Source organism: Rhamphochromis sp. 'chilingali', assembly GCF_963969265.1.
Source record: "Rhamphochromis sp. 'chilingali' genome assembly, chromosome: 16".
Lineage (NCBI taxonomy): Eukaryota > Metazoa > Chordata > Actinopteri > Cichliformes > Cichlidae > Rhamphochromis > Rhamphochromis sp. 'chilingali'.
In genome coordinates, this window is record NC_137943.1 from 28,694,164 (window position 1) to 28,957,020 (window position 262,857).

At 40.2% G+C, this 262,857-nt stretch overlaps 5 protein-coding genes across 11 annotated transcripts; 4 read left to right on the forward strand and 1 right to left on the reverse strand.

Moving 5' to 3' along the window:
* Window positions 1-108,040: 108,040 nt before the first annotated feature.
* pold3 (polymerase (DNA-directed), delta 3, accessory subunit) lies at window positions 108,041-113,546 on the forward strand. Its single transcript, XM_080861238.1, has 12 exons — window positions 108,041-108,191; window positions 108,705-108,760; window positions 109,170-109,269; window positions 109,376-109,415; window positions 109,654-109,786; window positions 109,945-110,191; window positions 110,284-110,356; window positions 111,154-111,301; window positions 111,539-111,642; window positions 111,942-112,030; window positions 112,149-112,230; window positions 113,142-113,546. Exons 1-12 carry the CDS (start codon window positions 108,135-108,137, stop codon window positions 113,342-113,344), a joined length of 1,332 nt encoding a protein of 443 aa, XP_080717364.1. The 5' UTR covers window positions 108,041-108,134; the 3' UTR covers window positions 113,345-113,546.
* Window positions 113,547-119,941: 6,395 nt separating this feature from the next.
* Window positions 119,942-129,851, reverse strand: LOC308412961 (sodium- and chloride-dependent GABA transporter 3-like; the record flags this gene model as incomplete). The annotated part of the gene is made up of 15 exons (XM_080907692.1): window positions 119,942-120,088; window positions 121,147-121,317; window positions 121,568-121,668; window positions 122,166-122,268; window positions 122,356-122,493; window positions 122,582-122,694; window positions 122,873-122,997; window positions 123,115-123,218; window positions 123,450-123,584; window positions 123,671-123,803; window positions 123,973-124,051; window positions 127,099-127,236; window positions 127,367-127,411; window positions 129,525-129,614; window positions 129,698-129,851. 15 exons carry the CDS (start codon window positions 129,849-129,851, stop codon window positions 119,954-119,956), a joined length of 1,764 nt encoding a protein of 587 aa, XP_080763818.1. The 3' UTR covers window positions 119,942-119,953.
* An 11,893-nt stretch (window positions 129,852-141,744) lies between these two features.
* LOC308383586 (paraneoplastic antigen Ma3 homolog) lies at window positions 141,745-144,933 on the forward strand (the record flags this gene model as incomplete). Its single annotated transcript, XM_080861629.1, has 2 exons — window positions 141,745-142,056; window positions 142,455-144,933. The coding sequence occupies exon 2, from the start codon at window positions 143,215-143,217 to the stop codon at window positions 144,931-144,933; it is 1,719 nt and encodes a 572-aa protein (XP_080717755.1). The 5' UTR covers window positions 141,745-142,056; window positions 142,455-143,214.
* Window positions 144,934-153,636: 8,703 nt separating this feature from the next.
* On the forward strand, window positions 153,637-177,647 carry LOC308412823 (kinesin-1 heavy chain). The gene is made up of 26 exons (XM_080907427.1): window positions 153,637-154,011; window positions 161,760-161,847; window positions 161,968-162,041; window positions 162,125-162,229; window positions 162,770-162,818; window positions 164,243-164,298; window positions 164,396-164,483; window positions 164,576-164,700; window positions 164,906-165,010; window positions 167,094-167,239; window positions 167,526-167,674; window positions 167,777-167,964; window positions 168,278-168,346; window positions 168,561-168,767; window positions 170,064-170,207; window positions 170,327-170,518; window positions 170,609-170,726; window positions 171,234-171,289; window positions 171,765-171,874; window positions 172,091-172,192; window positions 172,344-172,404; window positions 173,065-173,136; window positions 173,330-173,434; window positions 173,600-173,816; window positions 174,353-174,488; window positions 174,757-177,647. The coding sequence occupies exons 1-26, from the start codon at window positions 153,886-153,888 to the stop codon at window positions 174,758-174,760; spliced, it is 2,892 nt and encodes a 963-aa protein (XP_080763553.1). The 5' UTR covers window positions 153,637-153,885; the 3' UTR covers window positions 174,761-177,647.
* A 2,091-nt stretch (window positions 177,648-179,738) lies between these two features.
* On the forward strand, window positions 179,739-241,621 carry LOC308383338 (rho GTPase-activating protein 12-like). 7 transcript variants are annotated; one of them, XM_080861239.1, is made up of 19 exons: window positions 179,739-179,994; window positions 191,488-192,256; window positions 226,869-227,135; window positions 228,836-229,051; window positions 229,426-229,506; window positions 229,796-229,924; window positions 230,077-230,139; window positions 230,565-230,639; window positions 231,244-231,305; window positions 233,778-233,859; window positions 235,916-236,017; window positions 236,876-236,974; window positions 237,464-237,566; window positions 237,907-238,026; window positions 238,449-238,547; window positions 238,740-238,817; window positions 239,376-239,510; window positions 239,889-239,994; window positions 240,273-241,621. In XM_080861239.1, exons 2-19 carry the CDS (start codon window positions 191,561-191,563, stop codon window positions 240,445-240,447), a joined length of 2,688 nt encoding a protein of 895 aa, XP_080717365.1. In that variant the 5' UTR covers window positions 179,739-179,994; window positions 191,488-191,560; the 3' UTR covers window positions 240,448-241,621. The 7 variants fall into 7 exon arrangements, with proteins under 7 accessions (XP_080717365.1, XP_080717366.1, XP_080717368.1 ...); XM_080861240.1 differs by having other exon boundaries at window positions 179,739-179,984; XM_080861242.1 differs by lacking the exon at window positions 230,565-230,639.
* Window positions 241,622-262,857: the final 21,236 nt, after the last annotated feature.

Genomic DNA, 262,857 nt, shown 5'->3' on the forward strand with positions numbered 1-262,857 from the left:
TTTTCTAATGTTTTTGGACAATAAGAACTTTGGATGATTAGCATCCCCAGCCCTAGAGTTCACCTGCAATCTGAAACAAGATCATTGAACTCCTCTTCCATTAAGTTCCCTTTAAGAAAATGTTCTTTTGCCTGGCTGCACGTTGTAAACAGAAAGTTTTAACAGCAGGTGGGTGGTGCTGCTGTGCTGACAGCCAGAGCCAAGTGCCTGAGATGACAAAATTATCAATAGCTGCTCCCAGTGACATCATACACAGCCAAGATAATAAAAAAAAAAAATGATTGAAACTAAATGTTTAGAACAATCTAAAGCCTGCGCTTATGGATCACAGCCTTTGGCTCACTATTGAAAACTTAGGCTATGTTTGTGAGGACATTATTGACAATAAGCATAGAAAATGTGGATTAGATACTCTCTGCAAAGGCTGAAGTCAGCAAGTAGTCTGCAAATTACTAGCTTTATCCAGCCTGCAGGAGATGACTGTTGAATTGTTGGTAGCAACGTAGCCACAATCGTACTGCAAGCTTAAAAATAGTTGCAGCTCAAACTCCAGAATACATTGTATATAACTCTAAAGGCTTCTGTTATGAAATATAACAACTGGCTGGGGGGTAAACACTATTCTTCTTTACTCCTCTGAGCCCATTATTTTCTTCATGTCATTTTGAAAGTAATTATGTTAAAATTGTATGTATCTGGACCAACATCTCACAGAATTGCACATGTATTCCAGCAAAATAAGAGCAGCGTGTAGCAGCATTAGGAATAATGCAAATGGAGTGATAGTCCTGTGTAAAAAAAATGCACCCCAATTTTCATGCAGCTCACGGAGTTGGCCGTGAAAACCTTGAATAAAACAGCTCTGTGTTAGCTCAGATGCACACCCCTTTCAGTGGACAAGAGGGGTAACTGAGAACCTACACGGGAGAGGAGCTCTTGGTTGCATTCACCGGGATTTGTACATTAAAAGAAAGAGCCCTGAAAACAAAGACGAGAGGGGAAGGCGTGCAGAGATTGTCGGCAGGGGAATCTGATAATGAAAACCTACTGAGAGCGTAGACAGCAGGGGAGTCAGACGATAAAAAACCTGTTGAGAGAAAACAGCAAGACATCAGGGGAATCAAATAACACTGAAGTCAGTTTCTGAGGGAGGGAGAAAGAGACAGAGAGAGATGACCACACCTTGCATGTGGACAACACTCAACATGAGTGTCTGACCCCTGGTTGGCCTGTGGACACGTCTCATACGGAGAAACCATCTGGCTTTTTAATGCTCACATCAGGCGAATAAGAGATTTTTAAATGATTTGAATGTGAGCTATGCCACAAGCCATTTAATGGTTCTGTCACTTTTGTCTGAAGCTGATGTCTGTAGCGGAACAAGGCGATGTCAGTTTTTGTTTACTTCTTCTCGTCTTTAAGTGTTGAAAAATCATTTCACAATCTTTAGCTTAGAAAAAACCCCAGAATGAGCCGTTTCTGTTTTGTTAGGGAAAGATTAGTTGTTGCTGTATCTCAAAGGTTTGATAAAAATCATTTGGCGGTCCTGTGTGTGACTGAGCCACAATGGGGAATGTGGGAAAAGCAATTTGTTTCATTTCAAAGAGAAACGTCCTTTACATCGTAGCCGCCTGAGCTGTGGTTTCATGGAAATGCGTGCAAAATGACATCAGGACCAAAAGACTTTAGGATTTTTGTCACCATTAAGCCTTGGGTAATGACTTTGTTAATGGCTTCTCAGAAATTTGTCATTCGAGGAGAAGTTTATTTGTAACTCCAAAACTGTGAGGCTGTGACTCTCTGCAGAAAAAAAAGGGGTTGGATTAGTAAGTTAAGGAGTTTAATTTTCTTGCAAGCCTATTCACAAAGTAGAAGCTTGATAGATGGATCAAGAATGTCAGTCTTGTTGGTGCACTAAGGTCGATAGGGAGCAAAGCCTGATTTACAAAGTGCCAGTTAAGGTTTTGAATATACTAACAGATAAGGGCTCCACAAGATGTAAGAGCCTGGTGAAGTCAAGCATTGAGCCGGCTGCCTCACGAACACCAAACCTACTTTTTATTTTATTTTTATTTTATGTGATAAAGTTCACTTGTGCCTTGGGATTTTATGCCACACATACATCATTACTGGAATATATACAACTGCAGAAAAAATAATAAAAATAATCCTACACTTGTATGTTGTTGACGCTCAGTTAGAAAACAGAAGCAAATTGCAGAAAATTGGTTTAAAAACCTTTTATAAAAGAGATATTTGTCTTATTGCCACATGATGAGAGTTACTGCAGCATGACATGTCATAGACCCTGACCGTTATGAAAGAGGATATCTATATATCCATGTGGTGGAACCTCTGTTTTTAGTAAACCGTAACCCACAGCTAAATACAAGTATGACCCAAAACCTAAAGAACAGAAAAAAATCAGTAGAAACTATTGTGAAGAGCTGCCAATCTTCCTAGACACCATCTGTGCCTAATCTGGGAATATTTACAATTTATGACTCAGTTGCAGGGCTGGCCAAAAGATTGGCCATGACTAAATATCATAACACAACTGACGATGTATGTTAGACCTTTGGCTGACTTGTAGCAGCCACATTCAGACTGTTAGCAGAATCAGTCAAAGCTGAATGAGGCCAAATGGGTCACAGAATGACAATGAAGATTGTAAGTTTCTTATTGTTGGGTATCTTATGAAGGAAGTGTGTATACTTGTGGAACTTGTAGCAAAGCAAAAAAGTTGTAGTTGCCACTCTAGGTCTAGATGATTAAAAGTGCCTTCGTCTGACAACACACTCAAAAGAGCTGACAGCCTTTCCATAGATGCTGTTTTGCACAGATATGAATGCAGGTGTGCTTTGCTCTATGGTTTGTCTTGGGAACACAATACTTGAAAACCACTGGTGTATTAGTATTAGTATTAGTATTTAGTATTAGTATTAGTATTTATTTATTTATTGTCATTGTCAAGAACAATGAAATTGCGTTTGGGGCTTCCATACAACCCAAAAAAAAGAAGAAAATAATAAATACCCCTTAAAACCCAAGTGTACATATTTAACCCAGTGTGACTCCAATGCAATAAGACAATCCTTAGCAATAATGTTCGTAGAAATTCAGACAAAGACCTGAGAAACATGACAAAATACAACAATGCAACCCATTCAATATTATTGTACTGTGAGATATGATATCAGATATGATAGTTATCTATTTAAGAAAGAGGGGGGGGGGCAGGAGGGGGAAGAGAATAAAGATATGATGCACCAATGCAGACCAGTTCATTGCTATTAAGAAGTTGGATATGGTTATTGTCCGTGAGAGGGGGGCAGAGAGTTCAGGAGCCTCACAGCCTGTGGATACAGGCTGTTGGCCAGTCTGGATGTTCTGGCCTGTATAGACCTGTACCTTCTCCCTGAGGGCAGCAGATGGAAAAGGTGGCGCGCAGGGTGATGTTGGTCCCGCAGGATACTGTGCACCCTCCTCAGACAGCGAGTGGGGAAGATATTACTGATCTCTGGCAGACTTGTTCCAATAATTCTGCCAGCTTCTTTCACCACCCGCTGGAGTGCTTGCTGATCGGCCTTGGTGCAGCTGGGGAACCACACTAGAAATCCATACGTCAGAACGCTGCTGATGGCACAGTTGTAGAAGTTCAACATCAGAGATCTGGGAATGTGTGCGCTCCGCAGTCTCCTCAGGTAGTAGAGGCGCTGTTGGGCCTTCCGTACAACTGAGGTGATATGGTTGCCCCAGGACAGGTCCTCGGTCACAGTTACCCCCAAGATCCTATAATAGCGGGATTTTTACTTCAGACTTCAACTGCTATGTTATGTCCAGTGTTACACTAGTAGTTAGTTACGTTGTATTCTATGTCTCTTTCCCATTTTCACATATAGTAGTCTGTCTTTGGAGCTTATGGTTCTAGTCTGACAGCCACAGGTCAGAGGCCAACATCCTCCAGTTCCTGTGGATTCCTTTCACTCAACTATCATTTACTAAAGTCAGCATGCACTTTTTGTGTAACGCTTTAAATAGACTCAAACAAGTCCAGGTGAAGATTCTTTATTTCTCTTTATTACCAGCTGGTTGTGTTTTCGTCAGAATCATCTGAATCTCTTTATCTCTCTCTCTGTCTGTCTCTGTCTTGTGCGCGTACATGCGTGCGTGTGTTTTTCACTTACTGGAACAGCAACTACCACAAAGGTGGTTTTGTGTGCTTTGGAAGAAATTTATATGTCTGAAGATGGATGTGACTCATGAGTACTTCACACAGTAAATGGGACTGAAGTCAGAGGGCTAAGAGACTATTAGCCCCATGCTTCATCCCCCTATTCTACTTTCTTTCAAACTTTTACTGCAACTCTCCATATGAAGAAGTAATCGCAGTAGCATCAATATAAATGTTATCACCATCTGAGTGCATGCACATTTATTTTTTCTGCCATCATGGCAAAATATGGTCCTGGAGACACATAATGTGATTGGAACAAGCACAAAGGCAGTTTTGAGTATTTTGGCAGGTGTTTATGTGTGTGTAGACAGATTTTGTCACATCCTTGCAACCTGCAGTTGCAAAACTTGACAGGTGTGTAGCTGACATCAAAATGAAGGCTCATCGGCTTCACAGCTGGTGTCATCCCCTCGCAAGATGGTTTCTGGCTCATTTAGTTTTAGTTTGTTATTTTTCTGTTAGCACAGCATAAAAGCCAAATTGCAGAAATGAATGCTTTGAGGACTCAAATCACTCTCGTTGGGGGCTTCTTTTTTAACTTGAAGGAGGAAATCACATTTTCATGTTGAAGCCTTGTTTGTCAGGAAACAGCTGGATAATATAAAATATTTTAGTGACAAATGTGGGCATAACATTACATTATCTTTCCTTTGCTAAAGTGATAAGCTAGTTATATCATATATACTCATATGCTTGTAATATGAATGAATTTAACAGGACATATCAACAAGAATCATTTAAGACAGTTGTTTTAAAACTGGATGAAAAATGTAAAGTGTGACTAAGGTGAATAACACAAAAGTTTACATGTTCACATGCACCACGTCAATGTGGTGCCTTTTTTTTCTGTTAATAAATGATTAAAAAACAACATTAAATTGAAGGAAAACATTTGTTTAACAACTATGATTTTTATCAAGTTCGCCATCTTAATTTATCTTGTCACCATGACTGAGTAATTGTGTGAATTTAATGGGTAAGTTTAGAGTTTCTGTTGGTTATATGACCTGCTCTCAATGTTCTTTTTTTCTCTCAGTCACATAAGTTCTCCCTGTCAAAATAACACCACTCTTGTCTACATATGCTTATTGATTAAAATATTACTTACTGTTCTTTATATTTATTGTAGTCTTTACTGGAACTTTCAGACCATCTATTGTCCCTCCGCCATCTCATTTGGCTCATCCTTAGTTTCCATCATTCTTCTTATTCTGCATCACCACCGCAACATCTGTGCTCCAGGGTTCCACTCTCTGTCGCTTACTTTGATTTGTAACTCAAATCTATAATGTTGCTTCATTTACGAGCTTAGCTGCTTAAAGTTCATTTCCTCACGCTTTTGCAATAACGTTTTATCACGCATAACCTGTCTGAATTAAACTAGTACAGCTGAAAATCTTTAAAGACCTAAAACCTAGTATAAGATAAATTTAAAAAAAAAATCAAGAGGATAAAAAATCCCAAACAATTAGAATGTATCCTAACATTATGTTACATGCATGTGTGTGCCAAATGTTATGGTTACATTAAGCTTCTTGGTTAACATGCTGGCCATTGTTTGTGGGAGCTGTGATGTCAAAACAACCTCAAAACTATTAATGTTGACACTTAAGGCTTGCTGCAGTCTTTGTTTAAGATGAAAAAAAAGACAGCGTTAGCATCAATGCTAGTATATGAAGAAAATGAAATAGATGAAATGGCAGTGATTCCAGAGTTTCAGAGTTTATTGTAGAACATCTCATCCTTTCAGCTGTTGCAACAATCTCCCTTTCTGTCATCTGGAAATCTCTCAGTAGCTGCCTGGATATATTGGAAATGGTAGTATAGACTGACTCGAATGCTTATGTCTCCAAGCAGGACTTGTCAAATCATATATCCACTTAGGACAGTGTGTCTATTAGTCCTGACTCTGCAAATTTACTCTGCGATTTAGCCAACAGTTCGAATACACCAATGAGATCCCAGTAAACGTGGTAAACTCCTAGTGAGATTTCTAAGCTTGCTAGCTGTAAAATATCATTACCTGTCTCTTTAGTTCTCATGTTTGTCAAACTACACAGCAATTCTCTTAAAAGGGGAAATTAAATTGAATTTGCAGGTGTATCTGTTAATTGCTGCCCCTGCAGTAAAACGACTTCACTCTCACTTTGCCAAATGAACCAAACTAAACGAGTAAAAGACTCCTAGATTAAATAAAGTATTCCCACCATTTATCTCATTTAACACTTAATCAGCAACTGACCCAGCAAACATGTCCATGCAGGCCCACAGCAGATAGGTGTGGGTGAACTGTGGGGCTGTATGAGGTGGGCAATCTATCCCATATATGCTCAAGTAGATGTGCCTCCACAGGGGCCACATCAGTTTTATTCTTTGGGACTCCTATATAGAAAACCCACAAAGGATGGGTATCTGTTGTAAAAAAAAAAAAATAAAATTAGCTAAATCAAATAGGTGGTGCTACCTACTATGGTAACCCCTTGCAAGTAAGGGAGCAGCTAAAAGTACTTCTTTTTTCTTTTCCACCATGGGCTCACTGAGGGCTATCTGCTTCTACCCACTGTGTCCCCATGCAGACCCCAAGGGGCCATGTTAGCTTGGGACTTCTTAGAGCTCAAAACATGCTGAACTGAGCAGAGTGGCAAATGGAAATATGGGGAGCAACAAAGTTTGACTGAGTGATGTAATGATGGTTTTGATCTGTGTGATTTGGGAATACTTTTGATTGATAGTGAGAAAGCTGACTATTCATGAAGTGTAAATGCTTGAGAAAATCCTTACTTAGAATTTATTAGGCTATTAGAAATTCCTTGTCATTTGCTGAATTAATATTAATAACAAACAGAAGGCTTTAATTTTGCTACAGTATCCTGATTGATCTCAAACAGAGAAAAGCTATTAGTTTTAGACTCAAAAGTCACTCTGACATGAGTCAGTTTACTGCTGAATGATATAAGTTATTGCTGAACTCCTGCTTCCTTGTTCTTCCCACACTTGTATTTATGTTGAGAACCAGATGGAACAAGCTGGTGATCAATGCACTCTGACTTTGCTTTATATTCACAGCAGCAGCTGCAGCCTGTTGGAGGCCTGCTGCCTGACCGGCCGGCCAGTTGGCTGGAACAACAACAACAAAAAGAGACACTCAGAGTTCCTTTCAGACTGAGGCTAAGATCGAGCTACTGTGCACTAGAAAAGAGGAGCAAGCTTCAGAGAAAATTCAAGTCTTTACTATAAACTTTTGCATTTTATGAATGGATATTTGCCTTATCTCTAAGTCTACTTAGAAGTAAGTAATGAATGGATCTCCCAGGGTGAGACTGTAAATGGATGATTCTGATGAAATTTCCCAAGGAGAATATTTGGTGGAAATGGCTTGTGCTGTATTTGAGTATTTTTACACAAACAGAAAATGTATTTCTGATTTGATGGGTCACTGTTTCGACATATTGGAGGAAAGTGTAAGGGAACAAAATATTAACCATGCAAATGTTTGAGAGTGGCATAAGATGATGATCCTGAATTGTTGATCATCTTTAGAAGATCTTCATAGGCCAATCCCATCCCTGCAATCTTTTGATCACATTTTGTAAAGTAGTCAGCTGTCTCATATTCAAATATTTGATATTTTGTGTTATAGTATGCAAATCACTGCATTCTGTTTGTATTTACATTTTAACATCCCAACACTTGTATGAATAAATACGCCATGTCCCATATTGTTATAGAACACTTAAATCCACAACAACTCAAGCCACAGTTATTGTGACCAGTGTTCCTTTGTACACTGACACCCTTTAAGGCTTTTCTACTTGTGTTGGAAGCTTAGACCTGTAATTACGCAATGGCCTGCCAGAGTCGATTTCATGACAGATTTCCTAAATGCAGGAGGTACAAAGTGATGCTAACTGCAGGCTATCAAACATATAGCAGTGTCAGGGCAGCAGTGACATGTTAAACCTCCTAGGAAAACAATACAAGGCTGCCTTAAAAGTACCAGATAGATGCATGTCAGGCACTGGGAGGTGGTTTTAGCCATGACAGTGAAGTGACAAATACAGCTAAACACACTTTGAATTGTTGGCGATACAAAAGCGCAGTCAGATGTAAAACAGGTTTGGTCATTTTCCAAACAACTCAGTACATGTGCATGGGGTCATTAAAGCAAGTCCAGAAATCCCTGTCATTTGCATTTGACACAAACACAACAAAGGAGGACGTTGAGTTCTGGCGTTGTGGTATACCTGCTGTTCGGTGTGTTCGGCCACTGACTGGCCAATCGGTACCATGCAGTCTGTTCACATCACATTTTTCGATCTCTTCAGATCACTTGAACCCAGACCAAGTAGTCCCAAAAAGTTGATTCTGGTCATCTGGATGTAGCCTTACTATGTCATTACTAAGTAAACCGTAAAAACTGAGTCGAGCTGAGCCGAGCCATAAAAGGTACTAGCGGAAAGGGGCTGAAAGTTTTCCGTCACACGAAGGTCACGTCATAGAACTGCTGCCTCACCAATAATGCATATGCTACATAATGCTGGAAATTTAGTGCATATTTATGCTTCACTCTTTTGTGTTGGTTCTTTCTTTTTGTCTAGTTCCATCGAGGCAACCTATAATTTTAAGGTTTTAATTAGTCTATTTCCCACTGTCTCCTTGCAGTAAGAACATAGTTCTTTGTTTGAGCCTGCAATACACTCACAGCTATATGATTAAATATACTATATATATTCACAGAGGGTTAATAGGGATTAGACACAGCAAGGAGCAAACAAGACACAGGTGCACATAATCAACATAATCACAGAGGAGGAAGACACAGACAACAAACTGGCAGCAAAACAGGAAGTAAGTAACAATAACTTCACTGGGAAACTCACAGACAAAAGGAAACTTAACATGGGGAAAAGGCATGTTAAGTGCCTTTTCCCCATGTTAAGTTTACTCTCCAATAGTTAACTATTGGAGAGTAAACTCCAATGCAAACCATAAGTGAAACTAAGAACTAGAAAATGCTAAGGGACATGAAGATGTAAATAAACATGGAGTCAAATAAAGAATATTAAAAAAACATTTTTTTAAAATCCACAAACTCCAAATCGAGGACCATTAGAAAAAAATTTCTAAATAAAATGTATAGGACATGGAAAAAACACTTCTATATATTTTTTGGCTTTTTTTTTCTTTAATTTTATTTCTCTCATGTGAGATACTGTATAAAGCCGATGTTTGAACTGCTCACAACGTGCAACTAAATCTGTGATTACTTTCTATAATTAGAGCCCACAAGTATAGTGGTGTGACTGTTTTGTCACTGAGCAAAAACAGAAGAATTGTGCAACAGGGAGGGTCCAGAGGAACAAAGATGACAACTCAGAGGGGTTACTCTGGGAGAGAAGCGTGTCGGTCCTCACTGAATCTAGAGATGAGGCACTTATAAAAGGTTCCAGCTCATGTTTATGAGTACTAGTGATGGTGCTTACTTGGGTAGAGGGAGGAGAAGGTGGTGCAGAGAGCCACTGGTCAAATCTCTGTGGGTTGCTGGAATCGTTGGTGGGTGGACAGGCAAGTAGGCTGGTGATGTGTGTCTTTAGCCAAGGACTTCCAGAAGATATGGACTAGCTCAGTGGGGACAGGTGAGTAGGAGTTGCAGGTAGTTTGTCCTTTGGCTGCACAATTGTACAAGAACTATGAAAGAGCCCAATTACCAGTCTGCTGTGGAGTACTGTCTCCGAGAGACTGGGTGGTGAAGCTTTTCCTTAAATATCAGCAGATGATGAGACCAATGAGACACAAGTGTGACAGCTGACAAACGGGAGCTGAAAACAACTCCAAACCATCCTAGACTTAAAAAGAGAGAAAGACATGATCTACACATGACATAAAAGTCATCTCAACGTTGATTTTGTGTGTAATTTGGTTCTAAGTGAAGCCTGATTCATCATTTTGTTCTCAACAAATTGTGTAGTTTATGTTAGTGAAGAACTTGAATATTTCATTCACAAAAGTCCAAAGTGTGATTTAAATGCCCCCCCCCCTTTCTTTTTTAAAATTATTATTATTATTTTCACAACTCATTCAGTTTCCATGCATTACAGTGCATTTGTGAATCCTCAGGCAGCCTTGTTCCAGTTTTACCAAGAGATAATTAATTTATTCATGTTACAGATTTTACTTTGGCAGAACAGTACAAAAAGTTTCCAACTGGCATTCAATAGCCCAAGAGTCACAGTGTTGGCTGCCAACACACTTTGATGTAATAATTTCTGTCTTTTTTTTTCCTGGCTAGAAATTCAGTACTATGCAAAACTTTTAGTTATTGAAAGCAAACTAAGGATTCTTTCAGAAATATATTCCATGAATGGTGAATTATATACAAAGTGCAGTAAATCAAAATAATGATTAAAATAAAAAAAGCACTTGTCTGTAAAACTGTACTTTACGCAGCAGGGGACTTTAAAGTAGATTAGTTTAACAGGTTCATAGATCAGAAACTTGACCTCCCAGTACAGGTTGCAAGCTCATTAATGTGAACTCAATAAGTTCCCACAATTTAATGAAGCAGAATTCAGGCACAGGGGGGTAAAATGTCATGTGGGTCATATATTTAAAAAAAATGGTGTGAAAGGCAACATATGGCAGGCCTTATTAACACTAACTGATTAATGATAACTTGTGATTTGTAGTGCTTCAAAGCACTTTATAACCTGTGATTAGCTTCAGTGTCATGATTGAACACTCATGTTCATTTTGCTGTTTCACACAGTGTAGGATGAACAACTGTTTCTTGCCTCTGCACACTGCTAACACAATGAACCCTCCTATAGGAAAACAAGAAAAGTAGATTCTGACAGAAAAATCCACATTTTATTGAATCTTTTGGTGTGGACAATGTTTTTTAGTGGTTGATGTAGAAATGTAATGTGGACACTACAGCAATGGCTATTTGGACACTGTTTAAGTGTGTATGCATTGTTACTTCTGCAGTGGCAGCCTAACATTTACTTTTCATACTGTGTGTTTATACAGTATAGTCTGGCATACTGGTTGATAATGCCCCAGCAAATCTGCAGCTAATCCAATCACCAAAAGATTTCACCGCACCTATGACTTTTGGGGCACCTGGCTGCCTCGAGCTTGAGTGGGAGGTTGAATGTGATGCCCAGTCACTTTAAAAAAATGAAGGTGAACCAGGAAGGAGTCTGGGGAAAATCTAATCTCTTTAGAAAGTCATATGTGAAATCTTTGCAAGCCTGCAGAGTGAACACCGTCTTTAAGGGGATGTATTACTAACCCAAACAACAAGCCAGCAATCATTATTCCAGTTTGTCTGGGGAACTTGATGCTTCATCTACAGACACAAACAAAACAATTGTGATTTTTTTATTTCTATTCTGCTCACATCTTTTTATGTGACGGTGTAGGTGTAGGTAGAGAGCACCAGGAGCACATACTGAGTTTAATACTTTATAACAAATATATTAATAATGTTTCAAATGAAAGATTTTTAATGTTTACATTTTTAACAACTTTCTAAAATGTATTATTTAATTATAATGCCAAGGAAATGTGGTTTCTGAGTTTTTTAGTGGCATATAAGGATATAAGAGGGGTATAACTGTAACTCCTGGTATTATGCACAACCCTAATCTTATGATAACAATTATTATTACAATAATTGTAAAGATGATACTTTATTTTTGCCTTTTAAGTTCTCCCAAACCTCCCACATAACAATGAAACCATTTTTCTTTTCTTGGTACCAACAATATTTTCCTATGAATAGTGCATCTAGATTTGATGGTCTTTTAACACTATATTCCAAAATACAAAGAGGCATATCAACAATGTATGATGAAAAGTGGCTCCCTGTCTCCAACCAATTTCTGAAAGAAAATATGGTGCAAAGCTCCGGTCTGCTCCAGACTTTGCTTTTAAATGTCAGATGCTTGCTGAGCATGAAATTTGAGTTTATTTACTTTGCAGAGTAAATAGCAGAGCAATAATGACAAGGATCCTGACACATGATATTACTCATTTATGCTCACCAAACAAGAAGATTAAGTTCAATACATCCAACCTAAATGTCAGCAGTGAACAGCTTTAATACGGGTTTCCAAAGAATAATCATCTTCCAGTTTGTGCCTTTCATGTCTTTTGTGAATTTTATCATAAATAAGAACCTAAAGCTTTGTTAAAGACCCAAACAGCTTTAATTACTTGCCATGGAATGATTTTATGGATGTTTTCAGGATGGCTTCTGCAAATCCAGGTGGCTGAAGAAATTCAATGCATGTAATACACAGCGAAAACACTCAGGCAAACAAACAGGATGACACAACAAATAAGGAAAACTGAGCAAGAGGGGAGCTGAGTAATTAATGAGTAAGAAGGGAAGCAAAATAGACGAGGCGAGAGACTATCAAAATAAAAGAGGAAGCTTAAACACTGGGACACTACAGCACAAACCCGACAGACCAAACTGACAAAAAACGTGGGAGACCTAATGACAGGCAGACTAGGAAAAACACAACCTAAGCAAAGGTAATACTCAACTGAAAAAAAAAAACAATAAATATTTTACAAACAAAACGTTTCCTCATATATGAAACTGAAGTAGCTCTGTGATTGTTGGAGGTGAGGCTGACCATATCACTAAACATGACTGCATTATCTTCCCTGACCTTCCCTCACCTTGTACAACTGCTCCTGGCTGCTGCTATAAATATGTATATTGCTTTAACATGATATTGTTAAAAACAGCCTGAAGGTGATTTGTAAGCCCGGACTTACGAAACCAGGCCACAAAAGACAGGAGATCCAAAAGGCTTTAGAAGTGATCTTGGTATAACTTTCCTCTGTTTTATCCTCGAAACACTGATATTAGCCAGCTGCAGACGGCAGCTTCGCTAATCCTGTTGGTTTGTCTTTCCGAGCGTTTGAGGTGGATTTTGTTGTTTTCGAACAAAGCTGATGTGATTGGCAGCAACCTCCGAGAAACATCTGACAGTTGAGGTTTTGGTTGGTTCACCGCAGTTCATCTCTTCCAGGAATTAACATTGCTTACTGATGGATTACACAGCAACAGACAGCAGCTCTTACACACCACAGAGTAAAAACTTCTCACATTGTAATAAAGCCAACATGTCACAGTCTAATCCATGCATTTGTAATCCTAAACAAACAAATATCAAAATTACAAAGCAGAAAGACTGAGCAAAGCAGAATTAATTCTTTGTGATGCTGGAATTTAATAGAATAATTTGTTGATAGTTTTCTCTTAGTTAATACAATAATGTTAATCCAGTTGGTTTGTTTATTTATTGTTTCCATAAATAAATAAACAAAATGTCATCCTTTGTTTCTGACAGTGACAAAAGGGAACTAAATGACCAAAAGTATGATTTAACGTCAGAATATTGTGTGTTTTTTCTCTCTGTCTCCCACACAAACATTTTATCATTGTGTGTCTTTGCTTGTATTTCCTGCTCCTGCAGTTCTTTCTACCCCAGCTTTTCCAGCCACTTTTTGCCAGACTCTTATGTTACCCATAGTGGTTGTCTATTGCTCTCAGGCCATCTTCAGAATTTTCTATTTCTTCTGTGTATTCTAGCACCTGCCTGTGCTTTTTATTGTGTGTAGCTCATTCCCACAAGCAATTCTGAGATACATTTACGTCTTTGCTCATCCCTTTCTCCACTAAACTCTCTGGTGTGCTCACTCACCCTGTATGCATTGTCAGCTGGCTTGCTATGTTGTATATAAAAACATATATATGTACTTGAATATTACTTAAAATTAAGGTTCTTTTTACAAATATGTGTTGCCATCAACATTGAAGGAAAAATATATGGCATTTGAAGAATCCTCAACTGAAATATGAGAGCTGGTGACAGAAGTATAACTTAAGTTAGTAAAATTTAAAAAAGGTTTTGTTCAGTCATGGTCAAGGGAAAGATGAATGCAACAATATACAAAGACATCCTTGATGATAACCTGCTCCAGAGGACTCCAGAGGACCTGGAAATGGGTGAAGGTTCATTTACCAACCGGACAACAGCCCCTGAGAACACAGTCAGGATAACAAAGGAGTGGCTTTTAAGCCACCCTGTGAATTTCCTCGAGTGATCCAACCACAGCCCAGACTTGAACCCGACTAAACCTCTCTGGAGAGATTTGAACATGTCTATGACACCAACACTCTCCGCCCAACCTGGAGTTTAAAGATTGGGAGGAACTTCTCAAAAATAAGCGTGCCAAGCTTGTAGATTGTACTCAAAAAGACTTGAATCTGCAATTACTACCAAAGGAGCTGAACACATTATTGAGCAGAGGCAGAGAATACTTATGTACATGTTATATTTTATTGCATGTTTTAATAAATTTGCAAGAATTTCAAGCAAACATGTTTGACTTTGGTGGGGTATTGTTTAGATTTTTAAAGGGGGAAATGTATTTAATTTATTTTAGAATAAGCCTGTGACATGACAAAATGTGAAAGACTGAATACTTTGCGAATGCACTGTATGAACACAAAGTGACACAGTTTCTCTTCAGGAGAATTACATAAAAAATATAACTGTTATCATCTTATGATTTTTCAGGAAGCTCTGCATCATTATAAATATTGAATATTACAATTTCTCATAACCTGATATACGTACTTTTCTCCTTTCCTATAAATACCTTCACAGCAACATGCAGTTAATGTAATATATTCTAATACAGGAGATATAAATCATTAGGTTGTAGCCTACTTTGATTTCACCTGCGTCTCGCTATTTTAATTCATTAATGACCTCATTTGAGAAAAGGAGGGAAATAGGTTTTCACTAACCCCAAAATAGCATTTCAATTTACCATCTTCATTAAAAATCTGAGAACAAATCATCCATTATTGAGAGCAACAGCTTAACATTGGTAAGGAATTACCCATGCAGACCCACCTGAATGTTGGCTGTAATCTCCCTCTCTGTGTCTCAACATTCAATGCAGAGAAAGAAGTGAGTGTGTCTAATGTTGCATACATTAAATGTGGATTAACTTTTAATTGCACGATGCTTTTTAAACTGTTGATGTTGTTCCTCGTTACAGTCACTGCTGCTACTTTACAGTTCCCCCTCACTATCAGTACAGCTATGCCATATTGCAGAGAAGAAAAAACATTTATCCAAAATAGCTCAATTACCCAGAATATTGGCTGGTTAACATGGGGAGCAGACATGCAGGAGGACTGAAAAGAAGCCAGATAGACTGAGAGCTGTATGGGTGGGCAGCCAGCAGAGCCGGGAATGGATGAAATTATTCTGGAGGAATTCAATTCATTTCTGCCACAATCTTATCATCAGTCGACATGTACAGTGGATTATTGCAAGGAAAAAAATACTGTTACCAGACAGAATAGGAGACAGAAGCACAGCAAACCAGACACACAGTATGCCAACACACGCATGCATGGGCTTAGGAATTCATGCGTGTTTGTCCCACAGTTGCTCCTACAGGAGGCTTTCTTCTTCAAGTCATGTCTCCAATATACCACACAGCTGAAACAGCGTTTGTCCATGTTTACGGGTCCAGGTGCTGTTAAGGTGAGTACTGAGCATAATTTGTACTTCTGTGCTGAATCTATGTAGAGCCTGATGTACCCATCTGAAGTAACTGAGGCCGTTACCAACATTCATATTTGTTTGTTGCTCTGAAATTTTGCTTTGTTTTTTTGTTGCACTCAATTTGAAAAATGATTGCAGAAGAAGAAGTAACCGGAAATACAGGGAAAGAAAGGTACTGAAGGGGCCACAGTCATTGTAATTTCAGTATTTCTAGGGAAGTTCACCTCAGGTTACCCAGAAAGGTAAGGCGTAGATTTCAGAAGAATTTGTGGTTAAGTTATACCTATGGTGTAAGTTTAACACAGCAGCATAAATCCCGCTTTAATCACTTTAACCTCTTAAGCCTCAACGCCCCCTGATACGGGGGCAAAAGGCAGGAGGAGATCAGTTAGGCTTGGGGCTTAAGAGGTTAAAGTCAAGTCAATCCCTGCTTTTTACAACCCCAGTGAACATAACACTGCTTCTTATGAGCCAAAGTGAACAAAATTTTAAAGATTTATTTGTGGTAGTTTGCTTAAGCTAGCCATATAGCGCTTACCTTTGCTTTAATCATGAACAATTTGTTGTTCTTCACCTCTCACACGGCAGCATTATTTACCCATCCAAATAGGAAATACATGTAGCTGTCTGTACTTTCCTTTTGGATGCAGTATAAGAAGAGAGATTCTCTACAAGACGAAAATACATAGTAACTACTTTAAGGGATTTAAATAAAGCTTTTGTGGCAGAATATAGAGCATAACTCCACAAAATTTGTCGTTTCTCTTCATGTATTTGTTTTTCCTCCACGGATAGATGATTCAAGTAGTCTCGGCTCCACAGGTGAGAAGAACAGTACTACCAAATGTCCACTACTGGCCATCATGATGGAGTGATGATTTGCCTGCCAAGGTAGTGAGTCGCTATGTGACTGAAAATTGTGCATTGCATGTAGTTATTTAATTTGTATCTCAACCCTTTAAATTGTCCTAAAGCATTAAGTTATTAGTTTTTAAGGCTTTGGCTGCTTAAAGGATTCAGTAGAGTAGTTTTTAAGTATGTCTGTAGCTCTTTAAAATTAGCATCCCTGTTAATATCTGAATGAATTACCAATGCAGCTTGTAAACCATTCATTAGCTTATTAGCGCATTACCCAAACAGGATGTAATCCAGCTGACTCAGGGAAGGTGAAAAGGACTATTTAAGTATTTCTAATTTATTTATTTTTGCCGCTGAGATGACCTCTGTTATATCGATACTAGACGTGTTTTCCTGTTTGTCTAAAAAGTTATCATTCCTTTTGTATACTATTAAAAACTATTTTCTGAAGACTATTAGTATCTATTGAATTTATTCAAACAGTCTAAACAGGGAAATGTCTAAAATTGGCTGCAGGTCTACAAACGTATCTGATTTAATCTGAAAGGCTTCAGACATGGAAATGCTCTTTTATTTGTTAAAGCTGTGGTTCAGATCTTCAATCATATCAGATTTAATCATCCACTGTCCAGAGGTGCAAAAATATACATGAGAATGGTGTGCATTGACTTCACTTACAGTAAGAAGCAGCGTTTGGTTTATCTTGCATGACACACTAACAGCTCTTTCAAGATAAGAGACAGCAAAGCTCTCTAAGCTTTCTCAACTATATGAAGGATATACAATTACTTTTCTTGTTGTCTGAGATCAGGTAATGTGACAGAGTTTCTGGTGCTTGGCTGAAATGTCATGTTGATTCAAAGCTTATCTCACAGTGTGCAAAATACTTTCATTTCTCTTGATGTAAAGGGGACTGGCATCCTGAATTGAGGTTTAAAGGAGTCAGCATTAACATGTGTATCTGCAGCCACAACAGCGTCATCTATTTTTTCCATTTTTATTATCTATGTACTTTTATATTTAGCTGTTTGGATTAAACTCTCTTTTAAGCTGAATGCTTTTTGCCTGAGACATTCAGGGCAGAAAAAGATAAAAACAGATATGGAGTTGGTAAGGTGCTTCAGCATTTTGATGTTTTCCACAGGGAAAATAAGATGTTGCAATAGTTTTACAGAATTTCTCATGAGTGTGTTGGTGGTGGGAGAGTGAGTGGTAGAGATTTAACCGCTGATAAGCTGTTTCTAGCTAGGCAGAGAAGAGGCATGATGATCAGCATGAAATCTTCTATCAGCTACTTCCTTTATGGGCACCACAGTAGATCATATTCCTCCATCTTACCTTTCCTTTTCACTCCATCTTTGCCCAACATCTCAAGCTCTGCCAACTCCACCTCCTATCTTTTTGTTAGTGCTATTGTCTTCAAAACCAGGTATTATTGCAGGTCTCACTACCTTCTAGCAAATTTCCCCTTTCACTCTTGCTGCTTTTCATCACAAATCACCCCTGACAACCATCTCCATCCACTCCACCCTGACTGAACGCTCTCTACTTCTTGCATCTTCACTGTGACACCTTCATCTCATTCACACACACATTTTTTTTCTTTCTTTTCTTATACTTCAGCATACCTCCACCTCTCCAGGCTCTCTCCCATCTGATCCCTACTCACACTTTCAATACACGGAGACTCCTGCCTGACCTTATCTGTCAGCCTGTCCATCAACTCTTCAAACACGGGGCTCAGAGCTGATCCCCCACCTTGAACCCATCTTTCACTCCTACCGCACACCTCACCACTGTCTCACTCTCCTCATACAGTACATGTCCTGCACCACCTTCACATGCTTCTCTGCCACGCTTCACTTCTTCATACAGTACCACAGCAAACTATCATATGCTTTCCATGAGCATCATGAGATAGTAAACAAAAGTACATCACTGCTCTTACAGTTTCAGTATGCGTTCTCTTTGAATAACTAAGCTGCATGAACAAGTCAGGTTAAGCTTGTTTGTGCAAGTATGCTTGAAATACTAAACACATTCTTTACCTTCTTAAGCATTCAGGAATTGATTACAAGCAGGGGCACATGGGCATATAGGTGCTTTTTTTTTTTTTACATGCAGATTTAGTCTGAACCTATTAGGACTAAAAATTTATTTTCATAAACAGCAAGTCCTGCAAAGACTAATTGTTGCTTGAGAAACTAACTGATCTATATTCAGCGGGCGGATGGTCTGTTATAGCTCAAGGTTGGAGGTTCGATCGCGAGTTCCTTTCATCCACTTGTCAAAGTGTCCTTGGGCAAGACACTGCACCCAATAGTCATTTAAGCATATTGAGCTGCGTGAGTGTGAGTGAATACGAAGCAAATTGTAAAGCATTTTGGATAAAAGCACTAGATAAATCCAATCATTTACCATTAACTAGGCCTGTCTATTTAAAGAGCTTGTGGGGACAATGAGATCAGATAAATTAAAATGTCTATTGAGGACAGACAAATGTATTTCCACTTATCTTTTCTCTGGAATGAAGCCAAAGTTTTCTGAATTTATACTCTCACTAGCCATTTGGTTAGGCACAGCTTGATAGTCCTGGCTTGGACCCCATTTAGCCTTCAGAGCTGGCTTATTTATATCGCTGTTGCAGTTTCTGCAGATTTGTCAGCTGAATCTCTGATTCCTCCACACCCCGAATGTGCTCTATTGAACTCAGATCTGGTAACGGTGGATTATTTGAGCTTTGTGTCATGGCGTCCTATCCATCACAAGATTGGTAGACTGTTGTCATAAAGGATTGAACAGCAATAATTATCAGTAAAGATGTGGCATTTAAATAATGCTTGTTTGGACTAAGGGGTCCTGAGTGTGCTAAGACACCAGTACACCACCACCATTAGCCAAAACTGGTAATACAAGCAGGATGGGTCCTACTTTCATGTTTTTATGCCAAATTCGGACCAGATCATCCAAATGTTACAACAGAAATAGAGACTTAGAGCAGGCAATGGTTTCAGTCTTATCTTATTCTTATTTTTTAATGAGCCTATGTGAGTTATAGCCTCTGTTTTCCATTCTTATCTGTCCAGACTGGCATCCGTATGGTCTTTTGATGGTGTAACCCATCTGCTACAAGGCTCTACCACATTTCTTAGTTGTAATGAGAGGTTATTAGAGTTATTGTTGCCTTTCTATTAGCTCAAAGAACTCTGACCTCTGACAACAAGGCAATTTCACCCAAAGAACTGCTGCTCACTGGACATTTTCTCTTTTTTTTTGAGAAAGTTGTGGGAAAACCACCGTAGATCAGCAGTTTCTAAAAGATTCAGAGCAGCCTATTTGGTACTAACAAACATTTCACATTTAAAACAGGTCTTCTTGACCTCAAATTGTAGTTAAGATGGATTCGTGCTGAGATGGATTCATGGAGCAGTAGGTAAGAAAACAAGTGTAGTTTAGAAACTCTTTCATGTGTTGAAAGATCTCTATCTGTGAAATATATATACAATTATAAACTATCCTATATAAAGAAGTTATTTTATCTTTATCTTCTATGGAAATAAATGGTCTTTTCCCTGTGTAAATTACAGTCCATATTTTGCTTTTTGAATTGGGAAAAGCTGTTTTCAGTGCTTTAGGATGATAGTTCACCAGCTTGACTTAATATCATTGTTTTACTGACTGATGAATGAAATAACTGGCTATTTTCATGGCAGCGGGATGCTGAGAGTGTTGTGGAGCATGACATTAGCCCTGAGCTTCACTGCAGGGCTGAGTGAATGACTGAGCGGGTGACTGCCTGTTTGACTGACTGATTTTTGAGGTTTGTATCCAGCTGGGGCGCCTGTTGAGTGTTGTGAAGCGTGATATTAGACCCTGAGGTTCGCAGCAGGAGGCTTCAAAGTCCTAACAACCTCTGAGCATCTCCAGCCTGTCAGCTGTGACTGGCGGTTGCTCTCATCTGAAACAAAACTCTGCTAAAAGAGAGAAGCTGCCCAGAAAGTGTGAAAGGACAAGAAGTTGGTGAGTGGACCAAACCTGCTATTAGGAAAGTGATTGTCCACAGGTTACTGAGCACCCTGAAAAGACTGGTGGATTTGGACAAGACCAGGTTATAAACCCGCTAAGAGGACAGTGTCCACAGAACGACAGAAGTGGAAGTGGAACAGTGGTTTTTGATGTAGCAAATACTTTCAAGTCAAGTTATGGCTACAAAAAGATTTGCTCCCACAAGCTGATAAGAGAGAAAACTTCAGTTGTCACTGGATGGGGTAAGGACAAGAAACTGGCTTGTGGGACACAACTAATGTCACAGGTTTCTTCAACACAGGCCTTACTGTTTTTTTCTGAATGGTTGAAAGGGTGTGTAACTGCCTTTAAACAACAGCTGAAGCAATATTGTGACAGCATTCATCTTTTAAGGAGCAATAAAATCTGTATTTGGAGACTGAACGTCTGTTGGTGGAGTAAATCTCAAGGTTGTCTATCAGGAGGCCATGGTTAGTTTTCCATTTGGGAAATAATTTGAATTTATTATCCTTTGCTTTCCTATTTTATTCTGATATATAAATACAAGGTACATATGCACTAAGTTAGAAATATATTTATATTACTAATCTTGTGTCTTTGTTCTTGCTCCCTCCCTTTGTCTTGTTTCCTACCTTTTTAACTGTCTGCCCCACTGTAATTTTTTCCACCTGGTTCCAGTCAGCCCCCATATGTATAAATAGCTCCGGCTTTCCAATTATCTTTTCCATGTTATTGACCACCAGTTCTTTTTTGCTCTTTCGTTGGTCTCCTCTTTGCCTTGGTAGATTTTGTTTTCCTCTTTCCTGAAACCTTCCTATAGTGCTCTTTACTGAATCTTTATTGTGTCCATGGTGTCCTACTTCTGCATCCTTTTTTTTCTTCCTTTTCTATAGTAAAAAGCACCTGAAAGTAGCTATTTTTACATTACTACTTTCATTAAGTTTAGGGCACCAAAATCTACTTAGTTAGGTTTAGGAAAAACTTGTGGCTTGGGTCAAAATATGCCTTAACATCATTAATCCTGCACATGAATAAATAACGCGCGTCCTGTCTTGCTATTTATCTAAACCACCTGAAATGTCAACACTGGACCACAGTACTAAGGTTCTTTGTCTGTGCAAAGTAAATTGCTGGCTCCACTCAAATTAAGTAAGTGACATTCAAACCTCTAGTTTCTAGTAGTCAGATAGAAATTCTCCCAGCTCTGCCAAGTGAGCAAGAAAAAAATCCCCATATCACTTGGCTTATTTAGTGTAGCAATAGGTCTGTAGAGTCTCAGCCTTAGCCTCTGTTCACCAACAAAACTCATGCACTTAATATCACAGAGAGGAAGGGAATCATTTCATTCTGAAGGTATGGATGGATGATTGTTCAATGCATTCTTAGTAATAACTGCATATATTGCTGCTGGGCCATTAGTGACAGCAAGGGTGAGGTGAAGAGTTATAGTATTTGATTAAAATATGGTTGAACGTGTGAAGAAGACTACAGATAAACAGAATAGTGCTGGATTCATTGAAATGGTCTCACTGATGTGTTAAAAATAGCTAAAAGAGAATAAACACAAGTACGGCACACAAAGGTTTTATATCACTGACTTCTATAGAGGTCCATTGTAATAGTGTTCACCTAAGGCATGCGTGCCACCTCTGCCAAGAGGGCTATATGATTGGTTTGGTTTGTCACTTACCTAGCAGTGTTACTTAGATTATTGTGGATTCGCAGACCAGATCCCGGCACTTTCCATTCATGATGTGAAGTCACAAACTGCTCTTGACTGCTGTTGTAGTTTAACCATGCTACAAATTATAATTAGAAAAGCTGTTTCGAATGTTAAGTGTTGGCTGGAAGAGTCCTGTAGTCAAACTGTTCAGAAGGTGTTGCATGACAGGGTGGTTGGAGTTATTTTATAAAGCTGGAGTACTGGCAGACTGGTTTCAGGCCTCAAACCCATGAAAGGGAAATTGCCCACATACACACTTTGACAGCTACTCATTCTAATAACCTGCTTCAGACTCCTTGGTATTAACATGATGTCCAGCTCTTCACTAACTCTTAATGCATTTTGCACTGCCTTAGGCAACATTATCCATTCAGATTAAATTTCTGCTTTGCATATGTAATTTCCTCTTGTGCCTCTCCTCCTGTTACACCATCTACACTGTCTCTTTACTGTCTTTCTGTCTCTCTCACATCAGCTCATTTTTCTTCTTTCCCTCACTCCTCCTTTTCCTGTCTTCCTGTCTGTCATTTTTCTCGGTCGGGCTTCTTGCTGTCACAGCAGACACTTGTCTCACCTTCACCAATCTTCTCTACTGACAGTAATAGAGATGATCTGAGCAAACCATTCCTTCTCCCGTGTAAACATCCATTACTGACCACCGAGAAAGGGAGGGGTTGGGGTGAACTGGGGGATGTACGATGTCAAAAGGTGTCCATGCACTGCTGATGTGATTTCAGGTGTACTCCACAAAACACATCTCATGAAATCTTGAAAGCTTTGACCTCAATTCCACAGCAGGTGAGAAGGTTTCTGCTTCCATTATCAAAATTCTTAGCATTAGTCATTCCCTACAGAGGCAACACACACAGCAGCAGCAAAAGAAAAGGCAAGAGATGACAAGATAACTAGAAAATACTGTATAACAACCGAAACAATAAAGTTATTAGAGCAACAGAGACACATGGTCTGTCATTTATATTAGGACAGATTGAGTATTATGCGTGGTGTATCCTGGGGCAGGATGTTGATGTGGTGGAGTACAAGTACCTGGTTGTCTGCGTTATGCAGGACATGAAAACCAACAGCGAGGGAAGAGATGAGCAGGCTCTATTTCCTAAAGACTTCCCATCTCTGCATACAAAATGAAATCAGCTGATTCTCCTGATGGCATGAAAAAAAAGGGACACTTGATGTTTTTGTTCTTCCATCTGGCCATCATGCAGATAATTTTACATTACTACATTTAAAAACAAATAAACAAAGAAATCTGTACACTAGGGCTGCCACGATTCGTCAACTAGTCACAATTATGTTGACTATCAAAATCGTCAACAACAAATTTAATAGCGACACGTCGTTTGAAGCTTTGAAAGATCCCGAAAGCCGCAGGAATAAGCAGTAGGATTTAAGAGTGTAATAACGGACTGAAACAGAAGATGGCAGCACTGCATGTACAAGGATGCCAGCTGCCGTTAAACCCTGCAGAAGAAGCAGCAGTCTCCGGTATCGTAGCTGTTTCCAAATTAGGGGGCCGCATCCTTCGGAGGCTGCATTTGTAGGCCGATTACATCACAGCGGCGGGACGAAGGCTGTCCAAATTAGAAGACGCCTCCAAATGCGGTCGACAAATGCGTCCTTCATTTCCCCAGCGTGGCCCAACCTATCCCAGGATTCATAGCGCAGCCCAGCCAATTTCCAGTTTCCAACAATGGCAGCCGCTACTAAGTTTTAATATTATTCTTATTACTCTTTCTGGGTCACAAAATAAACTTTTAACAGATTTTCAGGCGAGAATGTAACTGTGTAAGCTTCAAATATCTGCTTGGTTTATCAGGACATCACATATTTGCAAAAGCACTCCGACGTTTTTGGAGACGTCTGTTACCCACCAGCTCGATAGCTAGCCGGGGTTCAAGGCTCACTAGATCCGGCGAGAACAGCGAACTCCCGGCAAAAAGTATTTCAAACCCCCCCACAATCTTTCGCTGCTCAGGTTAAACATGATATACAAGTCACTTGGATAACTTAAAAATGTTATTGTTTGGCTATTATTAATGTTTTATTTGTTCCTGAGTAAATCGGTTTGGCTGAGATTAAAGTTATAGTTTTTCACAGCTGAATAAACGTCAAATAGAAAACTGATTACAGTTTTTTCTGATGGCTTGAGCACATTTTTTGTAACTATTGGCTATTTTTGCAAAACTCTACACACAAATAAGAAAACCCTTCACCCAATCAGCAAAACATTGTAGTTTCCTTGTAAAAGCGAATAACCCTTGCTTAACTCTCCACACCTTTGTAAAAATGGTATTTTCGTATCCAACAGTTAACACAAGCCATCATATTAATAAGCACACAATGCACCAACTAAACACTGATGGTATGAATAAAAAACACATCTGGCTTTTGCTTTCTCTGTGCACAAAGTAGGCTATGGCTACGTCCACACGTACCCGGGTATTTTTGAAAACGCAGATTTTTCTATGCGTTTGCACCTTTCGTCCACACGTAAACGGCGTTTTTGGTCACTGAAAACTGAGATTTTTAAAAACTCCGGCCAGGGTGGATATTTTTGAAAACTCCGTTTTTGCATTTAGGTGTGGACGAGAAAAATGCAGAAAACGCAGCGTCAAAGGTGTGCGCATTTTTTTTTTTTTTGTTTTTTCTTAAATGACATCAGAAACAGCAGTATGCGACATTACGTGATGGCAGAGCTTCAGTTCATCCTTTGTCATTTTTTTTTTTTTTTTTTTTTTAATAAATAGGACAGGGGGAATGAATGAGAGAGAGAGGGGGAGAGAAAAAAAAGAAAACCAAAGGGGAGAAGAGACGGTGAGAAGGGGGGGGAAGAGAGACAAAAAAAACAAATCAAAAAAAAAAAAAAAAAAAAAAACTCCTGGGTCACCTGTATGGAGAAAAAAAAACAAACAAACAAACAAACAAACAAACAGAGGAGACAGCAAACAACAAAGAGCAACATAATAATAGAGAAAACAAAGCACCATCACAATAAACTAGCTAGTCATAGATATCAGTATTTACTAAGTAATAAACGATATTGTGCAGCACGCAAGATAGACAGCGCACAGTGTGCTTTGAGGCAGCAGCCAAGAAAGCTTTAGTCCGCGTCTGTGAATACCCATGTGTGCATACCTGTGTGCGCATTTTTTGACGTCACACTGTGCGCCACATTATTGTTTCGGTGAAATGAATTTCTACAATATTGTTTCTGTTAATTGTACTCTCTGCAGTGTTTAAATGCTTACATATACACACAGTTACTGTCCCTCCACACATACGACTCGGTTCTGCTTCTATGCTCCAGCTTTGTTTACTTTTTCCCACCGAGGCTTCTAGACTTCTGATTGGCCAACATTTCTGCACGGTTAGGAATATATCGCCACCTGTTGCTTTGGCATGTTCCTAGCAGCGTTTTCCTTCATTTCTGCCTTTACGTGTGGACGGGATTAATTTTTAAAACGAAAACGGAAAATCTCCGTTTTCAAAAATACCCGTGGACGTAGCCTATGTCAGTTTGAGCTCATACTTTTGTCATAGGTCTGTAAACATGGAGGGATCCAAACTTCAAGTACTGGTGTTTATTTACACACATCAAAACAAACACAAGTGTTTATTTCCAAGTATAGGATTATTTGCAATCGCCATATTGACTATATGGGTTTCTTGGTCTGCAGTGAACATGCTTCCTCTGCCCCCAGCATCTGGTCGTCTAGCAATTCTGTAAAGTAACAACTTCAGTATTTTTACATTACAGTATTGTAGTGTTTCTCATTGGCATATGGGAGTGCTACAAATCTTAGTGCAAAGTGACTATACTAACCGATTCTCATTTCAAAATGTCCTTATGATGCTTGCTACAGTGTAGCGGCTCAAGTTAGGTTGAACCCGTTGGCCAGCTTCCCTCAGGGTCATTCTACGGTTGATTACATGGTCGCCTATTGTAGCTCTGATGTCATCAGCAATTCTATTTCTTACTCTTCTTACCCTTCCTCTCCCCCCTCCTTGTCCTCTCCCCCCTCCTCGTCCTCCTCTTGTTCCTCCTTGTCCTTGTCGTCCTCTACATCCTACTACTTCACCTCCACGTCCTCTTGCTTGGCCTCCTCTACTTCTCACTCTTCCTGCTTCCTCCATTGTACTCCACACACAGAGCTTACCTGCATTATAGTGCTTAGGCTGATTGCAAAGTGAACTAATTATCTAAAAAAGTTTTCACATGTGACAGTGTGCCAGACAGTTGGCAAAATAGCATAAATAATGGCCGTAAATGTATATAGTTTTGCTAGGAGTGCGTTGATCATTTGGGAATTGAGTGTAAAGCATTGAGTTGTGTTTACAGTTCTGCAAAAAGAGTGCTGTGCAGTGGATTGTAACTACAGGTTTGCAAAGTGTGTGTTACAAAATGGCAAACTGAGTGCAAAGCAGTGTTTGTGCTTTTAGTTTTGCAAACTCAGTGAGTGGTTTTGCTATAAGTATTAATAGTTTTAGAAATTGTGCTATAAGAATCACAGTTAAAAACTGTAAACAGAGACGTGAGATGGTAGAGATTTTACTCCAATGTCCTGTTAAATTTTAGGGAAAAAGAGCAGACGGCTGAGTTTATTAAACTCTACCGAGACAATCGGCAAATTTCATTAAAAGTTTATTAAACTATCATCTTGTCTTTATTTTTAGTTAGCATGTACCTTAAACACTTCAAGCTGTAAGCTAATGATAGTTATATAAGAGCAGATGTATGCTGGTGCAATAAGCTGTACTTTTTACGTCCAATGGATGCATGATCTGATTAGTCGACTAATCGCAAAAATAATCAGTGACTAGTCGACTATCAAAATAATCATTTGTGGCAGCCCTACTGTAGACTGAACCACAGCTGGTCAGCTGTAGTGAGCACAATGCACTATGCTGTGGTATCCTGGAAGAACAGCATGGGAGCTGGTGACACCAGAAGACTGAAAAACTGAGGTAAGTTGTGTGTTTGGCTACAAACTGGATGTTTTGGCAAACTACTTAGACATTACAGTTACCCAGCGCATTTAAATATACATTTCAGGGGGACTTTTACAAGAATCACATGTAAAGAGATAGGAGTGAGAGAAACCCACTTCACCGTTGCCGTAAACGGAGAAGCACACCTTATGAGTATCTATGAGAAATCAGTGTGTATTGAACGTAATATTATTATTTGCTGCTTTCCAGTTAAATAGTGCGATGATAAATGCTAGAAAAATCCATAGATGTGTTGTTTCACTATGAAATTAACAAGTAACACAATTGACATGGGAAACTTAACTCTTTTTGAATATCAAATATTGATTAGAGTAACTTTAAAAGTACTTTGATGCCAAACTACACATGTTTTTATAGCCAAAATACTCAAGTTTGCTGCTAGAAATAAGATTAAGACTGTGAGAAAAATATCTGTAGCTTTACTGATGGCATCAAATTCTGAAAACTGTTGTGATTATCTGCTCCTCCTTATTCTATGCTGTCATTGCCAGTTCATCTAAAACATTTACATCTTTGTTGTACGTAGGATCTCACTAAGCCCAAGGTTTTACTCAAGCCTTGGGTAATGACACCTTGCACTGCAGTTTCTTTGAAGAAGAATGTGATGCTTTTAAAATGATAACACTGTAAAACTGTCAGGTCTCTGTCATTTTGCAGCTCAGGCCCGCCAAAGGTCAGACTCAATCTATGCTGACACTAATGTTCAGACTGACAGAGAATAAGTTAAACACCTCATTTTCCATCAGCACTTTCCTACAAAAGGTCAAACAATCATAGAGAAATTCAGCAGTTTTATGGGCAATCTGCACCATTTCTCAGCCCTCTGATCTGTCCCAGGCCACAGCATCAAAATGTCACCATTCCTCTGTTGATTCAGCATCATGATATTTTACCTGCACTGCTGTATTTGAATTGTGACTTTCCTTCCAAGCCCAACGCTCGGAAGAAGTAAATTATTTTGCTGTAATGATCCTTGGCAGTAACTGCCGACCTGCTTGTTTAGTCCACAGGTCGTATGAACTAATTAATGCTGATTTAATAGAGACACTAAGGACTATATTGAATTAGAGCGAAGCTGTTAGTGCTTCAGTAGCTACAGGTTCAGTGTTAAAGGATTGTTTCTTCTATGGATCCAGGGAGGAAAATCATGTGCTGAAGACCAAGGAAATGAGAGAGTTCACAGACAAAACCATGAGAAAGTCTTATATCTTGTCTACATCTTCTCTTTAAAATATCATCTTAAGTTTCCTCCGTCTCAGTCTCCTCTAAGGTGTTGAATAACATCTGAGATTCAGCAAGTCGTTTAATCACAGCTACACTCTGCAAAGACCAATTAGCTGCTTAATATTCACTTTTTGTCACGGTAGAATTAATTGCTGCCCTGACCCAACCGAAGAGGAAACAAATCCTTCACCACGTCATCTGTTTCTTTCGGTAATGAATAAATATTGAAATGAAAGCTGGGACCATTATGTTGACGTTGAGCAGATCAGAATCTAATTGTGATTGAATGACTGCTGTGTACAACAATTAAGAACCCATTTAAGTGATTTTGGAATGAACTCTTGCGAGCTCAAGGCTTTATGGAGCAAGCTTAAAGAAATATTAAAGGGTCAGTTCACCCAGACTACAGTCCTTAAACCCTAAAATACATGTACAATGTACAGCACTGCTAGGTGGAGCTAAGTGAAGGAAACTCAGGATCTCATCACTGCTTTTCGTGGAGGACATTGCTCTGGTGGCTTCATTGGAGTTGTTTTCTGCCAAGTACGAACCAGCAGTAACTCAGCACCTCCTAGGCTGAGGCCATATTTCTCATCCAGAAAAGGATGGAGTGCTCAATCCGGTTGAGGAAGTTGCTGCCCAAAGTGGAGGAGTTTAGGAATCTTGTTCACGAGTGAGGGGTGAGCGGAGAAGGAGACTGAGAGATTGATTGGTGCTGAATCTGCAAGTGAAGCTGTCCAATTTTCCCTCCCTCTTAGAGATGAGAAGAGGTGAGAAGTTCAGTCGTTCAGAGGGCCTCAGAGTTGAGACGCTGCTCCTTTACATCTAAAGAAGCTGTTTGAAGTTGCTCTAATCTCATTATGATGCCTCTTGGGTGAGACTAATAGACATGTCCACAAGGAAGAGGCCTGGGGTAGCCCCAAGAGATGCTGGAGGTAGGGCTGGGCCATATTATACCGTTCACGGTAATACCGGTATAATGTTAGGCAACGATAGGAAAATGAAATATCGCGATAGAATGGGAGTAAAACGCGCATGCGCAGTGCCTTTGTTTTCATACGCACATGGCCGATTGTTGAGTGAAACAGATGAACCAGAATTGGTTTGTAAAAATGGTGCAACTTCCGTGATGTGGAACTGGTTTGGTGTTTGTCCGTCAGATACACAACAAAGCACATTTTTTTGCAGAACATGCAAGCGGCCGTTGTTATTGTCATATTTGTCGGACTAAGATGCTCTTAAATCTGGGAGTAATCTGGGTCCTAAACTCCGTATGCTTCAGGTCAAACAACACTGCAGCGTCACTTAGAGTTAAAAACTGTCTAAATTCTTTCATCTTTAATAAAACGATCAGCATTGCTGCTTTACCAGGTGTAACTATAAAGTTTAACTTCCAGGCATCCATGAAAACAAAAGTTATTACATTTAACGGAGTTAGAAGTTAGCAGGAAGCTAGCGGAAGTTAGCTCGCTAGTTTCGCTAGTTACCTAAGCATGATATTGCATGTTCTGACTGAGAGATTTCTGAAAAAAATCTAACGTACAGCTCTGCTATCACTTCCAACATAAATGAAGACAGGAAACTAAACAGCAGTGACGTTTGTAGGGTTACTGAAGTTGGGCTAGCTGGTATATAATGATGTGCTACGTGATCGCTAGCGACACAGCTATGTTAGCATAACATAAACAGTGAAGCTGGAGGACGAACACTAACACTTTTCCACTTATAAAAGTTAACGTGAAGGTTCTTCATGGTTAGAGACAAATGCAATCGCATGGCAGGATGCTGTAAACGGACCAAACTTCAGTCAGGAGAACAACTGAGATAATCCATCCACAATACGAGGTTAGTCATTAATATACTGCAACAACATGGGAATAGAGCAGCTGCCAGAGAATTCAACATTAATGAAACAATGGTACAGAAGTGGAGGAAGCAAGAAGAATGAGTTTAATAAAGTTTGATTTATCTGACTGCTTTGTTTCGCTTAATGTGCCTTATAATCCCGTGCACCTTACGGTCCGAAAAATGCATACTGCACACTGCAGTTTAATGTTGCAAAGCACCTCTTTTTAACTTCAGTGGATATTATACATGGTTATGCTCAGGATATGTCAGCCCATTTCTACTGGAAATGCCTTTTGGTTAAACTTTCAGCAAGGAATTTGCATTTGCACTGTTACATTTTTATAAAGCTTTAATGTACATAAAAACCAGCTTCTTGTTTAAGTGAAAATAAATGGAAGGTTGTCTTTTTGCGCTAGTAATGTTGTGGAGTTGTATTTTGTCTCGCATCAATTATATCGTCGGTTATATCATTATCGCAAATTTTCAAATATATATCGTGATAAATATTTTTGGCCATATCGCCCTGCTCTAGCTGGAGGGACCATGCTAGCCTTGAGACACCTTGTTGTTCTCCTGAATGAGCTGGAGGAGGTGGCTGGGGAAAGGTCCTTATGCTACTGCCTAGTAACACAGCTCCAGAAAATGGAAAATATTTCCCAATGTGTGTGTGTTAAAAGTGAGAAACTTTTCTATCTCAAACCCCAACCTGCTTCCTAATGTAGATTTTATTAGTGCTTTTTAAATGAAAATGTTTGAAAAGTTATTTACAGAAAAGCTTGGGCACGTACATCATGTTGTTGTCTAGTTTAGGCAACAAAAACACTAGTACTGCCACATAGATACTTCTAGTTTTATCAGAGCTCTTTCTTCTACAGTAAATCAGCTTACTGCCTTAACCTCAGAGAATATTCAAGTTTCTCCCTGTTGCAGATGTGGCAATGACTTATGCTGCAGTGCTGCAGTGTGTTTTTGTATGCCCCACTCCAAGACTTTATCATCCCAGAACCTTGCATGATAGTACTACTTACAGATGTATGTTGAATTTAAGGGACTGCTAGCAGCTGCATGAATGATAATAATTGGAAACTGCACTGATGTTATCACTTGTAAATTGAGTGGAAAGATCATGGTATTCATGGTATGGTAATTCAAATACATTATGGAGATTTTGAAGTTTATTTAAAAGTACACAGGGGTGCCATTTATTTAACTATTTTCTTTAATTTTCTGCATCTTTTTTACCTCACCTTTTTTGGCTTTGTTGACCTGGAGTGCTGTGGATGTGGTGCGTCCAGCCTTAATTAAAAGTTTATAATGTTTAAATTAATGATACAAAACACACTATATTTGGTGGAACTAGAAAAAGGTTGTCGCATTTTTGAACATCATGCATTAAACTCCCATTTTCTATGAGTATTTCTAAAATAACATGTCTCAAATATAACTCAGCAGCTCTTTGAAGTTCAGCGGAAAGCTTTTGGCATATTTGAACTCATTACTTTGCTTTATCTACTCACAAATGTACCGTTTTGGTTTACTCTGACCTCGCTCATCAGGGTCAATTCCAGGCACCTGCGTTGAGCAAAACAGGTTCAGATAAATCCTCCACCTCATCAGTACCAAAAGGCAGACAGACAAAGTTGGAGACAAGTTAGCTGAGCATTTAACAGCCAAAGAGCAAAATGTTTTGCCCAGGAATTAATGTAGTCCACACACTTGGGTAAAAGGAAAAGAGTTTCAGTACAAGCATCATAAACAAGTACTACCAGTAGATCCCACTGCTGTGCTGGATGTGCAAATCACAGACCTTTTTCAAAATGACTAACTGTGGCATTTGCTTTGCTTACAGAAATATATTTTTCTTTGCTGCTACCAGTAGTGCAAAAATAAATTGCTGCCAGTTTATACTGAACTTTAGACCAGAAATGAGCTCATACTGTAATTAAAAGCTATTGTTTTTTCCCCACAATCAGTAGCTTTTGACTGGCTGTGTATTTTTTCACAAATGTTAAGCTACACAGAAAATATCGCAAAACATGAGTCTCAGCTTCATCTGAAATCACCCAATGGCAATCTGTTGCTGCAATGAAACATAGCTATGGTTTGCATACTGTTGGTATTCTACTACTCCTCCCATCCTTAGTGCTGGACAGGGCTCAGTCACATCACATTGGCTGTGGGACTCTCTCCGCTCTGTGCAATTATTACCCATTTGACACAGTCTGAGCATCTCGTCTGGAATGTGAATGAGGAAGATAAAAATACAGAGATCACAGTGAACTGGAGCCTTATACCTGAAAGAATTATCAACGCCTCGACTCCCATCATTGTCCTCACCGAGCGTTCTCTAACACGCAACAATTATCTCATTTGTGGCCACTTTGCTTCCGTCCATCTTCAAGCTGGTCATTTACTTCCTTTGAGAGTTGAATCCCTGCTGTAAATCCTAAATATCTGCCAGACTTGCATGTTTGGAGAGGCTGTATGGCACAAAGCCCAGACCTGCTATTGATGTGAAAAGCTTTTAGTGATGCAGCTAATAAGAGCTTAATGATTTGTGTGTGTGTTGTGACTCACGGGAATCTGTTTCCCACATATCAGAGGTCAGCTACAAGCACTTTGTCATCACATGCTGACCTTTGACAAGCCAAAGTAGAAATCAGGCCTTTCAAACATCCTCTTTAGCCTTGACCTTCGTAAAATATGCTAATCCAAAACCCACAAAGACAGCCTTGTAAAAGAAATCCTTTGGTTTCAGCTTCTTCTAAATGCTCATACCAGACAAAAGAAACCAAATCGCTTTTGAAGTAGCTGAAGGGAAGCGTGTTAATTGCTGAGGCTGTTTTGGCGGTAAAGGTTGAAAGACGTATCAGAATAATGTGTACCATTGGTATTTTCAGAAAGATGAATAACCATCGCCGTCTAAAACCGTGTCCTAAATTAGTCTTTTTTATTTTTTATTTGTCAGCTCTGACTGTAGTTTTAAGAAATAATGTATTTCCAAGATCAGCTGATTCTGACAAGCATCATTAGGCCCTGCAGTGAAAAACAGCGGAAGGCCCCCGCTGCCTCGTCAAGGCCGGACTGGCAAGCTAATGGCCCTGCTGGCTAATTGGACCTCAGAAGCTTCTATTTCAGAGAATGAAAATTAGAAGGATGCCATGTCTCAAGTTCATTTGGCCGGCAATCAAAATAACACAGAAAAAAAAAGCACACACATGGTGGAAGAATCAACATGCTGCTGTGTGCTGTGGTTTGTGTGATGAAGAGTAACCACTCCTAACAAACAAAACAAAACAAAAAAACTTGTATTGGGAACCTGCTGAAAAACAAAGATTTATTTGCTTTGATTAAGCAGATGCTGAATGATAGATTCCAGTAACAAATTTCATATGCAAGTTTTCTCATTAGTTAATGACACATGCATCACTGCAAAAACTCCCAATGTAATGACTGTTATGTAACATAATAACTGCAACACTGCAAAACCCAGGACATCATTCTTCACTAGCCTCCCACCCACCAACAGGACCAGCTGCGTTATTATAATACCAAGCTAGGCCACATGGCACTTCAGTTTTAGGTTACAGACTCATGGCTGTGGATTTGTTTTTGCTGTGGTACAAACAGTCAAAGCTGTTTCACACAAACTTTATCTATCACGCTTAGAAAGTAGTTGCTCATTCCTGACTAATGATTAGTAAGAATAGCTGAGAATTATAAAACAGGTTATTATTATAGCAGAAAATCAAAAAACTGAAATTGCTGGGAAGTACAAACTCTCAGAGATTGCAGAGGACACACACAGCTATGAGGGATAACACAACAATAAAGAATGGAAGAGTGAAACAAATAATGAACGGATGAGGAAATGAGTGGGATGGGACATAAACAATGAAAACAACCAAAGTTAGTAAAACTACCCACATCAAGAACTGAAGTGCACAAATAAAATATAGGCACTAACTAAAGATGGCAAACACAGACAAGACCAATAACAAAGCAAGGCAGCAAATCACAAGGAACCCATACAAAGCACAATATAGATAGATCTTATAAACAGAAGGGAATAAAACAACAACCACCTAAATAATAGGAAGCTAAGTACTAAACACACAAACCCGTAGAACTTAAATAATAAGCTTAAGCTAAACTGCACTAGCAGGCCAGAAAAACTGATGGGCCGACTTTTCTCAATCTGTCAGCACTTAAGAATCGTAGACAGTCTTCTATAGATTTGCATTTAAGGTTCGCAGGTCGACGACTCTCTACCCAGACAACCCAGAGCAAACTGTAAAATATAATGTTCAGTATCACAGGGCTGCCAGGAAGCCTGCCATGACTGCCCTTCACCATCAGTCCTGTTTGCACTTGAGTCAGCAATATGTGCCCTGGAATCTGAACATCTGGAGGAACATTATCAGTGATGAGTCCAAATTCTATCCTTGGCAGTTGGACTGTAGGATCAAAGTGTGCTGATTGCTTCACTAATATAGTAACAGCCTTTGGTGGAGACAGTGTGATGGTGTGGGTGGGCATCTCCCTAATTGGAAAAACAAGGCTTGTCATCATTAGCCTGGGCCCAAACTATGAGTCTACCTCCATAATTTGTGAATGGAGAGGATAAAATGGCCTGCATCCATTCCTGACCTCGACCCAAAATAACACTTGTGGGATCAGCTTGAGTGTGATTTTTGTGCCAGAGTCACCAACACAACCACAATGGCTGACTGATGACAAATGCTGTTTGAAGAATGGGATGCCATTCAATAATGGTGTGTGACCAAGCTGGCGACCAGCATGAGGACTTGGTTCCATGCATATGGTTCTTCCACATGCCACCGAGGCCCCTGTTTGTTAAATAAATAAACGGCTAAATGTCTTGTTTCTTTTTATTCCAAACATCCAATCCAATAAACAACACCGAACAAGAGTCAGTAGTAGAATAAGCGGTTTGACTTAGGTTTTATTTGAACTGTTATGATTAGGGATGGGTACCTGTATCCGGTGCCATGATGGCGCCGGTTCTGACATAAACGGTAGTAAACAGACCGAAAAGCAGCGCACATTTTGGTGCTTTATTTTTTCCTGAGATGTCATACACTTTGGATTCTAGCCAATCATTTTTTTTTCCAAGCATAGTAGACGGGCCCAGGTACGTACGGTATTTTAGAGCAGAGCTACAGATTAAAAATGTCCAAGGCGAAGCGGTCAAAGTCTGGCTGTACTTAACAGCAAAAGATGCAAACTCAGCAGCCTGCAACAAGTGCTTTAAGGTGATACTGTGCAAAGGAGGTAACTCCTCAAATCTGATGAAACACCTGGCGACGCATAGCATTTTTTTAAAAGCCGAGAAATGCGCCGTATTTGATAGCTTGCTGCGAGACCTCACACCGAGCACATCTACTGCACGTAGGTTGCCTGTTATCGGACCCGGAGTTAGCAACATCCCCCAAGAACCCGAAGAGGAGAGTCCTGGCCCCTAGCCCTGCCAGTGTAGCAGAAATGATGACGGATGATGATGGCAGCAGCAGCCGTTCTTCTCTGCGTGAGTAGCTTAATGTTGTTCGTGTGTAATTTACGTTGAGTAGGCTAACCACGTTATTACATTAATGCATGTAAGGTGAACTAGCAAACACCGTCGTAGTTACATGTGACTGTCTTCTTGTTTGATGGCAGATACTCCCTCCACCCTGGCCAAAAAAGCTAAAATGACCAAAGAAAAAGTGGAAAACAGCTTAACATGAGAGGTTTTTGGACAAAGTTTGTGTTTTCCCATTGTTTAAGCACTGCTTCCTGCCAAGAGTGATACCATATATGCCCTATAGCTGCAGAAAAGGCTAACATTGTTATCATTTTACAAAAAAACAGCTAAACATGCACTAACACACATCAAACTGTGAAACTAGCTGCTGCTATCAGCCGTCTGAGCTGCATTGGCACAGAAGGCAAGCCGGAAACATTTTAATGCTAACAAGCAGCTTGTCGCAATACTTCATACAATACTTAAAGTATCATATCTTGTTATTTTATGTTATACAGCTGTAGTATAGAACCATTCACATAATTTCTAAATTTAAAATGAGTGAGATAATTTAATTTTAGTTGTATTATTAATGCTTTCAGCACTTCAGTTATCAGTTAAATGCCTCAGGAGGGTTGAAAGTTTATTAGGTTATTCCTGTCTCTAAAATCAGATATTACTCCTGAGAAGAAAAGACATATTTCAAGTTTCATAACTAATTACTTTCATGATTCATTTTGTAACATATGAAAAAAATGCCATAGGTGGGAATTGGGGGAGCTGATAAGAAGAACCAGATGCACAGACGGGAGGTGTACTCCTTAAAACTTGCTGACACCAAAATCAATGAACAATAAATATGCATAGCTGCAGAGAACAGTCCATGAAAGCAGCCAGCAAGCCATTAACATGCTGTACATGTACTAATCAATCATGTTATAGGCATCATCGACTGCAGAGTCATGCACTGACTGAAACAGAGCCACATCAAAAGTCAAGCAACAGGCCCCAAAGCTTATGAGTGACAAAAACTACAGTTCACAGAGTGGGCGCGTGAGGTTGGCTCCAAAAGTCACTCAATCCCAATAAATTCTGTTTTAAAAACTCAACTTTACATGCTTGAAGCCTAACACAAAAAAGGAGGATGGAAAAAAGGAGCTAAAGTTACATATGTTTAAGGTGTATCCACTTTCACTGAGATAGGTGTTGTTTCACCTTGTCTAGCATTCATTTGTACTAAAAATGCTAAGGATGTGATTCATAAACTCATGGGCCTTGAAGGTACCACCACATTTTGTTTGCAATAACGCAGAAAAAAAATCAGAGATTGTTAAATTTTGTACCTTAGCATAAATTTGCTATCAAATATTTAAAAACAAAAGAATTAGAACTAGACTAAAGGTTTTAACCCATAGGGATACTGTTGTTATTGTCCTTCATTTTCTGACCTGTTTTTGATACTAAGCTGGTCCCACATCTATTCATTAGTTTGAAAAAATAGGACTGTCTATTATGTGGTAAATGCAAACTTGTTACTGAAGAGAAAGCCTGTTCCAACAGGTTTAAAGAGACAAGCACAACAGGTCAATATTTTACAATATATTTTCAGCGAATGAATTGATCAGTGAGGTTCTTGTTTGTTTCTTTTTTCTTCATTTTGATTCCACAGACCCAAAGGTGGGCAAATTTCCAAAATCACTACACAGATTTGTTTCCAGCAAGTGTGCTCTTCGGCAGGGAGCAAAGGTAAGTCGGGCAAGGCAGAAAGGCAGACAGACTGGTGTGGCATGTAGGTTTCCTATGGCACACTAACAAGCAAAGGTAAGAAATGGTAACAAAGCGAGGTGAAGTTTACATAGCAAGTCAAGATGGTGTGAGTAACTCTACCACATTGAGCAGGATAACAATCTGGAAATGCGCGCAGAGGTGAGCCAAATTTATAAACTCCAGATGAGCACTTAATGTGACACAGGTGTTGCAGCAGGAGTCTGAGGAGGTAAGCGCATCATGCGCATATGATAACGAGAACGATGTCATGCTTAATGATGAATGAGAACCCCAAAGCAGACTCTTGAGCAATGAAGGATCAAAATAAAGATGAACCTTTATTGTAAGTGTAGCATATAATAAGTCCAAATAATAATAATAATAACAACAAATAATAAGTCCATGGTTAATCAGAGGAAACACTAGGGAAAATACTAGAAACTCTATGAAGCTACAACAAGCAGAGGCAAACGAAGGGTAATATACATCCAGAGACACTCAGAGAAGGTGATGCAGGAAACACAAGTGTAAATAATTGGGCAAATTTGGCATGATTAGAGGAAAGTAACTGAATACTAACACCTGAGACAAAAACATAACACCTAACACAGGGAGGAGGCCAGACAAGGCACACGGGTAACTGTAACAGGGGATAAATGCAAAGGAAATACACAAATGTGGAAAAACTAAACAGTAGGCAAACTAAGAATTGAATTGCACATAATGATAAGAAGAACTTAGGAGTCCAAACAGGAGGAATGCTCCGAGGATCTCATCTGGACGACCAACTGCTCCAAGCTGGTCAAGAAGGCTCACCAGCGCCTCCTCTTCTTGAGGACTCTGAGGAAGAACCACCTGTCCTCAGACATCCTGGTGAACTTCTATCGCTGCACCATCGAGAGCATCCTGACCAACTGTATAACAGTCTGGTACGGGAACTGCTCTGCCTCAGACCGGAAGGCGTTGCAGAGGGTTGTGAAAACTGCCCAACGCATCGCCGGAGCACCACTTCCTGCCATAAAAGACATCTACAGGAAGCGGTGTCTGAAAAGGGCTGGGAAAATCATCAGAGACCCCAGTCACCCATCACATGGACTCTTCACCCTCCTGCCCTCTGGGAGGCGCTACAGGAGCCTCCGGACTGAGACCACCAGAACAGCTTCTTCCCCACAGCTGTCAGACTCCTGCCTCCTGACATCTTAACACATGGACTGGACATACACACACAAACAACCACCTACACACACAATTGACAACTGTACCCTCATACACACAATAATAACATGGACTGAACCACCACTCACAACCACTAGCACTTTATATAGCCTCTGTAGAAATTATCCACATATCTCACTTACCTTAAGTGCACTACTGTATAGTTCTGTGTAAATAATCATTCTGTACAATACGATAGTTTTTAATTCTAAAACTGTTTATAACCTGCATAGTTCACATTTCTGTATAACTGTATATCTCATATTCTGTATAGTTTTTCATATTTATATCCTGTTCATAGCCTGTGCATAGCTTGTACTCACTACAGCCTGTACATACATATAGTTATAGAATATTCATTAACTATAAATGTACATATTACATACCATAATGGACCCATTTCTGTAATATACTCACATATCTATATTATTGCTAATATATATTGTAATATATCTATATCATGGCTAAAGCACTTCTGGATGGATGCAAACTGCATTTCGTAGCCTTGTATCTGTGACATGTGCAATGACAATAAAGTTGAATTCTATTCTATTCTAAAAGTACACAAAACGCTGGGTCAAGGATCCAGCAAAACGAGGACAGAGTGATGGCAGGCAAGCACCAGGAGGTGGAGGAATCATGACAAAATCCCCAACAAGAAACAGAATAAATGAAAACACAGAGAAGGAAACTGTTCATCCTGGATGTGATGGTAAGAGTTGTGATTTTCATTTTACTATGGTAGTCTTAAGTGCAGGAGTGGCTATGCCATTCACACAGGGACCAAAAAGGGCTTTCTAGGGGAGCTCAGGTCTATATTTCCTGTCATATAATTCAAACACTTTTGAGGCTGGAAACACAGACTTCTTGTTTCACACACAGCCCACACTGTTTATTATGTTTTAATGTTTATGGAAAATAAATGACATTCATCCCGGGCCATATTGGCAGAGCTGTTAGAGTTGCTGACACTTTGGCTGCTTATTGTTGTTTACACTGTCAGTTGTGTGGTTTCAGACTGATCTGTGCTCAGAACAGCCTCACAGAGAGGTGTTAAGTGTGCGCTGAAATAAATTCTACAGGATTCAGTATACAGTAAGCATATCCAACCGATGGACATAAATACACCCCAGTTTTGACATAAACACATTCACCTGCCTTGAACATCAGCACTGAGCTGACAAGAATAAACAAGTGATTATGCAACACTTCAGATGCTGAGGGACTAAACTTAAAGGGGAAAAAAACAAATTAATTTTAGTAAAGTCCAAAAACCTAACTGACAAATTAAATTTAATGCAAACAGATGATGTAGACACACACACTGAAGCACAATTAAAATTATAAGAAGAGATTATGCCAGGATTGAACAGACTTTAAGCCAGACAAATGTCTGTCTCTTTCCAATTAAAGCGCAGAAGAGTTTGCAGCAGTGCTGAAAAGACAGACAACTAATACTGTGTGAGGAATTAAAATAAATCCCAGACAAGCAGAATGTGGTACAGAAGCAAAACAAAATCATTACATCTTCATCTCAACCATGACCTTTATCCACCAAGCTCCAGCCTACACAGCACTGTCTCTCTGTCCAACCATCTGTCTGAAGGCAGAAGCGATTAAATCTGACACCAGAAGTTTTCCACACGTGAAAAGGGGCAGGAAACAGACCGGGCAAAGAGTGGAGAATCAAATTGAAGCCATTGTAAAGGTGGCTTTCTTTCTTTTTCTATCTCCTGTGCAGAGTTTAATAGTTGTGGATAAGTACAGGATAAGGGAATGTACATTTGATGCTGGTGCTTTTGCTGTACTTTCTTACAAAACTCAGCCCCTTCTTTGACAGCAAAACAAAGTGTTTATGATTTTTTACTTGCAAATTGAGATTTAGCTTCTTAAAGAGGACCTATTGTGCTCATTGTAGAGCCATATATTTATTTTGGAACTCTACTGGATTAGCTTTGCATCATACACTGCTTCATATTTATCTTAAGAGTATTTTCACACCTGTAGTGTTTAGTCCGTTTAAATCAAATTCTGGTTTGTTTTCCCCCTTTGTGGGCTTTTGTTGCTCCCACCAAAGACTCATCTGGCCAATAAGCGAACTGAATATTCTTTGAATTTTCTCTGTGTGAAAAGAAACCAAATGAGAGGGGAAAACAACAAGATTAAAAACTCATCATCTGATTTGGGCCAGAGTAGAAAAACTCTTATTGCAAACGCCATTACACTAGGTGTTGGTGTAGTCCCTCAGATCATCTTAAATGAGCGATTGTAGCACTTCTTCCTTTACAGCCACCCTTAAAACAACTTTCATCTGACTGGCTACCCCTCAAAACGTAAGTTTTAAAACAGAAGCCATCAAATCTGGAAGTAGTGCACAACATTTCACTACATTTTTCTGTGTAGAACGTTTGAGCATTGTCCAGCAGTTTGGGCCATAAAAAAGGAGAACAAAACACAACACTGAGCCCATGGCAAGTATCTTTTCTCAGTGACATCACACACATCTAAGAGTAGACAAACAAGCTGCAGACAGAGCATTTAGAGCAGCTTCGATTCCGAGCTTTTAGTACATAAAAAGATCTCATTGTTTGAAACACTGGGACATGCTGAATATATGTATAACAGAAACTTAGAAAAATGGAAATACATTTTAAATGACATTATTTGGTTGTTTTTGTTAAGACTGAGATGAGGAGCTTCATTTAACTCTAGAGTGAAACAGTTCTGGCATAAAAACATATGGAACTTGTTGGAAATTGCTTTGGTAAAAAAACATAATACTGCATAAACAACAATACTAGATTTATTCCCCCTAAAGTACCAACATCATCTTCAAAATTGAATCATCTTACAATTGTATTATTTATAAGCTGAAGTATGGAATGTTTGATCTTAAATGTAAATAAACAGCTATAAAATATTTACCCACAAATGCAACATCAGAGGGTCAAAACAGATGATTTGCAATTAAGAATGAATGCACGAGCAAGGCTATAAAAAAACTTAATGTTGCTTTTAAAGGAACGTAATTCATCATGTTAAGGAACTTCCTGAACAAGATTTAAACCAGAGTGAGATACTTGATAAAGATGGGACAGTCTGTCTGAGAATGACAGGGCTTTCAAACATAAGCTAAAACAGAGCTGCAGCAGTGGTTCTGCAAGAAGAGCCATATCTCCAAGATTAGAATTTAGATTTACCACTCTGAAAACATTGTGCCGTCTATGAACCTTTGGGATTTAAAAAACCTGTAAGTGCTCTTCGTTGCCACAAATACTGTCAGTGGAAACTTGGGTTTTATTGGTTGGTCATTGTGAATGACAAGCTACAAGGACAAGGTCTGCAGATAATGTCAAAGAAGAAAAACACTGGTCACAAAAGTGCAATATGAACTGGAAAACATGAAAAGAAGCCTGATGAATACTGACAGCACTATGTTTGGACAGAGGAAACAAAAATCTAGCATGAAATGGGGTTCAGTGATGGCACGGACCTGGCCGTGACCACCGCAGTGGCATCATCTTGAAGCAGGAGTGTGTGCACATGCGAGCCTGTCTGAATAAATGGGGTGTTGGTGAGATGACATTAATAAATAGGAGAGAACAGGCTTCCAGTCTGAAGACGCTTGGCATGTGAAAGACTCCAAACACACTGCAACAATCACAGAAAAGCAGTGATGCTGTTTTAAAATCTACACTTACTTCTTCATCGCATAGATCAGCGATCCCCAACCTTTTTTGCACATTTTTTCATGTCCATTTTCACGGACCAGCCATTAAGGTGTCGCGGATAAATACAACGAAATAAAATGATACGACCAAGACAAAAACTGTGGTATTTTGTAAATATAATAATAAACACGAATTCACTGTGTTATTGTGTAACTTTATTAGCAGTGTCTTCCTGAAATGCGCCAACAACATCCTCCTCTCTGGCCCTTAATGCTCTCTGGTTGCTATGGTAACCTGTGAATATTTCTTTCAAAATAAGACAAACAACTACAACACGAGTTGGAAAAGACCCAGGGAAACAGAGTTAACAATAAAATCCCTAAAACCCAGCCTCAACTCTCCCAGTCCGGTACCAAACAACTCACGGACCAGTACCGGTCCATGGCCGGGGGTTGGCGACTGCTGGCATAGATTCAACAAGGTGATGGAAATATTCCTCTTTACACAGTTGCTGCAGATTTGTCAGCTGCACATTCATCATATGAATCTCCCGCTCCACCACATCACAGAGGGGCCTTTAGATCTGCTGACTGTGAAGGCCATTTGATTTGAGGTGATTTGAGCTTTGAGCGTATTCTTCTGGAAGCAGCCATCAGAAGGTGACCACAGTGTGGTCACAAAAGGATGGAAGTGGTCAGCAACAATACTCAGTTTCAACTGAGCATCATTTAAATGCCACAACCTACCTACGGGGTCAGAAATATCCTTCACAGCATTACACCACCAGCAGCATGGACAGCTGATACAGTGAGAGGGATCAATGCTCCCTTGTTCTTTACACCAAAATGCTGAACCTGCCCTCCGAATGCAGCACAAATTGAAACTCATCAGACCAGGCAATGTTTTATTCTTTAATTTTAGTGAGCCTGTTCTTACCGGTCCAGATTGGCATTCCAAGTTCATCTTCTGTATGCCTCCATTGGAGTAAGTAGTTATTTGAGTTGTTATTGTTATCTTCCTATCAGCTTTATATAGTCTGGAAGTTATTCCTCTGATCTTTGGTATCAACAACTTATTCTCTCTCACAAAAATGCTGCTCAGTGGATATTTTCTCGTTTTTAGGACCGTTCTCTGTAAACCCTAGAGGTGGATTAGAGTTAACAGAGAAACTGCTCATCAGCAGTTATGAAATACTCAGATCAACCTTTGTGGCACCAACAATCAGGCCACTCGCAAAGTTTCTAAAATCAACTTTCTTTATCAGCCTGTTTCCCTGTTTCAGCTTCAGCAGGTTGCCTTGAGCATGTCTACATCCATGAATGCACCGAGCTGCTGCAATACGTCTGATTAGCTGCTTAGAATTTTGTGTTAACAAATAGCAAATGACAGGTGTACTTAGGTGTTTTTGTTGAGGCTGTATTTTGGAGCCGGTATTTATTTGGCATTTTATCAAACAACTTTGTTTTTTCACTGGAAAGAAGATCAACTATACCCTACACTTCTGGTCATTATATTATTCAGTCACTGCAGTGTGATATCATTTTAAATAACTTAATACTGGTGTCAAATTAAGATGTAGTACTCCATGTTGCAGTATATATGTGTCATTTTCCTTTTCATTGTTCAAGAATACAAAAGAAGTTAATTCATCATTAAAAATCAAATCAAATCTGCCGATAAGTGGCTAATTTGAGTGGGACATGTAACATTGTTGCCAAACTCTAGTGAGGTATACTTTAAGACATTTTAGCAGATTCACAAATATGTTTTTTTAACATGTGTGTCTAATGTGGGTTATAACAGCCGTGGCCCCACAACTCTATCACACTCCTACTGCTTTCAGGTATAATAATGGATTTGCAACCAGAGGAAATGATAAAGGTAGAGAAAGAAAGAGATGAAGCACAGATTTCAGGTAATAAGAGAAAGAAATAGACACCAAAAGGACAACATTCAGCCAACTTTCCTTTAATATATTACAACATGAACAGGATGAAAGAGTCACAGAAACAGAGAAGAGACAGAAGGAGAGGAATAAAGGTTGTTTTTGTGCGACACATCAGCCTTCAAGGTGCCTGTTTGGAAATAAAAGACTGAGCAGATTTCATCTGTTGGCAGGAGGTCAATGAAGTGAGACAGGACACTGGAGCTGTGTGTTCAGCTGGTGAATGGAGTTCCACGGGGAGATCACACACACATTTATTCTCTTTCTCTCTCACGTTTATCAAGGTCACATCTCAGTCATCTAATCCTCTGATGAGCTCCCCGTGAACCCAGAAGCAAGGCAGTGATTGTGTTGGAGTGAAAAGACCTGAGATCTCACCGAGTCTAGACAGTCTGCTGCTATAAACACTTTTACTGTAAACACATTACCGACTGCAGTTACATGAGATAGCCTTTCAGTGAAATCTGACTCACCATTAACACGAAAGAATCTACAAGAGCTTTAAAAAAAGAGGATCGGATGATGTGTCTGATTTATTTACATAAATGTGCAGCAATGTCCATCTTTCAGTTTTGTTAATTACTTATCCGTTTAAAGGTCCCAGTGAGGCTGGAGTCTATCTTAGCAAGAGACGGGGGATGCTCTGGACAGGTAAGCAGGCTATCTCCGAGCTAGCACGTAGAGACAGACAGTGTGTAAGAATGACAAGGACAGTGACAACTCGCAACCAACATCGTCTGATACCTGACAACTTCTATAGTCCTATTTGTTTTAATCAAATGCCTTCTCTGGGACACATAATAGCTTCAAAATTCAAGATTGCTCCTTAATGAAATGCAAATAAATTGAATAAAATAAGCATGCTCTATTGAGATACAGAATCCAAGTAAAAGCTTGTTGGGATTAGACTCAAGGGAACCACCACAGAAGGGCTCACTCCAACAATAACAGGAATTTAGACAGGACCCCCCGGAGTCTAGATGCTGGTGATTGTGAAGATAAAGATGGAGACTTAGATGAGGCTCTGAGAGAGCAAGGTGAGGTGGAAATGGGTAGGAGGTGGGCTGAAAGGCAGAATGGTAGAAGAGCACTGAGAGTTAAAGAACACAAAAGAGAAGATGAGTAGCTCACAGAAGGCAAGCAAAAAAAAGAAGATTGGACTAGACTAATCATGTGACTACTAAGTCTGACAGTGTGGCAAACTAAAAGTCATGTAAAGAATAAACCAGCAGCCTGAACGCTCAAGAAAGCAACGAAATGAGTAAATACAGATCTTTGTTATTGAACTTGCTTCTTCATTATTATGAATAATTAATTTTACAACAAAATGTGAGAATTTCAAAAGCTCATATACAGCACAAACATCTTACTTAAAAACTGATTCTAAGGAACTGAAAAAAAACCCAAAATGCTAAGTCTGGGGTTTAGAGTCATACAGCAGTGTTTTTTGGCCCTGGCTGTCTGGGCCAACTGGCTCTGTGGCGTAATGGATGTCGCATTGGCCTTCTAGTTGACAACCTGAGATGTCACTTAAAGGTTGTGGGATCAAGCCCCACCAGTGTCTAATTTTATAGAGGAAAGCCTCTTTCAAGGGCTCTCTGTTGACTAGGAATCCTTATGATGGCTTCATTCAGGGTGAACCTGGAGAAACACGCAAATGCTTTCTACACTTTTCACTCTTCATTCACTGTGAAATGGCCAAAGCTTCCACAAAAAGCTCCCACTGGACCATTTGTGTCCATTTCCTCACTTTGGGATGTGATGACAGAGTCCTAACAGATTTTCTCCGATCTTGTTTAATGCATAAAAATATTTTCAGATGCAAAAAAAATCTTTTTCCACCTGTTCCTGACATCATTCCCTTCTTTGTCCTTGCCCCTTTGTGTTGAATGGTTGCTGGCATCCTTTTGTTTGGCAGTTTAACATTCAGTTTCTGTCCTCTGAGACAGAAGAGGCTCTGTGTCAGTTTAGAGGTTTGGCTCAATCAAAGAGCTCTGATTACATTTTAGAAAAAAAAAAAAAAATCTGCAGTGTGTGCTACTGAAAAAGAAGCTGCTCTGAGTTGTGCTTGTGATTTTATTGTAGATTTAAGTATTTTTAGATTCTCTGATTGCTAAAACTTTCTTTCATCATTTTCGTCATCTCTTGTTAGATTCTTAGGACCCTCCACCGATTATAGACAAGCAGTTCGGTTAACCCGTGATTGGGATCGCCACTCAGCCTGAAAAATAACCTTGATGTTGTCATCAAGATTCTCTCAGGTTTAATTTTAAAGTCTTCAAATCTGTGCAAATTGAGTTTTAATGGCATGGGTATTCACCATCCAGGCAAAATTTCAGAAATGCTGATTTGCATTATTGGAAAGCAAAGATAATCAGCATAATCCTAAGCTTGATGAAAACTTTTAGTCAGTCTGGTCTTATTTCGTTCAAAGCAACACCTTTTGAGTTTTCCTTCTTTAAGGCAGAGTGTTATCATATTGCCGCGTATCAACAGTAAAATGTGTCACTTTGATATGTAGATGGTAGTAATATTGAAAGAAGGGTTTCACTGCCCTCTTGGGCTGAAGGTTTAAATTATTACACAACTAACACAATTAATTATTAATGGGAACAGGTCCACCACAGTCGACCATTCTTACACTTTTACAATAAATGTGCATGCAAGGCTGTGGTAATGTGGTCACTATGGTTATGGTTGAGAAAAGGGATATTGTGATGGGATCGAATATTAAACTACAAGACCAGTTCAGATAGATTTTACATTAATAAGTTATAACTAAGCCAACTTGGGTTTGATTCTTAATTAAATGTTTTTGAAAGATAAAAATAGCTTGAATCTAATATGAATTTAACTGTTCTGCAAATTGTTATTATCCAATGAAATGACCACCACAATTTTGCATGTGGTTCAAAGACAGATTTATCTGCACCATATAAAAATTTTGAATTCTAGTGTCTGTGAAGGTTCTCAGTCATCCAGGTCATTGTAGTCAAAGGAGCTTGCAAAGAAAAGCGTCTGGACTTCTTTAAGTTGCTTGCTTTTCAAGCTTTGACTTTGAATTCTAGTGTTAAATTCTGACACCTGCACCAGCTTTACCACCCTGTTTGACATTAAGCCTTCCCCACACACAGATTTTACTTACTGTTACATGCAAAATACATGATATTACAGGTTATACACGGCTGTTTTGACTTCGAGCTACTGCATCACTTTACTTTATAATGAAGACATCTTGTGTCCTTAAGTTAAACTGAAAGAGAGTTTACTTGTAAAAAAGTGTAAAAATGAAATGGATTTTATTGAAAAATAAAACAATATCATACAAAAAATAAGTTCAGCCTCCTTTATTTTAATAAAACATGGCGAATCTGAGGGCAATCTGCTGGATATGACAGCTCTTTTAGTGTCTGTGAATTTCGTATACCTAGCACGATATTTGTTAAAGTCAGGGGGAAAAAAGCCTGGAAAAAGCATCCTTTTTTTTAATACTGAGTAAACTGACAGCTAGTGAGACAAGCTCACTGCAAATAATCTTCATGCTGTGGCAAGCTGACACATTCAGGGTTTTAATAAAAACAAAAAAAACTTGTACCGTACTTGCTTTTGTGTAACCTCCGTTAGATTATAGCTAAAGCCAACATGTATTTTTCTTTTTAATCTCTTTAACTCTTTGACCCTGATAGCTGCTTGTTAGGGTTACTATTTATACCCAAACTTACCTGATTATCTCTTAAACTACTGTGATGTAGCAGTCAGGGGAAAAAGAATCACATAAAAGATCAATTGCAACCACAAACAAACAATGGTGTAAAAACTGCATATGATTTACCCTCTCTATATACCCTCTATTACATAAATGTTGTTGCACAGGAATGGAGGACATAAGCAGCTGGAGATTATATATATATATATATATATATATCCATCATTACACCAAAGCTCATAATTATCTTCCACTTTAGCATCTTACTACATCCAGTCAGATGACAGAGATTCAGGCTAAAAGTGAATCAGTGAGAGTTTGTTTATTGCCGTGTTGACAGATGTTTTCAGTTTGAGCACTGCTTACCAGCATGTTGACAGAATGTCTGCGTGGTCTGTTGAAGCATGACACTTTCTGCGTGCAGCATCTGTGAGGCAGCAAGGAGAAACACATTTCCTGCTGAAACAGCTCTCTTACAGAGCTGTAATCTGAAATGGTCCAAATACTGTTGCTCTTTACTTTCCAATTAATTATTATGCTGACAGATGAATGTTTGTGGTTTGGGGGAATATGGTTCTTTTTCAGTTAATCCCCTTAAGTTTGAATGAATCACTGACTTAACAACAAGGTGGCAAAACCTTAATCAAAGCAATTGGAAGTGGGGGTTTTTTGTAATAATTTCCATGCTTTTTTACCGAGACAAGTTTCTTTAAATCTGCAGAGTTAATGACTACATCTCAATGCTTCATAGTGCTGAACTCACAATACAAAATACAAAGGTAATAGAGCTGCATCATGTTAAGATAAATAGTCCAAAACAAATGTTTTGGATGTTTCATGGCAGATAACCCTTAGACACTGAGGCTACGTTCACACTGCAGGCGAAAGCGCATCAAATCCGATTTTTTTGACCCTATGCGACCCATATCCGATCATGGTATGACAGTGTGAACGGCACAAATCCGATATTTTCAAATCCGATATGGGTCCCTTTCGTATGTGGTACTGAATCAGATACATATCCGATGTTTTAGAAAGCGACTGCTGTTTGAACGGTCAGGTCGCATTAAATCCGTCTTTTACGTCACTGACACAAGACAGACGCCAATTATCAGTGCCGGAGAAGCGCCCGAGAAGACATCGCGAACGCTTCCTGGCCATCCAGTGTAGATGTCAGTGAAACTGTTGGGAAGACAACGTTGGAGAAACGTGAACATTTTATTTGTACTGTATAATCTGCAGATTTTGACAGAAATCTGCAGCTATCCTTTGAAGCACCGCTCCTCTCTAAAACAGCAATAAGGATCATTATTAGGTTATTTACATTATTATGTAAATAACAAAATAACTTAAAGCAAAATTGGGAAATGTAAAGTCCGAAGTCTTTATATTAAGGCCATCAGTCAAACATTATTGTTTGCTCTGGGTCTAAACAGAGCACGTTGTGTGTGACGTCTTCTTTTGCGCATGCGGGCCGCTTTGAGGGTTCACACTAGAGCGCGTTTGCTGTCGCATTTTATTTGTAGTGTGAACGAGCAGACAAAAAAATCGGATTTGATCAAAAAATCGGAATTGAGCATTAAGACCTGCTAATCATCTGGCCCAAAAGCAGTTGGATTGGTGTGAAAATAATGAATATCTATACAAAATACGTAATAAATGGTTTAATACTTTCCACAACTGCATTCATATCTGTACAAATTTGCTGTACTTATAATCTGATGTATCATAAAATGTTTGATTGATGCTTTTGTTTTGTTGTTTTTTACCATTTGTGGGATCTAGACCAAGCACAACGCACTTTTTTTTGTTTTTGTTTTTTTAAAGCACCAACTTTCTGCTATTGACTCATTAGACACTTCCCACACAGTCCAACAAACTGTCTCCCTACCGCTGATCCAGATTCAGCACTCTGTTAGAGGTAGATTCGGTTTCCAAGTGTCTCTTTAGCTTGTGGTATCATGTTAGCCAATTTCTCTGACAGATGACCTATTTGGATTGAGGCCTGGTCTGGTTTAAGCCATAAAAGGCCAACATAAATCTACAAGGAGTCTAGTGAATCGTCTGAACGTGAAGCAGCTTTGAAGGTAAGGTCATATTTTGCCATCATAAAGGTCTGTTTGATCTCCTACTGCTTGTCAGTACAAAGAAGTGATTTATGTGTTTGTTGTCATTTAGTCAGAAACAGCTCCTTGTCATGTTTAATTCAGCTCATAGTATAAAACAATTTAATTGCATTTCCCCCTCAGAGGAGTCAAGCTTTGTGTTAATGAGCTTTGAACACCAGACCTCAACATGGAGAACTTTCTGTATGTTCACAGCTGCAGGGCCCAGCACACAGCCACAACCGTGAGCACACAAATGAGAACACATGATTCCGTACACACAAGCACTCACACGCAGCCTGGGCTCTGAGGGAGTCGATTTGATGCAGGCTTAATTAATGATTTCATAACTGTTGAGGCGTTAAACGGTATGCGGGGAAAGGCGAGAATTCGAGATGAGGAGTGAAAGCAGAGCCAAACTCGCTGCTAATATGATGTGTTGAATATGAAGCGTTTCACTGCACCTGCTCCAACACATGCTGTTTCTCTTTTTCTTCAATTCCACATCAAGTCAGGCTTTTTTTGTGATCCCATTAAGCACTTTTAAGCTTTTCACAGCTTTCAGACTCTCAGAACACATGCTCAGCTCCAAAAATAAATGAATGAATAAATAAATGAAATAACTTAGGAGAAACAAGAAAGAGAAGAAAAATCAGAAGGAATTGAGTTTCACTACACTACAGCTTACTGATTGGCAACTAAACAAAGGACATGTCCTTTACTATAACCCAACTGTTTTTATGCTGAACAACATAAGGAAAAAAGCTGAACCACTCGACCCCCTAATGTTGGCTGTACACTAGCAGTTTTGCTTTAACTTCGATGAGATATGACTAAATAACTGTAGCAATCTGGCAATCAACATGGTGGTTCTACATCACACAGTGAGAGAGGATTAAAGTCGGTTGTTGTAATTGTCTTGCAACATGCTCAGTAAATTAAGGCTGGGTACCTCACAATGTCGCTACTGCTTTGGCACTGCTGGGAATGCAACATTAAAATGGTGTGCTCGTCAAGTCGTTTGGAGTTCTGAGGAAAAACTCTAGGTGAGGCGTGGCACCAAAAGCTTGTTTGTAATAAATGTGTCAAGATTCGCCTGAAATACTCAAATGTAGTTTTAATACACATCTTTGATGAACAGTGGCAAGGAAAATTATCAGGTAGCACAACAACAGGGATTTGGATCAGGTAAGTATTGTTTACAGTTAGCCTTCAGTTCAGAAATTGTTGGGATCCGGACCTGATTTCACAGATACGTGGATAAGTAATTTTCCAGGTAAGGGGGTTAACTTGGATGCAGTTACAGTTTTCCTCTGTTTCCTAGGGTCTTTAGTTTGTGAGCAGATAAGTTATTCAGCAGTCAAGCAGGTATGCAGGTAACCATGAGACAGACTATCCAGAAGAAGGAGGAGTAAGTACAAGTCTCATGAAGATTCAAAGAAGCAGGTAAGTAAAGCAAAACAGGCCCTGAGGCCTGAGGGCACCCCACCCACCGGAAGGGGCCCAGCTGGGCCACAGGCGCCAGGCCCCGCCAATCGGCCACCAGGAATGAGTCGGTATATACATGAGCGCCCAGCCCCAGACACCAAGAACCACCAACACACCAACGTCTGAGGGCATCAGCCACCGGCAGGGAGTGTGGTGAGGGGAGATAGGTCTCTATACCTCGGAGAGCCTGAGATGTTCCCAGAGAGGTGGAGTCTAAGACCCAAGCTGACATATAGACACAGACAATCAGGTGCACGCAGACACAAACGTGCATTCCCACCCCCATATACACAAACAAATACTCAGCACTCACCCGACGTGGAGACAGACACAAATAGACACTGTACACACATTCACACTCCCCAAACATACTCTATATCCCAGGTCCGGGTACCCCCGCCCCCAGAGGAGCAAACCGTACCCGGACCCAGGAGATGTAACCCTTCTCTCTGGGGTGGAGGAAAGCAGACCGCCTCCTTATCTGCAGTAGCAGGGAGACCCCAAACCTCCCTCCGCCCGCTCATATGTAGTGTTGCTGCGTGCTGTTCTAAAGTGCATTTAAAACACAGGAGGGCATGGTGCTTCCTGCCAGAGAGCAGCACGGCTCCACCCAAAAACCCTCAGTGTCTATATGCATTTTAAATTGAGGGTAGGGCACCAGCGCCAGAGGTGGGTTTGAATACACAGACCATCCTCTGGATGCTGTATAATGTGCCCACCCCCAAGGCCCTATATGTATATGTTATGAGAGTGTGAGTAATATGAATGTCTAGATTGCGGAATAAAATTGAGGCACAGGTGGCCAGAAGGGGACAGAGGGGGAGTGCCTCCCCTGCACCCTGGTGACACACCTGCACCCCAAGCACTGCGTGTGTGTGTGGGTGTGATGGAGCCGGAAAAGGGAGGCAGCTGAGGATGGGGAGGGAAGAGAGGGAGGGGCAAGTGACCCCTCCCTGGGGCCAGCTCCCCCGCTGACACCAGTAGGCACCCCCACACTCTGGATCCCACCAGGGCAAGGGGCCCGGGCCCATCCGGCCCGGCGCCCACAGCAGCAGCACCACCCCGCCCCACAGAGTTCGGGGCAGCCCACCCGACCCCACCGCAGAGAAAACTGCACCCACCCCATCATCCAATCATCTCCCAAACTACACAAGACATTAGACACCCAGGTTGAGTTCATTCTCCACCTCTCCTATATCTCCCCCACCTGCAGAGTGAGCTCCTGTAGAGATGTAACAGCCTCCCCACCAGTTAGCAAGCCCTCCAGTTGGGCCGATGCACCAGAGGTCCCCCGCACCGGGGCTGAGCCCCCATGCACCCACCCGCCCACAACCCCGGTGACACAGCAACCAGGACCCAAGGCCCAGCCAGAGCCCCAGCCTGGGGGCGGAGCACCCCCAAACCCCTAAGCCTCCACGCCTGTCCCATCCCACTGTTGTTTTAAGCACACACACACACACACACACACACACAAACACAAAACCACGTATTACGCTGTATTGCTATCGATAGATAAATGACTCTAACTAGCTTAAAAACCAAAACAAATCCTGTTTTTCCTTACTTTTTCTGGAATGTACTAATTCAAACATCTTTGTTTCTAGATCGCGGGTGAATAGATTACCAATCTGGCAGGAAACTGTGGATGATGAAGTGTGCAGGCTTGAGGGTTTCTCAAGACCACGCTAACCACCAAAAGAGACTGGTTAGTTTCCAGTCACGCCCACACTCACAGACAGGAGAGAGAAACAGCAGTCAGAGGAAGGAGAAAGGAGAAAGGTAGGCGCTGCACCTGGAGGTCAGGAGGGACCATGACAATATGTCCACGAGCTGACACGAGGAAGTGGCATGAAAACAAGTGGCAAAGAAAGAACAGTTGTGCGTCTTGGTTTTCACTGGGTATTATCATCAAACAGTGTACATACATCAGATTAGATGTCCCACTCGTGGTTGTTAAATCCATGTCATAGTTTGATTTGTCATGAACTCGAAAGATGAGTGTGGTAAAATATTGTGCATTTATTATTCACACTGAAAAAAAACTGGAATGCATTTTTATTGTTTTCTCTTGTTGTCTGAATAATATAAATTATTCAGTTTGCATAATTCAAGCCTCACATATGATCAGCAAACGGTATGTTGCCTTTTGGCTGCTGCGTTTCATTTGTTTCATCTCCTTTTTCCCCCCTTACATATACATTTCAAAACTTTTAATGGCTTTAACTAACTTTATGTTGCAAAAAGAAACAAAACAAAACAAAACAAAACAAAGAAACCCTAATTTGCTGGCTTATATTTTGTTTATCACCTGGAAAGTTTTCTTGAATCTTGTGTCAGAAATGCCACATTTCTTTTTTTCTACAAAGAATTGCTGTAATGTGTAAAAGCTTTGGTTGAAGCAGAAGAGGATAATGGGAATAAAGGTTCATGCATTGAGGAGTGCAGCATGAAAAAGCGTGCTGAAACATCTGGATCTATTATGGCTGATTACATCAGTGCGCTAGCTAACAGCAGTTTATCAGCGAGCCGACTGAACCTTCAGTCGTGTGGCTCTTCTCTGCTGTCATTAACAACTCCACCGCAGCTCCGTCCTGCTCTCTGAGCTGCAGGCAAAGTCAGTCAATAAAGAAACAGGACAATTACACACATAATGAACGCTGCCAAGAGGAGAAATTAACATTTAAAGTGAGGCAGGTGAACTGCTGAATGAGGGAAAGAGTCAAATGTGTTGCCAAGTTTATGAAATTAGACAGAAAGCATGACCAAGAGGTGGGACTGAATAAATAATCACACTGAAGAGAGGTGGGAATTGGCCTGACACTTTATGAATTTCAATTTCTCTTCATCAATGGCTGGTTCCAGATCAGATAGCAGAGGTGATGGAAACAAAGAGATGAGAACACAAAAGAAAATTTCTCTTTATGTTTAGTGTAGTTAAGAGCAGTTGGCTGCTTTCTAATTCAAACATTTGTACACCTCCACAGGACAAGACTCAGCAGTCCATCTGCATCTTAAGGATAAAGGACACTCTTTCGAGGATGCCAATGTTCACATTTTGGACAGAGAGGACAGATGGTTTGAAAGAGGAGTGAAAGAAGCCATCTATGTCCACTGTGAGCGACCATCTTTGAACAGAGGCGGGGGTTTACGACACCAACTCTCTGCCATCTATAATCCAGTTTTGAGATCCCTTCCCAGACGCCTTAACGCCCACTCACATCCTGGGCCATCTGACCTCAGGAATTCGCATGATAAGGTGGGGCCAGGTTTCACAATGAACACACCCGAAACTCTGGCTGATTGGGACCCACGCCCAGTTTCCCACCTTGGCTCAGGCGATTAGAGGATCATCAGGGGGTCCTTTTGTCCCTCTGTGGGGGGTCACTCCCACTAGGTTTATATCTGGGACTCTCCACCATTTGACCTTAGAACTGAAGAAGCTTCTCGGATGAGAGGTGAAACGTCTTCAAGCAACTTAAAGAAGTCCAGACGCTTTTCTTTGCAGCTCCTTTGACTACGATGACCTGGATGACTGAGAACCTTCACAGACATTTGTACAATTGTTTTTCGTTTTAAGTGTCTGGGTTTTACAAAGGCTCCAACTGATTAAACACAGTCGATAGTTTTGTAATTATGTAGCTTCAGACATTTGGAAATCTGACTGTTTGAAGATAAAAGCTTTTTTTAAATTCAAGAGTAGAAAGCTATGCTCACTGCAGGGAAAGAACTGCCTCATAACTCTGCTTCGCTCTCTGATGACCTTATTTTCTCTAAACTATAATTCAGAGGTTTTCAGTTAAACAGCCTTTTGATCTAAATTATGTTATAAATCACCACACGGAGCAGTGGAACCACTAATGACCTTTATAATGAGAGGGTTGGAGTCAACATGCTGCTTCTACTCTCCTCATCACCTCCCACTGTGCACTCGTCCTACTCAGTCGTTGCCGTTTTGTTCTTTCTTCTCCTATCTCTTCTTTTATTTTCAGCCTAACTCCGTCTGTCCACCCCACCTTTTTTCTTTTCTCATTTTGTTATTCATGAAACTATTCTTCTGGTGCAGGTGTACAGAGACATCTTCATAACTTAAAAATTAGCACCACCGCTCTGCTGATACCTTCATGCCAACTTGTTTCTGCCACTTTCCTGCAAACAAGCTGTTTATATTGAACAAGAAACACTGTTTGTCCATTTCTTCTAGAATGACACAATTTCAAATCTGACACTTCAATCATCAGGACATCTTGGCAGAGAAAATTAGCTTTTCATCCCGCAGTAGTATAATTTTGTTTTGTCTTTTTTGGCCAAATTTATGACTTAAGTAGGAGAAGATCACATTTTGAGATTGGAAGAACTATCCTGTTATCAAGCCACTACTACCTTTGATATTGTAGATAGAAATAAAATCCATTCCTTTCATCGTCATAGCTTTCTTACTTCAGCTGAGGTGTTACTGTGTAGTATCCAATGCTTTTTTTGTATGAGAACAGTGTAGTGAAGCCACTTCAATGCGACCTAATGAGATTTACACCAGCTATATGCAAACCATGACATTTCCTTTCTGTGCAAAAGTCAAAAAAAAGGTTTCATATAGTTCACTTGTAAGCCTGTGTTAACCGAGTGGTGGGCACGAATTACGAAATTACACACATTGAAAAACTTTTTAATGACCTACAAAACTGATGAGCATTAAGATGAGAAGGTGTGAAGGACATTTTTAGCGTATGTCCTGGTCATTTATGCTGCAGGATCGAGAACGAAAACTCCCTTTGATCACTGAGATGTGAGACAAATAATGACATGCTGCTGTGCGTCTGTTTCTACCATTGTTTCCAGTGTTAGGGTAGATGAAATATACTACTGGCACTACAGGTTAAAATAAAGATTTTAATTACATGTGGTGAAGCGTCATCGTCCTGCTCAACAAAGGTTGTGCACATGGATGCTGAAATAAAAAGCATGAAGCCTGAATGTCACTCATATACGAGGTAAGCAGTGTATCTCAGGCCTAATGGTTATTTGCCAATGGTGGAAACAGATATGGTTGAATATATGTGCGACACAGCTTTTGTTCTGGGCATATAGTTGGGGTGGAAAACAGAGGTGACTAATGTGATATATTTGAGTCCATTCATACCCTTTTCTTGGTGAAATCTTTGTGCCTAACTAAAGAGTTACTGAATACCAAGCAGAGGTGACAAACAAAGTCAATGTAAAAGGTGGGTTACAGGTTTTCCAACAGTCTACTGATTAGTACCTGCTGGGCCATACTGTCGGTTGTTTTTGAGGTGCAGACCATCCAAGAAGTTTATGCTTTTCAGTTAATTAGCTAATTAGGCGGTGTGTTTCTCTGTGCATTGCCCCACACAGTTTATGGATGTAACTTGCTAACCAAGCTCCGTAACTTTAGCTGAGCACTCCACCACTCGTGCAGCCGAATCACTAAGGTTGGTTCAAAATCCTGAGACCAAAACCAGTGGGCGACTTCAGTGGGTGTTACATCAAGGTTTTATACACGCTATGCAGAAATCAAAAACAAATCTAAGAAATTATAAAAAATAATGGTCCCACACTTTTTGCCTCAATTACTCATCATGTGAAATCTGTTGCTCACTTTCTTTTTGCAACGAAAGAAAAAAAAAAAACTTCGGAGTCATGTAGCTCTTACATTTGGATACAAGACTGTGTTGGCGGCACACGCATTGCTGGCCACGTTCCCTCTGCTTGATCTTGTTTGCTGGCGTACATTTTGTGTTGCTGTTTTTCTTTCTTCTTTCACCTCTTACATCTCCTTTGGAATAATAATAACTCTCAAGGTGCCAAAGACATTTGTGCTCTTATCAGTCACTGTCCCCTGCATCCTGCTTTTCTGTAAGTAATTCCAGTGACAATAAAATTCTTATCCTGGAAGTGTATACCTCTTGCTTGACCCTACATGTACAGAAAACATTTATCTACAAAGCTTCTGAAACATCTTTAACAGCAGTTTTTCCTTTTCTTTCTTTTTTTTCCAAATTTTCCTGTTTGCAATGAAAAGGTCATAGTGTTATCCATAACAGCAGCTTTGGTATTTGCAGCACCCAACACCAAGAATACTTCACCAGCATGTTTAAAACTGACTGATCAAATCTCCAAAGCCTCTCACGTGCAGCGCATAACCATTTAACATCAACTGTTTTACTACTCTAAGCAGTTGTGAGACCTGAAATAAACTGCTTTAATCACAGGCAGCGTTTCAGCTCTTTCCTGCCGGCTCTCAGCTGATTCATCATATTAAACGTGAAGCAGATGCGGGACTAAAATGTGTAAAACAAGGAAACAAGGCTTGTTTTTGTCATGTTCAACATCAGGGGAAATAAAAGACAGAAGATTGTACCACTGATTCTACCACTTGGCTGGTCAAACTTATTTTCAAATGCTAAATTACTAAGTACTGAATATGAATTTTTTGGATTGCCCGTAGTGATTTGCTGCATGCTGCACATGTGTCACCTTCCCGCTTATGTTGATGGCAGATGAAAGAGATCTGCAGCCCCAGTGGGAAAACGTGGTTAAAGAAAATGTGGGTGGAAACTCAGGCTGTAGGCTAAACTGGGGCATATCTAATTCACGTAGTATGTGGTCGCTTGTCTTGGCTTTAAACTTCAAAGCACGAGAAAAAGGATGATACAGAGGGAAGAAGTGCAATGTTCAACACAGGGATGAAATATAAACGATGATTTATTTATTACTTGATGAGATTGACGAGCCCATGACATGATAAAAATAATCTGCCACCACAAAAGAAAGGAGGAGAAGAAGGAAAGGTCCTCTGGCCATGCTCCTGTCCATTCATGGTTCCCATGGAAACAGAGCGAGCCAATAACTGAGATTTAGCAGCGAAAATGGTAAATCAGACAAGAGTGACCCACCCAAAATCCCAGAATAAGAAACATTTGATAAGATAAAACCTCACAGAATGCAGTGTGAAAAGTGAAGTTAGAAATTTCTGGGGTGAAATGTTCATACCTCCAACACATAATGATAGCATCTCCCTGTCAGGTGGAAGGTTTAGTAACACTGCCAAATATTCAGCAGGGAACTAGTGAAACAAGCAGATATGAGCCTGCTGGTACACACACTAGACGCACTGCATTCAAGTTAAGGTTCAGTTTGTAACCTGCAAAGCCGTCAGGACGTATCACTCAAAGCTTCAAACCTTAACGTACTAGACAAGCTAGAGGAAAACAGACATCTAGTATTCAATGAAATTTTTCAATACTGTGCAAAAGTCTTAAGCCACCTCTTTTCTCTGTTTGAAACGCGCAAACATACATGGAAATACAGTATATAAGGCAACAAACACTTTGCACAACTCTACTAAGCTTGAAATTCATTATTTAATATGACCACATTTATTCTTCAACAAACTTTCTTGAAATTACTCTACCGTTGGCTAGTAGTAGAAAGGAAGAGTTCTCCAGGCTTGCAGGACATTCAAAGCTCTTCTTTGGATGTAGGCTGCCTTTTGATCCATTTTTTGTCAAGATGACCCAACATTGCTTCAACAATGTCAGGGTCTAGACTCTAGGGATGCTTAGACTGATATGGTTAAACATTAAGACATTATAGTATGAGAAGTATTTTTTCATAGTACTGTATGCATGGATTATAATTCTGTGGGAATTATCTTGTTGGTGTAAAAATGCTATTTTATATGTGTCAACCTGTGTTAACTAATAGCTCTAGGTTAACTAAAAAAAAAATCACGTGTTTTTCAGACAGGCTGCCTAAAGATACAGTTTAAAAGTGATTTTTGCCAAGTTGTCTACTTTCTGTAGACAATACTGGTTTATCCCTTGACTCAGGCAGTTTTCATGCTTAAAAAGATTCATGTGTCAGCATTAAGTGGCTTAACAAACAAAAACCTGAAGATATTCAGGTATAAGGACTAGGTTCTGACATAAACAGTAGTAACCAGACCGAAAAGCAGCGCACATTTCGGTGCTTTATTTCTGTGATTTTTTTTTCTGAGCTGTGATACACTTTAGATTCTAGCCAATCATTGGGCCCGGGTACGTCCGTTCTTTTAGAGCAGAGCTACAGATTAAAAACGCCCAAGACGAACAATCTCGTTCTTTCGGTCACTACCCACAGCTCGTGGCCATAGGTGAGGGTAGGGACGTAGATCGACCAGTAAATTGAGAGCTTCGCTTTTACACTCAGCTCCCTCTTCACCACGACGGACCGGTGCAGCGTCCGCATCACTGCAGCCGCCGCACCAATCCGGTTAAAAAGAGACCTTATCTATGATATAGCTTATTTGATCAGCCACCTTTCCCACAGGTGATGTGACCATAAGGGTCCAAACAGAATGTGGTTGAATTGAAAGTTTTCTCTAGTGATTCCTTTTATAGAAAACAGATAAAACACAGATAAAAGATTTCATGGTTTTGTTTTGTGTTTTGCTGTTTTGTTGTTTAACTTTACATCATAGACATTAAGTTTGTGGAGTTTTGTTATTAAAGGTATTATATATCCTATAATAGTGATGTTCAAAGTTTCTTAGAGAAAAAGTTGTCCTGAACAAAACTTGGAATGATTGTAAATTGATTTGGTTGCAGCTTTTAATGGACCCTAAATGTGATTTTCAGTCTTGAATCTTCTCCTGCACTAATGAATTTATCAGAGTTAAAGAAAATGCTAAAAAACATACAGATTAAAAAGTGTGAGGGTCTGTAATTCAGAACATTTTAACAGTATTACGGTAAGGTACAATTTTGCATGACTTCATTATATACACTGAGCCATATTAACAGCTGAAAGTATTTTACAAACAAATAAAAGAAATGTTTAGCATGACCCTTCTCTAATGCAGTTGGTTATGCAGTAATGTGAGTATGTACAGTAACTGCAAGCCTGAAAAGGCCACCACGAACTCTAAAGCACCTGTGAGTCAAGGCACTGGAGACAGCACTGCAGTTTAAAAGCATACAATTAAGCATTCAGCACTTCACCTCCTTCTAGCACTGCACGCAGCAATGCAACAACCTAACTACACCTGTGTGAGTGACTCACTCTAACCCAGTGGCTTTGTAGTCAGAAGTGGGTCTGACCAGGTGTGAGAGAAAAGCTACAGCAACAACAAAAAGATGAAAGTTGTAGTGGTAGTCAGCTGAGGCTGAGCCGAGACCAAAGGAGTTACTGGAAGTAAAAAGAGGCCATAGCTCTCCAGGCACTGGATTGTTTCGGATATTATCTTCTTCTTCTGACTGCTCCCTTTAGCTGTCTCCACAGTGGATCATCGTAGTCTATGGAGCTCGGAAAGAAAAGTGTCTGGACTTCTTTAAGTTTCTCAAAGATGTTTCACCTCTCATCCGAGAAGCTTCTTCAGTTCTAAGAGCATTTGGTGGAGAGTCCCAGATTTTTAAGCATTATTGGGAGTGTCCCTAAGAGAGTCATGAACCCCCTATTGATCCTCTGCCTCATCACACGAGCCAAGGTGTGAAAACGTGTGTGGGTCACAATCAGCCATTTTTACCCATTGTGAAAACTTGCCCCACACTATCATGTGACTTACTGAGATCAAATGGGTGTTAAGGCGTCTGGGAAGGGATCTCAAAACTGGTTAATAGATGGCTCTTACACATGGATCTCCATCTCACCATATTCTCAGCATCCTCTTCTTTTCATGTCACTAACCAATCCTCTTCAAGTCCTCCTTAACTACATTCATAAACCTCTTCTCAGGTCTTCCCTTTTCCCTCCTGCCTGCCAGCTCCATATTCAGCATCTTTTGGCCAACATTTGCCCACTTCTCCATGTCCAAACCATATCGGCCATGCTTCACAAAATTTGTCTTCAAACTTGTCAACCTGTTACAGCTAGCTCATAAGGTCGCAACACAAGGAGGAATATAAGAGCTGTTTACTCTCTGATAAATGTCATTTATAAACAAAAGGAAGAAAACATGCAACCAAAAAAAGAATAGAGACCAAGCACAAAGGCTGGGCAGCAAAAGTGAGGCCAACGGAGAGGGGCAGGGGTATGGAGGAGGCCACACCCCCTATACTTCACACATGTCCTGCATCTATCATCAGAGGGTGACCCCTGTGAACTCAGGAACAGATCACAACCAACTAGAGAGTCATCCGTAACAGTGAGCTGTGCCTCTGATTGTCTTCACCTTTGCCACCTCCAGCTCACCTCCTGTCTGTTTATCAGTGCCGCCGTCTCCAAACCATACATCACTGTGATTCACGCTACCATTTTGTAGACCTTGACACGTGTCTCCACCCACTCACCATGCCTGCAATCTCTTCCTCACTTCTCTTGTGTGCTGTCCATTGCCTTGGATTGTTGACCCCTGGTATTTAAACTCTTCTACCTTCACTACTTCTGCTACTGCAAACATCATAGTCCACGGAGACTCCCACCTAACCTCATCTGTCAGCCGTCCATCACCATCAGAAACAAGAAGGGGTTCAGAGCTGATCCCTGATGTAATCCTACCCCCACCTTGAACCCATCTGTCACTCCTACAACACACACCTCACCACCATCTCGTTGTGTTTCTGAGATTTCTGTTTACGGAATGCAAAATAAAAATCTTTTCTTAATGCCGTTATAAAAAAACCAAACTAAAGGCCAAAATTTATAGATTGCAAGTACATGTGCAGCTGGAGATTGCAGATATACTTCTTTAAGTTCAGGGGATGCAGACATGTTGAACAGATAGAGAGAAAGAGAAAAACAATGTCACTCCTTCAACAGAAACCTATCATAGATCAATCAAAGTTAGCAGAAATGTAATTCATATTCAAGGTAAGCTGACTTCAAAGAGTGTTCAGACTGTTTTAAATTGTGTACACGTAATATTGTTCATTTCGCGATAAAAACTCAATTTTTCCCCTTCGTTCACATTAGTTTATACAAATGCTGCGAAGGTATTAAAAATAAAAAAGTATTTGCGTCACTCCGAGCTGAGAAAGTTGCACAGGAAAGACCTCGACTGAAGTGGCTTCAAGGAAAGTCAGATTGTCCTTGAGTGTACCTGCCAAAGTCCAGACTTAAACCTTCAAGAAGACATGTGGAGAGACCAGAAGATGTCAGTTCACAGATGGTTCCTATGTAATCTGACAAAGCTTGAAAGGATCTGCCAGGAAAAATGGGACAAAGTGCCAGAATCCAGTTATGCAAAGCTTTAAGAGACTTATCAAAGAAGACTCAAAGTTGTAATTGTTGCCAAATTGCAAATCACCAAAATAAGGTGAAGAATACTTTTGTGGATGTTTTAAATTTCTGTAGTCAGTTAATTTTAAATCAACTACAAAAGTTTGATAAAGCACGTCTGATTATGGTATTACGGTTTATTGGCTGTAATAATCAAAATGTTACTTTTAAAAATTTCATCTATAACGTGATACAGCTTACAAAAAGTGCATCTAATTAGAAGTCAACTATTGCTCTCACTTGCAGCTCTGAAGCCTGAGCTTTTGGCTGATAGTGATTATTTGTACATATGCTGACTTTATTATTTGCAGCTTTGTTTTGCTTGTATTCTGTCACATTTTGTTTATATGTTGAACATGCATGACTGCTTATATTAACTATGGCACTAGAGAAAAGTCAGAATATCACCAAAGTCACTGAGGATTCTTCCTCTGAGACTACAAACGTCTGCTAAGACAACTCGTTCAGAAGTTTTTGAGATATTCTGAGTTTAACTAGACCTGCATAATCTAAATTCACCATTGCTCAGCACACTGCTACTGCTGCAGCTTCCTCTCAACCCTACAATAACCTCCTCATCTTTCCTTTGAGCACTCCCTCCAAAAGCTGAACCCTTTCCACCCACTCTCCAATCTAAGTGATGTTTAATTCAAACCTGAAATTGCAGCACTTCGTGGTTTTTAATTTCACATGCTTAGCCTTTTCTGTAAGTCTTTTTTTCTTCTTCTTTATTTTAGATCACTGCAGCGGTCGACACATTTTTACACATTAAGTAATTATGAAATAATGACTTTGCCCTGCAGTAAACAGAAACATGCCTCTGGCTTCCTCTAGGCAGACAGCAGGTCTGGGATATGTTACCATCCTCCGTCTGTTCTCCGGGGCTGCAGAATCCGTTTCACTTTGCAGCAAAGTGAAACTGATTCTGAGCAAAAAAAGGCTTTGGTCTGCAACTAAAGTTCTAAAAATGCACTGAATAAAGATTAAAGTGATCTTGTGTTCAGAATACTTTTTTCTTGGTGCACATATGAACGTTAACTGACTTTTAAATTCAGCCAGCTTGTCTTTTATCAGAGTGCATCCTATTTGCTCAGACAGTGGAGCTGGAGTTTAGCCAAGGACATCCGTCCGCTCCAACAAGCTCCAGTCGCAGTACAAGTCTAACTCCCACAGGACAAAAACAACCCCTGTTGTTCTTATTGCTCCGAGTGTGAAATGACCTTGGACTTTCAGTGCACGGAGAATTGGAAACAAAGCTTTTTAATGCTTGCTGTCAACATTCAGGTGTAGCAAAGACTCCTCAGAGAGCCCGACATCCACCGTCTTTTTCAGCTTTAACTTTTGAGATGCAGGTGTGGTGTTTAGTACTTGGGTGAAACAGCTGCTCCATTAGCTGCCAATCATGCTCCCTAACGACATCATTATCAGCTTAACAGATAATGGGAGGCAGGTGATAGTTAATAATGGCGTCAGCTCTGTCTCTGTCCATGGTGCTGAAGCGTCTCAGAAATCTGCTTAGACTCACAACCCCCAGAGTATGTGTAAGTGACAATGGCGCAGTTAAACTATATTAAAATATATGCAGTTTCATTCTGGGAATTTACATAGAGTTTGGAATGAAATCAAAAAAGGAAAGCATGCAAAAACATACACAGAAGACCATTTTCTGGTATAATACTATAAAGTTTAGGTATTTTCCAAAAAAGACTATGAAAGGGGGGGGGGGGGTCCAGACTGTTGCCTTTGTAACAGCCAGCAGTGCATTGACCCTCATTTGTTGAATAGGCATGAATCTTAAACGCTTTAGCGTCCTGTCCACTCTACTGTTGCACAGCTTTAATTATTAGCAATGCCCATATGTAGCATCACTTTAAGCAAAGCTTTGTACAATACAGCTCCCCAAGTCACCGCATGCTGGACACAAATATTTAAATGCTGAAAAAGATGATAAAATAATACTGCTAAATTTTCCAATTTATTCAAAACGATTTGGCCCAGGTCAGTCAACAGATTCATCTTCTGACCCACCACTTTCCATGACACAACCTTTCGACACCATGTTTTATCACATCCCTTTATGGCCAGGGCCTTTGGAATTATTTTATCCTGGCTTCACCTTCATCCATTTGCCTTGCATAACTGCCACCTATTACTGCCTGCTTCCTAGACTCATACTTTTTGTGCTACAAAAATCTCAACTTTTATTATATCACTATTAAATGAGTGTATTACCATTGTATTTGATGTCACCCACATATTAATAACACCACAGCCTGCGATCGAACCACCAACCTTCCAGTTAGTGCACTACCATGTTTCCAAAAGTCTCCTGAGTTAGCCATACATACACTGTAGTTGACCTTTGACCTTAATACAGTTAGAAACAGCATTCTAAGAGCTGCTGGAGGGAAATGATAAGCTTTCTGGTCTTCTTTTTTTATTTGTTTGGTGTCTTTGTGTCCAGCTGACATATGTAAGCCCTAAACCTTTAAACCCTCCCTTTTAACACTTTGTTTGGTCTCTAGCCATGTGAGAAATGTGTCTCTATAATGGCTTTTATTCGCCAGTTGGCCCCTGATAGTGTCTGTCTGACATTTGATACTGAGCAGGTTGTATTTTAGGGCTTTTACTCTAAAAGCAGCTGCCTGCTGGGGCAGCAATACGACATGAGCAAAAACTGTTGCGTTTCCACACAGCTGAAACGTGGGGAGGAGCGGATTTAGGTAATAATTACGCCGGTAGGTGACTTCACACAACATCGTTACACTGTCATTTTATAGGGTATTGTAAAAAATATTTATTAAAGCCACTTTAAAAGGCCACCATCTCAAGAATCCTTACAGGTACAACCCTCAAAAGCTGCGAACCTAAAATCACAAATACTTGTCAAAAAATACCTGCTGAGCTTGTTCAGCACGCTCTCACTTTGATTGCCCAGAGTGACTGTGACTGTAGAGTGAGATAAAAAGTGTAAAACTGATTTACTTGAGGATCAGAGAGAGTTTATTAGTTGCCATTAATTATCCTAAATTACACTCTTAATGAGCTCATATTATTTTAGCCTCTACACTGCGGGAGTGGCAGCTTTGATCCAATCAGCCTATACTCACACCCAACTGGGTGGGTTGCTAATAGTCTCTCTGTGTTGGATAATAAGAGCCTTCTGTCTGTCCTCTGAAGTGATTCACTGACTTTCCCCGGCTGAGAAGTTTCTAAGCTTCTCCACGTGGGGTCTGAAATCTGCACATTTATGTTTCTGTGGATGTATTCCTGCAGAAAATGAGGAGTGGCTCTGCAACACATGGAGCATATCTTTATTCAGATTAGTATTATACAAGAATGCCTTTTGAGTTTCTTGAGAGTTTTGGAGGAAACATCAAATTGATACACTATGACTGTAAAGACACAAAATGGCAAAAAGAAAAGAAAATCTCATTAAACATCCAGCCTTCTCCTTTAGAGCCTGAGGCAACTTTTAGGCATCCACCTCTGCCTCATTTTGGATCTCATTTCTTCTTCTTAAATCTGAATGTTGTTTTTAGTTTAATTTGTATTTTAAATGCTTGCTTATACATTATGTAGACCACATAAAACTGCCTTTGGGTAAGTAATGTGTGATTCATTCTTTCCATGTGTTTGTGTATAGACTAATTCTCTGTTTTGTCTCATTGAGCTGCATCAACTTTAAATACCGTGAGCAAATCCTCTTAGATCATATTTCTGAAAACTTTATTTCATTGTGTAATTAGGAGCCTTTCAAATCTCTTTGGTCCTTTGGAGTAATTATAAGTATTCATCTGGAAATGGCTTAATGCCACCAAGTCATCAAAGTACATGGTCCTCTGCACAATGCCTGAGTAAACTGAACTTATTTGGTCAGGAGGATTTTCTTTTAAAACCACTGATTAAAGCATGTTGGATTAAAGAAATGACTGAAGAGGAGACTCTGAGGATGCTGTGGTTCACTGTTCAGTGTGAATTAAATACAGGTTAATTAACTTTTTTCATTAATGTTTTCAATTTGTTTGAGCTAGGTTTATTATGCACATTAGAGCATGCAAGTCCCTCAATGTGAACATTTGGCCTTGCTTCTATATATACTACATATGTACATATAACAAGAACAAGAGAAACACCTTCTACATTAGTGAAAGCAACGATGGCAGAACGCAGCCTTAGCTGGACCTGGGCTTTCTGATTTTCCCTCAACCAGAGAAACCAAATTCTTTAGTTATAAAGACCTTTGACAAAGACATGTACCAGCGACGGGAGCATTTCCAAGTCAACTCTGGTTATGGCATTGTGTGTTTTGGTCAGGTTGTCAATGTTCTCCAGTAGTTCAGAATGCTTTCAATAGCCAACCTGTTCTTATCTTGGGGCACTTCTCTTTCATAAGACGCACTGGCTATGGTTAAACGGTTGGAGGTTGCAGGTTTGGTATCTATCCTGTCGAGACCTCTGTGTTTTTTTACTTTGTTTTGCTTTTTTACCACTTGCTCATGTTACGGGTCCCAAAACTGGTTGTATCACAGTAAAATTTCCTCATATTACAAAGACTCATAAAAACTAAATGAATGCACAAATATTCCCTTTCCCTGTGTTTTCACTTGCTGTACGTCAATGACAGGTTTTACTCGTCTTCAGTTTCAAACTGTATGAATTAAATGATCATTGACATCAATTCAGGTGAGTCAAAACTTCAAGGTATCATGGCTTCAGTCACACAAAACAATTCAGCCAGTTAGAAATTATTTATCTCACTTAAAGGCATAAATCACACCCTCGCAAACTGGAGATATTTTGGTAACCTATTACTTTTCTAATCAGAGATTATTAACCACATCACAACAAGACTGCTTATGAATTTAGACATTACAAAGATCTGAATCACATGTTAAACCTTGGGCCTCAACACATTTCAAAGCCTAGAAAAAAAAATGCATTGTTCATAACACAGTGATGATGATGCCAAAACTAAACTAAAATAAAACAATCATGTCCATAAAAGTGAAACTGAAATAGTGGTGTTCGAAATTTAGCATACACTGATAGATTTTTGTGTAGTTTCATAGTGTACTAACCTGAAATCACAGATGAAACAGAAGACATGAAACACTTATGTTGCTTCCCAAATTTCATCTGAGGGGAGGGCGGGGTCCTTCACCTTAAGAAGTCCAGGTGCAACACTTTAGAGTACTTTGGTTCCACTTGGTTGGCTCCACTCAAGATTTGCATCATGAATTACAAGATTTACCTTCTGTTATCACTACAGGTATAATTGGCACTTCCCTTTAATTGTCACGGTCTGGGGGGCAGACCGTGGGGGATGTTGGAGAAAGGACCCAAACGCTGGACTTAATGAAATGAACAGTGGGTTTATTTACAGTGAGGTAAATGTACACCACACATTGAATCTCCAAAAGTGCTCCCTCGACTCCCGTGACGTGTCTTCTCCCAAGTGCTGGTATCCCGTGCTCTCTGCCCCTGTGCCTTCACACACCCCGTGTGTCTTGCAGTCCTGTGTTCCACTCTCCTGAGGAAAAAAACACAGACACAGCCGTTATGGCACCAACTCCAGCAGGCATACACTGACCAGCACTACAAACACTGACATGGAGTCTAACTCAACGATCCTGCGCCGGAGGAAGCTCCATCGCTCTGTTAAGTAGCTCCCCCGACGATCCTGATCAGAAGCAGGTGTGTGGTAAGCTAGGCGTGACCAGCAGCTGGCAGGGCCACACCCATCAGGCCTGCAGGTGGCTGTCCTTCATCCTCCAGCCTCACACACACACACACACACACACACCAGCATGGAACACAAGAGCACAGTGCAGCAAACATACATCCAATACACTAATAACAATAAAGGTCCACACTGTTCACGAACCCCGAGTCCCCGGAACCGGGTCCGTGACATTTAATAACTTCAAAAATACAGTTTTTCACTACATGCATGTTTTACTAATGTTAAACAACCTATACAACATAATTATTTGTCCACATTTTGACACATTTGGGAGCCAAACGTTAGGTAGCTTTATTAGCAGATTATGGTTATGGTTGTTATGGTCTCAGTCCATAAACATACTGCCCATGGTTGACACTGGGATAAAAAACCATCAACGTTGCATCCACCTGAGATTTCAACCATGTGAACTTTAAGGATTTTTTGTTTTGTTTATATATTTCATTTATCGTATCATCTAAAATGTTCCAGAACGACACTGTAAGAATAAATAAGGATTCATTAGCATTTCTAAATATATATATTTGTAACATTTACATTTTGTAAACACAATGACGGCAGGTCACTTTTTAGAAGACCAGATGGCCAAACTTTGAGGACTCTGCATGGACTGAAACTGCCTCAGTAGTCCACTTTAAATGTCACATTGTTCTTCGTTGTATATGATAAATTCTCTAATTAGGTCATAATGATGTAAGGCTCACTTTCACCTATGATCACTGCGTGGGGGCAAAAGGGACCACTTAAACTAAAATCATAACCGGTGACAAGGCAGCAGTCATCATTTTGTCTCTCTCTTGGCAAATTTCAGGCGTGATTGTCGAGTTTAATGACACTTAAAAAAATTATGTTCTTTGGCAGACAAATAAATGTGTTTTCATTGCCATGCCTCCTTAGATTCCAAAAACACATACTTACTTACATAAATATACTGGAAATAAGGCTACTGTATTTAAATAAAATATTGCAGAAGTAACGATAGTGATGGAAAACATCCATGCACAGAACATGATGATGCAATATGCAAATACTCATTTTAAATTAAAACAGGAAAATTATTCAATAAGTAAACATACAAAGACATTTTTGTTTTTCTAACTTTTTAAAATTAATTAAACTTTTCCATAAAATATTATTATTTGGAGCTCTGGACTCGTGAATCAGTGGACAGCTGCTATAAAAAATGATTTAAAAATGCAGTTCTGACAGATGAACTTCATTGGTGAGAGTTTCTCCCAAACTCCCGACCGCTGAGTGGACAAAGATTGTATGCACATAATGGGCATAAAGAAGCTGCTATTTGTTAATGCTTGTACAGATACTGTTCGTGCTTTATTGATCCCATTTCAAAGGTTTCTTTCAATAAATCTTAGAAAATCTTTTTGGTTTCGATGCTTGGTTTATTTTTCCACAACAATCGTGGTAAGTGATGACTTACTGAGTCTGAATTCACAAATACACATTGGTTGTCAGTGAGAATATTAGAAATAATTGGGTCTCTAAGATTAAACGTCATTACCAGCAGGAACTAATATGAGGAGGTCAAGTCCAAAACAGAAAGCTGTTTAAAATTAACGATCTAAAAAAGTCAAAATGTCCAGTTTATTTGAAAAACATAGCAGCCTTAAAATCTGTGAATAAATGAACTTATATTTCCAAAAAAGTGTGTATTTCTGTATGTATAAGAGAAATTAATGTGAAAAGAAAAAGAAAGTGTTGACAGGCAGGGATGAAAAGTGATACTAATCAAATTTCTCAGTGTGTCAAAAGCAGGTTAGGGAAAAAGCAAAAAACTGAGGCTGTCTGACTCAGGGCAGAGGTCGAGAAGCGGTAAAAGAACAGAGACACACAGACAGAGAGGGGATTAACCAGCCTACTAGCACACACACAAACAGGCAATGAAGGCCATTTTGACAAAACACGCACACACCAGCCTGGCTGTTGTCTGCGTTTCATCTTTGATTCCTCATGGGTGACACAGAGCCTCACTCTGCCGTCACTTAGTCGAGGGTTGGCACGCTCTTTTTGGAGGAGGGTGCTTTTTCACCCTCACTCTTCCGTTCCAACGCAGCTGTAGGTTGAAAGGACAGAGCACGCCGTACACCTTTGTTGTCTCCCTCAGTGTCAACTTTTTTTTCCTCTTGTAATGGCTGGCATGAATCTAAGTGATGTGACCTTTGATCTTAACCTCTGTCTTAGGTGTTAGTAGGAGCTGGCATTGTCACTCACTAGTTGCATTACATCAAATATAGCATACAACTCTTGAGCAATGTGCGAATGATAGGGATGGGTATCGCTTAGGTTTTATCTGATACCAGTACCAAACCGGCACTTTTGAAACGGTGCCGGTGCTTAAAGAATGGAGAACACAAAATTGGTCCAAAAACCTCCCATGTTTAGCTGTTTTTTTGTAAAAAGATAACAATTTTAGCCTTTTCTGCAGCTATAGGGGATTTATGGTATCACTCTTGGCTGGAAGCAGTGCTTAAACAATGGAAAAAACAAACTTTGTCCAAAAACCTCTCATGTTTAACTGTTTTCCACTTTTTTCTTTGGTCATTTTAGCCTTTTTGGCCAGGGTGAAGGGAGCATCTGCCATCAAACAAGAAGACAGCCGCATGTAGCTATGATGGTGTTTGCTAGTTCACCTTACATGTAATAACGTGGTTAGCCTACTCAACGTAAATTACACACGAACAACATTAAGCTACTCACGCAGAGAAGAACGGCTGCTGCTGCATCATCATCCGTCATCATTTCTGCTACACTGGCAGGGCTAGGGGCCAGGACTCTCCTGTTCGGGTTTTTGGGGGATGTTGCTAACTCCGGGTCCGATAACAGGAAACCCACGCGCAGTAGATGTGCACGGTGTGAGGTCTCGCAGCAAGCTATCAAATACGGCGCATTTCTCGGCTTTTAACAAAATGCTATACGTCGCCAGGTGTTTCATCGGATTCGAGGAGTTACCTCCTTTGCACAGTATCACCTTAAAGCACTTGTTGCAGGCTGCTGAGTTTGCATCTTTTGCTGTGAAGTACAGCCAGACTTTGACCGCTTCGCCTTGGGCATTTTTAATCTGTAGTTCTGCTCCAAAAGAACTACGAACCTGGGCCCGCCTACTACGCTCGCAAAGGTAAAACGATTGGCTGGAATCCAAAGTGTGTGACATCTCAGGGGAAAAAAAAGCACCGAAATATGCGCTGCTTTTCGGTCTGGTTAACCAGACAGATTAACAAGGATATAATTAAACCTGGAATGCAGGATTCTTCTATAACCATAAATGATAAATGATAAACCATAAGTGATGCAAGAGCAATAATACTGAGTGTGAATAATACCACAGAGACACTGAAATAATATTCCACCTGATACTACCGTTTATGTCAGATACCGGTACCCATCCCTAGCGCATGATGTTGCATAAAAATCCGTTATAAGATTTGTTTTGTTTTTTCCTACAGGGAGCAATGCAACAAATTTTAATTATAAAACTGGCAAATTTTACAAAGTTGATGGCAAAACATTCTGGAAAATGCTTGTAAGACATCAAACGGATATAGAGCAACATCAGAATTCACATCTCTCCAGGTAATCTGCCTTTCTCACGTAGTCCAAAGACATATGTAACCAACTTTAAGGTATAAAGGTGAATTACAGCGCAATAATTACTTGGGCTCGTAATAAGACCCTGGCCAGAATCAGAAGACACCAAATTCGTATGGAGCCAAAGTATTGAGCAGCAATAATGACCGGGACACAATGTTAACTTTTGAGTAGCCACTCTTGTATTGTTACAAAGTATAACAGGTATTTGTCCAATTTGTACAGATAAAGTATAAAATAAAATAAATAGTGTGCACACTCAACAAAATAAAAGTACTCGTTGGGGCCCTTTAAGAATTTAGAGTTAAGCTGGCGATAGCCAACTTCAAAGGTCCTTGTGAGTGTAACTGGAATGTATGAGTGTGTGGTGTGTATCTTCTTTGGGGTAGATCGTCCTCAAAGTGGTTGGCTCGCCATCTATCACAACCAGAATATCGTCCTGGTCCTTGGACTTTTCCGTCCTCTCCAAAAAACCTGACCGTTGCTCTGTTTCACAAAAGCCCAACACACACTGGCGTTGGAATTGCAGCAGCTCTCCGGATGAAAGGTGAGTGGTTAGCCGACGTTGCCTCTCTCCTTCATCCAGCCACTCGACTCCGGACTTCCAGCAGGTAAGTAGGCTGGCTTTCCTTCCTCTCAATCCTGAGTTTTCCTCTCTTTTGTCCGTGGATTTCTCGGTTTGAGTAGCAGATGCCTCCACTCCTCTTGCTGAGATAAGAAAAACCCGGGACACCATGCACCTCCACCTCACTTCCTGGCTGACAGGGTCAATGCGGCCTGGGTAGGCTCTGATTGGTTGCTGAGCTAGGTGCCCTCACGTGGGGTGAACTGAGAGGTGCATTCAATGGTCATAGGAAATACGACGCTTGTTGATGTGGACAGTTAATATAAAGAGAATAAGTATGATTTTTTTCATCTGGGCTACACATACATCGGATTAATTTAATTGATTTAAAGGTGTGAATGTGAGTTCGAATGGTCATCTGTCACTTTGTGTTATGCCATTGCTGAGGGAAATATCCAGCTTATATGCATGAAATAGCTAATAATGAGAAGAATTTCAATGAATTGTTAGTTATTATAGTTTCATATATAATAAATACATTTAAATTTTGTCCCAACTTTGCCTCTTCTATCTCCTCAGTGTTGATGAGTGACTGCTGGGCAAACTGTCAAAAAAGTTTTTGACGTGGCTACGGACAGCAGAGAAACACAAACAGAAGTCCTGCGAAGTTCATCGAGTGGAGAAGCTGCTCCACAGTCAGTGGTTTTATTTCCACTGGGACCATTCAAAGTGAGAGGCTGTGCACTCTCAGCACTGCCAGCTGCAGCAGATAAGAGCGTCCAGCGAGCTGCATGTGCATATGATGACACGGAGGTGTCGATGTTCGTCTCCGTCTGCTGCTTCTGTCTTCTCTTTACATGCTGCATCATTTTCCTGTTGCTGAGACAAAGAGTAAAAGCTACTGCTACCCAAAATAAACGCCCTGTGCTGCCTGGTGCAGCCAACACTTTCTGTCTGACAGCCCTCGATAGAATCCAGTGGAGACTGGACTCTTCCAAAGGTTTATCAGCAGTAAACAGCAGCACAGTTACACCACAATCTACAATGGAAACGATTACTGGAAACAACTTCTGGAAATTTATATAACTCAGAGTGAAAGCCTGTCTCTCTCTTTCTACATCTCGGCTTTTTATTTTTCTCTCTTGGAATCCTGCAGCTGTTCCCAGCTTCAGTGAAACCTGTTAACTTGCATTATTGTTCCTGTTACTTTTATCACGGTAACTCACACTGAAGTGATTTCCAGGTCTCTTGATTTTTTTTGTTGCAGGTTTGAGTCAAGCAATAATTATTGGCGCAAACATGAAGACACATTTTTCTCTCCTTCCAAAGAAGCTCAACACAAACATTTCCTGTCCCTGCCAGCACACCTCCTCTCTCCTCACAGGCAACAGGTTTCACACTGGATTTCTCATTACCATATTTTTCGGACCATAAGGTGCACTGTCGATGAACGGGTCTGTTTTCATACATGAGGTGCATTAAGCGAAACAAAACAGGTAAAGTTTGACTAACTCATTCTTCTTGCTTCCTGCACTTCCGTACCATTAATTCATTTATGTTGAATTCTCTTGCAGCTGCTCTATTCCCATATTGTTGTAGTATATTAATGACTAACCTCGCATTGTGGATGGATTATCTCAGTTGTTCTCCTGACTGAAGTTTGGTCCGCGTACAGCATCCTGCCATGCGATTGCATTTGTCCCTAACCATCGGGAGCCCTCAGGTTAACTTTTAACCAGTGGAAAAAAGTTAGCTTTCATCCTCCAGCTTCACTGCGTTTATGTTATGCTAACATAGCTGTGTCGCGATTACGTAGCACATCATTATATACCTGCTAGTCCAATTTCAGTACCCCTACAAAAGTCACTGCTGTTTAGTTTTCTGTCTTCATTTATGTTGGAAGTGACAGCAGAGCTGTACATTTTAATTTTTTCAGAAATCTCTCAGTCAGAACGTGGTATATCATGTTTAGGTGGAAACTAGCGAGCTAACTTCCTGCTATCTTCTAACTCTCTTAAATTTAATAAATCTGTTTTCATGGATGCCTGGATGTTAAACTTAATTGTTACACCTGGTAAGGCAGCAACACTGATCATTTTATTAAAGATTAAAGAATTTAGACAGTTTTTAACTCTCAGTGGTGCCCCAGTTTTCGTTTGACATTTGGGACCTGAAGAGGACGGAGTTTTGGACCCAGATTACTCCGCGAGGCTCCTCACTACAGTAGCCGTAATGCTCCAACAATCCATCAAGCGGTGCGGCTTCGTAGCTTACCAAAGTCGTACTAAAACATTTTTTAACAGATTTTTGAGTGCCGTGTAGCATAGAAAATCAATTCAAGGTCAGTAAGCACAACCAGAATTCACACATAAGGCACACTGCTGATTTTTGAGAAAATTGAAAACGATTTTAAGTGCGCCTTAAAGTGCAGAAAAAAATGGTAGTTAAATTTATCAAATGTCCTTTCCTCTATTTCACTAAGTCTGAGGGCCTCAGAAATTACAGTAAAGAGAAAAGTGACAGAGAGGGCAGCTATTATGCAAATCAATCGAGAAATCAAAGCATGTGATGTTTTCCACTGGAACTTGTCAACATCAAATGACTGGAGAAGTGGAACTTGTTGAAAGTAATCAGGCATAGCAGAAAAGCTCAAAGCTGACACGGTGGACAAACCTAACTGAGCATGTAAAATTGCAACACAGCATTCGTCCTGCTTTTGTGCAACAGTGTCCCTGTGGAGCAGGAAGCTCACAGATCTAAACAAGCATGCTGTGTTCACAGATGTTGCCACAATCCACAGGTTTTAGTAACGAATAAATTCAAATGGAGGGTTATCTGCTCCCAGTGTCTTAAAAAATAACAACAAAAAGAAAACAGCACATTCAACCTTGAAGCAAGTTTCAGGATGTGTTTTTCCTTGTGCTATTTTATGCACAGAATATCTAAATTTACTGCAAAGAGTGTGCAGGAGTTGTGTGGCAACAAATCCCTGAGCTCAGCCTGACACTTTATACAAATTTTGCTCCATTATTTGCCTCCATTCGTCCTTGATGGAGACAGCTGCACCCTCAGGCAAGCTGAAGAAATGCTAGCACTGATCTGATATTGTGCCTTCTATTACTGATCTGTGTTTCAACACTACATTTATGAGCTTTGGTACTAGAGATGGTCTCATTGATAGTTTCTGGGGTTTCTGTCAGTGTTTAAACTGTAGCTTGATTTTTTTTTTCCCTTTTACGTCAAGTTATTGCACAAAAGGTGCAGAATACCACAGAGTGTCAACAGTGAACATCTTTTAACACAGGGGTTGACCGAGGATGTCTCAGTGACTTCCATCTGTCCTTTATCCAGTGACAGGCACTGACTTTTACAGAGCAACTGTTTGTGAAGCGACAAAAAGAAGTCAGATCCTACAGCTTTCAATGGAATCGGAGTCAAGCAGAGTCAAACCTGCTTTCAGAGACAATAGCCAAGTGTGACCACAAGACGGCACTAATTTACAGAATTCTGTTTGACATCCAAATAGAGGGAATACTTTAACTTTTGTAATGTTGAGTTGATGTTTTAATTGCTTACATTTTAGATTTCACTGGACAAGCACTGCTTGCCTCAATGGAATGCCGCTATCTGAACGTGATATTGTTCAGATAGTGGCTCCAGTAAGAGCATTTTATGCTCATATTGGACCTCAGAGCCTTCAGGCTCTCAGGCTCCTCTCCTGTGAACCAACTCTTAGTTTTGTTTTCAGCACACATTACTTCAGATTAGGCTTCAAGTTTTCCTTTTTAAATAATCCTTGCAGTAAGCTCTATAACATTTATATACCACTATTGCATCGTGTCATATTGAAGTCATGTTTTGCAAAGCAGTTTTAGCCATTAGCCATTATTTAACAGCATAACATTGGGATTGTGACTATTTTTCTTTTTGGCTTGGTTTTTGATTGTGATTTTGATTGGATGACGACGTGTGTAAAGTATTCATATTTTTGCTGGTTGATTGAACTGTACAAACACACAGTGGTAATTCTAGTTAATCTGTTGGCCCCAACAGGTCCAGGATCACTAAAGACCTGTCTCTCTTTTTGGTCTGTCAAACAAAATATCTTTCTTTGTCATAACCAAATTTTCTGCTGTGTTTACCAGTTCATTACTGACTGTCAGTCTGCTGTTTGGAGATAAGCAGGTCATGTGCAATTTCTTATTCTTTTTTTATTTGGCTTGTTTTTGTTCATTTTTTGAAGTGAAAAATTAACTGGACATCAATCCACAAAACCTCAAGTGCAGTATGGTGCATATAAAGCTGCAGTATCTATATAAGAAACCTAGGTTAGATGATAGGTGATTATTTATTATAAAACACAAACTCTGTTTTTATTTCTATGATTTATTCATCTGTCATCTGTCATTCTGAATAATGAAAGGCAGGAGTATCCATGTGTATCATGAAACGAGAGAACAGGTGGTGTGCTTGTGGATTTAAGCATCAGGTGTAAAAACTTGAGACTGATGTCTCTTTATTTTCTGTGTATTAGATTACTGAACAGAACCAAGCCAGGGAAAGACAAAGGCAATACAAACAAATAAATGTATAAATAAGATCAGGCAACTTAATAACTAGGCCATCACTCTCTGTCATTTTGTCAAAGCCAGTGATGCTGCAAATTTATACACATAATCTGGCATCTGTGCCAGGTTACGCTGTTAGTGAGATGGATCTGTCACTCTCCAGTCTTCTTGTTTTTTGCAAGTGTTACTGATGCAAAAGGATGTTTGTTTGTTTGTTTGTTTGTTTGTTTGTTTGTTTGTTTGTTTGTTTGTTTGTTTGTTTGTTTGTTTGTTTGTTTGTTTGTTTGTTTGTTTGAATCAAATGCCAGTGAAGGCAAAAGTAAAAAGCAAGTGGGGGGAAAAGCAAAACACAAAGATGTCATGGTGCTGGTCGCATCTAGCCTACCTCCTCCTACCTTACCTCTTTCTCCTCCTCAGTGGTGCAAACAAGACAAGTGATTAAAGGTACAGTAAGTATTTTTTGTAATAGATAAACAAATATACTAATAAATATATATTGATTAGTATCCAATTATTTTTTCCAACAAATTGATACATTCTCAAAAACATTGAATTAATTCATTAAAAACATTTCCAGTTTGTGGAAACTGCCATATTGCCCCGCCATCTTGAATATAATGGCCAATATGGACATCGTCATTTCACCTAGTCCCATTTTATATATGTGACTAGAGACCAGCCACCAGGCCCGGCCCTAACCAATCTGGCGCCCTAGGCAAGATTTTAGGTGGCGCCCCCCTACATCGGCAGTGTAGTGTATGTACTCACAAGAAACCGAATAGCTTTGTCTTTGACCTTTTTTTTTTACTTAAAGAAAGCAAATTCACAATCAGAATAATTAACAAGATAAAAAAATATATGAATAAATAAATGAATACAAAAAATAAAAAATGAATATATGAAATACAATAAATTTTACATACATAAACACAATAAAACGTGTCAACAAGTTGGATAAAATAAATTAAAAATACAATATAAATAAGGCACTGCACAAAACAAGATATTAAATAAACCAGTATGACTTTAACAACTATATTACAAAAAAGGGGATCCTACAGAGTTCTCTAGTTGTGCTTTTTAATACTGCATTAACTAGAATGACTTACAAATTACTGTACACCACCCCCTCATCAACCTCACATCACCTGCTACAGCCTTACTCTCCTAGTCTTTCTTGCAGCAAAGTCATCTACAACATCATCATATGACAACTGATTTGAGACCACATGATTTATGCTTATGATGGAAAGTCCACTGAGACGTTCTTGCATCATAGTAGATCTCAGGTAGGTTTTAATGAGTTTGAGCTTAGAGAAGCTTCTTTCAGCAGAAGCCACTGTAACAGGAAGAGTGGCAAAGATTCTCAGAGCAACCCACATGTTGGGGTAAATTACCTACCTCTGTCTTTTTCTCGTTTCTCCTCCTCTTCTTTTCTCTTTTTTCTTCCCTGGGCACCTGACAGTTTTGGCCGTTTTGACATCTTGTGTTGATTTTTTGATGTGGTGACGTCCAAAAGGAACCATGATACGGGAAGGGAGGGGGCGCACCGTGCGGGGGGGGGGGGGCGTAATGTTGTAACAAATAATATTTCTATTAAATAAGCTTTACTTTGCATTTTAATTAACGTGGGATTATTTTTTGTATTTAGAAATAATAGTACCAACTTTTTTCTTTTTTTTTTCAACATTTGTGGCACTGGCGTGGCGCCCCCTGATGGACGGCGCCCTTAGCATTTGCCTATACGGCCTATGCCACAGGCCGGCCCTGCCGGCCACATATGTAGTACGACTAGTACTCCTCCTCCACCAGAGCACGTTCTCTTCCCCCTTTTCTATGTCATCATCACCTTAAGCCTCATCTCCTGCACAGAAGTCAGGGCTCTAACACAAAAAAGTGCATAAACATGCATCCGTTATCACTGGACAGAAGTGAGTTTCACTGACTCTTACACTGGTATCAGGCTCATTTTACAAAGCTTTACTGTCTCCTCCAGAATAAATAGAGATGGACATCAACTGAGATAAATGGCAGGCTGACAGCCTACACTCACAGGATTCTTTGAATTGGGAGAGGTGAAAAAAAAACACAATATAGTTGAATCCAATCTGCAATCTACTGACAGAGGTGATATTTTATGTTCTGTTGCTTTAATACTGCAGAAAATCATTAATCTTGCAATTTAACACACAAGGCTGTAAAATAAACATTTTAATTAATGTTAATTATTATAATGCCGAGCACACACTCTTGGTGCTGTATTTCTAAGGTGAGAGCTGCACATTGGAGCTCTGAAACTTTAAATTGAATACATTTAAACATTAAATGGTAGTTTCCGTAGCCTATTCAAGGAGACGTGGAAATCACTTTAGTTTACTGCAGATTGAAGTGAAATCAATTCATTTACTGATGGAAAAGGTAGCTACAAAAAGAGACTTAGCAGCAGATTGTAATCAATTGTAACAACATTTCTATATTTTCTGCATCACCACATGAACAGATTAGATGCACGTTCCAGTGATAATACTTGCACTGCTATAACTTTACAAGTTTCTCACACTGAAAGCTCTTACTCTAAGCTCAACGTAGTTCACTAACCCATTAATCTTGCTTCAAAGTACACCACTCAGGTGCGAGACCTGCCTGGAATAGTCCCCGATTGACATCCTGGCCAATTTGCCCATTCTCGCCCACCATACTTGCCTGTCTGCCCACTCTCTGCTGGTCTCTCTTCTTTCAGCTTTCACGAACTTTTGTTTTAAATAAATACCTTAAATGTGTGTCTGCCTCTGACTCTACTACATACAGTATACAGGATAAGAAGCACAGTCTTGACTGCCCCCCACAAACATCCAATTTTGGATTGGATTGTTCTCTCTCTCAGCACTGTGCATCAAGGAACCCAAACCGGAGGGGAAATGTGTGTGTAACGGGGAGGTGCACAAGGCATTTTACAAAACTGCATTAAATTACACTCAAGGAGGTAAAGGCTTTACTCTAATATTGAGAATACTGCTGAGAAAAACTGTCTCAATTGCTACATGTGAGAACTTTTCCTAACATTTTCCAGAGCTCGTGTGTGATAACAGTTCACAGCTGGATCCTGTTAAATCCATGCCACTCTACTGAAGGGTCATGTTGTGTAGCTGATCATTTAATTCAAAGAATCAGTGTAAATGCATCTAAAGGTGGTTAAATGTCACAAAAGGGAAAATGTTTCTTAGTTTTAAAAGGAATTAAAAGGAAAAATTTAAGGTGAAGGAGTTAATAGACTTTCCTGACTTTTTTTTTCTGTGATTAGCCCTCTATTCCTGGAAGCAAATCCTTCTGAAAACAAAAGTTACTACCAAGAGCATTGACACACACACAAATGGTAATTCCGCTAATGAATCAGAGGTCACCGGATTTCACGGTGAAGTAAGTTCAGTTAGCAAAGATGGGAGAGCGGAGCTACACTGAGCATTAAATTTCCATTCATTAACGAGTGAATTGAGACCATGAATTTCAAACACTCTGGGTCACTTTAGTCAGGGTCAATTTAGTTTTCATTAATCCCTTCAGAAAATGAATATTCAAACAGGCAAACTGCATTCAAGTTAAATACCTCTAATACCAAGTTCTTTGTGAAAATAATCGAAGCACAGCAGACCCGTCAACCTGGCCCAGCTTCCCTGAGAAACATTTAGCATATTAGACTTTGTAGTATTCAACAGAATTGCAGTTCTTGTATGTATTTTCTGCAGACAGTGGGCCAACCCATTCCTGTGATTCTTCAAAATCTTCTTTACTTCCAAAAATACCCATCTTACTTTAAAACATAAAAGCATCATACTCTTCTGGTAAGAAAACTACACCTGTCATCAGCTATAAACACTTGCAGGACGTTTAGGAATACTTAAGTAAATTTTGAGCTTGTTAGACAAATGAAAAGTAGAGTAATTTGAGGCATTGTTGGATGTGAAATGCTCCTGAATCATCAGAACTGGTTGAGGAGTCACCCAACTCCCTTTGAAATTGACTCGTAGCTAATAAAATGTGAAATGTGTAGGCAGGAAGTCAACTGAGACTTCCAAGGAACATTTATTTATTAAATTTATTTATCCAACGCACATGTACAATGACCCAGTTAGAGTGAGCTGAAACCCAACAATCAATCAGAAGGTTACATTTCCTTCAGCTTTCAGTCAGTTTATCGTGGTTTTGAGTTCCTATTTAAAATCATTTCTTGTTTATTTTGTACTTTCAAGTCACTTAGCACTACTGTGAATTTGACTTCCTGTTGTCACCAATTTTTCCTCCTTTTTCATTTTCGGTCCCACCCTCATTTGTTCCACCAGTGTTGAATTTGTCTCGCACGTGTTCAATTATCCAGGCGCTGTTCCGGCTCCTGTGTTTCTTTCTGTCACCTGCTAGATTTTCTTGTTACCTTGCAGCCATCCTCCTCGTTCACTTTCCCTGGTTATAGTACATGTATACTTCTTGTATAGTTTGTGATCCTTTCTGTGAATAGTAACACAGTTTCGGATTAATTAACTGAATGGCTGCGCAGTTAGTTGAGCAACAAACTGGCAGAAGAAAATAAAATTTATCTTCAATCAGTCTGAGAGAAAGAGTCAGTAGAGATTTCTGTGATTTTATTAACGGATACTTTCTCTTTCATTTTGAGTCAATTGTAAATATTCAGTCCCTGTAATATTCTGGATATTCATAATTGAGCTATTTGTATCTATTAGAGCTATTTCTTATATTTTGTAACTTTGTAATATATTGTATTATTGAATATAGTTCAGCCTGTTACTGTTCTTATTGTCTTGGAGCAATTGTAACCACATAATTTCCTTAGGGATTAATGGGAAAAGTGCAGTCCCCTTTTATCACTCTGTTACAAGAGAAAGGGTATAAAGTATAAGCAACAATCAATTAATAATCTTCGGTAAACTCTGCATTAAAAGAGTTGCAAAGGTACCTATCTAACTCTAAAAGATTATATGTAAAAGCGTGCTACACTGAAGTGTTTTCCTCTTGGAGAAAAGGACCACAGAGCTGTCAATAAACTGCAATCACCGGAAGATTTAAAAATAAAAGCCATGCTGATGCTTGGTCTTAAGCACAGCTTGGTATTCAGAGCCTTAATAAGTAACACCAGTTCCCCTATCGAGACATGAGCCTTCTTCTTCAAACCGGCACAGATTTCATGAGAAAGAAGTCAGTTCAATTCAGTTTTATTTTTACAGCACCAGTTCACAAAATCTAGGTAATTTCTGAATAGCTTGTGGCCATGTATTACAGTTTTTCTCAGTCGCTTTGGTGCGTTTCTCAGATCAGAATTGAAATTCTCATAACTATTAGTTCAACCTCCACAACACTCAGTCATTTGTGCACATCATAGTAGCAATTTCTCCTCTCTCTGAACAAACTGCAAATGATTTTGGACATGAATCAGTTGCTTCCATACATTTCCCTGCTGCTTTCTGACATTTCCATTTGCTTATGTCATGTCAGTCAAAAGTAATCATACCTATGGATGCTGAATAGTCATTCCCAATAAAACTAATAGTCATACATCCATTGCTTAAGTCATCACACACAAAATTGTTGAACTAGTTATCACATGCCAAATATTGGCCATCTGTCAAGCAAATCCTATACCTTTCTGTATCATTGTTCCTGGAAATGTCTCCGAAATTGAACAATTGATCTCAGGTGAATTACAGCTGTCACTCATGAGGAGGCTCTACCAAATGGGTGATTTTATGTTTACATGTATTCTACAGTGAACAAGTGACTGTAGCATATTTTTCTTTTGCACAATTCTGTAGGATTACAAACACTTCTACACAATGGAAATGTGAAACGTACGTATTCAGTGTCTCAGTTACTCCCAAGACTCCCATAACATCTACAGTGACTTTACTGCACATTTCAGATGGCTGTACAGGTAGGCCATAGTGCTGTTGTCAGCATTTTCAGGTGTCACCAATTGTTTTTGCAATGGGAAACACTGAAATTATAAACTGTCATAGTGGAAACATGACAATGCCATTTGACTATCTTGTTCATAAAGATGGTGTCAAGACTTTTCATTTTGATGGCACTGACAGTTTCGTTGACATGGATACTTGCTTTTGAGGTATGGATAATCAATTCTGTGCATGTGACGTGCTTTTGCAGGCTATCCACTAGGTTTTGCAGTTTGCACTAATTGTTTTGGGAAATGCACTAACTGCTGTGCAAATGTTAATGGTGTTCTGAGGAACGCACCAAAGCGACTGAGAAAAACTGTAAGTTGTTAAATGGGAGGGACTGAAAGCAATCAGCTCAACATGTCAGACAGCAGGGAGCTTATTGAAATTTAGCAACATCTTTTTAAACTTAGAAAAGAGCTATCCCAACACATTAGGTCAGCTCACCCCATCCACATTTTTTTGGGAAGGTCACTTTGTTCTTTAACTATATATGTATATATATATATAGATAGATAGATAGATAGATAGATAGATAGATAGATAGATAGATAGATAGATAGATAGATAGATAGATAGATAGATAGATAGATAGGGTTGGGATTATATATACATAATTCCAGTGGCCTTTTTGAGGTTAGCTCAACTGTTTTGTTTTGTTTTGTTTTTCTTAGTGTTTTTTTCTTAGTGTTCAGAATATCTTTGTTGGTAATTAAAAATTATAATTACCACTTATACATGCAGACATTTGAAGTTGCTGGCTGGCATTAACATATGAAGTTTTAACTCGAGATCTTATTCATCATTAGCTTACCTCACAGATGTAAATGCCACAAAAGAGCTCCATAAACACAGAAAAGAGCACACATGACAGATTTATGCTGCGCAGCCTCCTCCCACCCCCCACAGTGCAGTGGAAGTAGTTAAAGCCACCCTGTGCCCTGTGCAGACAGATCTAAGCATCAGATTCTCAGTTTTTCATTTGATGTGGTTTCTGGATGAGTGAGCCACACGACGACATGCAGAGAGTTGATATGCAGCTCACTCTGAGGAGGATAATCGTCATGCAGATCTGGCTGCAGAAATCCGCAAAGAAGCCTGTTGGGCTCTAAGAGTGTGTGATTACCATGCAGACCTAGTAACCAGAGTCAGAGAAGAGGTCGTGTGGCTGTGGGGCAGCTCCTGAGTGGGTGAGAACATATCCACAGCCCTGAGAAGTCTGTGTTTCCTGTCCACTATTAAAATTATATGAGCGCTCCTCTGTTTGAAGATTTCTGCACGCAGCCGCTTAATGAAAACCAAACAAATGCAGAAATATTTCTATTAAAGTTGAGCAGACTGACAGACGGCCAACTTCATTAGAAGAAACTATTAGCATTCATAGAAGAGGAGATGTTAATAATGACTTTGTGCGAGTCAGTGGAGCTGGAGACTGAACCTTCATGGTTGGAGGAATCAGAGGTAATGACATGAAGGAAATATCTGCTAGAGATCTACCAATTATGACCCTTTTTAGCTGTAAACAAATCGTTGGGGGACTCTTTAATTTCTCACAAATATTTAAATCTAATCAAGTGTGTGATTCCAAAATTTTATTTTTTCTTCATTTAATTTCAAAGTGCAACTAGTGGGACAAAGAAACGTGTGTTATTCACACTGCAGGGTTTTTCATCCCTTAAATGTAGTTTAAAGTTGACCTATAGTATGTGTGTTTTTCTTTTTTTTATGTCATATGCTGTCAAAAGTGCTGAAAGCTCATTGTAGACATGGCTGGTGCTCCAAATAATAAGGTTGGCCAATGTAATTATTTCCTGTGAGCTGCAGACTCTTCAAACATTGAAATTCAAACACTAAATTTAAACACGTGTCACTGGAATCCTTAAAATTTAAAACCTACTCAACAGAAACTTACATGTCAGTTCAAAAATTAGCTTCTAATTGTAACACTGATTTTAAGGGATTTAGTCCTACAATAACAATATTGTTTTGTTTGTTATTTTTTAATTTCAGTAAGTAAATTATTTACTAATGTGAGATTTATTTCTGTTTACTTCTGTTTCTGTTCATAAATACATACTACATATCTTCCACCAATTTGTGTTTTTACAGTGATGTGGAAAAAGTATTTGGCCCTGTCTTGAATTTTCTATTTGTTATGCTTATATGTTTCAAACAAATTAGAATATTATGCAAAGATAACATGCAGTTTTTTAAATGATGATTTCATTTATTAAAGGCACAATGCTATCCAGACCTACCTGACCCTGTGTGAAACAGTCACTGCCCTCTAAACCTTATAATTGGTTGTGTTACTCTTCTCTTACTTCTCTTTCGCTTACTCTTGTCAATCTTCTTTGTAGTGTTGTTTTACTTCAGTCACACTGGAGGCCATTCAAGCATGAACAGCCTGTATAAGTTCATGCCACAGCATCTCAGATGGATTTTAATCCAGACTTCGGTTACAGGAAACACTTAGAAACACTAAGTTTCAGGGTGTGAACTGATGGCCAGAAGCAGACTTCACAGTTCCATCAATTATGGCAAGTCGTCCAGGTCCTGAAGCAGCAAAGGAGTCCCAGACCATCACACTACCACCACCATGTTTGACTGTTGGTAAGATATCCTTTTAATTAAATGCGGTGCAAGATTTATGCTAGATGTAAAAGGACTTCATCAAGCTGTATATGTAATAATAGACGAGGCATTGCGTTGGAGGCATGTCTGTAGGCCACCACTGTTCCAAGAATTTGGAGAGACAAGGAATCACTTACATTCACATCCAAATAATTAAAATGACAAAACAAGACTTTATTTTTGGTGTTTGCTAAATGAGAGTGAGGAAATAATGCACAAGGTTTTTAAATTCTTTGCAAAGAGGCAAAACTGTCTTATCAGAGCTCACACAAATGATTTTTCTGAATGATATGCACCATCTTGTTTGGAAATTGCATCATTCTTGCTAAAATGGTAATGAGTTGTTTGTACAAATATGAAAAGCAATTTCAGAACTCCTGCACTGATGAATGCAACAATGCAACAACAACAACAAATCCTTGTATCCTATTCTGCCTCTTCCTTCCTCAGCACCCCCTCACCCTAAATCCCTTTCTTAGCCAGGAATATTTGATCAGGATTATTTTCCAAGTGATTTTTTCCCTCTGATTTTATCAGGATAAAACTGAGGTCATCGGTGTCGAGTTATGGTTATTGTTCCTTTTGTTGCAATTTTTGCATCGATAATAGCAAAAGGACATCACAGGCAGGGCAAGGGGTAAAAATCCCCCAAATCATAAAGCCGTCTTTATGTGGGAGATTTAACGGTAGCAAGTCTTCTAATCACATGATCATATCAGTTTTTTACTTCCTACAGTCTGAAACCACCAATATAAGTGTTCCACTTCAAAAGAGCAATGAAGTCATCATTTAGAGATATGTTGGGAGGTTAAAACACATACCAGGAGACTAAAGAGTTACTCATATTTTGGGGATATTTTTTAAGTTTGTTTTCAAGCTGATCAGGAAGTACAGTGGTGAGGTGGTTAGCACTGTGTCCCTGTGCTTGAATTCACCATCTGGCCGGAGCCTTTCTACGCGGGTTCTCTAAAGATACTCCAGCTTCCTCTCTCAGTCTAAAAACATACAGTTAGTGGGCTAAGTTAACTGGTGGTTCTAAACTGCTCATGTGTCATGTAGGTGTGAATATGAGTGTGAATGGTTGTCTATGTCTCTGTGTTAGCCTTAACAAACTGGCAACCCATCCAGGATATACCCAGCCTATTGCCCTATGGAAGTTGGGATAGGTTCCAGTGACCCTGAACTACATGACTGTAAGAAAACTGATGGATGGATAAGTGGATCTTCGAATGCTTAAGGGGTACAAGGAAAATAATTAACACAAGAACGCCAGAACACACTCTGATCTTGATATTGTCCATAGTTACCCTTTGTTAAATTTACCACAAAATAGGAAGCTATACAAGTGTCACGGACTCGGCTCTGGGGACTCGGGGTCCGTGGGCAGTGGGGACTATGGTTGTTGTTGTTGTTATTATTATTATTATTATTATTATTATGATTTGGTGTGTTGTCTGCACTGCCCCTGTGCACATCTGTATGTAGGCAGGTATGTGTGTGTATTGCCTTTCTGCTGTGGTCATGTTACAGGCACCTTCAGCCCTGGGGGCGTGGCCACACCCGAAGTCCTGGCCGCACACCTGCTCCTCATCTGGGCTCGTCGGGGGAGCTATTTAGATGAGCGATGGAGCTGGATTATTGCGTTTGACTACACATCAGTCTTCTAGCACAGTCAAGTGTGAGTGTATGCCTGCTGGGACAAGTGTGTAACGGCTGCCTCTATTGTTTTCCCCTCAGGAGGAGTGTGGGACGAGAAGGAGCAGTGAGCACGGGGAGTGCAGGGACACTGGGGCAGAGAGCACTACACGGGGACTTTTGGAAGAAGACACTACACGGGAGTCTGGGAAACGGGGGATTTATTGTTGTTTACTTCACCACCTTGTAAATAAACACTGTTGCACTGAAGAGTCCGGCGTTTGGGTCCTATTTCCCCATCTCCCCACGGTCTGCCAGCCAGACCGTGACAACAAGTGTACATACATTTACATACATCCATTTTCTTCCACTTACCCAGTTCAGTATCACTGGGACTTAGAGCTTATCCCAGCTGTCTCAGGGCAAAGTAAAAACTGCCAGTATGTTACAGGGCTAAGATAGACAGAGCCCAGTCACTCTTTAGAATCACAGCTTAACCTAGCCAAGAAATAACCCACAAAAGCAATGAGAAAACATTCAAAATCCACACAGAATGACCTGGACTTAAACCCAAGCTGGACCATTATCCAGCTTGCTACTACAGACACATAGACATATATTGACTAACGAAAATACAATGTTTTGTCATGGTCCTGGGCCATGTTGGCCCAGTGTTCTTAGTTTTCTTGTATGTTTGTATTTTGTTCCTTATTTAGGCAATGTTTTCTGAGTTGCCCTGTTGTGTTGTTCCCTAAGTGTTTTCCCTTCATGGCTTTTACCCCCTGTGTGCCCCTCTGTGTATCTGTGAGCCCTCGTCTCTCCTTTGTGGTTGTTTCATGTTTCCCCAGCCCGTTATGTCTGTGTTTTCCCCGTGCTCTCTCTCCTCCTGTCTGAACCTCTGTGCACTTCCTGTTTACTTTGTGACTCTCACGCCTGTACATGTCATGTTCAGTTCACCCCGCCCTGTCTCGTTATGATTGTCAGTGTCACCTGTGTTCCCCGTGTGTTCCCACTTTCCTCGTTAACCCTCTGTGTATTTCTGTCTGCGTCTCCCTCTGTTCGGCGTGACATCGTCCCTCATGCTGTGTGTGGATCTCCCTGTGTCTCCCTGTGAGTTCTTAGTTTGTGGCTTCCCAGTTTAGTTTAGTTTGTATGTTTGTTCTACCGGCAAATAAAGCTGTGTTTTGAGTTCATTCCCTCGAGTCTGTGAGTCCTGCATTTTGGGTCCAACTCCCGCCTGCCGCACAGCGATTCATGACAGTACGACGTCACCACAACATGGACCCAGCAGACTTACCCGGGGAGAGCGATCTGATACGTGTCCAACGCCTAGTCGAGTGGATAACCCACACTTCCAATACAAGGGCAAAGATTGTGGGGATAAATGCTATCGAAGCAATCCTCAAAGGAAATTCTCATCTCCGCCAGGTCAGAGGATGTTTGGACTTATTGGCCAATTTGAATGAAGCCCGGGAGGCGGCGCGAACTCGGGAAATATCAGACTTGGCCCAGCAGCAACAGACAACAGCCACCCTGGAGCAGCCGCGTCAGTTTCACCGGCCGGATGTGGTTTTGCCCGGCCCTTTGGAGCCATCTGCGGGGAAGAAGCGTCGATCACGCCGCGGGCGCGCCACCCCACAGCCGGACGTTCGGACTTTTACATCGCCGGCTGTGGTGAATAAGGACTCTTTTTCTGTGTCGAACCGTGGGACTATTCGTTCAGGGGTTGTGTTTTGTGCTACGGATGGTAATGTGAACAGTTTATTAGCTGCCCAGCCTCCTGAAGCTTTCTTAGCTGCCCAGCCTCCTGAAGCTCTCTTAGCTGCCCAGCCTCCTGAAGCTCTCTTAGCTGCCCAGCCTCCTGAAGCTCTCTTAGCTGCCCAGCCTCCTGAAGCTTTCTTAGCTGTCCAGCCTCCTGAAGCTCTCTTAGCTGCCCAGCTACAAGCTGCGTCTCCTGTGTCCCCGCTAGCACAGTCATTAACTCCACCACAAGCTCCATTTTCACCTCTACCATCGCTTCAGTCATCAGTTCGGTCTGCCACTCAGTCGCCCTTAGCTCCATCATCCACACTACCACCTGTTTCTCTTCCACCACAACCGTCACTACACCCAGCCATTCAGGCTGCTACTCAGTCAGTCATTCAACCCATAGCCCTGCCATTAAGGCACTCTGTAGCCGAGCCATTAGCCACCCGACCCGCAGCCAATTCAGCCACTCCTCCACCCGTCACACCTCCACTACAACCATCACTGCAGTCTCTAGCGCAGTCTCCTGCAGCTCTGCTTTCCCCAGTGCAGTCTCCAGTGTCCCCAGTGCAGTCTCCAGTGTCCCCAGTGCAGTCTCCAGTGTCCCCAGTGCAGCCTCCTTTAGCACAGTCACCCACTCAACCACCAGCACCACAACCGTCACTACCTCTAGTTCATTCCCCTGTGAAGTCATTAACTCCACCACCTACTCCACTCTCACCACCACCGTTACTACAGACATCAGTTCAGTCCCCTGTGCAGTCATTTACTTCTCCACCGTTAGCAGCTCAGGTCCCCGTGTGTCCGGCAGCTCAGGTCCCCGTGTGTCCAGCAGCTCAGCTCGCACCTGAACCTTTGGCCCAGTTCCCCGTAGCAGTGCAGTTTTCTAGCCAGCTTAACGTTGAGCCCGGGGTCCCAATTCTCTCTGGCTCTACATCGGCTCCTGCTGGAAGCTCGGATGAGCTCATCCAGCACTCCGCGGCTCCCGTGCCGCCATCTACCTCGTCCGCTGGGGGTTCCAGTGGGCCCAGCCAGCACCTCCTCGTCTCCGCTGGAGGGTCCGAGGGGCCCGTTCAGCCGCCCGTCTCCGCTGGAGGGTCCGAGGGGCCTGTCCAGCCTCACGCCTCGTCAGCTGGAGGGTCCGAGGGGCCCGTTCAGCCTCCGGTCTCCGCTGGAGGGTCCGAGGGGCCCGTTCAGCCTCCGGTCTCCGCTGGAGGGTCCGAGGGGCCCGTTCAGCCTCACGCCGCATCAGCTGGAGGGCCCGAGGAGCCTGTCCAGCCGCCACCTGCGACCGCCTCGTCGTCGCCTGGTCCGGCTGCATCCGAGTCTTCGTCATCGCCTGGTCCGGCTGCATCCGAGTCTTCGTCATCGCCTGGTCCGGCTGCATCCGCCTGTGCTTCTGTTACGCCTGGGCCAGCCTCTGCCTGTGCTTCTGCTACGCCTGGGCCAGCCTCTGCCTCTGCTTCTGCTACGCCTGGTCCGGTCTCAGCCTCTGCTTCTGGTCCAGCTTTGGCTTCTGCTTCTGCTCCGCCTGGCCCAGCTTCGGCTTCAGCCTGTGCTCCCCCTGGTCCAGCCTCAGCCTCTGCAGCTCCGCCTGGTCCGGCCTCAGCCTCTGCAACCTCGTCTGGTCCGGCCTCCGAGTCTTCGTCCTCGTCTGGTCCGGCCTCCGAGTCTTCGTCCTCGTCTGGTCCGGCCTCCGAGTCTTCGTCCTCGTCTGGTCCGGCCTCAGCCCGTGCTTCGCCTGGTCCGGCCCCCGCATCGCCACCGTCTGGTCCTGCCTCGTCTGGTCCTGCCTCGTCTGGTCCTGTGCCCACCAGGCCATGGCCAGCACGCCTGAGACTGGAGGGCCGCCGCTGCCTTCCGCGCGGTCGGCCCCCTGAACTGCTCCGTCGTCTCCTTTGCCGCCGCCGTTGCCTTGCGCGCGGCCGGCCCCCTGAACTGCTCCGTCGTCTCCTTCGTCGCCGCCGTTGCCTTGCGCACGGCCGGCCTCCGGACCAGCTCTGTCACCTGTGCCACCCACCTGGTCGGCCCCCCGACCGTGTGACCCGTGAACTCTTGTGCCTGTGGGCTCTGGGTCGGCCCCCTGAACTTTATTTGGACTGTGGTCATGTGCTCCTGTGTCTTCTGTTGTTTGTTTTTGTTTCCCGTTCTGGTCCCTCCGTCCTGGGGCCCGTTCTTCGTACGTCGCTTACTACATCCAAGATCAAATGAAACATCCAAGATCAAATCATCGCGCTAACCGTGAGCTCGCTAATCCGGTTCCCCGAACACACCTGCTGTTGACGATTAGTACAGCTGGACGCAGTAATGTGACATCACTGGGTGTCATAAAAGGGGCTACGCATCGATAGTAGAAACATTGATCGGCAACCCTCTGATTGGTCGGCGAAAATGTCGAAGGAGCGCGCTCGGCTCGGTATTTTTCGGCAGCAGAGCAAGAACTCCTGAGTGAGGGATTTCAGGAGTTTCAGAGTTTAATCAGAACGCAAGGGAACACTGCAAAGGCTGCAAAAGCAAGGAGAGAGGGCTGGCAGGAAGTTGCTGACAAATTAAACTCGTAAGTAATTTAATAATAATAATAATAATAATAATATATTGGATTTATATAGCGCTTTTCAAGGCACCCAAAGCGCTTTACAATGCCACTATTCATTCACTCTCACATTCACACACTGGTGGAGGCAGCTACGGTTGTAGCCACAGCTGCCCTGGGGCAGACTGACAGAAGCGAGGCTGCCATATTGCGCCATCGGCCCCTCTGGCCAACACCAGTAGGCGGTAGGGTAGATTTATTATATTACACTATATTATCCAATATTATATTACATTATATTATATTGTTATATTATATCCTCTTTCACATTAGAGCCACAACAGGACCCACTAGAACATGGGAACAAGTAAAAGTGAAATATAAGAATATCCTACAGAATGGTAATATTTATCACTTATATTGCTTTTCGTCTCTTGGAAAGAGAGCCTGAAATAATCTGTTTGTTTGTTTATAACAGCAACCAAGAAAAGGGCAGAGCAAAAAAAGACAGGTGGTGGTCCTGCACCCCCTCGTCAACAAGTTGGTTAAGTAAATAATATCCTCACGGGAAAATCGATATCTCTCAATGAGCACACTGTCGCGCTGAGCTAAAGGATCCTGTCTGTCCCGCAATATATGCTGAATTCTGAGGACTCTCCTTATCAATCTTGCACCTTCCGCAATGGGTTGCTCGCGTAAACGGACAGGACATGGCTGCGACAGGCTTCCCAAATCCACCTTGGCTTTTATAGCCGTGGTCTCTCATCTTGATTACACGAAGTAATTTACAATTACTACTCTGAAATATGAATTACATCTGTAATAATCACATACATGTAATAGAATGTTAATAGTACATTTCCCTTTTTTAGGAAATGACCTGTATGTATCTGTGTGACATCAATAAAAGGATCAAGTGCTGCATTAACTTTAGTTACATTGATGTTATTTATTTATCGCTGTTGCTTTCGTATAAATGAAGCGGACATACCTGCGTGGCCGCGATCTAATCCTGTTTACATAAAGTAAACCTGCTCCCGAGCAGGTTTACGCTTACGGCTCTGTTGCTATGACAGCAAGTCCCGGATGAGCTTTGGGGAACCGACTGATCCAGGATCACGCGAAATCGTCAACAATCTAATCCGGCTAACCTACTTAGCGAGGTACGAAGAACGGGCCCCTGGTCCCCCGCCCTGGGTGGGTTGTTTTTTGTTTTTGTTTTGTTTCTCGGGTTTGGGCTGTCGGGAGCCAGCCCTTGAGGGGGGGGGGGGGGGTACTGTCATGGTCCTGGGCCATGTTGGCCCAGTGTTCTTAGTTTTCTTGTATGTTTGTATTTTGTTCCTTATTTAGGCCATGTTTTCTGAGTTGCCCTGTTGTGTTGTTCCCTAAGTGTTTTCCCTTCATGGCTTTTACCCCCTGTGTGCCCCTCTGTGTATCTGTGAGCCCTCGTCTCCCTTTGTGGTTGTTTCATGTTTCCCCAGCCCGTTATGTCTGTGTTTTCCCCGTGCTCTCTCTCCTCCTGTCTGAACCTCTGTGCACTTCCTGTTTACTTTGTGACTCTCACGCCTGTACATGTCATGTTCAGTTCACCCCGCCCTGTCTCGTTATGATTATCAGTGTCACCTGTGTTCCCCGTGTGTTCCCACTTTCCTCGTTAACCCTCTGTGTATTTCTGTCTGCGTCTCCCTCTGTTCGGCGTGACGTCGTCCCTCATGCTGTGTGTGGATCTCCCTGTGTCTTGCTGTAAGTTCTTAGTTTGTGGCTTCCCAGTTTAGTTTAGTTTGTATGTTTGTTCTACCGGCAAATAAAGCTGTGTTTTGAGTTCATTCCCTCGAGTCTGTGAGTCCTGCATTTTGGGTCCAACTCCCGCCTGCCGCACAGCGATTCATGACATGTTTGGCTTAAATAAAAATTAGATCAGTGTGGAAGTGCCACAAATTGGGGATTCATACTAAAGGAATTAACACATTCTCCTTACAAGCAAAAGCACCCCATGTTAGCACTACCCCTCTGTGGTGACCCTTTGTGAATGAGCAAGCAGCCAAAAGTAGCTTAGAGTCACAGATTGCATTTTCTCTAATGACCACTTGACACGGACTCTCCAGTGCCTTGCTGCTACAGAAGGTTTTATTCTCTATAGCTAAGTTCGCCTGTTTATGTATGCAGGTTTATTTTATCAATTGATTTTTGAAACCTCCTGTTTACATTTTGTTAAGGCTGTACAATTTTTTTTTTAATACACTTATCTGAACAATAGCTTGGCTTAGCCCATCAAATACACCTATGTACTGGAGTCAGATCCTAGAGCTTATTAAATTGTTTGTATTTCTGATACTGATTTTTTTTTGTTTGTTTTAGTTTTTTGATGGGCAAGCCAAAACACACTTTAGAATTTAATATGCTGTTATGATGTGGCTATACTATGATTCTCAGGGCCCTGTTGAGATTGTGGACACCGGGCTGAAATCGTGACATTTTGTTTTTGACACAGCCATTGTAAGTGCTGAGTCTATCTGTCACCCTTTCACCATCTCATGTTTTGTGTAAACCACCTGGCCAGGGTTTTGGCTGTGCATACGCCATCCTCTGCGAGAATAACAATAGCCTAGGGGCTAGAATCCGGTGTCTATTGTCCTGATGTTGTGGACGGCAGCTCAGCCGGCATTTATCATTTTCTATGCAGCGAGCGGCCGAGCAGATATTAGCTTGGCCTTATCAGCAGGCACCACAAAGGGCTGAGGGTGAAGTGGAGCGGATGCTGAGAGGGGAAACAAAGCTCCTCGGGGAGGCGGCTAATGATTGTCCCCGTTGACAGAGCCTGACACTGGGCCTGGGGCGCAGCCACAACAGCCTCTCTGCGGAGGAACCGCCAGGAACAGTTACTGTGTAATTTCAATGTTAGCAGCAAAATCTCATCAAGAAAATCCCGGGTACATAAAATCTGTGACATCAGAATGGTTAATTATAATTCAGAGTTGAAGCAGCTGGTTGTTTGGAAAACAAGACTAATAACTACAAGGTCACTGGATCAGATTGAATGGGGGAGCTATGAGATGCAGACATGAATTATTTCTACTGCTTCATATTGAATGGACTGAAGTGAGTTTGAATATGTGCAGTTTTTCTCTGAGGTTGCAATCAAATACCTGAAAACATCCTTCCTATTTGTTTGGGAGTTTTATCCGTTTTCCTTGAACTCAATGAAGTCAAGGAAATATGAGCAGGAGAATTCATAAGGACTTTGGAAAACAGAACCAAACATCACTTTCAGAAGGCTCCTTAATAATACAGTATCAGACGTTGCTGCTATGGGTCTACTATAGTGAAACTACACTGGCCTGAAAATGACCAACCAAAAGTTCATCCTAGATTATTTGCACCGTCTGTTATTACTGTGATGTTTTATGCTGGCTGAACCAACATGCACAACCTGTTGAAAAATATCCCTTTATTACCAAAGGATGGAACTGGTGACCAAACACTAATAACACCTAATGTACCAAATAAGGGCATAAGCAATGCAAACTGACTGACTGACCAACCCACACATCTAATCCCTCAAACTAGAAAACAACATTATAACAGGATTAAATAGAGTAAATAAATTACTAAATAAAATAGAGGTGCATTCAGAGTTCAACTGTGGGTTTAGCAAACTGTTTAAAACATATCAGCAGGTTATTGTTTGGTATGGTCATGCAAGCAATAATTTAGACTATCCAGTCACGCTTTTGTGGACATCACAGTGAATTGTGTGATCACTATTTCCTTTCCTTATTTAAAGGATGATACATCATTTCTTAAAGTGCATTTCTTTAACATTTGGAGAATTTGACCAGCTCTTATTTTCCTTCCTTTCCTGGGTCCTGTCACTGTGTTAGGAACCTTCCAAAGCTAAATTAACTATCCTGTCACCACCATCCAGTCCTGCTTTTGTTTCCTGCGTTTCACCCCATCAACACCAGATATCTCCAGTCTTCCCAATCACCTGTTTGCACACAACCACCTGATAGGTTGCCAGTCCTCCCAGTCAGCTTATCTGCGGCCCCCCTCCCCACTTGGCTTCCTCTGTGCATATTCTGCAAATACATCCTTCCCAACTGGCTGGGTTTTCTGTAAGTGTTGTGCCATTATGTTCCACCGTGTTTATGTCTATATCCAAGTTTTGGGCATGTTTTGAATATATGAACTCATTTTTGGTTGCTTCTCGTATTTTTCCCTGCCATGGAGGTTATATGATTAGCTTGGTTTGACTGTTTGCAAGATTGACTGATCCAAGAAAGCTGGGTCAGTCATCAAAGCAAAGAAAGCTGCTCAGTCCCTAATAAACCGTCTCCTTCCTCAAGAAGCTGTTTTAAAGGGGATTAAACCCACAGGGTCGGCCTTCTATAGAGGTCTGGAGATGAATCAGAAAGGGATTAAAATCAGACAGCAGGTAACAATGACACAATAATTATATTCATTTATGACTATCTTGAATGATGAAGAAAATAATCAAAGCTAACCCTGTCAATGGTAACATTATGAAGCTGGCACTGTACCTTGTCCCTTCATCCCAGCCTGTACCTGGGGCCAACACACTATCTCCCCTGACTGATCTATTATAAATAATTGTGGCAGCATGATTATTCTGAGCATTACAGATTTTATTACATGATTCTGGGTTGTTTTTTTTTTCAGCGTTAAAAAAATTGCCAAAAAATATCATATTACACCTCCCTTAAAAAATGTTGCTGGTCTGTCTCGCTAACATAAAATCATAGATGACTTTAAACTTCTTGAACCTGAATAATCAAAAACCACAGTTGATGCTATTCAGACTTGCCGAGGCTCACTCCTCCTTTAATGGTGATGTTGTTGTTGTATTCCTTTTACTGTTTTGGTGCTTGCTGTTTTCAAATGTGCTTATAAATAGCTCAAACTTCATAATTTTACATTATACAAATGGTGCCTGTTGATTTTTATACAATATGTACCAACCTTACCAAATATATGCTTAAAGACATTCATAGTGGTTCTTCTCATATGAATGTTGTTGGTCTTATAGATAAACTGACTGTTGTTCTGCTAACTTTTAAAAGTGATAAACTTCCTGTCACCAAGTGTCATCAACTGTTTTGGTGTCTGGCAGGTCTTTATATGCACCAGTCTGTTTCTCCAGCTGAACTCTGTATGATATGATATTTTTGGCCTAAACCTCCACAAATGCAGCTCCTCGTTTCTGTCTTGTCGGTCCTGACCTTTTGATCTTTGTCTTCAACGAAGACCATTAGAGTCTATAACCTTTAAAACCCTCTCATTATTTTGTATTTCTCTTCCATGTTTTTCCGTCTCCGCATGTCACAGCGGCGTTTTTTTTTACCACAAAAATGTACAAAAAGTGTAAATTTGGCTGAATTCAGGAGACTTTAGCTCCTAAGTAAGAGGCACTTTGTTGAAGGCTGGATTAACCTACACGGTTTGTTGCCGGATTTAAAGTGCTATGTTTTTCTTTTTCTTCTGCACCTGCAGTGACAGCTGTAAGAACTTCAAGCACATTTTCATCTACTTTTTTTCATTGTCCACATAAATCAGAAAGCAGAAAACATTGCAAAGAAGTTTTTTAGACTTTGCAACGCTGGGAAACAAAACCTCGATACAGGTTTTTATCCTGGATACAGACACAGATAAAATGACATGGACTTTGTGTCAAGTAAAGGCGTGTGACTTAAACAGACAAAATTGGGGAAACAAAATTATCAGTTACCTTCATCAGAACTGTGTACCGTAATGAGGACACTGTAAGTGCCATATATCTTTTTTTTGTGAAGGACTGCTGTTTTAATAATATCATCATAATATCATCTTCTTGTTATCTTCTTCACACACACACACACACACACACACACACACACACACACACACACACACACACACACACACACACACCCTCTCACATCATCCATAAGTGACTGAGACAGGACTCTCTTCTAGAAACTCTAAACCCACCGGCACAATGTACATTTCAAATGCCTTTAATTTTAAATATGTTCATATTGTCTATTTTGTAAAATAGTCAGATAGTCTATTCTTATTTTATTCACTTAATGTACAGAATTCACCTGCTTGCTGCATACATGCTACTACTGCACGTTCACCTAATGTATATATTATATATAATGTTCTTCCTCTCGTGTCAGGTTACATTTCACTGTGTGTTATACTTGTATAACTATGCATGTGACGAATAAAGAACCTTGAACCTTGTTTAGTATAATAGTTGTAGCAGTCAGTAAGCATTTCTTTTTGTGCTAAATCTGGCTGAAATCCCAGCTATTCTCTAGTAATGAAATATCCCCAGTGAAAAAAAAAAATTCAAATTGGTGATACTGTATTTATTTTGGGTTTTTTTAGCCAAACATGTTTATGCAGTAATTTGAAATAAAATGCTCATTATGCAAAACTGTCTGTATCACATGAAAATGAGTCTCAACCTTATTAGACATTTATAAGCTACAGTTAGATGTGATTAAAAAAAATACAAGTCTGTGTTTCTGTGTGTATATTTCAAACTCCTGTCTATGTTTAACACTACCACACGTCTCATGTCGATTCCCTTTTGTTTTCTCTCTCTATTCATTGTTATATGCAACATAATCAGGGCATCCGTGTAAGGTCTTTAGTAGTAGTGCACAGATAATGTGCAATATATTTAATGTGTATTACACACAGAAATTCTGAAGCATTTAAACAGTTCTAATTTTATTGAAATAAAATCTCATAAATACCAGTTTCTGGTTTTATAAACTGTTTATCTAACTCAGTTTGCTCTGAGGCTGAAGTCTACATCAGCCTCAGAGCAAACTGACTCTGGGAAAGAGGTACGGTACACTCTAGATGCCAGTCCGCCACAGGACTAATACAGGGAGGCAACTGCTCTCGCTCAAATCCACACCTACGTCTCGCATATTTTTGGGCTGTGTGACGAAACCAGAGGAGAAAACCCACGCTGGCTGGAAGGATTATATTTTCATACTGAGAAAAAATTATTAATAATAATTACTTATTGATTTCTGACAGAAGGATAGCAGCGTGAGTGAGAGGAATGGTTTACAAGATGGTAGTGAGACCTGCTATGAAGACTGGCACTAATTAAAAGACAGGAGGGTGAGCTGGAGGTGGCAGAGTTGGAGATGTTAAAGCCTTCACAAAAGACAAGATTAGAATTGAATACATGAGAGGGAAGCTCAGGTTAAGCATTTTGGAGACAAAGTTAGAGAGGCAAGGCTGAGATAGTTTGGACATGTGCAGAGAAGGGATTGTGGACATACTGACCATGTCACAGTCCTGGGTCTTAGTGTTTTGCATTTTAGTTCATTTTGATGTTTATAGTATGTTAAGCTCATTAGATCTCCTATGTTCATTTGCTTATTAGTTCCCCCTCGTGTTTTCAACCCATGTTAAAGTCTCCCCTGCTCTTCATGTGTTTCATGTCTGTGTCTTACGTTGTCAAGTTCTGGTTGTCATGTCTGCGTCTCATTATGTTTCCTATTTTATTTGGAAGAGATCCTGTGCTTTTATATTATGGTTTATGTTTTGAGTCCTTTGATGTACTGTTTCTTGTTTCCCTAGATGGTTATCTTAGGTTTAGCTCTTTGGCTTTGTTATATGGCTTCCCTGTGTTCCATGTTATGTCTACTGTGATGTTTTGTACCACGTTTCAGGTTCCTATGTTCTGTCTCCCCAGTTGCTGTTAAGTTTGCGTGTTTTAGAATTCAGTCAGTGTGTTTCCTGTTTTACTTTGAAGGTCCATGCCTCATGTGAGTGTTTCTAGCGTTGCTTGTCTCATCAGTCCTGATTTCTCCCAGCTGTGCCCTCCTTCTGTGTCTCATTCCCTCGTTATCCCTCTGTGTATTTAAGCCCTGTGTTTCTCTTTGTCAGTGTCGTAGTCTCCCTCATAGCTGTGTGATTTTTTTTCCCTGTGGCTCCTCGTGCTTTAGTCTCCCCAGTTTAAGTTTAGTACTGTTTTTTGTGTTTCACTTTATGCCAGCATTAAAGCTGTGTTTTTGAGTTTACGTTTCGTCTCCGTGAGTTTGCGTTTGGGTCCTTCTCCTGCCTGCCACACAGCCGAAACATGACAGACCAAAGGTTGAAGATGGAGCTGTTTCTTCTTTTGTTGGTTATTTCCTTTGTAACATTTATATCTTTCAGAGGTCTCTGTATATCTGAGTATGTTATCCATCTCAGTAGTGTGTGTGTGCGTGTGCGTGTGCGCCCGCCCCCAAAAGATTATATTTTAAGTTCCTGCTCTGCAAATATTTTGATCTTTTCACATTCTTGTGACTGGTTTTTAGTTTACATTTTGCAATCTGCCTGCCTCACAGTCAATTTGTGATAATTTGGCCTTTATTGCTGTTTATTGCTAAGCTTTTCAAAAAGACTGTAGACAAACCACATAAAGAATGTTCCTTTTTTGTGTCTGCTTGAAAAAGGTCAGGTCTTCTTGCACTTCTCTTGCCTACAGTGTGCAACAATGTTCTGTTTTGGCGTCTTTATTTTTTCTGTTATACCTGCTCTCTTTACAGCACATTTGTAAAAGAATTTACACTTTAAAGCTCTCAGATCCTTCTAAGTTAAGGATCTTGCGGAGATGTTTTGACCATTAAAAGGTAGATATCTGTCAGCTTTTTTCAACAGTGCGATAAACAGGTCCCTCTTGTGCCCTCTGATGAGATATGTCCCTAATATAATTGAAATCTTGCTAAATTATTTATCTGGGGCCTTAAGGTGATTTGGCTTTGACTTTGGATGCTCATGTGAAATCTCTGATACATTGTTCCAAGATTATTTGTCATGCCTTCATTCCTCCATTATTCACTTGTCTAAACAAAACCTCCTCGGATCATCTGCAGTTTGATCTGCTGCGATGCTTCTCACACGTCACACCGTTGCTGATTCTGTTGCAGTGCCACCCCATTAACTTCAGACTCCACTTTCAGAAGATTGTGGTTTTGACTTGTACAGCTTTGCATGGTCAAGCACCAACATATATCACAGAACTTTTACATCCAAGCATCGCCAGTGGGTTCCCTGAGGTCATGTGATCAAGGGCTACTGGCTGTGCATGATACAAGGCTGAAAATGAAAGGTGACAGAGCTTTTGCAGCAGTGGCTCCCAGACTCTCCCCTACTGAGATTGAGAACTGTGGACTCAGTGGTGTCTTTTAAAAAGCAGCTAAAAACTCACTAAACCTGCTTTTGGTTAAGTCAGCTTACAGTTTTGTAAACTGGTAATGAAGAAAGTGGCTATGCCTTAAACAAAAACAAAAATGTGTTTTACATTTCAGCAGCCACCCTTTGTTATGGACCATTTACTGTATGACTAAAGTGGCATGTGCTTAAGAGGTTTCTTCTCAAGCTACAGTCCACTATTATTATTGTGATGTTTCTGAGCAGCATGCTGGGTGAATGTATAAAGCATGTTTTGTTGATAAATGTCATCACTCCCACTGTTACAGTACCTCCCCACCTGCAGCGAAGACAATTAGAATTCAGACTTAACATCTTATCTAATGACTACAATCCTCTCTGTAGGTGGCTGTGAGGAAAACATAACATAACACATAAGTGTGGGGTTCCTGACATGACAAGCAGTTGAAGCTTTTGAACCAGGCACCCGTAGGAGGCTGCACAGTGTGTCACTTGTTTGCTGTTGATGTGTGGAAATCTGTCTGATCTCTACATGTTGTTTCACACACATCTTCTTCCCTGGCAGTTGCAATGGGGTGTGTGACCGCTGTCAAACACTCCGAGGAGGTGTTGGCGTCTATGCATCCGCAGAGATATCGTCTCCTCTGAGCAATCAGTAATCGATTTTAGATCCTAAAACCCATCGGGGATTTGTGTTGAGTGAAACCTAAAACCTCGTGTAGAGGAAAGGCTTCAAAAATGAGCCTGCAGGCAGCATGATAGATATCTAATACATTCATTATGCATTTCTGAGAACAGATATCTTCCCTGTTGATCTGAAGGAACAGAGGAGTCAGAATGTGTTATCTGAGGGCATGAAAACAGCGGCAGAAAAAAAATCAAAAATGTTACCATCCTTTGAAACGTATATAAGATATTTCTTAGAGCTGAATAAAAGATTCCTTCTTATACCAGGATATTGCTAATAAAAGAATCCATTATCAAGGTTTAACCTTGGCCAGACAGAGAAGATCTCATCAGATTGATTTCTAAAGCTGCCATTTTACTGTCCACACATAAAAACAGGACTTTGTGCTTTGATACAATGTGTTTTGATTTTGGTTTTTTGTTGTAATTCTCCTTTTGAAAATTGTGTTTGTTTTCTGCCTTTTGATGTTTGTCTGAACTGGGTCTTTAGATTTTAGATTTGATCAGATCCAAAAACCATACCAAAGCATGGGCTCTTTAAGCACACACACGCAAGTCAAATATTTTACACGTCCCTTTGAGTATCTGAGTGTGCTGAGACTAATGGATCGTGTTGCCGCTGCAGAGCACTGCAGAGATCTGTCTGCAAACTATTAGAGAGATCATTCCCTCTCTTCTTCACAGAGACTCAAAGAAGAAAAAACAGTGATAATGGGAAGACCAAAATTTGTTTAATTATGGGGGGGGGGGGTTTCAAGTAGAACTAGACCCAGAAACATTAAAATAAAAAATACAATGTTGAGGCACGACTGCGGGGTTTTCAGGTCACATTTGAATAATTAATCCAGTTCTCAAACGTTTTCTGGCACGCCCCATTTCAGAAGCCAAAAAAAACTTCACTCCTTGCACAAAATTTTCCCATGATTAACACTGAAAAAGGATTCAAGTCAAACTTTAGTAAATTAACAGTAAATTAAAACATAATCTCTTTTCCCCAATCCGCATACAGTCCGCCCCACAGTTTGATTAATGGATGAATAAATTACTCATCTTAGAGTAACTTTTCTGTTGATTTTGTGCAGATCTGCAAATACACTGAACTGCATTGGTGGTTCAGATTTGAATTCAGATTTTGTGGATGTGTAATCTGGTATGTGTGGTGTGATCCTGATCAAGGTTCTTGTTCAGGTGTTCCATAAATGTAAATATATATACATAAAAAAGAAACTGTGACCTCTGTGTGTTAACGCATCGTGTAGATACTGTATACTTTTAGTTTTCCAAAATAAACTCTAGGCCAGTCAAAGTTAAGATAAACATAAACTGATACGACTGTGATGATGTGAAAGCAATTTTAGTTTTTCCACTTTCTTTTATTCGGTGTGGTCGTTCTTTGTAGATTGGTAGATGTACATTTTATTGTTTTGTATTTGCTCATTTTTTATTTTTTTATTTGCATTCTTTTATTTTGAAAGCTGTTCAGTCACCTGTTAGGACCCAACAGGAGTTGGATTCGTGACAAAAGCGGACCAGCAAATCAAATTATATCACGGGAACTAGAAACAAATGAATTTAATTACATTTTGGGGGCCATGGCAGGGAGGTCAGGATGGGCTTGGTTTTTCATACACTTAAATGCTGTGAGAGTTGTGGGAGGAGACGGCCAAAAAGAGCATCCCAGTAATGGTGAGGCTAGTTTGACATTTTATCCTTTCTCCTCCGGTGTCTGGGAAATCATCCTGGTTTACCATCCTTCTTTCTTGCTGCAATCAAAAGTTCTTCTCTGTTTTCTTTCAATATTTAAAAGTTCTGAGGATCATTAAAAAGTTAAAATCATAGAAGCTTGTAGTATGTCATAGAGGAATATTATGAAGATCACAGTCACATCAGTGACAAAACAAAACTTGTGTGATTGCACAACACCGCCCAAATAAACTGTTCAGCCACAACATTAAAACCACTGAAAGGTGTAAGAAACAAGAAAGATTTGATACCATCTAATGTTCTGCATGAGTTTCTGCAATGATGTGGAGCACTACATGTCAGGGTAGCATCTACACTGATGCCACTGCTGCAGGTCAAGTGTATCTAACGTCAAAGTCATCCCTGATAGCAATCATTCAAAGAACTTAACAAAATGGCCAAAGGCCCTGATCCAAATTTTAAACCTACCACATGTGAATCCTGCTGAGCATTCAGGACGCGCCTGAACAACCTCAGTTAAGGAAGCACCCCCACAGGACCCAAAGCCAACATCCACTTCCTGGTGCCAGACATCACAGACCACCCTCAGCGGTACCTCGTGCACGCCCTGATGGATCAGAGATGTTTTGGCAGCACAGGAGGCAGCCACAGAGTGTCAGACACCTGCAGGTACCGCCGACACTTATCAACATTCCAGATGTTACAAGCATAAACGTATTTTTCTGTCCACGTGAACCAGCATGTTAAATATGGCACAGCCACTGCATCCCAAAGAGATTGCATCTGTAATGTAAAACTTTGGACTGAATTTCTTATCTAGAGTGACACGTCCAATATTGTTTGTTTGTTTTGCAAACAAAGTGTAAAATAAAACCAATAATAAACCCCTTGATCCACGCAAATACAGCCAGTCACGGTGTTGATGTAATCGGGGAGTGAACAGTAACAAATGCAATATAAAAAGTATCATAAACACTTCAGCAAAAGGAGCAATAACACTGTATCAAACATTACCCTGATTCTGAAAGCAGCTGTGATGAGCATTGGCTTTTAGAGGTGAAACCAAAGGAGATCCAGATTTTCTTTCACGTGCAGGGCTGGATTACAGAGGTTTACTTTTGACCCATTAGTTCATAGCAGAGAGGCAGTTGAGCCAACCAGAGGGGGGCACTGGGACACTCAAGTGACATTCTGGTGTGACAAGAGGAGGGCTGCGGTTTGATATCAATTCACTGATTTTGCTTACAGTGAATCAGATCGGCTGACTGAATCTGAATCCTTTCATTAAAACAACAAACCTTGTTTAACCCGACCTGGTTTAGTGACCTGATTTTGTAAAATTGACTGGTGTTATGGAAACATCTATTTAAAAAAAAAAAAATACATCTTTCTTTGAAATACAGTGGATTGATTTACGATTTGACATCCAAGTGTGTATACCTTCATAGATTAGGATTTTTATGTAAAAGCACATTATATATAGACTAGTCATGTTCCACATGCTTGTGGACACAATTTTGCCTCTATACACCACTGCAGTGGAACTACATAATTCCAGCTATGATTTTTATTTAAAATCTTCAGACGATGAAATTTGTTTGTACAAAAATATAATACTAGAATGAAAATACGGTAATAACTGACTGAAATCTAGAAGCTCATGGAAATTAACGAATGCTGTATTGTATCCTCAGGCCTTTACTCAAGCCATTTTCAGCTGCTGCATGTTTGCGCCTTAAGTTTTGTCTTCACTAACTAAAAAGCCTGGTCTGTTGCGTTAACATCAGTTGCCTTTGAACTTCTGCCTTTGGAATTCTGAGAATTCCAGTGAAAATGTCAACCTGGAATAAACAGAAGGTCTCTTATCTGTTTAATATTATCATGGACTAACAAGGGAACGGACCTCACATAAAACTTTTTATGACTCAATTTTCAAATTACTATTATTAATCTCTGAAACTGGAGGACTATGTATAAAACTGGCTAAAAATCCTAAATAGCTACTGCAATACTTTTGTTCAACTTAAATTAAAGCTAAAAATCTGGACTTCAACTGCTTATTGATTCTTTGATTTAAAATCTGTGGTGCTGCACATGGGCAAAACTGCAAAAAAGGTCTTTGTCCAAATGTAAGTGTAGATTCCATCATCTTTAAGGGGATTTTAATTTCAGTTTTTCATATATTGTTTACGTTTTTGCACTCGTACCATTGCAAAGAAGTCCACAAAAAAAGCCAAAAAGGTAAACGTGCTTGTGTGCAGCACAATGAGAAGAAAGACAAAGAGGATCACAATATTTCTTCATTTAAACCAAATCTGATCCACCTGAGGATTTCAGTGTTGCTCTCTGTCTTCAAGGTGAGACAATTATTCTTGTACTTTGTCATCATTATGGGAATATTTTTCCCTCCTCTGCTGCACGTCGCTGCCCTTCTGTTTGACATTTCTATTAGAAGTTACCGTGCAGGCTGACTCAGAGCTACTTCAATCTAAATATTACATCAGATAGACTCTGAGAACACACCTCAGATAATCATATATACAGCGTGTCACTCAGATTTGACAGCTACATCTCATTAACAAGGCTTTTTGGACCAATAGGTTTGCATGTGCTAGAGTTGAAATCGAAATGGTCCGATAATAATATGGATTCGCTTGTTTAAAACCATTCTTACTTTTCTACTTGTTTAGCACATTTGTTCAGGGTTAGAAATGTTCCTCTGGTACATTATTTATTTATTTATTCAGCTTCTTAATTTTCTTGATTGATCCATAAGAGACAAAAAGTCTTGTTTTTTCCCCATCAACATGGGAGAGTCAGTAAACTTCATTCTGAATAAAGGAAATAAATAACTTTGAACTTTTTGAACCTACTCTTTCAGATATGATACAACAGAAATGAAGCACACCAATGCTGTGTCGATCCAGAGGCCACATATATATCTGGTCGATGCATCTGTGAGATTCATATTTTTTGATTTCTCCAGTGCCTTTACTACAATCCTTCAATGGTCTTGTGTTTTTGGAGTATCTCTCCTGCTGACCACAATATGTGCATCTGCAGAAAAGTGTCTCTAACACAGTCCTGAGTGTACCATATACCTTGTCTACGGCAGGCTTCAGACATCAGCACAACAGTGACACTTTGTTCCTGAAACTTTTTGACGACACAGCAGTTGAGCACGAAGAGAAAAGAGGAACAGTTTTGGACCTCTTCATCATAATGTCACAAAAACCATTGTAGAGTACACTAGGGGTGGGAGAGGGAGCCAATCAACACCAATAACTATAAGGAGCACTGAGATGGAAGTGGTCTTCAACCACAGATACCCTGGTGTGCAGCCCAACAGTAAGTTGGACTGGAATACCCATATACAGGCGATGTACAGTAAGGAAGAAAGATTAGATTAGATTAGATTAGATTAGATAGAACTTTATTAATCCCTCGGGTGGGTTCCTCTGGGAAATTCGATTTCCAAAAAAGCACAGCACCGACAGAAGTTACATTATTTCCTTACTTTATTTCCTAACGAGCCTAAGGTCATTTAACATATGATGTTATCACATCATATAATCCTATGTTTTGAGCACCATACCTTTTTTCTTGTGACCTGAGAAACTTGCCTGAAAGCTGAAGACACACTGGGTAAACCATTTTTGTTCTGTCATTTTCAAAAGAGTTTATTATTGCCTGAGTTAGAAATATCAAGCGGACTCCCCATGAGGAAAGAATGGACTTCTCTACTGAACAATCTGAGGCTGCTGCTGTTGTAGTTATTGCTCTTTGATATGATGGAGGTGCAAGAAGGTTGCTTTATTTTCTACAAACTGTTCCTTTGCCTCCCACATAGACGGTGAGGTAAAACTGAAGCACATTGTTGGGCTACTATAATAAGAGATAGCATTAAAGTGGCCCCTGGAGACCCATCATCATTATTGTTTTCCACATACATAGGTGCATTATAGTGCCCATAATGAACTGATGCTCTCTCAGCTCCACTGCATTCACATTGTGGATTTTGCTGTTTCAGAGAGTTTGCACTAATTTTTAACTGTCCCGTGTTGGTTTTGGGGTACAAAAAACCGTATTAATAGTGATAATGTATGTGGAATATAGTAAAAAATAAATGAATGAAGCTCCTGGTTTTTTTTTTTGTTTGTTTGTTTGTTTTTTGGTTTTTTTTTTTACTTCTATCATTCATTTGATCCAGGGAGTGACTCACAGCCCCGTCTGGCCTGCAGAGGGCAGCCTAAAGCTTTTCACCTCACAGGAAGGACGGGCGGACACGTGACATGCAACAGGAAGTAAATAAACTGCTTTCCCGCGCAGTTAAATTGGAACAGCAAGTCGTCTGCTTTCAAGGAGAATAAAACAAAATGGATGAGCTTTATTTGGATAATATTGACGAATACGTCAATGACCATAATAAAATAGTAAGTGCCTTCTTAATTCGCGGTATTTCATTTTGTGCGATGAGGTTTTCTGGCTGAGCTCTGGCTTCGACATGATTGGCTGCTGAACTCCGCTCAAAAAAACTGCCGTTTTAACTTTGTCTGGTTTTCACGATAATTTATGTGTATCCAGGGGCATTTTTATCAATTTTGGAGATGTTCAGGGGTCTTCGTGTTAATTCGGCTCTGCTATGATGTAGTAAATGGCAGTTGAATTGAAGAAAAGCTTATTTTTAGTTGACCAATTTCAGTTACTGCTGGAAACCGCCAAGTGCGTGACAAACACTGCTGTAGTAAAGACATTTCAAACACTGACATGAAGTCGATATTTATTTATATCTGATAAGTATTAGATATTTCCCAGCTCATGTAGCTTAATGGAAAGCAACAATAATCGGTACCTTAAAGAACAAAGACAATATTTGGATAATATTTATTATCCGTCATATAGTCTCTGTGTAAATACAAGTGTCCTGTGTGCTTTCTCTACACCAGGTAACCTATAAATGGCTGAGTCTCACTCTTGGAGTTCATGTCAACACAGCAAAACAGTAAGTGGTTACTTTGACATGCCAGGAACTAATAAAATAATATATGATACATTTTTACTATCTTCAAAATGTCTTGTTTGTCCAAGCAACAATCGCAAATTTACATTAATTAGGGTTTACTGTATTTAGCGCCAAAGAAGCACTACATTTGACAGTAACAGTCCAATGGAACGTCGCTTGAGTTTTTCTGCACTTGAGTTGCACCGTTTTTGTTGTGGTAGTGAGATGAAGACATGCGCACGTTTGCATGTTTTGGCATGTGTGTGCATGCAAAAAAAAAAAAAAAAAGGTGCTGTGTGTTTTCTTTTAAAAAAAGATCATTAACACTTTGTCATTGGCTGATAAATACATAAATGCCATAAACACAGATTTACCTAGGAAATACATTTAAGTTGTGTCTTGTGTTCAGAATGCTCTACCATTACCTGGATCACAAGAGGAAGGAGAGTTCAGCTCAGCTGCATGCCACCTACCTTGTGTCAGGGAAATTTGTGGACAACGGTCAAACGGTGAGACCTGTTGTAGCATTTTTTGTGATTTCTTTTCTTTTCTTTTTTTTCTACATGCCCAAAGCTGCAGCTTTAATGATTTTTTTACACTGTGTTTGCTTTTCAGAGTCACAAGGTGTCTGTTGTGAGAGAGGACCAGCTGGAAGGTGTGTAAATATTAATTCACATGACATCATTCGGTTGTGTTGCTCTGTAACAGCAAGGTTGGCTCGTTGTTTGATTCTAATTTCGAAAGTAATATCCTCAGTTCATAATCATCACCATCAATAAATAGTATGCTTTTATGTCAGTGAGTCTTGATTTTCTTTGTATTTTGTTTTATTTAATGACATATTTGTTGTAAATGAAGCAGCAGTGTGTCACGTTTGCCGTTTTCTTCTGCAGATTTCAAAGCCAAGATGAGCTTGGTAGTCAGCGTGCACGTCTACAGCGTCCAGAGAGCGTTGCTTAGAGACAGCGGCCCACTTTACGCTGTGGACTACGACGCTGTGAAAGACAATCTTAAAAACTGCAGCAGGTATGCTAATCATGGTGTTTTTTGATTTGCAGTGACCAGTCATCAGCATTTTTACACCATCTGTGTAAAGATTAGTTTAGCCACTATTAGAATGAAAACATAATTAATGCATAATGTTATTTATATTATTTAATAGTTATTTTTCTTTTGCTTTTCAGATACAGCGCAATCCACTGTGCCAGCGCAGTGCCCATGTCTTCTGTGGAGCTGCAGCAGGCGAGGGAAGTCCAGCAAGCTCCTACACCTGAGGCTGAAAACAAAAAGGCTGGCATGAATGGAGACACCAGTCCAGTTTTAAAATCATCCGCCAAGCCTCCAAAAGGCATCATGGGAATGTTTGCTAACAAATCTGCTCCTAAGAGTCAGGATAACACCAAAGAGATGAAGCCTGAAAAGAAAGAGGATGTACGACTTTGTCCTTGTGCTGCAGTCAGTTGCTCTTCAGGGTACTCGAGTTTTTGCTCTGTTTGTTTATAATTGTGTTTTTTGTATTTTAGATCGAAGCACCCAAAAGCAAACCAGTCGCAAAAGCCAATCCAGTGGCAAACTTCTTTGGGACTCAAACATTAAGTGAGTAATAAGTAAAGTATTGTGTGTCTGGTGTGCTTTATTAAAAGGGGGATTAAAATTCATATGTTCCGTTTAGACTGCTGTTATTTTGTTTTAGGTTTCTATTTTAACCTTGAAACTGTTGTGCTCATAGTTTGTTTTTATTATTATTATTAGTAGTAGTAGTAGTAGTAGTAGTACTATTTTGCTCTTTATTTGACACACGATCTGCCTTTCAGAGCAGTTGTACAAATCACATCATTATATAAATGAATGTTGTCTTTGTCATGTTCTTATTTCACATAAACCTAGTAAAAGCATCATAATTTAATGTGTTCCTCACCATGGTGAAAAATAATCAGCGAGTGAGCCAACAAGTTTTTAAAAAAGTACCGAAGTGCTGCAGGTTGTAATCAGCAAAAACGGTTTTGTCTTGCATAGAGTGTAAGGTTTTGAATGTAGAGGCTGTAAAGCAGAAGCCACTTGTGAACACGATCCAGAAACCCTGCCATCTTCTCCGCCAAAGCTCATTTAAAATGGTCTGAGGCAAAGTGGAAACCTTTCTGGTTAAAAATAAAAATGTTACCGGTAAGTTTTACTTGGAAAACATGGATGCCACGTCACAACTTTTTTTGCTGCAGTGATCTGATGTTTTCAGTGTTTTGTTGTGAGTAATTGAGTTTGTATTTTAAATCAAGTTTCCACGTTTATCGATGTGCATGCTGTTTTGCGACATACAAAAGTAACCCAGAAAGATGAGCAGTAATTATTTGATTTGAATATGTTTACTGAATAATTGTTCTTTTTCACTACTTCAGAGAAGCCAGAGAAACCTGTGAAGGAGGAGGAAGCACCTCAGTCATCTTCCAGAGCAGCGCAGCAGCATGAAAGGTCAAAACCAGAGGAAAAGCAAGAAACCGTTGCTCCAGTGGAGCCACAAAAAGACACAAAGAAAGACTCCAGAAGGTGTGTGCTGGTATTCATGTGGGAAATGTGACAAATTGAATTAAATATTCCTTTCAGTACATGAGGAAATAGTTTTCTAATCATGAAAAGAATCCGCTTTCCTCAATCAAGTCCCACTTCCCTGTCTCTAATTGTTACTTAGAAATGTAATTTCAAAAGTTATAAAGGGTGTTTATTTCTGGCTTTAATCTAATTTAAATTCTTTAATTCCCTTTTTTTTTTTTTTTTTTTTGATAGTAAAACTAAGCGGCTAGAAGATTCTGAGGGTGAAGAGGAGAAGATGGAGAAGAAAAAGAGGAGGAGGATTAAGAAACCGGAGCCAGACAGCAGTGATGAAGATGGTTATACTTTTATTTTATATTATTCTCTTATTCTGATGTTTTCTATTTTGAAAACCTATTTATTTTAAAAGTGAACAAACAGTGATATAATTGGATTAAAGATATAAATGTATATTTTGTATTAGTTTTGCTGCTGTAGGCACACTAAAAGCAATTCCAAACATTGTAATTAATTGGATTGGCAAACGGCTTGTGAGGACAAAACTTTTATTTCAGTTCATTTCAGTCTTTGGGAAAAGAAGAACTTATAAAAGTAGACATTTCAAAATTGATAAGATAATCTGTTTTCCCCCTTCCAGTTATTCCAGACTCTCCACAGCCAGTCGTGACAAGAGAACCATCATCACCAAGTCCTAAAAAGGAGGTTGAACCCGATAGACATTCCCATGTAAGTGTTTGATACTCTAGTTTTGATATAACTGGAAACTTTGGTAGTCTTTCATTCATTTTTTAATGTATTTTTTTTTATGTATTTAACTCGGAGCATGCGTCTTGTTATTCCACAGCCGAGCAGTTCTGAAATGAAAATAAGGAAGAGAAGACGAGTCATGAAGTCTCATACCTTTCTGGACGATGATGGATGCATGGGTATGAAAAACATACAACAGTGAAAATCCAACCAGTGCAGATAATAATCAAACACTTTTAATGTATTTATATATAGTGCTACAGTATATGTGACTGTTTTTAAATAAAGAGGTCAGGGTCTGTACAAGTAATCGATATGAGACAAAAGCTCAGGGCTGGGAGATTTCCGCTGCTGTTGTTAGTCCTGTCTGCATATAAAGGATATTCCTTATATGCTTATACTCAGGCGCACAGTCGCTTCACTTGTTTATACTTGTTTATGAGGAATCTATACATCCAGGGAAGAGCAGTAATATTCTGTGAGAAATGTGTACAATGCTCAACTTAATGTTTTTTCTCTGAGAGATTTAATAGCTGCTTTTATATTTTTACAGGTCTGACTTTTATTATTATAATAAAATCTAATCTAACTATTATATTTAATATGATTTAATTATATTTAATATTAATCTAAATCTACAAGCTAAGTTACTAAATCTTTTAGGTAAATCTATTTGAGTGCACCCCATCCATTACATTAACTCATCAATGCATGCAGCAGGCTTCAGTTCAACACTGAGATGACGGTTGTCAACCTGCAGCAAGCTGTGCAATTTAAAATCATAGATAACTAAGATCATAGTTTAGTATCATTTCTGCATACAGAGAGCTGTGTTTTATTTTGTTGAAGGTGGTAGATCAGAGCAAGCGCAAGGATCACTTTTTGTCCTTCACTCCACCTGAACTCTTTTTAACGGCAACGTGTCTTTGCTCTTTGACAGCATCATGTTCGCTGCTGCTGTTCCATCAGTCTTACCAAGAGAAACGCAGCAATCTAGGCTGAATCTGGCAGTGTCCTCTTGTCCACAGTAGATTGATTAGTTTGGTTGTTTTGTATGAATTTGTAACTCCGGGTTGTTTCTCATCCACAGTGACAGAAAAAGGCTACGTGAGTGAATCTTACTCTGAATCCGAAGATGATTTTAAACCCTCCAAACAAGCTTCAAGAGATTCCATTAAAGCAAAACCATCAAGTAGCAAAGAGGATGAGAAGAAAACTCAAAAGAAAGCATCAGCAAACTCAAATAAAGGAGCTAAACAAGCTTCCATAATGGGATTTTTCCAGAAGAAATAACAGATGGTGATGGATGCATTCACTAAGGACAAATGAGCACTGCTGTAGACTTCCTGTAATGAGACTGTGGCGTATCTGAAATCAGCTGAAACAAGTCAGAACACTTGACAAATGGACTTCAACACATGGACATTAAAAATTACATTTTAGTTTCTCTGTTTTATGAATACATGTCCAACTCAATAAACATTAAAAAATTAAATATGTGTTTTCACTTTCAGAAATGTAGAACCATCACAAGCCTGAAAATCTGAACACATTAACCAAACCACCACATTTTAATGGACCAATCCTGTCGTTTTTTTCTTCCTCTGTTCATGTCAAAGACTTCACCTATTGCTGCAGTAGCAAATTGAGTTGTTATTATTATGCCTCCCTTTTAATATATCATGTGACCAAACCAGGGAGCTACCAAAACCTCATCAGAAATGATCTCAAACAAAGGGTGGCTGTCAGGATGTCATTCTTACAGAAATCTGAAGAAAAGGCTTATGTATGGCAAATTACACAAGACCTGGACTGAAAATCAGTGGCTACAGGTCTTATGGAGTAATTCTTCCAAATTTGAGATTTTTGTTTCTAGTGAGTGGAGCTCAGGAGAGCGGTACGACAGTGAGTGTCTACAGCCATCTATAAAACAGGGTGGAGGCTCTGTCATGGTTCAGCCCATGGTGTGAGGAATCTTGATGAGCTGATGAAATTTAAACATTGAAAAGTAGAGTTCCAGAATAAAGGTGGTCATATGAACTACAGACTTGCCAGCTGGTAACAAGTGCACCTAATAACTGCACCTATTTTGCATTTTCCTAATAATATAAAAAGAAATGAGGGACAGCTCATTACTTTTCCACAGTGCTATAGGCACATTGAAGGGGGGGGGGGGTCTTTAGCAGCTAGAATATATTACTTTACTGATCTTTATTTCAAGTTTTCCCTGATTTGTCTGCATTTTCTATGCGTATCCAAAAGATTTTTGGAAAGTTGAGTAAATTATTTGTCATCGTTTTTAAGTTAAGAACCTTAGATCTAGTTTACTGACCTTTTTTATTTCCCTCATTGTACGTCCTCGATTCTACTCCTCAGCTCCTCTCCTAATGGATGCTTCAGTAATTTTGTCAAATCACTGATTTGTTTAAAATGAGCACCTTTCAGGCTCATTTTAAACCGATGTCAGTTAATATGACATTTGACACAACTGATCCTAAACTATTAAAACCACTACTTTTAATAAAACTTACTAATTAAGGTGCAACAAGTGTGACAAGAGTTAGTGCAAACAATGAAAAACAGAAAGGTTGATCATTCTAAATAGCTGTAACATGAGTCAAAACTGAAAAGGTAATTTTGGTTTCTTTAGTCCAGCTGTGCCACACCTCTGTTATCCCTTGAATGTAAAAGCACTTCTACACACCTGCACATCCTTGATCTCTTTAAGCAAGCTTCCCCTGTCCTCTTGACTCAGAGACTCAATGAAAATAACCTAGATGGGTTATATTCTTCTATTAAAAAATGATTATTAAAAAGTTTGAAAATACAACAACAACAATGGTCTGTCTTGTTTTTGCATTTGAATTTTATGTAATATTCAGCATGTGGAGTCACTTTTAGTTTCCATTAAGAAAATATATTAACATTTTCCTCAACGGGTTCCCAAAAAAATGAAAAGCCAAACATAAAAATGACAGTAAAAATACAAAAATTGTCTCAATGAAAAAGGAAATGTATGGATCCCTGGGATAAAATGATAAAAGATTTAAATAAATACCTCACCTCCAAAAATAAATGTCAGTAAAGATTAGACACATGAATCTGTCCAGTTACAAATTCAGTCACCTGCTTTGGTGCAAATGAAACTGACAGCAGGCAACAAGACAGCCCTCAAAAAGAAGGAAATGTTTAATCCCTCCTGACTCATTTTTCTGCACTTTGCTTTGTGCTGCAGTGTTTTATGTTTCCTAATTAGAAAGACTGTTTTCCCTGAAGTTGGTCTGTCTGACTCTGTGTTACACTTTTGTGATCACAAGCAGTGCACATAAGTTATATAGAAAATATGGAAACAATGACGAAACTGAAACAGCAGTAAGAAAATAATCTGAGTAGATTCCACAAAAATCACAAGCATCTTAGACTTGACTAATATTAAATGAAAATAGTGGAGTCCTTAGAACTAGTTAGAAATTGTCAGCTATTGGACTGTTTCATGTTTGCTATTAAATCTGATGATCACAAAACTGAAGATCGAGATCAAAAGGTGGCAGCTTAGTGAGGACCAGTGACAGAACATTTAAAGGAATCAGATTCATACAAAATTCATACGAGACAAAGAAGCATTTGATATAAAATAAAATAAAGTAAAAACATATCTGTGATGGTTTAGGAGTGCTAGCTGATGCTAGTAGGTGCAAACTGAAGAGTTTAATGTTTTTGAGGCTCTTGAAGATATGCAACAAAGCATAAAAATAAATAAAATCTAGACTAAAATTGTAAACCCAGAAAAAAGAAAAAATATGCATACAAGATCTATTTTACTTGGCCATCTGCCCTTGTAGCATTTGGCTGAATAATCAGTTGATTAATTGGTAATGTGATTTTACAGGTTACATTAAGCTGTCACTGGTTAAGTCATCATTTCAGCAGCTGTTCCCTCCTGTCCCATTGGTCTCCTCTGCCAGGGCAGATGTTCAGTGGGGTGACGAAGAAAAGACAAACTCTGGAATGACTAGCTAGATATTTTGGCACCCAGGTGAAGTATAAGTAACTTAAAGTTATCATGATCTTGCAGATCACCGACTGGGGGGTGATCATGGAATAAAATAAGTGTGTTGATCTATTTGGAAGATACAGCAGAAAAGCATCGGTATAACACTAACCTGTCTGAAGGTACCAGCTGTCAAACGCATCTGTTCAAATACCAACATTGGCAGCAAGAAAACAGAGCACAAAGTCCTGATCCATCATAGTGCTTACACCCACTCAGGGTAAATGTACAAGTCATTAATCTTGAGGTGCTGCTAATCAACACAGAGAGGATGGAGGGAAGATGAAAAGGTGAGGAGGTTGTGTTACCCACAGTTATTCAGCACTGGAATGAATTATTGCTGAAAACCAGCCAAATACTGAAGCTCTATCAGGAAAATGTTTAATGAAGCTGCAGATGAAATAAGGACAAGGCTCATTATGTCTTCTATAACACGAGTGTCAAACATGAAGACTTGGGGCTGAAGAGCAGGTCATCTACTAATTAACAGGTTGGTGGTTTGATCCCTGGCTGCTCCAGTCTGCATGACAAATATCCTTGGACAAGAGTTGCATCCATCAGAGTGTGAATGTGTGTGAGTGTTAGATAGAAAGCACTTACATAGAAACAGAATAGAAAAAGATGCTTCTGTGTTGCAAGTTGCATAAAGTGCTTTGAGAGCTCGGGAAGAGTAGAAAAGTGCTAAATAAGAACATAAATAAGAACCCTTTTTAACTGCCCTCGGTCTTGTTCGTCCTGCTGGATAACATTGCAAAGTGACATAATTGTATTGTTAATATACTGCATAAATATTCCGGGTGTGGTGATGCAAAGCCAGCATTACACCAAAGGATTGAAAAAGCATTGAAAAGAAGTTAAAAAAGGTAAAAATATTGAGTTAGGCAAGTTGCCAGCTGTTACATATAGTTTTACTGGTAAAGGCTCCACCCCCCTGTGACCCTGAAATGGATAAATAGTTAAAAACAAATGGATGGATGGTTGGGCTCTACTCGTCCAACTCACTAGAGAATAAATTAGGCTGTCTGTGGTTTTTTTGAACTAAAATGAGTTTGACACAATCATACGTCTTTTTTCCACAGAGGAGATGACCCTCACTGGTCATTAGATAGAATTCAGGGCACTTTAGATTGGCTTCAATTTTTTAAGATCTAAAGGCTCCTTGTTTTGACTCACCAGTGCCAGAACAGGAAGGATGTACTTCTGAAAAAGTTTGAAGAAAATAATTGGTCATGTGCTCAATAAAATCCATAACAAGGTCATAAGTTAGACTCTGAGTTTAGACAATGTAAGCTAAAATGAGCCAGTGAGCTCGGTAAAGCGAGGGATAAGTGGCTGTAGAGGGGTTCGACAATTTTGTATGTCATATTTGTTGTGAGCAAATGGCTGTGATGGGGGTGGATTAATTTAGTGCAGCTGTATTCGAATACTCTACTTATATCCCACACTACAAACACTGCTGTGATATTTTGTCTCTCTGCGCAGGTGTGTCATATGGCCAGATCTAAGATGACTTGATTTAAATATATTTATGGTGAACAGTTTTCTGCTCTGTGAATTGTATCATGGAGATGGGGTGATATTTTCTCTCTCTCTGTCAGGGCCTACTATATAGCAAAGCCTAAAGGCAAGTTTGGGTTGCTGAAGCCGGAGTGATTACTGGCCTTCTACTTACAGGGTGGTGGGTCTTGGAGGACAACCACTGATCCCTGTTTAAGTGGTTGACATGTAAAATGAAGCTGACTTGGGACACTGGACTGTTTTGTCCCTTCATATTTTTGGTCATTGTACTAATAAATTATCTTTTAGAATTGTATTGGTTGTCATCTTTTGCCAACGGCTGCAATGGCTGGTCAGACCTAGAGTCTCTGTGTGTTACAGTAGTTTTTGCTAATTTGCTGAGGAATGATGGTAAATCTGAGCCCCAGACAGATGGTTTGGGGAATAAACAGTGTTATTTGTGAAGGCAACGGGTGAAGGTACCTAGAAAGAAGTTAATATGAAACAGTATTATTCCCCAAATTAAACTCCATTATCTAATTTTACCCATGTTTCACGTGTTCTCAGAGCTGGCCCAGAGCAGCTGAGAGCTGAATGAGAACAGCAGGTAGACGAGAGCCCAGACTTGGATTATACTATAGCTGAAGTCATGAAGTTTAATGATTTGCATGCCTGATTATCAAAATAAATGCTTACTTTGTCTGTGGAGGTTGGTTAAAGATTTTTGGGAACAGTAGCTGGGTGAGCCATATTTGGCTCTTACTGACAATTTGACAACATCTAGGACTGCCTCCAGCTTGTAGTTATCATAACACCTCACTTCAAAGTTTAGGTCCTTCAATCTTTTCTCCAAATTGTAATGATCAGCTTTGGTTCCATTTCAGTCACGTAAGACTAACCTTTAAAGTTGACACAGTTTCTTGTATTGTGTAACTAATCCTTCTTGGTGTACTGGCCAACTAAACTGAAACTGTGAAACGTGAAAACAACATTTTAGTTAACTAAAATAAAAATAACAAAACAATATAATATTGCCAAATATCCTTATTTTTCTGTTAGTTTGGTTAAAAATACAATTTGCCTGAGGGATCGGTGGTTTATTGAGACTCTGGATGTCTACAAGACTGTGAGTCAACTGCTTTAACAATCTGTGTTTTTATTGTAGCTGTACTGTTTGTTGTTTTGTTTTTCTAAATCTCGCCTCTGACATATGCCCTCCTTCACGTTTATAATTAAAAAGATGAAAACTATCGCTGAAACGACTAAAAATAAACTAAAAATAAACAGTTTTAATCAAGAAACTAAACAAGAAAACTCTGGAAACTAACTGAAATTAAACCGAATTAAAAATAAAGACCAAATAAGAATAAAAAATTATAATAATTAGAAAATACAAAACTATAGTAACTGTAACAGATCATACGGCACCTTTAGTGAAAAAGAGACACGTGGTACAAAAATAAGCTGTTTCCCATCAACAGAACAAACATTTTGTGAAAAAATTAAATATGTTTCTGCTGGTCCGCCATCCTCTGTCTTTTGTTTTGATTCCTTGTTCTTCTTCCACTGTTCATCTTGATGTCAAAGACTTCACCTGGTACAATAAGGGGCTGGCTATGCAAGCTCATTCATTTACCAATCAAATCACACTGGGGGATGTGTGACACGATCAGACTCACACCAGGCAGTAACGGGCATAGCTGCTGCATTGTTTGATAAGCACTTTGATCGCTGACCTGCTGACTAAATACTTTGTCTAACAGTATCACATACAACAGAACCTCAGTGAGAACTAAAAAAAAACTCTGCATAAAGATGTGAAAAACTATGATTCTCATATATATTTACAGTATACAGTGCAGAGTATATTGAAAACATCCATTTAATAATATAATCAACTGTGTGTGCACTCATTCAATGTTATTTTAATTAACTAAAACCATTTAGTTAGCTGACATCTGTAGATATCTAAATGCCTCCCATGTAAATCTTTGGCGAATGGGAGGCTCAAAGGCTACTTTAACTCTGCTGTCGAAAATCTAATTAGTTCACTTTAATTACACTTTTGGTATCATCAACATTTGCTGTTATTTCAGACAATACTGAAACCCTGTTTGCTTATCGTCAATATTTTTACTGTCTTTTAAATGTAATTTTCTAATTTACAAAGTTTATAAAATGCTAACAACATGAGTATGTAACTGGTTCTTTGTATAGACAGTGTGCTAAAACAAAAGACTTGAGACATGTCCAAAATGAACAACCATTAAAGTTTGTTTTCATTTAATTGTGAATTTATTAATAAATCATTGCTGATTACTACAAAGTCATGAGAGCTGAAAAGGTTTTTAACCTTAAGTTTTAAGTGAACTGGAAACACGGTCCCCGCAAAGGGCTTCAGCTTTACAGTTGTCGCGACTTAGTTTCATTCCCTCATTTTCTGTCTGCTTCACTGTCTCCTCAGCAGGACGACAAAGGATGGGCAAACGCTGGAACACAGAAAAGGACGACTGATTAGTTAATACATTGAAAACTTGGCTGTGATTATATATTAAGCCATTCAGCCATGACTGCGGTAGGTTTATGTGATTGATTATGTAAGGTGTGAGTCATGAGTTTCTGGCTCTCTTCCACAGCATGTCTTTCATCCTGTCTTCCTTCTCTCACCCGAACCAGTTGCAGCAGATGGCTCCGCCCCTCCCTGAGCCTGGTTCTGCCAGAGGTTTCTTCCTGTTAAAAGGGAGTTTTTCCTTCCCACTGTCGCCACAGTGCTTGCTCATAGGGGGTCATATGATTGTTGGGTTTTTTCTCTGTATGAATTATTGTACGGTCTACCTTACAATATAAAGCACCTTGAGGCGACTGTTGTTGTGATTTGGCACTATATAAATAAAACTGAATTCAATTCAATTCAACAGTAATAAAGTTAACTGTCTAAAAGTCTATAATAAACTGCTAGCATATAATCATAGTGTACAGCTGTACATACAACTAAAAGTTACCAGATTTTCAGAGCCATGCTTTTTTAAGATCAAGCCTGCATCTTTACCTCTACAAAATATTGCAGTTTTATAAACTCCCAGTGCATACCTGTGCTAATTTGTGATAGAGGAGGGTCGAACCATCATAACATGAAATAATGAAGATAAATATTTACATTTTTCTAATTCTCAAGCCATGAAAAATAGGACAAAAGACCATCACTGAAAGACGAGCCTATTTGTCAGCTTTGTAAAATTAAACAATATTAAGATAAGATAAGATAAGATAAGATAGAACTTTATTAATCCCTCGGGTGGGTTCCTCTGGGAAATTCGACTTCCAAAAAGCACAGCAACGACCGAAGTTACAGTTACATTAATGGGTTAACAAGTTTTGTTGAACTTGCCTTTGAACTAAGCCACGCAGTGTCACACCTGTGAATTACCATAGCTGGCTGGCTTTATTCTTTTAAATGTTATGTATTGATTCTACTAAACGAAGAAGAAAAAGGTCGGTGTTAACAGTGTGTGGCAAAATAGCAGGAGTATCTTCACTGAGCACTGACCTGTCTGAAGGTGCCTGGTGTTAAATACATCTGTACAGCTGCGAACAGTGGTACCATGAGAACAGACGACAGAGTCATGGCCCATCCTAGTGTGTACGCCCAGTCTGGGTAAACGTACGAGTTGTTAATCTTGAGGTGTTGATAATCAACGAGGTACAAGATGAAGGAAGACTGGAAAGGTTGGGTGAATCACAAAATAAAATTTAGATACATAGTTCTTACATGGTTATATCCCATAATTACAATAATTACTGAAAGAGATGATGGCAACGTTAAAATCAGTAATGAGGATTAGACTAGTGAATAATTGCCATCTCACTTTGATGCAGTTAAATTTCGAAACTGTAACAAACATAAATTGTGATCAACTTGTTAAAATGTATCACCACCTATCCATCCGTTATCAATGTTTTGGACTCACAAGTGTCAGCAGAGGAATGATGTATCTCCAGCACAGATTAAAGAAGGCAGATGGTTTCTGTCCTGCCATGTCCTGAATAATGTTGGAAAAACGATCAGCACCTGTTGGAAGTTCAGAGGTTCATGTAAAGATATGGTATAAACCCTTTTCTTATTTTGCGCCATTTATGGAAAGCAGTTAACACCATTTTAAAAGCTTTGGGTTTCCAGTCAACCATGGGGGCAGACAATTTTAGAAATGGAGAAAACTTGAAAGAGTGGTGGACCTTCCCAGGAGTGGACAGCCTACCAAAAGTACCCCAGGAGCACACTGGTGACTCATGGAAGGTCACAAAAAAGCCTAGAGCAACCTCTACAGGAGCCACACGTCTCAGTTAAGCTCAGTATTTATAATTCAACAGTAAGAAAGACACTGAGTAAAAATGTCATCCTACTTTGCTCAGTGTGGCTTTTACTCATTTTGTCTGAAAATCAAATAAATTATGTGCTGCATTTGGGTTTTACGTCTATTTTTCTACTTGGCTACTCACTCAGCATTTGACCATCTGTGACCATCTGCTCATTACGGTAATGTCTTCTATATGTAGTCAAATACTCACCAAAAATCCAGGCTATAGCCACACACTGACAAACAGCCATACAATCCTGACAAGCTCTGGTGCAACCGTAGTAATCAATAAGCTGGAATATGTAAATTCCTCCCTGGCGGAGAATGAGAAAGTGTTTTAATAATTAACAAAGCTTAGAAAAACAACCAGCATTTTAAGCATTTATTTGGTTATTTTTTACCTCGGTGACCATGGTCAGATGGATGAGAAAGAAGGCTGAACAGAAGATAAAGACAAAGATCTCATGCCTCACTGGAGCACGAAACAACGTCAGAAACAAGTCACTGATGGAGGTGATGACACTCTCTACTGTCACAAACTGGAGACAGGATTATGAGTGACTGTTTTCAGGTTTATATTCAACTGAACAGTTGTTAGTTAATAAACAGTCAGTACAACATTCCTACATGTGTGTCGACACTGAGCAGAATGAGCATCAGGAAAAAGCAGACGGTCCAGAACTGTGGCAAAGGCATCATCGCTGTAGCCTGAGGGTAAGCAATGAAGGCCAGACCTGGACCTGTGAATCACAGTTAAACAAGAACGAAGTCTATACTCACCATAAAACATTAATACAAAACCTTGTTCGAATTAATACTTGCTTTCAGAACTCTTTTGCTTCAAAATACATCAACAGAGCTGAAAGAGCCTAAAACCTTGACTTCACTCTGAATCTTTATATGCACAAGAAGTTATACCTGACTCAGCCACAGCATCCACAGTTACACCCTGTTTCTCTGCCATGAATCCCAGTACAGAGAAGACGACAAACCCAGCAACAAAACTGGTTCCGCTGTTCAGCAGACACAGCCAAAAGCAGTCTCTGGGGGGCAAAGTAAAGCAATCATAAAGTCTGTATTTTTTCATATAATTGGATATATAATAGTTAAACCTATTTTTAAATCCAATAAAGGTGACAATTCATGTAACTTGTACCTACTTATAACAGTTATTGTTGTAATCATTGTAGCTGCCCAGAACATTTAGAGTCCCCATCGTCAGGCTGTAGGAGAAGAATATTTGAGAGCCTGCCTCAATCCAGACCTGTAACAGAAAAATATATATATCAGATGCATGTACCAGAAAAGGCTGTATTCTATTTGAAATTGGTTTTTATGGGAATATTTATATGTTGGTTAGCTCAATTAAAGGTCCTACAGCAGAGTCCAAAAAAAGAAAACAGTAGAAATCAGTATTTTTAAATTAATGGTATTTATTCAAGTTTGTCATGCTGGCAACCACGATGGTGTACATGAAATTAAGTAAGCAATATACCTCAAGGTTAGACAGCTGGTTCACATCTGGATACAGGTAGAAGTAAATTCCTTCCCATGCTCCTGGTAAAGTGAGCCCTCTAATGAGCAGTATTAGGAGTATCACATAGGGAAATGGGGCTGTGAAATAGGCTACCTGAAAAGAAAAAAACTAAGTTTATTTAAAATCTTGTGATACAAAAAAAGAGTTCAGCTTAAAGTTATCAAAATACTTCCAGTGACCTTTCCAGAAGATCTGACACCTTTCCAAATGCTGAAGTAACAGAACACCCAGCTGCCCAGTAAACAAAGAGCCAGCTCCCACCTCACACCGCCCATTTCCTCGATACCTGCAGACATACCCAGCATCCGACGCCTCAGAGAGGGAAAATTAGGAAAAACAAAAATCATGTTTTTAATTAATTTATAATTTGTTATGTTCAATTAAAGTAATTAGTGGATTTATACAGAAACTTGCAGCGATTGCATCAGAATTCAAATTTTACTCATGAGAGCTCTTTAAATTATAAGTGAATTGAACTCACTCCCAGAACTCGACTGCAGCAGAGGTGGCGTTGGTTAGATTTGCAGTCCCGTTAGATGAGTAAAGACCAAGACAGTTAGCTGGATTGGGGTGAGATAAGTAACTTATAACAACAATAATAGTAATACATTTTATTTATAGGCACCTTTCAAAAGCCTCAAGGTCACCTTACATTAGTACAGAAATTTAAAAACACACACACACACACCACTAAATGGGAATAAAATACACAACTAAAACCCCAAAACAAAAGCATAAAAAAATTCTAGAATTCTAACCACAGAGAAGAGATTTACAGTAATCAAGCCGAGATATGACAAGAGCATTGACAAGTATGGCAGTATTGTTTGAGTAAGTGAGAAATGAAAGCAGTTAATATTGCGAAGATGAAGGTAGGCCGACTGGGTGATATTGTTTATATGTGCTGTGCAGTGTTGGGGAGTAACGGAATACATGTACCGCTGTTACGTATTTAAAATACAAAATATGAGTAACTGTATTCCGTTACAGTTACCGTTTAAAAGGGTGGTATTTAGAATACCGTTACTTTGTTGAAATAAAGGGATTACACGGCAGTCTTTTCCTGTTTCATATGTTAGGCTATGCCCTCTCTATTTTTTGTAATTCCACACAGGTGGAAACCCAAACAAAACACACATTAAGAGGCTCAAATGCCCGTGTCTCAATCTCGAGTCTCATAATGACGTGAAGAAATATTTTTTTAAAATGATTTAATATGAAGGCAATAGCAGAGTGTTACAGACATAGCCCTAAAGAATGTAGCCTCATGGGCAGTGTAGTCCGTGCTGCAGGGAGAATGGACTGCCGTACACGTTATGTATCTATGAGCGAGGGAGGGAAAAAAAGGTGAGTGGAAAAGTATGAGTTGTCATCGAGCAGAAACGGGAGCTGGAAGCATGTAAATATAATAATAACCACTGCAGCCAAAAAAGAGTGCCTGACGAGCCCAGTTGTAAGTAAGCTATTAAGACTCGAGTGTACACCGTGTTCCTGTTTTCCTCCGAAACAACAAGTTCCGCTGGAGCAGCCTTTCAACGCTTCTCTCTGTCTCTCGCCAGCAAAGTTGACCAAGACAACAAAGTAAAGCTAGTTTTCGGCTATGAGCCCGACATGGAAACCGACGTGTTAACCAGAGGTCCCTTTACTACAGTTCGGAGCCGCGGATCTGTTTTATATAAGCGCGGAATAGTTTTCTATACGAGATCGCTGCAAAAAGTGCAGCCTTACCTAATGTCCACCCTACTGTTACTCATTTTATATTAAGATTTAAAAATCTAGTTGCTATTGAGTAGCCTGCGAGTAGCCTTCAGTAATAGTAATGAATCACACAGGAACAGGACATTCATTAGTTGTAAAAAGCATGATAATATATTAAGTAATCCAAAGTATTCAGAATACGTTACTCTCATTGAGTAACATAACGGAATACGTTACAAAATACATTTTGGGGCATGTATTCTGTAATCTGTAGTGGAATACATTTCAAAAGTAACCTTCCCAACACTGGTGCTGTGGAGGAGATAGTACTATCAATGATGAAATCCAGACTCAGGAAGGTATGCAAAGGGAATTATCGGTAGATAATGAAAAACTGTTAGGTTTAGACAGAGTAGATGTTGTAACAATAAGAAAACATTCAGATTTATTACCATTAATTTCAAACAAACATTCAAAAACAGATGTGGGTGGGGGAGTGGCAGTGGGTTTGGAATACAAATAGAGGTGGGTGTCATCTGCATAACAGTGAAATTAAATGAAATTATTGCAGAAAGGCAGAGATAAACTGAATTAATCAACTGGATTGTGATCTGTGTATGCAGTTGCACAAACTGTGAACAACTGGAAAGGTATCAGGGAAACCAAGCAAGTGCCATATTGTTGATGCCAATAGAGGCTGATCTATAGAGTAGGATATGATGGGAGATTGTATCGAAAGCTGCATTAAGATCAAGGAGAATGAGAATAGTGATGAGTCTGGAATCACCTACAGGTAAAAGATCATTTGTAACTTTCACAAGAGCTGTTTCTACACTGGAAATTAACATAAACCAGATTGAAACTCTTCATTTAAATTATTTCCAGTAAGGCGTTTATGAACCAATAAACCAACTGTTCAATAATTTTGGAAAGGAAAGGCAGATTCTAAATTTTTAAATTGTTTGTGTCTGAACCATTTTTTCAGCACTGGAGTAAGTATTTCAGTTTTTAAAAGTGCTGGAACAGAACCAGAGATAAGGACGGAGTGTACAACATTAGTAATAAGTGGGCCAAGAGAGGGGAAGGAAAGTTTAACAAGATTGGAAGGCAGTGGATCAAGTTGACATGTCATTGACTTTACCTTACTAATAATGGAAGATATTTGAAATACTGAAGTAAGCTCAAAACTGGATAAAGAAAATGACAGTCGGGTAGGTGAAAAGGTGCAAGCAGAACACGTCCCTGCATTGCAGGAAGAAGGCAATTGTTGATGAATATTCATAATTTGGTATAAAAAAAAGTCCATATATTTATTACAGAGTGCACCAGAATGTGTTAAAGCTGTCTGAATGTGGAAAACAAACTACATATATTTCCTTCAGCAGACTGAATAATATTAGTGTAGTAAGCAGATGTGGCCACAGTTGTTCCAAGAGAGTAACAACAGTAACTAACTAAACTAAACTGAATAAACTGAACATATATATATCTATTTCTATCTATATATAATTTGTTTATGACTAAAATACATGTCTGTATGAATAATAAGTTTAGTTTCCCTGAAGAGATGCTCCAGGTGGAACAGGAAAACAATCAATTTAACCATTAATGTGAGGTAAACTGTTATATACTGCTATATACTACTATATATACTATACTACAGTAATATACTATGCTATACTACAGTAATAGCCTGATAGATAAAAGAAGATGATAGATAAAAATATACAAAGCTGAAAATGGAAAGACTGATTTTGTGTTTATACTGTTTTCTTATGAGTGTTCACATCTATTTCGGGGGGGATTATGTTGTGATTACAGTCATTTCTTGCGACTTACTTTTATATATTTACAAATCTAAAACTGTTGCTAATATCATGCCTTTTTTGCTGATTGAATGTTGCCTTACCTGTATTCCAGGTGTTCTCACAGCTGACCCATGGCAGCTGGGAGCTGAATGAAAACACGAGGTAGAAGAGAGCCCAGACTTGTATTAAAATGTAGCTAAAGTCATAAAGTTTCATTATGAAAGCTCCATATCCAATTCCTATGATGGAAATAAAAATGATGGTTAAAATGTTGTAATCTGTGGAGCTAATACAACATGAGCATTTAAAACTTCAAATATAATTTCTTATTTTCCCTGCTGATTTAATATTTTAACTGAGCAAATATACCTTGTGCCAGTGGACACAGTTTCCTCCAGCAGGTGATAAATCCTTCTTTTTTTTTTTTTTTTCTTTTTTTTTTTTTTTTCTAAATGACATCAGAAACAGCAGTATGCGACATTACGTGATGGCAGAGCTTCAGTTCATCCTTTGTCTTTTTTTTTTTTTTTTTTTTAATAAATAGGACAGGGGGAATGAATGAGAGAAAGAGGGGGAGAGAAAGAAAGAAAACCAAAGGGGAGAAGAGACGGTGAGAAGGGGGGGGGGAAGAGAGAGAAAAAAAAAAAGAACTCCTGGGTCACCTGTATGGAGAAAAAAAAAAAACAAACAAAAAAACAAACAGAGGAGACAGCAAACAACAAAGAGCAACATAATAATAGAGAAAACAAAGCACCATCACAATAAACTAGCTAGTCATAGATATCAATATTTACTAAATAATAAACGATATTGTGCAGCACGCAAGATAGACAGCGCACAGTGTGCTTTGAGGTAGCAGCCAAGAAAGCTTTAGTCCGCGTCTGTGAATACCCATGTGTGCATACCTGTGTGGATCAGCATGCTTGCATTCCAAAGGTTTCTCCATGTAATGATCTGCTAGGGAGTGTGGGGGGGCCACAGCCCCGTCCTCCAGGGTGTGAAGCGGGTATGGAGGAGATCAAAACTCCAGACATCCAGAGGCCCCCAGAACACAAGAGACCATGGAAGACCAACAGAGGGGCAGCCGCGCCACTGTTCCAGTAAGAGCTGAGGAGAGTCCCAGATGAGGGCTCACCCAGCAGCCGCGGAGCAGAAGTCAGGGGGAGTTGCAGTGACGCGCCCGTGAGCTCCGCCGGCCCCCAGCTGTGCCTGAGTGACCGAGCCCCAGGCCGAGAGGCCGGGGGCACCCCACCTCCAAACGGGCCCGAGCGAGCCCCAGGCCCCGACAAGCGGCCGCCAAGGAGTGAGCCGGTGTGTACCCGGACGCCCACCCCCAGACACAAAGAACCACCAACACACCGACACCTGAGGGAGTCCGCCACCGGCAGGGGAAGTGGTGGTGGGTGGAGATAGGCCTCCAAACCTTGGAGGGCCTGAGGTGTCCCCAGAGAGGTGGCGTCTGATACCCAACCTGACATATAGACACAGACATACAGGCACACACAGACACAAACATCCATTCCCACCCTCATGCTCTCATATGCACTCACTCCACACTCAACCAACGTGGAGACAGACATAAAGAGACGCTGTACACACAATCACACTCCCCAAGCGTACTCTACAAACCGGGTCTAGGTACCCTTGCCCCTGGAGGGGGGAATTGCACCCAGACCCAGGTGGTGTTACCCTTTTCTCTGCGGTGGGGAGAGGCAGACCACCCTGACTCCGCAGCAGCAGGGGGGCCCCACACCCCAGACCGCAGTCGGACGGCCAACTCCTCCTACTAGCCCTCCCGCTCCAGCAGGCCGCAGAGAATGGGGGTGGGAGAAGACTCCAAACCTCCCTCCACCCGCTCATTGTAGTGTTGATGCATATGTGTTCTAAGGTGCAATTAAAACCCAGGAGGGCATGGAGCTACCTGCCAAGGAGCAGCAGGTAAGCGCATAGTCCCTCCTGCTAACCCTCAATGACTAAGTGTATTTAAAATTGTTGAAGAGCCCCCCAGGCGGCTCGACGCACCGGCGGCACCCTGCTCCAGGGCCGGGCCCCCATGCACCCACCCGCCCACAACCCCGGCAACACACCAACCAGGACCCAAGCCCCCGAGGCCCGGCCCGGGCCCCAGCCCAGAGACGGAGCGCCCCCAGAACCTCACGCCCATCCCGGACCCACCCAGGGGCAGCCAGGTTGCCAGGTCAGTAACCCACGTCCGTCAGCACAGACCCTCCCCTAGCCCCGCTGCACGCAGCCGCGAGGAAACAGTCACCTAAGAGCCAACAGAGCCCCCAACCGGACGTGACCGCTACCCCGGGTTGAGCCCCCCAAGGAAGATGCCTCCGGGGAACCCCCCGACGCCCTAAGCCTGTCCCTACCCCCTCACCAATCACAACAGTGAAGGCGGGACCAAACTATGACCCCCCACCCCCACTAGGTGATGGAGCTGATAAAAGGGGCCCAGAGCAATTGATCTAATGTGGTGGCAGAGGCTGTGTCAAGACTAATGTAATCAATGTAATAAATCCTTCTTGAGTGTACTGACCTAATGAAGTCTCCATTAGGAACAATGGTATCCCACACACCACAGCTAAGAGACAATATGGCACCAGAAAGGCACCTGAGAATATTCAAACCAAGATGATTATGTAGCATCGAATGTGATCTTTTTTATGCTACTCGGCAATGATCCTTTTAACTCACCTCCACCATTCTTGTAGCAGAGATAAGGAAATCTCCACACGTTGCCCAGACCCACCACATTTCCTGCAACGACCAGAAGATATTCTGTTTTGTTGGCCCACCGTCCTCTGTCTCCAGCAGTGTTCTGACTTCGCTTTACTCTTCCTTTGTTCATCTCAAGGCGAAGGATTTCGCCTGTTGTGCAGTAGAGAGCTTTAAGTGTTTTGGTGTAGTTTCATTAAGTTATGAACAATATAAATTATTATAAGGCTTTGGGAATGCACGTGGCAGTTGACCGGTAACAGTCTCCGCAGCGTGCACTCCAATTACGCGCGATGACCGAAATCTGTGTAGTTATCTCAAAAACAAGATTTTAGTAAGTCATTTGGGTCACAGTAATTTGGCCAAGTGTGATGAAAGGGTTAATATTGGAATATTAACAGTCCTGTGTTTTGCATAATCGGAGTTACCAGATATGTGTTCCTGCGTTGGCAAAACGTCCTACCATATGTACTTGATGCACATTCCTGCTGTCACACAATTCCAGCATAAATTTAAATAGTTAGGACGGTTTGCCACTTAACTTTACCCATCAGCGTATGCTTCTAGCTCATATTCATAAAGGTAGGACGGTTTGCGACTTAACTTTATTTTAAAATCGGGTTTTAAAATAAAGTTGCGCAGAAACAACGGGTAGGATGGTTTGTCAGGACGGATTACCAGAACACCCCGGTCGGGTTTTTTGTCCCAGGCTAGGACAAAAAACCCGACCCCGGTCAGGTGTTTGTGCTGACAATCATCATATTTGATGATTGTCAGCACAAAAGAGGGAGAGAGAGGAACAGAGAGGGAGATGGAGAATGAGGACAGAACAGAGATGGAACAAGAGCAGGTGAGACACACATGTTAGTCAAATGGTTGTTTACCAAAAGTATCACCGTATCATAGGTACTCATGCATCTCGTACCTAGTGTTTCATTTTAGGTTTGCTATTTTTCAAATTCTATATTTATTAAGTTATGCAGGCTTGTTTGCACAACAAGGCTAAATAATTATATAAACTTTTCTCAATCTAAATAGTGGACTTTGGTAGAATTAAAAAAACAAGTGTAGTGCAGGTATATGATGATTTTTAGTGCTACTATCATCTAGTTCTGATTCTGGTTCTGTCTTGGTTAAGTCCTCAGTAGTCCTGATCAATTGCTCTGGAGGAGTTGAGAGCTGGGCCGCTGTGTTCTCGTGTTGAAAGTTTTTATTAGTTCTGACAGAGCATTTAAAGACACATAATGAAGGCATGGAAGAAAGCTTAAAAAAGAATCCGATCTGGCAGCATACAATAAAAGCGCAAAGCAAGGAAAAAAGAAAAATACGCACATAAGATGGATTCTTTTCAGCGTTTGGCTGAATAATCTAATGGTTTATTGATTGAAAGATATAGCTAATGTGACTTTACAGGTAACATTAAACACGGGAGGGGGAAGTCATCATATTTTCTGTCATCATACCACAGATGTTCAGCAGGGTAATAAAGGACAGACACGGCTGGAGTGAAGCGAGAGGAACGGACCACGTTGAGCTTAGACGGTGAGAGATCTGAAATAAATTATTATACAAACAAATCTCCTAGTAAGAAAAAGTGTTTAATCAATCTGAAGTATTTAGTTTTAGAGACAAAAACTAAACCTTTACACCCCAAAAAGTTGATTCTGTTCATCTGGACGTTTTGGGAATTCCTTACCTGGATGATTGAACTTGCATCAACACATAAACTTTTACACCTTTCAGCTGTGATCTGTACATTTTAATGAGCATGCAATGACAGTAAACTCAGTAAGTGTTCTTCTTAAGACATGTTAAGGAGAAACTGTTACTGCCTGTTGCATATTTTGATAAGCACTTAGATTATACTTGCACAATCACACACTGGAAACGAAACAAAACTGTGCATGAAGTATAAAGCAAGTTTGCTATGACAAGAGAATATGCTGAGACTATTTTATGTTTGCATCTTATCTTACCACATTCAAAGAGGTACAGAAATATGAGTTCACAAAAAAATGATTCATTAAATCATAAAATGAATTCACAAAAACGTGGAGAAAAAAAAGGTCTTCAGCTTTACAAATGTCAACATTTTGTTTGACTGCTTATATTTCTATGCACGTCACTGGTTCTTCAGTTGGACAACAAAGTACGTGCAAACGCTAGAACACAGGAAAGGACTAGCGATTCGTGAATAAGTTTTTAAATTATAATAACACAGATAAATCAGTGCAGTGTGTTTTAAGCAAAATAGCACGAGTATCTTGACTCAGCACTGACCTGTTTGGAAGTGCCTGGTGTTAAATACATCTGTACAGCTGCGAATAGTGGTACCAAGAGAACAGAAGACAGAATCATGGTCCATCCTAGTGTGTACCCCCAGTCAGGGTAAACGTAGAAGTCATTCATCTAGAGGTGTTGGTAATCAGGAGGTACAAGATGAAGGAACACTACAAAACAAAATTCTTTATATGTGGTTGTTACCTGGTAATATGACATGATTATAGTACGTCATTCAGTGAAGTAATCAAGACGTCTCTAAAAGACAATAACAAGTCTTAGCCTAGTGAGTAATATCACGGTCACTTAAAGCCTTTAGACGCTGGACACTTAAAATTCACTCAAATATTTTGTGCGTTCAAAAATGAGTTAAAAAATTTTTGAACTCATTTTTAACACTGACTGTGCAATTTTGCAGGACGAATTTATGGCGTTTACTTTTTCAGAGTCAGATTTTTCTTATTTTTGCATGTCAATAAAGAGATCTCACCAATCAGACCTCTAGATCTGGCAAGAAGTAGGCATGTAGCGAAATAGTAAACCATTACTATTTTACACACAACTAGAAGCTGCTCTGGGTCAATCACGCTGTTTGGAATTATTTCTTTGCCTTCACAGATGTGGTCCCAACTCTGCCAAAACGAGCTGACATCCTGAAATATGTACCGCAGCAGTCATGATGCAGCTTCAAATCCTGGATCAAACCATAATATTATTCCTGCTACTGCACTCTCTTGAGAATTGGATTAATAAGAATCTCAATTTAAGGAGCTTAGAACGAAAAACATCTGGACTAAAGAAGCACAGACGCTTTTATTTCCAAGCTGAGTACCTTCACAGACAAGAATCTCAATTTCTTCCTGCACTTGTTGAGAAACATGAGGAAAAGCTGGTTATGTCAGTAAATCTAAATTTTTTGGGCTCACAAGTGTCAGCAGAGAAATGATGCATTTCCAGCATAGATTAAAGAAGGCAGATGGTTTCTGTCCTACCATGTCCTGAATCATGTTGGAGAAGCATTCAGCACCTGTTGGAAGTTCAAAGGTTTATGTAAAGTTATAGTATGGAACCTTTTTTGAATTTGAACCATTTATGGAAAGCTTAAATTTATAAATCTGCAATTCCCTTATTAAACAACAGTAGTGGCAATGATGTTTAAATGAAGAATTCTGACCATTTTAGACAGTAATAATAATTTGATTGTATAGCACTTTTTAAAACAAACAGAATCACAAAGTGCTTCAGAATTTTGATCAAATCCAAACAACAAAAGCACATATCCCAGGATCTATACTGGGTCTGTGACCCAGTGTTTTTGTGTGTTTTAGTTATATTCTTTGATTATTGTGATTCATGGGTTTTGGTATGCGGCGCTGTTTGTAAAGTGAAACATGCTGAAATTAACGGCAACATTTCTCCACATTTAGCTCAAAACCTTACAAAAAATGTTTTCTCGAGTCATTTTTTACAACATTTAGTAAAATATTTGCAACTTTTCATATTTAAAACACAATTTTAAATGTTAAATCTAAATGTTAAATATTAAATCTAAATATTGTGTTTAATCACCTGAGAATATTCAAACCATGACACATGACATTAAAAATTATATTATATATTTAAATGACCACTTTTTCATGTAGTATCAAATATGTGATTTATTTTTATTTGTATGCTACTTAAGTCAATGATCCTTTTAATTCACCTCCACCATTCTTGTAGCAGAGATAATGAAATCTCCACATGTTGCCAAGATCCACCACATTTCCTGCAACGACCTGATTTTCTGTTTTGCTGGCCCACCGTCCTGTCTCCTCCAACAATGTTCTCACTTCCTTTTCCTCTTCCTTTGTTCATCTCAAGATTAAGGGCTTCATCTGTAGATAGTGTGCTGTTGAGAGCTTTAAGTGGTTTGACTTTATCTTCTTACATTATCAACAATGTAAATTCATGGGGGGGGGGGGGGGGGGGGGGTGTCTTTCAGATGTTTTGGAAAGGGGGGAGAAGAGTCAAATTGACGAGTAAACAGGTAACAATCCACGTAGGATCCACACGTCTGTTATTTCTCTGTGTGCTCTGTGTCTATCTGCAGTCTTCACCACACACTGAGACATACTCCAAATACTCACGCATAGCTTTTTTTATAGTTATGGTTATAGATTCTCTCTCTTTGTTTCTACACTCCTATTTTAAATATGATTTTCTTAAATTAAATTTTTAAAAAAGAATTATGTTTCAACAAGCGTTTTTCTGCCAAGTGTTTAGACAGCAGCAGTAGGTATTGCATATTTAGACTTCAGAGAATTCTTTGGGTCACGATAATTTGGCAAATTGTTATAAAAAAATATGATGTGTGATCGACTTATATAATAAGTAGGGCTCGCCTAAAGAAAATTGACATTCATGTGGTTTGTATTATCAGATTGACCTGATAGTTCCGCTGACTTTAGTGTCTCAGTTTGCCCATTTTCTAACTACACCGAAGTAAAAAATCAATCACACACAGTCAGGCAACTTAAGTAACATTAGACAACCACACAAACTAAATTTGTGTGTTCAAATGATTCAAAAATAAAGTTGAGAGTCTTGTAAGTTGCAACAGTTTTACAGGCACATAAAGTATTCTCTTGAAGTTTGTAATACCCATTGTTCTTACCTGCTTGTTATGAAGTTGAAATTCTCCAAGCCTCTACTGTTGGTGACTGAAGTGCACTCTTTTTAAAAGTGTGCAATGCCCTGTTTATACTGGAAGACAAACATTTGAATTCCTAAGTAGTCTTAAATGATTGAAAAAAAAATACACTCTGTTCTGAACACATCACTCTCAGGCCTTCGATGATTTTAGTGTGAACATTAAACTTAAGGTCACATCTTTTTCAGAGTAACTTATTCAAACCACACAGGACACTAGGAATGACCAACCTCTTTGTGGATCAGGTTGCTGACACTTTCATGCACTTTCATTAGAAAGTTTGACCTATAGAAACAATCATATTTTGAAAACAAAGGTTTTAAACTGAGCTGAGGGCTCAGGTTTATTCATGACCTGGATGGGGGCTTGGGTGGCTTTTGGGTGGCGTTTTCCTGGTGGCTGCGGGCAGCAGAGCTTGGGAAGGGTCTGTGCTGGTGGACGTGGGTTACTGGCCAGGTAGCCTGTTGGCCACTGGTTGGGTCTGGGACAGGCTTGGGGGCTTGGGGATGCAGGGGTGCTTCTCCTCCAGGCAGGGGCTCCTGGTGGGCCTCGGGGGCTTGGGTCCTGGTTGGTGTGTGCATGGTAATATTTAATATATATAATTCTTCCTTCTTCATTTTCCAAAATGTAATCATTGGCTATGACCCTTGACATAGGGTGACAAAGCCTTCTCTGAAACAAACTCTGCTTTAATGTCCATCTATACATGAATAAGTGCTATAATGTATGACATAAACAATGTTGTATTCTGAAAACTAGTGACTGAGCCTATACTCTTAGTCGGAAAGTGTTTACTGACTCATAGGAGAGCAACATGTCAACCACAAATGCCAGAAAGGTTTACTAGTTTAAATGAATAACTCTCTAAGATGGTAAACTAAGCTTATAGTTAGTTATTTTACCATCTTCACACACTCAGTCTTTGTACAAGAAAGTTATGTTTTCAAATTAATAGTACACAGTTTTATTGTGTAAAAAAAAATAACGCATAGCCAAAGTAAAGTAAAAGAAGCATAGCAATAAGGGCACACATTTTTGGATCTGGCTACAGTTGCCGGTAATGAACAGCTGCACAAAGCCAGAAGTTGTCATGGTTTATCCATTACCAGCAGTCTAATGAAACTCCATGGTAGGGCAAGCTATAATTTCTGGGACACTGACTGTGGAGCTAACAACTCTTCCTTATTGTCTAAAATTGTAATTCCTCAAGTGTATAGTTTTATCAGTCTTTCTCAAATCTATTTAAATTCTTCTCCAAATCGGCCAGCTGTACAGCTTTTCTGATTTCTGTCAAACCACCATCACCAACACCACCTCTGCTGTTACTGAGTTCTGGGAGTACTTCCACATGTACTTTAACATTAATCAATAAACATGAAGTTTATTTAAAACAACAATAATAAATTAGCTTTATAGTAAAATCTAAAAAAATAGTTTAATTCATAGCATTTACATTATAATGCCACGTCTCTTTCGATTTTTACATAAAGTTAATGACAAATTTATCCTGATAAAACCTGTACTGGCTATGTCTGCTTCATTTTATGAAAAAGCATCAGGTCCTCTGGAAAGGTTCCAGATCCATAAAAAATAGAGCTGTGGTACACAGCAGTGATTAGACTAATGAACATGAAACTAAAATATTGTCTTAATGTTTTCCTTTGAAAGTTGCATATTTCACAGCCACCTTTCCCTACATGATACTGCTCATCAGGTGCTTAAATCTAGCTTGGGAAGGGATTTCCTTCCAGTTGTAACCAGATTTGAATTGCCTCATAACTGTGGCAAAAGCTTTTGTCTCCCTCCTCTGGCAGTGCGATTATTTACATGAACACTGTGACCTGGGGCCTGTTCTTCGTACCGCGCTAAGTGAGTTAGCTGGATGAGATTGTTGACGATTTCGCGTGATCCTGGATCGTTCGGTTCCCCGAAGCCCATCCGGGACTTGCTGTCATAGCAACAGAGCCGTAAGCGTAAACCTGCTGGGGAGCAGGTTTACTTTATGTAAACAAGATTAGATCGCGGCCACGCAGGTATGCCCGCGTCATTCATACGAAAGCAACAGCGATATTCCACCACTGTTTCACCATAAATAAATAACATCAATGTAACTAAAGACAATGCAGCACCTGATCCATTTATTGATTTCACACAGGTCATTTCCTAAAAAAGGGAAATGTACTATTAACATTCTATTACATGTATGTGATTATTACAGATTTAATTCATATTTCAGAGTAGCAATTGTAAATTACTTCGTGTAATCAAGATGAGAGACCACGGCTATAAAAGCGAAGGTGGATTTGGGAAGTCTGTCGCAGCCATGTCCTGTCCGTATACGCGACCCACCCATTGCGGAAGGTGCAAGATTGATAAGGAGAGTCCTCAGAATTCAGCGTATATTGCGGGACAGACAGGATCCTTTAGCTCAGCGCGACAGTGTGCTCATAGAGAGATATCGATTTTCCCGTGAGGGTATTATTTACTTAACCAACTTGTTGACGAGGGGGTGCAGGACCACCACCTGTCTTTTTTTCCTCTGCCCTTTTCTTGGTTGCTGTTATAAACAAACAGAGTATTCCAGGGTCTCTTTCCAAGAGACTAAAAGCAATATAAGTGATAAATATTACCATTCTGTAGAACATTCTTATATTTCACTTTTACCTGTTCCCATGTTCTAGTGGGTCCTGTCGTGGCTCTAATGTGAAAGAGGATAAAATATAACATATTATAATATAATGTAATATAATATTGGATAATATAGTGTAATATAATAAATCTACCCTACCGCCTACTGGTGTTGGCCAGAGGGGCCGATGGCGCGATATGGCAGCCTGGCTTCTGTCAGTCTGCCCCAGGGCAGCTGTGGCTACAACTGTAGCTGCCTCCACCAGTGTGTGAATGTGAGAGTGAATGAATAGTGGCATTGTAAAGCGCTTTGGGTGCCTTGAAAAGCGCTATATCAATCCACTCCATTATTATTGTTATTATTAAATTACTTACGAGTTTAATTTGTCAGCAACTTCCTGCCAGCCCTCGCTCCTTGCTTTTGCAGCCTTTGCAGTGTTCCCTTGCGTTCTGATTAAACTCTGAAACTCCTGAAATCCCTCACTCAAGAGTTCTTGCTCTGCTGCCGAAAAATACCGAGCCGAGCGCGCTCCGTCGACATTTTCGCCGACCAATCAGAGGGTTGCCGATCAATGTTTCTACTATCGATGCGTAGCCCCTTTTACGACACCCAGTGATGTCACATTACTGCGTCCAGCTGTACTAATCGTCAACAGCAGGTGTGTTCGGGGAACCGGATTAGCGCGCTCACGGTTAGCGCGATGGTTTGGTCTTGGATGTTTCATTTGATCTTGGATGTAGTAAGCGACGTACGAAGCACAGGGCCCTGTTCTTGAAAAGATAAAACAATATAAATTGATGTAATTGTTGTTGTTCTCCTTTTTTCGACCAGATGCCTTTGTCTAATTGCTGTTTCTTTTTTAACTTAAAGTTAGTAAGGTTTCTCTGGTAACTCCCAGTTGCCGAGCACAGAAAACAGTACAATGTACTGTATAAATGAGAAGGAACTTACCATATAAGTTACCTACAGGTGATCCTCCTGTATTTCTTAACTACTACAATGCATTGTGGGATCAAGAACCCCAAAAGGAGGGAAAAGTAAGAGCGAGGCCAGCCATTACACTAGATTTTGTACTCTGGAGCTGCAGAAATTGCCTTCACGTTTATGTGGTGAATATTAAAGCTTTTAAAATAATGTATTTAAAAAGAATATATGTTTTTATTTAGAAAGAGTGGTTAAATTTGTTTGTTGTCTGCTGTAACCAGAAAAGTCAGGGATATTTTCTTGACTTATTTTAAAAATAATCGGGATTTGGGTTTAATATTATTTAAGCTTTCGATTTTAGAGAATACAAAGGTTATTTTTTTGCTATGACACTATAAGTTTTGGCCTCCAGTGGCAGGATGAAGACCAGTATTCATAAATACTATAGTTAGCTGTCTGCTTCTCTCTGGGTTTTACACAGCTGTGACTGCTAGCTAATGAGCTAAAGTCAGTGATATAAATAACTGGGAAAAGTGAAAACTTCATGTTTCTACTAATGTATAAGCAGGAAGAAATAATTTTAAGACTCTAATGAGTTATATAATGATACTTTTGCTTTACAGTTGCCTCTACTGCAGACTTTGAAGGGTTTCAGACAGAGTTCCACTAATCCCAGTTTTAGCCTCAGCCCGCTAATGCTAGCCTCTGATTTGGGTTGCTAAAGTAAAGACTGTTAGCTAGCTGACCAGCATGAACTAAATTCCCAGTTAACGGACTACAGTTGTAAGATTATTGAAAGGTAATTTTCACCTCAGCCCATTTATCATTATGTCCATGTTGTAGGACATAAGAATGTTTGATTAACATTTGTAGACAGACAAATTTTCGCTCTTGTCTTCACTCTAACCTTTGTTGAAAACGTGATTTATGTTATGCTTTATGTAAGCCAGGTGCTTTATCATTTAAAGCACCTGGCTTATTTTTGTGACACTATTGAGCTAATGTGATGAAAATATAAATATAATGTGATTAATAAAGTATGATATAAGCACAGTGCTGGTGCGTAGGGGTGTTATATGCCTTGTGGGATGCTTATGGGATGCTGCTGACATATTAGAAATAGTTTTGTCCGTGAAGCTTCTCAGTCATACGGGTCAGAGTAGTCTAAGTTGCTTAGAAAGAAAAGCTTCTGGACTTCTTTAAGTTTCGGGAAGATGTTTCGGGCAGGCCCAAGACTAAAGGAAAAGAAAGACAACTCCGAAATTCCATACTTTGTACAGCAGATGTATACCCGTTTTCACACCTTGGCTCGTGTGATTAGGCAAAGGTTCAATAGGGGGTCCACAACTCTCTTAGGGACACTCCTAATAGGGCTTAGAAATCTAGGACTCTCCACCCTCTTGGAACGGAAGAAGCTTCTTGAATGAGAGGTGAAAAGTCTTCAAGAAACTTAAAGATGTCCACACGCTTTTCTTTCCAAGCTCTTTCCTAGCTTAGACTAGAAATTGTTATGTCTGTATGAAGCTTTTTAGCCTAACAGTAAACAGAAATAATCTTTCTTCAACAGTTGGATCCTTAGAGATTATTCTCTAAACCCTGCACTGGAAAAAATATCCTTCACTTCACCTGTGATCACACACTTTAGTTTTCCAGTGCAAAGGAAGCTGGCAGAGGAATGCCCAAGAAAAGAGAAAACTTTACAGAGTTGATTTGTGGCAAACAAAGTTAGCGTTCATATTTTATCACATTTGAATACTATTTAAATTTATAGTTTTGTATGCCTGAATTTTACTTGTAACAATTGCCTTAAGGTGCAACTGTAAGTGCCTTTAATCAACAGTTGTTGTGATTTTGGTCTATATAAATGAAATTAATTTGATTTTAATTCAATTATACTTTGTACAACCAAATCACATATCTGTAATGCAAAAAAAACTGAACAATAGCAAATCTAAACCTTCAACCGGTGCTGACCATCATTTAGTAACATTACTGAATCTATGAGTGTTCTGTCACTAGTAAGTTTGTTATCAGCTTGACAGTTACAAAATATATAGTTTAATTAAGCTTACCATTATTTTTAAAGTGCTAGTTCACAGCAACAGTTGTCTCAAAAGTCTTTGTATTGTAATCCTAGTTTATGGTCACAGTGGTTAGACAGTGTTTCTAGCCTCTTTGGGGCTAAATGCAGTAACAGAAAGTTACGGATCATTTAGACCATTGTGCATTTAAGTCTTGCCTGTAGTTTAACTGATGTGTGTCATCTGGCTTTATAGATCAGTACAACCGGGTATAGGCTGCATAGTATTGGAAATGTGTGCAGTGTTTGCACAAGGGAACCAGTTACAGTATGAAAAATATTTATTGTACAAAATAATGAACTTTTTACAAAAGGATGTCACACATTCTATCACAAAGAAACCTTTAACATTTTGCCCTCTCAACTTATTTAACCAGTTCATTTTCATCTAATTGCTATGAACCGTTTTAATTTATTAGTTTTGGTTTATTTCTCAAGTTTTGCAAACTTTCAAAGATGTCCTACATCCTGTCAATTACAGACACCTCTAGATAAATGACTGGTACATTTATCACAACTGGGTGTACACCCCATGATGGATTATGAACCTCTGTCATCCACAGCGTTCATGGTACCACTGCTGGCAGCTGGACAGATGTGTTTGACAGCCGGTACTTTCAGTTAGGTTGGGCTTACGATGAAATGTTTAATCATTTACTGAGAAAACCTTGTGTTCTTCTTGTGTGGTACAGATTTTTTAACATGTTTAGACAATCTTAGTCAAGTTCGACCTTTTCGCATTTGTCTGTCCTTTTCTCATTTGTAGGGTGGAACAAGTGTTAACACAGCAGAAAATTCATGAGTTTATGATTTTTATGGTAACAGCTACTGGAAGATGGTCAGATTAGATAAGTATGACTTCTTCAGTCTGGTGAAGTCACTTGGATAAGTGATGAAAGGTTTCTCCCACTAAAAGCGCTACATCCAAATGAAAAGAATCAGCTTTTTGGGATTTGCACCTTATACTTTGTACTTCATGGTAGAAAGTATAACCAAAATTAGACTAACCAAAATTAGACTCAGATGCCACATTAACTGATGAAATAGTACCTATTATTTTGAAATTTGACATTGCCTATAATGAGTATTTTATTTTTGCTTCTCTGGATATATTTTGATACTAATTATGATATATTTAAGTAAAATGTTTAATGTGTTTAGATGTAAAAGTGTCTTTTTAAAGATCTGAAAAAACACTGTTGCTCTAGTTTTCAGTTTCACCACATGATGATGAGGCAGTTGTATGACAGACTTTATATCACCCATTTTTAATTTATGTCTTTCCCATAAAATGACTGGATGTAACTGCGTGAATGACAGTGTCATTGTTTTCCCCTGTGCAAACACTCATCAGCACATTCTTGCCTAAAGCCTAAGGCATTTACAGTGAAACTAAACCTACACGCTACATGACTATGTAACCCTGGTAAGATTTACAGCAATCAGAAGTACAGGGTTCTTTGAATGCATCGTAGTCCTTGTCTGATAGTTTAATTTCCGGGCTTGCCCTGAAGGCACCATCTGCAGCTCCGTGCGCGTGAAGGTGTGGTGTAGAGGAAAAAGGACGGCAAGGAAAAACTCCATGCTGCCGCGGAGCACGGTTTTTTCCAGTTGAAAGAGAGGAAAGAGGTTTAATTAACATTTGTGAGAGAGCTGTCGTTAGCGGTGAACCACAGACGGGTACCTACCTGAAAGGAGCCGGAGTATTTCTTTGAACTTTTTGAACTATTCTGGTGAGTTAGCCTAGCTCACTTAGCACCGCTATTGCAGTTCAATGCACTGGAAAAAATAACTAACCAGTCAGAATAGTAGTAAATGTGTTTAATGATGTTTAAGATGTGTTTTCATAGTATTGCAATGTTGTGACAGTTTTGTTTATTATGAGTGTCTAGTGTTTTACTTTCTTGGGCCTGCTAGTTCAGCCGCGGCCAGCTAAGTGGTTATGCGCAGTTCACGTGCAATAGCTGTGCTGTTACTGTAACTGCGGGTGATGCACAGTAATACCGGTGTGTTTACTTTTAATGTGTCACAAGATGCAGATTTATTTTAATATTTCAAAAGAACCAAGGACATTAGGAACAAGGACATTTAAGGAATGTGGACATCTAACATTCTGCATATTTGTGTGCAGACTGGTTTTTTTTTGAGGTACAGTTCCATGGGTGCCAAGTGAGGAGCTGGTATCGTGGGTCTAAGACACTGTTGCTGCTGTGGAGGCCTTCTCTGTGTCAGGACGCCGACACGTTGATGCCTGCCGTACCAGGAGGGCGGTAGGGAAAAAAACAAAAGGAAGCCCACCTGAGAGATACCTTATCATTTTCTTTGCTACTTTTTCTCCGCCTGAGATTCAGGTCATTTTCAGTTCTTAACCCAAGACAGTGGGTAACTGAATAAACTGACACCATAAGGAACTGGACACTCACATGCTATTTTCTTTTCTTTTTCCTTTTCTTTGGGGTGTTGAAATATTGTGTTTCTTGTCTTACATCTATTTTGATTGTTTCAATTATTTTGTGATGCACTTGAGATGGTTACTGCATTTGAAGGTATCCCTACATTGAGGATGAGCAAAGGGAACTGATCCAAAAGGAAATATATAAAGCAAACTTTGTTTCACAAGCCTGTGGTCGTGCGTGTTATGTGGGTTGGAAGTCTCATTGCTCTTACAGAGTTGCTACCGCCAATCTCCTTCCCAGACCTAGATTCGGATATTGTAGACATTGCACTTGGGCGAGCAGTATAGATCATCTCTTTATAGATAGAGGGACACACGTCCAGGTTACATAAAAAGTGGCGAGCCAGCCAGGAGATTGGTTAATAGTAGCTTTCTGATCTTCCACCCCACACTACGCACGTTTGAGATTTTTGAGATTTGTTCCACTGAGTCAGGTATGGATATTTGCAATCGTTTTGAGGTTAATGGTCAAAACTCCCTGTATGTAACAGGTATAGGACCAGAATACACAGATGAGGAAATAACTGCTGTGTTCAAAGTTAATGGAGATATTTCTAAATTAGTGAGGATCCCTGACGAATCAGGACAACCAGAGGGTAGAGCCCTGGTCCAGTATGCATCTGACAGGTCTATCTCTAGAATCGACCCCATTACTTTGGGTACCGTACCAAGTCCAAAGGACCCAGCTGTGATGTGGTTTGCGAGGACCATTAGAGATGTTTGTCAGGAAGTGGTGGGGAGGGAGATAGCTTGCAGATACCTGGACGAACTAAAGTCTGTCGCAGGCAGTGGCAGGAAAGGTTTCTTGAATGTGCTTCAGGAGGAACTGCATGGGAACCAGGGCACATCACATGACGTACACAGTAATGCTACACAGCCCTATGCAGCTCAAAATGCTAACACACCTAATAATGATCAAAATGAGCCTGCAGAGCCCACACATGTTTATAGTGCATCTGCTAGTTTACCAACGAGCCCAGTCCACATCAGTGAGGATGTTTTTAACCCCCCCCAGATCCAGAGAGTGATTGTGGAGCATGTCATCCGAAGTGAGTCCACCACTTCACCATCCCCACAAATAAGGTTGCGCACCTTCTCTGGGCGGATGCCAAGGCCAAACGGTGAGGTGGACTACGAAACATGGCACACCCAAGTTGATCTTCTCCTTAACGATCCTTCCTTGAATGATGCTCACAAGGTGAGAAGGATTCTTGAGAGCTTGCTGAGTCCAGCAGCTGATGTTGTGAAGCCTCTTGGCATCTCTTCACCACCAAGTGTCTACATCACTCAACTTGATTCTGCTTTTGGTGTTGTGGAGGATGGAGAGGAGTTGTTTGCGGCATTTCTCGGCTCTAACCAAGATAGTGGAGAGAAGCCATCAACATACTTGAACAGGCTCCATAGCCTCCTCACAAGAGCAATTTCTAGAGGGGGAGCCTCAGCTGGAAATTCCAATGATCATTTGCTCAGACAGTTTTGTAGGGGCTGTTGGGATCAGAGCATCATCATCGGCTTACAGTTAGAGTGCAAAAAGGGAAATCCACCAACATTTCCTGAATTCCTCCTCATGCTGAGGACTGAGGAAGATCGCCGTTCCACAAAGCTAGATAGGATGAAAAAGCATTTAGGTGCTTCGAAAGCTAACATGTATGCCCACCATGTTTTTGATATGCCCTCTTATGACTGTGAGCCTGTCCCACTGCCTAACTCAAAGCCGAATGAGACATCAAAGCTTGAAAAGAAAGTAAATGAGCTAACTAAACAGTTGGAAAAGCTAAACAAAAAGCCACCGAGCCTCACTCATGATAGTAATCCTCCCCTAGTGGTAAAAGCAAAGCGAGATGAAACCTCTGATATTGAGAACAAGATAGCTGAACTGACAAAGCAAGTTGAAAAACTAGCACAAAATCAGAGAGAGAGTACTGAAAAGACCGACTGCTTTGCAATCAGTAGTAGTAACATGAAGAGGGGCCTTAAGGTGCCTGGAATGCCGAGGCCGTGGTTTTGTTTTAAGTGTGGGGAAGACAACCACATTGCTGCTCACTGCTCCAATGAACCCAACCCCGCACTGGTTCGCAAGAAAAATGCAGAACTCCGGGAGAGGCAGGATAAGTTTTTAGCTCAGCAGGCTGCTTCCCCAGTCACTTTAAACTAGTAGCAGCTCCTGTTGTGGGACGTCCAGGAGCTGCAGTTGATGATAACCCCTGTCCCAACAGATCAGTTGATGGTGCTGGAACACAGAAGAAAGTCATAACCCACACAATGACTGAAACCTACCGTTGCACAGAGCGATCTATACCTGCAGGGCTTGTAGGTCCTCGTTGTGCGGCTTCTGTCTTTCTTGAGGGTGTACAGTGTGAGTCCATAATGGACACCGGCTCACAAGTTACAACAGTGTCCGAGTGTTTCCATAAGAACCATCTGTCTCACTTACCTATACATCCAATTCATGCCCTTCTTGAAATCGAAGGAGCAGGTGGACAGCAGGTCCCCTATCTTGGTTACATAGAAGCGCGTGTCACTTTCCCGCTGTCTGTTCCTGGCAGGAAAGAGGAGCTAGTCGTGTTAGCACTTGTGGTGCCAGAGTGTCAGTTCAACAGCAGGACCCCCCTGTTGATTGGTACCAATGTGTTATTACGACTTTATGAACAAGTACTTGAACAGGATGGTCCAGAGGTTGTTTGCAGACTCTTCTCTAGAGATTTTGCAGTGATCTTCCAGCATATTGCCCAGATCCATGACCTCAACAACCATGCTCATCCTGTCAGGTTACATGGTGGAAACCCCATCACCATCCCTGCAAAACAAAAGTGCTGCATCACAGGTGATGTCAGGTTGAAAAGGAACAGTCAGACCACATTTGTGCTTGAACCCAATGAACATCACAGGTTGCCAGGTGGCGTGTTCCTTGAGGCTGCTCTGATGGACATTCCATTTAAGTCTAGCTGCAAGGTCCCGGTCGTCCTGCGCAATCTTAGTGACCATGATGTTACGCTGCAGCCAAAATGCATCATTGCTCAAATATGTGCAGCTCAGCAGGTCACATCACTTGGACCAGTGAAAGGTGACTCTCATCACAATAAGCCTGACAGTGACAACCTCGAGTTCAATCTTGATGATTCACCAATATCTGAACAATGGAAAGATCGTATCATCACCAAGCTTAGATCTATTCCAGAAGTCTTTGCTGTGGATGACCTGTCATATGGTCACACCACTGCAGTGAAACATCACATCAGGCTACATGACGAGACTCCTTTTAAGGAGAGGCCAAGGCCTATTCATCCCAGTGACAGGGAGGCAGTCAAGGAGCATCTTAAAGAACTGCTTGATGCAGGAATCATTAAAGAGTCACAGAGCCCTTTTGCATCCCCAGTGGTCTTGGTCCGGAAAAAGAATGGTTCTATCAGGTTATGCATCGACTACAGGAAGCTAAATGCTCGAACCATCAGAGATGCATACGCTCTTCCGAACATTGAGGAGACCTTTGCTGCCCTTAGCGGTGCTAAATGGTTCTCCGTCATGGACCTTAAATCTGGTTATTACCAGGTTGAGATGGCCGAAGAAGACAAGCCTAAAACCGCTTTCACGTGTCCCCTCGGCTTCTTTGAATTCAATCGCATGCCTCAGGGTGTCACGAACGCACCAAGCACTTTTCAGCGCCTTATGGAAAGGTGTGTCGGTGACTTGCATCTCAATGAGGTATTGGTGTTTCTGGACGACTTGATTGTCTTTTCAGACACATTGGAAGAACATGAAGCACGACTCATGAAGGTGCTGAACCGTCTTAAAGATTTCGGTCTAAAGCTTTCTCCGGAGAAATGTCACTTCTTTAAGACGTCAGTAAAGTATCTTGGTCATGTCGTGGATGCACGAGGAGTTCATACTGACCCTGATAAGATATCCGCCTTGAGAGACTGGCCTCGTCCTTCAAATAGGAAAGAGCTTAAATGTTTCTTAGGCTTCGCTGGGTATTATCGGCGGTTTGTCGAAGGATATTCCCAGATAGCCAAACCTCTTAATAGCCTGACAGCAGGCTACTATCCACCAAAGAAAAGGGGCAAAGTGTACAAGAGGGAACGCTTCACAACTCTTGTGAGCCCTAATGCACCGCTCGGTGAGGAGTGGACTTCGGAGTGTGAGAGTGCATTCAGAACCCTGATCAAGAAACTGACGTCTGCGCCCATCCTTGCTTTTGCGAATCCACAACTACCATATGTTGTACATACTGACGCTTGTCGCGATGGATTAGGGGCAGCGCTCTATCAAGAGCAGGAGGGGAAGCTCAGAGTTGTCGCGTATGCCAGTCGAGGTCTTTCCAAGAGCGAGAGAAACTACCCTACGCACAAACTCGAATTCTTGGCCTTAAAGTGGGCCGTTTGTGAAAAGTTCAGTGATTTCCTTTATGGGTCAAGTTTCACTGTGCTTACCGACAACAACCCCCTCACATACGTCTTGACATCTGCGAAGTTAGATGCTGCTGGTCATCGCTGGTTAGCCGCTCTTTCTACTTACCAGTTTACCATCAAGTACAGAGCAGGGCAGGCCAACCGCGATGCAGATGGGTTATCCCGGCGGCCTCAAGGTCCGCCTCTTGAGGATGAAGCTTTCACTAAAGAAAGAGAGAGAATAGAGGACATGAAAAAACGGTTCATGGAAGCAGGAGATGACATGGATCATGAGGTGTTCTCTGCATTATGTCAACGTCATCTTGTGATGGTTAAAGATGAACGTCACCCTCATTCAGAGCAGCCTGTCATTGCGGAGTCTCTTGTTGTCGACCCTTCTGTAGTGCCTGATGTTTTCGATGAGGGCACTTTACCATCCATGGCTAACTCTGACTGGTGTAATGCTCAAAATAATGATCCGTCTCTCTCACGTGTCATCACCTTTGTGAGGAGAGCTGTAAAACCCAGTTTCAGAGAGACAAACCTTGAACATCCCGATGTCAAACTTCTTTTTAGGGAGTGGAAAAAACTTGAACTCAGGGATGGTGTCCTGTACAGGAAGTGGTCTGAGCGAGGCGAACTGGTGTATCAGTTGGTCTTACCCGAACAGTTCAGAGAGAGGGCACTGCAAGGAGTGCATGATGATGTTGGCCATCTCGGTTCTGAGCGTGCACTTCAGCTTGCTCGTGCCAGGTTCTACTGGCCGAGAATGGCCAGAGACATCGAGAAGTGCAAAAAGTGCGAACGCTGTTTCAGGCGGAAGGCTGTGCCTCAGAGGGCCGCGCCTTTGGAAAACATTTCTGCTACTTATCCACTTGAACTTCTTTGTATGGATTATCTATCCCTTGAGCCGGATGATAGAGACACGAGAAACATTTTAGTCATCACCGACCACTTTACAAAATTTGCTGTGGCGGTGCCGACTAGGGATCAGAAAGCCAGAACTGTTGCGAAGGCTTTATGGGAGAACTTTATTGTTCACTACGGGTTCCCCAGTCGTCTGCTCAGCGACCAGGGCAGGGACTTTGAGTCTAAGACGATCAGAGAACTCTGCACACTGATTGGAGCAGACAAAGTTCGTACCACCCCGTACCATCCCCGGGGAAACCCAGTGGAGCGATTTAACCGGACCCTCCTTGGTATGCTAGGGACCCTGGAAGAAAGAGACAAATATCATTGGAGAGATTTTGTCAAACCTCTGGTCCACGCATACAATTGCACGAGAAACAGTACAACAGGCTATTCGCCTTACGAACTAATGTTTGGTAGGCAGCCCAGACTGCCGATTGATCTTGTCCTGGGAATCCAACCTGATATGGCAAGTCACAAGACCCACTCAGAGTATGTCAAGGGCCTTCGTCAACGCCTACAGGAGAGCTACTCATTAGCTGCTAAAAATGCCAAGAAGATGGGAGAGAAGAACAAGGCTAGGTTTGACAGGGAGGTCAGGGCAGCTGAACTCTTAGAAGGGGATAGGGTCTTAGTGAGAAACGTGAATATCAGGGGGAAACACAAACTGGCAGATCGGTGGGAACAGAAAATCCATGTTGTTGTCAGACGGATTAGCGACAGTCCTGTTTATGTAGTCAAACCTGAGACAGGGGAGGGGCCACACCGTACGTTGCATAGAGACCTTCTTTTGCCGTGCGGGTTCCTACCTGTAACTGAGATCAGAGAGCAAAGTTCTTCCACTGACGCATCGAGGAAAATGAGACTGAGGGGCAAAACAACAAAAGGCGTGCAAGGGGACACTGATTGTCAGGAGGACGAGTCGTACAGTGATGAAGATGAACTGTATCCTAATACATGGATGCCAGAAATCATCACGAAGGGTCCTTTCCTGCAGAGGGAAGGAGGCTTCAATGAGCCTCAGCCAGTTTCCAGGGTATTAAACCCAGACACCCCTTCTTTTGTGCCCCAAAGTTCCGCACACTTACCTGAAAGACCTACTCACGAGCTTCAACCAGGAACTCCTTATGTTAGCTCTGAGAATAGTGGTTCAGTTACACATCCTACTTCACACTGTAGGACTCCGGACCATATTGTCATTGATATTCCTGAACCTGATGTGACACAAATCTCACCTGATGAAGAGAACACAGATCTCATCACCACAGACCCTGTAGTTGCAGACACTGACAATGTAGTATCTGAGAGTCAAGAGTCCGAGAACGCAAGTGTCCGGCGTTCTACTAGGGAGAGACGTCCGCCTCGGAAACTCACCTACGATGAGCTGGGGGAGCCTTTAACCTTGGCCATTAGTTCATTCTTTCAGGCTTTAGGGGCTGCTATTTCACATGTGTCTGTACCGGTAGGGGCAGGTATGCATGCTGGGACTCATGCAGTCTAGAGGGGGAGAATGTAACCCTGGTAAGATTTACAGCAATCAGAAGTACAGGGTTCTTTGAATGCATCGTAGTCCTTGTCTGATAGTTTAATTTCCGGGCTTGCCCTGAAGGCACCATCTGCAGCTCCGTGCGCGTGAAGGTGTGGTGTAGAGGAAAAAGGACGGCAAGGAAAAACTCCATGCTGCCGCGGAGCACGGTTTTTTCCAGTTGAAAGAGAGGAAAGAGGTTTAATTAACATTTGTGAGAGAGCTGTCGTTAGCGGTGAACCACAGACGGGTACCTACCTGAAAGGAGCCGGAGTATTTCTTTGAACTTTTTTGAACTATTCTGGTGAGTTAGCCTAGCTCACTTAGCACCGCTATTGCAGTTCAATGCACTGGAAAAAATAACTAACCAGTCAGAATAGTAGTAAATGTGTTTAATGATGTTTAAGATGTGTTTTCATAGTATTGCAATGTTGTGACAGTTTTGTTTATTATGAGTGTCTAATGTTTTTACTTTCTTGGGCCTGCTAGTTCAGCCGCGGCCAGCTAAGTGGTTATGCGCAGTTCACGTGCAATAGCTGTGCTGTTACTGTAACTGCGGGTGATGCACAGTAATACGGTGTATTTACTTTTAATGTGTCACAAGATGCAGATTTATTTTAATATTTCAAAAGAACCAAGGACATTAGGAACAAGGACATTTAAGGAATGTGGACATCTAACATTCTGCGTATTTGTGTGCAGACTGGTTTTTTTTTGAGGTACAGTTCCATGGGTGCCAAGTGAGGAGCTGGTATCGTGGGTCTAAGACACTGTTGCTGCTGTGGAGGCCTTCTCTGTGTCAGGACGCCGACACGTTGATGCCTGCCGTACCAGGAGGGCGGTAGGGAAAAAACAAAAGGAAGCCCACCTGAGAGATACCTTATCATTTTCTTTGCTACTTTTTCTCCGCCTGAGATTCAGGTCGTTTTCAGTTCTTAACCCAGGACAGTGGGTAACTGAATAAACTGACACCATAAGGAACTGGACACTCACATGCTATTTTCTTTTCTTTTTCCTTTTCTTTGGGGTGTTGAAATATTGTGTTTCTTGTCTTACATCTATTTTGATTGTTTCAATTATTTTGTGATGCATTTGAGATGGTTACTGCATTTGAAGGTATCCCTACATTGAGGATGAGCAAAGGGAACTGATCCAAAAGGAAATATATAAAGCAAACTTTGTTTCATAAACCTGTGGTCGTGCGTGTTATGTGGGTTGGAAGTCTCATTGCTCTTACAGAGTTGCTACCGCCAATCTCCTTCCCAAACCTAGATTCGGATATTGTAGACATTGCACTTGGGCGAGCAGTATAGATCATCTCTTTATAGATAGAGGGACACACGTCCAGGTTACAACTACAATAAATAAGACACAGCTGTCAACTAATAGGCTTAGCTGGATGCTGAGCTCTTCAGTACACATATGATTTGAGAGGCAGGGGGCTCAAATAAATGTGTATTACAGTGCCACCGAGCAAAATCTCTGAAAAACCTTTGGCAACATGAAGGAGGATCTTGAGTTTAAACCCAGGCAGGGCTGTTCTGTGTGGAGTGTGCATGTTCTCTCCATGCTTGCGTGGGTTGTGTCCAGGAGATCGGGTTTCTCCCACTTTTGGGGAAAAAAATTCCTATAGGCTTTTGTAAGCTCAGGATACACCCACAAAAGAGACTGATTTCATGAGCTTCACTTCCTGGTTAGATAATGTGACATGTGAAAGGTCATCAGGTCATTGAAAAATGATTCTAAATATATTTTGAAATGTGAAAGGACATCTCTTCCTCATGGACACTTCTGGAAACGTCTCAAACAACACTTAAAAACTCGGTGAAAACAAGTTATTTCACTGGAAAGAGGCTAATACAGTAAACTCACACTGCAACTCACCATGATATTTATGTATATGTAGATGCACATGGCTGGAATAAACTTTTTTTTATGCGTTTACCTATATATTATCAAATGACATCTAGTAATAGTAGTCTGTGTACCTGGAGTTAAAGTTGGGATCTGCCTGATAAGACAGATAAGAATAAATGGCAATCAAATTCCATTAATCAATTTTCTTCCAAGGCTGGAGCCTATCCAAACTGTCATAGGGCGAGAGGTGGGGTATACCTTGCACAGGTTGCCAGTCTGCTGCAGGGCTAACACCCAGAGAGACAAGCAACCAGTTGCACTCACATTCACACCTGTAGGCTATTTGGAATGACCACTTAACTATCTGGATGTGTTTGGACTGTGGGAGAAAGTCAGAGTTCCTAGAGAGAACCCACACAGACATGGAAAGAGAGGCCACACAGAGAGGCCAGACGGTATATCAAACTCAGAACCTTCTTCCTGTGAGGCAACAGTCCCACCACACCATTATGCTATGTGAAATCAAAATGATCAAATTCTATAAAAGAAAGATTTTTGAATCAGTGACTAGTTGTGATAGAAATAGCTACTAAACTTTCATGATTTTTTACCATTCATACCTCCAGTCAACACAAGGATATTCAGTGGGTAAACATTTTGAAATGAGGATGAATTTAAGAGTTTTTAACAGCATCAAAAGACAAGTGTTGACTTTTCATGTTTCAATCAAATTTAGGCATAAAGGCATTCATTTTTAAATACCATGAAAGGCCAGACTCATCCCAGATTTAGCTGAATAAAGAGGGACATAATAAGAGCTCATATGACTGAATAGCCCTTCCTGTTGTTATTACCAGTATAGTAGACATAGTCGACAATGTGGTCTGTGGGGACTTGTTGCTCAGTTATAGCCAGACTACCCTGTTAGCTCACACAGCAGCGCCACACCCTTTCATCCCTCTGTGAATACACAAGTGGGCCAGTAGAACTGGTATTCGGATTAGCTAAGCACTCTAAAAGGATATCACTCAGTGTTTCAGGGAGTGGCCTGAAAATGTGTCCAGCCGCTAGCGGTTTGCCATGGCTTTTGCTCCATTATATGGCATCTGCTGAGTGAGGTCAGGCATGATGAATTTTTAGTTATGAGGAGGTCTCACAGCTGCAACCTTCACAGCATGCCGTAGTTCTGTCCTCTCTCGGAAGTAACAATAGCACTACTGTTCCTAATATTTCCCTGGCAGGTTAGATAAACAAGACTCCCACACTGTGGAACATAAATACATTTTGTCTGTTTTATTGAAACTCATAAATATTCAGTGAAACATTCAAATCTAAGAATGAAGAATAAGTCTAATGTTATGATGCTAAATTTGACCCATTTATAGTCTATGTACATGGTTTACAGAGGTTTAAAAGCACGATGGATGATATATAAATACATTTTCTGCATCCATTTTTTTTCCCTTCTGAGGCATAAAGTAAATTTTAGGCAATCTTATAAGTGTATGAAAATGCCATTTTTATGGCAACACAGGGGTAAGTATTTATTGAGCTTAGGACCAAAACTAATTTATGACGTATCTTTTATAGTAAAATCATAATATATACACAACATTATTGTGGATGTGTGCAACTGTGGCTCAAGGAGGTTAATGGTTGAATGTTTGGTTGAATGATTGTGCACATTCCCCAAATAACAAGTATATCTTTGGACTGTGTGAGAAAGCTAGTATAACCTGGAGAGAACGGATGCACACGCAAGTTGAGGGAGGACACGCAAACACCACACAAAAGGAACTCAGCCAACAGGTGGATTTAACAACATCCTCTTTCTGCGAGGAGACGGAGCTAACTACTGCATCCGCTGTGTCACCAGTTTTATTCATACATCATTTTAATGCTGATTGCTTTCTATATTGTTCTAATTTCTCATCTATTAAAAAATAATTACAGGTGTGCCATGTTTTTAACTTAAAATACAAAGTATTGAGTGATGACTACAAGAAATGATCTGAAATTAAGTACAAGTGAAAAGTGGCAGCAAGGTACAAATACTTTAAATACTTTGGGCAGCTGCTGTGAGCTTTTGTGTGTATTTGCTGATTAATGAAGATTTCACTACAGAAAAACAGTAAGGAGGGGAGCGCCTGCCGGGGTGACGTCATTGTGATCCACATCCACGGTAGCAGGAGGGGTGAGGTGGCCAGCCGCTGATCCACCGGTATCATGGCTTCCTAACAGGACGGGGGGAAGTGACTGAGTGGAAAAACAAGGATTTTTGTCTAATGTCCAACTGATCATCGCCCTTTCTAGAACCTGAGATTGGGACAGAGGGGCTCGGCCTCCCTTTTCGCCTCTCACGGCCGCCCCTGAGATCCAGTATATACTTTAATTCTTCTCGTGAATTTCCATTCTTGAACCGTGGAAGATGGCCGACCCGGCGGAGTGCACCATCAAAGTGATGTGCCGTTTTAGGCCCCTGAACAGCTCCGAGGTGACCAGGGGCGACAAGTACATTCCCAAGTTTCAAGGGGAAGATACCGTCATTATCGGGGTGAGTTGATTTGTGTTGCTACCTGTTTGACAGAGCCCTCCGGCACTGGCAGCCGTACGCCATTTTTGTCTTTCGTTGACGGCAGTTAGCACCTTAGCCTGGTAGCTAGCGGCGCTAACCTGCTCACGGTTGCGTTGTTTCGCTGGCCCTCGGCTGGCGCCTCGATTCAGTGGCTCACATATAACGTGCTAAGTCTTCAGCTTTAATTTTATATACAGACTCCGGCAGGATTTAATTCCACGTTTCGGAAACAAAGCCCAGTAGTTGTTGTCATAAAAATGTCACCACTCGCGGTTGCCCTGTCATTGCTAGCGAGCTGTCATTCAACAAAGCCACAAACACAGCGACAGGTTAAAATGTCGTCGGCGGCCGCGCGCTTGCCTGCCAGTCCCATCCCTTACAAACTACAATATTATAACGATATAAATTATTCATAGAGTGTGCATCTGTAACGATAACTCTATTATGAACAGTTTGCGTCAGCATAAAGCGTAAGCCAGCTTTGATTTGGTAGTGGCTAGCAGGCTAGGCCAGCTGGTAGTTGACAGATTAGCTGGCCTCGGCTAGCTGGCTAGTATTAATACTGTAGCTTAATCAGAGCTAACATCAGATAGCCGACTAGCTGGCTGTTGAACCAACCCTTCTGCAGACCATGCACGTTTATCAGAGTATTGGATATGAGGGTGGGAATGAGGAAGAGGAAACGTGGACACACAATAACTGGGAGTGGAAATGTCCATTATCATGCAGGCCAGTTGTAGTCTGTTGGACTAAAGTGACTGGACACATTGCAGTGCTATCTTATAAAATCCATGTGTTCTCTTTTCAGGATGTTTAAACTAGAGTTTTTTGTCTTTAGTTTAATTACCCCCCTTGCACTTGATAAGGATAAAAGGCTTTGGAACAGTTACCATCACAACAAAAGAAGGAAATGCCTTGCAGTACCACGTTACCTCCATTTTACTAAACCAACAAAGAACTTGACTTGAGAACCATTTGCAAATAATGTGCACTTGATGCTTTGTCATCGCAGGCCTGTAAAGCATGTCTAGAGCAGGAGCTGTTCACACAACTTGATGCCCTGCCCTTGCATGCCTCTACACAAAAGGAAGTTACCCGATCTTTATGTATTTCACAGTTACTTGTAATTAAGAAGCAAACAGCCCTAAACCTGAACTGACATATAAATTTTACAGTGTATGCTCAACAGGTGAAAGGGAGTGGCATATTATTTGAAGAAAACGTGGTTAAATATTAGTTTTTCTTGACGGCAAACTGCCTCACTCTTTGTGGACTTTGCTATCTTTATATGATATGATCACCAATGGAAATACAGCTTTAAGAGAGATTACAAGGCAATAGAAACTTGTCGTGAATTTGAGTCACGTCTTCTCGAGTAAAACTACTAATTTAGGTGGTGATTGTAGAGTACAACACAGCCATTCATTTCCTGTCAAGCAAAAACAGAGATGACCGTTAGAGCTGTGTGCTGAGTTCTTGAATAGTTTTGCTGACAATGACTTCAGGCCTCCAGCTAATAGCAGGCACACTGTCTGTGCAGCTAAGGCATGATGCAGCCCTGCCCAGTTCAGAGTGCCAGTCATAGTGGCAAAATACCAGTGCAGATTTTGAGAGACGCAAGTGTTGCGAGCCAGAAGCGAATCGTCTCTGTTGGTAAATCTGCTTCGAGAAGTACAGGACCGGCAGCAGCTCAGGGATCCTGTGTAATCCCCTGGTGTTTTTCTCTCCTGGTTACCAGCTGTTGGACCAATCAGAGCAAGTGGGCGCTGGGCAACCACTGCGGGTGGGGAGGGTAATTATTATGGTGATGTATTTTGTTTTGCAGATGCTCTTAGCTCATACTTTGTCCTTTTTGAAACAATTCAGGGCATGGACTCTGAGCTGGGACTGATACCTCAGCATCAGTGCCCACACTTCCAGCTGTAAAGAGAAGCAGCTAGACCAGTGCAGACCATTTTGATAGTGCTTAATGCTCCTTTTTAGCTTTGATATTAGCTGATTACCAACACACTTTGTCTTTTCGGAGGAATTCACGCAATACATCAGAGTTCCCCTGTAGCTCACTTTTAGGTACTCCCAGTCTTTTGGCTTGAAAGCGAGAGGTAGATGAAGTTTCCAGATGAGGTGGTATGGGTGTCGTAACTAGCTTGATTTGCCAAGAAAGCTTTGCCATCCTAGTGTGAGTGTGCAGCAGGTGAATTATTCATGCTTTCTTTCGTTCTCCGTCAGTGGTACACAGAAAGATCAGGTCGTCACCCCCTTCCTTTGCTTTTACGTTTGCTATTTTCATACATTAGCCTCAGATGTCCCTCAAGAACAGCTTTGAGGTACTTTTACAAAGTGTAGTACTGCAAAAGCGTGAAAGATAAATGGGAGGAAAATTATTCAAAAGAGGATATAAAAGGAAATGTTGTATAAAAAATTATATGTACTGTATGTACTGTATGTATATGAGTGCATGTGTGGTGGATAAAGAGCTACACACTAGTTTCTCCTCTTGGAATTGTTTGTTTTTCCCAGTGGGAAATAACTAAACATTATAATAAGATGCTTCTCAAGTGAGCTGCTGGTGGCAGTTGGTGGATAGTTCTGCTCTGGAAATGTGGCCATGACATGACCACACCTGGTCCTTCACCTGCTGTTAGAGGAACCTTCCAGCTCACATAGAATTTCCAAGGACAGACGCAAGCTGTAGAGTAAGGTGGCAGCACTGAAGTAGGTCCTACGTCCTAGGACTCCTAGACGGCTAGGTGGTTAGCAGCAACTAAACTCTTAAAACGAGAACTTTTTGATTACACATGTAAACGCTAAAATGAGTCGCTAGTATTGTTGGATGGTCTGCCCAAGTAAGATTGATGTGTTTGGTAGGGTTGTCACAATACTAGAATTTGAAACTCGGTACTGATACCTCGGGAAATATTTGATACCATATTGTTTTCACAAAGGGGAAGATTTTGACCCCACCCTGCAACAACCGAAGTGATGGCAAAGTCATCTCTCGAAAACTTGTTAATTTAACCTGTTAATTTTAATTTTTTCTTTCCCAATTTGAAGTTAGAGTTAATAAAATAAGTATTTAGAAGTTTTTACAGAGTATTTGGATCATTTTATCACAGATCATGAAGGTAAAATATGTTTCAGAACCTAGGCACTGATACCTAGGTCACAAACACCAATACCGGTAATACTTACTCTCTAAATAATTGAATTATTTTAGAAGAAGAACAGTATGAAAAAGTTAAGAATAAACACGTAGTTAACGTTCATCGTCTATCTGCAGTAGTGTTGTGTGAAGTTGTGAATCGGCTGGAGGAGGCCACTGTTGGTATCGATACTGTTGCAAAGGTGTATTTTAATTCGATATAAATTTTTAGTATCACTTAATACAGGAGTATTGATATTTATGTATTTAATTGTGAAAACCCTAGTATGGAGAAACACAGGATTAAAAAAAGTGCTTATGCAACATATAAGATGAGATAAATCAGATATACTGTATTTATCCCAAACCATGGGAACTTACTGTGTTCCAGCAGCCAAAACATTAACCATAACAACAAAAAAATCTAAATAACATAAAAAAGCTAAGTAAAGTAAAACTGGACAAAACGGCGAAATCAGGTTAAAAAAATATGCAAAAGGAGCAAATTGAAACAGAAATGATATGAAATGGTTTGAAGATTTTCTGTCCTTGTGACAGCAGCACTTAAACAGATGACAGAGAAGAGTGAAAGCAGTCAACACCTTTTATTTTTTTCTGCCATATGTAAGAAAAATCCAGATTTGGGGAAAAAACCCCATGGCTGTATCATGCTTCGAATATTAAGATGCATTGGGTGTTGGTAGAATAATCTAATTGTAGCTCTATTGTCTAAGATATAACTTAATACGCCTGATAGAAAACCATCAGGAAGCAAGGGGTGTGACAGAGCACTCATAAATACTCTAACAATACATTTCACTGCAGTTACAATTACACACAGTAATCCCATTAGACATAAGTGCAGGTAACAATGAGGACTTTAAAGTCAAGCTCTGTTGTTTGCTGACAGCGTCTGGCAGTCCTGATAGTGGCTCAGCACTCTTGTTTTGGGTCAGTTTCCGGGATGTGGCTAACTGGAATGAATTACAAATGTCTTAAGATGCTGCCGGTAGGTATTGCACAGAGCTGTGCTTTAGATGCGACCGTCTGTCAGGAGGGGATTATGAGCCGGTGTGCAAATTGAGGACATCTAAGCACAGCTGCAGTCGTCTGAATGATTCCAACACCGGTAAACAGGCTGTTGCGTTTGCTGCCAGGCTATGAAGTATCTGTGACTTCACCTTGAGTAGTGAATGTGTTTGCTTTTATTCCTGGCCTCAAACTAGTAAGCTAGTAAGTGGAGCCTTCAAGGTGACAGCAGTTGCTTGTCGTCATTTTCATCTTCCTAAACAGGTGTTAACGCTGAATCTGACAGTAACTTACCTGCTGCCATGTCTGTTTTTAACCTGGGCTATCACTAATGAGGCTCTCTTGTGCTCAGACTGTTAACACATCACAGCTACGTCCTTGCCTGTACGGCTGAAAACAAGATGAGAGATCCAAACCTTCAGAGATAGCATGCCATCCCAGCTGAACTTCAGATTTGCTTGTAGCATTAGTTTTATCGCCCTGCAGTTCATCATCTTCTTCCTCATCTTGCACTTCGTCATCTTGCCAGCTATTGATTGCTATCTGACTGAAAGTCTACTTTGAAGTTTTGACTAGCCTGTGGGTCAGAGTGAGATACACTTGGCTTTTTTGAAGCAGGATGGCTCTTAAATTAGCACTAAAAGCTCAGGGTATACTTTAGTTTATTTCAAATGCTGGGAGAGAGATGTGGGATGAGAAAAGCTATATTAGATGGGAAATGCAAGCATTTAGAGGTTAACTAGAGTGCAGCTGACAAAGGCTGAATTGGGTGGAGAGTAAAAAAATACAACAGTATAAAAGCCGCCAAGGTTTTAGTTTAGGTTTATTTATTTATTTATTTTGTCCAACATCAGATGACATCCCTCCTATTAAAATACATTTCCTGGTATCTTTCAGTTTTCTCTCTTAAAAAAAAAAAAGAAAAAAAAAGGAAAATGTGTTTGGGGAAAAAATGCTTTTAAACACTTAACAACTGATGAAACACACCTAAAGTACAATTAACAGTGTTTCCCCACACGTAGACTTTACAACCATTAATGATTTTGCTGGTGAACAATGCTGCCACTCTTTATTTTTAAGGTTCAGTTACTGCTTACCAGCTAGTCCTTCTGGTGTCATGTTCTGCCATTGGCAGGCTGATCAGAACCATGTTCTGGCGAGTCTCTTGTGTCACGATCAGGGATCCACCCTGACATCACCATCTACCATTATGATGGTAGGGCTGGGCGATATATCAAAAATTTATCGTTACCGAAATTTATGACTCTCATCGACGTCATTTTGCCCATGTCGGTAAATTCGGTATTTAAAAAAAAAAAGAAAAGGCATGTGCAGGTTGGCGATGTTCATGTCCCTTTAAGACGCTGTGCTACGTTACAGACTTGACGGGGTGGAGTCACATGACTCTACTACCTGTTGAGCAGACACTGTGCGATTTTTTTCAGTCGCGCGAGTCAGCTCCTGCTCAAACTGTACGATTGACTCGCAGGGGTTAGAAGTTCATAGGTCACGATGCAGGGTCTCACACTATACGGCCCGATGCTCTGATGCGACCTGAGTGCTCACACTGCGTACATAAAATGAAGGTTATAACAGAAATTCTGTCGTTCGCTCTCCCTCTCTGTCTTTCACTCACACAGACACGCACACCACCACCATCAACTTTGCTAAATTGCTAATGAAAAACATTGATCAGGCAGCTGTGATGGAGCAGCAGTGTAGATCCAACTATTTTCACGGTTGTTGTGGTCGTGATCATTTTGTGAGGCCACATCGAAAAGGCTCGGATAAGCTTTCCAAAGTTCTACAAGTTGTGCGTCCATCGCTTGTGTCCAGATCACACGCTGCACTGCCGTGCCGCGCAGTCTTTTTCGCTGACATTTGTGTTTGCGCGTGCGCAGTGTGACAAACTGCGGTGACACCCTCACGACGGTCGCGACGACCAAGCGATTGATGATCGGGAGCTCGTCGTGAGGTGTCAATCGCTTCTCGTTACCCCACGTATACTATACGATGCATGACGCACGATGAAGGCCAAAATCGGGCCGATCGCCAAAACGGTCGCACGACTCAAAAATCGGCTCAAAATGGGCCAAAAATCGCACAGTGTAAACCCAGCATAAACCCAGCATAACAAGACGAGACACGGGTGAACAAATGGAGGACAATTTAAATGTTGAAGCAGCAGCGACGGAGGTAGAGCTGGTGGAGGAGGAAGAGGAGACGCTTGTTAACAAAAAAAAAAATGCATCATCAATCGTTTGGCAACATTTTGGATTCAACAAGGATGATATTGATCAAAAAATTGTTAAATGTAAACTCTGCAAAAAGACTGTTGCGTCAAGTCAAGGTAACACAACCAACCTCTTCCACCACCTGCAGCACAAGTTTTTGTTTAAGAGTTTATAGTTTTCACTAGTCACATGGCAGTGCTTAGTATTTATTATAGTTTTTTCTGTGTTCAATTGACATTTGTGTTTGTGACATTATTTGTTTACAAGTTATAGTACCTCAAGGCCTTAGCAGAGATAGGCCTTTGTCCATGATGGCATTACATTTGCACAATCATTGTTTATTTTGTGAATAGCCAATGTGAAACATATTTATTATTAAACTATTTTGTTTACAAGGGATACACATTTTTTAGAGAGCATGGTTACATATTGTATCCTACACTTTTTATTTTGTTCAGTTAATAAATCTTAACCACTAAAAGTACTTACTTACGGTGGCCCTGAATGTCTTCATTTATTTTCAGTGACATTTTACAGTCCTTTAAAGTGGTAATAATATAATTGCAATGAATAGGTCTAGGGGGAATAATATTATCAAAATAACTGGAGGAACTATGCTGCCTGCCACAGCTCCATCAAATAAAAAAAAAACAAAAACGTTTGTTTTTTTTGGCACTTGGGGTGGTTATCGTCCATTTATCGTTATCGAGGTTAACTGCTCAATTTATCGTGATATTGATTTTAGGCCATATCGCCCAGCCCTAGTAGGCCTTATGTTGTAAGCTAGAAGGCCACAAAAAACAGAACTTTTGCAGCAGGTGGAGAGGCAGTTAGTGGGCTGCTCCACTGTGCTGTGAAAGACTGCAGAAGAAGAACTACCGTCACCAAGTGCAGAACATCTGTAGCAAGAAACTGTTTGCATAAGCAGCTGATTACTCATCTGTTATTTATTGTAACAAAGTATTATTTAGTAATCCAAGTAAATAATATTGTGTAGTGGGTCCCCATGTCTATCTTTGAGTTACTGTAGATGAATCTATGCTGCTGCTGCTGCTGGACATTTTTTTAAGTTTGTATAACTTACAGCCTGCTGGACAGCTTCCATCAGGAAACACCTATCCGATTCTGGGTGGGAACATGGTCCGTAGTGAATTCCTATTGTGTCTGTTAGTGAAAGAAACTATTGTACACACATCTGTTTACAAAACGCAAGTCGGTTTATTTTTCAGAGATTGCAGATTATTGGCTTTCTTTTTTTTCTTTTTTTTACTGTCATTAATACTCCTCCTCCTTTTTTTTTTTCTTATTTTTTCCCCCTGCAGGGTAAACCTTACATGTTTGACAGAGTGTTTCAGTCAAATACAACACAAGAACAAGTGTACAACGCCTGCGCCCAAAAGATTGTAAAAGGTGAGGGGTCGCTTTTATTTTTGTAATCATTTTATATTTCTTTGTTTACAGGCATTTACACAGCAGATCAGTTGAATCTTTGCTTTACTAAGTTCTGAGTTGTTTTGGGTTTTCTTGTAGATGTTCTCGAGGGTTATAATGGGACAATTTTTGCATATGGGCAGACATCATCTGGTAAAACACACACCATGGAGGTAAGGATGGCCTCCAAGTCTTGTCTTCAATAAAATTTTCATTTGACTTTGAGACATTACAGTAATTTGTTCTGTGTTCCCAGGGGAATCTCCATGACACAGATTCAATGGGAATTATCCCCAGGATAGTGCAAGACATCTTCAACTACATCTATTCCATGGACGAAAACCTAGAGTTTCATATCAAAGTAAGAAGACGGGATGCACAATACAGTGATCCAACAGATAAAAAGTTTTTTATAAAAAGTGCAGTTTTTACTCCTTAAAACTGAAGTTACATTTTCAGATATATAGCTAAGATCTGAGACTATGAGTGCAAGAGACAAGCTGCTTAGTTCCTTCTTTTTTTGTAGCCTGCGGTTATTCTGTGTTTCTTATGCCTGAGACAATATAAGAGACGGAGAAGGGTGATATGCTTTGAACTGCAATGTCATATTTCCTGTTTGACCCACCTCCTTTGAGCTCTGCTCTTATGTTAAAGCCCTTACTGTGAAACTGTACTAAGTACCAGATTTTAACTGTCTGCTGCTGCTGTATTTGAAGTATGTGTGAAGAAATGAATTAAATCATTTAATCAAAAAGATCCAAGAAACAATTACAAACTACACTCTTCAGACCTTCGCACATCTTTCTCTTAGAGTAAGGCAGATCGATGAGTGTGCATCTGGATTGTTTAGTTTGTTCCTTCAGTTTGGCCCTGCATAATGAGATTGTTTATCTGTTTACAGGTTTCATATTTTGAAATCTACTTAGACAAGATCCGGGACCTTTTGGACGGTAAGTGTCAAACATTTCTCATCTCCTCTAATTGTACCAAACTTTGGTAACACATGTCAAAGGAGAAGTCTGTGAAATGGAAATTAATGAGCAGCAGTTAGAAGCACGGTGTGGCAGTTGTTAGCTGTATATGTACAGAATTGCAAATGTAGGTAATTTTGTAAGTGCAACAATGTATAAAAACATCTAAAAACTAAGCATAGGAGCAGGCTGTTTCAAGAGAAATATTTCTTTTGTTTATTTGTATTTTATTTTATCTTAATCACGTATTTCCATGCTTACACATTTTGAGTCATATATGTTTACACTATCAAGTACAACTTTATAAAGTGCTCTATGAATAGTGGGATGATGTATACTTTCTTTACCAAGTCGCTGGCATCTTGACTCAAGATAGCAGAAATAGAAAGATGACCAAAGGGAGGGGCGGTTTTTAGTTGGTTGCATGAGGATGCAGAGTCAGGACAAGTGATTTTACTGATGCTTACTGAGGTCTAGCAAGCTTGTTAACATGTGAGTTTGTGGCCTTGTTTTACGTATCTTGAATTGCCATCTTCACTGTCTCAGTGAAAATTGCAGGTAAAGGTAAAGAAAGAAACTTGCCATCTTTAATTCAAGATGCACTGTATTATCAAAAATCACTACTACACAAGTGCGTAGCATGCGTGTTATGCTAACAGTACAAGTACACACTATATATTCATATCAAAATGAGCTGCAGAAGCTGATCCTCAGTGTTTTGTTGTGTCAGTTGTGCTGTGCCTTAAATCTCTCACAGTACCAGTTCTTATATTGCCCTACATTGCATAATAAGGTTTTGTCGTCATTTTTTAATAAACTACGTGTTTTATTATTAATTGTAAAAAAGTTACAGGTCGTCATATTTCTTGCTGATTGGGTTTTTCTGGCTTTGTTTGTTGTAAACGATCTAAAAGGAAATGGTTTAGAAGTCCAAGACAGTGAAGATGTAGAAATGGCAGAAGACTGAACACACATGAAGATATGAATAATAAAACTTTCTGGTCGGATAAAGGGCCTTTATATGGCCAGTGCAGGAACAGCGAGTATAATGGGTCCATAAGTTTCAATACATCTACAAGTCTCGCCACTTGGCAGCATTGTGAAATGCCACAGGGCACTAATTTAGACAGTAATTTTGAAATGTTATCTAAATTTAATTTAATTTGACTGGTCACTGGAATGTACTTATACAGAGAAACCAGTCAAATATTGACAAAACAAAAAGCACTTGTTTGCTGTTTTATGGTTTTAAAGGCTTTTTCCCTGCCATTTCTGTTGCGTCTATAGATTTCATTTCAGGATTCTTTCTAATGTCATGGCTTTGTCTTTTATAATGCCTTTGAATTAAATGTTTATAGTTCAAAATTAGTTTGTAAGGCTGATTTATTCCAATTTACTTCCAGTGTCAAAGACCAATTTGTCAGTGCACGAAGACAAAAACAGAGTACCTTATGTCAAGGTGAGACCTACTCATATATATCAGATTTCAACAAACTGGTAAAACCTGCTGGAAAGAGAAGACCAAGAGTCTAACCTCATGTTTTCCTTTTGTAAAGGGCTGCACTGAGAGATTTGTCTGCAGCCCAGAGGAGGTCATGGATACAATTGATGAAGGAAAAGCTAACAGACATGTAGCAGTTACAAGTAAGATACCACCCTCTGTCATGAATCTATTTACTGTAGATTTTGTATTTTATAGGCTGATGATGTCTGACCCAATGTCGCCTCTCCCTCAGACATGAACGAGCACAGCTCCAGGAGTCACAGTATCTTCCTGATCAACGTTAAACAGGAGAATACTCAAACAGAGCAGAAGCTCAGTGGAAAGCTGTACCTGGTAGATCTGGCTGGTAGTGAAAAGGTAAGCTGGAACATTTGTTACATATTGGCCTCAGTGGTATTCATTCTGGTATTCATTCTGCTCTAGCAGTAAATTAGTGATAAATTATTGCAATATAAATTGTTCCTTTGTTTTTTGTTTTTTTTTTCATGTAGTGGCAAATAATTCGGGCTACAATCCATTCTTTTTGTTGACTATTGAACGTTATTTATTCTGTGATTCTCAGGTCAGTAAAACAGGTGCTGAGGGAGCAGTGCTGGATGAAGCCAAGAACATCAACAAGTCCCTGTCATCCCTGGGAAATGTCATCTCTGCATTGGCTGAAGGAACGGTCAGTACTACTTTGTTATAGATTTTAGACTCTTACTGTGATTCAGCAGTGTAAAACAAAGGAGTATTTTTTTTTCTTCCATTTAAACTTGAACGTCCCACCATCCTAACACGTGCAAATGCAGCTGATGTCAAAGAATGTAGTAGTCACCTCACAAATTACTGAAGAACTACAAACCTGCAAAAACTACCCAAAAAACAAAGCATTTGAGGCATTTACTAAAAGTTCCCTTATGGCCCTCAATCATATACCGGCTCCCTAAATGCTATGAAAAGCCCCGCTTTTAAGAATGCTTCAAATGTGTGCCAATTTCTCCTTTTTAAGAGGTCTGTTTATGAGTATTTTTTGATCGTGTCTAGGATTTTTATTATTTATTTTGGATGAATAATTATCCATTTGCTAAAGGTGTTTTATATCTGAAGTCTGTCTTTGGTTCAAAACATTATGAAAAATAATTTGGTTTTCACAGCATAATGTGGTGTATTCAGCATAATAAGCATTAAATCTGTTATAACCTCAGGCTATGCTCTTTTGCCTCATGCTTCTGTTGCATTTTGAAGCAGACAGGCATTACTGTTATTGTAGTAAACAGAAGCAAAGTCGGTACCGACCAGCTGCACAACCCCAGGCTTGGTGTGCTTGTTGAAAAACCACAGTCCTTTTCTGTGGTCTTGATGTGAAAGTAACATTTTCAGCCTTCTACAGGTTCTTTGTGCTGCAGTAACACTTACGCAGATTTTAAAAAAAAAAAAAAAAGCAAAAACATTTCTCCCAGCAATTTTCATTCTGATTTCACCCTTTTCATTTTGATCAACGATTGGTCTGATGTAGAGACTCTTGGCTTTGTAAACAACCTGAGGCGGGCAATGGTGTAAAACAAATGAGCTATTGTCCACAGATGTCTTGCTTACCGTTACTGTGTGTAGGAGTGTGATGTATAGGAGGCCGTTTCAGCTTAGCCATTTGGATAAATGTGAATCATATATCAAGTTATTATTTAAATGTCTGTTTTTTTTTCTAAACTTGTGAGACCTGTAATATAGGCGGATAAAGGTTTTTAACCCTCAGCTGTAAAAGGCTGATGGGGTATTGTCGTCAACAGCGATGCCTCTAACCTAAACCATGCCTCATGACCAAAAAAATGTACCCAACTTGTCCACATTTCAAGCATTCAATATGTCTTTTAGTGGTTAGCTTTGTCATTGCTAACCATTAAAAGACATATTGACATCCAGTTGATTCTTTTAAAAATAACCTATCAAAACCAAGTGGTAGAAGTTGCTCAGGCAGGTCAAGTTAATGTCAGTGCTGTTTCAGAACAATATAAGGACTCAAAATGCCCTACCAAATGGTTGAGCAGAACATTAAAGGGTTGATGTTTTATTCAATATGACTCAAACTGAGTGACTGAGCCCAGAAACTTGTAGGATTGGTAGCTATCTTTGTGTGTGATGAGATCAGGCAGGAAGAAAAGAGGAAGACCTGAGAGGTTTGGTGTGACAGACGAGAGTGTTAAGGATAGGCTGAGTAAGTAGGTGATCTACTGTGGCCATACCTAATAAGAGAGGGGCCGAAAGAATAAGAAATTTTACCTAGTTAGTATTGTTAATATATGCTGTAAATTTGTAGGCAAATCATATTGAAAAAAGCTGACTTCCAGGCCTTTTAATGTTTCTTCACTTTTTATTGGTTGTTTAATTTCTGGTAAATATATTAATTGACTGCGCCTGTCCTTCAAAAGTGTCCTCTGTCGAAAAGGTTGAGTATCTCTGTTGACAATGCCACCTTCTCTGAGAACCTGATGCATATCTTATCCTGTCACTGATATTAGTCACTAATGTCAGTGACTACACATGTGCTGTGGTTTAAAAAAAAAAAAAGCTTTTCTTTTTCTCTAAAGCTTTTATTTATTAATTTTATTTCAGGGAATTGAGCTATATGTGATGACTATAAAACATTTAGTTATTAGTAATCCTAATTTCATATTTATGGGACTAATTGCAGAGCTGATGTTTTACTTGTGTTTGAATACAAGTGTGCTTTTCTGTCATTGAATTTTATGTTTTTTGTTGCCCATTTCAAGGCTTACATCCCTTACCGAGACAGCAAGATGACCCGTATCCTGCAGGACTCGCTGGGCGGTAACTGTCGAACCACCATTGTCATCTGCTGCTCACCTTCCTCCTTTAATGAGGCTGAAACCAAAACCACCCTAATGTTCGGGCAGAGGTCAGTAGGCTGATGGAAAATTTTCAACTGTGTTGGTTTTGTCAAAACAAATCCGCTTCACGTCCCACTTTGACATTACAGAAAATGTTTTCATATAAATTAAGCAACTACATTAGAAAATGTAATTATAAATATCAGATTTACAACAAAGCAGAATATAAAGTTATAAAAAAAATACTTGTTAAGTTTCAGATGGTGCATTTATGTGCTATTTTCCTTGTAATGAATAATGATGCATGAGGTTTTTCTCTGGTGGAAAACAAAAATGTATTTCTTCATAATCCAGAGCAAAGACCATCAAGAACACAGTGACAGTGAACATTGAGCTGACAGCAGAGCAGTGGAAGCAGAAGTATGAGAGAGAGAAGGAGAAGAACAAGACCCTGAGGAACACCATCACGTGGCTGGAGAATGAGCTGAACCGCTGGAGAAATGGTGAGGCTGTCGTCTAATCCTTTCTCAGTGCCGTTTATGTGCGCATGAAAGAAACAACTCTTCTTCCATCTACTGAACACACGTTTTCCTGCTGCTCCTCAGGTGAGAGCGTGCCAGTGGAGGAGCAGTTTGATAAGGAGAAAGCCAACGCCGAGGTGCTGGCCCTGGATAATGTTATAAACGAAAAGGCGGCCTCCACGCCCAACGTGCCCGGCGTTCGGCTCACTGACGTGGAGAAGGACAAGTGTGAAGCAGAGCTGGCCAAACTCTATAAACAGCTGGATGATAAGGTGCGTTTGTCAACCTGTGTGTGACAGGTTTTAAACAATTACTACTTAGTAAATGTGAAAATGCGACAACAGTTAAGTTATACCAGTAACTAAAGATTGATTCCCGTCAGACTTTATTCTGCTTCCTTTTCATTGGGAAGTAGAAGTCTGAGTCTTCTTTTGAAAATCTTCAGTTATTAAATGAGAAAAATGTTCCTTTAATCATCCAGACCATTCTTTGTTTAACCAGTGGTCTTTCACCTTGTAATTGTCTACTTGTGGTGTTTGGCCTGGCGTAAATGCTGATGTTGCCGTCTGTCTTTACCCTTTACAGGATGAGGAAATCAACCAGCAGAGCCAGCTGGCTGAGAAGCTGAAGCAACAGATGCTGGACCAGGAGGAGGTGAGTACTGGAGGTCTAACAGGTGGCGTGGAGGCACAGATGCAGAGTGAACTCGTGATCTTTGTAGCTTCACAGGAGCGAGGAAAAACGTGAAGCTGTCACATCACTATGAAAAATGTTTTTATTGGACTTAAAATGCAGTCAGCTTTCCTTATTGTTGCAATGACACGTTTAAAAGAATAAAACAAAGTTAAGCTGCTTTTCCTTCATCCAGCTTCTAGCCTCTTCCCGCCGTGATCATGAGAACCTCCAGACAGAGCTGAACCGCCTCCAGGCGGAAAACGAAGCCTCAAAGGAGGAGGTGAAGGAGGTGCTGCAGGCTCTGGAAGAGCTGGCTGTCAATTATGACCAGAAGAGCCAAGAGGTGGAGGATAAAACCAAGGAGTTTGAGACCATCAGCGAGGAGCTCAGCCAGAAATCGGTGAGCCCGGAACAGATATCAGCATGCTCATAGACTCAGTGATACTTTAATTTCATTCAGGTGCCTTTTACGTGTCCTTTATAGTGGCCATGCTAATATGCAACACACAGACACAGCGCTATAATTAAAGCCTTTAAAACCTGCGGGGATTAAAAACTAGAACTGACACATTCACCCGGCAAACATGTGCATATTAATTGGTGCTGCAGAACCTTTGTTTCTGTAAGTAACTGAACCATGTTCCATAAAGTGGAGAAGTACTTGGCAGATTGACTAAATGCCTTCATTCTTATTACGTGCCTCAAGGCAAAAACATTAATTTATGATTTTACAAAGGTAATTACACCCTCAAATAAGTCTCAATGCCTGTTTACAAGAACGTATTGAAAAAGCAGCAGAGGAGTGAGGGAGCAATGCCTGTAGTAGTAGTAGTAGCCTTTTGGCCACATAAGTTGTCGTGTGCAGGGTCAGAGAATGTGGAGGAAACTTTAATTGGCATGCACTGATCCAGTTTTTTCCACTTGCAGACTGGAAATCATTCTTGTGTCTGTACAGCAGAATCCGTCTGGATATTGCTTCCCTGACTTTTTTTTTTTTTTTTTTAATCTAACAGACACATATAAAAAATAACATAAGATTATGGAATTTATATCTATCAGTATGCTAATTAGATCAAAATGCATAGAATAAATAACATCATAACATAAACATAAATAACATGCTTCTCTCATTTTAGCTCAGTGTGAGAGTGAGTAGGTCACTAGTTGCTGTTATTAATTATAGGTTCACCTGCTCACATACAGCTGAAATAATATTAATTGCACAAGTTTTACTTGCAAGTGCAATAAAATATTCCCAGCATGTGCTATACTTGAACACAGTGATAGAGAGATGCCTGACAGGGAAAGATGAACACGCATGCACCAGTACACCGGTTGTATTGTTGTATTATAGAGAATAGCACTGAATTAAATTCAAATATTGGTTAAGAAGCAAGAGGGACAGCTCAGGCTGAAGAGCTTGGAGACAGTTGTGAATATATTGGACAAAGGAATATTGAAGATGGAGCAGATAGGAAGGAGGAAAAGAGGAAGACCACAGAATGTATGGATGTAGTGAAGGAGGAAGTGCAGATGGTTGGTGTTGGGTTGGGATAGGATGAGATGGAAGTCGTTTATCTGCAGTGACCCCTAAAAGGGATCAGCCAAGAGAAGAAAAGGAGGAGCAGTGACAACGTTAGTGCTGAATCGTTCAATAGCAGTTAACTTTGTATTAATACTTTCTCTTTTCTTGCAGTCCATCCTGTCATCTCTGGACTCTGAGCTTCAGAAGCTGAAGGAGATGTCCAACCACCAGAAGAAGAGGGTGACTGAGATGATGTCATCACTGCTTAAAGACCTAACTGAGATTGGCATCGCTGTAGGCAGCAATGACATTAAGGTACTGAGCTGATTTCTGCACTTTCTGGTTCAGCTTCTATCCATCTTTTCCAGTTTTTGTTCCTCTTTTTCTCATTTCTTTTCCCACTATGTGGTCTTAACGTCGGTTTTTCATTTCAGCAACATGACGGTGGCAGTGGTCTGATTGATGAGGAGTTTACAGTGGCCCGTCTGTACATCAGCAAGATGAAGTCAGAAGTGAAGACGATGGTGAAACGCTGCAAGCAGCTAGAGGGAACCCAGGCAGAAAGCAACAAGAAGATGGATGAGAACGAGAAGGAACTGGCTGCCTGCCAGCTGCGCATCTCCCAGGTATGTGGAAACGAACCGAAAACGGCACAGTGAATCACGGCTTTCACTGGCACCTATGTATTTACATGTGCCTCTTTCCTCTGTCCAAAGCACGAGGCTAAAATCAAGTCCTTGACTGAGTACCTGCAAAATGTGGAGCAGAAGAAGAGGCAGTTGGAGGAAAATGTGGATGCTCTCAATGAGGAACTTGTCAAGCTCAATGCTCAAGGTACGTCACTCTATGAGGGAAGGGCAGGAATTAAAGCACTGGCACTCACTCAAAGTCCGCTTTAACCTCCTAAGACCCGAACTCTTCCACGGCATGGATTTTTAATTTCTCTTTGATATTTGGTCATATTGGGGCCCGATGAATGTAAAAACAAAGAATTACCAGATTTATTTTTTTTTTTTACCTTATTTTTGTTTTTAAGAAAAATAAGAGCCAAGTATGAGGACAGTATAATGTCCTTGTAAGTGGATACCAGGCCCTTGTAGAGCAAAATTCAGTATTTTGGTCTAAATAAAATGTGATGTCCACATATGTGGACGCCAGGTCCTAGGAGGTTAAGACGACGTGCAGTCTAGCAGAAATAAACAAGCTTTCACGGCTGGTTAAACTCAGTGTGGTTTCCTACAGAAAATAATGAGTTCACTTTGAGGATCTTTTGTACAATGCATTCAGCACTTTGTCCTTTTGATGTCAGTGAATAATGGGGAATTGTTTTCTGTTATGCAGAGAAAGTCCATGCTATGGAGAAAGAGAACGAGATCCAGACTGCCAATGAAGTCAAGGTGTGTTCCTCATTCCCAATAAACAGGATGTTAAAAAACAAACAAACATCAGTTTTATTTTAGGGAAGTATTTTATTATTGACAGGAAAATTACACACTCACGTATTTTATTTTTAATTTCTGTTTCTTAATTTTATTGTCTTATTTCTGTGTTGGTGTGTGTTTTTACCTTTATTGGGCTGGCTGTTTCACATCAGCTGATGACGGCCAGAAGAGACATTAAGAACAAGTGGTCCTTTGAGTCTCATTTTGTCCTGCCATATAATAGTGTGAGATCAATTGTGGGTGCATAAAATGCCACATAAAATGTTCTCAGTGGCGGCCTTTGGCTGACTATTGTTACTAAAATATGTCACTCCCATGCTAATGCTAAATGTCATCCTGGTAATTTTTTGTATCCCATTATCATTTTGCTTGTTTATTAGTCAGTGAAAATTTCCTTTGAATCTGATTATCTGTTTATGTCTGTGTTCAGGAAGCAGTGGAGAAGCAGATCCACTCCCATCGTGAAGCTCATCAGAAACAGATCAGCAGCCTGAGAGACGAGCTGGACAACAAGGAGAAGCTCATCACCGAGCTGCAGGAGTAAGGCTTTACAATGTCCGGCTGCCTTTGTCGTCAGTCTTTGTCTGTGCACATAGATGCAGTAGTGGGACATGGAAACCCACAGTCGAACAAATATTTATGCAAAGTTTAATTGAAACTGCATGGAGGTTCATGAGAAGAGTAGAAAAAGTGCACTTAGGACTTGGATATGTTGACTGAGACATACTTACTATGATTTTATTTTGTTTCTTCTAGTCTGAATCAGAAGATCATGCTGGAGCAGGAGAGACTCAGAGTGGAGCATGAGAAGCTCAAATCCACCGATCAGGAGAAGAGCCGCAAGCTGCACGAGCTCACGTATGTTTACTGTCCACTGGCCGCCATTTTCTGTTTGTTTTTCTCTTCACTTTCAAGATGCAACAAAAAACAACTCTGTCAACGCGCAGTTTTGTTATAGTTTTTTAGAATTTCATATGTGATGTATTATTGTTCTTTTGTTCTTCTTCAGGGTGATGCAGGACAGGAGGGAGCAGGCCAGACAGGACCTGAAGGGTCTGGAAGAGACAGTGGTGAGTTCATTGAAATTGTCTGATAAATAAAGTACATGGGTTTGAACAGTCTGACCAGGTGTCTTTGACTACTCAGCTTAGTATTCTTTTTAATCCCAGGAGAAGGATGCCATCTGCTTTTATATTTAACTCCCTTGATCTTATTTTGAAACTTTAGCAGTCTAGTCCCCGTTTCCTCTTCCGCTGGCTCGCTGTAGTGGTCGTCATTGTTATTCTGTTTTACCAAAGTCCAACTCACAGTGTTGGACTGCAGCACTCTGTAGTCTTTGTTCAGCTCTGGAAGTCCTCTGAAAGCTAGTGCGCCACTCTAATCAGAACATACAACAGATGGAGAGCTGTGCTTTGCTGAGGTCTCTCTGAGGCTGAGGAGCAGAAGCCTGCAGTCCAGTACTGTGGAGTTGAAGATGACTTGTGGTGCAGAAGAAACATTGGGCAGCCGATTCTATTGCTGCATGATTAATTTATCACAAAATGCTCTGCTGTTAAAATATTTTGAGAGGAGCATGTTATGAACAGCATTATTTGGCATGCTTGTGTCTTACTTTTGCATACATACACACTACCATTAAAAATGGGATTCACCTTTGTAGGAAACACACTGTGTTTGTTTCATTATTCCTGCAAATAAGTTTAGAATACACTTTTCTGTTTTTATTTCAGGCTAAAGAGCTGCAGACTCTGCACAACCTGAGGAAACTCTTTGTCCAGGACCTGGCCACCCGAGTAAAGAAGGTGAGCATTCACAGGATGACAGGCAGCTTACCAAGAAATATTTATCTCTGTAGAGAAGAACTTTGAGTTTAAAAAGAGAGAGAGCACACCAAAAATCACATGCAGCAATAAACAAGGATGTGGTGACAGATGGGAGGCGTGTATATTAATCTCTGTTCATGAGTCACATCTGTATGTTTTTTATTTTGTGCAGAGCGCTGAGATGGACTCAGATGACACAGGTGGGAGTGCAGCTCAGAAACAGAAAATTTCCTTTCTTGAGAACAATCTTGAACAGCTCACCAAGGTTCACAAACAGGTACGAGACAGACGTGCACACCTTTTGTTTTTGTTTTTTTGTTTTTTGTTCATGCCATATTTTTGTTTGCCTGTTGTAGCGCAACTCATCTTCCCTTGTTGGCACTTATGTATGAAGCTAAAATGACTAAATGATTTCCACGTTTTCACGCAAATTGTCCCACAGCTGGTGCGTGATAATGCAGACCTGCGCTGTGAGCTTCCTAAACTGGAAAAGCGTCTTCGAGCTACGGCTGAGCGGGTCAAGGCCTTGGAGTCTGCTTTGAAGGAAGCCAAGGAGAACGCCGCCCGCGATCGCAAGCGCTACCAGCAGGAAGTGGACCGCATCAAAGAGGCCGTCAGAGCCAAGAACATGGCCAGGAGGGGACATTCAGCCCAGATTGGTTAGTAGGAATGAACAGGGCGAGGAACACCCCTCACCATTCTTCCTTTTAATTACGACAGAAAGTCATCATTTTAATTTTATGGTGGATCAAAGGAGAACATCGTGTTGCTGTTTTGCAGAAGATTTTGCTAACCTGTATATGAATATCATTTAAATAGAAAGCTGAATTTACTTTGAAAAAAAAAATACACCAGCTTTGTGTTGGTGTATTTTATTTTATTTTTTTATATCTACTGGATTTCTCAATTATTTGATACCAAATATGAGTATTTCTTTTTCTATCTCTTTAGATTATATGTGTTGAAAGGTACTTTAATGGGAACCTGTTAGGCTTATGTCTCTGCTTTTTCCCCCTGAAGTTCTCTAAGATTAGCTTTGTATGATTGACAGTTCAAAATAATCCACATTCATCTTATACCAGGCCTCGGTGCATTCCTGCTGTTTTGGCTCCACTGTAGCTTTTGTCTGATTGGCTGCCTGTCATAAAGCAAACGGTCGTCTTCTAAAGGTAACTTGTCTTCCTCTTCTGCTCAGCCAAACCCATCAGGCCTGGGCAGCAGCCAGTGGCATCCCCCACCCACCCCAACATTAACCGCAGTGGAGGAGGCTTCTACCAGAACAGCCAGACGGTGTCCATCAGAGGAGGGGGCAGCAGCAAGCCTGACAAGAAGTAAGTAGTTTGTAGTTGTTAGGTTTTTTTTTTTTTTTGTTTTTGTTTTGTTTTTTCTCACACAGCAATTCTTAAAAGTACACAATAACGCATCAAAAGCCAGGCATGGTAGACTTTCATTAATATCCAGGAGTACTGAAGATATCCTGTTAAAAATCATTTTTATTTATTGTACAACTGAAAACTTCTTAAGTTAAATGAAAGTAGTCTTCACTAATGCACTTCACTAATTTTTTTTTTTTTTAATATATATATTTTTATTATGTAGCTGAAGAGCAGCAGAACAGAAGGACGACACCACAGAAGAAGCCAATATCACCCCCCGCCCACCCCGACAGCCTGTCATTCCATTACAGCGAACAGACTCCTCGTCGCTGCTTTGGAACCACGGAGTTTCTGAAATATAAATATATATATATATATATAAATATTCCCAGCTTGTACAGCTCCAGCCCCCCCACCATCACACCTCCACCTACCCACCCCCCTCTCCCCGACGTTCTAATCATGACTTATCTCTTTTTCTCTTACTGGATATAATAAAAGAAAGAAGACAACAGTTTTAATTTACAAAAAGCCAAGATAATATTCTTATTCAGGCAACCAAACGCAGTCTTGAGCGAAGCCTCGGCGAGCGAAACCGCAGCGCGACTCGAATGTGTAGCTTCGGGTTTGTTGATTTTATTTAGTTTTTTTTCTTTTTCGTTTTGCACAGTCTGTCGTCATCTGTCGTCGTGCGAGTAGTTCTGCACTGTGCCAAGCTGAATGTAACGGTCGAAAGATCCAAAAAATTCATAGAAATAAACACCTAATACTAAAAAAGACCAAAAAAAAACGAAGAGGAGACCCTACAGTGAGAAACAGCTTGACCCTATAAAGCTAACCTCTGTACAGTTCATTGTTATTATTATTATAATTATTATTATTATCATTGGCTGTTAACCACACTTTTCTCTGGGTAGATTTTACATGCTTCTTTAAGGGAAAAACAAAAAAGTACAAAAAAATGTTTTGAATTGACTAGATGGCGTCGAGCACTACTGTTCTGTCTGATCTTGTTGTACAGTTGTAAAATTGGCACTACTGCACACGTTTCCCTGGAGAGACGAGGCTAAACACAAGGATTAAACTAAAGCCAAGAAGACGTGCAACAGTGTACCGTAGGTGTATTTACCTAAATACCTGTGGAGGCCAACTGTTTTTAATATTAAGTTAAAAAAAAAAACTATACTCGTTAATGGTGGCTTCATGAGAAGGATGCAAAGAATGTAGAATGAAGGGAAAAGAGAGGAGGAGGATCCGGTTAACACAACAGACTTCCACCTTTTAGCATAGCCTATGCTACGTAGCTAAATGTACTGTTTTTACTTCTCTCAGTGGTTAATAATGACGTGTTAATGGAAGCTGTTTAATATCTCTCTGCACATTGGAGCACATAGATTGCAAGTGTATAGATGGAAATAGCACACGAAGCTCGTCCTGTCCTCGCTGGGTCCCTGTCGGTAACTCGTCTCCTTTCACTCGTGTATTCAGGACCTCTTCTTTTTTTTGGTTCTTGTTACTAGTTTGACTGTTGAATCCCTACAGTGTCATGTTTTCTTTTTCAAGGGTGCCTCGCTTCTTCCGTCTTCCCTCCCCACACCTTATAGATTAAAAGACCCGTAACTGTATGCGCCCCCTTTCGGTTATAAATTAGCAGAGTGTCATGCTTGGTTTTATGTACTGTATCTCTTTCTTTGTTCCATAGATGGTGTAGATTTCTATTTCAAAGTGGGGGGTAATGATGGGCGGGTGGAGTGGGATCGTTCAGTTGATGGGTTAAACCTTCGCCGCTGATCAGCCAGTCAGGGAGAGCGGGGTCTATAATTGCACAATGATCTTCTGTTATCATCTGGAGGAAGGGTCTATTTAACTAAATCTAACCAGGGGTGTAGATTTTTTGTGTTTTTGTTTTTTGTTGTTTTTTTTTAGTGGGTTTTTTTAAATTGTTATTAATTTCCCATCACATCTTTATTTTAACCCTGTGAAGCCCCACTGCATTTGGCAAAGAGCTTGTTGTGATTGTAATCCCAGCATGAGAACACTAACATCTTGTGCAAGTGCAATATACTGTAAAATACACTGTATATCAGTCGGCCGGCAGGTGTGATCAGGGTGTGGTTGCAGTGGTAGTACCTGCCCAATCCTCCTTTTTGTGTTGCGTTTACTTTCACTGGTGTCAAGTCCTCGGTGTGTGTGCTCTCTTTCTTTGATCACTCTTTCTGAAAAGCTGAGACATGTTGCAGATCTTTTGTTTTGTTGTTTTATATAAACCTCATATTCTATATCAAATCTACTGCAGCTGCTGTAATGGAAAGTTAACAAAAGTGCACAGATTGTATAAAAAATCACATATGACCCAAAGTTTTGAGTTTGAAGCTTTTTAGGAAGACTGGTCAAAGAAACTTCTACTGAAAAAGGATACGTTTTGAGACTGGTGGAACGAATGTAGCTGGAAAACAAAAGGAGGGGAAATGATTTTGGCTAAAACCTGTTATCTCCATACAGGAAAGCTGGGTGTAAAACAGCACTTCTTTAGCTGCACTCAGATAAAAAACACTCCACATGTGGCTGTTTTTGAGTGGAGGAGGGGAAGAAAAGTTTTGACAACTGCTTGTTGTCGCTGAAGTGTATTCAGTTGTAATAATTACGCTCTGCAAGATGCAGGGAGGAGTAGCTCCCTGCATCTATGACAGGACAGTGTTTGGTGTCTTATGGAGACGGTTTATACCATCTGTGTAACCTTCTAGATTTAGCTGAGACATTGCCGCGTGGACCTCAAGATGTTCATCCTTTGACCTCCCACCAAAACTGGACACGAAATGGGGAATAAATACAGCAAAAAGATAAATACGTGTGTTTACCTAAATTAAATTTTGCATTAATTCTAAATTAAAAGTGTAGCCACTTTTTTTTTATTACTGTGTAATAGTTGGTCAGTTTTTAAAAGGACAGTTTTGGGGCTCCATCAGTGGACAAGGTACTGGATCATTCCTGGAGAACTGGGGCACAAATGGCTGGGCTCTGATACGGACGGAGACGGGACGTTAATGAGATCAGTTTTGGATTGACTGCATGATGTAAATGTATGTGTGATTAAATAATTATGAGGAAAAAAAACTGCCCCCTCTGTGTTCTGTCATTTGACTCTTGTGAATGTGGAGATGGGTTTCACGTGCCTGTTTCTCTTTTACGTACATACACTGGTCGACTACTTTTTTTTTTTTTTTTTTTTTTTTTTTTTTTTTTTGGTTTGTGGCTTTGTTCTGAGAACTCTCCTGGAATTAGAGATGGGGTCTTCTTTCATGCTTTAACACAGTCACTTCAAGCAAATCCAGGTACATATAAAATATTTCCCCAGTCTTAAGTGGAGGGATTTGCCACTGAGTGGCATCAGCCCACTAGATGGTTTTACAAAGTGTAAAAATTGCTGTGAGGAAAGCTGCAGTTAGCTAACACAGAAAGACAGCAACTCACACCTACAGCCATTTTAGAATCACCAATAAATCCAATTTACAGTCATGGCAAAAAGAAAGTACACCCTCTGTCAGTTCAGGTTTTACATATAATTAAAGAAGGGCGTAAAATTTGGTGAATACGACCTCAGATGAATGAAATACATGACGTATTGCATGAAGATGAAGCCAAAGTGCAGAAGCAGTACACCTTACTGCTTCATCGTGAATTAAGAGGACAAGTAGCATGTGATCATTTGCAAGTGTGAGCGCCTTGACTAAAGCAAAGGTCTTGGCAGTTTGCTGGTCTGAAGCATTTAGGTGTGTGTAAACACAAGGCCAAGGAGGAGAGGGACCAGCAGTGGTCTTAGAGAAGCAACTTGCTGCCCATTATATTTAAGAACTGACAGGGGATATACTTGCTGTCCTGATGACTGAACCCATCTTTGAAAAGTTTGCAAACACAGAAAAGTGCCAGTCGGCTGGTGGATTCAAACCTGTGTGCAGTGTGTCGCCCAGCACAACAACTAAAACAAGTGAAAATATAGGACATTTTCTCAGTATGCCGGGGATGTCCCAGCCACAGTGGGACACCTGATTCCCCCAGACTCAGGATGTTAAAGTTGTAAATAGTAAAATTCTATTGTTTCTTGGCCATTGATCAGTGGTCATGACAGTCTGCATGTTAATGATCATGAAACTGACCTCATGACCCCATTGTTAATCAGTGGTGCTAGGTTTGGTCTTTATGCAAATGTACTGTTTATAAAGTTGGGGAAACCTGCAGTCGGCTGAGACTGAAGAAGTCACTTTGATGAGTAATGAAACCTTTCTCCCACTGAAAACACAATGTCCAGATCAGCAGAATCAACTTTCTGCGATACTGTATCTTTACAAAACCTTTGCAGTTTTTGTGCTTTTGTAGAGCCGCTGTGATCCATGCATACTAACAAACCTGTAATAACTCCTGAGGGAATACTGATGCTTTTTTCTTTTTAAATAGATGGTTCATTAAAGGCTCATTTGAAGTAAAATCTTGGCCAAATATGCCTCATAAACATCAATGACTTTGATTTCTGTTGTTGCCTCAAGCCATGGGTGTCAAACATGCAGCCTCGGGTCCAAAATGGCCCACTAAAGGGTTCAAACTGGCCAACTGGATGAGTTTGTCTTTATAGTGTTTATAAAAATAAGACAAAGTTAAAAGTAGTGTAAAACTTTTGATGTAGAACAGTGCAGCTTTTGGTCCCATTTGTAGATGGTCTGTGAATTGTAACACACAGGGAAAGGAATGGGCATTTTGTAAACCGTAAAATGATAGTTGATTGATTGTTCATTTGCTGGTCACTCACTTGACAGCACATTGGGCTGATTCGCACATTGTATGTGTGCCATGAACTAAAAAATTTTTTTTCGTTTTAAAAGCAGACACAATTACGCACAATGTATTTGCAGTTCGCGGTCATCACCGCCAGGTTGCGCTAAATCCCCTTTTGTGTCCGGAACACCTGAAAGTTCGAACCATGTGTATAACTCACAAACAAGAGAAGAGGTCTCACTACGATAGCTAGTGCTTAGTCATTAGCCACTTACAACTACAGCATTGCCTGATAAAATAGTGCTAAGTTTAATTATTTTGTTAAATGTGCATGTACAAGACCGGTGACTATGGTAACTTACAATTAGTTAAACCGGAAAGTTTTATTTTTGTGTTTTCCGGAAAATATATAGAATAGCACGTCTTGTCTGCATAGACGATCTTTGCTTGAAGGTAGTTGCGAAGTTCTCGGGGCAAGCGACTCCACGGGAGCGAGCACTGCTGTAGATTACACACCGGCTAGGGAAGAGCAGGACGGACTGGAACGCCGCTCTCCGACAAACCTGACAAGTAGGGAAATAGTTTCACACGGTGGTCGGTCGACGGGGAAGTTTACTGGGAGTTTAACTACACCCGGGAGCACCGTCGTGTCGGTGTGTTCCCCCCTGGGAGCCAGCGGAGGAGGTAGGTGAAGGTGCGTATCTGTGCCTCAGTGCGGGACACTGAGGAATGCTGTAGCCCTGAAAGCTAATTAGCTAGCTAACGTTAGAGGGCAGATTAAAGCAAGACCGAGGAGACCTGCGAGCTGAAACTGAGAGTTAAGACCACAAAACGTGACGTTAAGGTGAAAGTTAAAGCTCTGAACCCACAAAAGAGCCCAAAGCTACTTTCAGACCTAATATATATTTTAAAAAAATCAGAGAAACTTGAATCCTTTTGGGAATACCTTCTAAATTAGCGTTAAGAAAGCGCAGAAATCAGTGTTTACTTTTCTAAGGAGTGTCTTAAACAGATGTGTTATAGTACTTTTTGACTGGCAGGGTTAACCTTATTACCTGAGAGCAGTGAAATGGATCTGCCATAGAGCAGAAATCCTCCCGCTCACACTTTTTTAAATATATGAAATAGTGATAAATGGCTTTTTAAAGTTGATCTGATCCTCGTGGTTTGAAAGCTGCCGTTTAAATCACAGTAGAGCCTATAATCATCACCTCAACGACACAGTCCTATCATGAATTATAATGAAGAACCTTTAATTGTTTCAAAAATGTTCATTCTCTTAAGTTTTGAGGTGATTTAGAAGCAGATGTGTCTATGCCATTAATGAAAGTCTTTCTGACCTTAAAACTAAACCTGTACTTTTTAAAGGGCATAAGTGAGTGTCATTTGAGCAAGTAGTTAGTTATTTGAGAGTTTGGATACTCTCCCCCAAATCTGCCATTTATGAAAATAAAGCAATATTTGTTTATGAAGTGAAAAAGCAACCAATTTAAAGAGACTGTTAAAGCAGTTTTACTGTTTTTATTTACTTTATTTTTGTAATGATGGGCTTGAGAAAACCTTGCTGGTGACAGAGCTTCACGTGGTGAACAGAAGAGAGATTTTCTATAAAACCTCTTGGTCTTATTGTGGCCAGCATGCCTTTAACATGTTCTTTATTTGTGTTTTGCTTAAAATGTGTACTCTGATTTCTTTCTTTCTCGATTGAGGGAGCTGCAGCTGGCCGTAGTTGGTCGAAGTGGTTCAGGCTGTGGCTTTAACAGTGATAGGGTGGGGGGATGCCGTGGGGAGCTGATTTTGATTTCTCTAGAAGAAAATTATGGTGAGAGCCAGTGTCAAAGTAGGACAGCCAGTGCTGGATCCAGGCTGTTTGAGGCAGCTTGGGCCTATATTTGGTGGCTTCTTTGTGCACGGGGCACAGTGCACTGCTTCTGCTTGTTACAAATAGATACATCGAGAATTAGTTTTACACATTAAAGGGTCTATTTTATGTCCTCACTTTTCCCCCACTCTGAAACTATTCTGACTTTTGTTTGTGAGCTGTTTGCTGGTAACTGTGTTTTTTCTGCTCCAAACAAGTGAAAAGCAAAATATAGATATGGGCAGTATAAACATAACATTGACACATAAATCTGGACACAAACAATTGCTTATTTGATAGAATTATGGTTCATTTGGAGATGTGTTTGTGGTCCTCTGGTGAATGTAAAGCCAATATTTTTGGTTCCTACCGACTCCTGAGGGAAATGTTTGGCTCTGTAGCGAATAACATTTTTACTACTTTTTGTTCCACTGGGTTGCTTTGTGTGTCTGTGAGTTTGTTTTTCTTTTTGTGTTTTGTGGTTGTTTTTTTTTTTTTTTTTTTGCTGTTTTAGGGTTTTTTTTTTTTAAGCTGTTTGCAGTGGCTTGAAATGGGACATTTAAGAGCCAGAAAGCTAAACAAAGAGCTTGACAACTAAGAGGAACCACATACATCATTTAGATGATAATTTAGATGATTAAAAAAAAAACATGGTCACAGTAAAGATTTACCAAGGGTCAAACTGAACCCAAATCCCTCTAAAATATCCAAACTGCTAAAGCTTTGCTTTTAGCTTCTTCTTTGCTAACTTACCTCTCCATTTTGCAACCATCGTTCTGCAGCTAACAACACAGAATTTAATTCAATAGATGGATTCCTTAAATAAGCTCATTGTTACCAGTCTAACTTTGTGAGATGGGATCAGACTGATATTGGATCCAAATATCTGATATGTGGTGCATCCCTGATTATCACCATGTTTTTAAGAGTATTAGCTATGTGTCTCTTCTAGTGGTGAAGTGGGTCTGGACATAAATGTAAATACCCATACCCCATTTTAACAAACTGTGCCTGTAAACAGGCAATCAGGACGTCTATAAGGTTGCAGTGTCACAGGTATGCGGTCACTGCCCTTAGCCTTGGTCTTGCCAAAGAGACTGACCATCCAACCTTGAGCAACTTCCTCCATGTCCACCCATTATTTCCATCATCACAGCCTCTTTTGCTAGCTGTTGTTGGCAGCAAGAGCAAACACACGCATGTGCTCTTGACATCTGAACAGTGAATGACCCAGTGGAAAATAATTAGTGCTTTTCGAGACTCATGCTAATGTTCTGTTACATCTGATCGGCGCTCACAGGCCAGAGTGATTTGCGCTTTGTGTTACAAAGTTGGATAGTTCTAATAGATGTGACCAAAGTTTCTAATAATGAGGTCAGCTTGTACTACCTAAGAGCCAAAAGCTCGCATTTCAGACGGCTCTAAAAACTCTGAAGTTTTTTTTTCTCTCCTTGGCTCTGAATGATGTCAGTGAGAGCAGATATCTGTGATCTGACATCCCACCCACCTGCTGTTCACACCTTCCGTACTGTGGGGCCACCAGTTGTAATAAAAATACAGATTAAGATGAGGCAGATCACATCCCAGCAAACTAAATGTGGAGCAAAGAGTATGCTTGCATGAGACAAGTAACTGATGCTGAGAGTTCATTGGCAGTTTTTATATCATGCAGAAATGTGGATGATTCGTACGCATTTGTAACCCTTTCGATACATACAAGTGTAAATGACCCCCGTGTGGGGGTTGTGAGACAAATTTCATGCTGCCAGCTTTGCAGATCCACAAATGTAAGCTGTGTCCATCATCTGGGCTTCCTCCGTATTCCTTCCTTAATGTTAGCCTGCTGTTATTGTACAATGGTAAAATTAACATCAACACAACCACAGTGTTTCCACATCTGCAGCTGAGCACTCACTGACTTTCCCCAGCAGAAAAACATTTCAGGATGCAGCAGCAGCTTATTTGATTCATCGAAGCACGTGCTTGTGAGTCCTCAAACATTACACACAAATCACTGCACACATTTGTTAATCTTAGTGTACGCTGGTGGATAATGTCATATGCATTTGTAACCCTTATGAGACATATTTCTCTCCATATTATATATCCAACTTAAAAACCACAAACAAGATGGTTTGTTATAATCAGTATTTTTTTATTTGAATGTATATTTCTCACATTTCCCCTTGCAGTAAGTACATTTATTAAGGATAAATGGAAGCTCTGATTTGTTTTCATGGCCTCATTCATGTCCATTTTTCCTCCTCCAGTGACTGTTAAAACTCTTAAAGTTGTTCATTTTCATAGTGTAGAATACACCCGTTATTACCACATCTTTTTGAGCCACACGATGCTTGTCAGGCTGACGGGATAATGATATTTCTTTGTTCATTAATAAGAGAAAAGCAAACGACCAAAGCTATAAAAATAAATGTCCAACAGCAAAGACTTAAATTGAATTGAACACACATTACTTAAGATGTGGGTTGAAGCTCTGGCTTATTACACCTACCTTTTTTTTTTATATATATATACAGCATAGTCTAAATGGCAAGTCATTTATAGCAAGATTTCATCTCTAAAAGACCAAAGAAAACATATTGAAAGTAAATGTGTTGGCTTTTGTTTAAATATAAAAGATCAGGGGAACGGGGGGGGGGTGCACAGTCACCCTAATCATATTTAAAGGCATGGAAGCAGAAACATTATCAAGTTTAGACCATCACCAGTGGCCCGGCTCTGAATCAACAGTCTGAACTTGGCTAACAAGAGTCATGTGAGACTCGATGCAGAGGAATTTCGCCGCTGCTGCTGCTGCTGGTGCTGGTGCTTCACTCGTCCCTGTTTCAGTTGCAATATTTAATGTGCTCACAATGAGAGAGTATTTGCAGTGTGCTGATTTCTGTTTTGCTGAGGCAAGAGAAACTGTGAGGGTGTGTTTCCTGCATGTGCTGACAGCAGCGGATTTTTAAACATACATATCAGTTCCAACACTTCCACACACTTCAGCCGAGGTCCTGCTTTCATGGGACCCACCCATCCACTCTGTCTCCCACTGCAAATCTTATTACCATCACTCTGAATTAAGGGTCGTCTTCTGATTTTGCTGATTGGACTCTGAGAAGATTTGTTTGCTAAATAGCAGCACTGAAGCTGTAGCTTAATCTTAGTGGGGGATAAGTGAAAGAGACAACAACCCCCAGGTACTTAATCTTCCAAAGACCTTTCCATATGACGAATTGGAGCATTAAGTTGATTGTCTGTTTTGTTTGTAGTCTTCCTCATTTTAATTCAAAGGGTATTTTCAGAACCAACATGCCAGACTCTCTCATAGAGGGATTGCATTTTTGACACCTTTTTCATAATTAATCATCACTTTTTTTAAAGCTACATGTTAAAAAGGAACCCACAAACTTTAAATGATTTGTTGGTTTTTACATGTTTAGCATTGTATGACTTGAGGTTTACCTAACTTAGTAATTAAAAGCTGTACTCTAGTTTAAAATCAGTCTTAAATTTAAAAACAGTGAGAAGGAAACATTCAAAGGTATGTTTTTTCTGAATCAAAATTGTTCTTTCAAGGGTCACTTGGCATATAAGGCCTCAGTGCCACAGGCATAGAGACTGATTAATGAACCTGTTGCAATCTCTGGTTTCTACAGAATTGCTGAGGTCATCTTTAGTTTCCACAGAAGATGGCGACTCTTCAACTACCCACCTAGCAGTAGTGAAACTTGAAAAAGTGTGATGCAAACTGGAAATGGAGAAGGTTTGCCTTCAGAGTCAAATTTGTGTCCTAAAGCTGCATCAAGGGTGTTTCAAAAGGCAAAACTTTTACTCTGAAGGTGAATGGTCTCCATTTCTGGTTTGTGTTGCACTTTTACAAGTTTCACTACTGCTTGTTGAGTAGTTGACAAGCTTTGCGGACAAAATAGCGTCTTCTACGCAAGAGGTACTTTTTTGGTACCTTGGCTGAGGTTCCAAGTGAGCCGAGTCATGAGAACGACTTCTTCTCAAAACTCAAACTGCCATTTTCAAAACCTAGCAACGAGGGAAATGGCTGCACAAAAACCAACACCGTGGTCTCTGAGTCTGACAAAAAGCCACAGAAAGCGCAGCAGGTATACCACTGCCACGACGTCATGGGACTTTTGGTCACATTGCTACAATGACCCCAAGCACATTAAGGTGGTACTCAGTTGTAATGGAATAAGACCAAAACCAAGTCGAGTAGAGTAAAATCTGAGTAGGTACTAGTGGAAAACAGGCATTTGACTGGTTCACATATATAAGACAAAGAGTCTGTTGTCTAAATTTGTTCCTGTTATTTCTGGCTGATTATGAGCAAAAATGTGTTTCATGCTTGAGTAAATTAAACCTCACATTGGAAAAACAAACTGGTTGAGATTAGATTTTTATGACCCATGTGGTTTTTCTTTGAGGGAAGACCAAAACCCTGCAAGGGGTGGAGGGATGGCAGGAAATTAAATCTCATCTCACTGTCTTGAGTCCCCAAACCTTCCAGCCACTGTGATTATTTCACTGGGCAAACGATGCTTGTAGAGCCCCTTAATATTAGCAGGTTAGGCACGCCATTTGCTCAGTTATTCCCAGAAAGGCGGTCGTGCATCTGAACTCTGTGCAGACTACAGAGTTTTTTTGTTTTTTTTATCTGACTCCTGTTTAGTGTTGACTGTTTATTGTTCTTTTTTTTCTTTTTTTCTTCCTCTCCACTCTCTCCAGCCATAACTGGTTGTGCCAGGTTGACTGCCCACCCTGAGTTTGTTTTTTTTTTTCCCTTCACCACTATCACCAAAGTCTTGCCCATTAAGGAATTCTTAGCTACACTATATATACTCTGGGTTTTTCCAGCAAATCTTGACTTTCCCCCAAAGAGTTTTTGACCTTCCCCCAAGGAAAAATCTTCAGCATTGTAATAAAAATATTTTGTTAGCAGTTAATTTAAGTGGGTTTTTATTATTAAAATCCATATTTTTGGACCCAAATTACAGGAAAATGCATAGATTTATGATAAGTATGTTAACAAAGACACTTTGTAAACCTACTAAGGCCCATTTTGAGCTGGGAAAAGCTCTCAAAAACTAATGGACAAAAGCACTGTTAAGCTTCCTGCCTTTTGATTTCTTTATTAAAGAAATAGGTTTAAATTAAATACTTTTAAAACTATCTTTTTATTAGTGTTCTACCACATTTGGTTTCATCATATTTTTCCTTGACTACAAGCACTGTTTCTCATTTAAAAAATAAAAAATAAAATAGTGATATAGTGATCGACTCCATGCCTTCAGCATGAGGGTTGAGGATGTTAACAAGGAAAGCTGCCACTACTACTCATGCTATAACCATCACACAGTCTTATTCCTCGCTACTCTGCTGTTATTCAGTGAATAGCTGTGAATTAGCACCAGATGCAATGTTTTATTTTCATTTGGCTAATGGACTTTCTGTTCAGCTGATAGATTCGGTGAGATTTCCCTCAGTACTTGTTAGCCTGAACCCTCGAGTTAATCTGTGGCGATATTATCCCACCAGTCACTGCATCAGCAGTAATCCCAGCACTGCTCGCCTAATCACAGATATTTATTAAGCTAATGCACGACTGAAGGTAAACAGAAGCGCAATGCTATTATTAGGTAATAGCTGCCAACCGCGCATTTAATGTTCAGCTGCAGCTTTAATGGTGACACCCAGTGGAAACTACTTTTTGATTAATCAAGTGGTTTTAAAATAGCGTAGCTCATGCTGGTTAATGTGTGTGGGGATATGCTCATTAAGCATTCTCAGGACACTCGTACAACCACAACAGTCTTCACAGTGACCACTATTTGTTGTGCGCTTTGTCTGGTGCCCATTCCAATGTTTTCACAGAATTCGTGGGGTTATATCACCAGCTGCAGATGGTGGCCTCGCTATAGTTTCATGGATCATGGGTGTCTCTTAAGTGAATCTGCATGTGTTGTGCAGCGATGCTCATCATTCATCATGAACTCAAGACGAGAGGAAACACACAGAAGTGTGTTGGTTACTATTGTAGAGATGCAAATTTCTCCCCACCTTCTTTTTTTCTTGGTATGTATGTGTGCTTTTTGTTTTTCTTTTGTGAGTGTGTGTGTGTGTGTGCACGCGCGCGTGTGTTTGTGGAGGGTGTCGTTAGTTTAACGACATTTCCTTAACTGCCCCAGTGGCTTACAGGGACCATAGGACTTTGATACTGAAGAGAAATTAGTGCTGCTGGGTTAAAAAATAGCAACAATGCACTCTTTGTCTTTGGAGGCATATTCTTGGTTTGATAATGATGTAACTCACTGATAATTTTGTAGGATTGCAGTTATGACTGTCATTGTAATATCCTGCTGCTCATTCTGCAGTAGCCTGTATCGTCGTCAAGTGAGTCTGCTTGACTATCGCACTTTGTTTGAAATTGTTTCACGGCTGACATTACAGGTCCTTTAACCACCTCGTGGTTTTGGATGCCTTGGGACAGTAGACTAATTTGATTTGGACTATTTCATTAAACAGGAAGGAATGAGTTGCGATGATTTTTTTTTCATACTTTATTTAATACTGCAAATATTCAACACTTCACTGTCCCAGTCCTGCATCCCGCCGTGCCTAAAGTCAGCCACAATTGTCCCACTGCCAAAGCGTACTAACATTAGCAGCCTCAACGACTACCGACCAGTTGCTCTAACACCTGTTATAATGAAGTGCTTTGAGAAACTGGTCCGACGTCACATCATGTCCTGCCTGCCACCCACACTCGACCCGCTCCAGTTTGCATACAGAGCTAACAGATCAACTGAAGATGCCATTGCTACAATGCTCCACACCACCATCTCTCACCTGGAAGTGCAGGGCCGTTACGCCAGGCTGCTCTTTGTTGACTTTAGCTCTGCTTTCAATACGATACTCCCGGACAGACTAATAGATAAACTGCTGGAAATTGGACTTCCTTCCACCACCTGCCGCTGGATCAGAGACTTCCTCTCAGACCGTGTACAGAGAGTTAGAGTGGGGCCTCATCTTTCCTCAGCCCTCAGCCTCAACACCGGCTCTCCACAAGGCTGTGTACTGAGTCCCCTACTGTACACTCTGTACACACATGACTGTGTTAGTTCCCACCCAGACAACACAGTCATCAAGTTTGCAGATGATACCACTGTGGTGGGGCTCATCTCAGGGGGAGATGAGACTGCATACAGAGCTGAAGTTCAGAGGCTGTCAGATTGGTGTGCAGACAACAACCTGGACCTCAATACCACCAAAACAAAAGAACTGGTAGTTGACTTCAGAAGGAGGAAGTCCGAGCTGCAGCCTGTCAGCATCAACGGGGAGTGCGTGGAAAGGGTCTCCAGTTTCAAGTTTCTGGGTGTGCACATAGACACAGACCTCCAATGGAGCTCTAACACCTCTGCGGTCTTAAAGAAGGCCCAACAGCGTCTCCACTTTCTGAGAATCCTCAGAAAAATGGACCTGAAGAAGGAGCTGCTGACCGTCTTCTACCGCTGCTCCATTGAAAGTGTGCTGACATATTGCATCGGTGTGTGGTTCTCCAGCTGCACCACAGCACACAGAAAGGCACTCCAGAGGGTCATCAACATGGCCCAAAAAATCATTGGACATCCTCTTCCCTCCCTGAAGGACCTGTACAGCACTCGCTGTCTCAAGAGGGCACGCAGCATCCTACGGGACTGCACACACCCAGGACACCGGGTGTTTAAGCTGCTGCCGTCTGGCAGGAGGTTCAGGCTGCTGAGGTCCCGAACAAATAGACTCAAGGACAGCTTTTACAACAGGGCAATAGCCCTGATCAATGTAAATAGCTGACCTGACTGGATACCTCCCTGGACTTTTTAGGGGGAGGTAACAATGTTTAAAACGATAACAATAATATTTATATTTATAACAAGGTGCAATAATAATTAATGTGCAATAATAACAGTGTGCAATACACATACACTTATTCTTCTTTTTTATACTAAGTTAATATACTGTGTTGTGTTGTTTGTTACGTTGTGATGTGTCATATCGTGTCGTGTTGTGTTATATGTAGTGCCGACGTAGGACAGTTTTTCCAATTTCATTGTACTACTGTACTATGTATGACTGTGCAATGACAATAAAGAGTTATCTTATCTTATCTTATAAACACTGAGGTCCCAGTGGCTTTAGTATTTTAATTATTACCAGAGATACAACTGATTGGTATCTTGTTTCTTTTCATCAGTTACCAAGCTCAGGCTTAGTTTATGTGCAGATCTAAAGTTTCAAAAGCAAAAAAAAAAAAGTTGGAGTTTTAAAAATAAAATCTATATTCCTTTTCTTTCAAGTGTTAGTTTTGTGTAAGTGACTGGCATTTTTGCTTAAAATATAAAGAAAATTACAAAAAGAATAGATCGTCTTTCTTCTCATAAAAGAACTGCGTGTTAGTCTAATTGATGGTGAATGGTTGTCTGTCTTTCAGTGATAGATTGGCGACCTGCCCAGGGCGTACCCCGGTCGTTGTCCCGTGGCAGCTGGGATAGCTTAAACTTTATAGGTCTCTAAATGTCTCTTTGCTTTATCAAGTTTGCCAACATTTGAGAAACATTATACCCAGTTGAATATTTGTGACCTAGTAAATTTGTGCAGTCTGCAACAATTTGTCATTGTAGTTATTGCATTTTTACATTGTACATATGAGGCATTCAGCTGACACTTGTCTCCTAAAGTGACTAGTCAGAACTTTAGAAGTCATTTTTGTCATGTACCGGAGGCAGAAAGAGAGAGCTGAGACTAAATCTCTTTTTGTAGTGAGAGTTGACTTGAGGGTAGCCTAAGATTGTAGTTTCTTTGAACTATTAAACTTATTTGATCATAATATATTTATTTTCCTGTTAATTTGAAAATCTAAACAGCTGAGGTACCTCTTTCTATCAAAATAGGCCATGCTCAGTCATACCCTGAAGCAGTAAAGTCCAACCAGGAAACACTAATTTTATTTAATCTAATAGTTTTGGTGTATTATTGTTTAACTCAAGGTTGGCCACGAAGTTCACTATTGATAAGATGTTTCTTTTAATATAAGCCTTGACTCCATTAAATAAATCATATTGGCGTACAGCATCACATCATTGTGTAAGAGAGTGTGCGCACATGCGTGTGACTTCAACAGGAAACTATGTGTGTGACTTAGCTAATCCAAGATGCCCTAATAGCTGCTGGACAAGCTGTCCTTAGTAAGGAGGAAGAAATAGAGTAAGACATAAAAACACAGTAAGTGGGAGAAAGCAGCGTGACTCTTGTTACTGTCTCCACTTCTTCCGTCTTATCTTACTTTGCTTTGAAGCTCTGAGCTGGACGGTACATTCACCCTTGAAGAGGATTAAATCTTCTCAGTTTATATCTTATTTGTTTGTTCTGATTGGGTTAGCATGTGAGTGTCAGGCTTTCAATGGCATTTTTATTTTTGTCTTTATTTTGATTAAATGAGAGGAGAAGGGAATAAGTATTTTCTGACTTAACTATACCTCAAGATTTTTTTTTTTATGGTTTTAATGTTCATTGTTAGTTTTGATTTAAGCTTATTTCTTCAAGTTATTTTCTCTCATACATAAAAACACAACTTTTCATTTTTCCTTAAAATTGTTAGTTGAAAACATGTTGTTTTAATGACAATTTAAAAAGAAATGCATACGATACCTTTAGTTAGAAAGCCATTCAAAGTTTTTATTCATTTTATTGTTTCAAAGGTTACTAATACAGAAAAAGTAAGTAATAAGAAGAGCGTTTCTCTATACATACACTTTAATTAGGTGGCACAATCAGGAATATTTAGGTATGCCACATTATATTTGGTGAGAAAGTCTACCACCTCTGCGGGCAGGTCCCTGTAATGGTGGTCCCAGAAATTGTTTGGCTGCCTCTCCAGAAAGACTTAAGTCTAACTCCACCACCTTGGACTATAGCTGCTAGTTGCTGCCACATAGACTTTGTTAAGCTGCAGTCCAAGAGAGTGGACAGAGTACATTTTCAGGAAAAAAAACTCACTAATGAGACAACTGAGATTATGATTATATTACTCCATTTAAAGGTTATAAAGTATTTTGCAGAGATGCTCCTTATTGACATTGTTATTTAATAATTAATTTCAATCTTTGGGGAAAAATGGAAAAACTTCACAGGTGATAACTTAGTTAGATGTTATACATACTGGAACATTAGAACATTGTGGCACCCGAGGTGTATATATAATAAGTACAATAGCAGAGTTATTCACACTGAAATTAAATGTATATTTAATATATTCTCTTTGTTTTTTCAAAGGTCTACTGATGAAGACATGGTAATAAATATTTTTCTTTTGGGGTGAACAGCCTGGTGGATAGTAAGAGGCATCATGGCAGATCTGCCTATTGCCCCGGGCCAGATCTACATCGAGGTAGAATACGACTATGAGTATAAGTTTAAAGACCGGCTCATTAAGATCCAGCAGGGGGAATGCTACATGCTAGTCAAGAAAAGTAATGAGGATTGGTGGCAGGTGAAAAAAGAGGAGGCGTCTAAAGCTTTTTATGTACCTGCTCAATATGTCCGAGAAGTCCGCAAAGCCCTCATGCCACCCCCTAAACCAATCCTCCATCTTCCGAGTGCTACTGGTAATCCATCTTCACAAAGTGCAGGTGCACGCTGGGTAAAACCAAACAATCTGGATCTGGGACTCAACAATCATCCCGCTGAGAACCTTCACAGAAATGAGTCCAACTATCAGCGCTCCCCTTCAGCACAAACTGGAAACAAGGCTAAATTCACTCCCCCGATTCAGCGCAGGGACAATAACCACCATCATGCCCCCACCTTTCCCACTGACCATGACAAAGCTCTCGCTGAAGCTCTCCATGGTGGTGTCCCACCACCCCCTTACAAAGGTGGGTCCAGCACCCTGCCCCGCAGTCGAGCCAGATCCCCAGAACTGGTCAGAGCGCCACTGGACGTGGACACCACCCAGTACTGTGACTCTGCGGGTGAAGATAGACGTACAAATGACTCTGAGTCTGGAGACGAACTGAGCAGCTCTTCCACTGAACATCTCCAGGTAACATCAAAGCTTTTTGTGCGTGTGTGTGTGTGTGTGTGTGTGTGTGTGTGTGTGTGTGTGTGTTACTGTTAATGTTGGCGGTGATGTATACAAGAATTTTTGGGGGGGGGACATTGTGGAATAGGACTTTTGTTTCACTTTTATTAAATTATAGCCAATACTCACATATTGGATATATCAGATCCAGAGCAACTTTTGTTTCTTGTTCCTTGATTACGGCCTTAGAACGAATGTAGCAACTATTTTTGTTATTTTAGGTGTTTGTGAAACTTTTCACATCAAGTGTTTAATATATGCAGACTATTTCTGAGCAGATGCTATTAGGTTTGCTAGTATATCAATTATCCTACTTTCTTCATAAAGTGTTATGAAGAACTTGAAAAGGGAACCTGAACCTGCCACACCCTGCTACAGAGCAGTATCTGAGCCCTCGTTTATACTCTGTTGTGGACATAGACACGGGCAGCTGGCGACATAATGGCTAAGTAGGCATTCCTGTTATTTTCCACTTCAAGCACAAAAACAAAGCAACGTGTATTGGTGCACTGCAGTGCAACGTCACATGATAACAAAAAACTGGCTGGCACTTGGACGTTGTCACAGACCTTCTTGGTCACTATCCAAAGTGTGATGAATTTACATCACTCTGACCCGAGTGGACTTGTGGTCGCAGAAAGTTTAAATGCCTAAATGATTCATGTGCAGCACAGAGATTCGGTTTTCAGATAAAAAATCAGACCAGTATTCTGTTAAACAGAAATGGGTCATAAAGTGTTTTAGTTTTAAACTGTTGGTATGCCCAAATGACTAACATTAACATTAATTTGTTCAGTGTCAGCTGATTTTTGCCTCTAAACTTTATTTTGGATAACCTAATAATCTTTACCTGTCCTGGATTACTTAAACTTGTTCAAAACCTTTAATGTGTTCTGATAGCTTCAAAAATTAAAGACGAAACCAAGTCCCAAAAGAAAATTTTGCCCTCTTTTTTTTTTTTTGCCTTTTATGTGTCTAACATTTTCCAAAGCCACAGTTTGATTACTACAAGATAAACATTTCCTACACTTTATGTCATTTGTTAGCAGAGGCTAGAAGGTTGACTGTTAGTTTGGTTAAAAAATAACTTTTTTCAGTTAATCTCAGAGAATCAAGGGTAAAGAACTATTCTCATACTGCCTTATATTACACTAGCCACTGCATCCAAAGCGGAAACTCATAGTATTTTTTATTTTTTTTTGCCGTACGCACACCTTTATGCTGAACGTGCACTGCAGGTATATCCAGTTAAAAGACACACATCTCCTGTTCCATGAACAGAGTTCAGCTGAACTTCTCTTCCTGTTCTTATTTTCCATTTCTAAGTTATTATTTGCACTATACATACACAAAAGTCAGCTCCTTCATTAGCACCATCATTAGAAGTACAATAAAAACACTGAAAGAAACTGACATGTTTCGGCTTGAACCCGTGAGCAACACATTTGATCGTGTATTGAGTAATAAAGACACTGTCTTTACCTTCCCTGTGATAATAAAATGACAATTGTAGGATTTTTTGTCATTGACACGTCACGTCTTCTAAATGACTTATTTGTTTTACAACAGGTCATCTAGTTAATCTGTCAACTGTAGTTTCATAGGTTTGGATCTCAGTATGATGCATCACGCACTGACGTAAGCATTGTTTCAGTATGTTGTGCGTAAAAAGGTTATCTGAAGGAAAGTCCTTTTTTACAAGTCCATGTATTTTCTGAATGCAGCCCAGTTCTCAATAGATCTCCTTCCTTGGTTATTGTGTCTGTGTGTATTTAAATGGAAGGACAAAGGTCAAAGCAGTCAAGCTTGATTTTGGTTATGTATACAACCAGTCTGGCTTTGTGTGCCAGTAAACTCTGTGATTTTCTCTTTCTTAGGGCAAATACAACAACTCAGTCTCAGTGATTTTCACAACATTGGCCGTCTTGCTATGTACTTTATGCTGCAATTGACAGTCTCATAGCAGTTGGTGTTGGCAGGGAGAAAGAACTTCCTTTTCATAGAAAAACATTCCCAGTAGAAGCAGGCTCAGGGTGGCTTTTTGCTCGTTGTGAGAATCAAGATTAAAAAGTGTATCCACTGTTGTGCAAACTGCATCAGCATCATTCCTGAAATATCTTCCTTATGAGAACAGACCTTTGCACAACAGAAACTGACACTCGAGGAGGAAATTGTATCGTGTATGTTGTGACCATAACAGCAGTGGCAGCTTTATAGGTGACGACATGATGAATGTCTCCTGAGAACTTTCCACCACTGTGGTAGCGATCAGACCCCCCTAACTCATCATGTGCTCCCCTGTTAAGCTCTGAAGACACATGCACATGCAAAAGCGATATTTCCAAAATATGTAGGGCAAGAGAAGTGGCCTGAGGCGTCCCGCTACTGGAAGGAAAAGATGTGATCTGGTGTTCTTCACTTACTGCCGCTGCTTGATAAGGATGTGTTATCTCTGAAAATCTGGATTCGCTCTGTGGTGTAGTGTCTTCCTGTGATTGTAGGCTTTTCATAAGGGACCAGAACCAGTGTCATCAATGTGATCTATCAACCCATAACATAGTAATGATTCAGTGATTGACTATTCTTCAGGCCTGCAAAGCTCATGAAAGCCAGAAGGTGGACGCTTCCTACATAAATCCGGTGATGTGAAACTCATCCAGTGTTAGTGGGTTTGTTTTGTTTGTTTTTTCCTCAGTCCTGGCAGCAGGGTGCTGGTGACACAAACTCTGGGTTGAGTTAGGACTTCCTAAAACAAGCAGAGCCCTCATGTTGTTGCTTGTAAACAGTGGCATTGCCATAATCAAAACTGGCCTAAATCAGCAGGTATAGGAGGAAGAGAAGAAGTCAAAACCTGAATTAAAGTCATTTTCCAGGAGGTAAGGAGGTTTTCAGAACTGTTATCTTTCTCTGTATAATTTGACTCTCTGATCTTCTGCACTGATATACCATTACAGTTACAGTAAAACCCAACACGATCACATACTCGTATCTTGAACCTGGCAGTGCCGCGGCAGCATAAAAGTAAGGTTACAAAAATCAAGAGGTGCATGACTGACCGCAATGACACCAAAGTATGGCTTGCGCCTGCAGGCGTGTAGTGTCGTTCACTCATTGATGAAGAGTGTACTGGGCCCATTCGCCTTTTTGCTTCCCTGCAGCCTTTAATTTAAAGTATAAAGAAAGAAGTAATGGATATAAAGCCAAAGCCGCAGTCTGAATGCAGGAAGGAGAGCTGTGTGTTTGTGTCCTGCTGCCAGGTCCTGTTTCTTATTCCCAGTTCATCCAGCTTTTGACAAGCTACTTGAGTAGGTTGTAGTTAGTGTGCCAAACACTTATCTGCTGTACTCGACCTGACACCAAGGCCCACTTTGTCACTACTTTTGTCACATGTCCTCCTTTAAACTACTGGCAGTATTTCATCATTACTTCATCTGTTCATCATTATCTCAGACAGCAGGGACGTTTTTTTTTAATGAAGTTTGGGAATGTTGTCTGTCCAAAATAGTACAGATGTATTCAGAGATGCATTCATCTGCAAGAAGAAGAGTTTACTCCTCTAGCTGTCACTTGAGCGTTTGCTCCAAGACTAGTGAATCACAACGACATTTTGCAAGCTTGAGAAATTCAGTAGTGAGAAAGAAATCCAGGCAAATTTTCTATGACATAAATGTGTGATGTTGTGCAAAAGCAATTTGCCTTGGCTGTGCAGACCTTTGTTGTAATAGCTTATTAGCTGTGTTGCACCATCCAATTTTAATTAAACATCTCTCTAAAGTGCTTTACAGTAAAGGCATGCTTTGTTGGGGGAGAGATGAAGTTACATATATGCCTTTTATGTGTCTAACATTTTCCAAAGCCACAGTTTGATTACTGCAAGATAAACATTTCCTACACTTTATGTCATTTGTTAGCAGAGGCTAGAAGGTTGACTGTTAGTTTGGTTAAAAAATAACTTTTTTCAGTTAATCTCAGAGAATCAAGGGTAAAGAACTATTCTCATACTGCCTTATATTACACTAGCAACTGCATCCAAAGCGGAAACTCATAGTTGAAAGGTGACGTACTGCAATACTATTAGAGCAGTAAGAGAAACAATGCAGGTATGTTTGCAAAACATCGCTGACCTGTCACTGCATTAGTATTCCATTCCTTCTCGCAGTTTCCAGCTGAGATATCACTCGGTACTTCCATGCATACAGTTAAAACCTCTAGCAACACTGGATTGGTCATTGTATTCGCTGAAGGAGATGCTTCCCTCCTGCCACTGAATATAATGGCTGTCAGATCTTGCTGTGTTTTTAATTTGCTGCTTTACTGCACTCTCATCCGTTGCCTTTCATCATCCACCTTCCGTCGGGATCTTGATCGTCGGTCAGCATGTGGGGGAAAAACTGAAGCACATACTATATGTCTACTATATTAAAAGCATTTTTTAGTCCAGCCTGGTCACCCTGACATCTTCTCTAGTGAAAAGACAGTGAGGGGTGTTAATTTGTATCCTGTATTTGTAGCAGCTCAAGTAGATAAGAGTGACTACTAGAGCTCCTTGATTATGGCAGAACTCATTTTTCCAGTTATTTTGCTGAATATTGAAGTAATGATTATTTAATATGATTGCAGAGTTTGAAAACCTTTTTTTAAATTTACTGAATGGGTTTCCAGGAATTTATAATGCTTCAAACTCAAATTAAATAAATGTGTACAGCACTAAGAGTGAAGTAAAACAAACGAAGGCAAAATAGAATGCCATCGAATCGTAGTTTCATCTCGATAATATTATTTCAACGATCAGTGAAATCCAAAATTGTAACTGATAATAAAATTAAGTTAATCGCACACCACCAATGAAGCAGTTTTGTAATGCAGGAAAAGGGATGTGCTGAAAGTCAAAATGTTGTTTTGTGTCAGTGGACATCAAGTGTGTGTGGTATAGACTGTGACGCATTGACACATTGTGGTTAAACATTGCAGCTCAGTTATTGCCTGTGTTATTATTAGCTATTGTGTTATTAGCTTTTAGTTATTTGATCACATTCTTTGATAATGAATTATTTTTAAATGCTGCTGTTATCTGTGGCATTTGTATAGCAGTCAATGTTAGATTTTTTTGGAAATGTCTGAATTAAGGGATTATTTGCCAGTTTATTCTTACACAATAACATGCAGCCAGTTATTTTCTTGATCAAAGCGGAAAAACCACAATGGTTAGCGTTGCTGTCGTCTGTCTGTCTTACCATCTCGCTTGTTTACAACTTTCTATCAGAAGAATAGAGAGGGGTGTTGCTGCAGGCCTGGCTGTTGGTTGGGTGACTGCGTAACATCTGAAGACCAGCAGTTAACATTAATAAAATGCAAATAATTAGTTCAATTGTCTTGGAGTTAATTTATAACTCTGGGTTTTGTTTCCATTAGTGCTTCTTAACATTTGTGTTTCTCTTTATGTAAACTAGAACCTCTTTTAAAATATATATATATACTTTTCAGCAACTTTTTATGGTGTCTTTAATCTAGAAACTCTGCTGAAGGTCTTAAAATTATGTAAATCAGCTGTTCTTTTGCTGTCTCACTTTTTAAAAGTAACATTTAAGAGTTACCAGCTTTCAGTACCCCCTCCTCTGATTGTCACAGTCAATTACACCCACTCAACCCTGCAGACTCCCATCGTTCTTAAATGGCAGCTGTAATCAACTAAAAACCTGTAATGACTCTCAGCAGGATGATTGATTGGAGGACTTCCTCATTTCTTTGATTACTTAGTGTGGCAGGAAGTTGAGATGGCAAGTGTGTGTCTTTACACCGTCACACCTTGTTTCTACATGACGTGGTTGAACATTGATGTGCATCTTTAGCACATGAAACAAGTATTTTAGTAATTCTCCGCACACTTACGCAAGCAGAAACACACACACACAGTCTATGCACTCTCATTAGCATGGACTCCTGTTTCTGTTCAGTTATGCAAAGACACATTCAAACAGACAAATTTGTACACACACACACACACACAGCGTCTGAGAGATCTGTTAATAGGAGCCAGGCCATCTGCACTACTGTTAAATCTCTTTCTCTGCCTTATTAAAAAAGCTTATTATATCAAATGTTGGCAGGAGGATCCAAAGTCTTTCAGTTCCCAAATGTTTTCAGGGTTAGGACCCCAGATGGAAACATAATAAAAAATGGGCTCTACTTTGTAAGGATTTTAAATAAAGCATGAATTAGTTGCTGGAGAATATATTTTTCTATTAACAGATTAAAATAATAAATAAAATAATAATTTTTTTATAATAAATTATATATTTTTTTTAAAAACTTTCACTGCTGATTTACAGCTCTTGAATTACAGCATCTGCTTACCTTTACTGAACTAAAGTTGAGAGAGAGGTTCCCTGAAAAAAAAGAGCTTGCTATTTTTACCTACTTTCCACCGTTTTTCCCCTGACCTCTGCTGTATGTTCCTTTCTTTTTTTTTAACCTTATCATACTCCATCATGTTTCCTACCAAATTGTTAGTGGATTACAGTTGACCTTCTGTCAGAAACATACTTCTCATACATCTAGGTCACCATGCAGCCATCCACATGACTGGTAGCTCAATGACAGGTTGTTTAGTATGGCTTCAACCAATAATACTTCTTTTATTAACAATTAACTGAGGGTTTTATTGAATCGTCCATTGCCTGTCACAGTTTAGAGAGGCTAAACCTACCTCTGCCACTTGCATGCTTTTAGCTAAAAAGGGGCTTTTAGTATACAGCATGCATAAAAATACATACAGAGGAAACTTATACCTCATTTTCCCCACCAAATTACTAGTCCTAGTCCTAGCTTGCATGATTTAATGAAAAAGGTGTCTTTGGTGCAATTATTGCCCTGTGTTTCTTGAGGATACTAATTTCTAATGGGAGTCAAACCTCAATATGACTTCACAGATGTGGCCTTTCAGGAAACTCTCAGCCAGTAAACAGCAGATCATCTGAAGAAAAAGAAGGTTAAGTCTGCAGATAGCTGTGATGTCAGTTTGGATGCTCATCACCGATGCTATGAACCAGCCCTGAGGACTTTATAGTACTCTTCTCAGCCTGGGACACACACAAACCCACAGAGTTTCAGGCAGTCTGGCAGCTGACCCTTTGCAGTGTGTTTGGTTGTTGTGTAACAGAGCAACGGCGAGGCCAGATTTTACACACTTAATTTATGTCTCTGTCTGGTTTTTTTTAACACTCTTCTATCCTGTTACCTTTGCCTTCAGTCAGATTCACCTGGGCCTCTTCAAAGCTCTGATTTGGCCGCTTCCACTTACCTTTTTATGTTGATACACTGCAGTCTTACCTCTCACTAACATTTAAAACATTTAAAAGTAATAACTTTAACCTGCGACTTGAAACATAAAAAGGGTTCCAGTAAGGCCATTGAGTAATTTAAAATGCATTTCCAGTATAAGTTTTTTTCTTTTCTTCTTTCTATAAAAATCCCTATACACATTAGAAGAAGACTGAAAAATCATTACTTTTTTACTCACAAATTTTGTGACTTAAATCCAATATTGCCATAAAGCTGTCAAGCTCATTAATTTAGAATAATTTGCAAAGGGTCTTTAACAGCCAGTGATTTCAGAGAGAGCTACTTGGCTATGAGACTTTTAGAGGGTGAATTTTGCTGGTTTTTTTGGAGGAGAAGGCATTCATAAACCTTCATAAACTCTGATGGTTGCATCATTAGGACATAGATAACTAATAATTAGTGCTAAGTACAGTAGAATTTCACTCATCAAACCTGGAGCACATTGTGTTCTAGTGTTTGTTATAGAATTTAATTAAAATGCTCCAAAAGGGACCAGCATCATAAGAGGTCCAGCTCAGTTATTCAGAGACTTGGCTGCAGTTAGCTGCATTGGCCTGTGTTAGCCCCTATCAGTCAAAGAAGCTGTGTTCCTAATTTTAAGCCTCATCAGTATCCAATCTGATGCACTAAAAACCTTCACCTATTCTAAAGTTTTATGGATGATAACATAAGTCCCTTTTCATTGAAAAATGATACTGTGATTGTGTAGAGTCATAGCCGGAGTCGATACTGGTGACATGTCACCTCAGCATTAAAGACTGGTGCATCCACAGTTCTCACAAAGTCAGATGTCTAGTTTAGGAAAGTTGTGTAACAAGAATTTGATCAAAATTGTAGGAGTTGTGTTACATTTCACAGCCAAGATGCGAGTATTTGCAGCTTCCACATTGATGCAAAATCAGGCTTTTCTTAGTACAAGAGCTGCTCTCTGCCACATCATACTGTAGACTGATGAGCAATGAATGACTGAAGTTAGACACTGTAGAAATGCAACTCTCCCGAAGTATAAATACTCTCCTTGATACTGACTTTCAGGGATAATCCAATGTAAACCATTGCTATTCTCTGTATTTCTTTGATTAGAGAGACAGATGAAACAGAAGACAGAGAGAGAGAGAGTGTGTGTGTGTGTGTGTGTGTGTTTGTGTGCACGCACTTCATGGAGCTTTTCTTAATCCCTCTGGGAGCTTCATTTGGATATGTATGTGTTTCTTTGTGTGTTTGGTTATTATGTCAGCTGCGATGTCCTGTGTTGTGCAGAGCGGCATTATGGGAGGGCAGGTCAAGCGGCGTGTGTCGTGGAAGCGCAGGGAGAGCGAGCATCACTAAGCTGTGTGTGTGTGTGTGTGTGTGCTCTCTCTCTCTCTCTGTCCCTCCCTCCCTGTCTTTTTATGTAAGGATGTGTGAGTGAATTGGAGTTTGTGTATGTGCTCACAGAGTGACATTATCTGGTTTGCCACAGTGACATGTCAGTCAGAGAGTTGGTGAATAGGCAGGGGCGGCTGCTTTTCTCTGCACCATCACTGTTCTCATCAGCAACGCCGGCTACAACACTTATTCTTCTGCAGCGGCAACTCAGCTACAGGACAGTATGTACCCAGATGAGAATGAGAGGGTAAGACAGCCGCTTTATGTGTGCATACACTGGCAGGGGGATGCTCTTGAATAGAGAATTTTTGTAAAACTACATGCACATTTTTTGCCTAGTCAGCATAGCCTGCAGTGTGTTATACTCTGTTGTACCAAAGTAATGTGTTGCGCAGTGATTAATGCTCGCACATATTACTAGCGCAATGAAACTCTTGATAAAGCATCAAGCTGTTTGGGTTGCAGGAAGCACACATGCCAGCAGGCACTGCTGCATTTACAGAGTCTGTTGCAAAGAGTAAATTGTCTTTAAGCGAAGTGCTGCCTGTTTTGAATGTCATCAGTCATGCTGCTGTATATAGTGATTTAGTTATTTATTTAGTTTTATCTTGTTTATGCAAGGATTTATTTTCTTACAGTTATATGCATAATCATACATTCTCATTCACAGCTCTGTTTTTCTTTCCATTCACAAAGCAGGTGATCTTGCAGCTTTAGCTCACAAGCTTTGGGCAGATTTGTGTTTATTATCCATTCTCTCAGTGTGAGTGTTCACAGTAATCCATACCATTGATTAGTGAAAATCTAGCTGCTTTTTACTCCCACTGATCCAGTAAACTCAGTAGCCGGAAGGGACACAGGGGAGGTTCAGTCTTATCCTGAGATGTTGGAACTGATGGTGCCATGGGACAGGATAGCTAAGAGGATGCACTAAGCACTTGGTATGCTTCATTACATAAGCGCCAGCTACGTAACATTTGTTTGGACAGCTGGCTTGTGAGACGAGCTCGGGGCAGCAGTGATGATGGCAGAGAGGACAGGGAGGAGGGTGGCAGACAGGGCAGAGTATCCTGTGACATGTAATTCAATTATAGATGCGCTGTATTTTAGAATGATAGTTTAACAAACAATGCTTAGTAAGAAAGTTATTAATCTTATGTTTTTAAATAATAATTTTTGGCCATTTATTGATTGTCATGAGTAGTGGGTGATTTGGGTTGTTTTTGGTTTTTTTGCCCTAAACCTTTAATACAACATGCATGCAAGACGCTACAATCAGCAGCTAAGATTTATTTATTTTTTCCCCTTGTAACTGTAACATGCATTAAATGAATTCTCAGACCACAAATACTACAACATATTTACCTATATGAAAATAAATACCTCTCTAAAATGTCTCCTTTACTAGGTTTAAAGATGGACTTTCAGAAAATTTTACAATTTTCACATTTAATGCAACATCCATTTAAAAACAAAGATGATGGAGAGCCTGAGGTGAGAAAAAAATCTTTAACATTCACATTTTCACATGTAGAGTTTTGACAAGCAGTAATATTTGTGATCCACACTATTTTTCTACTTTCACGTTTTCACTCACGTGTAGTCATGCTGGCATCATTGCACCTAGAATAGCAGTGTATTTTATGAAGAATAAATGAGAAACTAAAAGCTTGCACTGCAGCTTTCACACTCTGCAGATCTATCCAGTGGACTTGCCAGTGGGTGGGTTCTGGTTGCCTGGCCACATGAAACTGTATACCTCTTCCACAACTGCAACATCAGATTATTATGTTAACATGGCACAGTTCCTAATTAGGGATATACCCAACTAAGCAAAAGGATGATTAAACTTTCGTGCCTTCTCACGTTGGCATCATAATAGTATTTATTGAAACTATACATAAATGATTCTCTATCTCTGTGAGGGGAGGCTTCAGTAAAGCAAAGTGTACAGTAAGACAGAACACACCTTTGACAGTTCTTTTAAAACTTCCTTTCCTTTATGTGATGATCAGTCATTTCCTAACCACCATGTATACCCGAGCAGCCACCGAACCACAATGAGCCGCTACGGTATGTAATCTCTTGGTCCAATATAAATAAAGGTTTGCTTTTGGCCCTACCCATGTGTACTTGTTTGGCTGAGGACTGCTTGCACTATTAATTTCTGACTTTCCAGTAGAGTGAACCACCTGTGTGTGCACTTTGCCCTCTGCAAAGCTCAGAGTCAGAGATGATTAACTTGGCAGCATGGGAACATGATTTTATAGTTCTATACATCCAGCTTCAGTCTGGTTAATATAGCGTGGGTCTATGAGGAAATGTAGCCCTTGCATGCTATATTTAGGAGAAGTCCTAGAAATAAAGTGACTGTAAGAAATGTTAATTTTTTTTTTAAAGATAAACCAATTAGACTGATACAGAAATATAAAGTTTTATGATTTTATTTATTTTAATAACATCGAGTTTGTAGTTCACCACAGCATCATTTCATAGCCCAGAATGGCAAAAGAATCAACATCCCTGCCTATAATCTTAAACAACACGCATTTAGTTGCCGATTCACAGGTCTATAACTAGGTAACGTCTGCCGTTGTCCTGTTTTTAAACCCCCCTGAAAGAAAGCCTCTAGGTGCAGGAGTTGTCAATAAGATGTGTTTAAGGGCCTTTTCATCCTCTGCAATTTATCAGTTTTTTTTGAAGTTGTGGCTTCTTTTTTTTCCAGATTTCATGTCTTTATTGCAATTTTTATAATAACTTTTTGCCAGATTTCCTTATTCACAGAACACACATATACAGTAGCTGTATATACAGTGCGTTTCTTCAGCTAAAGCTTAGATGCGGATAATGGAGTCAGACTTTAGTCTTTACCAACAAAGACGTACTTTCTCTTCAGAGTCTACAGTGGGTTTCTAATGTGTCAGTGGGACACTGTATTCTCGGCAAATGAGTTTCTTTTTCAACTCTTACACAAAGCTCCACAGTTGAGCCCCTGCTGATTGTTAACCGTCTTCTTACAGTCACCCTGGCTTGAACTTAAATGGCAAATTGCTGGTGGCATCGGGTTCTTATTTTGTATTTTGTAGTTATATAAACCTTTGACAAATTCATGAAACAAGTTGGGACATGCACCTAGTATAATTTCTTCCCCGCAAAAGGAAAAAGAGCATGCCTGCATGTTTCTTGAGGATGGGAATGCTTTTTTAGGCAGTCAACTGAAACACAGCCTGACGATGCTCTGTTTAACCACGTCAGTATGAAGGTTTGATGGAAAAAATGCTGTCTGACTAAAATGAAACCTGATCATTCAAACCTTAAAATAAAAATAAATCTGCCAAAAGATGAATAGTTTTTTGGAGAAATTTAAAAATTTGGCTGTTTGAGGTTGACAAAGAAAGGGTGGTTTAAAGAATAGCAGCTTAATAATAGCCAGACATCTTTTAGCTTATCAGTTCATCATAATAGCCAGACTGCCGGTAAAGAAAAATACTCTGTGCCTCTTCCTAGTTATCATGTACTTGAATTTCGACAGGTTCGAACAACTCTTCATAGCTCAAGGCCTCCTTATTTACCTGATGTACCTATGACAGGTTTAGGCAAGTATTTGCTGAAATGCCTCGGCGTAGCTGAGTTAGCAGCTTGTAGCGTAGGCATAGTTGTCTGAGAGTTGCAGAATTAGTAATTGAAATTCAGAGATCTTTTCTTGAAATCAGGCTTATCTGCTGTCATCAGCAAGTTTCATTATTAAAGTGCAGTCCAAAGATTGATTAATTAATCCTGAATGATTTTATCTTGCACTTCGAAGCTAGGAACAAGTTAGAACTACGAAGGGCAACTGCATGACTGGCTGACTGCTCAGATGACTGTGCTAGGTGTGTGTTGGTAACTCTTCCAGCAGTCACAGTTTATACACAAGTTGTATACAGTTTTATACATATGCTCTGAACTTGAATTTCATGAATGTCGGCTTGCACATTTCTAAATAAACAATTTGTAAAGAAATTTGCTTTATATGTGGGATGTCCTGTTTAATTTTGCTTAATAAAACATAAATGAACACACACAGAATGACTAGGGTCATTCTGGGGAACTGGCTGCACACTGTCAGCTCTTCTCCTGCAGGATAAAAGCTCCTTAACTTCCTGTTTATACTGGGCTCCTGCAGTAATTCCATTTCAGATTAGATTAGTAGATTATTCTGGGAGACCTGTATGCGCTTCCCTCCTGCTTTTGCTCTTCCTGTCTTCAATAATAAGTACAAAGCAGATGTAATACACCAAAGCACCCATTGTATGTATAATGTTGTGTCCCTCAGAGAAAAACCAGTGAACCCCCTTTGTTTTTGTCAAACTGGTTTTGCCAGCAGGTTTTTGTGCCTTGCTCAGGTTAACTGTTTGAGAAGTCAGAGACGTGATCCACAGTTTTGTTCATTTGCATTCAAGACCTGTAATACAGGTTCAGCACCAGTGCTGGTATTCTGAGTAGAATAAGGAGGAGGAGTTTTTCGCCAAGGACAACTGGATTTTCCTATACACAAACCTTTTATCTGTGACTTCACAGAAGCTTGTCTTTGTTGACGGTTTGGCTCACTGTATTCAGGTGGTTATTAAAATGCAAGCTTAATCTGATTCTTGTAGTTCTTGCTCTACTTCACATTGTATTAGAGTAAGTGCATCAGGGAAGTGTCGAGCGGGACACTTAAATCTTTCCACTGTGCAAATCTCTGCAGCTTTGACTACCTGCATGGTTGGAGATAAAATGTGTGCAGACAGAAAAATGTTACTAAAAATATGATTCATTTTTACCCAGACTTGTAGTTGAGGGGCACAACAAAGACATTTCTTTCCCCCCCAGAAGAAATCCCCAAAACATGTGAGAAAGAGATTCAGACTGAGGACGCACTGATATTTCCATCAGATATTAGTCCAATCCTGACTTAAAAAGCTGGATAAGGATTTCATGACAGTTAATTTCAGGTTAGTTGTTCTACGTTTACTATGACACTTGGCAGTAGCAGTGCACCAGTAGCTGAAGGCTGGCTAATAGCAAAGGCTATTCAGTTATGAGGTAGTTTTTACTCACCACATTGACAACTAGATAGTTGTTGCAAAGTGGAGACAATTCATCATGGTAATCCAGAAAACTGAGCTTTAAAGAACCCGACGTGGTCTGTGATTGGGGTTAGGCACTAACTAACTGTGTAACATATTTTAGAATGATAATGTATTAAAAGTAAATTATGTGTGAAAATACAGTGGGGCAAAAAAGTATTTAGTCAGCCACCGATTGTGCAAGTTCCCCCACCTAAAATGATGACAGAGGTCAGTAATTTGCACCAGAGGTACACTTCAACTGTGAGAGACAGAATGTGAAAAAAAAATCCATGAATCCACATGGTAGGATTTGTAAAGAATTTATTCGTAAATTAGGGTGGAAAATAAGTATTTGGTCACCTCAAACAAGGAAAATCTCTGGCTCTCACAGACCTGTAACGTCTTCTGTAAGAAGCTTTTCTGTCCCCCACTCGTTACCTGTATGAATGGCACCTGTTTGAACTCATCATCTGTATAAAAGACACCTGTCCACAGCCTCAAACAGTCAGACTCCAAACTCCGCCATGGCCAAGACCAAAGAGCTTTCGAAGGACACCAGGAAAAGTATTGTAGACCTGCACCAGACTGGGAAGAGTGAATCTACAATAGGCAAGCAGCTTGGTGTGAAAAAATCAACTGTGGGAGCAATCATCAGAAAATGGAAGACATACAAGACCACTGATAATCTCCCTCGATCTGGGGCTCCACGCAAGATCTCATCCCGTGGGGTCAAAATGATCATGAGAACGGTGAGCAAAGATCCCAGAACCACACGGGGGGACCTGGTGAATGACCTGCAGAGAGCTGGGACCAAAGTAACAAAGGTCACCATCAGTAACACACTACAACGGCAGGGAATCAAATCCCGCAGTGCCAGACGTGTTCCGCTGCTGAAGCCAGTGCATGTCCAGGCCCGTCTGAAGTTTGCCAGAGAGCACATGGATGATACAGCAGAGGATTGGGAGAATGTCATGTGGTCAGATGAAACCAAAGTAGAACTTTTTGGTATAAACTCAACTCGTCGTGTTTGGAGGAAGAAGAATACTGAGTTGCATCCCAAGAACACCATACCTACTGTGAAGCATGGGGGTGGAAACATCATGCTATGGGGCTGTTTTTCTGCCAAGGGGACAGGACGACTGATCCGTGTTAAGGACAGAATGAATGGGGCCATGTATCGTGAGATTTTGAGCCAAAACCTCCTTCCATCAGTGAGAACTTTGAAGATGAAACGAGGCTGGGTCTTCCAACATGACAATGATCCAAAACACACTGCCCGGGCAACAAAGGAGTGGCTCCGTAAGAAGCATTTGAAAGTCCTGGAGTGGCCTAGCCAGTCTCCAGACCTCAACCCCATAGAAAATCTGTGGCGGGAGTTGAAAGTCCGTGTTGCTCGGCGACAGCCCCAAAACATCACTGCTCTCGAGAAGATCTGCATGGAGGAATGGGCCAAAATACCAGCTACTGTGTGTGCAAACCTGGTAAAGACCTATAGTAAACGTTTGACCTCTGTTATTGCCAACAAAGGTTATGTTACAAAGTATTGAGTTGTATTTTTGTTATTGACCAAATACTTATTTTCCACCCTGATTTACGAATCAATTCTTTACAAATCCTACCATGTGGATTCATGGATTTTTTTTTTTTTCACATTCTGTCTCTCACAGTTGAAGTGTACCTCTGGTGCAAATTACTGACCTCTGTCATCATTTTAGGTGGGGGAACTTGCACAATCGGTGGCTGACTAAATACTTTTTTTGCCCCACTGTATGATGCATATGACTCAAACTTGGGTCTTGGGTGTGAAAGGCAGAATGATTAACTTCTTCACCATCAACCTCTCCAGCCTCCAACTTTCTTGTGACTGGGGATGGGAATTGATAAGATTTTCACGATTCCGATTCCATTTTCGATTCTGTTTAACGATTCGATTCTTTATCGATTCTTCTTTTTAAATTCGGGGCGACTGGAATCGATAAGGGAATCGTTTGCAAAATGGCAAACAATTCCAAGGAATGGAAACGGTGGGAACCGGTTCTCAACAAGAACCGGGTTTCGATACCCATCCCTACTTGTGGAAATTGTTCATCTCCTGTACATGAAGACAAATAACCACACACGAGAGAAAACAGACGGATTAAAAATTGTGTTCAGGCATGAAAAAAAATGTGTCATTCAACAAGTTGCCATCAGCTCGGTTATCATCATCTTCATCTGCATCATAGCTGTCACACATGTGAGGAGGTAAGCTCACAATGAGGTTCAGGGCAGGGAATAGGAAATTAGTAAGGCCATGAACAATAGCTGCAAGCTGCAAAGACTTTCACACCAAGCTGAAATCAAAGAAGTAAATGGCCTGATTGCTAAAATAAACATTAAAGTTAAGCTGTTGTTCTTGTCGTTGTTGCCACTGCTCCTTTTAAATGTCAGTGCATTCTTAAAGCAAAGAATTGTGAACTACTGATGTGGCAAAGCGTAAGCAAACTCTCAGCTGTAAATTAGCTAACCCTTTTCTGCTTACTGTAGCTGTATACAAACACCTTTCGATTGTACTGAGAGCCTATCATAGAGGTTTCACACGCAGTATCTGCAAGTAAATGTTCTTTGCCCCATCTGGCTTTGTTGAAATTTTGCATATTTCCCAAGCTTATCAGTAACTTTACATTATAATCATAAAGGATGAGGGGTAGTCAAAACGACCAAAATTTGACATGACTTGCAAAACATTAGGGTCAATGCTGCTGAACATCTACCTAAGAAGTTCGTTGTTAAACTTTGTCTTTCGACTGCTTTATTGTGCAGATTTCTAGAACACAGTCAGATGTTTTTAAGTTAAGATTGTCAAAAGGAAGTCACAATTGCAGGAAGCTGATATTCCACCGTTTATTGTTCATGGACAAAACTAACTTACACCGCAGTGTTCTTAGAATTTCATTCATTGTTAATGTTAAGAACAAAACAAACTGTCCACAAATGTTAAGATTTGTAGTATCTCTCATATGGGGAGAAAAAGTATTCTTTGGTAGTTTGTAATAGATTTGGAGCTTGCTATAGCTTTCCTTTACAAAATCTTTTTTTCTTAGCTCATTACCACGTCTTTACTTTTGTTGTGTTATAACATGTTTGACTTATACCAGTGTGCAGTTTTCTACAAGCTCCTTATAAAATTGTAGATGTTTTTCCCCCTCTCCTTTTATGTCTCTGCCTCCCTGCTTGCCTATCACAGTGACCTTGCAGAATTTGCATGGTCATTGAAATAATCACAGCCAGCAGGCTGCTCCTCTCTCTCTCCACGTTGCTTCACCCCTTCCCCGGAGTAGATGGAAAACTGCCAGGAGTGATTTTGAAGACAAGCTACAGTGGTTTACAGCACCTGTGCAATGCAATTTTCCACTCCTTTTTTGTCATTTCCTACCACAACTTCACTATAATACCTACGGTTATTCTAGCAGGGCAGCTTTTCTGAATATCAAATATTATTTTTCTTTAGCCTGCTTTGCATTCCCAAACTCTAGTTTCACAACATGGCATCTGGTGGACTTATTTGCTTGTTAGCTGTCACTGCCGGGTTTTGCCACCTTGCTCAACCTAGTTTTTAACAGGTGAGTAAAAAGTTACCTGTTAGGAATCAAAGAGGTCAATGTATAAAAGGATTTCTCGATATTTTAGTTTTCTAACAGCACAAATATTGTTATGGGGATGCTCTAGATGTGTGCTACACTGGTCACCTGCAACATTAAAAGTAATGTTTACGTTTGGCCCCCTCATGCAGCCAGCCTAGCCCTGAACCAGCAGATCCTTTGAGTCCTCTGAATTTCAAGATGGGTTGAATGTTAATTTAGACTGGATCTCTGGACTTTGAAGCCGAGCTCAGTCGTGTGGTCTCTTTATAATGTTCCTTGAGTTGTTCCTGAGCAGTTTCTGTTGTTTAGTTGGGCCATTGACCTGTAGTGGGGTCCTCCGCTAATGCGGCCTTTTTTAGGCAAGGGTGCTTTGTTTGCATCAGTGTTTAGATGGTTGTTAACAGCAACGTACATAAAAGGACCCAAGCTTGCAAAGTGTATTCTTTTATAATGAGATGATCATTGTATAATAGTCGGTGTCAATAAATGATAATTGAGGATAGAGCCTCATTTACTTCCATGATCATTGTTATTACATCATGTTCGGTCAGAGAAACCAAAGATATCTTTGTTTGTTTTTGTTTTTTTTAACATTATAACATTCTGAAGGCCTATTTCACCTTAATTACTATTCTATAGAAGTTTTAATTACTTTAGCAAATCACTACAATCACCTTCTGTCTAGTTTTTCTCCACAAGTTTCTCCCACAAAGTAATTTTTAAAAGGAGTTTTGGCATGCTACGGGCTGACTACAGGATTGTACTTAGCCAGAGGGATCTTTCTTCCTGACTCTTTCTTCTTCATACCTGGCCTTTACTCTCCTCCTCCTCCATAAAGAGGTGTGCTGTTGAGGCATGATTCTGTGAGGAAACTGGGACTCGTGGCCTCATCTCTGTAGCCTGGAGGAGGGGAGAAGAATCTGAGGGTATATATATATATTTTTTTTTTTCCCTTTCTCGCTCTTCACCACACCTCTTGAATGTGTGTAAAAGCAGGTCGATACACAGCTCTGTGGTGAACAGAGTGTGAAAAATGAGCTAGGAAAAATGCACAGAGTGATGGAAGGATTACAAAACAGAAGATGTTTTTGTGCTGATATTCAAAATCCTTGACCACATCAACTTGTGAAACCACCTCATCAGATGAGAAAATGATTTATTACTTTACTGAAAAACGACAGCTTTCTCCCGTTAATAGTAAAGGAAACATAAAAAGAGAACATTTTTTAAAAACTGTTGCAGTTTCCTTTTTAAGAGCAAATCTGTTACGTTGGCCTGTTTTCCAAAGAAAAAAATGGTAAATGGTAAATGGCCTGCATTTGTATAGCGCTTTTCTAGTCCCTAAGGACCCCAAAGCGCTTCACACTACATTCAGTCATTCACCCATTCACACACACATTCACACACTGGTGATGGCAAGCTACATTGTAGCCACAGCTGCCCTGGGGCGCACTGACAGAGGCGAGGCGGCCGGACACTGGCGCCACCGGGCCCTCTGACCACCACCAGTAGGCAAACACGGGGTTAGTATCTTGCCCAAGGATATTTGGCATGCAGCCTGGGATCGAACCACCGACCTTCTGATTAGTGGCTGACCTGCTCTGCCACCTGAGCTACAGCCACCAAAGTTCAGTGGTTTCTTATCTGGGATACATGACGATGATGATTAGTGAGGCTTCAGCAGGAACTGTGGCAGGCCAACCTATATGGACTCAATCTCAGTAAAAAAAACAGCATTTAAACTAAACTGCAGTTTCATTGTGTCTTCCCAGCAGTTATCAGGTTGTTTCTATTTCTGCCTCTGCATCTGATTTGGGGAGTATGTGTTGTATCCTTGGACTGATTGCTCTAGTTGTACATTTATTTTCTCATTACACTCCACCAATTACTCTGCACTGTCGTTGACCTTGTAAAAAGACTTCGGAGGGAGCATTTGGGCGCATTGTTGAGCTTAATTACACCGAGGTTTCCTAATTGCTCTGTCATTTTGTCGTTGGATGCTGCTGCTTAACTTTTCTGCCACACAATTATTGGCCCCTTCGCTAGCTATAATGCAGTGTTTAACTGGCTCACTGGACCTAAAGGCATGGAGTGGTCTCATGGTGAATTCCTATCAGTTATAGATCATTAATTTCACTTCACTTCAGGTCATTCCAGCTTCATTTTGTGTAAATGGCACAAACTATCAAACCATCTCAGAAACATAATAAGGTCATTGCCCTATATTATAATATTTATGGCTAATGATGTATATGTATAAATATGTATATAAATGTATATCAGGAAATGCACTTAATTTATATTTGCTTTTAAAAGCACAGTGAGTTTAAGCTGAACATAGTTTCTAGCTTCATGGTTTTATTTAAGGCTCTGCTAAAGTAGCTTTGCAGGGTTCACAGTTCACTCTATTCACCTTATAATGGCCTTGGTTCAGCTCCTTAGTTCTTTCTCTCTCTGTTTTTCACTCCACTTTCTTTAAGTCAGCTCTCTTCTGGTTGGCTACATCTCGTAAACCGAAGGTTTGAGAAGCACATGGCTGGGATTTAGATACTCAAACAGCTGAAGCTTTTTGACCCTGATGATAATATATAATAGTCATCCTCTCTCTTTGACATCATGACCTCATGTTTGTGTTGTGAGTGGACATTTTTTCTTGACCATGTATTTTATTTTTGTGTTGAGTATGAAGAACAGATTGTTTTCAAGACATTTCCAAGTAAATTGAGGTCAGTTTGTTTACACTGCACATTTAAACTTGAAGGTTCGAAAACATAAACCCACCCGTTTAAACCATATATATATATATATAAATAAAATAACAAAAATAAATAAAAGTTTAAGCAAGTATTGATTTGATGATTCGCTACATAATCTGGAAAGGTCAATACTACTTAAAAGCTAGCGCCGAACTACTGTGTCTACATTAACAGTAGACGAAGAGTGGATGCTGTTCTATATGTTCAGTCCAAGTTAGAGTCAGAGAGATGTGTGTGACTCTTGGCTTTCTAAATAAAGCCAGTTTAGGTTTTTCCATAAGAATGTCCTATTTACATGGCAGTCCAGTAACCTAGTTAACCTAATCAGGCCAAAGATGTAATGACCTCTTAAATGCAGGCTGTTTATTACATTTAACCACTGCAGATCTGTCTGAGAAATGGAAAGTGAAGATGAAACTGACCTGATATGATTTGGTTTATACTTGATTTGGTGTGTTTTGTTCCAGATGTTTTAGTCATGGAGCACTGTGCCCTATCGAATGTCTACCCTCTGTGCCTGTTGTCTGGACATCTGAAAAAATATCACAGATAATTTTTATCAGCTTCTGAACCTATTTTTAGTCCACGCTGACGGGCGTTCTGGTAATCAGGTGGTGATGACAGATTTGTTTTGCGCAAATGTGTCACTGAAATAAAGTCTGTGCGGAAGAGGAAAGGAACAAATGGTATTATATGGTGCTGCTATAACATAAGCCCCCGCACCTCTGCAGTATTTTCCTCTGATTTACAGTAATCCTTAAACTTCTGTGTGCTGCCTTGTTGTTTTCTGGGGGGTGTGCTGCCAGTGAAAAGGCCACATTTGTCACGTCTCAGACATGACTCACTCTTTTTCCGGTGCCCACTCATTATTGAGGTCCACTGCATTTAGTGCCCATTACATCTGTAGCTCTTTTAGATTTCTTTAATGTTTTTTATGCATTGAATCTCCAGTTTATTTAAGATATTAATGTTTCATGTTTGTTTTTCTTTGTGAATCATCGTCTTCCTCCTACTATTTTGTCCTCTATCTTTTGTCTCAGCCCTGAAATGTTTGCATCTGGTTAGTTATTACTTTCATCTCATGTTTGCCCATAGATGTCCTTTTATGTGACTTTAATATTGTACTTTAGTGGCAATATTGAGTCATCTTACAGTATGTAGGTAGTCTTTGATGTAGCTTTAGTCTGAACACCGCCTCTTTAATCAGCCCTATCTCCAATTGATTTCTCACCCACATGTTTGACTTTAGAGACGTTGTCGATGTATAACGGAAGAAAGTAGTTTTTGTTTTTTATGACTCCTGAGATAGAAAACAGTTGTTTGTAATGACCTCAAGGTTTTTATATCAGTGTTAGCATTGTGTTTGTGATTCTAGAGGCTCTTCTGACCTCTGCAGTTGTTCCAGGAAGTCTTTAGGTTTATGACCAATGACGGATTTTTATATTTTTAGTATGAGAGAACTGTTCTGATTCAACCTTTGTATTCTAGTAGAGAGGCTGCTATTTTAATTGTGGCTGATTCTCATGATGACTGTTTTCATGTATCATTTAGTCTATAGATTGCCATCAGATGATAAAACCAATAGTAAAAAAAAAAAGATCCAAATACTTTTGGCTCTTTCCTGCAATCAGCTAAATAGAACTATTTAATGTTCACTTTTATTCTTTTTAAAAATCTTATACATTTTAAAGCTCCGTGTTGTTTCTATCTCAGATGGCCTGGTTTTATTAATGTACATTTTGGTTTCATAGAGTGTCTAGCATCACACGTATGTTATAGAAGGCTAAAGCCGTATAAGGCTGTATTAACATTGTGAAATATAAGAAAACCGGGGACCCCATTTGTGAGTGGATTATATATTGGGTTTTTTTGGTTTTTTTTAAGTTAATTGTTATTTGTTATTTTTGTTTAACGGTCAGTTTTTTTTAATATTCATTGGGACAAAATTTAAGAAGTTCATAATAGATATGATGTAATACTGAGTATTTGGTGAACTGTAGATAACTATTGAAGTCCATGTGTGACAGGGATTGCAGTCATTACCCATGAAACAAGGAATTCCCAGTGAGATTGTTGAAGGACTTCCTGCCCTCTGGGAAAACTTTGACTCGGGAGGTAGAGTGGGTCATTTACTAATCAGAGGATTCGATCACTGAGTTATTCAGTGAAGTGTCTCTGGATGTGCGTGGTAAATGAAGGCAGCCTAGTATGGATGAACAGTATGGATGGATATGTGAATATTTATATGGAAGTGTCGTATTTAAAAAAAATAAATAAATAAAATAAATTACTCCAACTCTGTATTACAAGACAAACAACGCTTAAGGCCACTGACTGACGGATCAGTATAATAGTCTCAAAGAAATGTATGTATTGATGCGTTCTCAGGCTTCCTGTGTTGGTAAATTTAACTGACATTTTAACTGTTTCATGCATGTTTTTCTTTTATTTCAGTTAGCTTTGTAAGTATTCAGTATTGTTTCTGTTTTCTGTTTATTGTCAGCCATTTAGCTTTGACTGAATAAAGTCTACTTAGATAATTGCAGCTCCCCTCCAAGCCTCTTTATCTTCACTCTTGCTGAATCAAGTGCTTCATGGCTGTGGTCTGTCACTGTTGTCTGGGTTAATGGATGCATAGCTTCATTCAATGTCAGTGAATGGACACCCAACACATTTGGACTGCTTGAAGGACCCCAGTCAGTGTTTGAAGAAATAATACCCAGTCCTGTCTGGATTTGTTTTTTAATGTTTTAGTGTGCCCAGCTGGGTCAGAGTGCACAACAGTGAAGCTGTGTCTGTCTAATAATAAGATCAGACAAAATGTGTACAGCGTGGCTGTACAGTATTCAGTGGTTTATCAAATTTTATGTCTCTTTATTTTTAGCTTTTTTTAAGGTTGTAATAAGTTTTGGTGTTCAAAAAAAAGTTAAAGTGATTTATGTTAGTTGGAAATGAAAAATGTAAGGTTTTTCAGACTGACCTTTCACCTGTGTTTACAGATGGTATATTTACCTTTCAAGTGAAAGTGTGGCGTTTACTATCTTTGTTTTACAAAGCCAGATGTTACAGTGTTGGCATAAGAAGGTGGAATGCTATAAACAAAGCTAGCTTAGGTGACTTGGCTTGTGAAAGGCAACCATAGATGGTATTTGTATATCACATGGACAGAGATACCTGTTGATTACTGCTAACATAAAAATAAAATAGTGCTAGAATTTAATCTGCTGAGAAGATCTAAGCACACATTTCTTGGATGGGCTTTTGGGCTGTGTTAACCCCACATAGTTTCATAAAGCAGAGAATTACCCATGTCGACTAGAACAGTGTACCAGGCTGGAAACGTGTCTGATTCATGGTTAACTGTGAGCATTTTAAGGGAATTATATGTTTATATAGTTTACATACTGGTTGTTTTATGTGATCAAATTGTGATAGATGTGTTGTGATTGTTGTTTTAGTGGACTCTAGTTGAAGAACAGGCTGTGTCCCGTTAATGTTCTCTGATGTTCTGCTGCTGAATGGGAAATAAACCGAACGTGTCCTGCCTGTCGCCGAGGGATTACTACAACAACAGTGCGCACACACATGCACAGCCATCTGCCTCATCACTCACAAATCAATTCAGAGTTCTGCTGCAGCCACACTGAGGTTAAACAGTATCTGACAGTGAATTAAAGACTTCGTTTGCTTTCAACAGCCTGATGGCACGTCAGACGTTTATCTTGACTACGAGAAAATGATAATCTCCGTCTGCGGAACACTCATTTATAATGGTGTAAATCACACACACACACACACACACACACACACACACACACACACACACACACACACAGTGAAGCTTGATTCTGCATGTGCTTGTCAGTTTTTGCTTGATAAAAGACTGAGGGGTCCATAAATTGAGTTATTGCACAGGTGATAAACGGTTCTACAAAAAAGGCCTAAAAAGCTGAGAGAAAGGATCAGACAGGTGCACAAAGCTGCAGGTGTCCTCTTGTACTGTCTCCCTAACCCTTTAAACCACATTTTCCTATTTTCAGTTCAGCAGGAAATGTTTGGCATGCTGTATGGGCAGCTCTGTTGACATTTTCTGCTGCTGGCATTGACGAGTAAATGTTTTCGTCAGTGTAGCTGTCTCCACCTCCGCTTGCTTTGTCCCTGACATTTCTGCATTTGTTACGTTAACCACAAAAAGTCTATCTTGGCAGAAAACCACTGAAATAAATTATAAAGGTTTTGACTTGCGATCCATTATAGCACCAACAAAGGCAGAATTTTCAGGGGTTTAATTTTCTGCAGGAAAAACTGCACTTTTCTCTCAAATGAGCTTAACTAAGAATCTTTAATAGTTCTGTACAGCTTGTGTAAGAAACCCATAGTAAAGCTAAGCCGTGTTTACATCATCTTACTGTAATGATCGTAGCCTTTGTATGTGTATATGTATGTCCTATTTCCTCAATAATGGCTGGGCTGTAGCTCATGTGGTCATTGGAGTACGAATAAATGTAAATTATAGATAGAGAAAACTGTAGAAAAAAGTGCTTGTATGAATAGTTATGATTTGGTGAGCGAGGCATATACAGCTGATGTATATGTTTCTTTTTGGGTGGCGGGGGATGTTATGTTTTTGTTTTTTTTTGTTTTGTTTTTTTTTATCTATGTTAACTAAAAAAAATACTATAGATTCTTTTGATTTTCATTTCATCTCCCCCCTGCAAATGTGATGTTACATTCTCCGTTTGCTTTGTTTCATGGTCATGTCATACAGGTCATTAGCCAATGAAAATACCCCTGATTAACCTCCTTTCTAACATAAACAATTACCTAAACAATACGTTTGGAAAATGTTTTATTCATTATGACCCTAAAGGAGTGACTAAGCCCATAAGTTCATCAGGAACAGAAGTCTGGGCTGGGGCCATTTTCCCATTGACCTTCTGTGGTCTTTTCACAATCACGGGAGTCAGCCCCTGGCAGCAATTAACAGGAATGCAGGTTTAAAGTTCATTTAAACACACTGACTGCCAACAACAAGCTATGTGAAAACCAGTTAAAACCCACACCTCACATATCTACATGGAAGGACACATTCCCAAAACAAGCTCAAATTTGCAATTTATAGTTGACTGATATATGCTGATGACATGACTCATTCAGAGTGTCTGCATGGGCAGTTTTCACAGTTCACTGTCAGGGTTGAAATTTGGTTAATTTAAAGGCGCATGAGTGATTTGTTCAGCATAGCAGCAGCCTGCTGCTGTGCATCACACAAGCTATTCGAAGGAAAGGGTTGGCACTGGGACACACTGTGTGAAACCACCTTATTGAGATAAAGTCACCAGAATTTCACACGTAAATCATACATAATAGAGAACAGTGCAGAAATTTGTTGAATTAATTAAGAATCTTTCCTTAAAAAATGACTCATAATAACTGCTTTGTTTGCTTTTTAAGGCAACTCTGTGGCTGAAGCTTTTTAAGGCCAGCTGGAATAGTAGTGGTCTTGTAACCAGAATGAGGTTAAAAAAATTATTGAAAATAGGCCAGAAACTCTCTCTCTTTCGTGAACCATGCATCACCACTTAAATGAGTCTTTAAGCAAAGCATTTAATGCCCAGCTGTGCTAATAAAGTTTTTTTAAAAGCACCAAACAGTAGGAAACTGTTGCTTCAGGCCTGAGAGTGTGTTCATTTATAAATGCAAAACAGATTGATAAAAGTAGATCCAGTCCACTGTGCTGTAGCGTCTTAAGTTAAATGGGTAGTTTAAATAGAGTGGAGCAGACCTGAGTGTGAACACCTGGATTTGAGTTCCCACATCTCAATCTGGGCTCTTTTAGTTTGCCTACTGTGGTAATATGAGTAAGATTTGCAGTTGATTCAAGTTTTAGAGATTTTCAAATATTGTTTGAAAAAAAATGCTAAGGCTAAAGATGTTGTTGGGCATATTTGGCTTTACAGAAAACACAGGCGGTTAGTAGTTGTGATAGCCTGATGTTATCATGTTATAAAAGTGGCGTCAGTGTGCGATTATCTTGCAGTACAGCACATGTATCAAAAAGTTTTATTTACCTCAAACCTTATTTTTTTGCAGTAATCCAAAATCTTATGGAAAAAGTCAAAACTTTGTAAAGACTCTGGACAAGCTTAGTGTTCTTAGGAAACCTACTCAGGTTCATAACGTGCTCTGTTTATTGTGGCTGAGAATCAGATTCAGTGAACTGGTCTCTAAGCCTGTGGAATGATATTGTGACTGGGATTAGCTGAGCAGTAGGACGGCACAGATAAGGAAGAGTCTCTGTATCTTTGCTTCATATCTTCATCCTCCTCATCTGTGTTGGCTGGATTGACAGAGCTGGATTGAGATAACAGGCGTCAAGATGTCAGCATCAGTCAGTTGTGATTTAGATAGCCTGCTATGATGCAGTCCTCCATTTATCTATTTAAGATACAATGAAGCGGCCCAGAATAGGATAATCTCAACCACGGCTTGCTTTTCTGTGGTGAAAGTGAAAACATCATCTTTTCAATCTGGTTTTTCCCTTTTATGCTTTTTGTCTAAAGGATTTCTTTTTTTGATACATTTTCAAAACCAAGATAACAAATGCACTTTCCAGGCTAAACAAACACTACTTCTCTTAGCTGTTCTTAAAATCCCTCTTTAAATATCTAATGTTTCCTACCTGGCAACAGGATGGTTGGCTCGATGTCTGTGTGTTAGATAACAACATTAAATCCTCTGCTGGAGCCCGGATTGGAGGAGAAAGCTACATCTACATCTTCGGAAGTCACATCCATTTGTATTATGTGTCCTGAGCAGTGACCACACCTGCCCCCTTGCCTGCTACCCTCTTACATAAACACACACACACACACACACACACACACACACACACACACACACACACACACACACACACACACCTTTATATATAATATTTATACATGCCAGCTGTCCTTAATGGACCCCTCCAGCTCTCAGCCAACCGCTGTGCTGGAGTATTAGCATCATCAGCTGTGACCAGTCAGGTACATGAAATTAGAAGATTAATCGGCATCTGCAGAGTCTTAAAAACAACACTATCCACATCCTTTATCCTAAGGCACCTCTTCAAATATTACCCATTGTATTTTTAGACTTTATTAGAAGAACACATGTGTTAATGTGGGCACAGCTGCAAGCCCATGGAGTGAATAGATGACCCTGAGTAACACCAAGCCTGTTTCTGCTCACTTGTTCCTCTGTTTATGAATCTCATTAATGTGTGTGAGAACTTTACTGCATTGGATGGAAAAAAAAATAAATAAATAACATGTTCACAATTTCTCTGGTTTATCAGCTTGTAGAGATTTCCCTAGTTCCCTATGGAAAAGATTGGCATCAATATTTGGATAACGTTCAGCCTTATCCATTGGACTGTGTTTAAGTAGTTGGCCTTCCTTAATTGACTGATTAATTATACAAGGTATTTTTTCCACTTATTTCCCTGTAATATTTTTTTAAATCCAGCACCTAACCCAGTGGGGACTCATATTTAAAAATAAATAAATAATTTAAAATAATTAATTGATTCAGAATGTTGACATTGTTTTAGTAATTAATCACATCACTGGGGAAAAATGCTTAAAACTACACAGGTTCACTGGTTTCAGTTATGTAAATGTGAGTATTAGCTTTTTCCCCCCCCCCTCTTATTATCATGTTAAATTAATTGAAATGAGTCATTTGGAGACGTTACCTCAAGATAAAAGAATCTGCAGTAAGCATTTTTCACTTGTTAATTTTTTTTAAGCCTACATTATTAATGTAGCTGATGGTGAGACCAGCCATGATGTGTACTTGGAGATGGTGGCACTGAGAAAAAGACAGGAGACTGAGCTTAGGTAGAAGAGTTTGGAGACTGTACATAAGTTTGTCAATCCTTGCTTATACCAATGTGACATATAGATGACGGCTCAGTTATCTGCAATAAAATACCAAGAAGCCTTTTTAAGTTAAAGATGGATTTGTAAATGTGATATTTATAAGGTGTAGGATAGTATTGTTGAAAAGGATAAGATTGACCATTTGTAGGAACTGAACACGTATCTGAAGTTATAACTGTAAATCAGTGACTTTAATAATATTAATGAACATCCTGTAGCATGCTTGGAAAAGTACAGATTTATACTTTCTTTTTGTTTTGTTTTTTTGGCATGTGATTAAAAACAACATTGTAACTGTACCACATACTGAAGGCATTTTGAGTTCACCCAGGTCTTGAACCCACCTCAGGCTGTTCTCTTTTTGTCCCTGCATTGTCTGCTCTTTTCTCCTGTTGAATGTCACTTCTCTTGGGTTGCGCAACTATCTTGGGTGGGGCCTGTGTTTCAAGGCCTTTCTGTGTGTTTGTCCATGGTTTGCTGTTCTTTATTATTCAGTTGGGTCATATTTGGTGAGATTACCTCAGACTACACTGAAATAGGCATCAAGCTGCAATGAGCATGTGTTTTACAATCATGGGGTTTGTCCGGGTGTCTTTGTAACTTTTCCAGACACATTAAATGTTATTTTTGATTGCAAGCTCCTTCCCTCTGTGTTTTTTATTGTTTCCCTTTCCCTCTGTGTTCTTCCTACAGAAGAAAAAATGTCAAGTTTAGTTCACTGCTCGTGCTGTAAAGTTCTCACTGCGTTGCAGTATCTGTGATGTAATCAGCTCGGCTCTAACATAGCCTCCTTTCTTCCTGTTTCGATCAGGTGTTGTCATGCTTCCTAGCTGGTTTCACCTGTCACATGTAGCTATGAATTAAAGTTTACCAGTATACCAGTAACTACACTGATCCCAAAGTAATTGGGTAATTTTGTTTGGATCAAAAAAATGATTAAAACATGAACTTTCCATTGTAACATGAAACCTGTATCCCACATGTGAAGAAAAATGGGGAGTTTTTCTGCTTCCGTCAGCTACATTAGTGCAAAAAGAAATGTTATAAAACCCTTCCAACTACATTATGCAATAAACTGTAACCACCGAACATGACCATGTAAAGCACTGCAGTGAAAAACCCCTCCAGTGAAACTAAAAAACTGAATGGACAAGGAAGTAGAAGAGGGAAAGGGCCGGCCTGTCTATTTTTGTTTTTGTGGGCATGATTGTGCATGTGCACACTTGTATGTGTGCACACTAGTCAAGCGCGCACACTTGATTCACATCAAAGTACCTGTGTGTGTGTTTGTGTTTGCATGGCCCATATCCCTGCAGGTATGTGGTAGAGCAGGTTCATCTGTGTCAAATAGAAGCGGTAAACGTGGACAGACACACCTCTGCCTCCTATTCCTCCTGCAATACTGCTACGTCTCTTTAGGTTTAACTTTGTTGTCAGGCTGCCACCTAAAGGACGGTGCGACCTTAACCTTTGTCTCTTTGATTGGTAAATTCTTTAAAGCACGTGTGTAAACATTTTAAGGTACCCAATTATCGCAGTTTACGCCGTCTTTTGCGATGGGCCCATCGCACAGGCTGATATCGCGATGACAATAAATTTTCGATTTATTGTGCAGGCCTAATATATATATAATCTCTGTAATCATCAGTTTGTAGTCATGATCACAATGTTGCACATTGATCTGTTTTCAGAGTGTTGCTGAAATGATTTGACTAGAAACCAGACATTTGTTTTTGAAAAGCAGCTGAGCAGTTTTACAGTTGACCCCATATTTACGAGAACCAGGATAACTTTGCATAAAATGAACACACTGCTCTGAATCTCTCAGCAGACGAGTCTAAATATAAACAGCATCTGCAGCCAGTTCTCTCCAGTGTTAGCGCTGATGGATTCACTGCCTGAAGCGGAGTCTTAGGTTCTTCTGTTTTTCCTGGTCCTGATGCGGTTTATCTCTGAGCTGAATAACACTGGGCCGGGTGGTTATTATTCAGACTGCAGGCTGTGCTGATAAGACTGTAAATTTAGAACTGGCAGCATCACTCAGTCCCTTTCGTTTCCCCACCCATTAAGCGGTGCTCTGGCCTATAATAGGAAATTAAGATGCTGAGCTGCAATCAGAACTGTTAATTGGCTGCTGCTGCTGCTGTGTAGTGAACCCTCAGGCTCAGACTGTGGCCTGTACACCGGGTGCTGTGGTTGTACTTAATTTCTGGTGGAACTGTGGTTTGGTCAGCCTGTGTAATTATTAGCTCTGTGTAAAATGGTAAATGGCCTGTATTTGTATAGCGCTTTACTAGTCCCTAACATCCCTAACAACTAGTCCCTTTACACATCCAGTCATTCACCCATTCACACACACATTCACACACTGGTGATGGCAAGCTACATTGTAGCCACAGCCACCCTGGGGCGCACTGACAGAGGCGAGGCTGCCGGACACTGGCGCCACCGGGCCCTCTGACCACCACCAGTAGGCACTTTACCCATTGCCTACTGGTGGACACAACGACCGAGACTGTCCAAGCCGGGACTCGAACCAGCAACCTTCCGATTACAAGGCGAACTCCCAACTCTTGAGCCACGATCGCCCTCTTTCTTCTCACAGTTTGGTTTCTTAATGATTTCTGTTCGTGCCGTCTCTGAAAATGACCACTGTCATATTTGGAAATATTTGTTTTGGGAAATATTTGATTTTCCTCCACAAGGAAGAACATAAAACATCGTTAAATGTTTCTGATAGTGTAGCATTTCCAAACTTTAGTGCTGCACACTAAAATGGGTTCTTTCTTCTTAATTTAATTTGCCTGCTTGATTTCCCATGATTCCTTATTTTTGTTTTACTTTAATTTATTTAATCCTAAATGTTCATGGTCATTTCAGACAGAATTAAAGAATTAAACATTAAAAATGTTTATCATTTGTTCTAAAATACTTCTCACAGCCCACCTGCAATAACTACAAAGGCCACACTTGTTTCCACTTTTACCAGCTTGTAAACTGTAGAGGGTTTCTGTGTTCCTGGCATTGACTCGCAAGTGGCTCAGATTTATTGTGGCAAAGCAAACTTAATCAGCTGTTCACCCACTGAGCTGCATCGGATGCATTATACAAGCTCTCCTCTTATTGTCTGTATTATAAGATGGCACTTTAAACACTAGGGTTACTCATAAATACCTAATTTTATGCTTCATAAAAATGTCACAGCGAGTGCTTTATTTCGGATATTTCACTGCAGGAATCCCTGTGCAGAAAATGTGCGTAGGTGCTGACACCTGACTCCATTGCAACCTGTACTTAAAACACAGTGTACTGACAAAGAGAGCAGCTTCCTCATACTGAGAGGTCAACCTCTTAATGTTCAGTGGCTTCAGAGCTCCGTATTGATTAGCTGGTCAGTCTGATAACACCAGATGTCCAGCACCAGCTGCTCAGGGATATACTGCTGCTTTAACAGAGTTAAGAGACTCCCTGTGCATTTTTAATGAGCCAACCTGGCAGTAAAGACTTTAGTTACATAATAGGGGTCTATTTGATAGAGCATATACAGCTTTGGTGATAAGCATGTTGTTCTTTTCTGTACTCCTGAGATGCTCAGATTGGTACAGGCATGAAGGGGATTTTTATTCTTGTGTTTTTACAGAATTGATACAAAAACAAACTCTTGTTTTCTGTTTCATTAGAACTTCTCATCTCTTTTAAAAATACAACCCTTTGGTCTGGCAGTAATACACAAAGTGTCTACTTGTCCTGCACAGATTTGATGGAGTATGTAGAGTGTTACACGCATATTGTCATTTACATAAGATAAGATAAGATAACCTTTATTAGTCCCACACGTGGGAAATTTGTTTCGTCACAGCAGGAAGTGGACAGTGCAAAAGTTATGAGGCAAAAATTAGAATACAATAAGAATAAATACAGTACACAACTGTACAGAATAGAATAAAATAAAATACTATATACAGTAGAATAAAATAAAATAAATATACAATAAGATAAAAATAGAATACAAATACAAATACTATATACAACTGAGTAAAAATACAACGATGACAGAAAGGATTATTGCACTTAGTATTATTGCATATGTATGGATGTGTGTGCTTGATCAGTTAAAGTCTTTATTATGGAGTCTGACAGCAGTGGGGAGGAAAGACCTGCGAAATCTCTCCGTCCCACACCGTGGGTGCCGCAGTCTTTACATGAAGGTAATAGCAGTAAAAGGATGTGGATGTATATCACATATAATCAGAAATGACAAAAATCACCATCATCTAAATATCCTCCTTCGTTCGATTGCAAAAGCTTATAACAACAAAGAAGACTCTGGCCTGCCAAAGTGCAGTGAAGCTAACGTTTGATCCAGCTTCAATTAAACAAATGAAACAAAGTAAATGCACTTAAGGCACTGAGACATGATAGTTGCTGTGTATCAAGGAAAATAGCCTTTTTTTTACCTACATTACATGCATGGATCGCATGTGGCTTGTTGCTGTACTGCTAGTAGAAAAAAAACAAAACAACACTGCTTTGTTGAATTCGCAGAGTTGTCTTTTTTTCCACTTAAGCTTAAATTTCCGAGCAGCCTTGAGGAAACTGTGTTTTTCGTGGCCAAAACTGAAGTGGGCGACCACCTCTGTGGCTTTTTAACGGTCGATTGACTACCAGGACTTCCCCTTTGACAGATCCATGCACTAAATCACATGTTTGTGCAGCATTATGCAGGAAGACCACAGAACAGTCACCAGTGTTGCACGCTGCATGCAGTAAAGCAGACTGACAGCTTCAATCAAATCACTCAAAATACTAAACAGGGACGATGGCAGTGATCCGTTTGATGAAACGTTTTTCGCGAGCCATTTCAGTCCATGAAGAGGATGACGTATTTACTATTTGTCAACCACTGGAGGTAATTTGTCGTGCATTTTAATTAATGGGTGGAAATTTGCTCAGCATTGCAGAAGCTTTCTACTGAATGCTGGCTGTAACTTTGAAATCTAGAGCTTTGCTTGATAACCCGCGTGGTCAGAAACTTTTAAAGAAAGTTTGGACTTCTGTGAAATGTTTTCACAAATAGAGGGATGAAACTGTTTTAATTATATAATAAGATACAGTATGTATATTGTGGTCCTGTGATACTGTATTGAACAGCTAGCACTTCTACGGAATATCAAGTTCTCCTTGGTACCTCCAGCTGTTTGCTTGGCTCCTGCATATTTCATCCCCATTGATTCCCATGCAATAAAAACATCACAGAGCCAACGTTGGGAGGCCTCAGGGCACTGGCATTATTCATGCCTCTCTCTGCCCTGTCGCTCTGCAGCCGCGCTCCTTCTTTGTAATGCCAACATGAAATAATCATGACAAGAAGCCCATTGACTGGATCACTGGTTCATCTGGGTTTTAAAGGATGCTCTGTCATTAGAGCAGAGCTGTACTACACAGCAATAGAAATGTTCTTCTTTGACTGAACAGGAGCTCTCTTGTTCACATGGCACTTGAATATCACCATATTTTACGTTCTTAGGAGGTTAGAGTTGTAATCATGTTTGCCACTGGTTAAAGTGACGGTTACAGACTCACACTTAAAAACATTTGAGTCATGGTTGGTCAGGTTTTCCAGCTTGTTATACAGGAACATTTTTGTAAGTGTTTAAGTATCAAGACCAGATTGCTGCATGTTGAAATTAAAACAGGATCTGAAACGTAACTCATATTTTCCTTGTGAACTTGAATAGCTCAGTCCAGCCAGTATCATTTTTCACTGTCTGCAGAAAGTTCTTCTTCTGAATGATGTGTACGGGGGGACAATGCAAGTTAAAAAGGAATTCTTATCGTTAGCAGTTATCCTGTTAGTTTTTAAGTAAAAATGTCAATCAACACATTAGGGTTTGCCAGTAACCAGTAACAGTCCTTTTCTGTGTTCAGAGTTGTTCAGATGAGGTTGGACAAACTCTCATCCCAGTGTTTAGGATGCATCTTGAGCTAGTTTAACTTCCTCTTTTCTACCTGACATGGGTTATTGCCACTCCCGGTTGTATAACAGCAGCAACTTCCTTCCCTTGTCCTTCTCCAAGTTCATTCAATGATCTGCTCCTCCACGGCTCACAAAGCCTTGAAGTAGAGCTTGTAATTTCTCTCTGACTTTAATCAGTTACTCAATGCTCCAGTGCAGCTGAGAGAGTAGAGTACACCTCAAACCTACTGTGAAGATTAAATGATTGACTTCATTTGAAACTCTGTAGGAATGGAGTGTGGGGGTGAGCTGTTTGATGTACGTGCCGTTCTAAAATGTTTCAAATGAAAATGTCTACCAGCTTGTGCGTGCAGCTGGTGATTTACAGCCTGAAAGCTGTGAATATTTTACATCATGCCCCTTCACTTACTGTCCAGGAACTTTTATGTAACAGACTTACATCCGGTCACAGATGAATCACAGTTCCCTCTTTCTTTTTTCCCTTCCTTAGACTGTGTCTTCTGGCCAGGGCCGCCCCGAGTCACCCGTCTACAGCAACCTCCAGGAACTGAAGATCACCCAGTCTACCCAGCCCCCTCTGCCCTCAGCCTCCCCGCTCCATGTGGTTGGAGACTGGGAGACCCATAAGGACCAGAATGGTAGGCACTTCTACTACAATCGCGCCACCCAGGAGAGGACCTGGAAGCCACCTCGAACCAGGGACAATAGCACCAGAAACTTGCAAGGAGAGAGCCACAGCACCGGAGAGAGCTCAGAGGTAAACGCAATTTACCGTAGTGGAGGTTAGTGAAGTATCGCGAGCATTGGCAACACTTTTGGGTTGCCTTTTCCTGAGCCATGTGCCCTAGTATCAAGATGCATTACTTTGAGTTTTAACAAGCAGTGACATAGCCTCGTGAATAAATATGAAAACATAACATTAGACTGATATATCATTTTAGATGCTTAATATGTGAAATGATGGATAACAATACATTTTAATAATGAGTTGTGTTGCTGTGAAATGTGCAGCAGTTTCATTGAATCCAGTCTGATTTGCAAATGCAATATATGACACTTTGGTAACCATAGATATTTTTGTAAACAGTAACAAATAGAAATATAAGCAGCTGCTTGGACTATGAGTAAGCCTGTAAGATGATCAAAATGTTTGGAGCAAGTTCAAATTGTTTAACACCCAGCAAGAGCACATAAAGTGACGTGAAACTGCCCATCACATCATTGGTACTGTAAAAATGCTTTAGATAGCTGTTACAAACATTACAGAAATCAAATACTTTTTTCATTTTAGGTATTTTTATCTTGAAAATCAGCAGAAACATAGTAGACAGCAGTCTACAAGTCAGGTAAAAATGCAGCTGTAAGAATCTGAGAAGTAGAGATCATAAAGGGTCTGGTCCTTTTCCTTTTTTTGCCATACATGTCAGCCTCTGATCAATCACTGCATAATTAATATGTACTGTCCCTTTTAAATAAGCATTAAAATAAAGCAGGTGCAGCCAGCCTTTATACAGCTCTTCTGACAAAGTTTATATTTTATTAAATCCTTTAATCTAAATTAAGTCCCAATTGTTATCGCATCAATTTTTATAACAACATGAACTCGGAAATGTTACTGTTAAACCTTCGAACAGGTGAGCCATTAATCACCTGATGTTGCAAAAATGTTGACAAAGTCAAACTGGTTCTCACAAGCACACAGTTACATAAACCCGCTTGTACACAGAAGTTGTTCATATATACTCACCCAGCGTCAAAGCATGAGTCAGAGACAAATATTAAACTGAAAACAAATATGCCGTGGCAGTACTTCATCACATATTGTGGCTGTCTTCTCACTCACATTGCTATACGCGTAGACAGACGGAGGCAACTGCAGAATTGCTCTTTCAGCCCCGCCAGATTGTTTTGGGAGATTTGGATTATCAGACAGAATATATCTCGGAGATAATGAAAGTTCTTGTTTTCTTTCTGACGCAACAACAGAATGATTTGTCCTCGAAAAGCTATGAGTAAAAGTCCACAATGCTGTATTTCAGTTCAAATGAGATGACTACAGCTGATCAACAGTGAATGACTATTTTTATAATCAGCTCACACACATACACACACGCGCTAGTGACTTACCACATACCCCTGAGTCATCTCTAATACTGACTCAGCCTCTGTTTCATTAAATGACTGCACCACACTGCCACCTTCAGGCCCAAAGCAGGCACTGTCCCCTCATCTGTTCTGTGCCACAGTGCGGGAGCTGCCTTCATCACTGGCCAAAATCAAGCAAGAACATTTTTAGCACTCTGTTGACGTTTCTGGGTCTCTATACTGAATCAAACTGGTGTTGGGTGTTTTACTGATGATTTATTGTTTCTGGGTGCATGACTGTCTTTTTTTCTCTCCAACGCTGTGGTGAAATTTGCCCTCTCCTGTCTCTTTCTCTTTTTAAACAAATGGCAGACCACCCCTCTCTCGCTCTCGCCGTCTTTCCTCCCCTTTCTCTCGCTTTCTATTGGTCGACTGCAGCCTCTGTCATCGGAGGACACCTGCTTCAGTACCTACTCTACCTACTCTAGCCAGTCAGACAGCCAATATGGCTCACCGCCACGTGGTTGGTCGGAGGAGATGGACGAGTACGGTCACACGCTGTACGTCAGTGACTATACTAACGAGAAGGTACCGGCTGCTCCGCTCCAATCTGTCTTTACTGCTGGGGGTTTCTGGGACTGCACGTGGGAGCAGGTTTTGATTTGATTTGCTGGAAAGTTCTGCTTGGGGGGCACAGCACAAATGTTTCCTGTTAACAAGGAAACTATGATGATACCAAACTATACACACTTTTACCTATTATTTTCTTATTGTCATAATTTGTTTTAATGGCTTTTATGTGTAACTAAAAGGAAACCCAATTAGGTCAAATCTACTCAGAAAATAAATTAATAAAATCTTAATCAAGACAATATAAAAGAAGGCTGAAAATTAATATATAAATAAAATACATTTTTAGGATTCAAACCACTGAATGATTTTTCTCCGGTGTGTCTGCTCAGTGGTTAAAGCACGTTGATGACCAGGGAAGACCTTATTACTACAGTGCAGACGGCTCCAGGTCAGAATGGGAGCTGCCGAAGGTGAGACGCTAAAACAGTCGAGCGATGAGAATTAATGGCGTACTGACCTGTCGTACAGGTGAGCACAGTGTACGTGCTGCACAACCGCACAGGATGGACCACATGTGATGGGGCGGTAAAGCTTCATACTTCAATGCGACAAGCGATAACTAGAGAATACTTGCGACATCTCTACTGCACCTAATAATTTAATATATTATTGCAAGGGCTTTTTTTTTTTTTTTTGTTAAGGAAAAAATGGTTTTATGGGTATACTGAAGTCATTCAATTCTTTGTTTCTTCAATGAAGTACAACCACTCCCCTCCCCAACCCTCTGGGGATGCTCCAAAGACCCGCAGTCTAGACAGAAGAAATGTGGAGCCCATCGTCCTGACCAAGTGGAGACATAGCGCCCACGTCCAGGACCCAGCTGACAAGGTCTGACACCCCTATACAACAAATTGTCAAATTGTACTATTAGCCTCATGCACCTTACTTATCCTTAAGGTTTCCTGCTGCACCTGGATTTAAAAATAGACCGAGATATTTGTTGAGTTAAGATTTTCAGTTGTAGACTGATTGCTTTGCAGCGGCTGTTAAAAACCAGGCGTTTCCGAACAGGCTCTGCACGCCCACATCCATACAAACACCAAGTCAGTGTCTGTTCCTTCAGCCTGCATGACCGTAATCGCACAACCGGAGTGATTATTAAACCTCCTTTCTAACTCTCAGTTGATTTTATTTTTAATTTAAATAATTTGCATTAATCACAAACTGGACTTTTGCAGCAATGTTGGATGATTGTCTTTAAAATGTACTGATTAGCCTGAACATGAAGTAGTTATAGCTGCATGAAACCTCATAGAAACTGTAGTTGCATCCACATCTTAATTAATAATCCTTTTGTGTCTCCTGGAAAACACACAGGTACTAGACACACATTATAATCTCACTGCTAATTACCATCACCCTCTTTCAGTTGTCCGTGTCTCCTTAGCCTTGCATCATATTCTCATTAACCTTCTTTTGTTAGCCCATTTGACATTGTTTCTTTTTTTCATCCCTGTCTCCTGACTAGGATGCTCCTTTGGGTCTCAAGCCCCCCTCTCCTGACTCTGACTCCTGCCCTTCGTCTCCCAAGCCCCCCGCCTCTGTTAGTACTCACCACTAACCTCACCTTCTTCACCTCCTGCAGGGATTTAACGTGGTCTCAGATTGTTGGATGGTGACACATGTTGTATGGCAGGTTTCCTGCACAGGTCTTTGTCCCAGTTAAATAAAAGAAGCTCAACATCCTGAAGGAAAACTAAAGTCCAATTGAACAAATACCTTAAACCTGTGTAGGAAATCCTGTTAATAAGCAGCACTGTGGATTATAAAAGCATTTCTTGGCCTTGGTTAAGCACACAGAAGTTTTTATATTGTCAGAAATTGTTTCCCTGAGTTGGTTAATTCACCAAAAATCACCGTGTTTGTCTGAATGTTGCACAAGTAGTTTTAACGTTAGTTTATTCTAATACATTTTCATTCATTCAATTCTGCCTTTCAGAAAAGTGGTATAGTAGATTTTTGGATTTTTTGCCTACAAGCTAAAGGCTGTTATTATTCTGGTGGTGGGATGTTTGGTGGTGGCGGTGGTGTTTTTATACAGCAGTAGCAACCAAGATTAAACAGCATCTCTCTCTGTCTCTTTTTGTGGGAATTATCAAAATTAATCAATGTTAAAACTGTGTATTAATTTTTTTCCCCCTCTGCAGCCATCTGAAAAATGTGGAATTCTGAATGTGACAAAGATCACTGAAAATGGCAAGAAAGTGCGGTAAGTAGTAGTAAGTAGCATGATGATTAATATTATGGTTAAAGGGATTGATGAGTTTGCCAGTCAATTTCTCCATTACCCATAAAAGAATTTCAATATATGAGATTAAAAATAAACTGAAGCTGCCTCGCCATAGTTTCAGGTCATGTCTCCACATATAACCAACATTTGTGACACAAATGGTTCTTGTATAGTGCTTTTCTACTCAAAGCGCTTTACACAATTTGTGCATTCACACCAGCACATTTTTCTAGGTGCTTTCTAAGTAACATTCATACACATTCACACTCCGATGGATTGCAACATGGGGTTAGTATCTTGCCCAAGGATATTTAGCATGCAGGCAAGGAGCAGCCTGGGATCAAACCACCGACCTTCTGGTTAGTGGCTGATCTGACCCACCTGAGCTACAGCCACCCCTGTAGCTCAGGTGGGCTTACAGGTTCGTACCTGGACTTTTCAGTCCTTTAGTGTGTGTGAAAAAGCCGATGCCTATTTATGACTATTGGATTTATTTATTTGCTTTTTAAATGGAGCTTCAGGCGACAATGTATTTGCAGAGGTACTCGTTTAACTCGTCTTCTTTATTTTTGTTGGTGAACGACTTTGCTGTGTGTGATAATGGTGCAATGAAGACTGTAGGAGAGACAAGTGAAATATTTTACACAGTGAAAAAAACTGAATTATTTAGTAGAACTAAACTACAGAATCAGCTAATGTTGTGACTTAACACCATTTTAGCTCTTCAGCTGATATCTCTGCCACTACATCAAATAATCGTGGTCAGCCAAATCAGTCAACATTGTACATTGTCAGTGTGTAAATGTTTCATAACACCCGGCGCTCCTGTTTGTCGCTTACACGTTGTGCATTATGGAGGTTGGATATCACTACTCTTATTAGGTGAAGGTTAACCTTCTCTGCCGCCATGGCAGCAGTGCCGCAGGGGGATGATAGGACAATCGAACTATAGAGAAAATCCAACCCCAGTGAGTAATACTGTCTCAGTATTATTATCAGCACAGCAGAGGGTCTCTCTTATTAGGCTAGTCCCCTCATGATTTAAAAAATAATAATAAAAGCTTTTTTGCACATTTCCCTGTAAGTTGCACCAGGAATCATTGTGTTGTTAAAAAATAGGCCACAATTTGTCCAAATTAATCTGCTTTCTCAAAGAGGGTCCACACTGGAAACAATTAACTTATGTAGTACTTTGTGGCTGATGGTTGGTCAGACTCCAGTTGCCTAGGTAACCCTTGAAAGTATTTACCAACCCTGTAATGTCAGTCAGCGGTATCCTTTGCTCTCACTTTTTGTGAGAGGAAGTTGAATAAAGGACCTACCTGCTCAGCAGAGGTATTTTGCCCATCATTATTGAATGTTTGACGTTCTGTAGTCTCTGGACACCATGCTGCTGCTAGGACATCTCTTTACTGTCAAATATTTCACAGCCTGTCTGTGTAGGTTCTGAGTCATCCAGGGCATGGTAGTCTATCTTAGAAGCTTTTTTGAACTTCTTCCCATATGAGTATGAGTATCACAGCCTGCTATGCGACGCTGATGTAATGTGTTTAGCCCATGCAGATGTTTTGTTTTTTTCTTTTATTTACCACATTAGGGTTTCTTTGTAATGATAAACTTAAAGATTGATGCATGCTGTCATTACTTTTTTCTTTATAAATTCCAAACAATGCAGCATGACACACGATACTGTTTTTCCAATATTTTGGAAATTATTTTGTTACACCAGTTGAAATACAGGCTATAGACGCCATTAGAAAAAAAAATAAATTAAATGGACGTAGCTTCTTTCTATGAAAAGTGAAGCAAATGTAGAAGAACCTGAACTTGCATTCTTTTTATTAGCCACAAGGAGGATAGCTAATAAAAGGCTGCAAAAAGACTTAAGATCCTATCGAAGTATACGAGAAATCGGCTCATACATTTCACCTCAGTAAACATTTTCCAGATGAGTTAATGTCCTCAGTCACTCCTCTCAGGTCATACTGAAGTCTGTTTGGTACATGCTGGTCATTCTAAGGGTCAGAAAGGATGTATCCAGGTTATACTATTTGGTTTCTGATGGGCAAGTCACTGGCCAGAGCTTCACAGTTAGACCCACCCCTTGTTCATCACATTCGCTTCAAAAGCAAGACGGCGATGCTGATGGCAACGATGCTTATCTTAAGACTTTAAAACTAGACTTCATAAACTTGTGGGTGATGTTAAAGTGACTATGTCCGTCTTTTACCCTGTCGGATGAGTGGAGGACAAAAAGATTGAAAAACAAAAAAGGAGGCAGTTAAGTACTCTCAGTAAATTAACAATAGAAACGATCCCGTGAATGTTTCTCCAATTCTTTTCTGTCTTGCATGTACATGATGTAGTTGTCTCTAATCTCAGCACTTGTTTTAAGTACATGAAGTATGTTTTTTTTGTTACTATTATTATTATTATTTACATCCATTACAGGAAGAACTGGACTTCTTCCTGGACCGTCCTCCAAGGTTCAACGCTCCTGTTTGCCAAAGGACAGGGAGGTGGAACTAGCTGGGTGAGTGATAGAAACTTGCTGCCATTAAAAGCTGTCGTTTCGTATCAAAACAGAGCCACACACTGTTTTGTGAACATTAAAGGCCATTGAAAAGAGTTACTAATGTGGCTCTGCTGCTCTGTTGTATTGAAAGACCTCCTTCAGGGACTTTTTCATCTGAGTTCACTTTCTTACGCTTCTGACACAGCCTGTATCGAACACCGACTTTCATGATTAGATGTATGCCCAGCAGTATCCTTTTCATTATGTACAGTTCAATTTTGATTGCAGCTTTGTTAACACAGTCCATAACTTCATACATTAGGGAATATTTTGGAGGTAACCTCTCCTTTTGGTGAAGTCTCACTAACTCAGTGAGGCCTGAAAAAGGTCAGTCTCAGTGGAAAGGTCGTTCTGCTTATTTATAGTGCAGGTCAGTTCCTTTGATCTGAAGGGCAGATGTAGGAGTGTTAAGAAACACTGTGTGCATTTAAGCTTTTGAATTGGATGACTATCTGGTTTCTGTTATCTCAGTCTCAAGGGCAGCCTGGCTGCTAACTGTTCCTTTACCTGTTGGATATAGTTAGCTGGTGGTTAAGAAACTCGGTGACAGGTTAAACTTCTGAATTAATTAAGCATGCCTCTGTATTCTGTACTTATTCCCCTGCATCTGGGGTTATTATATAAACCCCATCTCTTCAAAATTTGCACAACATTTTTCAGGCTGTTTGTTAGGTCACTGAGGGGGAGTTGAATATTCTCTCTTCTGTATGTGTCCTTTTCTTTCCATGCCTCCATCTCTTTACCTTTGGCCTCATCCTCCCATCATCCTTTTCTTTCATTCCTCCCTCCATCCCTCTGTTCAGCCATACTATCAGAGCGGCTACTTCCCTGAATTGCTCCTGTCACTGTTGAGTAACTGGAGGCCGTCAGCTAAGAAACAACCTGATGTCTCCTTTGGCTGCTCAAGGCTCAACCGAGCCTCCTCTGTATGTTCTTCCTCCTTCCTTATGCGTGCTTCCAACTCTTCCTACTTCTCTGCATGCCATCTTCCTGCTGTCTGTCATGCTCTGACTAATATTCACTGGCATGACTCAAAAAAAGGGACAATATTGCTGTCATTACTTGCTAATCTCTGGGTTGATGTAGATTTAATTTAATCATAGAGTTGTTTGGTTAGAAATGGAAAACTGGGATGGAGATCTGCAGGGCATCACAATTATTGATTTCTCACACAAGCAGGATTACCTTGAGTTTTAGATGTACTTGTGCAAACCAATCTTTTCTGGACTGCCTTTGGTTTATGAGCTCCTGATGTGAAACGAGTGCTACAGGTGGATTTTGTCTTTTTTTTTTGTTTTTGTTTAGCACACAGGAAGACTACAGCTCAATCACTGGAGTTACGTTTTATATGCATGTGAATTTGGATCAAATGCATGTTTTTTTTGTTTGTTTGTTTTTCTTATTGTTTAGATTTTTTTTTTTTTTTTTTTAAACTCTACTATCAAAAAGTCATCAGTCTCGTCAGCCAATTGGCTGAAGGGTGAAGACACCTGGTGTGCCAAGAAAAGGAAATACTGAAGCAAAGTGTGTGCAATTACATTGAGTCCCTAGTACTGATTTAGGTGGTGATGGGCACTTTACTCTATCGTAAAGGCAGTTGGACATTTTAAATGTTATTTCTTGTCTTCCTTTGAAGGGAAGTGCATATTTAAGCCTTTGTTTTCAGCAGTAAATTAGGCAGCAGAGCACTGAGTAGGCAACTAGGACGACCACATCTAATACACTTGCAAGGAAAAAGCTGAAAATACAAGTAGTACAACTCTCCATTCATATTCACCATTAAGTGTTTGGCCTCGACTGAAACTATTCTTCTGTTTTCTTCCTCACACTTTAAAAGCTAAGAAAATTTTACAGTTGGGCAGAAACTTGACTGACGTGCGCACCGTTATCATTTGACTTTTTATTTTCTTTGATGTGAGCTGTTGCATGGTTCAACAATCAAAGAAAAAGGAGACCCCTGTATATAAGCAGGCCCTCTGTTTGTTAATATGATTGTTTTTCTGTCTCTGTCCAGTTTGGAGGCGGTCAATCGAAACCAGAGTTCACAGTGGATCTGAAGGGCGGCTCAGTGGACTGGGCTTCCAAAGACAAGTCCAGCAAGAAGCACGTTATAGAGGTGAGGGAGATCTTAAATAACATCCAGTCTTTTGCTTTTATCGCTTTTTATGAGGCGTCACTGTTTTTACATATCATTTTTTATTCAGAATCAAAATAAAATCTATTAACTGTAGACCAAAATCTCTTGTTCGCCTCTGTCATATTATACATCTGTGCAAACATTTTAAAGAACTTCAACTATTGAAAAAGCTACAGCGTTGAAATCGAAATTGTAATTTCTTTTAAACATGAGAAAGTTAGTAGCGTTATTTACAGATGAAATAAACACATTTTTTACTTTATGAACAAACGTTGAAAACATGAGAAAGGAACAAAAAGCCATCACAAACAAAAAAATCCAGCACTTACTCCTGAGCTTTTATTTCTGTTTATTGTATCAAAAAGCGATTGTGCATGTTGTTTAACATTAGTGCTTGGGTGTGCCATGTAAATGTGCAAGATTTGGCTATAATTTGTTTTATGATTTTCCTCTGCTGTCCCCAGTGAGTTGCTAAAGCATCTAAATACATAAATGACAAAACAAACACAGCCAGTTACTGAAACAGTAACATGTATGTTACTGCAGATTATGACGGCTTGCTTGATTGAAGTAAATGTTTCATATTCAGGTGGAGAAAGCATTGAGTGATGTTAATATTTCTCAGTTATGAAGTATAACAGGTTTTTCCTGGTTTAAGCTTCTCTGGTGGGTCTCACAATTTCTTATATGCAGGACATCCAGCAGTTATTGTAAAATGTTTAGAGAATAAACTATCGCTCTGGTGGATTCGGATGTTTTGTGATTTTAATCAGTAGTCAGTGCTGCACTCACAAACTCAAAATGTTTATGAGAAAAACGATTTGTGCCTCTCTGCAGCTGAAGACTCGTCAGGGAACAGACCTGCTGATCCAGTCAGAAAACGACAGCGTCGTCAACGATTGGTTCAAGGCGCTGCAGGACACCATCAGCAACCATGTGAGCAGCAACACCTTCACTCTGTCAATATAGTTTCCATCTGTTTCAAACAGAATAAAGTCCATTTTAAATCATCTGCAGTGAGAAGATTTGTGGTTCAGCATGAAGGAATACGTCCGGGTTTGACATTGTGCGGGTGACTGATAAGAGAAACAAAGAGGACTGCTGTGTCGCAGTTACCTTTTTGCTCTGAGCACAAACTAAACAGCAGCTGCTCATTTTTACCCACTGAGGGAAAACGTTAACCAACAATAGGCTTTATGGTCTGAATGAAACGCAATTTCACATTTATGGAAAACCTACAACCAGCAACTGTAAGGGAAATAAACACTTCAAAGCTACATAAAAGCAGAGTAGCATGAAAATTAAACCGAGAAGATAGAGAGTTTATTGTTTTCTTTCCAGAGGCCAAAGAGCACCTTTTGAGACTTTTACAAGCGGTTGTATCTTATTTCCTTGTGCGTGTATTTTTTTTTCTGTGTGTATTAGGCCAGTGAGTCTGATGACCCCATAGAGGCGGACATGCCCGAGTCGCCTGGTGCGGAGAAACATGACAAAGAGAAAGACCGCAGAGACTCCAAGAAAGCCAAAGGTGTGCATGCTGTTAAATGGTGGGATTCATTCATTCAGGGTGTGATTCGAGAAATAAAACGTGACTGAAAGTAGCCACAAATCATCACATGCCAAATATTTACAGTAGCAGTAAATGACTAACGTGCATGACTCCTCTAACAAAGAGCAGAAGGGATACATGAGTGAAAGCACAAAGTACAACAACAAGCCTATTTGGTCAAAGGCCTCAGCAACCTCATCTGCCCTCCTTACCCTATAAAACAATAGCTTATCAGTTTCACTCCTCCAAAACATCATGGCGATCAGCGTGCTGAGACGAATGGTGGATAACACCGTCCTGTCTCGTGTCTCCTCCACAGCCATGAAGCCCTCAACCAGCATGGACTCCGCCGAGCACAAGAAGACCAGGCACAAGCTGAAGAAGCTCCTGACCGGCCGTCCCACCCTTCAGACCGTCAAGGACAAGGGATACATTAAAGGTGCCAAAGAAACAACAGCAACACTCGAAATGTTTTCGGTTTCATTTCTTCTGTGGAAAGTTGAAAAGATGTTACAAGCAGCAAAGGTTTGGAAATGTGATGACAGCAGTAAAGAAGTACACATCAGTGCTTTTTTTTTAACCACCGCTTGCCGTTTAAGGTTAGAGCCGTACATTTGGATGCATCACATGAGCTTTGGTGTGTTTCTTGTTATTTATTTTACTTTTAAGACTTTTGGCTTAAGACATCAGAGTCCAGTTTTCACACATAAATCAGGAATTTATGATTCGTTTTCGCCTTCTGTACCTTAAACTCTAATAAAAACTAAAAGCACTGACGTACCAGAGGTCTAATGTTGAGATCTGAAAGCAAACTAGTGTGTTTGGTCTGTTTTATGACCGTTCTTTATTTTCTGTCTCCAGATCAGGTGTTTGGCTGTGCTCTTTCCAGTTTGTGTCAAAGGGAGAACACCACGGTGCCGAACTTTGTCAAAATGTGCATTGACAATGTGGAGAATAACGGTGAGTAACTTTGCTGTTAAGAGAAAATCATTCTACTCTCTGTTTTCTTCCCTGTCATAAAAGAAAGGTGAGGTTTACTGCCTACTGAAATAAGGTGCGACTGTGGTCTCCTTTTAGCTGATTGTGCTTTTCTGCTACTCAGACTTTAAGGTTAATTTACAGATACTGATAACCTGGTGTTGATCCCTGCAGGTCTGTCGGTAGACGGGCTGTACAGAGTTAGCGGGAACCTGGCAGTCATACAGAAACTCCGCTTTGCTGTCAATCACGGTAAGTGCCCTTTGAAACTGCCTCTGCCTTTAATTGCAGAGATACCACTGAAGTGAATAATGGAGTAAAAATGAAAAGTAAAGACGAAAAATATTCAAAACGTACTTTTAACACGATTTTAAAAACACAATTTGATGTGTGATACATCACCTATTTATGGCACAACACTTTACAAAGCATTAAATATTCTCACTTTTTAATGTAAATATTTCTTTAAAGTCATGTTAAATATTGTCAAAGTTCTACATTAGGAGTACAGGTAATCTGGTAATCCCTATGAGCCAAACGGAGCTCATTTTCACATTTTTTTTCAACCCTATGATTTTTATGGTGTTGATGTTCTAAGCACACAGCTCTCTAGAAGCTCCATTGACCTTTTGCTCAAACCAACCAGACAAAAGCTAAACAGAAAGGAAGAGAAAGCTAAAACTGCTTCATTCAGGTCATAGATGAGCATAATATTTTACATACAGTGTTATACAAGATATTTTGACTTGAATTCCTTTCTTTTATTCTCAATAAGATACTTAAGTGGTGTTCACATGTGTTTGTCACCAGATGAGAAGGTGAATCTGTCAGACGGGAAGTGGGAGGACATCCACGTGACCACAGGAGCCCTGAAGATGTTCTTCAGAGAGCTGCCGGAGCCCCTCTTCACCTACAGTCTCTTCCACGACTTTGTCAGCGCCATCAGTATGTGTCTCTGTATCTGTAAATAAATGCAGTGTCACTGTAGTATCCCTTAAGTGGAATCCTGTTAACTTTTTAAACAGCTGGTTCACAGCACCCAAACAGCAAAGACCCAAACTCAGTCAAGGACTACAGCTCCTGGGTTTTTATCCAGGGACTCATCTGTATTTACTGTAAGGGTCTGTAAAGACAGGCAGGGTCAGCTGCAGTCACCAAACCTCTCTCTGAAAACGCTTTAAAAATGAGTGTCAGTGAAACGAAGTGCACTTTTTCTCATCATTGTCTCACTGAAAGTAAAGATATGTTGGATTTTGTACTGGTGAGCTGGTGTAACTTTGTGATGGATCCAGACTTTGATGGATTTTGTCTTTTGTTCTGCAGAAATATCTGACCACAAGCATCGAGTTCAGTCGATCAAAGAGCTGGTCAGACAGCTGCCCAAACCCAACCACGACACCATGCAGGCTCTCTTCAAACACCTCAGGAAGTAAGAGCAGCACACCATGTTATTGATTTTTCCCTGATTGATTTTTCCCCTCCTAGGAAAACAAAAGTTAAATATTAAAAAAAATCATATTCAATCATAAGAGGGCTTCATTCTCAACATGAGCAAACTCAAAGGTGTTAAATAATGGAAGAAAATAAAAAAGATTGATCTACTTGATGACTGCTCAGTTAATTAACAAATGAGTACTGAGCACTCTTTGGCTTCCATATTACCTTGCACGGTAAATAACTGACAATGGGTTTATCTATTTTTTCCAGAGTGATTGACTACGGCGAGGAGAACCGTATGACGACCCAGAGCGTCGCCATCGTATTCGGCCCCACGCTGCTGCGGCCTGAAACGGAGACGCTGAACATGGCGGTCCACATGGTGTATCAGAACCAGATTGTAGAGCTTATACTGCTAGAGTATGAGAGCATTTTTGGAAGGTAGATGCCACAGGATGAGCTTCTCTCTCTTTTTTTTTTCTTCTTTTCCTCTCCCAGTGCAGAGCTCTTCCTAACCTAGTGTGGCAGGCCTCGGGTCAACCCGGCCCAGCCTCGCCCTGCCCCGGTCTGGGCCAGCTTATCCTGAACTCTTACCAACCTGGCTTCTCTGGTTGCTGACTTCTCCGATCTTCAAAATCTTAGACCAACAAAGCCAACCGAAAATATACAATGAAAACATCCATAACTATCGACCAAAAAGTTTGGACTCTTTGCACTTTTCAGTCTCGTTTTCTCCCGCAGCTGTATTTGTGCCACTTTACTGCAAAGGTGGCGTCCTTCTGTCCTATCACTGGATTCCTAAAACTATTATTACTTACTAGGCCAAGCAAGCCTGAACTACTGCACAGACTGACTGAGGCCAAAGCAGCAGCAGCAGGTCCAGTAGGCTGTATTTACAGATGAGGCAGCAGTATTGGGGGTTTATGATGCTGGATGCAGCTTGTATGTACTGTACTGTAAATCTCATTACTTGTATAGTCACTCCTGTATGAACCACACTGAGGAACCAACAGAAGGAAACCAAACTGTGGACTCTTTACCCTCGGACAGAAAAGGTGAAACATGCTGACGCTGTAACAAGAAGAGGAGGGAAGAATATTTTTTGTTGTTGTTTTTTTTATTTTGTTTGTTTAGTTTTTCTTTTTTTACATTTAGTTTAAGTGGATCATTCCCCCTCTCTTTGAATCTGCTTCTCTGTATTTTCTTGCTGAGAAACAGGACCAAGGTCCTCTGAACACATAAAGGTTATCGCCTCCGGTATTGCATCTGCACGCCACCTTCTTAGTTTTTAGAATAAATCATCTAACAGTGGGCAGAACATCATCTTGGGGGGGACAAAACAAATTAACGATATTGTACAGTGTTTGTGCGTGTGCATGTGAATGGGGAGGGTGGATGGATTCATGAATGAATGAATTAAATAGCAATATATTGTAAAAATAGTAAATATAAGTACGCCTGGAGTGTTAAAAATATATATGATGCAAGGGAGAAATCACTATTGTGTGATCATTGTGTAACCAACAGACCTGAGAAATAAAATTATGAACTGGGATGTGGAGGTTTACCTTTGAGTCAGTACTGTTGGCGTCTAACTGAATTAAAGACCTCAAATAAGAGATACTCTAAATCTTCGTTCTTTGTTGATTTTGCACTTGTTCATGCATTTTAGTCACCGCATCACAACACAGAGGGCTGGGTAGGACCATTTTTTTAAAACTCAGCAGCAGATGGACATGGCAATTGTGACATCATCAGCTGGTTATTAAATACTCTAGCTGAGGATTTTCAGTATTGCTATTTTGCTGTTTGGATCTGTGAGTGAGAAACTGAAAACGGTGCATGCTCATAATCATCTACCTGTCGATTACAACCCCGATCCAGAAAGGCTGGAATGCTCTTTAAAATGGGAATAACAACAGGTCACATGTTTATAACTGTGTAGCATCCTAGCTTCTTTTAGTGATCGGCAAACATCTGGGAACTGTGGAGACCAGCTGACCTTTGGGAGAGGAATGGTGTCCTATTCTTGTCTGACAGTCCTCGGTCGCTGCGTCAAATATTTGGTTTCATGATGGTTTCAGATTTTGTTCAGCTGATGAAAGGTCTGGACTGCAGATACCCAGACTCCTCTATGTGAAGTCATGCTGTTGTAATAAAGGTGCAGTATGTGGTTTATCATTAACTTCATGAAGTATAAAAGCCTCTCCCTGAAAAAGACACCTAGATGAGAGCATATGTTTCTGTAAAATGTACAGCAGTGTTTGTGTCTCGCAAGATGTGTAAGCTGCCAATTCCATAGACACTAATATATGCACCCCATCCTCTCTTGGACCAAGAGCTGAGAACCCTCGTCCCTCATCTTCACTCAAGAAGGTGCAGCATCCATGAATTGTAAGAATTTGACATTTTGGCTTGTTTGGGGGTTTTGTTTTGTTTTTCTGACCACAGAACAGTTTTCTACTTTGTCACACATCCATTTCAAATGAGGAACAGTCCACGGAAGATAGCGGTGGGATCATATTCACATATGGCTTCTTTTTCTTCACGGTAAAGCTCGAAACTTCTTTTTTGGTGGCACAATGAACTGTCTTTACCCCTGTCCTCCCACTTCCCTCATAGTTTCTGGAGGATTTCCTGAAACGCACCGATTTCCATGACACACTCATGCTTGTTTTTATGTACTGGGGCTCGAGGGCCCAAAGATCCATTTTGCATCTCCTTGCTCACAGAGATTTCCCCAGATTCTCTGAATCTTTGGATGATATGTCGTATAGATGATGAGATGTTCAAACTCGCCACTTTTTTTTGTTGAGCATTATTCTGAAGCTTTTCCATAATTTGTAGATCCATTTTCGGTGGAATGATGGGTGTCTGCCCATCTGTACTTTTGAGAAACTTTCTTGCTCTTTTTAGGCCCAATCATGTTAGGGAATTGTTGCCAATTAACCTTGTGAATATTCTTCCAGCTGTTTCCTTTTTGGTTCTGATTACCTTTGTTAACACCATTCCAACTTTTTTGAGACGTTGCTGCAATCGAATTTAAAATGCGTTAACATTTTCTTTAGTCTTAAAATTGGAAATGTTCAAAGTTTAAACATTACAAGTCATTGCATTCAGCTCTTATTTACATTTCACACAAGATCCTTTTTTCTTTTTGGAATTGGGGTTGTACCAGTTAAGCCTGTCATGAGGCACAAATACCCGGCTTTATTGTCCTTTTTTACTCTAATGTAGACTAGAATTTGCAAAATAAATCACATGTTGCATTAAATAAGACTTAGAAATTTGAATAAAAGCCATACACTCATCAGGAAATTGTTTCCTGAGCACTCAGACCAATGAAGTCAAAGGGTTGTTTTCCCAGTAGGCTTCTATCCGATCAGCCTTTTGGCTCTGCCCCCTGCAGGCCATTAGAAAAACTGCAGGGTTAAGACAGTTCTCAGACCCAGAAAGTTGATCATCTTTTATGAACAGTCTGTATTTATTCTTTATATTTGATTCAATCTAATTTTCTGTGAAATTAGTTTTGTTCTCAGAAGGTCATATATTTTATTTATCATAGATTTTAATTCATCCACAGTGTCAAGAATGTGACATTTAAACTCACATTTTCTGCGTATAAAAACGTCAGAATAGGTATGGGCTCAAATTGTGGTCATAAATATTTTGTACTTCCAAATCAGTTTTGTATGTGTAAAAAGAATTTGTGTGTGCATGAAAAAGATTTGTATGTGTAATGTGTATGTGATTGGATTGTTAAATTTGTGATTGACATGACATTGGCCAATCAGATGAAAGGAAGAAAAATAGGGTCAAAATCCGTACTTGTAACTTGAAACTTGAGTGCAGAGTTTCACACATATTTTTTGGCTAAGTCCACACACAAATCTTTTTTACGCACAGACAAATTCTTTTTACACATACAAAACTGATTTACAAGTACAAAATATTTATGACCACAATTTGAGCCCATAAATAGGCCAGGGCAGGGCTGTTTACAGGAGAGATTTTGACTTTCTGTTGCAGCAAAACAATAGGTAACTAATGAGTTCAACAATGGCTGCTTTTTGATCATGGAGCCAGCAGGCAGTGTGCACAGTGGGGTTATAGAAGCGGAGCACTGTACTGCAACAAAGCCTTAATTAAGGTGATGAATCCCCCCCGTGAATTTCCTGCTAATGAGACACACCTGGTGGAGAGTAGTGAAGAGCCACAGACCTGCTTTATTTTCCTTTTTATTTCAAATAGTTTAGGTTGTCTTTTTTTTTTTGCACTTCTGCAGGCTTCAGGATTTCATGCTGATTAGTTTTATAATTCAAAACCTCTGAATGACAGCAACCCTGAGGGGAAGTTATCTACCAGAAGCCAGAGGTGTAGTCACACCTCCCATCGCAGGACTCACGGAAGCAGACACGTGTGAAATAACGTGGAGATCAGACAGATCCATGCAGCTCAGAAACTGTGACTCTGCCGATATGATGTGCAGGCTTGTACAGACATCCAGCTCACGACCTGTGAGAGCATTTCATGTCAGAAACTCCAGTGCTCAGACAGAACGCTTGATAAGACGTTTTCCACAGAAAGTGAGCGGATATTTTTATATATCGTTAGCTTCATAGCATAATTGCCTAAGTCATTTGACTAAGTCAATGACTTAGGCACTTATGCTATGAAGCTAACGATATGCTACTTTACTGTCAAGAGAAATGATTCCAGGAGTAGGTCATGTACAGTCTGTGTGCTACTCAGCAGGGAAATAAACATAAGAAGTTTTAATTAGAAATATATCAAGGTCATCGAGGCTGACACCTCTGCTTTGTAGTCACACATTGGATGATTTGTGTTCGCACTAATCAGTGTTTAAAAAATGATCAACATGCACACAGATGCAGACACTTGCCTACATATGCTATTCTGCATGCTTTTAAACCATTTAAAATTACAATTCATAGTTTTATATGTGAATTATATAATGTTAAATTACTATTAAACAAATGACTGACTAAAGTATTTTAGGCTTAATTTACTTCAACCATATTCCATATAAATCAGGTATCATACAAAAATAAAAATAGCTTCATGAATATGACTTTAAGGACTTAACAACATTACTTCAGTTATACTACACCAACATCTCTGATACATTAGCACTAAGAGAACACTGAATGATCTGGTGGTTTTTGTCCATAAAACTACTCGTCTAAGATTACCACAAAGTAAAAGATCTCTGCAACATTTTAGGCACTATTGCCCCGATCAAATCAGTGAGCTGAGATTTTCTATTCTAAACATGAACTACTGTTACAGCAACAGACACGGACTACTGCTGACCCACACAACAACTCAATGTCCACTATGTGAAGGAGCCAAACACATGCCTGCTCCTCTCGTTAACTGAGATAAACTGCTGGCACATTTGTTTTACATCTATACTGTCCAGCTCTTCTGGTGGACATGGCATACAGCAGCATTGTTTAATCTCATTTGAGTCATTGTTAACCTTACCCATCTTTTTAGTCTTCTGAGAACACTGAAGCTTCTTTCAGCCTCAGTACATGCATTTTATCCTCAGATTAAAATTATTATTATGTGCCTGATGTGCCTCACCTTTGACCCTGGCTCTTCCCCTCCGACTGCACTAGGACATATTGCTACCTGATAAAATAACACATTGATTCGTGCCATATAAAAAGTGAGACATGTCAATTCAGATTCTTTGTCAAATATACACTAATGAATCAATTTACACCAGCAGCCTAACAATTGTTATGATGATAAATACTAGTTAATCTATAGCACCAAATCATCAGCCAGTCACCTGTGACCTTGCCTCCTCACCTCTGAGCTACAACATGGCAGAGCTGCCTCTGTCGCCTGACAAATAGGACATACATGACAATAAGAATAAAATGTGCAGCTGCTTCAGTGTTTCTGTCAATTTGTGCAGATCTTGACTCATCAGTAATGTTTGTAGGGTGAGTGCATTTTTAAAACAATTTGTGCAAACTGCACTACAAGGTGGATATTTGCAAAATCATGACTACCTCATTATATTTTGTCTCAAAAATCAACCCTATGAATATGTCAGTGCCATTAGGATGAAATTATTGTGTCACCAACATTTTAACGTTAGACATATAATTTTAACAGCCTCTGTAAACTAATATCCTGGCTTGCTCGAGGCTGCCGTTTTCTCTGACAGCTTCAATCAAAATTAGAAATGCTACTCTGGGACTGAGAGAACTAATAGTGCTGCATGTTGTGCAGTTAGTTTACAAAACACGTTATTCATGGTTGCATACAGTTTTAGACTGATGTGGGCCAAAGCCTGTTACGTTATTAAGACGGACACATTTTATGAGTGAACTTGGTTTTAAGTGACTTACAGGTTTCTTTGAAAAATACTTTCTTATATCCAGGTTCTTCCTTGTTGCTGCCATCCTCCTCTCCTCCTTGCATGTCCTTGCATCGCAGGCTTGCCGCTGCTAAAACTAAACAGAGGTAGGTCACATGAGGTAGGACTCCAGTAGAGAACGTAATTTAACTCTTTCTGCACCGCTGGGTGAATGAGACGTTGACAGATCGTTTTTTTTCTTTCTATCGGGTTTGTTTTTCTTTACTCGAAGAGATCAAATTATTGGTGGGGACAATTCAATAATCGTTGGATATTGGTGGGGACATGTCCCTTCCGTCCATGCCAAATCTACGCCCTTGTGTATGCACATAGTTCTTCAGAATTTTGAATTCTCTATAACTGCTCTTATCTCAAGCCCCACATTAATACACCTTCATTCTTCCAGGAAAACAGTTTAGCTGAGCTTGCATTCTTTCTCTTTCTAAAGACTGTCCTACTTTAAATTGCTTCAGTTACACATTCATACCCATGAGATGAGGTTAAAGCTGTATTCACCAATTCAATAAAAACAGCTTTTTTAAAAGATGACATTGACTCAAATTATGTCACAGATTTAAAAAAAAAAAATCGCCCATGTCCATCTTAGCTGTGAAAATCCACTGGTTTGAGACCAGAAGACACAAAATCAACCTCAGGGGTCACAAAGCTGGTGTATTTAATGCAGCCTTGCAGTACATTGGAGGGTTTGCGTCAGGAAGGGCATCCCGTGTAAAAAATATGTCAAATCAACATGCAGATCCATCCACTGTGGTCAAATAAGGGTCGAACTTAAAGTACCACAGTCAAGATATATAGGTGTCACGGCGGGGTGCGCCGGTGTGTTTTTTGAAACAGGACCCGAAAGCAGATGTGGACGAGGAGTTGCAGGTTTAAACAGAAAGCGATCCTTTATTTGGATGATAGCAGTAGTTAAACATGGAACCCTAAGCAAACTAAAAAACACTAAGAAACAAATACTATGAAGTTCTATGACTATAACAATGACAATAACTAAGACAATGGTGGAGATAACAGACGACCTGACAACGACATTCAGAAAACAGAGGACTTAAATACACACATGAGGTGATCAGAGGAAGTGGAGACACATGAGAACACAGCTGACTCAAATGAAACATAATGACAATACAGGGGAGAGTAACACTAACTACAATGAACAAAGAACACCAGACTCTTACATAGTAAAACAGGAAACACGGAGACATAGACATGGAGATAAAACATGACATGAACTTAACATAACCACATAGACATGAAACATAGACGCAGGAACCAGGGAGACTGGGGACAAGGGGAGATGACAGTAATAACTAAGAAATAAGGTCTGAACAGCAACCTAGAAATTAACTAGATTGAAAATGAATACAAAAATACATAAAACTCAAACACTGGGTCACACGACCCAGTACCGTGACAACAGGGTTTTCCAAATTTAGCAGTTTCCTCCTCCTTATCTCTTGTACAGAGAGTAAAATAGTTTAAAGCAATCTTATGATTTTTGGTTGTGTGCGGTAAATAATTGATCTGCTTTTAAGGCAAAAATATGATATAAAATAATCTCACAAGGCTGACTCCCAGTCTGGTTGGAGTATAATATAAAGGCTGTAACTGCAAACACATCTTCATCAGGTATTTAAGCCACATATATTTGACTGAGACTGAACGATCGAGGACAGGTTTCTTTGAGTATTGGTGGATTATTGTAGTTGACTTTGTCCTGATGTGGAAGCGGAGAGTTTCGTGCTCTTCAGTTGGACTTTTGTGGCCCCTCTGAGGATTTTAACACTGACCTTGCAGTCTGTCCTCTCAATTATAATCAGCTAAAATTAGAAAGTTAACATCAATACTCTTAACTCCAGCCTTACAGAGTAAGAAGATTTCTCTGTTATCTTTGAAATTACACAGTGGTGGCTGTTGCTGCTGAGCTCCACAGTGAGGCTACACCTCAGGCCCCGTGTCAGGCTCCATCAGTGGGGACCATCATTAGCTGTATCCCTGAGGAGCTGTTTCTGCTCCACTTCACCCTCAGCCCTTTGTGGCCTGTGCTGATAAGGCCAAGCTAATATCTGCTCAGTCACTGGCTGCATGGGAAATGATAAACATAGACTGAGCTGCTGTCCACTCCACCGGGACAATAAAAACTCAAAGTCTAACACCTAAAGTGCACTTTTAGCTTTATATGTGGTTTTTAACTTACACTGAAATATTTCATTTGGTACCTTTGATTATCTTCACTTTGACAAATTCATTTTCACTTCATTTGAAACTGCTCTACATGCATCTCTGAACCCTTGAATTTTGCTCAGGAAGCAAAGTGATGATAAACAATTTAGAAAAAAAGCAGCGCAGGTGCTCCTGATTATGCTCTGATGTGTTGCCACTGCAGGCACAGAACCAATGATCAGCCGTCATGACACAAGAACGCAGAAGATGTTGAAGGTGAAGTCTAACAAATTAAGTCAGGTATGGTAAATGCAGTCTATTTACACCTACAGGCCAGTGGACACTCTTTCAATGATGAGGATGCACACATCCTGGACAGGGAGGAACGCTGGTTTGAGCGCGGAGTCAAGGAGGCCATTTACGTGAAAAGGGAAAGGCCATCTCTGAATCGAGGAGGGGGCCTGAGGGTACATCTGTCACCATCTTACAATGCTGCAATTGCAGCCATTCCCCAACTCTCTGTAAATGGTACTCATGGCCATTGATCAGTGGTTGGTGATCAATGGTCATGAGAATTTGCATAATTACGATGAAAGAACTGACCTCCCAGTCTCACGTCTCTGTCAGAATCTTAGAGCCTTAAATCTCCAGTCAAACTGATGCATTTACTCTCCCTAAAGCAAAATCTCTCTCTGCCCCGCTGTATTATAGCCTTCACCCTTTCCCTCAGTCTAAAGTCACAGGTCCTACAGTGGATGTTTTTTGGCAGTTGCTGGGATTCATAATTTTTTCCCTTTGGTCGTAACCCAGAGGTCATGACCGCGTCCGAGGGTAGGAATCAGATCAACTGGCTCAGGCTGGTAATGCTACCCCTCATCATCGCAGATGCTCTCGTCTCCGCTTCATTCATGAACAGGATCGCAAGATGCAGCTCTTTCACTTAGGCCAGCATTTGTCTCCCCACAGACACTTAAATTTAATAGCTCTGTATTTTTTTATTAAGACTTATGACTATCTGCTACATTAATTAAAAGCAGTATAACATTAATTTACATCTCATTAAACAGCTGAGTGACAGCTAGCCTCACAGGATGAAGAGATGCCGTCTGCTGACGACGGATAGCAAGGATAGAGGGTTTAAACGTGTACATGGCAGGCTGACACAGTTTTTATCTCTCATGCTTATGTATGTGTGGGACCACCTCTGAGGAACTCCCCTTCCTTCTACAGACATGCAAATGTAGACAAACCTACCTCTGTGTCTCCTGCTACTGGTTCTGCATGGTAATTGCATTCTTGCTGGTTATTTAAAAACACACGCACACTGGTTGACAGGGTTCTCCTCAGACTCCTGATTTTTGTTGCAAACTAAGACTGCACGTTTACTCTGAGGCTCTGCTGAATGGAAACCAGAGAGCGAAGAAGACGAGCAGACTTCAGTGCAGCTACCTCACAGCGTGCAGTATTGAATTTTACTCAAAGTCATTTGAACCTGTTAAATGTGTGTGTATGCTTTATAGGAAACGAGTTTAACTCAAAGACTTACCAATTGCTTTCCTTGGCACAGTAAAAACTTTTACAGACATCAACACTTACATGAATTTAAACGTGCAGAGGATACGAGCTTCCTGTGTTTTAAAGTTCCTGTCAAGATTTTTATAAACTCCTTTTTTTAATGATAGTCTGTGGGGGTGAAGTGGGTTTAAGACTGCTACAGTGTTGCAGTTTTAAACTTAAACAGACAGGCTGTAAACCTTGTCTACTGTGTTATTTGGTTACTTCTATAGTGGTGCCACTGCTACAGTTTCTATTGCACAAATATGTTATTTGCTAAGTATTTAGTAACAAAAAAACCAAAACAGAGCATTATAATCAGCCGGATATCCAGCAAGTCTCTGCAGCATGAATTCTAAATGTTTTGTCTTTGTGTCCATGTGGTACATAGACTACAGTCAATCAATAGATCAGTTACAGATACTCCTGATTATTGCATAAAGCACCTGTTCACAGAATCAGTTTGGGCAAATGATGTCAGGGACATGATTGTAGATTAGAATGGGCTACAAGACCCTCAGCAAGAAGCTTTGTGTTGGTGTGCTTATTCAGGGATAAAAGAAGTATAAAATGACCGTCAGCCGCCCTCAGTCTGGAGCTCTGTGCAGGATCTTGCCTCATGGGGTGAAGATGGTCATCAGAAAGGTGGAGAATCAGTCCAAAACTACACAGGGGGCGCTAGTTAATGACCTGAAGGCAGTTAGGACTACAGTCACCAAGAACACCACTGGTAACACACTGTGCTGTAATGGATTGAAACCTTGCAGCGCCCACCAGGTCACCCTGCTCAAGACAGCACACGCACAGGCCTGTCTTAAGTTTGCCAGTGAATATCTAAAGTGAGAGAGGGCTTGGGACAAAGTGCTGAAACCAAAATCAAACCCTAGAGCTTGGATCAGCATTTAGGGGTCAGTGGACAGAGCCAGGTACTGTAAAATATTAGACGATAACCTCCTTCTCTCACCCAGAACATTGAAGACGGGTTGTGGATGGGTCTTCCACCATGACAATGACCCAAAACATATCGCCAAGGCAACAAAGGAGACTCTAAAGAGAAAAAAAATTAAGGTCATGGAGCCGCCTAGCCAGTCTCCAGACCTCAATCCTGTAGAAAATCTGCACCTATCTCCTAAAAATCAAGTGGATACTATTTCGGAAATAGATCCTTTTGGCAAGAGGCAAATCTCTGTTCTTTTTTTCTTGTTTTTGTGCTTTATTTCTATGTATAATCACAATGTTCTCATTCTATTGTGACCACAATTTGTGTAAAGCGAATAAATATATATTTTTTTAAAAAGAAAACACATTAAAGTAGCCTAGGTAGTCTCCAGACCTCAATCCTGTATGAAATCTGTGGATGGAGTTGAAGTTTTGAGTTGCCAAGCAGCGGCCAAGAAACCTAAAGGATTTAGAGAGTTTCTGTAAAGATGAGTGGGCCAGAATCCCTCCTGAGATGTGTGTAAACCTGGTGACCAACTACATGAAACTTCTTACTGCTATGCTCGCCAACAGGAGTTTCGCCACCAAGCACTAAGTCATGTTTTGATCGGGAATACTTGTTTCTCTCAGTTACATTCAAATTAGTTTAAAACTTTTATGTATATCTAAACTCTATTCACAGTATGATGCACTGATACACTAAACTTCAATAACTTATTTCTCTACTATTCTACTTCTACTCTAACCTTCTGAGCATCACTCAGCTCATATTATGAGCTATCACTTTCTAGCCTTAAAAAGTTACAGTAAGGGTATGGACATTTTGACATTCTTTGTACTGTTGGGATGTCTGTCTGTCTGTTTAGGCCATTTCTTCCTCCCCTTTGCTTTGTTCATCTGTAAGACTTCCTTATAACCCAGGTCTAACACAAAATTTCTCCACACTGCCCACATATGTGTCGCTGATACTGTACTATACTGATAGTACCCGTCGTGCTATGAAATGTATAAAATGGAACATAAGTTTTCCCCTCTTATCGTAACCACTTAGTTAAACTGCTGGAACCTGATCAGACCTTGGGGAAAAGAAGACTTGTTTTGGAAATAGTCAGATTTGGTATGGAAAGCACTGATAACGTATGGGAATGTGAAGCTCTGTGTTGGTGCAGCTAAACATGTTTACTCGAACAACAGGAAAAACAGTCACAACTGCTTCTGGTGTTAAAGCTCTGGGCTGGTTTTTGTCTCCTCATAAGGCTTTGGGTTTCACTGGTTGCTCCAAACTGTGAGATCTCTATTAAGATAGACCTGAGTGACAAGAGCTCCAGGTAGCTAACAATCTCTCTGTATCCCCCGCTGGTTGGCAGTGATGGTGTGGTGTAAGCCACTCACTAGTGACAGGGGGACAGAAAAAAAAAGCTAACCAGCAGGATAAAAATCTGCAGGGAAGCTGCTCAGCCTTTTGAAACGTTGCTCTGAATTTCCACTATATTTTTATCCAAGACAGCCCTGAAGAGTCACTCCTTATCTGTCAGAATGAGCTGGAAACTGTCAAAATATATTTCACACACCCAGATTTTTCTCCCTGTATCTGCTCTTCTTTAGCAGAAAGGCCCAAAATGTTGATGAGTGAGATGGCGCGCTGCTCGGAGGTGATATCTTTTGCTACCTTCAAACAGAAATCATGGAGCTATATTTCCCAAGTGAGAAATGACATCCAGGCAGTTTAGGTTGTGCGAGCAGAGATTCTGATGAAGTGGGATGTCTGAAAGTTGAAATGATGGATGCCTTTTGTCCAAGTTGGAATAAAGGACCAAGATAACTTAAGACACTAAAACATTTCAAAACACAGCACATTTCATAAAATCTGTGAACTTTCAGGAAAGCCGTAATAAATAAAGTGAACAATAAGGTCATTTTCCCAAAGACTTCCTTGCAATTGGACTTACTTTTTAAAGCACAGTAGTTGCCCCCTGCAGTTCATGCAGAAAGAGCCTGCTACAAAGGTCACTTGAAAAAACCAAGTTGATGAGTCTAGCAAGTAGCTAAAGAGATGCACATGCGGATGAGACACTGGGAATTTCCTGGAAACCATGGAGATGGTTGTGCAGATGAACTAAAAACAAAAAAACAAAACGGTAGAGTCACAGTTTGGGGTATATTACATTAAAGCACGGATCCATTTTGCCCCGTATCAATAGTTCAGGCAGGTATAGGTGGTGTAATGGTGTGGTTGGTATTTTCTTGGCACACTTTAAGCCCCTTAGTACCGTCTAAACTTTGTTTTGAAATCGCCACAGCCCACCTGAGTATTGTTGCTGACCACGTCCATCCTTTTGTGGACACAGTGTCCCCATTTTTGACGGCTGCTTGCAGCAGGATGACACGCTCAAAACAACTCAAACTGGTTTCTTGAGCATGACGCAGAGTTCACCGTCACCTTCCAGATCTTAATCCAGTAGAGCATGTTTGGGATGTGTGGGAACAGGAGAATCACACATGAATGTGCAGCTGACAAAATATGGATCAAAATCCATGTTGGTCCATATTGAACATTTTCCTCTTGTCACGGCTGGCGGAGGGAGCCGTGTGGTGTGGAGGAAAAGGAGGACCCAAGATGCAGCGAACTGATGACAGAGTGATGTTTATTTACAAGGTGGTGGTGGTGGCAAAAACAGGCAACTCAACATGAGCAATTACAAACCTAAACTGGGAGAAACTAAAGACAAACCTGAGACCATACAAAAGGGGTGCGGGGCAGAGAGACGCAGAGACAGGAACGAAACACCATAGAATGCAGAGCTACACGGAGGAACGCAGTGATACATGGATGAACGCCGACGAGGAGCACAGGCAGACACCAACTATAAATACACACACCAGGTAATGAGGAAATGGCACACAGGAGGGGACACAGCTGGAACTTAATGGGCATAACGAGACACAGACCTACAAAGTAAAACAGGAAATCTAGAACCCGAACCGGACACAAGGGGGGAGGACACAGAATAACTAGAACAGAGGGAAATAGTCACAAAACACAAAACGCTGGGTCAACGACCCAGGACCATGACACCTCTTCTCTACACAGGCCTTGGTGGAATTTAATTACGTTTAAGCGATGCAAACGTAAATGATGGTGGTGTCATGATCTTTATATTACACATGATTCTGTCGTTGTTGTCTTTGTTTTGTTCTTTTGTGTCGTTAATCATTGATTCTTTTTATAGTTTTCTGCATGAATTTGGCTTTTTCTCATCAGTGTGACAGCTGGACAAAATCCACAGTCTTATATTCATGTCAAACACAATGGAAATGAGGTTTCAGTAGTCTGAATCAGACAAATAAATAAATAAATGTTGGCATATGCATCAGGTTTGATATTTTTAGCAACACAAATCTCACAGCACTCATTTCTAAATGCATTTCTTAGTTGGAAAGGACAAGCATTTTAAATATTGGACATAATCCTTTACCAGCATTTTCTTTTCTTTCTTCTTTCTGGTTTTTTTCCTTGCATACATCCACAAAAAAATCCACTAGTGTAAAGACAGAAGCAGCAAACTTCCAGTCCTCTGTCTCCCCCTCCAAGATTGCCACATTTTCTTCTGGATGCTCATCACAGCTCCACAAAGAAATACAGTCTGGAAATTAAAAGAGGATATTTCCCAAGTTGTTGTTAGAATATTTTGAGAAATATCTACTGAGTCTATGTGTTTGGAACGCTGAAACCTGGCATAAAGACTAGATTTTCCTAACAGCTCTTCCAGCTTCATTACTTTAAGAAGGGATCTCTTTAAAGCAAGTATGAAGAGAAAAACAATAACAGCAGCCAAATGCGATGCTTAAAGGCAGACTTTTAATTTAATCCCAAACCAGACCTGCCTGTGAATGTTAAGTTTTACTGAACGGTCTGTCACTGGCCATGTGGTGTGAGTTGACACTAACTGATAAGTTTGTTTTAAACATGAAAGATCTAGCCTTTGGGGTAACGTGATACTTAGTGTAAAAAGACTATTCACAGCTTTAAGTTTTGTAAGTTTTGCCAGGCAGATTTGGGGATTTTAATACTGCAGAATGAATAGGTGTGTAATTATGCTTCTTTGACCCCAGTGCTTTTATTTTTCACATGGACATCTGGCCCGGCCACGGCCTTTGTGGATGACATTTATGTAGTTAAAGTGAAATCTGAGCGCTAGAAGCCCGCTCTGACAAGACTCGAGCGAGAGGTTTCTGCCTCCTCCGTGTTTGATCGGCTTGTTTAAAATCCCTCAGCACACGGAGCAAAGGTGCCAGAATTCTCCTGACATTTTGGTTTGATGACTGACAGCAGACTGGCAATGTTGCCCAGTTAATGAGATTTATCCAGAAAGGCCAATCTGCTGATCCGCAGCGATGCAGTGGCATTTCTCTCACTATAGATTGATCGATAAGTGGCCAGACCTTCCCCTAAAGGCTAAACATTAAAATGAAAACACAGCAAATGCTGACTTTAGATGAAACTGCTCACTGGATCAAAACAACCTTTTTTCTCCTCTTCCTCCCAACAGACTGGGTTAAATGCTTGAAATATTCACAAAAATTAAAATGCAAATGTAAAATGCTCTATTATAATCTGAGGTCTGCTGTGTGTTGTTCTTCCAAATCAGTGTGGAGCTGTATCAGATGAAAAAGATAAAAACATTTTAAACTACTGAATTGTCTCCTACGTAAAATTGAGCTGCTGTGCTGAACTTCTCATTGAATTTAAATAGTGCGAGGAGTATTTAAGTGTTTTATTAATGTTATGCATATGAGCAGATTTAATATGCACACAGAGGCTGTATACTTGTTTGCTCAACGAGAGCCAGCTGTGCGGATATCTTCTATATGCTAGCTAGCAGACGCAGCACATGAAAAAATTGAAATGATCTGCTTGTTCACTGCATTTTCATTTTCTTTCACACTCAAAAAAAGCTTCACTATTATTAATAAACTAAAAACAAATTAATTGTGATGTTCTTGTACATATTTGATTGGGTTTTAGAGTAAAACTTTGGGGCAGTTAGCTTTGCAGACAGCAGTATGACACTCTACACACTTACACATTGTAGATATACAACATACAGACAACCAGAACCACATTTTCTGTTTTCTACTAGTGCAGCACCCTCTGGGATGTCCTTTTTTATACACAGCTTTAAAAATGCACTTATTAATTTTCACTCCATAGCAAGTTTTTGTTGAGAGTGACCAGCATGGACAGCCCAGTCTGAGCAGTTTGGAGACAGAGTTAGAGAAACCGTTGAGACATGTGCAGAGGAGGGATAGTGGATATATTGGATGAAGCATGTTGAATATAGCTGTCAAGCATGAGGAAAAGAGGAAGATGCAGAGAAGATTTATGGATAGTGAAGGAGGACATGCAGATGGCTGGTGTGACATTAGAGTTATGACAACCCACGGCCTCATGTTAGTATTTGTTGTTGTTGTTGTCTGCTGTTTGTTTTCCCATTTTCCAAGGAAAATTATTTCACCTGAGATACGAGACGGTTTCCTCCCAGGACGTCTCTCTCCTCCTAGAAGACCATTTTTCATTTGCTTGGGTCGACTGTGTTACAGTTATTCTTAGTTTATGCCACTTTGTTTGTCTTTTTACTCATTATTAATATATTGTGTGAGGTAAAAAACACAAGTGTATATCTCTCCTGCACAGCCATTGGCATCCCTCTGATTTTGCATCTTTAAATTTAAAATTTGCATTTGCAAATTTACAGAAAGTGGATCTTGATGGCTTACAGCAGGGGTGTGGGGAACTCCAGGCCTCAAGGGATGGTGTCCTGGAGGCTTTCGATGTGTCCTTGATCCAACACAGCTGATTTAAATGGCTAAATTAACTCCTCAACATGTCTTGAAGTTCTCTAGATGCCTGCTAATGAACTAATGATTTGATTCAGGTGTGTTGACCCAGGGTGATATCTAAAACCTGCAGGACACCGGCCCTCGAGGCCTGAAGTGTCCCACCCCTGACTTACAGTAATCCCTTGTGTAGTTTCTGGCTGAAAGTCTGTTAAGCTGCCTGCGTCTTGTCTGCTGTACTCAGGGGCACCTTCAAATTTTTTTGTCAGCAGGAATAAATTTGACACCAGAATATTTGATCAGAATTAAACAGTGTAGAAAACGCTGGGTGTAATTTTCAGGGACTCATAGATGTTTCACATTAAGTATGAAAATGCACAAGAGTTTAAACATACCTTTTCAGTTAATATCTCTTTTTGAAAACTGGCAAAACAACTATTTAAATTGCTTCATATTTAAATATTTAAATAGGCTGAAGACATACTGCCTAAAATAAAAGTTCTCATTATACGTGCTTGCATTGTATTAATATTTCAGTGAGGGGCACAGCTCTGCACATACCTTAGAGTTTTAAATAGTATATTCCAATTAGGATTTTCCTTTTGCCCTGTTCCCCAACACATTTAATTCCTCCTTAAATATTTCTAGTTTGCACATCAGTGGCTGAAGAGTTGAATATGAGAGCTTCTTCCACTCGATTGGCTGAACTGTTCTGGCTGACTCGAGCGCTGAAACATTAGTGCTTTCTCCTCTTCGTTTCACCCCTGAGGTTCTCTTTGTCAAGCTGACCGGGGCTGAAGAGGTGGGCGTGAATGTTGACACCGCTGTCATCTTTTGGCTGCAGCCTCTTCTCCACGGCTCTTAGCAGCACCCAACATTAAGTTCTGTGTTAAACCGGCACAGGGGTCTATCAGAGAGCGACATTGCTGTTTAGAGAAGAAATGTGGCGTGAAAAAATGAACTGTTTAGAGATTTCAACAGCTGCTCGCATACAGAGAAAGTGTCGTGGTGTTTCGGATGGCAAATGCTGGCTTGAGCCGTGACACAGATCAGTGCTGAAAGTCAGACTCACATCAGCACCGGCTCGCTCTGTGTGTGTGTGTGCATTTGTCGTGGCAGGCATTAATCCAAAAACTGTTTCTCCAACTTGCCTGAGGGTGCAGCTGTCTCCATCAAGGGCAAATAGAGGCAAATAATAGAGCAGATTAGCATAAAGTGTCAAGACTCAGCTCAGGGATTTGTCTCCAGACTGCTCCTGCACACTTCTCCTGGCAAATATTCACTGCATAAAAAAACACTCCTCCTAAACTTAGGTCTTCAAGGCTGAACGTTTGTTTTTGTTTTATTTTGCTTTTCAGAGACAGTAGGAGCAACGACACCTCCTTTTGAAATGTTTAACCCGTAATTCTTTTAAATAATTTTATCAGTTTGTTCCTTATGATTTTTTTTTCACAATCTAAATGTTTTGGGGACTCATGTACACAATTCTGCCTTCTGCAGTTTTAATAAACTGAATTATTTGTTCACTTAATATTTGCCATTGTTCCTAAATTAAGATAACACACAGAATCCAGTGGGGCTACTCTCTCTGTCATTGCAAATGCAAAGGACTCCAGTGTTGCTTTTATCATCTGCACGGGACGTTATCGTTATTGATCTTCTGCACCTGAGACAGCTGAGGCACGCCCTGCCACGTCTTAGTTGTTTTTAATCATTGCTGGTCTCTGCACAGCCACGGTGAGAGCTTGGTTCACATTACCAGCTGTAAGTCAGTCTGGGCAGACAGGCCGAGCCTTTGTCACTAATGCTGTTCATAATATTTACATAATATTTCTAGGTGCTGTCTAGGTGGGGAGAGCAGAGAGTCATCTCTGCTTTTTCATTGGCCTCCATCGTGACCTCCAGCTTGGACTGAAGTGGTTTGCAGCTGATTGTGGTGCAGATGGGATGAGAATTAGCACCTCCGTCTGAATCTGTGGTTCTCAGCTGGAGTAGGATGGAGTGGCCAGTCCAGGTCAGTGAAGGCATGGAGGAGCTTAAGTATTGGTCTGTTGCGGTGAAGAGAGCTGACCCCGAAGGTGTCGATTTATAAGTCGATCTACGTGCTGACACTCGCCTGTGGTCACACTGACTCTGTGGACATTACTTTCACAACTAACAATACTTTAAAAAGAAATACTTTTTGTTGTTTTTATTATTTTGTTACTATAATTGCTTCTTACTGTAAATTATTCTCGAGGTCCCCAGGTGCCCCAGTCAAACATCCACGTGTGTAAAACATGTTGATTAAATAAAAGCTGTCGATCGCAGCAGCATCCCGGCACACACCATGCTTGGTTGGATCAGTGTTTCCTCTCCCACGGGGACACTGTCGAGCAAAAGCAGGACGAATGTCACGGTGTGATTTGTTACATGCTCGGTTGAGTTTGTCCACCGTGTCAGAGTCGAGATTCACTGCTATGCCTGATTGCTTTCAACAAGTTCCACTTCTCCAGTCATTTGATGTTGACAAGTTCCAGTGGAAAGCATCACACGCTTTGATTTCTGGAGGTATTTGCATAATGGCTGATCTCTCTGTCATGAAGGACCTGTTGAGGAATATCTGTGAGGACCTTGCAAAGGAGGAAAACTCGACCAAACTTTAAAAATGGATCTGTTTGTATGAGCACTTGTCCTGGTTTCTGTTACAGTCAGCATGCGTTTGAAACATGTGCAAACATGTAACTGGGAACACAATATTTAAGGCAAAAACAGAGTTTGCACAATTGTAACAAGCTTGAAAGTTGATATTTCTTAAACACAACAACTCTCTTATGTAAACTTCTTGCAGCAGTTCTCAGGAGTAGTTCTCCAGGGCTCCTGATTTTCCTTTCTTATGGGAAGAGAAATCAACTTGACAGCCACTTTTCCATCGAGACCACTACTGATGAGGCTTCAGCAAACAGTAGTTCGATCAACTGAAAGGGCCAGACGAATCTCTCAGGTCCTGTAACGTAGTTTCTGCCCATTAAGGACATGAGTGTCAGATACTGTTCATGTGCTGTAGATTTTATAGATAAATATAAATGTAGATTTAGGCCTGCCACTTCTTTTGTCCTCTGATATCTCCACTCTCCTCACATTTTTAAGGACTGAGGTATGACAAGGTTTCCACTGAAAACTCTTTGGGAATCACCTCGTTGATTCAAAAATACTATTTTATGCCTGTAAAAACGTGTTGTTGTTGTTGGCATATTTTGTGGATTCAACAAAAACAAAAAAAGGGAACAAGTGATATGTTTCTCTTGACAGGATGTGAGTAACAAAGTGCCAGCAGACAGAATTTAAAAATGGTCCTTTGATGAGCTGTCTGTTATGTGTAGCGATAACACTGGTTCATCACTTGAGTTAGGTGCCTTTTCTGTGCTTGAATAATTCATAGGTCAGTGTTAAATGTCTTAAACGGACAAACAAGAAAAAACCCTCTGAAAATGATCAAGTACGTGGACTGGAGTGAAAATGAGTGACAATATCCAAAGAAAACTTTGAAAGAGCTTCAGAAAGCCTGGGGAGACCGGTCAAGACCAAAGTCTGGCTGCATGAAAGCAAAATATAAAAAGTGAGAAGTAGCTCAGTATTTGTGCAGTACTTTATATAATAATCGTGAATTAATACATTTTGTGTATTTGTGTGTATGTCACAAACTGTTGTAAGGTTGTTACAGTGTTTCACTTTTTTTCCAGTAAGACAAAAATTGTGTTGGTGAAGCCAGATAAGGCGACAAGTTGTTTATCTGTTAGGATGGAGGAGCCATGATGTTAGAGACAATAGATGTTTATGTGAGCTGAGCTTCTTTAGCAGGAAAGGACAGTGTTTTCTTCCCTTTTCCACCACTAATCACTGCTTAACTCAAACCTGCCAGAAAGCAAAACAACAGTCCTGGACATCACTGCAGTGTGAATTACAGTGAGGGAATCCTTTACCTCCATGTAATACAAGTTAACAGGTTTAACTGTGGAGCTGAGAACAATGCTGGGATGCTGCAGGATTGAAGAGATAGGAGGAAAAAAAGCAGAGATGCAGAGAGAGAGAGAGAGAGGCATTCACTCTAAGTTATGTAAATTTCCAGAAGCTGTTCCCAGTAATCATTTCCATTGTAGATTGTGGTGTAATTGTGCTGCTGTTTTGCTGCTGATAAACCTTTGGAAGAGTCCAGTCTCCATTGGATTCTATCAGGAGGGTGTCAGACAGAAAGTCTTGGCTCCACCAGGAACCAGGAGGGGTTTTTGCCACAGTAGCAGTAGTTTTTCTTCTTTGTCCCAACACTGACAACACGCAAAGAGAAGACAGAAGTAACAGGCAGAGAGGGATATCAACACCTTGTTGTCATCATACGTACATGCAGCTCGTTTGGAGTTCTTATCTGCAGCAGCTGGTGGTGCAGAGAGTACACAGCCTCTTAGTTTTGATGGTCCAAGTGGAAATAAAAACCACTGACTGAAGAACTAATCAGGACTTTTGTTTGTGTCAGTGGACCATCAAAAACTTTTCAGTTTCCTCCACAGCCATTTAAAATTTCACCACTAAAATTCTTTACAGAGGCAGTGCTGAAAAGATATATATATATATATATATATATATATATATATATATATATATGGAGAAGGAGGCTAGAGGGCAAGATCAAAGTAGCACGGAGGGAGGTTAGCCAACTAACGGAGTTGCAGCAAGGTGCGACAAAGAAGGTGCATAAGAAATACAGCAAGCTGTCCATACCTGAGGCCTTGGAAACTGCCAAGCAAAGACTCACAGCCTTGGCCAGCCGCTTGAGGAGGTACACCAGAGAGATAGAAGGCAGGAGAATAAACCAGCTGTTCTCCACAGAACCAGCAAAGGTGTACTCTCAGTGGCAAGGGAACAATAATAAGAGAACAGCACCACCAAGGCTGGAGACGGAGCAATACTGGAAGAGCATATGGGAGAAGGACGTAACCCATAACGGCAATGCTCAGTGGCTAGTGGATCTGAGGGCAGACCACAGCGACCTCCCTGAACAGGGTCCAGTAACCATCACAGTGGCAGATATCCAAGAAAGGGTCTCCAGTATGAAGAGTTGGACAGCACCAGGGCCCGACATGGTTCACGCCTACTGGCTGAAGAAGCTGACTGCAGTCCACGAGCGTCTGGCAGCACAAATGAACCAGCTGCTAGTTAACGAGAGACACCCGGAATGGCTAACCGAAGGTCGGACGGTCCTGATCCCCAAGGACCCCAAGAAGGGACCGGTCCCCTCCAACTACCGACCAATAACCTGCCTCAGTACTACATGGAAGCTCCTGTCAGGCATCATATCGGTTAAGATGAACAGGCACATGGGTCAATACATGAGCGGGACACAGAAAGGAATTGGCAAGAATACCAGAGGCGCAAAACACCAGCTACTGGTAGACAGAACAATCAGCCGAGACTGCAAGACCAGACTGACCAACCTGTGCACTGCCTGGATTGATTACAAGAAGGCCTATGACTCAATGCCCCACAGCTGGATACTGGAATGCCTAGAATTGTACAAGATCAATGGGACCCTAAGAGCCTTCATCAGGAACTCAATGGGGATGTGGCGTACAACACTAGAGGCCAACTCCAAGCCCATAGCACAAGTCACCATCAAGTGCGGGATCTACCAAGGAGATGCTCTGTCCCCACTGCTGTTCTGCATAGGCCTGAACCCCCTCAGTGAGATCATTAACAAGACTGGCTACGGATACCGACTACGGAACGGAGCAGTTGTCAGCCACCTCCTGTACATGGATGACATCAAGCTGTATGCCAAGAGTGAACGAGACATCGATTCACTGATCCACACTACCAGGCTATACAGCAATGACATTGGAATGTCGTTCGGACTGGAGAAGTGTAGTCGGATGGTAACAAAGAGAGGGAAGGTAGTCAGAACTGAGGGGA

Excerpts from the sequence above, each read along its gene's own strand:
- LOC308383338 (XM_080861239.1), top strand. The coding sequence starts at position 191,561 with ATGGCAGATCTGCCTATTGCCCCGGGCCAGATCTACATCGAGGTAGAA. Across the intron at positions 229,052-229,425 it reads GTGACTATACTAACGAGAAG|TGGTTAAAGCACGTTGATGA; the intron begins GTACCGGCTGCT and ends GTGTCTGCTCAG. Across the intron at positions 229,925-230,076 it reads TCCAGGACCCAGCTGACAAG|CGGCTGTTAAAAACCAGGCG; the intron begins GTCTGACACCCC and ends ATTGCTTTGCAG.
- pold3 (XM_080861238.1), top strand. The coding sequence starts at position 108,135 with ATGGATGAGCTTTATTTGGATAATATTGACGAATACGTCAATGACCAT. Across the intron at positions 109,416-109,653 it reads GAGAGAGGACCAGCTGGAAG|ATTTCAAAGCCAAGATGAGC; the intron begins GTGTGTAAATAT and ends TTTCTTCTGCAG. Across the intron at positions 111,643-111,941 it reads AGACAGCAGTGATGAAGATG|TTATTCCAGACTCTCCACAG; the intron begins GTTATACTTTTA and ends TCCCCCTTCCAG.
- LOC308412823 (XM_080907427.1), top strand. The coding sequence starts at position 153,886 with ATGGCCGACCCGGCGGAGTGCACCATCAAAGTGATGTGCCGTTTTAGG. Across the intron at positions 164,484-164,575 it reads CAGACATGTAGCAGTTACAA|ACATGAACGAGCACAGCTCC; the intron begins GTAAGATACCAC and ends CCTCTCCCTCAG. Across the intron at positions 168,768-170,063 it reads AGGAGCTCAGCCAGAAATCG|TCCATCCTGTCATCTCTGGA; the intron begins GTGAGCCCGGAA and ends CTTTTCTTGCAG.